This window comes from Podarcis vaucheri (genome assembly GCF_965113315.1).
Source record: "Podarcis vaucheri genome assembly, chromosome: 3".
NCBI classification, from domain to species: domain Eukaryota; kingdom Metazoa; phylum Chordata; class Lepidosauria; order Squamata; family Lacertidae; genus Podarcis; species Podarcis vaucheri.
The window spans coordinates 12,898,525-13,142,317 of record NC_138761.1 but is presented as its reverse complement, the minus strand read 5'-3'; the positions used below and the strand labels follow the sequence as shown (position 1 = coordinate 13,142,317).

The 243,793-nt window shown below is 44.7% G+C and overlaps 2 protein-coding genes and 1 long non-coding RNA gene across 15 annotated transcripts; 1 reads left to right on the top strand and 2 right to left on the bottom strand.

Annotated features, from left to right (window-relative positions):
* Window positions 1-1,615: 1,615 nt before the first annotated feature.
* On the top strand, window positions 1,616-176,149 carry EML6 (EMAP like 6). 8 transcript variants are annotated; one of them, XM_082217215.1, is made up of 44 exons: window positions 2,124-3,380; window positions 5,134-6,033; window positions 52,090-52,249; window positions 57,959-58,057; window positions 60,030-60,098; window positions 63,557-63,742; window positions 64,547-64,682; window positions 73,041-73,242; window positions 78,968-79,105; window positions 80,134-80,390; window positions 83,711-83,923; window positions 86,346-86,513; window positions 87,564-87,670; window positions 90,908-91,026; window positions 92,574-92,760; window positions 94,857-94,962; window positions 98,403-98,496; window positions 103,733-103,833; window positions 104,521-104,723; window positions 106,742-106,853; window positions 107,964-108,091; window positions 111,052-111,193; window positions 113,464-113,616; window positions 115,410-115,541; window positions 116,343-116,431; window positions 117,813-117,989; window positions 118,583-118,784; window positions 125,175-125,301; window positions 134,095-134,220; window positions 148,944-149,022; window positions 151,199-151,328; window positions 151,693-151,791; window positions 154,722-154,742; window positions 155,118-155,291; window positions 155,601-155,809; window positions 156,322-156,479; window positions 156,831-156,945; window positions 158,668-158,856; window positions 161,639-161,811; window positions 163,434-163,596; window positions 167,092-167,195; window positions 168,894-169,047; window positions 170,644-170,744; window positions 173,722-176,149. In XM_082217215.1, the coding sequence occupies exons 2-44, from the start codon at window positions 5,837-5,839 to the stop codon at window positions 173,744-173,746; spliced, it is 6,024 nt and encodes a 2,007-aa protein (XP_082073341.1). In that variant the 5' UTR covers window positions 2,124-3,380; window positions 5,134-5,836; the 3' UTR covers window positions 173,747-176,149. The 8 variants fall into 8 exon arrangements, 7 of the variants coding, with proteins under 7 accessions (XP_082073335.1, XP_082073336.1, XP_082073340.1 ...); XM_082217209.1 differs by lacking the exons at window positions 2,124-3,380; window positions 134,095-134,220 and adding an exon at window positions 1,616-1,736; XM_082217210.1 differs by lacking the exons at window positions 2,124-3,380; window positions 134,095-134,220; window positions 154,722-154,742 and adding an exon at window positions 1,616-1,736.
* Window positions 134,763-142,251, bottom strand: LOC309529828. The gene is made up of 2 exons (XR_014218498.1): window positions 140,483-142,251; window positions 134,763-135,383 (listed from the first exon to the last, which is right to left on the bottom strand). It is a non-coding gene; the product is annotated as an uncharacterized lncRNA (long non-coding RNA).
* A 1,074-nt stretch (window positions 176,150-177,223) lies between the features above and the next one.
* On the bottom strand, window positions 177,224-241,422 carry RTN4 (reticulon 4). Of its 6 annotated transcripts, none has more exons than XM_082217318.1 (9): window positions 240,731-241,422; window positions 225,735-225,791; window positions 221,915-224,266; window positions 196,168-196,375; window positions 191,667-191,805; window positions 182,837-182,906; window positions 181,304-181,350; window positions 180,311-180,369; window positions 177,224-178,412 (listed from the first exon to the last, which is right to left on the bottom strand). In XM_082217318.1, the coding sequence occupies exons 1-9, from the start codon at window positions 241,242-241,244 to the stop codon at window positions 178,370-178,372; spliced, it is 3,489 nt and encodes a 1,162-aa protein (XP_082073444.1). In that variant the 5' UTR covers window positions 241,245-241,422; the 3' UTR covers window positions 177,224-178,369. The 6 variants fall into 6 exon arrangements, with proteins under 6 accessions (XP_082073444.1, XP_082073445.1, XP_082073446.1 ...); XM_082217319.1 differs by having other exon boundaries at window positions 221,915-224,158; window positions 240,731-241,421; XM_082217320.1 differs by lacking the exon at window positions 221,915-224,266 and having other exon boundaries at window positions 240,731-241,390.
* Window positions 241,423-243,793: the final 2,371 nt, after the last annotated feature.

The window sequence follows — 243,793 nt, the reverse complement described above, 5'->3', positions numbered from 1 at the left end:
GCGGACAAAAAAAGGCCCCATATGCATTAATGTGTTGGAAATCTTGTTGCTAACCTGAACCAGAGCTTTAAAAATTACAAATTCGTTGAAAGCTTTGTACCAGCTATAAAATGCGCAAGGAGCTTACCATAAAACGTACATCTGAACCAACAGAAGAAATTGCATCCTGCAAATGCAGGTTGCATAATTAAAAGTGGGTTTGCTGCAACAGGCTCACTCCCACCCACCCCCCTGCCAAATAATGACCTTTGTTCGCGGTTTCCGTAAATAAATCAGAATAAATGCTCATTGGAGAGGATCTCACTTCCATGAAAACGGGTGTAGAATTGCAGCCCAAGCCCCACTAAATTTTAGGTAAAGCTGAATTATGAATAAAGCTTCACAGGCGATCAGGCTAAATCGGAAAGCTTTCCAAGCCTAAAAATATGCCACACACGGACAAGAAACTGAAGCGGCGCAAGGAGCGTGCAACTCCTGTGCACGTTTACTCAGAAGTAAAACCCATTGTGTTAAAGCTATGGTTTTCCCAGTAGTGATGTATGGAAGTGAGAGCTGGATCATAAAGAAGGCTGATTACCGAAGAATTGATGCTTTTGAATGATGGTGCTGGAGGAGACTCTTGAGAGTCCCATGGACTGCAAGAAGATCAAACGTATCCATTCTTAAGGAAATCAGCCCTGAGTGCTCACTGGAATGGAAGGACAGATCCTGAAGCTGAGGCTCCAGTACCTTGGCCACCTCATGAGAAGAGGTTTTCTCCCTGGAAAAGACCCTGATGTTGGGAAAGATGGAGGGCACAAGGAGAAGGGGATGACAGAGGATGAGATGGTTGGATAGTGTTCTCGAAGCTACCAGCATGAGTCTGACCAAACTGCGGGAGGCAGTGGAAGACAGGAGTGCCTGGCCATGGGGTCACGAAGAGTCGGACACGACTAATAATAATAATAATAATAATAATAATAAATTTTATTTATATCCCGCCCTCCCCAGCCGAAGCCGGGCTCAGGGCGGCTAACAACAATCAAACAGTATAAAAGTATAGCATAAACAACACTCTAAAATCATTCATTATAAAATTAATTAATTTAACTAAACCACTAAACAGCAACAGCAAAGCCCATTGTGGTGGGCGGCGCTCCGAGTCCAGAACTGAATCTCATTCAGTTTCCCTTTTATTCATTGCGCGGGATCCCCTCTCCAAACCGCCCAGAGGAATCTCGCGCGCAGACGGGGAACGAGCGGAGCGCGGAGCAGCTGAGCCGGGCGAGGCGCGGCCGCTTGCGCTCGGCACCCTGGGACATGGAGTCCCCCCGCGCGCTCTCCCCGCGGCGGCCGACGGGGCTTGGAACTGCGCTTCCCGTGAGCCTCTTGGCCACAGGCGGCTTGGCTCGGCGGGCGGGCGGGCGGGCGGGCGCGTGGGAATCCGCGGGGTTTCCAAGGGGATGCGCCAGATGCTGCTGCTGCTGGTGAGGCGATGGTGACGCAGCTGCGCTTTCCCTCCCTTTCCCGCCGAATGATGAGGCGGTTTCTGGCCGGGGCTGCCTAGGAGACGAGCGGAGGGCAGGGCGGGGACGAGGCGGCGTGACGCGCGCGCGGGGGGGGGGGGAGCTGAGGCGGCCGAGGAGGAGGAGGAGGAGGAGGGCGACGAAGGTCCATTCGCCTTGTCGTGCGGTCTTCTGCTCTCCTCCTCTCCTCCTGGGCTCCAGTCTCATAGGCGTCCCTTCTGCTCTTGACAGGTGACAGTCAAAATCACTGTCTTGTGACGGGGGGGAGGGGGAGTCGTGTGGGTAACCCGGCCAAAATTATTATTTTTAGTGGTAAGAATCCTGGATTCTCTTCTTTTTTTTTAAGTATTTTTTATTATTTTCTTTAGATATTCTTTTTCTAACAACCCTTCGTATTGCCATATGTTCCCTTTGACTTCCCTCCCGCCCTGCAATTGGTATATTCATCACATCTTATCTCGGAAATTATTCTAAGAATCCTGGATTCTCAGCTTTCCTTAAACGAAGTTTCTAGCGTTTGGGGAACCTGCGCGAGGAGGCAAAATGTGCAGTCGCTCCCCTCTGTATATATATATATTTATGAGGCATAGCTGTCAACCTTTCCCTTTTTAAAAGGGAAATTCCCTTATTCCGAAGAGGGTTCCTCACAAGAAAAGGGAATAGTTGACATCTATGTTATGAGGAGACTTAGCCCGAAGTGTTTTGCTTTGCCCTCTTCCCCCCTAGAAAAATGGCCGTTATTAATAATACTCATAATTACCGTCGCGCTGTTGAAGGGCATGGTGTTTGGCAGAGAGGAAGGAGGCATTGCTTGCAGCACCTTGCCAGGAAAGGCAGCCTTGTTAATTGACGCACTGCCTCTGCTTTGAATCATAGCATTGTAGAGCTGGAAGGGACCACAAGGGTCATCTAGTCCAACCCCCCGCGATGTAGGAATCTTTTTGCCCAACTCGGGGCTCGAACCCACAACCCTGAGATGCTCTACCAATTGAGCACTAAGCCCTTACTGAGTTCAGTGGGGCATTTCTCCAGATAAGAGCATGCAGGATTGAAACCTTTTTTGTGGGGGGAGAGGGGACATGGTCGCAGTTCATAGAATTGCGCCCCAAAGGTAATAGAAGTCCTTCTCCCACCCAAGGTCTGTTTCTTAATACTGGGAAGTAGGGTCTTCCAAGGACATTGGCTGATTAGGTGTTCTGGATATTTTGTTTGCTTGATTATGGGTTAGGTGCCGACTTGGTCTTGCTTAGGGTGGGCCCAATGAAATAAATTGGGGCTTAACTAACCCCATGAAGCTGCCATTTACCTCTTTGCTCAGTTACAGGCAATGGCAACCTACCGGTGAGAGGAGAAAGAAAAAGGTTAACTTCACATACTACCCTGAGATCCTGAGGGAGGATAGAAATTTTGTTTCTGGGTCTATTTTAAATACCGTTGCTTAACCAGTAGAACTTGTGAAGCGGTAAAGTACTAAGCATTGCTACGTAGTTGATGCTTTCGTAGAGTAAAAATCAGCAGAAAATGCAGAGGAGAAAGGAATAGTTCTATTGAGCATGGCTAGAGTGCACCATTGAGTAATCAGAGGTAGATCTTGCATCTGTTTTGGATGATTTCGATCCTTTTGTCATGCTTGCTGAGAAGTAACTTGCATCGTTTACAGATTGCCCTTGTTATACAACCCCATGTGGAAGACTTGGCCAGAGTTCTGTAGTTGTAATTCTCTATTTTGTCAATGAAACTTAAAATAATAATAAAAATCCTGAAAATAAGTGTGGAAGGAAGGGAAGCAAGTAGAATTTGTGAAGCAGTCAAATAGTAAGCCCTGCCTGATATGTCACCCTCGGCGTATGGGGTGCTTTTACAGAGTAAGATAAGGTAGGTCCAGAATACATTTTGATTGTCATGGTGACTGCTCTGTAGATTCTGATATAATTGCAGCAGGGGAAAATCTGAGCACATACAAATTGTGTTTGTTTTTGCACAGCTGCCACTTCATTCCGTGTGGTTTGTAAGCTCTCTCTCACACAGGGAAAGTAGTCTTTGTAATATTTTGCTCTTACTGCTTAAAATCAAGCCCCTCAGCTGCATGCAGCTTTTATTTAGCCTATAGCCTCCGTGCCTTTAATCGGGCTTATCTCTGCGGCCTCAGTTGTGCCGTAGGTTTCATCAACTTGTTCTAAACTACCTGTAGAAGAAATGGTTCTCAAAAACAGGAAAGTTGTGGACCTTTTCTCTCTCTAATTCCCTTGCTTTCCTTGTTTACTAGGTTCTTTTCGGAGGAAAGGTCTCAAACCACCTGCATGGCAACCTTGCAATTAATGAAATTACCGGTTGCTCCACCTTGATAGGGATGTGTGAGCAGAGGGATCTTGCATGGAAGAAATAGTTTCTTGCCCTGGGTCTGATAGTGGCTGGCTGCAAGGCAGCCTTTGGATCCAAGTCTTTGGATCATTAAATGAGGGTGATATCCAACTAAGTCCTTCTCAGAGGACATGGTGAAAATAACGACCTGTTAGGGTGATACCTAGTGTTGGTCATATTTAGAGTATACCTGAATATCTGACTAAGTTTGGATGTCACTTTCAAGGTCCCATTCAGTGTTAAGAAGTGGAGCTGAGCTGAATACGGATCATGGTCCTTTTTGCAGTGGAATCCCAAAGGCACAGGAGGCAAGGGAGACAGCAGCAAGGAAAAACTTGAGATGGGCAAGATAACTCGTTCAGTTCCTGTTGCTGCTCTGCTAATAATAATAATTATTATTATTTATTTATACCCAGCCAGATGGGTATAAATTCACCAGCCACTCTGGGCGGCTTCCAACAGAACACTAAAATACAATAACCTATTAAACATAAAAAGCTTCCCTAAACAGGGCTGCCTTCAGATGTCTTCTGAAAGGGTGGGATAACCCCTTCTAAGTTAACCACATAGCAGAGTGAAGCTGCAAATTCTTAGCAGCTGATGGCAACTCTCTGCCTCCATCCTCATGGTATCTCAGACTTCAAGGTACCCGTGCCTCCTGATCCCTGCACAAAGTGGGTGGAAACTGCTTTGAGCAGTTGTGCTCTGGCTGTGTGGTATCATTTATGTAACTAGCTAGTGGGAACACTTCCCCCTCCTCCCTTCCCCTCCTGATTTCCATAATGTTTGTCACTGCTTCCTAGTGTCTCATTAATTCACCTCCATTGGGCAGTGGTTGTGTGTGCCATGTGTGCATGTTCTGGAAACACCCCCCTCGCATTTAGTAGTAGAGACGAATTTGTTATCATGAGAAACCACAAGACTGGCATACATGTTCCCCCCCTGCCCACTGGAAATATTCTTGTTATGAGAAAGAATGAGAAGGGGGGGGGGGAATGCCTTATTTTGATTTACAAAATGTACCCTAGGGAATTCTAATATGCTTTATTTGATAAATGAGGACCATTTCATTGCTTTTCTATATGCAAAAAAATTGGTTTCATCACTATCTACATGCTTCCCTTTAGTTCTGGAGGTGGGGTGGGGTGGACAGGTGGTGCTGACACATTTTTTTAAAAAAATTATACTGTAGCGTGATTAAATTGATGAACTTGTACGGATGGCTTGCTTTTATTAAGGTTTCTTTCCTTCCTCCCCCCTCCCCCAGAAATTTCCTGTCTTTGCACTAAGTTGCAAATGCATTAAGATGAAAATCCAGAGAAAACCACTTTGTCGCACGTTCAGAGCCATCACACAGTGAATTAAAGCTCATTGCTTGCATTTGAAAAGAACGGGCGGATTCCTGTGCCAGCTGCACCTTTTTTCCCACACCGTTAAAAAACTATATTTAAAAAATGCAGTGACTTTCCCCTGGCAAGAAGATGCGCCGGGCAGAAGAAGCATAGCACCACCGGCGTCCTGCGCCTGGGCGATTGTGACACCCGGAACGGGCTTCTTTGGGTGGAATCGGCATGCAATAGTTCCATACAGCGTTGATTTGCATCTGTGTAGGTGCCCCCCTCCTCTCAAGTTGCCTGGGTTGCAAAACAGGGAGAAAGCAGCAGCTGCTCATCTTTGGCAGTAGAAGATTATGGTGGCAGCTCAGCACTAGCAAAAGCAGCAGCAGCGGCGGCGGTGGTGGCTGAAGCAGCAGCAGCAGCAGCAGAGCAGGACTTTGCCCGGATGCATTTTCCCCTGAAAACCATCAGCATTGCAAAGTGCAGCCCCCAGACTTGGCAGCCGAGCAGGAATTGGAAGCCTTCGTAAAAGGAAGGGAACCGGGAACTGGCAAGGAATAGCAGGGGTGGAGGGCAGCACCACCAGCTTTTTTCCCTGTGTGTTTCTAGGGAGGGGGGGGGTCGTCTCTTATCATGGCGGATCGGACAGCTCCTAGATGCCAGCTGCGCCTGGAGTGGGTATATGGGTATAGGGGTCACCAGTGCCGCAACAACCTGTACTACACGGCAGGCAAGGAAGTGGTTTACTTCGTGGCCGGAGTCGGGGTGGTTTATAACACCAGAGAGCATAGCCAGAAATTTTTCCTGGGGCACAACGATGACATTATCAGGTAAGGAGCGGTGGGCTGGCAGGCTGGGGGTGGGGGGGGAGCAGGGAGGGGAGGAGGGGGGAAGGTTTGGCAAAGCAGCCCACAACTTATCACGTTGTTTTTTAACATGCCTCTTTCAATTTAGGAAAGTAAATATATCCAAAGATGTGTATGCGAATTGCTGTGTTCACCTGGGTCTCATCTGCTCTGTATTTTTCCTCTTGTGTGGCATAGGATCTTGGTGGAGATTAAGTTTAATTGCATCCCGAATAGGGAAGGTCATTCAATGTTCCTGGAAAACTAGACTTTATTTCTCATTGGTCCAATTATTATTATTATTATTATGGTTTTTGAAAACTAATGCCTGTACAGTGATAACAGGTATAGATGATGCTATTCCCTCAGTAACATCTGGGCACTGATACATAAATCTGTAATACATCTTTTCTCCCTCCAGTCGGTTTTGTTCCTGAACCCTATATTTCAGCACTTGGGTAGAGCTTAAGTCCTCTTCCTCAATACATTTATTGGAAGTAACACTTGCTTCCACCTAAGACTTGCTCCAGCTTGTTTAGGATTGTGGTGTCAGTTGTTTTTTTTTGAGGGGGCTGGAGACTCACGGTGCCTCCTGTAGGTGTCTACTTCGAAGTAATCGCCATTCAGTTCAGTGGTGCTTATTCCCAGGAAAATTGACATTGGATTGAAGCCTCAGTGCGGCCACAGAATGTCAGAAGGATAATCTACTTGTTTGCTTTAGAGAGTTGTCTGTGTATACGAGGGAGCTTTCAAGTTTATATCATGAAACAGGCATATCTGTGCTGCTGCTATATTGTCATTTATTTCAAAACACAGTTGTACAAGTAATACAGGAAAACAGCTGGGATTTTCCCTCTCCCATTCTACTATTCTCTCGGTGCTTCCCAAGTGTATTAAGAGTTGGATTTTATATCTGGGTCGTCCTAATTTCATTCAAATTTTCCTGTGTATTCAGAAACTTTCTATTTAAAAGACAGCATGTTTTCCTGTTAGTAGAATCTGACTAGTTTGGAATCTGACTTACAATTCTGGATTCTCCTTGATATTCACCAGTGGGGCTGCCTCCTTTAACTTATCATGTATGCAAGTTCCCATCTACCAAATGTGGCTCCTTTTTTCATTTTGTTTCTGGTTTATCATCGTGCCTCTAATTATTTGCATTAGACTGACATATCTGCAGCTCTTCCATGTAAGCGTGTTAATTTGCAGAATGTTTTTTGTAGCATGACAGTAATATGCATAGTTTATGCAATATCATTTTACCTGCTTTAGATTTTTCACCAAGCTCCAAATTCTAGATTTTTCCAGAAAAAAGTGGGATTTCCCACTTTCTCCCTTGGAAGATCATAGCTGTTGTGAAAATAAATCCCTCAGATCCGTACAGTTCAGTGTTCATTCCACGTAACCCACTCTTAAGTATATTTACTTGGAAGTAAGCCTCAATGAAATCCATAAGACTTGTTTTTAGTTAAGGTCTGGTATGTGAGAGTGAGGGTCAAGCTCACAGACTGGCCTGGTTTGGACACAACAACAAATAATGGTATATAATAATTTTCTCCGCTCTGGTGAAACTGAGAAAATCAGAAGGTTTTGGTTCTGATTTCAATTAGCCATGGTTTGCTGTTGCATCAGAACCAGCTAACCACAGTTTATCTGGGTTCAAACATAATGCTTGATTGTGGTTAGTTTAAAAGGAAAGTGGAAGCTTTTGAACACAGGAGGGGGAGAGGGGAGTGGGGTGTACATAAGCCTCAGCTCACTCTGGATTTTTCCCATAATAGGAACATAAGAATAGCTTGCTAGATCAGGCCAGTGGCTCATCTAGTCCATCATCCTGATCTCACAGTGTCTAACCAGATGCCTGTGGGAATCATAGAATTGTAAAGTTGAAAGGAATTCCTGAGGATCATCTAGTCCAGCCCCCTTGCAAGGCAGGAATATGCAGCTGTACCATGCGGGGATCGAACCCGCAACCTTGGCATTATCAGCACCCACTGTGACCAACTGAGCTGTCCAGGAAGCCCACAAACAAGACGTGAGCACAAAATCACTCTCCCTTCCTGTGGTTTCCAGCAACTTGAATTCAGAAACACACTTTCTTTGGCAGTGGAGGTATGAATAGCAAGTTTAGGAAGTTCTTGATGAATCCGCATTTATTCCGCTCTAAAAAAATTACAACTCAGCCGTCTGTCCAAATACTTGGTGAGTTAGAAGAACAATTGCAAAGCACTGGAAACTAATTATAACAACAACCATAAAAGACAGCAAAAAGGAAGAGCGACAGCAAGCTTATCTTAGAACATCCCAGTGATATGCAGGCAGGTGGGATTTTACTTTTTAGCATGGTCAGCGGGGTGATACAGAATGGCGAAGCTAGGATGGGCATTAGGCTGTGGGCCAAAGTTGGTGTTGCAATTAATTGTACACTTTTAAAAAGTGTGAATAGCACCTGCAGGGGTACTGAGCAGCAGCAGATACACAGGGAATGGACAGGTAGAGAGTTTAAGCATCCCTCACCTGCTACAGTCTTTTTTAAAAAAATTGCATCCCTAAAGGTTCTGTTGCGTCGGGGTGAGGGTGGGGGTGGAGACCTCCATCAGTGGTGGACTTTGGTAATATGACACCCTGGGCGAGGACAAAGTTTGGGTTCCTCCCCCCAATATTTCTCCCCTCCACACACAATAATTCTTTTTGGTACAGTTGTTTTTGTTTTATTATTATTATTATTATTATTATTATTATTATTATTATTATTATTATTATTATTATTAGCTTGTGCCCACTCAGCTTGGCACCATTTGATGGAACCATAAATCGGGTACTGCCTGCATTGGCACCCATAATAATATATATATTAGGTAGTTAGTGAGTGATATCTGGCTATCCGGTTTCCAGTTGGGCATTGTAAGTACAATCTAGAATAAAATAATAATAATAATAATAATAATAATAATAATAATAATAATAATAATTATTATTTATACCCCGCCCATCTGGCTGGGTTTTCACAACCACTCTGGGTGGCTTCCAACAGAATATTAAAATACAATAGTCGGTTAAACATTAAAAGCTTCCCTAAACAGGGCTGCCTTCAGATGTCTTCTAAAAGTCTGGTAGTTGTTGCTCTCTTTGACATCTGGTGGGAGGGCGTTCCACAGGGTGGGTACCACTACCGAGAAGGCCCTTTGACTGGTTCTCTGTAACTTGGCTTCTCGCAATGAGGGAACCGGCAGAAGGCCCTTGGAGCTGGACCTCAGTGTCCAGGCTGAACGATGGGGGTGGAAACGCTCCTTCAGGTATACTGGACCGAGGCCGTTTAGGACTTTCAAGGTCAGCACCAACACTTTGAATTGTGCTTGGAAACCTGCTGGGAGCCAGTGTAGGTCTTTCAAGACTGGTGTTATGTGATCTCGGTGGCCGTTCCCAGTCACCAGTCTAGCTGCCGCATTCTGGATTAGTTATAGTTTCCAGGTCACCTTCAAACTATTATTTGCCGTCCAACTTTCTAAAAAATTGTTCATGGAATAGTTCATAGTTGTTTCAATCTTTCTAACAACAGTAGCATCTGTACACAATGCATAAATAAGAAACTGAGGCATAAATAGCCTTTTGGTTCCTAATTGATAAATAAAACTGCTGTTGTCTGCAGAACACAGTTATTTGTCTTCCAAGTATTATTATGCACTTATAAGTGACACAGAAAGCATGAGAGAGGCTCACATGTGTCTCTAATGTTATATATGAAAATATACCTGGAACTAAAGAAAATTCTGACTCTGTGAGTCAGGTCCTGTTACTACAGTGTTGTTTCAAGTAAGTGTAAGAGACACTGCTTGTCAAAAGGACTGAATAAGCAGAGCTCTTGGGCTTCAGTCGTTTGTTTCAAGGAACTGTTTTCTATTAGCTTTTTCATGTTGGAAAAGACAGCTGGATTGCTGCAGAAGGTAACTAAGGCCATGGAGCAATGAACTTAGAGTAAGCCCAGCAACATTCAGTGGAACTTCCAGATAACATGGCATTAGCCTGACTTACTACTGTTTCTCAACATGGTATTGACATTTACTTTTTAGTAAGTTGAAGCCTTTCTGATAAATCTCTGCGTTCTTTGCATTCCTTTTTTTATAAGTAAATTTGCCATAATACTTTAAATGTGGGGTCACCGTAGTAATGGTTTCTCTTATTGTTACATATTGTAATGGTTTCAAGCTTATTGTAACATTTATGTGCAGAGGTTTAAAAAGTCATACGCTGTCAGTTTAATTCCCCACGTCCCCCCTTTTTGAAAGTACATCTTTCTGTGGGAACTTCCAGACTATTGCTGGTTTTTGAGTAGGATCCAGTCACATACCCGTAAATTCTGGTGACACAATTATAGTTTATTGGGACGTCTTGCACAACAAATCCATTTCACCCAGTATGCTTTCATTTAATGGTCAGGTGTTTTTGCATGACGGTGTCTTGAGCACCCCACCATGAGCTAGTGGGAGACCAGTTTTTGGGGTTTTCCCGGGCCAATGCGACGGCCAAATGTGCCTCGCACCAGCCTGGGAAGTGGATCATAGCCTGACTCATAGAATCATAGTATCATAGAGTTGGAAGAGACCACAAGGGCCATCGAGTCCAACCCCCTGCCAAGCAGGAAACAACGACTAATATTCATCCAATCACAAGCCGGTTGCACAGCTGGCTCCGCCCCAGAGGTGGGTCGGACAGAGGCTCTAGGCTTCACTCCGGCCCACCGCTTGGATATTTAAACCCGCTCAGCTTTCCACCTCCTCATTTTTGGCTTAAATGACAGTTTAGGCATTGGGCATGCCTGAAGTCTTTGGTGGAGGGGATGCTGTAGCCTCTGCCTGCCCCTCCAGGTTTCAGGGGTATCCCATTAAAAGGATCTGGAAGGAGTCGCTTCTGTCCAAATGCCCAAGCAGGGGCTAAGGCCATAGCACTCCTCAAGGCGGCGACCCCACAGGGGGTCCCTACTTGATGTGTGTCATAGGCCCCCTTCACCCCGGATTGACCCCTAACAGGTATACCCCAGCAGGCATGCTGGTGGTGCCATGCCTGTGCCAAACCTCTACCTCTTTAAACAATGAAGTTGGCTCAACTGTCCTGTACTGAGAGACGGACATGGGTGCTGGGAGTTCATGCAAAAGATTCAACTTTTATAGAAGAAGAAGAGTTTGGATTTGATATCCTGCTTTATCACTACCCGAAGGAGTCTCAAAGTAGCTAATATTCTCCTTTCCCTTCCTCTCCCACAACAAACACTCTGTGAGGTGAGTGGGGCTGAGAGACTTCAGAGAAGTGTGGCTAGCCCAAGGTCACCCAGCAGCTGCATGTGGAGGAGCAGGGAAGCAAACCCAGTTCACCAGATTACAAGTCTACCGCTCTTTACCACTACACCACACTGGCTCTCTTATAGGGGAAGCGACAGGGGAAAGCACTGGAACAGTGCTTCTTTAATGCAGTGTCTTCTAATGAACATCAGAATGGATGTTCATTAAATAGCCAATGTTGTCAAATCCACCTGCAAACCAGTCAGGACGAATGTTGAATAAGCAGCTCATTTGGAAGCGCCCTGTATGTTCCTGGATATTCCATATCTACTTAGGGAGCCTTAAGCAGGGCGTGAGAATAGTTGCCGGTTGCTGTTTGTCACCGGCATCTCATATCTCTGCTGTCTCTGAATGTTAAGTTTCCATGTTATCTCCTAGCCAATGGACAGAGTTCATTTCATTGATAGCATTGGAGCACTTCTGCATGCACAAGACTGGTCTGCACAATGAAGGCTGCTCACTTCTACCTCTATGTTTGTTGTGATCCACTAGATCAGTGTTCCCCAACCTTGGGCCTCCAGCTGTTTTTGGACTACAATTCCCATCATCCTTGACCACTGGTCTTGCTAGCGAGGGATGATGGGAGTTGTAGTCCAAAAACAGCTGGAGGCCCAAGGTTGGGGAACACTGCACTAGATGAAATGATCCTATATACACCCACCCACCAATCGCAAACACATCCCCATGAGCGTACATTCTTTATGTAGCCAAAACAGCACCATCCACGTGCAGGAGGGAGGTATGAGCAGGCTTGGCAGAACTCCCAAGATTTGCAGAATGAAACATCCTTGGAATCCCCCACTCACCCAAAAACACCAGCGAGGACTGAGCATGCTCGGTGGGTATGTAATACTGACTGACTGAGGTGGGGGTAATGAAGGGAACGGTCTGGCCGGCTGGAACCCTGAACAGGAGCGCGTCACACTGCAACATCTTGTTGCAGGCCCGCTTTCTTTGTAAATGCCAATACCGTGTTGAGAAACAGTAGCGAGGCAGGCCAATCCCGTGTTATTCCGCCGAATTCCATGGCGCTCATTCTGCACGCACTGCTTCACGGTCTGAGAAACCACTATAAGCTAATAGAAAAGAGTTTATTGAAACAAATAGCTGAAGCCCAAGTCAGTGAGAGCTCTGCTTATTCAGTCCTTTTGACAAGCAGTCCCTCTTATGTTTACTTCAAACAGCGTTGGGTCACAGCAGGTCATTTCAATAAACTGCTTCCTCACACGTTTTAAGACCCTCTTCTCCCTTGATATGCCTGTGTTCTGGTGTTGCTCTCCATCTTCTCCCCCTTTTTCCATCTCAATACAGTACATGCACACAGCCATTATTCCATTGAGCTTCTAACCGTGCTTCTGTTCATATGGATACTAAGGCTAAATCAAGTAACACAAGGAGGAATGCACACTCTGTTGGTGTGATCGCAGTTCTGCTCGAACAAAAACGCTAAAGAGCTACGGATAAGAGCAGAAATAGAGCAAGACGCATTAATTAGACAAACACCTGGAAGTTGCCTTTGTATTATTTGCTTCTATGGCTAGGTCAGGATAGCATGGGGATGAGGGACCAACTCCCTTCTCTTGCGGGGGCCCAATTAGTGCCATTGCCTTCCGTTAAGAGTTTGGGTGTAATCCTTGACGCCTCCCTTTCCATGGAGGCGCAAGTCACAGCAACAGCCAAGGCGACATTTTTCCACCTTCGCCGCATCAAGCAGTTGGTCCCTTACCTTTCCCGCCCCGACCTGGCCACAGTGATCCATGCGACAGTCATCTCCAGGCTTGACTACTGTAATTCGCTCTACGCGGGACTGCCCTTGAAGCTGTCCCAGAAACTCCAGCGGGTGCAGAATGCTGCAGCGAGGCTCCTCATGGGGTCTCTGCCATGGGAGCATATTCACCCAGTGCTTTTCAAGCTGCACTGGCTCCCGGTGGAGTACAGGGTCAGATTTAAGGTGCTGCTTTTGACCTTTAAAGCCCTTCACGGCCTAGGACCCTCATACCTACGGGACCGCCTCGCCTGGTATGCCCCACGGAGAGCCTCAAGGTCCATAAATAACAACACCCTTGTGGTCCCAGGCCCTAAGGAAGTTAGATTGGCTTCAACCAGAGCCAGGGCCTTTTCAGCACTGGCCCCAACTTGGTGGAACGCTCTGTCTCATGAGACCAGGGCCCTGCAGGATCTGATTTCTTTCCGCAGGGCCTGTAAGACAGAGTTGTTCCGCCTGGCCTTTGGATTGGAGCCAATTTGATTCCCTCCGCCCCCCTTTTTCTTTTTTCTTTTCCTTCTCCTGCAATGAGGCTTCATTTTAATATTTTAATGTTCCATTATTTTAATGTTGTATTTTATTTTTGTTTTTAAGTTGTAATCACTCATCTTGTTTTTATTATTGCTTGTAAGCCGCTCTGAGCCCGGCCTTGGCTGGGGAGGGCGGGGTATAAATAAAAAATTATTATTATTATTATTATTATTATTCTGCAAGTTACTAATGTTTTTATTTTAAAAAAAATAGCTGCATAACTGACCCGACTTTTAAGATACATTACAATAACTTCCTAAACAAAATATTCCATAATTTCATAAATCATATTTTCTATTCCATTCCGTAAACCCTGTTTTGTTTTTCAAGTTTTATTTGCTTGCCTATTTAACAGAGTAAAATTTGATAGTTACTCTAGATGAGATCAACTGCAAGTTCAGACATGTATTTTATTTGATGCAAGTTTGGTTGACTGTAAGATAATGCAGTGGGATTAAGGTCTTATCTCTTGTTTTATTGTGGAATTCTTTGTCTTAGGGATATTAAAACTACACAGCAAGCTTGCTAATCTCTTCTGAGCAGCCATGTAAAACAGGGCAAAACTTTAATAATAACGCAGAATAGGGTCAGTCTGCCAGTCCCGATGTTAGTTTATACGTTCCACGTGTGTGTGTGTGTGTGTGTGTATATATATGCATACACATTAATGCACAAAGAACGCTGGGGTTTAGGGTTGTTATGAGTAGAGTGGATCTTCATTTCAGTTGTTGCACTGCTTATCTCAGCAGGCAGAAACCATATTGGAGGATATCTGCGTTTTGCTCTCTTGACACAATTGAGGGAAAGAAACTCCATGCTTGAAGCAATGTCATCCTTTGATGGGTTCATAGATGTTATTTCACAGGAAAAGCTTCAAACAGAGCCAGGAAATCAAGTCCATGGTGGACAATTAAGTGCCCTCTTTGCAGCGAGACACTGACAACCAAAGATACACGAAATTAAATAGCAAATCTATTCTTCTTCCCTTCCGTGTCCTTATTAGTGGCATTCTTATTACATACCATATTTTTCCTTCTATAAGACGCCCCCATGTATAAGATGCCCCCTATTTTTGACATTATTTTTTAGGGGGGGAAACCTAGTCTTATACATGGAAAAATACGGTACCAACTGTCCTCCAGTTACAATCGTTTGCTGCAGCTCAGCTTTGGCAATGGACAAAACAATCCTGTGCTCGTATTTATGCAGGTGGATGGAAACACACTGCTGTTACGCTAGCAGAGAGTACTCGCTCAGCTGGGGTGAGGGAAACAAGCAGAAAATCCAAAAATGTCAGGAAAAATAGCAGACCCACTGTCCCTGGAAATATTCTCAGGATCTACCAAACAGCAGTTGTGCTGGCAATGCAGCCCAGTCAGAGAGAGAGAGAGTGAGAGAGAGAGGAGAAGAGTTTGAATTTTATATCCCGCTTTATCACTACCCTAAGGAGTCTCAAAACTGCTCACAATCTCCTTTCCCTTCCTCCCCCACAACAAACACTCTGTGAGGTGAGTGGGGCTGAGAGACTTCAGAGAAGTGTGACTAGCCCAAGGTCACCCAGCAGCTGCATGTGGAGGAGCGGAGACGCGAACCTGGTTCACCAGATTATGAGTCCACCGCTCTTAACCACTACACCACACTGTAGTGGATTTGCTACTGTTAAGTGTTAAATATATCTTTTTGCTACTGTCCTTGAAAACCTTGTTTAAAGGCAGGATAGAAAGTTATAAAGAGGTCAGTAATGAATCCCGTACAGTGGAATGAAGAGAGGTGGGCAGATAAAAAGGATACTGAGACATGAATACATCTGTTGTTTGAATAAGGGCTCTGCTCCGTGTCCCAGCCACTCTTAGCTTGTTTGTGTATTAAATAGAGGGGTTGTAATGCTGTTGTACAGTACCAAGCCTCCCAAGGCAGTTTACAATAGCTATAGGTACAAACGCCATGTAAGAGTAGACAACACTCCCAATTCCAGTAAAATATAATGTTAAAAAGCAGACATAGCAGATGGAGTGTTTACTGAAACACAGCTGTCAGAGCTGCTTCCAGATCCCAGCTCACAGAGGATCATGCTAGCCAGCGTTCACTTTATAAAAGTCTTTATTGAGTTACAGTTTCCATTTTCAAGCTGCAGCGTGCAGCTCTACGTCTTAGAAGCTAGACCGGCGAAGCTCCGTCTGAGTCTCCGCCTCCTGTACACCAACTTAATACTCTAGCCTTACTCCACCTCTTCTGCCTTTCCCTCCTTCTCTGGGTCCCTCTGCCCCCCGTGGTCTCTTCCTTCCTGGACTCTTCTGACGCTGACCCCCCGGACCCTTCTCCTTCCTTGCGGCGGGCTTTAGGACCTGGCTCCCTTTCCGGGCTGCTTACCGTGCCGCCTTCCTGTGCATTTGAACTTGGCGCACGCGCCCAACCTTCCACCTTCCTCTTGACCGTTTCCTCACTCCCCGATGGGGATGTGGCCACTCCTGACTCCTGCCCTCCCGCCTGCGGCGAGCCGTCGGGTCCCGATACCTGGCGCCCTTTCTCCCCACTGCGCTCTGTTGGGGACGCTGGCCCCGATTTCCAACTGCTGCTCTCTGAGTCCCCTCTGGTCCCTTCTTCCTGGGGTGTCCCCCTGGGCCCCCCCTTGCTCTGACCACTGGCGCTCCTTTCTGTGAATCTTCCGATTCACTGGAAAGACTCGGAGATCTCGGGTCGTTGTCGTCACTCATCTTTCCTTTGGACTCCCCCCCCTCGCTCTCTGTTTCCTCCCTTTCCCGCGCCTCTGCTCCTGAACCCCTGACAACAGCACAGTAACATTTCCAAAATGCAGAGTGGGATAAGTAATTAAGGCTCTTCTAGAGACTGAGAATTGGGATGCGGGTGGCGCTGTGGGTTAAACCACAGAGCCTAGGACTTGCCAATCAGAAGGTCGGCGGTTCGAATCCCCGTGACGGGGTGAGCTCCCGTTGCTTGGTCGGCTCCTGCCAACCTAGCAGTTCGAAAGCACGTCAAAGTGCAAGTAGATAAATAGGTACCGCTCCAGCAGGAAGGTAAACGGTATTTCCGTGCGCTGCTCTGGTTCGCCAGAAGCGGCTTAGTCATGCTGGCCACATGACCCGGAAGCTGTACGCCAGCTTCCTTGGCCAATAAAGTGAGATGAGCGCCGCAACCCCAGAGTCGGCCATGACTGGACCTAATGGTCAGAGGTCCCTTTACCTTTACCTTTAGAGACTGAGAAGAAGAGGTCAGCCTGGGTAGCTCAACTGGATGAAAACATGGTGCTGATAACACAAATGGCTGCAAGTTCAATCTCCATTTCCCTGCATTGCAGGGGGTTGGACTAGATGATCCTCAGGGTCCCTTCCAGTTCTATGATTTATATTTCCTTGGGGAGGATAGTCCCGGTATATGAGGTTACCGCCGAAAATGGCCCTGTTCCTGGTATTCTTTAATCTGACAGCTCTCACCAGAAAGGGGGGGTCTTAGATGCTAATCTTAGAGCTTGGGCAGGTGTGTATGAACCGTTTAATTTTGATTACTTACTTTCTTTGCTGCTTAATACATTAAAATATATATTTAAGAGGTGTGGAAAAAACTGTGTTCTATTCAGTTGCACTATCCATATCTGGGTACAGCAGGTTTGTTGAGTTTCCCAGGGGGTCCAAAGGATGGGAAAAGCTGTTTCTTCATCCTCTGTCCTCTCCTCCAGATTCTTAAAACTTTAGAGGCCCATGCTAGTATCTTAAGAGGGTGTTTGGGGGTTTTTCCCCAAAAGGGTGTGTTTTTTTTGCACTTCTTTAAACTTTGGGGTTGCTGCAAGCTTGCTAAAACTTCACTTGTGTGTGAGTGTATATATTGTTCCAGTGCTATTTTTCTAGAAGAAGATGTGCTGGAGCTCATCATGAACTTTTCCCTTGTTCTCTTAGAATGGCAGTGGTACCCACTTGAGAGGTGCAAGAGCTGAGCTCCGATGAGCTCCAGCTGAAAAATAAAACCCTGTATAGTGCCATTTGGCTACCTAAGGATCAGTACCCAGAGAATGAATTTGCTGTCAGTAGAGAGCACAGGTGATGAGCAGATACATCACCTTGCCAACAAAGGTCCATATAGTTAAAGCTATGGTTTTCCCAGTAGTGATGTATGGAGGTGAGAGCTGGACCATAAAGAAGGCTGATCGCCAAAGAATTGATGCTTTTGAATTATGGTGCTGGAGGAGACTCTTGAGAGTCCCATGGACTGCAAGAAGATCAGACCTCTCCATTCTGAAGGAAGTCATCTCTGAGTGCTCACTGGAAGGACAGATCCTGAAGCTGAGGCTCCAGTACTTTGGCCACCTCATGAGAAGAGAAGACTCCCTGGAAAAGACCCTGATGTTGGGAAAGATGGAGGGCACAAGGACAAGGGGACGACAGAGGACGAGATGGTTGGACAGTGTTCTCGAAGCTACCAGCATGAGTTTGACCAAACTGTGGGAGGCAGTGGAAGACAGGAGGGCCTGGCGTGCTCTGGCCCATGGGGTCACGAACTAAACCACTAAACAACAACAAGAGAGCACTGTCTTTTCTATAGGAATATGCATTGCTGTGGAAGATAGGCTTTGTTGATCATGCTTATCAGCCGTACAGTGCCTACACGATCAGATAAATTACTTTTGTACCCCCCTCAGTCTCTCCCCCCTTTATATAGCACAATTTTGCTGCTGAACCTTTCATTCTTTGGAAATCCACTAGCATTGCAATCCTAAGAGGGATGGTGATTCAGAAGCAACGCCTGCTGAATAAGGCTGCATAGGATTTCGCAAATATCTGTCTGTCGCTTGTTTGCTAATTACAGGCTAGGTTACAAGATGAGGCTCTGTTAAAAGTCACAGAAGGGTAAGTCACTGCAGGTTTCAGCACCCAGCTCAGGACATCTACTGATTCCTTGCCAAATGAAGTTCTTTTATGTGCTTACAATGGCATTGTTACACCAGAGAGGAAAGAGGCAAGTTCTGAATTGTCTCAAGGCTCTGAAACCTCCAGTTGCAATTAGTGTATCAGCTTCTGGCTCGTAGTCAAGACTTCTGTAGTCCTCACGGGGGTGGCGACCTCACATATTTTACAAAGGATATGTCGTACAAATTGCAAAACGACCATCTATGTCACCGTGAGCTGGAGTCAGCTACCCATTAATAGTGGTGACCCTATCCCTTTGTGTTTTAAGCCCTTATTCTAATTATTTCATGGAGAATATTTTGCTCGGGGGCTTGGGAAGTCTATTTTTATTAAATAACCTGGAATGACCCATGAATTAAACAGGCCTTTTTTGGGTGGGCGGGGGGCGGGAAGGGAGAGCAGATATCCAGGTCTATGAAATGACAGGTGGGGGTGTATTTAACATAATAAACATTTTGATGCAATTTTGCCTAACATACACAGTTTTGTAATCTGTTTCCCCTCCTACAATTCATGTTTATGCTATTTTCACTAGTGTTTTCATTTTTATGCCTACTTTCCCCTGAGATACACATTTCATAGAATCATAGAATTGCAGATTTGGAAGATGATGATGATGATGATGATTTATACCCCAACCTGCCTGGTTTAAAAACCGGGCTCAGGGCGGCTAACAGCAAATATAAAATGTTGATTAAAATGCGACTTAAAAACAGCATAAAACAGCATAAAATACAACATAAAAATGCAGCATCAATATCAATGAAATTCAAAAATTCAGGGGTCATTTTTTTTTGGGGGGGGGGACAAAAACCAGCCAGTAGAAGTCAAATGATCACCAGGGCTAACTGGTCAAGTTGGTCCTACTAGGGCCAGCAAGGAGACCAGGGAAGAATTTAAATCTGGGGTCCCAGAGGGTCATCTAGTCCAACCCCCAGCAAAGCTGGAGTCTCAACTAAAGTGCCTAGCTGCATTATTTGGTAGGAGTGCATTGCAAAACTCAAAAGTGTAAATTTTGAAGGACAGCTGACTTTAAGTTCACGTAATGCATCAGAACGATGCAAACCAGAGAATCAAGATTCTGAATGACTGTACTTGTTTTTTAAACAAATGGAAAACTCCTGTCCCTTGCAAAGCTTAGCTAGGGCACTGTCCTAGGGACTTCTCAGGTTCCAAAAGTTCTTACCAGGGTTTCTCTTCAGTGAGAAGTCCAGCAGTGGTGCACAAGCTTCTCCAAATTTGACACCCATCACTCAGCTCCCCTGATGATATGCAGCCATGGCAGCAGAACTGGGCATGTTCTAGTTCTATTCTTGCTTCAGGTGGTGTGATGACATCACCCATCTGGTGCATCCAGCATGGTCTGCAGAACTGGAATGTGCACCCTAGAAAATGTGGCAGAATCTGCTTTGCTCATGACTACTGTAAGGCAATTCTGATTAGTGCACTGGTACTAGAATGAGGGGTGCAAATATATAAAGATATAACACTGTTTGGGATGTACAGGGCTTTTCTTTGCAGGGAACCTGGTACTGAAAATTCATGCTAGCACAGTCATCTTCTTTTGGTGTTTATTGGCACCCAAAAGAAAATCAAGGAAAAGGAGCACTTTCTTTACAGCTGTCAAGGGTGTTGGTCCATGTATTGTCTTTAAATTGCAGGCCTCCAGCTTGTCAAACCGGCCTGTTACTTATGCTAGTAATGATATCTCTTTTCTATCGTTTGCCCCAAGTGTTTTTCTTGCTGTGCTTTTTTTTCTCTGAAGTGAGTGTCTCACCTGAGCCCGGTAATTCAGTCAGCTAAAGAGTCTCTTTTCCTGCAGATAAGCACATCAGAGAGAATTATCTCTGCACTGTTATGGAAAAATGGTCTCTAAATTACAACTGTGGAAAATGCTTGGCTCAAAAATCAGTGGGGGTGTTTTGTCTTGTTTGTAGCTTGTATACAAGTATTTTATCTATTTTGTGCCTAAATAGTCAGAGACTATTCCCCATTCACTTTCCCTGTTTTCCAGCTATATACTAATAGTATCAAAGAATGCAGAGATCAAGGTTACTGTTACCTTTGCATACTGTGTTCTACCCAGGATGGCCTGTGTTCTGCCCAAGCAATGACCTAGATTAATCATTTATTATTGTTTAGAAAAAACTGGCACATAGAATTTAAAATTTTCTTTATTAAACCTGTATACCGCCCTTCATCCAAATGTCTCTGGGAGGTTCACAGCATAAAAACACTAAATAAAAACACTAAATATAAAGTACTTGCAGGACCAGTACCCACTGTGCAGTCTGTGCTGAACAGGAGTGGGGAACCTCAGCCCAAGGGCCACATAATATTCTGAGGGCCAAATGTCAATGATGCATGGGGCCATAGGCAAAAGTAGGTGGAGCAGTCAATGCAAAATTTTACCTTTGTACAGTAGACTAGTTTCAACAGATACTCAGCCATCTTCCAGCCATCTGTTCCAGCCAAGCAAAACGAGAAGCAAGGCCAGGGGAGGGGGTGTGGCTTGGAAAGAGTGGGTGTGGCCTGTGGAGAGTTTCTAGGGTCAGACAGAGATGCTTTGAGGGCCACATTTGGGCCTGGGGTTGCCCACCCTTGATATATGTGGGATGTGATACGTAAGTAGCAGTCAAGTACAACATTCCTTGTTTTCCTAGAGTGTACATGCAGGTGAATATTTGGTCCAGCCAGTCGAAAACTTCCTGTTTCCTCCTGGCTGGGACATACTTCCTTTGCATGTGACTAGAGGTGGGCGTGACCTTACCTGTCCAGGTAACAAAAAGGACAAGGCACACAGCAGTCTCTCTCTCTCTCTTTTTGACTTCCTCCATCGTTGGAGCAGCATTTTAGCTAGATACACTTGGAGCCCGGCAAAAAAAAAATGTAGCATAAGAACGTGAGAAGAATCTTGCTAGATCAGACTCAAGACCTTAATGAGAACCAGATACCCCTGGGAAGGGTAGAAACAGAACACGAGGTCGATAATTTAGTGGCGGACATTGGGCTCTCTAATTTCAGTGGCACCCTATGTGATGCTAAAATTTGGTGCGCCCCAACTTTTCACTCACTATTTAAAGCAGTGTTATGCTGTGGAAGGACGCGGGTGGCGCTGTGGGTTAAACCACAGAGCCTAGGACTTGCCGATCAGGAGGTCGGAGGTTTGAATCCCCACGACGGGGTGAGCTCCCGTTGCTCGGTCCCTGCTCCTGCCAACCTAGCAGCTTGAAAGCATGTCAAAGTGCAAGTAGATAAATAGGTACCTCTCCGGTGGGAAGGTAAACGGCATTTCTGTGCACTGCTCTGGTTCGCCAGAAGCGGCTTAGTCATGCTGGCCACATGACCCGGAAGCTGTATGCTGGCTCTCTCGGCCAATAAAGCGAGATGAGCACCGCAACCCCAGAGTCGGCCACAACTGGACCTAATGGTCAGGGGTCCCTTTACCTTTACCTTATCACGCACTGAGGCCAAACAGATCACGCCACCCTAAAACCGCATCTGAATAACTCAGTCCTGGCTGCTGTAGTTTCTCCGTAACTGATATTCAGGGGGCAGAGGTGGTCATTTGTTTGTTTGTTTATTGACTTGATTTTCATTGGATTGTATAAGCAGGCTGAGACAATGTTAACAGGACAGCAATTGTCCTTACAAAAAAGCAGAACATATGGTTGGACAACCTAACAAACTGGAGGAAATGCAGAGTATCGATGCTTTGCAAACATTTAGTTGCTGCCATTAGTAAGAGATTGTTAAATTATATTAAAGTAGAAGCATAAATATATATATAATATAAATAAATAAATATAGGCCAAGGGAAATGAAGCAGAACAAGAAGTCCAATAATAAAATATCGGTAATCAAAAAATTTATCAAGGAACCTTCTTAATCATAGTTCTGTTTTTTACATGTTGCTTTAAACTTGTGTGTGTGGAATTACTCCTTGGCTATGTCCCAAAAGATCTGATTATGTGCAGTCATTATCAGCTCTCTGTTTTAGTCTGGACACTGAGTTCCATTGCCTTGCAGACGGGTCATTTGAATAGGTCTTTGATAGCCATTGGTAAGAAAGTTAATTGGATTAAAGAGGAATTATTAGTACTGTTGACTATATCTCGTACAAGTGCTAATAAAGTCGGACTTTCCTTTCAGGCAGTATTGGACATAGCGAAGGACATTACAAATTCACATGCTGCCTTCAAGCACATGATGCCCATACGATGGCTCTGGGTATATTTAGAAACCCAGTGCACTACTAAATAGTGACATGATAGAGTCAACATAAAGTGCTTTTAAGTCTTAGTGATCCTCTATGAGAGTGTTATATACTAATTAATTAATTATACTCTGCCCATCTGGCTAGGTTTCCCCAGCCACTCTGGGTGGCTTCCAACAGAATATTAAAAACACGATAAAACATTAAAATCTCCCCCCAACAGGGCTGCCTTCAGATGTCTTCTAAAAGTCAGTTCTTTATTTCCTTGACATCTGATGGGAGGGTGTTCCACAGGGCGGGTGCCACTACCGAGAAGGCCCTCTACCTGGTTCCCTGTAGCTTTGCTTCTCGCAATGAGGGAACCGCCAGAAGGCCCTCAGAGCTGCACCTCAATGTCCGGGCAGAACGATGGGGGTGGAGATGTTCCTTCAGGTATACAGGGCTGAGGCCATTTAGGGCTTTAAAGGTCAGCAGCAGCACTTTGAATTATGCTCAGAAACGTACTGGGAGCCAACACAGGTCTTTCAGGGCAGGTGTTATATGGTCTCGGCGGCCATATACTGAGTCATCCTCCACTGAAGTTAATGGAATCCAAATACAAGATCATAACTTTGTCCTGATTGTGGCCAGTGTTGGTGCAAATTTTAAAATTTCTTAACAGTTCAATCCTGAGCATGATTTTGATGGGGTTTACTGCCAGGGAAGTGTGGATAGGATTGCAGCTTTGATCAGCCTTACAGGTAAAATGTTACCAGCCTGCCCATCCCTCCACACTGGGATTAGCTCAGTTGGTAGAGCATCAGACTCTTAATCTTAGGGTTGTGGGTTTGACCCCCACATTGGGCCAAACATCCCTGCATTGCAGGGGTTTGGATGACTCTTGTGGTCCCTTCTAACTCTGTGATTCCAAGGCAGTAGTAATGGTGGATTCTTACTTATGTTGGACAAGGTCTTTGTGGTAGCTATATATCCCTAATATGTTACAGGAATATTTTGTTCATTTCTGATGCATATTGGGTGACAGTATGAAGAAACAGAAGGTGTTGTTTTGGGGGCCGCTAATGAATATGTATTGGCAAATGCACATGAGTGCATAGGGGCAGGTGTCAATGTTTGGCATGAATAGAGAAATTAGTTTATTATCAATACGTTTTCCTGTGTAAAAACTGAGCTGCCGAGCTAATGGAAGCAAAGATGAAATGGCTAATGGAGTCTTCCATTCAGCATTACATGTAAACATTGTTTAGAGCACTTATCTAAGTCGTAGAGGTCAAGCTGTAATGCTTCAGCGTCTCAGAGCATGTTTTGCGTTTGAAAATTGTAAAGCATGGAAAGAACACAGATCTGAGGGAAAATCAAAGCACCATTAAGGTTGCCTAACAGACAAAATGGATCTTGGTTTTGCAAATGTATCTGATTACAGTTAGAACACACACAAAAACAGCCCCCAAATCAAACCACATCAAAATCCAAATGTCTGAGGAAACAGTCATGTTTTTGCCTGGCGCCTAAAATCTGACAAGGAAGGTTGGTGCCGTGACAATTTAGGAGGAAACAGTATTTTATGGTTTGCTGCAAACTTTGATTAAAAGTTTCTCGGAGTGTACAAACCATAGGCTTGTGCATGCTCATAATGCCAAAACATGATTTGGTGTTACATCCCAGCAATCCAAGAGGCTCTGGTTGCAGATATTGACTTTTTAAAATATATTTTTTACATTATTTGTGACGTTGTATGGTCACTTTGTCAGACACGTTTAAGCTAGAAAATACAGCTGTGATTAAAAGTGAGATTGCAGTTAAATGAATCAGGTTATAAATCACAAGTACTTGCCATTTGTGATTGTTCTGAATTTGCTGTGTTGCTTGTATATTGCATTTCATTTCTTTCTTGTGGTGTCCTCCAGCTTTCTCTTTAAAGCCATGGGTTTCCCTGCTGCCTCAAGGTAACGCTCTCTTCCTCTGTCAGTTAGTTTGACATGATTCATTTATACATACTGACAGTTCAGAGCACTGGACAGAAATGGTTACTTATGCTCTCATTCTCCTTACTCCATTTTGAATGCAAATATTTTAACCACATTATGAAGAAAAACAGAGGAAAAACTGTTTCAAGTTACCATGTTTTTTAGGGTCTTGGATAATGCAATAACCCTTTACCACTTTACTGCGATAAATGCTTATTTGTTTGGGATTTTGATTAATACTGGATTTGGATAAACACTGTCCAGCAGAGTCCTAACCATGTCTAAAAAGTAAGGGTAAAGGACCCCTGACCGTTAAATCCAGTCTTGAACTACTCTGGGGTTAAGGCGCTCAACTCGCTTTACTGGCCGAGGGAGCCGGCATTTGTCCGCAGACAGTTTTTCCGAGTCATGTGGCCAGCATGACTAAGCTGCTTCTGGTGAAACCAGAGCAGCACACGGAAACGCCCTTTAACTTCCTGCCAGAGTGGTACCTATTTATCTACTTGCCCTTGACGTGCTTTTGAACTGCTAGGTTGGCAGGAGTTGGGACCAAGCATCAGGAGCTCACCCCGTTGCGGGGATTCGAACTCCGACCTTCTGATCGGCAAGCCCTAGGCTCAGTAGTTTAGACCACAGTGCCACGGCACCCAGTATTCCCAGGTGGTCTCCCATCCAAGTATGGTACTAACCAGGCCTGACCCTGCTTAGCTTCTGAGATCAGAGTAGATCGGGCGTGTTCAGGGTAGTATGGCGAAACAAATCCCATTGAATTCAGTGGGGTTTGCTTCCCAGGTAACTTGGGGATAGGATTGTCAGCCTTTTTTAAATTAAAGGATTGGGTGTTCTTGTTGATTATATTCATCCTGGCAACAAATGTTGGGTGGCTGGACATCTGTATTATTTGTAGCCTAATTTAACCTTCTTCAGTTGTTATTTTCAACTGGAACTTCATTAAACAATATTAGAATGCAAAAGGATTTGGGATTTTACATTTTAAATGATCCTTTTGTCTTCTCACGTTAGGTGGCAAATAGCATGCACAACCAGTGTTAGCTTTATGTCATTTCATGCATTGCGAAAAATTGCAAGTAGAAAAACCCAACAGTACAAACAAGGTTTTGGGAGAAAGCTGCAATTAATTTGTGCAGAGGAAGTGTAGAAATCTGCAAGGAGGTGATAGCACCTGTGAAATGCTTTCCTGAACAAGGCTATCCTGGTGGTGACGCTAACATTTTTTTGGGCATATCTCTTCACCCAGGCAATTGACAGAATTTGAATTAAAACAAAAACAAAACTTGATTGCAAGGTTCCTGGAGATTGCCTTGCCCTAAGCAACTAACAAAAACAAACAAACAAGAGCATTACCGTAGAATCTGATGTATGCTGTCCTGTCTACCAAACAGCTGTAATAAAATTATTTCTTGGCTACACCACTCCAGACTTCTGGTGGAGGAGGAGTTTGGATTTGATATCCCGCTTTATCACTACCCTAGCGAGTCTCAAAGCGGCTAACATTCTCCTTTCCCTTCCTCCCCCACAACAAACACTCTGTGAGGCGAGTAGGACTGAGAGACTTCAGAGAAGTGAGACTAGCCCAAGGTCACCCAGCAGCTGCATGTGGAGGAGCAGGGAAGCGAACCCGGTTCACCAGATTACGAATCCACCGCTCTTAACCACTACACCACGCTGGCTCTAGGTATGCATGTTTCTCACATGCAGAAGTAGAGGGGAGCAAGGGCCCAAATCAAGATCTTCCCAGCCAATATGGAATCAATCACAGTGCACCACGTTAGGAAAAAATGCACTTGGTTTGTGCCAAGGGGAATGGTGGCAGTTCCCTGCCCAAGTTGGCCAACCATGAAAGGGAATCACATTTTTAAATTCTCCCCCTGTAAAACTTCTTACCCAAAAAGTAAGAAGAAGAAGAAGAAGAAGAAGAAGGAGGAGGAGAAGGAGAAGGAGAAGAAGAAGAAGAGTTTGGATTTGATATCCCGCCTTTCACTCCCCTTCAGGAGTCTCAAAGCGGCTAACATTCTCCTTTCCCTTCCTCCCCCACAACAAACACTCTGGGGTGAGTGGGGCTGAGAGACTTCAAAGAAGCGTGACTGGCCCAAGGTCACCCAGCAGCTGCATGTGGAGGAGCGGAGACACGAACCCGGTTTCCCAGATTACGTGACTACCGCTCTTAACCACTACACCACACTGGCTCTTACAGATCAGGAGATTTATTTTTTGCATAGGGAGAGAATTGAAAAGTGTGATAGCCCTATCTGCAGTTTGAAGTGGTACACTGCTTTCATTATACTGCATGTGCAATATATTAAAGGGGTTGGGGTTCTTCCAGGTCAGAGGGTGTGACATTTAGCCAGGGCTGAGACTCAGACTCTCTCACTTCAGAAAGTCAACATAGAATATGCATTTGTGTGCCCTTAAAAAGCAGAGCAGCTAGAACCGCTTGCAGGAATTTTCCTGTTTTGTATTTACTGCTCATTATGTTAATTTGTTCCCTGAAGGTTGGTCAAGCAGGTCATCTCATTAAAAAGGGGGCAAAAAGAACACAGGCATATATAAAAGGACACAAGGCATGATGAGGTGGCTGTGTTAAAAATTTAAAGGCACCCCATGCACCTTTGTTTGGCGAAACATCACGAAAAGGAGACAATGGAGAAATTTCACAGTGGAGTTGGCAGAAAATTGCTAAAGAAATGGGGCAAAATCGCCGTCCAGATAACCTGCTTGTCACGCATTGTGATTTGCTTGCACAAACCCTACACAGAGCTTAGGCTGAATCTGTTCTTTATTTAGCATCCATTTTTATTTTTCTGTGGGGAGCCTTTATCACAATGAGCACCCATCTTAATTTGGTTTCATGGTGGTGTTTATGTGCCTTCCCATTAATCATTTGTTAATTTGTCCCACATTTTTCAGCGTAGTTCTCTGTCACTTTTCTAACAGCAAAAGTCAGAGTTTCGTCCTCCTCCCACACAGAAAACACACTGGATTTGTTTTTGGTTTTTTTGCAGCAGAGCACTTTAATGGCTCAAATCTAAAGTTCCAGAATGCCCTTGAATCCCTCCTGCAAAATAGTGAGAAAGTGGAGGTACCTGAAATGGGTTTGAGAAATGATATGTGATAGACCCACTGCAGAGAGGGTTGCCAAGGAGGAAGTAAAGGTAAAGGTAAAGGGACCCCTGACCATTAGGTCCAGTCGTGGCCGACTCTGGGGTTGCGGCGCTCATCTCATTTTATTGGCCAAGGGAGCCGGCCTACAGCTTCCAGGTCATGCGGCTAGCATGACTAAGCCGCTTCTGGCGAACCAGAGCAGTGCACGGAAATGCCATTTACCTTCCCGCCAGAGCGGTACCTATTTATCTACTTGCACTTTGAGGTACCTGTTTATCTACTTACACTTTGAGGATGGCAGGAGCAGGGACCGAGCAACGGGAGCTCACCCCGTCGCGGGGATTTGAACCGCCAACCTTCTGATCGGCAAGTCCTAGGCTCTGTGGTTTAACCCACAGCGCCACCCGCATCTTAAAACTGCACACGGGACCTGGAGATAGGAGGAGATATGCAGGCAAGATAAGGAGCCAGTCTTATAGATGAGGAACCTTTTTCAACCTGAGGGCCACATTCTCTTCGGAGCAACCTTCTGAAGGCCACATGGCAATGGTGGGCAGGGCCAGAGGCACAAGTGGGTGGAACAATGAATGTAAATTTTACCTTTCTGCGCACACACACACCCTCCATTTTTCACCCAGGCAAACAAGAATCTTTGTAGTTTAAGAGTATACTCTAACCAGGCAAAAGCTATCAAGGAGTGTACAAAGCAGGGCTAGGGACATCTGTGCTCTGGAAAGAGCTTTGAGGGCCATAGAGAGAGGGCTGGTAGTCTGCATTTTGCCCACAGACCTGAGGTTCTCCATGCCTGTTGTTGTTACATATTTCTTGATACACCTTTTCCCCTAATGGTACTCAAGGCGGAGTAAGGAGCTGATCTTTCAGCGTGACAGTGCCTAAATTGTGGAACTCCCTGCTCATTGATATCAGACAGGTGCCTTTACTGTACTCGCCACTTGCTAAAAACTTTTTCCATTATGCAAGCCTATCCAGTTGTGTAAATCTGACATATATTTTAATGCACACTTTTATAATATACATTTTTTTAAAACTGCTGGATATATGCCGAGAGAGAGAGCGAGAGCAATGTCTTTTAAAGTATATTTTATGTAAACCATTTTGAGGTTTTTACAATTAAGAAGGATGCAGATTCTGTTAAAATAAATTGGGTTTGGAAGCCAGAAGAGGGCACAGGATCACTAGGTCTAGAGCTGACGGTTGGGGAATCCTGTCAATTGTGGATTCCACCCTCATTGCTGCAGAAGTGAACTGGCAACTTGATTAAGGGGTAATTGCCAGGAATAAGAAGCAAGCTGTGGTAAAGCTGAAATTCACATGCTAATATGAACTAGCCAGCCAGTTTTTTTGTTTTTAGCCTGTAGGCTACGTTCTGATATTTAAATAGCTTGTTGATACTACCTCTCACTATTCAAAATCAGTTGTTTTATCTTGCCGTGCTGTCATGTAATTGAATGCAAGTTTAGCTTGGCATGGATTATGCTCGCAAACAGAAACGTCCCAGGTTTTTTTTTAATAAAAAAAGGCAAGCACCCTCATATTAAATGCGCTGCCAAGAAGCACAGTCACGAGTTTAAGACGAATGCACTCCAATCTAGGCTAAATCCTCATGAGGCTGTACACCAGTGCACACAAGTCAAGAGACTGCAGCTGCCACAGATTCCAAGCATCTTGAGAATCTGGCAAACCTTGACGGTAGAAAACGATAGCAACGAAACCAGATAAAATTGTCTGGGCTGAGGAAAGTGCAGTACAGGTCTCTGTAGTATTGCTATCTGAGGTTGCATGCCCACCCTTCCCAGATTTTTCATGTTCTCAGAATGTCAATTAACTGCTGGACATCTTTGGTATTCCACTGCATAGCCAGGCATACAATTTATTACTTTACTGCAGATATGACTACATATAACGCAAGCGTCCCTGAAAAACTGGGACATCCCATTTTTTATTGCAAGGGAACAGATGCCATTTTGCTTCCCATGATCTCGTGTGATTTTGCAGCACAATTCCCCACAAAAGCACTTTTTTGGGGGCGGGAACTGTGGTGCAAGATCAAATGAAATCATGGTAACCAGGATGGCTGCCATGCTCTTGGAATAAAAAGCGGGAAGATGGCATCCAGGATTTTGGCTTCAAGGTGTTGGAGGGTATGTGACTATACAAGATCTTTATTCATCCTGTATGTTTACAAAGCAATCCTATACCAGCCTGCTCAAAAAGTACTGAGTTCATTGAAACTTTCCCCAATGGGATCTACCAGCTGGATGGTAGTATAGAATCATAGAATCATAGAATCATAGAGTTTGACGAGACCACAAGGGCCATCGAGTCCAACCCCCTGCCAAGCAGGAAACACCACCAGAGCACTCCTGACATATGGTTGTCAAGCCTCTGCTTAAAGACCTCCAAAGTAGGAGACTCCACCACACTCCTTGGCAGCAAATTCCACTGTCGAACAGCTCTTACTGTCAGGAAGTTCTTCCTAATGTTTAGGTGGAATCTTCTTTCTTGTAGTTTGGATCCATTGCTCCGTGTCCGCTTCTCTGGAGCAGCAGAAAACAACCTTTCTCCCTCCTCTGTGTGACATCCTTTTATATATTTGAACATGGTTATCATATCAATACTCCATTTTAGGGGGGGTGAGGGGATAGAGTGTGTCACAGCAAAGCAACTAAAAGCATTTCTGGGGAAACTTATTCTCTTAATTCATTTCAATCTTGGTTCAGGACCAGGTCTGGGACTGAATCAGCCTTGATCAGCCCACAACCACCGTTTCCTTACCACTGAAATGAATGGAATGGAATAGTGTAATGACAATGTAACTTGTGTGATTTACATAATTACACAGCAGGGAGGGGATGAGATGAATAATGTAGCTTTTGGTGGACAACGAACTGCTGTGGAACAGAAACAGCGCTGCATGCAACAGGTACAGGGCAAAATGGAAAGCAAGGCCTTCTTACATCCCTATGGAGTAGGCTGAAGTTTAAATCCTCATTCCCCATCATGCTTCTGAATACCATTTGCTGGAGGCCAGAGGAGGGAATTGGGTTTCCCAAGGGTACTTGGTTGGCTAAGAGAGAGACAGGATGCCAGACTAGGTGAGCTATTGGCCATGATCCAAAAGGGAATGTCTTATGTTCTTATTCAACCATAAAGGACTGCCTCAGAAATCACCTCTCCCCATATGAACTGACTCATATCCTGAGGTCCTTTTTTGCCCACTTAAGGAATTCTCTCCCCAGGGAGTCTGGCCTGGCACATTTGTTACCTATCTTTAGGTGCCAGGCAACAACATGCCTCTTCTCCCAGGCCTTTGGCTAGTTAAGCAATCTTTGGCCTTTAAAAAATGTGTGTGTGTGAGAGAGAGATAGATTGGTTTTTGTTTTTTATTAGGGTGTATATTTTTGTGTTTTCATCTTGTAAAACACCCTGTGATCTTCGGCGGAAGGGCGGCATGGAAATTTAGTAAATAATCATACTGTATTAGTATAGCTTGCCGGGTAAATGTAGGCCATACATTCTCCCCGCACTCCAGCCTAATGTACCTCACAGGGCAGTTGTGAGGCTACAATCTGAGGGTGAGGAGAGCAAACAATACATACTGCCCTGAACCCCTTAGAGAATGGATGGAATCCATATATAATGGAGAAAATAAATGAATATTGGGCATTTGAGGAAGCTGTTTTGTGTCTCCCACCCCCCAAATTACTGCTGCTGTTTTCTTATTCTTTGTTTAATGCCAACCTTCATTGCCTTTCTCTTTTTTTCTTCATGCTTTTCCCTTTCCCTCTTCTCTTGCAACGCGGGTGGCGCTGTGGTCTAAACCACTGAGCCTCTTGGGCTCGCCAATCAGAAGGTCGGCGGTTTGAATCCCTGCAGTGGAGTGAGCTCCCGTTGCTCTGTCCCAGCTCCTGGCAACTTAGCAGTTTGAAAGCACGCCAGTGCAAGTAGATAAATAGGTACCTCTGCGGCAGGAAGGTAAATTGTGTTTCTGTGCACTTTGGTTTCTGTCATGGTGTTCCATTGCACCAGAAACAGTTTTGTTATGCTGGCCACATGACCCGGAAAGCTGTCGGTGGACAAACACCGGCTCCCTCGGCCTGAAAGCGAGATGAGCGCCGCACCCCATAGTCGCTTTAACTGGACTTAACTGCCCAGGGGTCCTTTATCTTTACCTTTTTAGTCATTGCTGCTGTTGCTTTTCCTTTCTTTGCGCCCTGCCTTCATCTGCCTTGCCTGGATACTGCCTATGCGCACTCATGTGTTAATTTTACAAAGAGTACAGTAGGCCCAGGGAATCCCAAAGCAGTTAATTACTCACTCAGCCTGAGGGGGTGGGGAGAATTACCCTCCCCTGTGTTTCCAAGCACAGAACAAATTGTAGTGAGATTTGATTGACATTATCATGCTTTAGGCATTTAATTACTGCATATGCACTAGCAGTTCATCACTGCCACCAGTTTTTAAGGCTGACTGGTTTATAGCTTATATATATATATATATATATATATATATATATATATATATATATATATGCAGGTTTTGGTGTCTTCGGGTGTCTTCCCGTGTAAGAGTCGGGGTGTCTGTGCGACGTTTCGACGAGGTCTCACTCGTCATCTTCAGGCTGGTGCTTTCGGCTTCTTGTTACTGGAACAGAGCAGAGTCTGGTGTTTGAGTTCCTATAAATACTGTTGAGGGGTGTGGTGTATAGCCTCCAACGTTCTGGGCAGAGAGGAAGTTCCTAGATTAGTGTGCCTTTTCTTCTTTTGTTCCTTAATTACTTGAGGGATATCTTGGGTGATTTCATGAGGGATATTCTGAATACCACTGGGTGGGTCATTAAGTGTAGATTAGTTGCTAAAGTTTTCGTGTCTTGACCTCTTGAGCTTGTGAAGAGTTTTTCTGAGAAGATGGCTGTGCTGCATTTAGTTGTGCTCTGGCTTGGCTTCGTGTATAGGGGCGAGCTATGGTTTTGTGCCTTGTGCCAGCCAGATCTGTGTAGGGATTGCAGGGGGGTGCAGCATCCGGAGGTGCCACTATAGTTTGGCTACTGGATGGAGTCTGTAATATGTCTGTGGAGAGGGTCTGGGTTTGGGTCTGGTGTGGTTGATTGGTGACGGCGTTCTGTGTGCCTCTGGTTCTGGTGTCGGTTTTTGTGGGGAGGGCTAATTTCCAGATGTCTGGCAGGCGGGACGTGTCGTCACGCTTGTTCATGTTGTGAGGGTGTTTCTCTATCTCGATGGCTTCCATGATTATTCTCTTGTGGTGATGTTCCATGTTAAAGAGCAATTTGGAATCTGCAAAATTAATTTCGTGTCCTGTTTCTTTCATGTGTTGGAAAAGAGAGGAAGTTTTTTCTTCTTTTTTGACGGCATTCTTGTGTTCTGCGATACGTGCATTTATTCGTCTGTTTGTTTGTCCAATGTACGTGGCTGGGCAGACTTTGCAGGGTATTTCATAGACCCCTTGGTTTTCCAGCTGGATTTTGTCTTTTGGGTTTCTGAGGATATTGGCTATTTTTTTTAATCATCCCCAGAGAAAAATCATCCAGATGCCCCAAACTCTACGGTCTCCCCAAGATACACAAAGAAGGAACACCACTCAGACCAATAGTCAGCTCCATAGGCTCACCTCTACAAAATCTCGCTAAATTTCTCGCTAAGCAACTTCAGCCCTATGCAGAATCCATCGCTTCACACGTTACTAACTCCTTCCAGTTCATAGAAACAATAAAGAAACAATACCTACATCCCGATGACCTACTTGTGAGCTTCGATGTTGTATCTCTCTTCACTCAAGTGCCCATTAATGAAGCCTTGACAGCCATTCAAAACAAATACAACCCCCCCAAATACATCCTGGACCTGACCAACCACTGCCTAACCAACACGTACTTCATCCACAATGGACAAAGATACAAACAGATAGAAGGAGCACCTATGGGATCACCCCTCTCACCGGTCATCGCAAATTTGTACATGGAACACTTTGAAACCAATGCTTTAGACAAGTCAGAACACAAACCCAAACTTTGGCTCAGATATGTTGACGACACCTTTGTAATTTGGCCACACGGGAAAGAAAAACTAGATAGCTTCCTCACACATCTCAACAGCCTACACCCCAAAATACAATTCACTATGGAAATAGAAGACAACAACCAACTCCCCTTTCTTGACGTCCTAATCTACAAAAAACCTGATGGCTCCCTAGGACACACTATCTACCGGAAAAAAACACACACCAACCGCTACTTACATGCACAATCACACCACCACCCTGCACAAATAAACTCCGTAGCCAAGACTCTCATCTCCAGAACCAAACGCCTGGCTGACAAAGACCACTTGACAACTGAGTTACAGAATCTCTCAAATGTGTTAATCGCCAATGGATACCAGAAAAACAGGGTTACGAAGCTAATCCAAAAAGAAACACCCCCCAAAAACCAAGACACAGAAGAAAACAATGGCATGGCCCTCCTTCCTTATATCAAGGGCACTACAGACAAAATCAGCAAAATCCTCCATAAACACAATATCAAAACAGCCTTCTGCACCAACCAAAAAATAGCCAATATCCTCAGAAACCCAAAAGACAAAATCCAGCTGGAAAACCAAGGGGTCTATGAAATACCCTGCAAAGTCTGCCCAGCCACGTACATTGGACAAACAAACAGACGAATAAATGCACGTATCGCAGAACACAAGAATGCCGTCAAAAAAGAAGAAAAAACTTCCTCTCTTTTCCAACACATGAAAGAAACAGGACACGAAATTAATTTTGCAGATTCCAAATTGCTCTTTAACATGGAACATCACCACAAGAGAATAATCATGGAAGCCATCGAGATAGAGAAACACCCTCACAACATGAACAAGCGTGACGACACGTCCCGCCTGCCAGACATCTGGAAATTAGCCCTCCCCACAAAAACCGACACCAGAACCAGAGGCACACAGAACGCCGTCACCAATCAACCACACCAGACCCAAACCCAGACCCTCTCCACAGACATATTACAGACTCCATCCAGTAGCCAAACTATAGTGGCACCTCCGGATGCTGCACCCCCCTGCAATCCCTACACAGATCTGGCTGGCACAAGGCACAAAACCACAGCTCGCCCCTATACACGAAGCCAAGCCAGAGCACAACTAAATGCAGCACAGCCATCTTCTCAGAAAAACTCTTCACAAGCTCAAGAGGTCAAGACACGAAAGCTTTAGCAACTAATCTACACTTAATGACCCACCCAGTGGTATTCAGAATATCCCTCATGAAATCACCCAAGATATCCCTCAAGTAATTAAGGAACAAAAGAAGAAAAGGCACACTAATCTAGGAACTTCCTCTCTGCCCAGAACGTTGGAGGCTATACACCACACCCCTCAACAGTATTTATAGGAACTCAAACACCAGACTCTGCTCTGTTCCAGTAACAAGAAGCCGAAAGCACCAGCCTGAAGATGACGAGTGAGACCTCGTCGAAACGTCGCACAGACACCCCGACTCTTACACGGGAAGACACCCGAAGACACCAAAACCTGCATTCCTGTACCCGTGAAAATCTACGAAAGCATATATATATATATATATATATATATATGCTTGAGCTATGCTCAAATGTGCACATTTGGGAACAAATAATTAATTCAGAATTCAGTATGCTTTTGTTGCTGCACTTCCAAAATTTGCTGAAGCCAATAAAAAAAGAAATCCAGGCAACTGTACACCTGGAGGCTGTCCAGGGAGGAAGATTTTGTTGCTCGCTTTTAGAGAGAGGTACATCAGCAGAAGGAGTCTCCAAGAGCACAAACAAGGATCAATGCATATAATGTCACAGTTTTTGACAGTCATGGTTAATTGGCAGAGAGAGAGAGCGCACACACAAAACTCTATCAACACAAGACTTAGCATTTTACATTGAAGTGCAGGACAATCCTGTATTATACAGGACAGGTGACAACCCTACTTGGTGGGCTAATTTAATTTGAAATATTTGCCTACTCTCCCTAGAAATCCCCCCTTTGGGCCTGCCTTGCTGTGTCTGCTGTGTAACCTTTACGGGCTGCTGTCATCCCCCCCCCCCCCCGTTTGTGCTCACACTGCATCCCTGTGGGGCTGTTCTGTCAATAATCTTCCCCAAGGCAGAGCAGCTGAACAAACTTTGTTGAGTTTTTTTGCTGGAAAAAGTCCTATGCACTTCAGGAACCCATGGCACAAAAGGTAGGTTGCTAGGAAGGATGCAGGAACGTGAAGGAAAGACCTGCTCATGTGAACAGTAGCCTTTTTGAGATGTTGGAAGTATGGCGATACTGAAAGCATGAAGAGAAAGGATTGGGCCCATAATCCCTTGTCCTGTCTTCCACATGTAGGCAGTTTGAAAACAGAGCCTACAGTCATGCAAGTAATACACGTACAGTGGTACCTCGGGTTACATACGCTTCAGGTTACAGACGCTTCAGGTTACAGACTCCACTAACCCAGAAATAGTACCTTGGGTTAAGAACTTTGCTTCAGGATAAGAACAGAAATTGCGCGGCAGCAGCATGGTGGCAACGGGAGGCCCCATTAGCTAAAGTGGTGCTTCAGGTTAAGAACAGTTTCAGGTTAAGAACAGACCTCCAGAACGAATTAAGTTCTTAACCTGAGGTACCACTGTATAGGCTTCCTCCATGTGCCTCGTGCGCATACACTAGTCATTATATGGAAATTGTTCAGTTTGGTTGTGTACTTTTTGATGTTTGGTTTGTTGTCAATGACTACTTTTGTTTCGTTTGTAGTTGCTTTTTAAAATACGTTGTAAGTCGCCTTGAGCATGGTTTTAACTTTGGAAAGGTGGCATACAGATAAAATGATGGCTGGCTCGCTGGATTGGCCTCAGCACCCCTGCAGCCACCGATGCCTCTGCCTTGCTTTAACAAATAAAATAAATACCAGCAGAAAAGCTAAATCTGTATACTGCCCTTCATCGGAAGGTCTCAGGGCGGTTCACTGCATAAAAATACAAAATGAAAACATAAAATACATAATAAGAACAAAACAAGCCCATACCGTATACATGCACATACAAGAGTATTTGCCGGCAGAACAGCTGCACAGACTATTCTGCTGGTGTATCTGTTATTATACTGGCACATCTGGCATTCTAGTGGTGCAAAGCAGTTTCTGCCAAATCCGGTGGCTCCTTAGCTGGCAGAATTTGCCCTAATTCTTGTGAATATTTTAGATTTTTATTTGGCTATGTCATATAGCTAACAGTGAAGTGGAGCCGTTGTTAACTTGTTAATGCTTCTTTTTAGTTTCAGCAAATGGGGGGGAGAGGCTCAGCATTACCTTTGATTATTGTGGGTGGCAAGAAAAAAAACCTTTTGTTTGAAGAGGAGCTTTGCATCCCTCAGATGTTTGCATCTATGTAGTAATAAGACTTGGCTTAAAAACAAAGTGGCAAGCGTCTTCCCTTCCTCTAGTCTATCACATGTTGCATAATTCATGGCATCCCAAAATCAATATGCTTATCTCAAAGAACCATATAAATGTAAATTAATTTAATTTATCATTGCTTCGCCTTTGTCACTCGTATTATTTTCATCTGGGCTGCGGCAAAAGCCGAATCTCTCATTTCTCTTGCCTGCCATGTAAATAGCAAATACCATTCCAATTGCAACCAAAACATACCATTAATTTTGCGCCCCCAATTTCAGACACCTTCGTTCCTCTGCAGGCAAAAAATAACTCACGTTCTTCTTCTTCTAGATTTTTCTAACGACTGTGGCTCTGCATTTTTTTATTTGATCGGCATATAGGAGCAACAGAGAAAAAGAGAGTTATGTTTTCCTGAAGATGGAACAAGCCCTGAGCACAGTACATGGCACGGTTGCAGCAGGGGACACATAGTACTTGTACTGCATTTGTAAGAAGCCAAGGTAGTATATGGGTGATGGTTCTCAGGCAGTCTCTCTTGCTCAAGTCCTGGCCAAACCCAAACCACCTTAGCTTCAGCAACGTAGTGGCCTCAGGTGCCTTCATACCATACAGACGGGGCGGGCGGGTGTGGGGGATTCCCTGGTCCTGAATGGGGTAACTGTGCCCCTGAAGGAACAGGTGCGCAGCCTGGGAGTCATTTTGGACTCACAGCTGTCCATGGAGGCACAGGTTAATTCTGTGTCCAGGGCAGCTGTCTACCAGTTCCACCTGGTACGCAGGCTAAGACCCTACCTGCCCGCGGACTGTCTTGCCAGAGTGGTTCATGCTCTAGTTATCTCCCGCTTGGACTACTGCAACGCGCTCTACGTGGGGCTACCTTTGAAGGTGTCCCGGAAACTGCAATTAATCCAGAATGCGGCAGCTAGACTGGTGACTGGGAGTGGCCGCCGGGACCACATAACACCGGTTCTGAGAGATCTGCATTGGCTCCCAGTACGTTTCCGAGCACAATTCAAAGTGTTGGTGCTGACCTTTAAAGCCCTAAATGGCCTCGGTCCAGTATACCTGAAGGAGCGTCTCCACCCCCATCGTTCAGCCTGGACACTGAGATCCAGCTCTGAGGGCCTTCTGGCGGTTCCCTCATTGCGAGAAGTAAGGTTACAGGGAACCAGGCAGAGGGCCTTCTCGGTAGTGGTGCCTGCCCTGTGGAACGCCCTCCCAGCAGATGTCAAAGCAGTAAACAACTATTTTACTTTTAAAAGTCATCTGAAGGCAGCCCTCTTTAGGGAAGTTTTTAATGTTTGAAGCTGTACTGTTTTTAATATTCAGTTGGAAGCCGCCCAGAGTGGCTGGGGAAACCCAGCCAGATGGGCGGGGTATAAATAATAAATTATCATCATCATCATCATCATCATCATTATTATTATTACTTGGGAAGGTTCGGCCGGGAGTCACAACTGAGCTCCTGGAAGTCAGGTTCCTGTATTTATTTTGACAGTAGAGCTTTTACTTTTATGAAAGCTTCATTAGAGCTTGAGATTCACCAGATCTGAGAGCAGGGCCTGCAGAGATGAGCTGCCATGGCTTTGATTTTTCGGCAAGCTTCCAGCCTCTCTTCTAGTTGAGTTTTGTTTTATTCTCCCTCTTGCTAAGACAGTGCCGCCGCTGCTTCAGATTTTTATCATTAGTTTGGGTATTTAAATGCACAGCTACGCATTCTCCACCTCCCTTGGGAGTTCCAGCAACAGAACGACCAGGTTTTGGTTTCAGTTGGGGAAGAGAGTATAGTGGTACCTCGGGTTACAGACACTTCAGGTTACAGACTCCGCTAACCCAGAAATAGTACCTCGGGTTAAGAACTTTGCTTCAGGATGAGAACAGAAATCACACTCCAGCGGCACGGTGGCAGTGGCTAAAGTGGTGCTTCAGGTTAAGAATAGTTTCGGGTTAAGAACGGACCTCTGGAATGAATTAAGTTCTTAACCCGAGGCACTACTGTACTGGAAACATAAGGTGTCTTTGTAATATATGCTTTATTTACAAAGGTAGCAGCAGTGTATGTTGGGTGGGGAGCAAAGTAGCCCTGCTACACAGCAGCAGTTGCACTACCTATCATCAGATACCCAGAGAAAGACTCTGAACCCCACAGTGCTTCTCCTTCTGCCAATCTCTCTACTCAAAACTCTGGAGGTCCTGTTTCTGCTCTGTCTCTGCTCCCCTCTCTCTCTGAAAATGGACCATCACCCTCCAAGCTCCAATGCTCATGCCAGAAAACACAGACTGATTCCCTGTCACCAGGGGCCACCCCCTAACCCAGGGTGGTCCAGTGCAGCCCTCAATGCCTTTTTTGTGGCCCTCAGCAACATTTGATGTTCTGTCCGTCCTTCTGAAAGTTGGGTAAGTGAGACCTAGGCTTTGGGAAGGTAGGGCAAGGGCTCTGAGAGGGTCCTAGAGTCCTCCCACCTCCTTGACAAAGCCTTACTAGCACCTTCCCAGCTTCCCATAATATAGGGACATATTTCTTTTGTGTCAGTGTTGTCTCTGATTAAAGAGACTTTGCAGAGTTTGGGAGACATTACTAACAGCTGTGAGAGTAGGATGAGTGCACCCCCCATGAACAGTAATCCCTTTTTCAAACCCAACTTCAGCGTTTTTTTGTGGGAGGGGGACACAAAACCTACCATAGTCTGCCTCCAGCCTTCTTAGTATGTGGACGAGGCTGCAGTTCTATACACACCCGCAAATAAGCGCTGCGAAACTCTGGACCGCAGTTTGAGTCGCACACTTCTGACTGACCAACAGTTCTGTGAAATCCAGAATTGGTGCACCAGATGAATAAGTTGCCAGTTCCTACATTGTGTTCAGTACATAGCTGTCAACTTACAGATTTGAAAATAAGGGACCAGAAGCCTTGAAAATAAGGGACCAGCAGCCAAAATAAGGGACCTGCAGCCTCACCTGTTCCAGGCACTCCAGTCTTCCTGTCCTCCTGCAGTCTGGTCAAACTCATGCTGGTAGCTTCGAGAACACTGTTCAACCAACTTTGTAACCAGAGGTTCAACTGAATAGAATCTGAATCACATGCACCACAAGGCCTATGCAGCCTCAAATTAAGATGGCTCCCTGGCCTGGCTTCGCACTGCAAAGTTTGCAGCAGCACGTGCAACAAAATGGCATCCAATATTCAAAAAAACCCCTCAGCTTGCATTAACTAGCCACACACAAGGCATGCAAGCTCCACCCCCAGTCATTCTTAGACTTCTTATTGGGTGAGCAACACAGCCAAGCAACACAGTTGGAGCCTCCCTCCTCCCTGGCTGGCAGGGAGGGAGGGAGGGAGAGGAGAGGAGAGGAGCTGCTTCCTTTGAAATTTAAGGGACATTTAAGGGACATCCATCAATAAGGGACAGCAGCGGGACATGGCACTGGAATAAGGGGCTGTCCCTTCAAATAAGGGACACTTGACAGCTATGGTTCAGTAGTACATGCAGGCCTAATAATGATTCTTACATGTTTGTGCTGACACAACGCTCAAAAGAGTACATCTTGAATTCCTCCCATTAATCAATGTTGAATTATGTTGTGTAAAATGTTGAGTTATTGGATTACATCCAGCTAAGTTTGAGTCAGAGTACACCCACTGAAATTAATGAACTGAATTTGGTTATGTCATATAACTTTTGATGGGTCTGTTCTGAGTAGGACTAGGATTGCCTGCAACCCATTCTTCTTATTATTATTAGTATCTGTAGCCTTGTTTGGTTCTGAAAGTGGAATTTGTATTGCATATCTTATATATTGATACACTTTTGTTAGGACTATGTAAAACACTTAGAAATTCCTGCTGAAAAGTGAAGCTGAATATAAAATGCATGCATACATACACAACACAATTAAGCCCATTGTCACAAACATGCTTGCAGGCTGAATTACTGACATGCTTTTTATTTTTTAATTGGAAATAATTCTTTTGTGCGGAGGAAGATTGAGCCATGAGTTGGGCAAGCCCCCACCTGCAATCTGAATTGGTAAAGCCTAAACACAGTCCTACCACCCCCATGAAAATAAGACCTTAGATTTGACTTGCAACCCTGAGACTTTCTTCTGAGCATGCATGCCTAGAATAACTTGCACTGAGCATACGATTTGCTCCAAGAGCTAAAAATTTATCTTTGGGAAAAGCAGGCTGATATGTTTCCCTTTCAAATGTCAGGAACCAGATGCTCTGAAGGCTTTCTCTTTTATCTTTTTTACAGCTACAAAAACGATCTCTCTGATAGCAAAGAAACAAAATAAGCAGCTCATTGTATCCAAAATCTGTCCCCCCCAAAAAAATTTGTTTTTATTAATATTGCTATGATTCTGATAGAACTTCCAAATGTTTGGTATTGTTTCAGGCTAGACTCATTTATTCTTTTTATTGGGAAACCAAAAGGAGGTGGTTTAGGGATGAATTACAGAAGTGGACACATACTTGAAAAGGGCTCAGTAATGGGGAAAGAAATGCAATGGGTCTTTATTGTGTAAATCAAGGTGAAACTGAAAATACTTTCTGTCTACAGGCTCACAATCTGTGAAGTTGTTTACTCTATTTTTATAGCATCTTTTCAACAAGTTGCCAAGGCAGCTTTTTAAATACAAAGGGAAGGGACAGATTATATGTGGTGAGGGGGGGGGGCAATCTAATGTAGATAGCTGTGGGGAAAACTTTATTATACATGCATCTTAAAGAAAAATGAAAAAATCATGTATTAATTACAATGGCGCCTTTGATACGTCAAGCACTAACTAATGGCATCAGGTCAAATAAGCTGGGGAAATTAGAATAAAGATCTACACTGGCTTTTATAATGAACATGCAGCCCAGTCTTCCATATTGAATTTGGTACTTCTAAAATGGGATTTATATGTACAGCAAAAATAATAATTATGCAACACAGTAATTTCATCACTGTGAGGCAGATTGATGCCATCTGGGCAAGACCAGAACCATTGTCCCCTCCCCCCTCCCCCAAGTATTGTTGTTGTTGTTTAGTTGTTTAGTCGTGTCCGACTCTTTGTGACCCCAGGGACCAGAGCACGCCAGGCACTCCTGTCTTCCACTGCCTCACGCAGTTTGGTCAAACTCATGCTGGTAGCTTCGAGAACACTGTCCAACGATCTCGTCCTCTGTCGTCCCCTTCTCCTTGTGCCCTCCATCTTTCCCAACATCAGGGTCTTTTCCAGGGAGTCTTCTCTTCTCATGAGGTGGCCAAAGTATTGGAGCCTCAGCTTCAGGATCTGTCCTTCCAGTGAGCACTCGGGGCTGATTTCCTTAATGATGGATAGGTCTGATCTTCTTGCAGTCCATGGGACTCTCAAGAGTCTCCTCCAGCACCATAATTCAAAAGCATCCATTCTTCGGCCATCAGCCTTCTTTATGGTCCAGCTCTCACTTCCATACATCACTACTGGGAAAACCCCAGTTTTTATACTTTAATTTTTCAGTTTCTGAAAATATTTATAAGAAACAATGCTCATTGCTCGTCCTCAGAAAATATGGGCTCCCCACATTGGTGGCTCTGGTGCCCATTGGGTGGAAAGGCAAGGAGACCAGCACTAGATGGAGACACTGAGCAAAGCTAGGCAGGTCCCATCCTCTTCTCTTTTGAGTTCTGCAAGGGCAATACTGGAACTGAGGAAGAGGAATCTGGCAGGCAGCGACATCCCTTGGGCTGCTTGTAAGAAGGCAGGCAGGTGGGGGCTGGCTGCCCCACTCACCGTAACAGGGATGCAGGTGGTGCTGTGGTCTAAACCACTGAGCCTCTTGGGTGACTAGTGGGGTGCCACAGGGAAGAAGAGTGACTAGTGGGGTGCCACAGGGTTCTGTCTTGGGCCCGGTCTTATTCAACATCTTTATCAATGACTTGATGGACTCAAGGGCATCCTGATCAAATTTGCAGATGACACCAAACTGGGAGGGGTGGCTAACACCCCAGAGGACAGGATCACACTTCAAAACGACCTTGACAGATTAGAGAACTGGGCAAAAACAAACAAGATGAATTTTAACAGGGAGAAATGTAAAGTATTGCACTTGGGCAAAAAAAATGAGAGGCACAAATACAAGATGGGTGACACCTGGCTTGAGAGCAGTACATGTGAAAAGGATCTAAGAGTCTTGGTTGACCACAAACTTGACATGAGCCAACAGTGTGACGCGGCAGCTAAAAAAGCCAATGCAATTCTGGACTGCATCAATAGGAGCATAGCATCTAGATCAAGGGAAGTAATAGTGCCACTGTATTCTGCTCTGGTCAGACCTCACCTGGAGTACTGTGTCCAGTTCTGGGCACCACAATTCAAGAAGGACACTGACAAACTGGAACGTGTCCAGAGGAGGGCAACCAAAATGGTCAAAGGCCTGGAAACAATGCCTTATGAGGAACGGCTAAGGGAGCTGGTCATGTTTAACCTGGAGAAGAGGAGGTTAAGGGGTGATATGATAGCCATGTTCACATATATAAAAGGATGTCACATAGAGGAGGGAGAAAGGTTGTTTTCTGCTGCTCCAGAGAAGCGGACACAGAGCAGTGGATCCAAACTACAAGAAAGAAGATTCCACCTAAGCATTAGGAAGAACTTCCTGACAGTAAGAGCTGTTCGACAGTGGAATTTGCTGCCAAGGAGTGTGGTGGAGTCTCCTACTTTGGAGGTCTTTAAGCAGAGGCTTGACATCCATATGTCAGGAGTGCTCTGATGGTGTTTCCTGCTTGGCAGGGGGTTGGACTCGATGGCCCTTGTGGTCTCTTCCAACTCTATGATTCTATGATTCTATGCTTGCTGATAGGAAGCTCAGCAGTTTGAATCCAAGTGACAGGGTGAGCTCCCATTGCTCTGTCCCAGCTCCTGCCAACCTAGCAGTTCAAAAGCATACCAGTGCAAGTAGATAAATAGGTACCACTGCAGCGGGAAGGTAAATGGCGTTTCCATGCACTCTGGCTTCTGTCACGGTCTCCCATTGCGCCAGTAGCGTTTTAGTCATGCTGGCCACATGACCCAGAAAGCTGTCTGTGGACAAATGCTGGCTCCCTCGGCCTGAAAGCGAGATGAGAGTCATATACCATATACACCTTTAACTGGACTTAACTGTCCAGGGGTCCTTTACCTTTGCCTTTTGCCACCCTCATGAACTAGCCTCTGTTGGTTCCCCACTGCTCTTTTAATGGGCAATTGTATGCGTGCTCTTCTTGTAAGCGAAGGAGAGAGCAATGCAAACTGTGCTACCTAGAAAGAGCAGGCATTTGGTGATGGCACCGAGAAAAATATTCAGGGCAGTAGGTCACACTCAGATTAGACCTGCTGAAATCAATAAACATCCCTAGCTTAGGTCCACTAATTTCAGTGGCCTGGCCTGAGTTGGACTTGGATACTATCCCAAATGTTCCTTAATTTCAATGGGTTTGCTCTTGGTTGAATACCACCCTATATGTCTAATTATGTGGTGGGCATGCACATTTCTTTACCCATTCAGCAGCTTCAGGTCCAACGACTGCCAGCCGCAAATGCCACCAGCCTGGTCTTTCTAGCCATTCCAGTGCAGTACTTAGATTAGAAAAGGTGGACATGTGCATGTTTGTGTATGAAGAGCCGAATTCCTTGGGTGCAAATGCATTTCAGAGCATTTAGAAGACAGCGGCCGTTTACGGCATTTATACCTCCCCTCCCCTTTAGCCCAAAAGGCTCTCAGAGCAGCTTACCAAAAAAATCAGTATTAAGACTGTCCCTTCCCCCAGGCTTACAGTCTAAAAGGACATTAAGGGGAAATGAATGGGGAGGAGGAAAAAGGAAGCAGAAGCGCAAGGTCTTAAAGCTGCAGTTCTGAGCACCAGCTCCTCACCAATACATCAGCAGCCGTTCTGACTCCCCGTTCCATCTCTCAGTTCCAAAAATCCTTTTAATACAGAGTCCTCAAATAGAGGACATGTATATTAAACTGACAAGGACAGAGTAATCTTTTTTTATCAGGGAATGTTTGATTCCAAATCAAGGCAGTGAAGCAGCACATATCATTCCCGTGGAAATCCGGTGCACGCTTGCAGAGGTTTTAGCAAGCAAAAGTAGCAAGCAGGTGTATAACAGGGCATGCAAGCCCATTCTGGGGAAGGTAGGTGGCAGGGAAAATCCATTTAGTGTCTATCAAGAAAGGGAGATCTGGACAGTGGTCTTGCCTTGTTTGCGTGCAATGGGCGGGGGCAGTCGTCTTCCACCAATTGCAGCCTCCAGTTGTGGGTCCTTGGCAGTGGGAGTGCTTTTCCGAGAGGCAGGAATCCTGCAAATTCAGTGGTACCTCAGGTTACATACGCTTCAGGTTACATGCGCTTCAGGTTACAGACTCCGCTAACCCAGAAATAGTATCTTGGGTTAAGAACTTTGCTTCAGGATGAGAACAGAAATTGTGCTCCAGCGGCGCGGCGGCAGTGGGAGGCCCCATTAGCTAAAGTGGTGCTTCAGGTTAAGAACAGTTTCAGGTTAAGAACAGACCTCCGGAACGAATTAAGTACTTAACCTGAGGTACCACTGTATATTCTCTGCAGTGGTTGCTGGCATGTCCAGTATATGGCAGCATAAGGCATGTGAGAACGTCACACGTGGCATTTCCCACAACACAAAGTTACATATAGTAATCAAAGAAAACACTACGTTTTTATGGTGCAGGGTTAGGATGCAGTAGAAATATCTGAGATGTAGGTCTTTTACCAGGCTGTGTAGATCCAAGAGATATAGATATAAATATTTTCATTGAAATATTTTCATAGATGATGGAGGTACAGAAAACATCCATGTTTTCAATTCATATAGTCCTTTCTATGGGTCAGTTACATTCGGTGTGAGATGCTGCTGTCATAGGCATTGTGAGGTTTTGGGGGGATAGAAAGTGGGGGGAAAGAAAGGGGGGCAATGCATAGTTCGGAAAGTACCCAGGACTCCTTTTCTGATGGATTTTGAGCGGGCCGAGAGCACATGGATACTGCAAAGGTCTCACCGTCACCTCAGAATCATCACTGTTTGCTTTTGTTAGGTGGGATCAGAGTGTGAATCGGTAAGCAATGATTTGCGTGTAACTCCAAAAATGTTATGGAACCAACCTGTGGTAGTTTGATGGGTAAGAATCTTAAGAAGAAGAAAATTGATCCAGCATATCTTTCTTGAATAGCAGTCATTCCATTAGCTGACAGCTCAAAGTTGAACACGGCGATCATAATTTTGACAATTTGATTGAATAGTCCCTTTAATGGACATTCCCTGTTGGGTATTTGAGGAACCATTTAAGTGGATCGTAATAAATCTAAAAAACGACACGTTAAATAAGAAATCATGCATGGTAGGTCTCCGTTGTCATTTCTGCAATTGAAAATGCACGTTTAAGAGATCTATGCTCTCCTAGGAGGAAGTCATTACTGTTCTGTGTAGTTATTGAATGAAATATAGTTTGCACTAAGGGTAACTGTACGCTTCCACTTGGAGCTCTTTGTTGCAAACATAAAGCAAGGGGAAAATAAATGGCATCCCAGCAGTTCTCTTCCTAAGTGGTGCCTTTTGCATGTGAATACTTTATTCTCCCGCGTTAAGCAAGTCTGCAGTATAAAATATTGTAGAGAACCTAACATGTAGCCCTTCAGCTTCAACAGAGCTTTACAAATAATTTTCTTTGGGTTCATATGAAGATAAATAGTGCTTTTCACTGAAGCCTAGAAACAGGGAAGGTCTTTTGCATAGGAAAAAAAGCATGCATTTACAACATTATGATATATTTTTATTAATTTAACACTTATAAATATGTAAGCAGCCATTCCTGGATGGTGCTTTTGGCTTGCTTTTTTATTTTTTATCCCAGGATTCTCCAAAGTTATCTTAGGGGTATATATATACTCACCCTAGCATCTGATTAAACATTTGTTGGAACCATCTCTCAGGAAGTGGTTTGCAATTGTTGGTTTCCTCCCTCAACAAATGAGGGGTTTAAATGAGAGATGGAAGCAGGAAGATGTGGCAGAACGGCAGAAGAACAGGAGGTCTGGATAGCTTTTTGCTGTGTGGCAAAGTGATGTCTAGGAGCCTCTCTCACATGGCCATCGGATGGCGTAGATTGCAAGGTTCCCTTCATTTGGCGAAGCTCCATTTGTTGTTATGTGAACAGGGCTTGGCTTGCTTGGTTTGTCCACACTTGAAACCCTTTGCAAATACAGTGGTACCTCAGGTTACATGTGGTAACCCAAATTCTGAAGCAATGGGATTTGCCACCACAGATAATAGTAAAGCATACAGAGCAGCCAGGCCTGCATAGAAACACTCACATGATAACAGAACTACTTCTGTTCTATAATTTTCTTGACTTATAGATAGATCAGTGCACTCCTTAAAATATTTAATTACTCCAGGCAACAGGTGATGTGGAACTTGTGGTCCAACAAATGTTGCTGGACTACAGTACCCATCATCCCTGACCACTGGGCTTGCTGGTTGGCGCTGATGGCATATGACATCCCCCCAAAAAACATCACAGAGGGCCACAGGTTTCTCACCGCTAGTGCAGACGTTCAGGAAGTCAGGCTTCTCCTGGTCTGCAGTCAGATGCACTAAAGAGATCTTTACCTGAAGAATTCAGAATACAGTGGTACCTCGGGTTACATACGCTTCAGGTTACAGACTCCGCTAACCCAGAAATAGTGCTTCAGGTTAAGAACTTTGCTTCAGGATGAGAACAAAAATCGTGCTCCAGCGGCAGCAGGAGCCCCCTTTAGCTAAAGTGGTGCTTCAGGTTAAGAACAGTTTCAGGTTAAGAACGGACCTCTGGAACGAATTAAGTACTTAACCCGAGGTACCACTGTAGAGGAATATCTAGGGTTACCATATGTCCAGAAAAACTAGGACATGTCCTCTTTTTGATGGCAAACATGCCCATCCAGGTAGATTTTTATAATTTAAAGGAAATGTCTGGGGGTTTGGGGGAGTTGGGCTGGGGCTGCTCTGCACGCTGTGGATGCTGCCAGCCTGAGCTGGGAAAAGAGGCGCATAGGCATGGCGGTGGCAGGCCAGCACCTGCATACCTCTTTCCCCGGCTCGGGCTGGCAGCAGCTCAAGCTGTCGTCCTTTTTGCTCTTCAAGATATGGCAACCCTAGGAATAGCAAGCAAGAGTTGGCGAGCGACAGGCAAGGGAGCATATTTAATAAGCACAGAAAGCAACGGAAACATTTTTGCATAATTCTATTTATGGCACAAACAGCTCAAAAGTCATGTACAATTAAAAGTTAAAAATTCTGTGTTTTCATATTCTATGAATATAATTCAATGAGTTCGAGATGAAAATCTATCCATTTCAAGGGTGAATTTTATTTGTTCTTATTCTCTCTGTGTGTGTTTTTAAAGTCCTTACGTACACCAGTAAGTAAAGGTAAAGGGACCCCTGACCATTAGGTCCAGTCGTCACTGACTCTGGGGTTGCGGCGCTCATCTCGCTTTATTGGCTGAGGGAGCCGGCGTACAGCTTCCGGGTCATGTGGCTAGCATGACTAAGCCGCTTCTGGCGAACCAGAACAGCGCACGGAAAAGCCGTTTACCTTCCCTCCAGAGCGGTACCTATTTATCTACTTGCACTTTGATGTGCTTTCAAACTGCTAGGTTGGCAGGAGCAGGGACCGAGCAACGGGAGCTCACCCCGTCGCAGGGATTCGAACCACCGACCTTCTGATCAGCAAGCCTTGGCTCTGTGGTTTAACCCACAGTGCCACCCGCGTCCCACCAGTAAGAAATACCAAATATTAAGTGGCATATTAAATAACTGAATTAAAAAATGTTTATTATTATTTTTAAAATTCTACCCACCCTCCCAAGTTGTTTAGGAGTGGTTTACAAAAACCCCTTACCCTTTTTTTTTTATCCTCACAACTGTGCGACTGTTTCACGGTCATCCAAAGAGCTTCATGGCTAAACTCCAGTCCTTACTCAGCAGCTAACTGCTACACTACACTGGCTTCCTAACTACATATTCTAACAATGTGTTGTTCTGGACATAGTTTGGACAAGTTCAAAAATGCATAAACATCGCAAGCAAACTACCAAACGCCAACTAGAGATGTAAAAAAGTAAGCAACCACTGAGTTGTGCAGTGGGACTGCAACTCTCAAATGCAAGAGCAAGATGCGTTTCTGCCTCTTTGGCGGCGCTGCTGTTGTCACAAAAAACCCTCAGACTTTTTTGTGGTAAGGGAAATGATAGGGAAATGCATTGGTAACTGAATTGACCATTGCTCGATGCAATTTTTTACAACCTGACTGCAAACAGAAACGAATGCTTGACCTCCATGCAAATATTGTAGAAACAAAAAGAGGACGAATGCTCAATAAGCATAAACAGAGAAAGTTTATAGCATCCTCTGAACTGAATCGGCTCTTGGAGAAGATAGGATATAAGTTTGTAGCTTATCAAATTTTATTTGAATTTAAAGGTGGTTCTGGGTTTTCCCTCCCCCGCCCCAGACTTTGCTGTAAAGCTTGAAAATACGTTAGAACGACAGAAATAGCAGCAGAAACAAAACAGTGTATTCTCAGTGAAGCAGAGTTTTAGCAAGATAGGAGATTCTGAGCAATGTACAGAGTACTGCGACAGAAATTGCGGAGGTGGTGCAAGTTTTGCCATCTGGCAAAGACCCTCAGCCAGATGGATTCGCTAATGGCTCCTATATAGTATTCAATCAGGCTCTTCGGAAAGGCGTGACTGGCATCTTTAATTATTCCAAATTAAGAACGAGCATGCCAGATACTGCCTTAGATACAAAATATATAAGCAATGCTTTTTAGAAGGTAAAAAGTCATGGCCCCAGTCGCTGTGCTTCATTTCATTAGTAAAAGCGAAAGCATGTTAGCCAAATTGTTGCCTTGCAAGTTATTTCTCAAGTATTCGGTGCATCAAGGCAACATTTTTGATGATCTCTTTTTGCAAACTTGTTATTTCGTGGACTTTCAGTTTGTTCAGTTTGAGGAGTTACTGTTCTTTCAGTAGATACAATAAAAAAAAAACACTTTTCACAAATCTTAATCTGTACGGCTGCAACAAGGGGAGAAATGGGGTCACCCCACTCTCTCAGCTGAGAGCCCATCTGCCATTTGCCTCCTACTTTCACTGAACTATTTCCATTCAAGCTGGTCGTTATAAGAACTTTGTTACTTTAAGAAATAGTGCCTGTGTTTGCTTGTTTTCCTCTTCCCTCCCCTCCAATTTTTCTTTTTGTGCTGTATTTTTTAGATTGTAAATATGAGGACAGGAGCTGCCTTACTTGTAACTCATCTTATATAAGCTACTCTGGGGCCATTTTTGGTGAAGAGTGGCGTAAAAATACTTAAAATAAATAATAGTCTGGGCAGTTAATGTAGAGCTTTCGGCAAAATATCTGTGGCCTTTTAGAAGTGGGTGGGATGTTCTTAATGAATCCCACCCAACCCCGGGTTTTATTGTCTATGTGTGGGGTGTGGGTGTTTATTTGTTTGTAAGTCACTTTGGATAAGAACAGTGCTTTTTTTCTATTAAAAAAAATGTTTAGGGGTATTCTCATTTTCCTACTCATTGAAATACTGCCCCTTAATGAGGCCAAACTCAGATTCTCAAAATGTTTAAGGGTGTGCGTACCCATGCGTACCCCCAGGGGGGGAAAAGCACTGGATAAGAAAAAGAATGGTAGAAGAACTGTTGTTCCCTCCTGTTGGAATTCCATGTTGAGTTTGCCTTGATATGTGATTTGGTAAGGGCAGGGTGTAGTTATAGGGGTAAGGTAATGGCACTCATCTCGCTTTATTGGCCAAGGGAGCCGGCGTACAACTTCTGGGTCATGTGACTAAACCGCTTCTGGTGAACTAGAGTAGCTACAGAAATGCCGTTTACCTTTCCGCCGGAGCGGTACCTATTTATCTACTTGCACTTTGACGTGCTTTTGAACTGCTAGGTTGGCAGGAGCTGGGACCGAACAACGGGAGGTCACCCCGTCATGGGGATTCAAACCGCCGACCTTCTGATCAACAAGTCCTAGGCTCTGTGGTTTAACCCACAGCGCCACCCGCGTCCCTTTAGTTATAGGGGAGGGTGTAGTTATTTCCTCTTACAAAGCAAGATCGCCCTTCAGAGTAGCTATTATGAGTTGTGGGGCAAGAACTCCCTCTATTTTTGTGTGGGCTTGAGGGCCCTTATATGTCTAAAGGGAGAAGTAGTTAGATCTGGAAGACAAAAGCAGCATCAAGCGTCTGTCGCCAAACCTAGTTTCCTGGATCAGAGAGGGTCTTTTTACTCCTGAAATTGCATGTGCTTTGACTTCTCCTCTGCTGGTCTCCTTCTAGCATTGCAGTGTAGAGAAAGCCTCAGAGGCCCCTTGGATCACACAGTGAGACCTTATGAAGGTTGAAGGATGACACCCCTTGCAGTGCCAATTGCAAAAGAAAAATTGGAGGTGGAGCAGGGCAGCAATCAACTGCCTGGAACCTTGAACAAGAGCACTACTGTTTGAGACCCGGGATGCATTGCAATATTTTGTTGCAGGTCCCACATTCACAAAAAGGATGAATATGGAGGGGGTAGGGGGCAGTGATTCATGCACTGATAAAATAATCGTTGAGAGTGTTACTGAAAATGTGTAAACAAAAATAACGATGAGTGCATTCTCTGATAACGTGGTACCGAACCCTTATTTTTTAACTATCCTTCCCCCAGTCTAGCTCTGCACCCGGAAAAAACCCTGGTTGCTACAGGGCAAGTTGGGAAGGACCCTTACATTTGCATCTGGGACTCCTACAACATACAGACCGTTTCTATCCTGAAGGATGCTCATACCCATGGAGTTGCCTGCTTGGCTTTTGATTCGGATGGCCAGGTATGTATCTACAGTATTTGGTTAAGAGCTAGTCATTTCAGAAGGCCTTTGGAGTACCAGGTTGAGATGGCTTAGCAGCATCTTTCAGTTCTCTTTGTTGCCACCTAAATATACCACTCTGACCAAACTGCGGGAGGCAGTGGAAGACAGGAGTGCCTGGCGTGCTCTGGTCCATGGGGTCACGAAGAGTCGGACATGACTAAACGACTAAACAACAACAAATATACCACCCTGCTGTGTTTTCATTATTTTCATTGAATTGTGTTATAACTGAGGTTTTAGTGCTTCAGGTGTATATACAGTGGTACCTTGGTTCTCAAACTTAATCTGTTCTGGACATCTGTTCCAAAACCAAAGCGTTCCAAGACCAAGGCACACTTTCCCATAGAAAGTAATGCAAAATGGATTAATCCATTCCAGACTTTTAAAAACAACCCCCAAGACAGCAATTTAACATGAATTTTACTACCAAAGAGACCATTGATCCATAAATTGAAAGCAATAATGTACTGCAGTCACACAATCAGTCAATCAATCAGTAGCTTAACTAGGTTCCCTACAGTCACAAAAACAAAACAAAAAAGATCTGCAAAAACAAAAACGCAAAATAAATAGCAAAAACAGACAGACCTTAGTGTAACACTCAAATTGAAATCGTAACACTCAAATCATCAGCGTAACACTCAAAATGGAAGTGTGGCACTCAAATCGGAAGCATGACGCTCAAAACAGAGCACGTTCGGCTTCCGAAAAATGTTCACAAACTGGAACACTTACTTCTGGGTTTGCAGTGTTTGGGTTCCAAGTTGTTTGAGGACGAAGGCATTTGAGAACCAAGGTATCTCCTTGTGCATTGTGAGCTACCCTGAAAGCTCTGCTGGGGCCAAAGTGGGTGGTTAAAAATGGAATAAGTAGGAACAGTTCATCAAGTCACCATTAGCACTCTGCTATTTGTGGGCAGGGGGCTGCATGCCTTTTAAAATATTTCATAGAGGGGCACCTGATGTTGGCATTTCACAAGCAAGTACAGTGGTGCCTCGCAAGACGAAAATAATTCGTTCTGCGAGTCTTTTCGTCTTGCGATGTTTTTCGTCTTGCGAAGCACGGTCCGTCACAACTGCGCCTCTTCAAGCGGCTTTAAGGAAAAAGCGCAAGACGTTTTCATCTTGCGAAGCAAGCCCATAGGGAAATTCGTCTAGCGAAGCAACGCAAAACCGAAAAACCCTTTTGTCTAGCGAGTTTTTCGTCTTGCGAGGCATTCGTCTTGCGAGGCACCACTGTATACAATGCCCTTCCTTCCACCCTTGTGTGCTTTCTTAGCCCTCTTCTTGTTTTCTCATTGAGAACTCTATGCTTCTTCTCTCGGGACCTCTCCAGACATCCTTTTCCTCGTGCATTCATGATGATTTGTACTTTTGACAATACTGGGGCAGTCAAACACAACCCCACTTTCAATACTGTTTGCACCTGGAAATGTTTTGGAGTTGGTCATACTGTTTCATTTCCAATAGGTGCACATCCCACAACTTTTCATACCGCAAGCATTCTGGGTTTTTTGTATTCTCCTGCTTTTGTTGTGTTGTAGTCCCTCCAGAAAGCAATAAGTGGTAGTATTGCAGAGCAGCTAATAAAGCAAAATAAAGCTACAACTAATGCACTAAAAAAGGTTTTTAAAAAAGAGGTAGAGGACCCCTGGACAGTTAAGTCCAGTCAAAGGCGACTATGGGGTTGCAGTGCTCATCTTGCTTTCAGGCCAAGGGATTATTGTATCGGGAACCTATTGCAGAATATACCTGCAATAAAACACTAGTCTAGAGACCCCCTCAAAAAAAGGAAAAGGTAACCTTTGTCGCTTTTTAAAAGCTATCATTTTGTATCACTGCTGGCATAAACCAAATATTCTGTTTTACATGAGGGAATTTAATACTACCTGTAAACCATCCAAGCTGGTTTCTCAGTTCTTCTGTTCTGTTCTCATCTGTGCCAGGCACAGGGCAGTAAGGAGGAAATTAGAAGCTAATCTGATTTATTTGCTTGAAAATATACTTCTCTGTCCAGAGGAAGGAAATGAGAGAGGCATTAGGCATCCAGCAGGTTTCAATCATCCCAGTTGTTATCTGCAGTAAGCTTTATGATTAATTGCAGGCCGTTGTTCCCTTTTCCATTGAAAAGTTCGCCAGGAATACTAAGAGACAAGAGCTATTGCCACCTCTAAGTGTATATCTACACTGCATACGAAAACTAGTTTCACAGTCATTCCCTCTCCTGGGAATTACAGTTCTGTGAGGAGAGAAACTAGGGAGTTAAGAGCCTCAGCATCCTCTTCAATTCCCCAAATTCTTTGGAGAGGTAGCTAGATGCACCTTTTGGGCTGCTACAGTTAGCTATATTTCAGTGGTGTTTAAATAAGGGCTATTGAAAGATGTGAGGCATAATTTTGTTTGCTGAACTGTGTGGCAGGTTTTCATTTCTCGTTTTCCAACAAGGGTAGCTAAGAATAATTTAATCCATAAGACTTGAGGGCTTGTGCACTCCCTGCCAGAGGCCAGTTCTAGTGTGCAAGAGGAGGAGTGCAAGACAGAATTAACATTTTCCCTGTTTCCATTGATTTGTGAGAATAACTTGTTTACGGGGCCTATAGGAGGTTCCCAGCTCAGTATTTTTAAGCAGCCTAGGGAGAAGATAGCCTCATCGTAAGGTCCATGTGGTAGGGTTGCCATCTTTCAAAAAGTGAACACCCAGACATGAAGGTTGTTGAGATTTTTTTTGCAATTACAATTATCCGTCACAATTTCTTCATATTATTTCTGGATAGTAGGGAGGAAATATATATATGGGGTCATAGAATTGTAGAATTGGAAGGGACCCCAAGGGTCATCTAGTCCAACCCCTTGCAGTGCAGGAATATCAGCTAAAGTACGCAAGACAGATGGCCATCCAACCTCTGACTGGAAACCTCCAAGGAAGGAGAACCCACAGTCTCCCAAGGGAGACCATTCCACTGTCAAAATAGCTCCTACTGTCAGAAAATTCTTTCTGATGTTTAGTTGGGATCTCCTTTCTTGTAACTTGAAGCCTTATTGGACCCAGGGCACATTTGGACATCTTAGGAAGCCGCGGGCACCACAAAATATTCATTTAATAGAAGAAAAACTGGCAGAGCTCACAACCGCCACACCTCAAAAACCAAACAAAACACAAACAACAACAAAAGCAGGAAGCGCTGCCTAAGGCAGTTGTTCCCAATTAGCTAGGTACTGCAGAACCCCTGTTTCTCAAAAGCCAGGCCGTTGACCCCCTACTTTTGAAAACTTAGATATCTCTATGGCAGCTTTTGTGATGCGAATGGTGTCACAGACCCTCTGGGACCACCAGTAGGAAACCATGGACATACGACCATTGTAATTTTATGTTGTGAACCACCGTGAGATCTACAGGCATGGGGCGTATTTAATAAATAGTATTATAACCAAAAGAATCCACATCCCCATTTAAAAAATAGGGTGGCAGGGAATCTTGATGGGTGTTGAGGATTTGTCTGAAGGTGACATGTTGCTCACAGGCACCACCCTTCATCTCTTTTCTGGGAGACCACAATCTTTGTTATTCACTCAGAGATTGTAGTCTTTTTTGTGTTGTCCGTCTTCAGTGCTGCGTTTTGCCCCAGGACCTTTTCACCTGTATGAATGAATGGCTCCAGCATCTTCTTCCATAACGGCAAATGGTTTTGTCGCATTGCCTCACCCATGTTGATGTGCCCGTTAGTTGGAGCCTATCAGTGGGTTATCCATGCCAGTTTCATCGGAGCGTATTTCTAATGAACCAAGCCAGTTAAACCAGCCCCATTAATTTTGCATTGCTGGTGATTGGCAGTGCTTTGAAAAGCTTCAAAGGCACTGACGGTTTTCAGGCTCAGAAAGGCTTTGAGGAAATGGTTTCAAAGGCCACTGTCTTGCAGAGCAAAGATATTTTAGTGTAACACGAGATTCTCCATTTGCACCGAAATTAATAGCTTTGAACGTTTCCTGTCCTTCTAGACTATTTTCTTGGGACCATTATTGTGCCCACAAGTAACAGATTAGTCAGCAGGTTTCCATCCAACTCAGGTGCGCGTTAAACCAGACAAGTGTTTCTGCCATCCTTCACACATGCATGATCATCTCCTTATGGCTGCAATGTGTGTGAATGGGCAAATAGACATTTTGTGCAGCAGTATCCCAGAAAAGTCCATTCGGGTAGGGAAATGAAGTCCTTAATTTGGGGAGGGGCTATAGCTGAGTGATAGAAAAGGTTCAGTCCTCAGCATCTGCAAGTAGGGCTGCAAAAGGCCTCTGATTACATCTCCAGAGAGCTGCTGCCAATCCCTGTAGACCAGCCTTTCTCAACCTTGCGTCCTGAAGTGTTGCTGGACTACAACCCCCATTATCCCCAGCTAGCAGGGCCCAGTGGTCAGGGATGATGGGAGTTGTATTCCAACAACATCTGGGGACCTGAGGTTGAGAAAGGCTGCTGTAGACCTGGGTTTCCCAATCTTGGGTCTCCAGCTGTTTTTGGACTACAGTCCCCATCATCCCTGACCACTGGTCCTGCTAGCTAGGAATGATGGGAGTTGTAGCCCCAAAACAACTAGAGACCCAAGTTTGGGAAACCCTGCTATGGACAATGCAGAGCCAGAAAGGTCAAAGATCAAAGGTCTGATTCAGTTCAAGGCAACCTCCTATGTTTTACCAGAAAAAAACATTCTTTCCTTTTATACTTAATTTTTTAATTGTCTTCATAAAATAAACACCAGCATGAAATAAAATATGCAGTTATGTACTCCCAAAACCAGGAGAAATTGTAATTTAACAAGGCTAAACAATATAAAAAAATTCCTTCCAGTAGCACCTTAAAGACCAACTAAGTTAGTTCTTGGTATGAGCTTTCATGTGCATGCACACTTCTTCAGATACACGAAAGCTCATACCAAGAACTAACTTAGTTGGTCTTTAAGGTGCTACTGGAAGGAATTTTTTTATAAGGCTAAACAATATTCAAGCTTACATTATATATGCTGCCCTACGCCAATAGAAAATGTTGGGGTTTTTTGGCGTCTTTGTTAAGAGAAAGCTCAGCAGCTTTACTTTTTGAAATATGATTCCAGTAGCTAATTTTCATTATCATTAAAATCTGCCAACCACTTTGAAGCTGGAAATACAATACTTTTTGATGGAATCAGTTCACACATTCAACTGCCACTGACAGAGTATAGAGGAATCAAATTAACTCCGGGGTGTGTCAACCAACTCTTTAATTCAGTTCTAAGACCATTAGAATAGTTCTGGTGATGGCAGCATGCAGGATACCAATGTTAAAGTATTTTAAAACTTATTGAGGAAGATTTGAGGAGTGAGGAGTGAGGTCATTACCCTTCTACTACTTTCCACAACAGGTCACTCAACCATTTGCAGGTGACAGCAAAAACTACAGAAAAATTTAGCTGGGGCAATTAGAATAAGATCTGTTATTTGGTTATATTGATGTAAACCTCCAGAATGTATTTTGTATAGTTAAGGTTTTTTTTACCTCTATCTTTCAGTACATTGTGTTTTATTTTATTGCTATGGCTAGTCGATAATGCAAATAAAGATGCTTCTTATGACTGCAGTGAATAGCTAACTCCTGAGTGGGTGTTCATTTAACAAAATCGTTCATTTCTTCTTCTTTTAGCGTCTAGCTTCAGTGGGACTAGATGCCAAAAACACAGTCTGCATTTGGGAATGGAGGAAAGGAAAACTTCTTGCATCAGCTACTGGCCACTCAGACAGGGTAATCAGCTAATGCGTTTGGCATAAACGCTTTTCGTAATGTTTCTGAAATATTTCTTGAAACCCTTTTTGTTGCATTGATGGAGCTGTTAACTTCTCTCCCCCCCCCCCATTAAGCTAATGCTCACAGAAATACAATATTATAATTTAGTTTATTAAATTATTGTGGGAAGATGATATTTTGTGATATTATAGAGACAGGGAAATTAATAAGTGGGACTTCTGTGATAGGATCTCCCCACAATTTTTTCTCTACAGTGGTGCCCCGCAAGACGAATGCCTCGCAAGACGGAAAACCCGCTAGACGAAAGGGTTTTCCGTTTTGGAGGTGCTTCGCAAAATGAATTTCCTATGGGCTTGCTTCGCAAGATGAAAATGTCTTGCGAGTTCCTGCGGGGTTTTTTCCCTCCCCCCTTTTCCCAAGCCGCTAAGCCGCTTAACAGCTGATCCACTAGGCCGCTTAGCAGCTGATCCTAAGCCGCTTAACAGCTGAGCCACTAAGCCGCTTATAAGCTGATCCGCTAAGCCGCTAAGCTGCTTATCAGCTGATCCGCTAAGCCCGCTAAGCCGCTAATAGCGCTAATCCGCTAAGCCGCTAATGGGCTTTCTTCGCAAGACGAAAAAACCGCAAGACGAAGAGACTCGCGGAACGGATTCTTTTCGTCTTGCGAGGCACCACTGTACTTGAAAGCAACAACAGGGCCTGCTAATTTGATTGAAGAAGGGACACAGGCAGGAAGTGTGTATGATTATCTTCCCCCTGTGCCATTTCCCTAATCAAGCACCCCCCTCCATCTTTCCAAGTTGCCGTTTGCAGTGGCGAAGACTAGGGCAAAATTCAAAGTGTTGGTGTTGACGTTTAAAGCCCTAAATGGCCTCGGCCCAGTATACCTAAGGAGCGTCTCCACCCCCATCATTCTGCCCGGACGCTGAGGTACAGCGCCGAGGGCCTTCTGGCGGTTCCCTCACTGTGAGAAGCAAAGCTACAGGGAACCAGGCAGAGGGCCTTCTCGGTAGTGGCGCCCGCCCTGTGGAACATCCTCCAATCAGATGTCAAAGAGATAAGCACCTACCTAACATTTAGAAGACATCTGAAGGCAGCCCTCTTCAGGGAAGTTTTGAATGTGTGACATTTTAATGTATTCTAAATCTTTGTTGGAAGTCGCCCAGAGTGGCTGGAGAAACCCAGCCAGATGGGCGGGGTACAAATAATAAATTATGATGATGATGGAATCACAGCTATAGCATCCCTGTCAGATGACCATCCAACCTCTGCTTAAAAACCTCCAAAGAAGGAGAGTCCACTACGTTCCGAGGGAGTCAGATACACTTGTCAAAGAGCTCTGTCAGAAAGTTCTTTTTGACATTTCGCTGGAATCTCCTTTCTTGTAACTTGAATCCGTTGGTTTAGATCCTACCCCCTGGAGCAGGAGAAAACAAGCTTGCTCCATCTTCCTTGTGACAGCCCTTTAGGTACTTGAAGATGGCTATCACCTCCCCTCCTAGTCTCCTCTTTACCAGGCTAAACATACCCAACTCCTTCAACCATTCCTCATAAGGTACATGTATTGTATCTCCCTGTTCCTCTCCAGTGGGACTTAACTGAAGTCTTGTTCAGTTCCTTCAGTTGTGCTGTTACTAACTGTGTATTTACTGGCATTTTCCAGCCATTGTCAGTCTTGCCGTCAGATGTGTAGATTGTTTTTGACACTGAGGGATGGAGACATAAATGAAATTGAGGCAAACACTTGCCAAGAGGTTTGTATGCCTTACATGGTCTTCATGGTGCTGTTTGCTTTCCACAAACATTTTTCATCCATATGGGAAGTCAGCTATATTCACGTATATTATTGGGAACAGAACGTTAGGACTTTATAAAGAAGCAGGCATATGTTTATTGAATTTATGACATATCTGATATGAATGCATGTGGTTTCTAATTTAGTGTAGCAGTTTTGAATATTTTTTGACAGATCTTTGATATTTCCTGGGACCCCTATCAACCCAACAGAGTGGCTAGCTGCGGAGTGAAACATATCAAGGTAAATTGGTTTTGATGCTTTGCATTGTCAATGAAAGAAACTCTTTATAATTCCTTGGCATATTTTCTTTTACATTTTTTTTTAAAAAGCAGTGACTGTTATGTAGCCAGCTCGGTGTGGCAAATTTCCAGAACTATTCAATATAAAGTGATTGCAGTGATGGACTGCTTATCAAGCAAAGCAGAAGGCACACATAGTATAGTTTAGGAAATATTTATTTCCTGCTTGGCTTTCTCTCTCTCTCTGCATTTCCCCCCAAGATGAATTGATTTAGAGGGAAGATTACTTGAACCAGCAATTTAAATAATCACCAAATGGAAAACGTTAAATTGCAATCACCAATCTTAAACAAATTTTTCCATTTGTATTTCACTTTTTTCTCCAAGGCCATGTTTTCTTTGGCTGCTATACCCAATTCCAACATATCAATTTACAATTAAATTCCATGTTATTCTGTATTCACTTTGTGTCTCAGGGTGGCACTTGCATCTACTGATGTCCTCCTGCTCATGCACGCACGCACACACACTCACACACACACGTACTTAAGCAATTATGTCGCATAACATTTTTCCGTCTTATTAATTGAGCATAATTAGTTCTGCATTGGAGAATGGAAGCTGTAGCGGCCCAGTGTTTCCCAACCTTGGGCCTCCAGCTGTTTTTGAACTACAATTCCCATCATCCCTGACCACTGGTCTTGCTAGCTAGGGATGATGGGAGTTGTAGTCCAAAAACAGCTGGAGGCCTAAGGTTGGGAAACACTGCTGTAGCCAATCCTGCAGCCCAGCACGAAAACCAACTTGTGGGATTTTGTTGTCAAAGTCCAAAAGATGGGCCCCGTTTAGCCTATAGAATTCACTTCGTTTAAATGAGACACCCAAGACTGGAGTAATGCAATATTCTAATACCACATAAAGGTAAAGGTAAAGAGACCCCTGACCATTTGGTCCAGTCGTGACCGACTGGGGTTGCGGTGCTCATCTCGCTTTATTGGCCGAGGGAGCCAGCATACAGCTTCCAGGTCATGTGGCCAGCATGACTAAGCCGCTTCTGGCGAACCAGAGCAGTGCACGGAAATGCCGTTTACCTTCCCACCGGACCAGTACCTATTTATCTACTTGCACTTTGACGTGCTTTCGAACTGCTAGGTTGGCAGGAGCAGAGACCGAGCAACCGGAGCTCACCCCGTCGCGGGGATTCGAACCGCTGACCTTCTGATTGGCTAGTCCTAGGCTCTGTGCTTACAGCAATATGGAATAGACAAGTACTGTGCACACACCATCGTTTTAAAGCACATTTCAAGAACACACACCCAAAGAATCCTGGGAACCGTAGGGTTCTGGGAGGGGTAAACTACAATTTACAGTATTCTTTGCTTGGAGAGAAATGTGCTTTAAATGTGTGGCATGTGCCAGTCAGGGACATAGCTATAGCCAGCTGCTCCAGCACCCAGAGTGGCAGGAGCGGGGCGGAGCGAGCCGCCACCGGGGCGCCATGGCGATTCACACACGGGGGGGGGGGGGCGTGGTGAGCTGTCCACAGAGTCCGCCTGGCGGATGCAAGCCCCATGCTGCCGTTTCAGGCAGTGCGGGGAGCCCAAGCCAACGTGTCACTCCCAGGAGAGACGCGCGGCTCGGGCACGCTTTAGGCCAGGCCCCGTGGTAAGTGCCGCCCCCCCCGCAGTGTGCCTTTTTGTCACCCCCCTCAGGGATGACTCCCAGGGTGGACCGCACCCTTCACACCTTCCTTCCTACGCCCCAGTGCCAGTAACTCTTTACCTGTTACACATTCAATTTTTTGTCCACTCTTACTTTACTAATTATAACATGTAAGGAAGGATATAATTTTAAGTAAAATAGAATTTTCAAAATGTATACTTTCAGATATGAGAAACAAACAGGCAAAAACAAGTACTGTCGCATATGAGAAGCACTGAATATATATATATATTTTGGTCCTGGTGCTCAGGAGAAGTTAGACAGATTGCAGTTACTTTTCCTTAATTAAGTGTGTGTGAGGACCAGACTGATTATTTTCTGCCAAGAGTCTTGCACCTCTAACATGGCACTGTGTTCAGATTGCTAAGGTGAGGCCTTAGCAGAAGAATTGCTGTTTGTTGTTCTCTGCAGGAAACTGAGCACCTGCTTTTATTATTTTGGCACCTGGGATCTGTAAAACCGATGTCCTGATTAACCCAAGCAATCATCATTCAAGCCAAACAAACAACGGCATGCCAGAATTTACTAATATTGTCTGAAGGCAATCAGCTATCCAATCTGGCAGGGCTATACATAAATTGCTTTTGAAGCTCTCTGATATTAGAGATGCTGTTATCTGGAGGAATTATGATTCACGTTTAGTGAAAGAAATTTTTTAACCCTTGCAAACCCTTTTTAGTTTATTTTAACTGTATCAGCCTGCAAAGGAAGACTCCTTTAAAGTCCTTTCTGGAAGTGCAGTTAATGGCAGAGTTCAGAAGGACTCCATTTTAACATAAAAAATTAGATTTTATTGATATTATATTCTCAAAACATTGGGAAACTTAAGAACAAGTTTGATTGTTAGTTAGTTTGTTTGTTTGATTGTTTATTTGTCCATGATGACGCCCAAACCTGGCCCCTTCTACTATTATTATTGTTCTGAGTTTGTGGGTGCAAGACATCCGTAATCCCTTGATTTAGTATTAGAATTTAATCAATGCTTGTAGAGTTAAACTGGAAGTCTGACTCTTAATAGCTGGACTCAGCTTGCTGTGTTCAAAAGATCACCTGAGAGATGGGCTGTTAACAGAGAACAAAGATTGGGAGATGGGCTACCAGCAAAACGAAGACTCTGTTTTGCTCAGTTTCTTCTTGGGGGGAGACTTTTCTTGAGCTCTGAGATTGTGAGCAGAGAGGCAAAAAGAGAAGATTGCAAATGCCGATAGAAATCATGCGAAGGTCACCAGATGCAGGCGTGTCCTTAACATTTACTGATCCACTAACATTAAGACAGGTGATACATGATAGGGCCATGAAGCAATGGAGCGGTTAAAAGAATGGATTTATCCTTCACTTTCATACCCTTTCATACATTTTTTCCCCTTTAGTTCTGCGTGGTTGCTGTTAATTACTTATTTATTATTGCTTTCACCATTGTCTAAATCTGATTTTTATCTCTACCATGTGATTTTATGTTGTGTTAATACGTGTTTTTGTGTGTGTGTGTGTTTATGTATTTTAATGGGTTTATTTGTTCAAAGCATTTTTAAAACCCCACACGTCAGCTGAATGGGCTCCCAGAGTGGCTTATGCATGTAGGCCACCTTGATAATTCACATAAATGCACGGCATAAAGTAGGCAGAAGTAACTGGGGCCTCTTGCCAGGTTCTCAAGCAACGTGGAGATATGTTCTGCCTTTAGGATGATCTCAGATCACGAGTCTCGCAGACTCCTTTTTGTACTTTGCGTTGTAGTTTTGGACACTTTGCGGAAATGCCTTGACAGCCAAAAGAGGAATATTTGGTAAAACAGGAGACTTGCAAACTATCCTCTGTTTGTCCTGCGCAAAAGATGACGTCACATACTCTGGTGCTTTAAATGGAGACATCTACGTCTGGAAAGGGCTCACCTTAGCCCGCACGATTCAAGGAGCTCATGGTGTAAGTTGCCTTCTACTTTCTCGGTTCTGTTTTGTGAAAATAACGAAGCATCTTCCCTGAATTCGCTCTGAAGCACCACAGAGGCCCTTCGGGAAGGGGGCTACTTTAATCCAGTAGGTTTTATATGCTGAATTAAGACTGTGCTGAAATCCTACCTTTGCCTCTGGTTCTCAAAAGCTTTCTCCCCTGTGAAAAGAGGCACATTTCCAACTGCTTTTTTGTGTGTGAAACTTCTCCAAAATTTTCAGGAGCAGGTTGCCCCATATTTTACAGGATTTTGCCAGGAAACGCAGCAAGTGAAAAGCTACAGAGAGAGCATCATGCCACTTCCTGACCACCACTCATGACTTGGGAGTGCTTTAGTGCAGCAACTTCCATCATCCAACTCACCACTGGTCAGGAGGACTGGGACCTTTGGGAACAGGAACCTAGCAACATCTGGGGGTCCCATGGTGCCTGGATGAGGCTGTTGTTAATGAAAAAAGAAGTTAGGTTTTCTATGTGGAGGTCCTGACTTATAAATCATGCTAAGGGAGGTGTTCACTTGGCAACCATCACATGATGAACGTGATCATGTTCATTTTTCGCTCCCCCACTTATGGAAAGGTTCTGCCTCTGACCCTGATATATGGTGGAATCATCAAATCACTGGGTTTATATGAACAATGGGAGTTTCATAGGAAAAACAAGCTGATGTGAAGCCAACCTAAGTATGATGACGTTTAAGCCCTTGCAAACAGGTTTGGGCTTTGAAATGCCTTTTGTTAAAAATCCAGTTCAAGTATGTATGTTGTTCATTCGCAGGCTGGCATTTTTAGCATGTATGCATGTGAAGAAGGTTTTGCCACCGGTGGGAGAGATGGCTGCATTCGACTGTGGGACACTGTTTTTAAGCCAATAACTAAAATTGATCTCAGGGAAAATGAACAAGGCTATAAAGGTAATGAAAATACTTTTTACCCAACTCTGTGCTTCTATGATTCTATGAAATTATTTGTAATGCATTTAATGCAATACAAAACATGAATATTTTTGTTCTTCTTCTCTTCCTCCAAGTTTGAATTTAATCGTTATTGCTGTGATCCTGAGGAGGCGGTGGAATACATACAAGAGTTAGCACATCTGCCCTTCAGATTTTGCCTTTGTTTTCACAATTGTAGCTTACGGCACTATCTCTTCCCCAAGTGAAGCAAAACCAATTCCTTTGTTTCATGTTGGGTGGTACTACAGAATAATTGGAGGCGGCAAAATGAATGGGTATAGCATTTGGATTGCAGATTGTGATGTGTGTGTGTTACTCTGATACTCAAACTGCCTTAACAGACAATGTAGGAAGCTGCCGTATAGCAGGTCAGAATATTTGTCCACCAAGCCCAGTATTTCTGGGCCAGCTTCAGTTTTGAGGGGATCCAGAGAAAGCTGCTCTCTTGTAGAGTCTCCTCCATGGTTGGTAACCCCTCGTGGGATTACCTTGTTGGCAGTGCAGGACAATACTTAGCAGCAGCAGCAGCAGCACTCTGCGTGATTGCATCTAGCAATGCTATGTGTGGGAGTATTATGGGATATGATGTCATATTCTGGTCCAGTGCTGGATCCCACAGAAAAGGAGTCAAGGCTGGACAGAAGTTGCAGGACCATGGATAGCTCCTAGTGAGCAACTTGACTAGCATTGGCTAGTGGCTTCTTCTCTAGCAAGTGTTAAAGACTGAGGTGCTCATGTGAAGATGCTCTAAGTGTTAGTTTCTGTTTATGCCACTGTGCAGTGCTTGGAGTCACAAGACTCTGTTTTGCATTCCAGAGATTCCAGGCTGTTGGAACTCTCATGGAAGACGGGAGACGAATGTGATGTTACTGGTTTCCTCTTCCTTTGTTTTCCAGTTGCTCTGTGCTTTCACAGAGAGAGCGTGTATATTTCTTTTCTGTCTGCGTAGTTAGAAATAAAACCTAGCAATGTAGCTCAAACTTCTCATCTCTTCTGCTGCTTTGATACTCTGCTGAATGGGGGAAGTGCCTGGAGCCTTATCAAAGGCTCAGGTCGTTAATCATCATCGGAGGAGATTCCGAAGGCTTTACCAGAGGAGTAGCTTGGTCATAGCGGAGATTCCGACACTAAGTTGTGGGCACCCTGAAAGGATCCAGCTGGAAACAGGAGCCTTGACTGGATTGATCCCAGTCTGATCCAGAGAGGTTTTTATGTTCTAAGTCCCACGTATCTCAATGGAGTGAACCTTCCAGAAATATGTATGCGAAATTATGCTTGGCATAAAAGTGTTACCTAATAGCTATATCATTGTACTGTCACACACACAAAGTTTTTCTTGCCCCTGAAAATGCTAGAGATCTTCTCCATTCATTTGTTTTAGTGTCACTCGCCTCCAGTATGATGGCAATGTGGCCCCATTTATGCTTCTATAAATAGTGATTTTGATGCTATTTATGCCATTGTATTTTTATAGTTAGTGGTTTGTCCTTTAAATTATTTCTCTGGATAGCTTCTCCGCAGGATCTCCTTTGCAGACACAGTTTGAGCTTCATCAGTGTTAACAGCAGTAAATCCATAGAAATGGGCACTGACATTTCTCCGAGGTTGAAGCACCTGTATACTCGGCGTGTAAGAGGACCTCAAAATGACGGGGATAAAAATAGCCACAGCCAATTAAGAGATATAGCTGGGAATCACAAATCAGAATAAAGTTACAAAAGCTATCTTCCTAACTCTTATCCTTCTATACATTCCGCATAACAGAGATTTCAGAAGACACAGACAATAGGATCTCTCGGGTGGTGCAAAGAAATAGGTACAAAAGCACAGAAGGCAACATGGAAACACAGCAGAGATGAAATGGAGATTGAAGGACAATAGCAAGCTAGCTTCATAGTACAATGTGTTGCAAGTGGGGTGAATCCCCTAAGCCAATCAGGTGTACAATCTAGAATCTTCTAGCACTTGGATATATGTGTGCTCCCACATAGCTGAGATCACTTTCCAGTTAGTCTCTGGCTTTGAAGCACCATACCAGGAGATAAGACAGGCACTTCAACCCAATGATCTCAACCTAGTTACTCTAAAGTATCCTCTTCTCACAAAGGCCAGTTTTTCCCCAGAGACCTAAGTGAGGAAACCAGTTTCTCGAGAACCTCCAACTAATTAATTGACCTAAGAAGCAGGGGCGGAGGAAGGGCGGTGTGGTGGGGGTGGTCCGCCCTGGGTGTCACCACTGAGAGGGGTGGCAAAATGCTGGGCGGCACTCACCGCGGTGCCTGCAGTGCGCCCAAGCCACGTGTCTCTCCTGGGAGAGACATGGTGGCTTAGGCCAGCACAGGCTCTGCGGTGCCCAAACGGTCCACCCACTGCCTCCCCCTCAGCTGTAGGGTGGCTGAGTGGGAGGAGGCAGGCAGGCTCCTCGGAGGCCCTGTGGAGCTTTCCTGCCCCGGCTGGCCCCACCCCACAGGTGGCTGGCCCCATCCCTTGGGTACAGGGCACGCATGCCACCCCGGACGCCCGATTGGCTTGCTCCGCCGCTGCTAAGAAGACAGACTCAGATGAATATATTTGGGATCAGAGGGGCGTTTTCATCATTTATTTATTTTTGTTTTTCAAAATAAGGCTTGTTCTTTAGCTAATAAGCAAATTCAGCAGGATCTGTAGACAGTCGAGTATTGCATAGGTGCACGTATAAGGTTATGTTTGAATAAATGGCTGTGTGGGTGCTTTTTCTTCAGAAGATGCTGACTTGGGCATTCCTGTGGTGTTTCAAGGAACCTACAAATGTATCAATAAGAAATGCCTCATAGTAAATTTGGATGAGTCACTTGAACTCAGCCCAGATTTATTAAAAGATGTATTTGTTGGCATGGACAGAGTGAGGATGTTGTGTTGTGCTTTGAAACATTGCAAAAGATTCCTACAACCGGTATTTTGTCTGAAGACCCTACAAGGTCAAAAGCAGCGTAACAGATAATATATTTTCCAGCTTCTTTCCAGCCCTTACCCAAGGAAGAAAACTTTGTTAATTCCCAGTAACTCCAGGTCTTAAAGCCCGGCTGAATCAGTTTGGCTGAGGAAAACCAAGCACATTTGGGGTATAGCTCATAGGGGTGGGTGCAGAAAATGTTTCAGGAAGAGTGATGCAATGTATTTTATTCCTACACAAACACATGTGTGTGGGTGTGTCCACATATATACCTGTATTTATATATGTGGTTGTGTGAGAGAGAATGAGAGAGTGGGGAATGACAAAGCTAATTTCTAGGGTCAGAATCACATAAAAACATGTGGACTATCATTTTGTTTTAGAGCAATTCCAGTTTCCATAAACAGTGGTACCTTGGGATGCGAACGGGTTCCGTTTCGGAGCCCTGTTCGCTTCCTGAACATAACGTAAGACGCGTCTGCACGGGTCGTGTTTTGCAGCTTCCGTGCATGCACGTGACGTCATTTTTACCGTCTGCGCATGTGCGAGCGGCGAGACCCGGAAGTAAAGTGCTCCATTACTTCCGGGTCGCCGCGGAGCACAACCCGAAAGCGCTCAACCTGAAGCGTATTTATCCCGAGGTGTGACCGTATACTTTTACAATTGTCAGGAGAGCGACGGTCACCACAATTATGGAGGGGCAAAAATCTTCCCTTCAGAATGATAGGCAGCAGTAGGATGCCATCATTTATTTATAAATGCCATTTACCCCTAATGTGCTGCTTGTAAAGGCATGTCAGTTTCTCACAGGGGGTCTAGAAGGCATTCCAGCCTTGAAGGAAGTTAAAATCTTTTTAGCTTAAGGGGGGGTGTCTCATTAGGGGTTCATCAAATTAATGTCATTTATTAGCCATTGATTCTGCGTAGAGAACATTTGGAGAGAAGCACACAAGGGCAAAGAAAATTGCAGCACACAGATGTAGAGGTATAAACTATTAATACTAATTGGCTCATTGAGACACAATTCCACTTGCAGAGAATTGTGCAGATGCACTTTGGCTCCTTTTGTATCCATTGGGGGGGGAATCATATGCTCCCTTTGGACATGCACCTGTGAGGTTTGGGAGGTGCAAACAACATCCAGCAGGCTTTATTTATTTATCTATCTATTTATAAATGTTTATACCACTTTATAGGGTTAAACCACAGAGCCTAGGACTTGCCGATCAGAAGGTCGGCGGTTCAAATCCCCGCGACGGGGTGAGCTCCCTTTGCTCAGTCCTAGCTCCTGCCAACCTAGCAGTTCGAAAGCACAAAAAGTGCAAGTAGGTGAATAGGTACCGCTCTGGCGGGAATGTCTGTGTAAGTGCCTATGCAAATGTCCTGAAAACACCGGAAAAGTTTTGTGTTCCAAGTTCTCAAGCCCAGGAGGTTTGGAGACAACCTGTTCTGGTCAGGGTTGCACTCTCTTAGAAGAAGCTGCTTCATATTTTGCGGATACTCCAGCATCCAGCATTGTCACTGGAGGGCAAAGCAGTGGTGAGGAGTTCCTGTTTCCAGCCCCCTCTGATTTGCCAGGTATATAGCCGCTTTTGGGCAGAAATGACTTGACCAAGATGCTTCGTGAGCTCTAAGTGTGGCTATTCTTGAAGACGACTTGGCAACGTCAACTGGTTCAAAATGCAGTGGCTACATTATTGACTAGGGTTAGGTTTAGAACTCATGTAACTGCTCTTCCTTTTTTAAAAAAATTTTTAATTCATAAATTTTTATTCATATTTGCACATATATACAGGAAAAACATAAACAAAAAATCCACCACATACCTTATACAAATTATATCCACTTTACAAATCATAAATAAAATACATAACTGAGTTAGTCTCAACTGAGCCTTGGACTTCCCTCCACTCCTTTGGTAAGTATCGAATAAATTATATAGTCGCGTACTTTTTAACTCTTTTACATAGGCCTTTCCCGCTGTTAGAGTTATTTCAACCCCGCCAGTGTCACCTGAACTTTAGATTCCATATACAATAAATATTTCTTCCAATTGTCATGAAATTTCTGTTCGTCTTGGTCCCTTAATCTTCCTGATATTCTATCAAGCTCAGCATAGTTTATCATTTTAACCTGCCACTCACTTATGTTGGGTATTACTTCTAATTTCCAATTTTGTGCTAACATAGTTCTTGCAGCTGTCGTGGCATATAGAAACAAGATCTTATCTTCTTTTTTAACTTCTCTTCCAACTGCTTTGGCTGCCTGTTCATTTCCAGGTGCAATTTAAGATGTTCACGCTAGTGTTTAAAGCCCTAAATGCCTTCGACTCCAAACATCTGAGAGCGCAGAAGCTCTTGGGTATTAAGATCAGCAGGGAAGGCGCTCGTGGTAATTCTCCTACCCTTGGAAGTTCAGGAGGGTGGTGACCCAGAATAGGGGCCACCCCTAAAGGTGGGAAACTCTGTCTACACAGAAGTGTGGGGCACCTTCACAGGGTAGTGTCCAGGATCAGTTCTGAGTTGTGAGACCACATCTTTAGAGGGAGTGAACCCCTCCTGAAAACAATCTGAGCACATAATTCTGGGTTAACAAGAGAAAGCTGGAACCTTCATGCCTTGCTTGAGGAATGGGAGACAGGTCTTGCATTCATGACCAACTTGTGGGCTTCCTGGAAGCATTTGGTTGGCCGTTATAGAAGCAGGAAGCTGGGCTGAATTAGGCCCTTAGGCTGAACTAGCCAGGCTCTTCATATGTGAAAGATTTTCCAGAGTCTGAACCAGGAATTAATATTAGACCATGTCATGTAGTGACTTAATCCCCATGAAACATAGCAAACCTGTAGTTTGATCAAAGAATGAGATTAAAGTCAGTTTTGTTCTCGTATTTTTGGAAGCAGGGCACATCTGTTTATTGTACAGTAGAAGAAAGCTTTATCTGACGAAACAGATTGCAAGCCTGCCAGCAGCGAGAATCAACTGTTCTGTAGTGCTCATCCATATGCACTTTATTAACATAGTCAGTGATGGTAAACTAGAGAGAGAAAAGGACCAATATCTGATTCATATCAGATAAAATACCTCTCAATTAACAGCACGCAATAAAGAATGGTTTGCGCATTTATATAAATTAACCTTTGGCTACTACACGAGCTGAAGAATGTTTTGTGAACAGGTGTCAGCAGTTACCTTAAAAAAATTAAAATGTGTGTGTGCCAAATCAGAAAATCAGCATCCGAAATGAGGTCTTTCCATCTTGCGGCCCATGGAGAGATATGTAGTACACCAATGGCATATTGCAGTGTTTTTCAACCACTGTTCCGCGGCACACTAGTGTGCCGCGAGATGTTGCCTGGTGTGCCGTGGGAAAATTTGAAAAATTCGAAAGATTTTTTTAAAAATCACATTTTCGCCCACTAGGCGGGCGCCGGGCTGTGTCCACCCTATTTTCCATCCATCCTGGGTGGGGATCAGATTGGATGGGATCGGATGAGAGCGGACAGGCGGTCCGCTCTCATCCGATTCCCCATAGAGAGCAGCGGGGCTCTGACATCTCCCTCTCCGCACACAGTGGTGGTGTGCCTCGTGATTTTTTTTCATGAAACAAGTGTGCCTTTGCCCAAAAAAGGTTGAAAAACACTGGCATATTGGTATTTTCTGGCCTCCTGGGCCCTGTTTTTTGTAGACCCTGGCAGGCAGGCCATAACAAGCCCCAGGTGAGCTGCCTTTCATCTTTGATAGACAGCACTGGACTTGGCAGCTGTGAGCTTGTCCTTTCTACCGTTTGCCCTGCTGCATCCCCACAGGAAAACTCTCTTATTTACTGCTGAATCAGAGCAAATGTCCATCAGATTTTCCACGGATTGATGTTTGCTCTGATTCAGCAGTAAAGAGAGGGTTTCCCTGGGGGGAAAGCGGTGGGGCAAACAGAAGTCTGCTCAGACCCGTGCCTAGAAATCATGAGACAAGCAGGAAACAAGTGGCTTTACATTATTATGCATGGAGTCCCATTAACCAAAACCTTGCGTAAGCTGCTATTTACCTGTATTCCTATTCCTTGTAGTGTTATGAGCTGCACTGAGTACCAACTGAAGGAGCACTGGCCCACTGCAGGCAGAAGCTAGCCAGGGCTGAATGCTTTTAAGTCTCACTGCTTTCAGTGCACATTTTGAACACCCACAGGAAACAGTGCAACTTAAGTAGGGCTGCCACATGTCCTCTTTTTCCAGGACACATCCTTTCTTTCAGGGGTAAAATTTCTGTCTGGGTGGATTTTTTTAATTTGCCAAAAAGTCTCTGGCTATAATTTCTGGATGAGACATAGGCATAACTGGTGGTTGAAGACTTGCTTTCATCTTCTCTTCTCCTGCCCACCCTCAGCAATATATCACAGCTTCTAAAGCCTACATATAGTAGAAATATTTAAAATGAGAGTCGTCATAACATGCTCTTATAGGCTCTTCAGAATCTTCTTCTTTGGCAATCACTTGTAGTCAAGTAAGATTGTCTTCTATGAACACGGTCTTAACAGTGAGTCCGTAAGTGACTGTGGAGGGCAATTCTGGATCCACGTGTTCTTCCACAATGGGGACATAGGTTTCTAGGCAGGAGTTGATCATGGTGAGGGTTTGCCAAGTGTGCCTTCCTCTTAGCACGTTTTCCCCTATCATCCTGAGTTTGAGGCAACCCTAACTTGAGGGCTTAACTTTCACTGGATCACGGCACAGTGGATCAGTGTGTCGTGCTGTTGACCAGAAGGTTGGTGGTTTGAGCCCATCCAGGGATGACTGTGGGCCAGAGGGTCCCTTTCAACTCTATGAAACAGATTGATAGCCAGCCATCGTCATTCTAATATATATATATATATATATGTGTGTGTGTGTTTTTTAACATATCATTTTCAACAATAATTAAACATACTTTTACAATCTTTTTTGACTTCCATCAATCACATCTGAAAATTTTCCAATCTAATCACTTAATATACATTTCTTACTTTCACTATTACATTTAAATCTCATAATGAATATCTCTAATCTAATTTTGCAATGTTTCATTTATTTCTCCTTACAAAACTTCTTGTAGTACTACCAGCATCATTTGTTGATTATAGTCGCTCTTCAAATAGTTCGTATATTTCTTCCAATCGTCTGTGAATCTCTGGTCCCGCAGGTTTCGAATCCTTCCTGTCATCTTATCCAATTCTGCGTAGTCCATTAATTTTGTCTGCCATTCTTCTTTCCTCAGAATTTCTTCTTGCTTCCATTTCTGGGCTAACAATACTTTTGCTTCTGTTGTTGCATATAAAAACAATTTAACACCTTGTCTGTTAATATCCTCACCTGTCAGCCGTCGTCATTCTAAGGCTATTCTATCCTCTCTCAGGTTTGTCCATCCGAAGCGTGTGCTGGAAAGCAGACCGGCTTTTAGCAGGGACGCAGGACAGTGAAATATTTGAGGTCATCGTGAGAGAAAGAGACAAGCCCATGCTCATAATGCAAGGTCACTGCGAAGGAGAGCTCTGGGCCCTGGCGGTGCACCCTAAGAAACCGTTAGTTGTTACCGGCAGCGATGATCGATCCGTGCGGTAAGGCAGGAGTGTAAGAAGATGGCCTATGGACTGTCGCCACATACATTCTGGGGAGCTGCCATGCTTTGAAATGGGGATGGGGGCATTTCCTTGTTGGTAAACATCCCAGGGAGGGACACACCAGTGGGCAGAACTTCCTGACAGTAAGAGCTGTTTGACAGTGGAATTTGCTGCCAAGGAGTGTGGTGGAGTCTCCTTCTTTGGAGGTCTTTAAGCAGAGGCTTGACAACCATATGTCAGGAGTGCTCTGATGGTGTTTCCTGCTTGGCAGGGGGTTGGACTCGATGGCCCTTGTGGTCTCTTCCAACTCTATGATTCTATGATTCTATGATTCTATGAAAGTAAGTAGAGCAATGTATTCGGCAAGCCCTGTAAAAGTCAGAGGTTTCTGTTCGCAAACACACAAACAGGCATCATGAAAGAGGACGTGCAATCAAAGCCGATGCTTCACCACTGAGCTATGGCTCTGAAAACTATTCCTGTTCTGCTAATTTTTTCTCAGAGGAAGGCTCAAGCATTAATTGTTCCGAAACACCAGTAAAGCCTGTGAGATCCTTAATTTACTGGTGAGGTGGTTGCTAAGTAACCCATTTTGTGTGTGCGGGGGGATGCAGCAGCCAGCATAAGTTTCCAGTAAATGAACTCAGTGGCCAGGTGTCTGATAGAATAAGCTGGAGCAGTTCCAAGAAAACACAATTCTTTGGACTGGTTAAGGATTGCAGAAGTCAGGGTTTTCGACAAGTGAATTACAGAGCTTCCAAAGGAAGCTGAAGCAGACTTTCTGAGCAGTGCGAGCAGCTGCTAGATTTCAAGCAGTCTTAGCTTTTGGCAACTTTCTCCTTAGAAAAGAGCATGGATCTGTGTCTCCCCTCCCCCCTTGTCTCCCTGACCCAGAAGAGGCATGAAAGGGGCAGAGGAGAGAATAGCTGCACGCATGCACAGTCTCCAATTGTTTGGGGAAAGCCCTGGAAAGGAGGAGACAACGACTTCTTCATTTGTATGCTGCCGTATACCTGCAGGCCTCAGGGCGGTTCACAGGACAACACCAAAACAGCTATGGGGAGCCGGGGACATTTAGTCTCAGCAACTGATTTCATGGAGTAAGACCCACAGAGAACGCTGCTGCTGGGCTCATTAGACCTGACACTCAGCCAATGAGGCGTTCACAAAGTAAAGGAAGGATTGAACTCTGATTAATAAGAATACACACAGAGGCTTGAACCAGCAAGACTCTGGGAAGGGTGCGTATAATAATCTCGCCGTCTCCACCCCTCGGCCCAGGTCGTTTTATTCACAAAATAACTTTTTACAGAGTGTTCATAAGAACCAATCAGATTCCTTCTGAGCATTTCAACAAACCCCACGTGGGGACAAAGTTAAACTACCAAAACTAATTAAACACACATACCGTATTTTTTGCTCTATAAGACTCACTTTTTCCCTCCTAAAAAGTAAGGGGAAATGTGTGTGCGTCTTATGGAGCGAATGCAGGCTGCACGGCTATCCCAGAAGCCAGAACAGCAAGAGGGATTGCTGCTTTCACTGCGCAGCGATCCCTCTTGCTGTTCTGGCTTCTGAGATTCAGAATATTTTTTTTCTTGTTTTCCTCCTCCAAAAACTAGGAGCGTCTTGTGGTCTGGTGCGTCTTATAGAGCGAAAAATACGGTATTTCTGGGGTAAACAAAATAGAACAGCAAAGGAGCTATTTGGCAACCCCTGAGGTCATAAACAAACAATATACATGATAAGAAGGATGGCCAGGAGGACAGCGATCATTATCACCTTTATGTGAAACCTGTTTCCTGGCCCTAAGATTAACATCCTAAGATTAACATATCATAAAAGCTACATCAAAGAAACTGCCCACTGTCTTTGATGACCCAGGATGCCTGCCTGGCAAAGCAGCTGGCAGTGTACGTGACTGGTCAAGAAAGAGAAATGGAACAGGGATGCAGAGGTGTGGACTGATCAAGAATCATATCAAAATAGTTTAAACCCAGTCAACGCAATGCTTTCACTGCTGACACAGATGGCTTACTCTATATTTGTTATAATTCCTCATAGCAATCCCACCTGATCACTACAGCCAAGTCTGTGAAGATTGTGTTTTTGCTAATAAAGAGTTAACTTCCAACTTGGAACTGTGTGATTTACTGACCAGCGTGCTCTGTGACATGAGGGCTGGGAGAGACCCCTGTCTGAAACCCTGGACAGCTGCCGCCAGTCAGCGTAGACAACATTGAACAAGATGGACTAGTAGTCTGACTTGTTAAAAGGCAGCTACCTATGCTCCTTCCTAATTTTTCTAAACGTTTAAATATGGAACCTTTCTTCTTCTCCTATATTCCTTGCATTTCCAGACGGTTGATCTGAAGAAACCGACTTGAGCAGGCATCCCCAGCCTTCGGCCCTCCAGATGTTTTGGGCTACAATTCCCATCATCCCTGACCACTGGTCCTGCTAGCTAGGGATCATGGGAGTTGTAGGCCAAAACATCTGGAGGGCCGCAGGTTGAGGGTGCCTGGTCTTGAGCATAGTTGTTAATATAAGGGCAGGGTCACATTTGCCAAAGTCTGCCATGCTTTCCCCCCCTAATGAAACCAAACCCTTTCAACGAACTCCTGCATTAAACTTGATCCCCCTAGTTGACTTAGTACATTCCTGTATCGCTTCAGTTTGATGTCAGGGTAATTCTGTAATTCACGGGAAAAGCCGAGGAAGCCAGTTTCCTAGGAGACAGGTCTTTCCCTCTCATTTTTACCATTCTGAGCAGCTGATACTAACTATTCTTGATGTGCTGAACATGTTGAAATGTCTGTGATTTTCTGATTCATGCCTTGCATATGCTTTGTGGCATCATTTGCATATTGCATTTTTATTTTATTTTTTACTGGTGTTTGCTCCTGGTGGAAAGATTTGTCAGTGTACTAGGGGTGGAACATTGCTGGGTGGCTGAGCACATGCTCTGCATACAGAAGGGCCCACATTACGTTCCTGGCATTTCCATTTAACACTATTACCGTAGGTAGCAGGCAAGGGAAAATATTTTTTCCTGCAAACCCTGTGCAGCTACTACCAATGAGAGCAGATAACACTGGTCTAGGTGGACAAATAGCCTTAACTTGGCACAAACAGCTGCCAGTGTTCCTGTTGCAATGTCCTGGGGGCTTTGGTGTAATGTAGATAATATAATAATAATAATTTATTATTTGTACCCCACCCATTTGGCTGGGTTTCCCCAGACACTCTGGACGGCTTCCAACAAAGATTAAAAATACATTAAAATGCCACACATTAAAAACTTCCCTGAACAGGGCTGCCTTCAGATGTCTTCTAAATGTCAGGTAGTTGTTTATCTCTTTGACATCTGATGAGAGGGCGTTCCACAGGGCGGGTGCCCCTACCGAGAAGGCCCTCTGCTGGTTCTGGGTGTGGAAGACTCAATCTGGAGACAGACCATAGTTCTGCTTTGTTTTGCTGGAGACATTAAGTTAGTGTGATGTATACATGACCCCCAAGTGGGAGCGGGTGGCGCTGTGGTATAAACCACTGAGCCTCTGCGGCTTGCTGATGAGAAGGTCAGCAGTTCGAATCCACGCAACGGGGTGAACTCCTGTTGCTCTGTCCCAGCAGTACTTTCACCTTTTACATGGCCCCCATCATCACATCTTGTTAAAAATATATTGTTGCCAATTGGGTAAGCCCCATCGTCATTTTATTTATTTTTAAATTAATTGGTCACTTTAAAAACAAACAAACCAAGTTAATTCAAAGCGATTTACAACACACACACACACACACACACACACACACAAACACACAAACACAGGGCAAATGACTTCATCACTCAGGACAAGGAAGCAGCAAGCGTACTGAAATATACTCAGAGTCGAGAGTGGATTTCACGCTCTTTATTCAGCTCATAGTGGTGAGGAGGAATGAAAGTTTCCCCAAAATATCTGCTTTATATACATTATTTACACAATGGGCCCCACGAGATTGGCTAATTCCGGGATTCACCTGTAGGCCAATCAGGTTGTGGATTCACTTCCACCTGGAGCTGGATTGGGTGGCTCCTGTGGACCAATCATACTGCTGCATTGCTCTAGGACCAATCAGACTGCTGCATTTTGGATCCTATTGTTCTAGGACCAATCAGACTGCTGCATTTTGGATCCTATTGTTCTAGGACCGATCAGACTGCTGCATTTTGGATCCTATTGTTCTAGGACCGATCAGACTGCTGCATTTTGGATCCTGTTCAACTCTGTACATAACAGTACATTCACTGTTCTCCATCAGCATAGGTTGCACCCAGCAAAACCATCCCATTAGCCCAAGGACTTCTGCACGTGCAACAGGACTTCTCCCACTTCTCTTTCGCCATGGATCTAGATCCCCATACACACAGGCTTGACTTTGTCCAGGGTTTTTTCCAACCCTGATTCTGATTTCCAACATTCACTGTTCTCCATCAGCATAGGTTGCACCCAGCAAAACCATCCCATTAGCCCAAGGACTTCTGCACGTGCAACAGGACTTCTCCCACTTCTCTCTCGCCATGGATCTAGATCCTCATACACACAGGCTTGACTTTGTCCAGGGTTTTTTCCAACCCTGATTCTGATTTCCAACATTCACTGTTCTCCATCAGCATAGGTTGCACCCAGCAAAACCATCCCATTAGCCCAAGGACTTCTGCACGTACAACAGGACTTCTCCCACTTCTCTTTCGCCATGGATCTAGATCCCCATACACACAGGCTTGACTTTGTCCAGGGTTTTTCCCAACCCTGATTCTGATTTCCAACATTCACTGTTCTCCATCAGCATAGGTTGCACCCAGCAAAACCATCCCATTAGCCCAAGGACTTCTGCACGTACAACAGGACTTCTCCCACTTCTCTTTCGCCATGGATCTAGATCCCCATACACACAGGCTTGACTTTGTCCAGGGTTTTTCCCAACCCTGATTCTGATTTCCAACATTCACTGTTCTCCATCAGCATAGGTTGCACCCAGCAAAACCATCCCATTAGCCCAAGGACTTCTGCACGTACAACAGGACTTCTCCCACTTCTCTCTCGCCATGGATCTAGATCCTCATACACACAGGCTTGACTTTGTCCAGGGTTTTTTCCAACCCTGAATGGGGCATGTTCATGGGGCACGTGGGAAAAGGAGAGGAAGTCCTGTTGTGCAGCCAGAATTCTTTGCACCAAAAAGATGACTTTGTTGGATGCAGTCCATGGACCATGAGAATGTTCCTACTTTCTATCCTGCAGGCCTGAGGCTTCTGGAGTAAGCACACACTCTGTTTCCTATCCAGTTCCTAATGCAATTAAATCTTGCAGCTCACCTACCGATAGGTATTCCAGAGCTCTGGAGAAGGAACCCCTGGGAAATGGTAGCTTAAACAACTCAGTAACCTATTACCAGTCATTAAGGTTAGAAGCCACCATCCAAAAGTGCACAAAACCCCTCCAGTATCTCAAACACCTATATTATGCTTGTAGCACCCAAATGATTATTGAGGGGGTTTTTTGTGAATGTGTTAATGATAGAATTAAAAATGCAGGTTTACATTATTTGGGAATAGGCTAGTGTAATAGGAAGTGAGAGCAGCAAGTAGAATCTGGACAAAAGTTTCTGCTGCCATGTAAAAATAACTAGCATATTCTGCAATGATAAGTTTTCTCTGGTCCTTTTCATTCTTGCACAGGTTATGGAGCCTTGCTGACCATGCCTTGATTGCTCGTTGCAATATGGAAGAAGCTGTGCGAAGTGTATCTTTCAGCCCTGACGGATCTCAGCTGGCACTGGGAATGAAGGATGGTTCCTTCATTGTTCTGAGAGTAAGGTAGGAGAAAAAGAAAATCTAACAAAAGCAAGCATATTCTAAAAACTCTAACCAAATCTGAAATTGTGGGTGCTACTTGCACCATTCTATAACAAGTCTATAGCCCAGCTCATAATTTTCTGATAAGCCATGGTTTGTTTGCCTGAGAATGAGGTGTGTGCCCACAATTTTTCCTCTCGCTTCCTTGCTACTCCCTTTCTCCAGTAACCGGATCCTAGTTTAATAACCTGATTTTTAAGCAGCCCTTTGACAACAGTTTTCCAGTTCAGACAGCATGGGGAATGTTTTTAACATACCATAATATTGTCTTTAAAGTTGGGCACATGAGCTGAGCAAGAAAGATGAGAGCTGAAGAGACAGCAAATCAGCAAAAGGCTTGCTTTCAGCCTGATACACTATCATTAATTGAACTGAAATGGGCCTTTCCGGATTGGGCTAATTTTGTGCAAGCGGGGGTTAATTTGAGTTTGTTGGAGATGAAAGCATTGGGAGTGTACATGAATAGACAGTGTGAAGAGGAGATTTTGCACATTCTTCAGTTAACATGCACAGCGTCCAAATGATGTTGAACAGTGTACAAAACAGAACACTTAATAAGATACTGTGCACATTATTAGCTTGTCAAGGTACACATTATCTGGTTATGAATTGCGAGTGTTACCCAAGTAATTTGGGAAGTATGGTTGGAGGCTGTGCTTATTTATTAACCTGACAACGTACAAAATGTCCCTAATAAAGTCACATTCTCTGATACCTGCTGTTAATAATCTGTTCCGGCTTACTGACACTGTGCACTTCTTCTAAGGCTGCAACCCAGTGCACACTGTTCTGCCTGCAGGCTCCAGTGAAATAAAACCTCTGTTTTAATTATACCTGTTTATTTTTTTAAACATTTTGGGAGCTGAAAGGTGGGCTCTTTTTAATCGAAGTAATAAATAAGTCAGGACTTTTGAGGTGGCGTGGGCTTGGTTTTGGTTTTAACATTTTGCATCTTCAGGCCTGATGTTGTCATTTCCACCCCTTTGCAGAGATATGACAGAGGTAGTTCATATCAAAGACCGGAAAGAAGTAATTCATGAAATGAAGTTTTCGCCAGATGGCTGCTATCTTGCAGTGGGTTCCAATGATGGCCCCGTGGATATCTATGCAGTTGCTCAACGGTACAAAAAAACTGGAGAATGCAACAAGTCTTCAAGCTTTATTACTCATATCGACTGGTCTCTGGACAGCAAATTCTTGCAAACTAATGATGGTGTGGGAGAACGCTTCTTCTACAGGATGCCATGTAAGACCTCTTCTTTAGATTTGCATTGGTTTTTAAACATCTGTAAATAGAACTGTGCAGTTTTAAATTTCACAGGTATAAAGGCTGATTGGTACCAGGGAAAAGCAAATCTGTCAGCTTCAGTTTCTAGTCAGTTTTTCATTTTCAAGTCTTAAGTTTTCCACATTTTCACGTCCTTCTGTGATTTGTTTTTAAAGTCCTCAGGAAAATTCACCAGCATTTTAGTGCGGATTTCTCATATTTTTGCAAAGAAATTTCCTCAGATAAAATTTATTTTTTCACTGATATATATATATATTAATGCACATTTTACCATAGTGTATACATTTCTGTACACAATACTTGACTAGAGAACTACGTATATTACAAAATTCAGACAAGTGCAAGTTTTGAAGGATGGTTGTGTTTTGGTTCTCATAATATCTTAGGAATATTGTGACTTAGGGAAGTTCTTTAACTGCAAACTTGGGTTTAACTTCTTTCCCATCCCTGCTTGCTCTGCAGTCCTCAGGCAGGTCTGCTTGATTTGCTTGATATGAGCTAACAATAGTACAAGGTCACACACACAGTGAACTTCATTGCTGAGCAGGGGTTTGAGCCTGACTTTTCCTCATCCTAGTCAGATTTACTACTCCACCTGAATTACGTCCAAGGTTGTGCTCAAATTGAAATCATTATCATAGAATCATAGAGTTGGAAGAGACCACAAGGGCCCTCGAGTCCAACCCTCTGCCAAGCAGGAAACACCATCAGAGCACTCCTGACATATGGTTGTCAAGCCTCTGCTTAAAGACCTCCAAAGTAGGAGACTCCACCACACTCCTTGGCAGCAAATTCCACTGTCGAACAGCTCTTACTGCCAGGAGGTTCTTCCTAATGTTTAGGTGGAATCTTCTTTCTTGTAGTTTGGATCCATTGCTCCGTGTCCACTTCTCCGGAGCAGCAGAAAACAACCTTTCTCCCTCCTCTATGTGACATCCTTTTATATATTTGAACATGGCTATCATATCACCCCTTAACTTCCTCTTCTCCAGGCTAAACATGCCCAGCTCCCTTAGCCATTCCTCATAAGGCATCGTTTCCAGGCCTTTGACCATTTTGGTTGCCCTCCTCTGGACACGTTCCAGTTTGTCAGTGTCCTTCTTGAACTGTGGTGCCCAGAACTGGACACAGTACTCCAGGTGAGGTCTGACCAGAGCAGAATACAGTGGCACTATTACTTCCCTTGCTCTAGATGCTATACTCCTACTGATGCAGCCCAGAATTGCATTGGCTTTTTTAGCTGCCGCATCACACTGTTGGCTCATGTCAAGTTTGTCACGTTTATGTGTTGGCTCATGTCAAGTTTGTCAAGTTTATGTGTTGATTCAGGAAAGAAATGTGATAAAATATGTAACAGAAAACTTTTTTGAAGAAAAATTCCAAATTCCTTTCATTGACAATTATTCTGGAACTGGTAGGAAAGGCCTAAGATTTGACCTAATGCAACAGAAAGGACAATGGAGTAGCCATTGTCAGAATCTAGAACAACTCCAAAACTAACTCAGGTTTCTAAATCACCAACATTGTCATCTTCCCTGTAGTAGAACATGAAACTATAATCAGGTCACCTTGGAATTAATAAAACAAGCAAACAAATAATAACACAGACCGTTGTTAAAAGTGGAATCTGCAACAAAATTTTGCAGTATAGCTTAGCTGCCAAAGTGAGTGCCCCTGCACAGAGTTCCATTTCAGCCATTTCCTCCAAGTAGAGCATTCCACTTCCTCTATTTTTATTCTCCAGCCGTCATTATATATTCCATGGCTTCTGAGCTCGCACAGTGCTCATTTGGGATCGTTTTGGAGTGTCTGCAAAATGGGTCCAAAATACATGCAGGTTAGAGTCAGACTTGGGGGGGGGGCGTCTTTTGAAAAGTCTTTAAAAAATAGGGAAGGGTTGCATGGTGTGCCTACAGGGGGTGGCGAGGGGTGGCTTGCTCATTCTAAATATATATGTTTATTTTAAAGTACACACACACATACATACCCATATTTTTCGCTCTATAAGACGCACCAGACCACAAGACGCACCTAGTTTTTGGAGGAGGGAAACAAGAAAAAAAATATTCTGAATCCCAGAAGCCAGAACAACAAGAGGGATCGCTGTGCAGTGAAAGCAGCGATCCCTCTTGCTGTTCTGGCTTCTGGGATAGCTGCGCAGCCTGCATTTGCTCCATAAGATGCACACACATTTCCCATTACTTTTTAAAAAGTGAGTCTTATAGAGCAAAAAATATGGTACATGTCCATCTAGTGAGCAGGAAGTTTAGAGTGGTTTCAGAGATCACTCCTATTGAGTGTGGAAGCCAGACTCCATCTCTCTGCACTTTTCCAGAGGAGAGCTTTCTGGGCACAGCAGGCAGCTCAGATGAGTGCCACTTCTTCTGAAACAACAGTGATGTTATGAGATTTGTAAACCCTAGGCTTACAGTGATAATATAAACAAAGGAGTTGTGGCGCATTTTTGCGATCAGGCAAGGCAAGGAGTCCGGTACTGCTGCTACACCCGGCCCTACTTTTTGAGCGGCCAGTGATGATGGCGAGTGCCCAAGAACAGAAGAGACAGTGGAAGAAGATTAGAAGAAGTTTAAAGAATATCTGAAAAAATATGTTAATGTTTAAAGTCTAGAATAGCCTTGGAAGTGGATATAGGCTGTAGGGTTAGAAGTAGAAGATAGTGTATTTTAAAATAGTATTATTTGTAAGTGATAACATGTGAAGATTTTTATGGTAAAAGTAAGCGTGATTAAAAAAAATGGTTAAAAATAATGATATATGTAAACTGCTAAAGATGAGGTAAAATGAAAATCAGATAGGGGGGACTTGGGGAAGCTCATCTAACAATGTTTAGAAAAAATAAGGATAAGACAAGAATTTGTTTGTATTGTTTGTTTTTCTGTTTGTGTTATAGTTTAGTTGTGTTATAAAATGAATTAAAAAAAATTGAAAAGAAAGAAAGAAAAAGAATAGAAGCCAAAATTAATTGTGTACAATCGAAACCAAACTGCTGACAAGATTCTCAGGAAACTGGTAGTGAAATATCCATACATACCTGGAGTTACCAGGGATTGAACCTGTGACCTTCTGCACATGAAGATTTACCAATAAACTGTGGTCATCCCACAGCTGACATGGAGGAAATCCTTAGCAGGCAGGTTGATATGGAACTAATCCCTTAAAACAGGAAATTTGAAAGCCACCGAGGTAGAAATTTCCGTTCCATTACTTCTTCTGAAATGCAAATGGTTAAACAGCTTATTAACCTGATTTCTTTTCAGCTGGAAAGCATTTAACAAGCAAAGATGAAATCAAAGGGATTCATTGGGCTTCCTGGACGTGTGTGATGGGATCAGAAGTGAACGGGATCTGGCCGAAGTATAGCAACGTTACAGACATCAACTCTGTGGATGGAAATTACAATAATGCAGTTCTGGTGACTGGAGACGATTTTGGATTAGTTAAATTGTTCAGATTTCCTTGTCTAAAGAAAGGTAAGACTCTGTCCTGTGCATAACCGATTGCTCGCTTGCGGTTGGGATTGATCATTTAGTGTTTCCTTAGTGGATCTTGAGCCACTTTCAGATGGGCCTCCGCACCAGAGACTGCCCAGTGCTTCCTTGCTTCTCTGCCCTGCTCTCTAACCATGTCATATCCTTTTGGATGGATCAATGTCAATAATTTATCTGTTTCATTGGCACATACATGGAAAATATCCAAAATATACTTGTACGTAGAAGTAAAATGGAAATCAGAAAGCTGAAAAAGTGGTCTGATATCTTTAACTCGAGCTTGTTACTGGTTGGTGGTGGCTCCTACCAAGGAACCTTCAGGCCAGTAGTCCGTTGGTTATATATAAAGTTCACTTTGCCTGCCTGGTTTCACTCTGTAGGACATACTAGGCCTTGACCAACTCTCAATCAAGTCTTTGAATGGCTGTGGATCCAATGGAATCCCTTCCAAGTCAGGTCATTCCCCAATCCTGAAGACTTTGCTTGTTACAATTGGTAGAAATAACGTAAAGAGCATAAGAAGTCATGCTAGATCACAGCAGAGGCTCATGTGTGTCGACATGCGGAGGGCTGGGAGGCCAGCTGGCAAGCCCCAGCTCGGACGTCTCCTTCCATCGGCCTATGCTCCGACGTAAATCAGCGACCTGGACTTCATAAGCCGGGGCACGCTATTAGCAGAGTGTACTGCGCACACAGAATAGGCGTGAGGCTTGTGAAGTCATACTTCGGCTACAGATTCATTAAGCGGAAATATACTCGGAGTCGAGTGTGGATTTCATGCTCTTTATTCAGCTCCTGGTAGTGAGGAATGAAAGTTCCCCCAAAATATCTGCTTTATATACATTATTTACACAATGGGTCGCACGTGATTGGCTAATTCTGGGATTCTCCTGTAGGCCAATCAAGTTGCGGATTCACTTCCACCTGGAGCTGGATTGGGTGGCTCCTGCGGACCAATCATACTGCTGCATTGTTCTAGGACCAATCAGACTGCTGCATTCTGGACCCTATTGTTCTAGGACCAATCAGACTGCTACATTCTGAATCCTATTGTTCTAGGACCAATCAGACTGCTGCTTTTTGGATCCTATTCAACTCAGTACATAACATAATCATAAATCAGAACAAAGAAACATGTCGTCTCTCTCTCATGTCATCTCAGAGAGAACAGCAAAAGCAAAAGCTATACACAAACGGAAGTTCCCAGCATACTTTGCTGGAATGTAAACAGACATGTGACACACAACATTTCCACATGCCGGTTTCTTAAGGTGAAATGGAAATGTCAACAATCTAGTCCAGCATTTCATTCACACAGTGCCCAACCAGATGCCCACTGGAAGCCCGCAAATCAATACCTGATTTGCCTTGGATGCCAGCTGTCCATGACATATTGTTCAGGAAACACAATATTAGAAGTTGCTGAACGCTAAGCTATTGAGCATCCTCTGTCCTTCTGAGGTCTGCTGGCTTTCAGAACAGTTTTCTTTCAATGTCTTTTCAATTATTTTATAAAACAAACTTCAGAGTCAAGAGGACAAAGGCCTTCTGGCTGCATCTTACAGTAGCAGTGTAAGGATTTCTCTTTCGATTTACTATTTATATCACGCCATACAGCTGACATAAAAAAAAAACCTGAAAGCTCTGCCCCAAGGAAACTGCAATCAAACATGCATGGGCAGGGGGAATATGAAACTCAAACATGCAATGAGATAGAACGATTCTGTCATTAAGCTTACGTGATATTCAGTGCTTTTTTCGGGGGGGGTGCATACCCCTATTTTGTGAATCTTTGTACTTTTGTCCATTTACTGTATTTATTTTTCCCGATCTGAACTATAAAATGGTGATTTTCTTGAGTCAAGATGAGAGTACCCCTAAACATTTTTTTAGAAAAAAAACACTGGTGATATTTACATTGACTTATGCAAACAACTTCCATCATAAACTCTCAAGAACTACTTCCAGAGAGTTAGATGTGTTAGTCCACTGCAGCAAAAGAGGAAACAGCTTTATGGACTAACAAAGGATTCTTTGTTATTTTCTGTTTATTGAGAAGTAGTATCTAATATGATAACATCAGCAAGCTAATATGTGCCAGTACTGAAGACAAAAACAAAACCTACAAAACGAGGGGAAATGAATATGCCATTTTGACTACCATGATACAAAGACTGATTAGGGTAGGCGACAGGGCAATCATTTTAGTGAAAATTAATCGGGAAAGGAAAACACATTTTGTGTGTCTGTGTTGATCAGGTAGATAATTTATTGTGACTTAATGCTGGCTGTATTAAAAGAAATATATATATATATATACACACACACACATACTATGCTTTTTTCTGACATTTCATGAATTTTATTTGCAATTATCAATATGGTTTTTTTATTATTATTCTAGGAGCTAAATTTAGAAAATACATTGGCCATTCTGCACATGTTACTAATGTCCGTTGGTCGCATGACTTTCAGTGGGTAATAAGTACTGGAGGTGCAGATCACTCTGTTTTTCAGTGGCGGTTTATTCCAGAAGGTTTAACAAATGGAATCCATGAAACAGCACCCCAGGGTAATGCAAATAACATTTCTTTATTATTCGTTTGTTCGTTCGTTCGTTCACTGAATTACGTCCTTCACCATTATGGTCCCAGGATGGGTTATTACAGCAACATAATATACAGTTGTAGAGCAGCTACAGTTATAAAAACCAACAAGCCATTCCATCTTGAACTGAGCAGTATAGATTCAGCCAAAAGACATAGGCCCCTCAAAGCAAAATACCTTCCCTTGCCTTGGGTGCGAAGAAGTTGCAATTGAAAAGATAGCTTTGATGGATTGAATGGGTTTCCTTTTAATCATTATCCCCCAGAATACTTGAATCCAACATGTACATTGATTGCCTTTTGCTTTCCTACAGGCCCATGATCTCACTGGGTGCAGTTTGCTCAAATAATGCATGTACACAATGTTCGCTGTGCATCAGGGGATGTCCACACATTTAAATCAGTAGCTTATAAAAATCATTTCAAACTGCAGAGACCCACAGGAATATTAACTAGGACCAATGAAGACAAGTTGGAATAGGAGACATAGGGAGGTTTGAATTTGCTGGAGAACAGATGGGGAAACACTGTGTACACACAGCTTTCTAGCGTGTCACTAATCGATGTCAGTGGGAATCCTAGAGAGTTGTATGTGCACAGAGTAGAGAACAATATGAGCAGCTGGAGCTGTATTTGAACCTGCTCTCCTGCAGCTGAACAGAAAAGCCAATTTTCAGTGAAGAACTGCATACTTCTGTAGAATTGTGGCCATAATGGAAAAGAGAAATAACTGAAAATTCGTGGAAGGGGTCACTGAACACTGTGCTTTGCTTGCATCTTTGGTTAGGTTCAGTGCGCATGTTTCTACTGCCAAATCAGAAACACTAACCAATTGTTTGAATAAAATAAAATAAAATAAATCCTTCCAGTAGCACCTTAGAGACCAACTAAGTTAGTTATTGGTATGAGCTTTCGTGTGCATGCTCAAGTTTTTGTATTCATTATTTGCGGGGATGTGGCTTTAGTTTTAAATTGCCTTTATTAAAATGTCGTCCGGTGCATTCTCCCGTATGCAGAAAGTGGCATAGATTCACACAGCGAAGAATCTGACTCCGACTTATCAGATGTGCCAGAGTTAGACTCAGATATAGAGCAAGAAGCTCAAATCAACTACACCCGACAGGTGAGCAATATGGAAACAGGCCATTAGACCCAGCAACCTGGAAACCCATCGGAACATCTTCAGCGGAGGGATTTTAAAGCTGAAGGAAGGAAAAGTTGAGTGAAAGAACTGAGCTCGAGAGTTTAAATGAGAGACCATGTTGAATTTAAGGCTAAAAATATGTACTGGGGTATTTAAACTGTCTTTGTACTCAGCTTTTTTACCCTGATATTATTATTATTATTATTATTATTATTATTATTATTATTATTATTATTATATTTTTATATAAAGATTTTCCATAGGTAACAAAAATACATTCAGTGTCTCTGTCTTTAAGTCTTAGCATCCTTCATACAAATGAATTGCAGTCAGTTGGAGACATTTTTTGTTGGAGATAATGTGGGATTGAGTAGGGGAAAGAGAGAGGGGGGGAGAAAGTAGAGAAATAGAAAGTTAGGAGGGGGGCAGGGAGATGAGAGGGGGCATTAAGCTTTCTTTCTTTGCATAATATATTAGTGGAGGCTTTTTTGTTGCCATTGTCATGTGGACAGCGGTCTTATTTTTAGCAAGAGGTCAGAGAGATGACATGGCATGTTAATCATGGGACTGAACATTAGATCAGTTAATTAGAATACCTTTGAATGAGCAGGTGCAGCTCTTTCCAGATCCTTTTAAAAAAAATATGTTGTAAAATATGCAACTCCTCTGCAAGTCTCTTACAGTATCATTCAAAAGATTTTCAAACCCACCACTCTCGTTAGCCGGTAAATCCATAATTAATGTTAATTTATTGTCATAGAATCATCGAATTGTAGAGTTGGAAGGGACCCTGAGGGTCAACCCCCCTGTAATTCAGGAATCATCCTTTAAATTAAAGGGCTACAGGCAGCCCTGTTTAGGGAAGCTTTTAATGTTTGATGTATTACTGTATTTTAATATTTGGTTGGAAGCCGCCCAGAGTGGCTGGGGAAGCCCAGCCAGATGGGTGGGGTATAAAGAATAAATTATTATTATTATTATTCCCAATGAAGCAAGGGATTATATGAAATAAAAATGCTGAATAAGTAAGTAGGAATCACATTTCGTTTTCACTGAAGGGAAGAAGATTTGCATGAAGTTCCTAAGCATGCATTTTTTAAAGACGTAAGTGGCCTTCCATATGTTTTTGCCGTAATGACCCTAAATCTCTTACTTTCCAATCTGTTTGTTGAAGCTAAAAGAAAAAAGTATATTGCTTCAACAATTGCAGCCTTCTCTGCATTTTTGAGAATGTTTATTTATTATTTCCATTTATAAGCTGCCTCTCATTCTGTAGGACCCTAAGGTGCTAAATGTAGTGTACGCCATAAAGCAATAAACAATTAATGAAATCATCATTTAACTCATGTGGACTAATAAAAATATTGAAAGCAACTCAGTGCAGCAGCAGCAGCAGTATCTAAATGGTCGAGTTCATTTACAAATGCCTGTGTGAAACAATGGATGTTTTAAGTTAAAGGTAGTCTTATCTCCATAAGCAGGTAATTCTGCAAATGGAGGGGCCCCCATAGAGAAGGCCCCGCCTTTGTCATTGCAGAATGCATCAGACTCACCAAATGGAATGTGAGGCAGGCTTCCTCTGCAGATTGCTGGACCTGACCTTGCAGTTAGGAGGAGATAACTCAGTCAGTAGAGCATGAGACTCTTAATCTCAGTCCAGTATACCTGAAGGATCGTTCTACCCGGACACTGAGGTCCAGAGCCGAGGGCCTTCTGGTGGTTCCCTCTCTGCGAGAAGCCAAGTTACAGGGAACCAGGCAGAGGGCCTTCTCGGTAGTGGCGCCCGCCCTGTGGAATGCCCTCCCACCAGATGACAAAGAGAAAAACAACTACCAGACTTTTAGAAGACATCTGAAGGCAGCCCTGTTTAGGGAAGCTTTTAATGTTTAATAGATTATTGTATTTTAATATTCTGTTGGAAGCCGGCCAGAGTGGCTGGGGAAACCCAGCCAGATGGGTGGGGTATAAATTATTATTCTTATTATTATTCTTACTCTTATTCTTCTTATTATTATTATTAATCTGAGCATCATGGGTTCGAGTCCTTTGTTGGGCAAAAGATTCCTGCATTGCGGGGGGTTGGACTGGATGACCCTCATGATCCCAACTCTGCAACTCCATGACTCTTAATTCAATTGTCCTGTGTTGTGACTTTTGCTTGGAATGAGTCTTGGGCACAAGAGTTTGAAGTTCCTTCCTCCTCTTCCACAAGGGGGCCTTTTCTGTTCCCAACTTCCAATAGTAGTCCCACATACACCCTTGCCAAAAAGCACTGGCTGAAAGTTCAGGGGCACCCTAAACAGAAGTACCTTATGATGATGGTGGTGGGATGTTCAATCCAATGTTTCTTTAAGAATCAGTGTGCATAGCATTGTGCTAAGGGGCTATATCAGCTGTAACACAGATACTATTGACTGCTGCCTGGAGGTATGACAGAGAATCGTGGGGGGGGGGTGTGACGATAGGAAACGAAGATGCAATGGCTTGGAGGGACAGCTGGAGAGTATATGTAGAGCTGTTATGGCTCAGAGGCCATCTATTAAGGAACAGGGTTGTATGCAAGCAGTCGTGATTGATAGAAACAACTTGGACATGTAGTTTGCAGAGATTTCCAGTGCGTTAGAATCTTGCAGGTTCCCAAACACAGGGAATTTTATACCCACACAGGAATCTTTGGAAGCTGTTTTGCAGCTGTCCACTGGATTAAACCGATGTCATAGTATCTGAGTTCCTAACCATCTCTTTAAAAGATTTGCATGCCTAATATCTGGTGTACCTGTTAGCAGTGTAAATCCATCTCCTAGTTCTTTCAGTGCTTGCAAACTGCTTAAATCTCCTGTGTCATTTGCATATGTCACAAAAACTCCCTGAACAAATGAAGGAAGGATATGCATATGTTTGGTTTTTTTTAATTTAAAAGAATTAAGATAGTGGGGTGGGGGTGGGGAATCAAGTGTCACACATAGACATAGAGACATAATTTTTAAACTTTTTTGTGCAGTAATCGAATGAGCTTGGCCTGATCTTCCATTACTGGGTGGTGCTTCTGATAAAAAGAATTCAGACTTCTCAAAGAGGCAGATTTTTGTCATGCATTACAGGGTAGTGACATTGATCTTGCAAATTACTAGGCCCCGTAGTGGCACAAATAGCAATAAGCCACATGGATTATTGGACTGGGGATGTGTAATGCAATGTAACTCTCGATTATTTTAGGTTTACAAAGAAGATCTACCTCAACTGAAACAGCAAAGTAAAGAGAAAAATCACTCAGTGCCCTTCCTTAAAAGAGAGCGAGCCCCCGAGGACAGCTTAAAGCTGCAATTTATACATGGGTATAATAAATTTTCAGTAGTGACTACTCTTGTCTTTTCGCTTTTATAGACTACAATTTGCAGAAAAAGGTAATCAGAAATAGCACCTAGATTTAGAGACTGTGTCTGAAGTTATCATGAAAACCAAGAAACACATTCTCAGTTTAGGGAAATGGAGTTTTCTGTTAGGGGCTTGCATTGTAGATTTGCATTGTGCCTGCTTCCAAGTCAACAACACATCAGCCGTAGCCTATGTTAAGTATGGACAACTGAAACCTGTAACAAAATGGTGCAGTACTGATTGCTCCTGTTCATTACATTCCTATACCACCTCTCCTTCCAAGGAGCTAAAGGTGGTGTACGGGGTTCACCTCCTCCCCAGTTCATCCTCACAACAACTGTGTGAGGTTGGGTAGCCTAAGAGATAGTGACTGGCCCAAGGTCACCCAGTGAGTTTCATGGCTGAGTGGGGATTTGAACCCTGGTCTCCCAAGTCATAGTTCAACACTCCAACCATTATACCACACTGGCTCTCAGATGCCTCGCTGGTTCTCATTTCCTTTTCCCACCCGCCTTGCAACAAATAGCATTCCATGTCCGCATAACATTCTCCATCCTCTGTGAGCTGTCTTAGCAGCTGACCCCCATCCTTCCCTTAGGGAGCAATTCTAAGCAAAAGTATTGTTTGTATTTATGCAGACCTTGGGGTTCCCCCAAGCTGTACGCTACCTCTCTCTTGTGCACAGATGGTGCTGTCTAGGCTACCGAAAGGAACAGTATTTTAAAAAAAATCAGTTCACCATAGGAAATACAACGTTGCATGAAAATGGATAACTGCTTCCTACAGGCAACAGTGTACAAGGCATAGCTGTAAACGTTTCCCTTTTTTTAAGGGAAATTCCCTTATTCCGAATTGGATTCCTCGCAAGAAAAGGGGAAAGTTGACAGTCCACCCATTTGCTTTAACATACGGAGGAAGGTGGAGGTGAAAACTTCCCATTTCCTTTTCCATCTTCACGTCAAAGTTGGCTTTCAGAGTTATTTTCTGGATAAGTAATAATTTTAACTGTCTGGAACTCTTGGCTGGACTAGCTGTAGCTTAACACAGCAATATTTTGCATAAAAAGGGGAGTCGTGCAGGCTTTTTGCTGGGCACCACTGTAGAAATGAATTCCTTTGAAAATATCCATTAATATCAGTTCGTCTGCACACAGGACTGTCCAATGAAACCCTTTTTAGCATGTGTTGAAAGCTCAGATTTAGTTCAGGATTTAAGGTGAAACTGGAAGACAACTTGGTTGTAGAATGTGAATGAAACCAGTTACCTGGTTCTAAGTAGCTAGCTTGTGATATTTTTGTCCATCCCAGGAATACCACTCAGCATTGTTCTTAATCCACTGCTTCTCATATTGAATCTGTATCCTAAACACATTACTTAGAAATGGAGTCTGCTTGATTTCAGCAAAATCTGAAGGCACTTAGAATCATAGCACAATATCCTTTGCGTCTACAGTTTGCAGGCCACTTTGCTAAAATGTTCACCTTTTGCTGTTTTTCATTCATCCCAGTTACAGAGGCTATGACTGCCGAAACAATTTGTTCTACACACAGATTGGGGAGGTGGTATACCACATTGCTGCTGTTGCTGTTGTTTACAATAGACAGCAACACACCCAAAGACTGTATCTCGGTCACGATGATGATATCCTCAGTCTAGCCATCCATCCTCTGAAAGACTATGTTGCTACTGGACAGGTAAGATTTTGGAGAAACAATGCTTGCCAATTCAATGGAAATTTATTATTATGATCATTGTTGTTGTTTACTTGTTGTTGCACTTTGTTTTTGTAAAATTCAAATATCATACCAACCTCCTTAGGAATGGTGTGATTTAGTGTATTGCAAATGGGACCTACAAGAAAATGTTGCATTGGTTTCTCCTCACACCTTAACAGGTCTGCTGCTGTACACCCAGCCTTCCTGTGAGATATGATAAGCTGTAAGAGGCTCAAACAAGCCAATTCATTCCCATCCTCAGTTTTCCAGCAGTAACTCAACATTCTACCATTCTTGGAGGCCGCTGAGCATGCTCAGTCCTTGTTTGGCCAGTTTGAGTTTGAGGGGCCCCTGTTATTTTGGGAGCTCCTTCAGACTTTTATTTCAAAATGTTTCTTTTGTATTGCTGCAAACCTTGGAGTTCTCCAGACATGCTGATACCTCCCCCTTGTTTCTCTGCTTGGCTCCAATCCTGTTGGCATAGGGTACTGTTTGCTTCTAGAAGGAGTTATTATTGCAGCTACTATTTTAGTTTTCCATTTCTGAGTGTACATTTTAGGGAGAGATATTAAGGTAGTCTGCATAACTATCAGCATAATGGTTTCATTGGGATGTCCATGTTCAAACATCCCTATGGCCAAAATGTGCGGGGCAGGGGTGCAAGGAAGACAAAGTTGAATGTTGCCTCTGCTGATACTAAGGAACCCGTATCCTTGCAGAAAAATAGGAGAGCATCTCCACAACAGAAGGCAGGATGTGGGCATCAAACCATAAAATACACCTATGTTACAGGGAATGTATACCATTTATAGTATAGATCAGAAGGTCGGCGGTTCAAATCCCTGCAATGGGGTGAGCTCCTGTTGCTCGGTCCCTGCTCCTGCCAACCTAGCAGTTCGAAAGCACGTCAAAAGTGCAAGTAGATAAATAGGTACCATTCTGGCAGGAAGGTAAACGGCGTTTCCGTGCGCTGCTCTGGTTTGCCAGAAGCGACTTAGTCATGCTGGCCACATGACCCGGAAGCTGCACGCCGGCTCCCTCGGCCATTAAAGCGAGATGAGCTCCACAACCCCAGAGTTGGCCATGACTGGACCTAATGGTCAGGGGTCCCTTTACCTTTACCTTTAGCCAATGATATGGGGAGCAGTGAGGTTTACTGGCAGCGATATTTATACATCCTGATAAGCAGCAATAACTAAGGTTTCAGGAGGTCAGATGTCCCACTATTGCTGCAGCATCAAGAAAGGAAAATATAGGATAAAGTTTAAAATAAAACAGAGTTCCAGTTTGGGGAATGTTAGACTCCAGTGATGGCTAGACATCCAAGTGTATAAATCAGAGAAACGTGTTTTTTTAAAAAAAAATTAGTTTGGCTAGAGGGAACCAAGTAGGGATGAAGACGATGATACATGTATGAATCATCAGTCTGATAGCGCTGGTCAAAGGATCACCCCGAAATAGAATGCAGGAAGAAGAAGAGAAATGCTTGAAGGCTTAAAGCTCATTGGAGCAATCCCCAAAAGTCAAACAGGAGGAGGAAGGCAAAGTACTGGAGAGGCTGCTAAGAGTGACAGGAGGGAAAACAGAAGAGGATAGGGAGGGCAAACTGAGGATGACTCCAAGGGAAAGGTTGCAGTATGTTGTTATCCAAATGCCTGCTGGTAAAAAGGGTCTTGGAGGAACAGGAAGCGTGAAGGTAGGTGTGTGTCAGAAGACCCCTTGACCCCAGAGGGTACCCAAGGAGAAGGAATTGAATGGGAGAGCCAATAACTAGGTGCTCCATAGATATATTTTGTACTTGAGGGACGTAGTGAAACTGAGGAGAAGGATGCAAGGATGACAGCTTTGAAAATGGAAGTAAGATTATGAACAACGGATTGTGGCCAAGTCTAGATGACAATACGGGCAGGAAGCCTCTTGTCAGCACCTGAGATATCAAAGTAAACCGCACTTAAGAGACATCTGGTTGAGAAAACTAGGAAGTGCTTCCTGGTTGAAGAGTGTGGTGGGTGGAAATTATTACTGTCAAGTTTTTTGTTTGCACACAGCCGCTCACACCAGGTGTTCTGATTTAGGTTGGGAGAGATGCCGCCATTCACGTGTGGGATACTCAGGCACTCAAATGTTTGTCGCTGCTAAGAGGCCAACACCAAAGAGGCGTCTGTGCCCTTGATTTTTCAGGTAAGCAGCTATCCACTGCCAACTAGGGTCAGATGGATCCATCAGTTTGGGTTGCTGTCCAGTTCTGTTTTTCTCTCCAATATTAGTATTGCCACATTTCCTTATCAGTTTCCAAATAAATAGGTTCAGTTCCCACTTTGGAGCAGCTCATGAGTGCGTAAACCTTAAAGCAGGTTCTTATGTCACTGTTCTTTCCCTTTCTTCATAACAGTATTTATCAATAAGGCTAGCAATAGTGGAATTTACAGAGGGATGTTCCTAATGGATGCTGTGTACAAACAATCCTTAATATGCCTTATATTGTATCAGACTTTAAGCTGGCAGGCCAGGCCTGCTCCTCTTTTAATTTTTGTAGGGTGCCTAGTTGTGGGAGTTATGTTTTATATGAAAAATAAATAGCACTCCTAAAATACTACCTGTTTCACACTGTTATTGATGTGTTGTGCTTGTTGCAAGTTTCTTACAATCTATACTTCAAAATGTGGTCCCGTCCCCCCCAAGAATGTATTTTGAATGCCGGGGAAACATTTGATTTGAGAGCAAATCCCATTAGCAACAGCCTCTCCGCGTGGGTGGGGCTGTGCCGCTAGATATTTTGTAAGTTTCGTGGGAGATTATACCCCTTGCCTGAATCTGCTCGGCAACTGCTGATCTGATTCACAGTAGCTACCTCCTAAGTCTGCTTTCCTCCCTGATGAGTTCAGTAAGCGCTCAGTGGAGCACATGCCACGATAGCCTTCTCCCCTTTGTTTGCAAGCCACATGTTCTGTTGGCCAGGAACCACAGGCTGGATTGACAGTGTCAACAGTTCAGTGAAATCAGGCTAGTTTTTTATTTATGCCGGTGTTGGGTTGGAGGTTCTCCTTCCACTGAACACTGTTGAAGCTAAGCAGATGTTGGTGCTGCTGGCGGCTAGAGAGGCTGCACTATGCTCTTCTTTGCTTTCCTTGAAAACGAGTACAGGCATACCTCAGAGATATTGTGGGTTCGGTTCCAGACCATTGCAATAAAGCGACTACAGTGGACGCTCAGGTTGCGAACATGATCTGTGCGGGATGCACGTTCGCAACCTGCAGTGTTCGCAACCCGCAGTGGCACGTCTGCACATGCGCGGGTTGCGATTCAGCGCTTCTGCGCATATACAACCACCAAAACCCAGAAGTAACCCCTTCCGGTACTTCCGGGTTTTGGCGGGTCTGTAACTCAAAAAAAGCAACCTGAAGCATCTGTAACCCGAGGTATGACTGTACAGTGGTACCTCGGGTTACAGATGCTTCAGGTTACAGACTCCGCTAACCCAGAAATAGTACCTCAGGTTAAGAACTTTGCTTCAGGATGAGAACAGAAATCGTGCAGCGGCGGCAGCAGCAGGAGACCCCATTAGCTAAAGTGGTAGCCTCAGGTTAAGAACAGTTTCAGGTTAAGAACAAACCTCTCGAACAAATTAAGTTCTTAACCCTAGGTACCACTGTATTGCAGTAACGCGAGTCACACAATTTTAGGGGTTTCCCAGTGCATATAAACCAGGGGTCAGTAAACTTTTTCAGGGGTCTGGTCCACTGTCCCTCAGACCTTGTGGGGGGCTGGACTATATTTTTTGGGGGGAAAGAGAATGAATTCCTATGCCCCACAAATAACCCAGAGACGCATTTTAAATAAAAGCACACATTCTACTCATGTAAAAACACACTGATTCCTGGACCATCCGCAGGCCAGATTGAAAAGGCGATTGGGCCGGATCCGGCCCCTGGGCCTTAGTTTGCCTACCCATGATATAAATGTTACCTTTATATTATAGTGTAGTCTAGTGAGCTGCAAGCACAGGAGAGGGTAAACCTGGCTCCAGCCCAAGCCAGCTGCACTCCCATGGCCAGAAGAGGGGTAGGGGGTGGGACTTCCTTCCCCTGGAAGCGCCTAGGCTTGCTGCAGCTGCAGCTTTGTTAAGGCGCAATATCTGTGAAGCGCAGTGCAATAAAATGAGGTGTGCCTTAGTAGTGGGCCTTATCGTTCCTGTGAAAGAAGGAAACGGTGTTTCTGTCATGTATTCTACTCAGCGTTGATCCAGAGGAGAACTCGAACGTATAGTTAGCAGAGTGAAAACTTAAACACGTTGCAAGATTCCCCCAAAAATAGACCAGAGGCAATTGTATTTCATCCAGCAGAGCTTTACTGCTACTGAAGGCAAATGAGCACCATGGTCACAAATCCAATACATTCAGGATTGGCACTGTCCATAAGAAATCCAGTTGCAGCAGACTTAAACTTACAATAACTCATAAAAAGGAAAAAATTCCTTCCAGTAGCACCTTAAAGACCAACTAAGTTAGTTCTTGGTATGAGCTTTCGTGTGCATGCACACTTCTTCAGATACACTGAAACAGAAGTTGCCAGATCCTTCTATATAGTGAGAAGGTGGGGAGGGGTATTACTCAGAAGGGTGGTGGGAATGGGAGATTGGCAGATAGCTGAGATGAGCCTGTTGACGACTCTTAACGACTGTAATAGGTCTTACAGGAAAAGGCAAGGGGTGAGAAGGTGAGAAATGCCTTAGTCATGTATAATGAGATAAGAATCCAATGTCTCTGTTCAAACCAGGTCTCTACATGGTTTTAAGTTTGGTAATGAGTTGCAATTCAGCAGCTTCTCTTTCCAGTCTATTTCTGAAATTCCTTTGTAGTAAAACAGCTACTTTGAGATCTTGTATAGAATGTCCTGGGAGATTGAAGTGTTCTCCTACTGGTTTCTCTGTTTTGTGATTCTTGATGTCAGATTTATGTCCGTTTATTCTTTGGCGTAAGGTTTCATAAAAAGGACTAAACCTTAACACTATATTCAGAACACCACACCAGAAGGAAGAGAGATAGAAAGAGTGAAACCCAGGCTCCTTCTGGCCTTATTATTATAGTCGGCATGACCTTGACAGAAGAGACAAGAGAACCAGCTTAAGCCACCTGTACTCAGCTTCTCTGAAGGAATAACCCAAACATCAGGAATTCTGCTTTTTTCTTTCACACACAGCGGCTTCCAGAACCCTCTTGAATTAATTAGAATAGGAAAGATTTCTACACATCAGATCAATACTTTCTGTACTAAGAAATGCAAACTGACAGTTTCTCCTTATTTTAATTTGCCTCTTGATACTTTTCTCAGTAAATTCTGGTGATACTGGGGAGAGGTGTGGCAGAGAGCTAGATAGTGATGTGGGTGTCATATAATAAGCTACGAAAAAGTTTAGGAACCTGATAGGTTGACCTGTACATGCTGTGACTGACAATGCTACAGTTAGCAGAAGATTTGCTCCTGCACCGCAGTAAAAAATTATGTTTATTGTGAAGCATCCAGCTGCATCGCTATTAGTACCTGTACTTTAAATTTGTAATAAATAAATGCAGCATTTGTCAGATTTCTGTTAAGGGTTTCTCACCTCTGATGTTGTGCAGCTGATGGAAAATGTCTGGCGTCTATTGGGTTAGATGACAATCATACCATCGTACTCTGGGACTGGAAAAAAGGAGAAAAGATGGCAGCAACTAGGTAAGAACGTTGTCACGCAGCCATGCTCTCTAACAGCTTGAGTTGCATGCATATATTTTTTTCAGGTCCAAAATTTAGGATGCTGTTTTAAGAGATCAAAATACCACCTTCCTCCCATACCTTAAACCTGTATGTTTAGTCAAGAGAGAGAGAGGAAGATTGTGATTTTCATCAATGCCCCACCTTCTCACATGCCAGATTTCTATGCATTGATTAGAGCAGAGATTTCCAAACTGTGTGTCGCGACATGTTAGTGTGTCGGCTGCAGTGTGTAAGTGTGTCACACGAATGGTACCCATGCTCCTCGTGGGGCTGGAAAGAGGTTAGTTTAACATCTGGTTTGCTAGTAAAACTGAATTACTGTGTTGCGTAATGATGCATGCCTAAGAAATGTGAGACCAATATGAAAAGTTCTGTGATTGCTGCACTTCATGGCCCTGTTCACACCAAGAAAATATGTAGACTTAATTCATGGAGGGGTATTTAATCTTGAATGACATATTGATCGTTTTGCCCATCGACACCTGCATGTTCACCAGTATTCCACCTATGTTGTTCATTCCAGATGTTGTTGCTTTGTCCTAACTAGCATAGGAGGTACATCTTGTTGTTTTGTTTTGCTGTATTCCCTAACATTAATGATGGTAATAACATTTTCAGCCTTATATTATTAATTCTGGGCTGCATCAATAGGAGTATAGCATCTAGATCAAGGGAAGTAATAGTGCCACTGTATTCTGCTCTGGTCAGACCTCACCTGGAGTACTGTGTCCAGTTCTGGGCACCACAGTTCAAGAAGGACACTGACAAACTGGAACGTGTCCAGAGGAGGGCAACCAAAATGGTCAAAGGCCTGGAAACGATGCCTTATGAGAAACGGCTAAAGGAGCTGGGCATGTTTAGCCTGGAGAAGAGGAGGTTAAGGGGTGATATGATAGCCATGTTCAAATATATAAAAGGATGTCACATAGAGGAGGGGAAAAGGTTGTTTTCTGCTGCTCCAGAGAAGCGGACACGCAGCAATGGATCCAAACTACAAGAAAGAAGATTCCACCTAAACATTAGGAAGAACTTCCTGACAGTAAGAGCTGTTCGACAGTGGAATTTGCTGCCAAGGAGTGTGGTGGAGTCTCCTCCTTTGGAGGTCTTTAAGCAGAGGCTTGACAACCATATGTCAGGAGTGCTCTGATGGTGTTTCCTGCTTGGCAGGGGGTTGGACTCGATGGCCCTTGTGGTCTCTTCCAACTCTATGATTCTATGAATTATTATTATTATTATTATTATTATTATTATTATTATTACTACTACTACTACTGAATTAATATACCACCCTATATCTGGGGATCTCAGGGCAGTTCACAGAATAAAATCAAGATATAAAACCGCAAAATACATAATAAAAATAAAAACAACAACCCAGTTACCCCCTTATAGCTTACATTCTTGGTTTCCCCCCCATTCTTGCGTAAGTTTATGATGAATTGGGGGGGGTGTCGTTATGTGAATGGAGGAAACAATTCCACCTGTTCTGCCAAAGCAAAATGTTACTTTGTGCTCTTCTATGCCTTTATTCTGCAGTGTTTGCAACAAATGACCTATAGCTGCCCTCTTGCTGTGGACAGCAGTGTGGTTGGAGGGGAGATAGTTTCTCCGCCTGAACCTCCCTTGCAGTTTTGGTGGTATAATATAAATAGATTTTCCAAGTCTGATAATGTCAGACAACCTCTCCTGGGCCCACTCCCATCTTCCCCATCTCAAATTGGAATACGTATTTTTATTTTCCATTTGTTGCCTGGGAGTTTATCTGTTAACCTTGCAAGGGCTAAGAAGCTTTTGTGATTGCCTGAACGCTCAAAGTTTTCGGGAACAGTTTGGTCACTTATCTAACTGGTTCTCTAATGGACGTTTTCATTTCCACTATTAAATAGAAGCTTCCCTTTTTATAAAATAAGGACTGCGAACAGGCAAATCATGGATCTCAATGATTTCTTTCAATGCAGTACACTTGCTTTGTCTATTATTAAACAGTAGTAGGGTGTATTTTTTTATCTCCGCATAAAGTATTTGGCTGAAATCTTGCATACAGTTGAACTGTGTTACATACTGGTTCAAAACACCCCAAAACATCTGAGCTTGAGTCCTTTGCCCTCCAACCAACAGCGACGGCTGGGTGGGTTTTTGAAATGCACCGCAGCCCCCCCTGTTGATAAGACAAGACATCAGAGTTCATTCAGATGGCAGAGCGTTGACATCCCATTCGGTTAATCTGCTGCATCAATGTGTCTTCTGCAAAGTTAGAATCCCCTTTGAATTTAAGTTTAGTTTTTGAGCCTATACTTTAAATACACCGCCAGGGACCACGCACAACCCAGAGGTGGCGAATTCTCTTAACTTTTTTACAATGAAAGCTACGTTTCTCATGCATGAGCTGCCATATCCCTTTGCAAAGATGGGAAGGCAGAGCCTTTCAGCTCTTCTCCTCCCCGTACAACTACCAGCCTAATAACTTCTTGCAAATATTCTAGCCGGATTGTGATGATTTAAAACTTTGTGGGGCAAATCCCAGGACCCACTGAAATAACTAACATGAATTAATCAAAATCTATATTTCATGCCTTATTTCTGTTGGCTTTAACTGTTCTTTGAAATATGGTGTTAATTTTTGCCCTTCTAATTATCCATCTAATGTGCTGCAATTACTTATCACGGATCTTCCAGTCCTCCTTCTGGGACTGCTTAAATATTAATAGCAACTTGCTTATCGCCTAGTGGTTTAAATGGTACTCTTTATAGCTCTCTTAATTAATTTGACCTGTGTCACCTTTCCCTCTGTTATCTTGAATACATTGAAGCACAGCTGTGTGGTTTTTTTACCCCCGTATGAATTACTTTGCCAACCATTTCCTGAAAAATTCTCTCCATATGAAATAGAGTCTGCTCAAGATGGGGAAGATTTGCTGAATGAGAGTTATGTAGCATTGTTTCATTTGGTCAGATCCAGTTACTTTCCTGTTAGACTGATATACAGGGGACGTCCGTAATAGTCTGGAACAGCCTTGCTCAACCTGTGGGTCCGCAGATGTTGTTGAACTACAACTCCCATCACCCCTAGCTAGCAAGGCCAGAGCTCAGGGATGATGGGAATTGTAGTCCAACAACATCTGGGGACCTACAGGTTGAGAACCACTGGGACTCTGGAGGCTGAGTATCGCCATGATATTTTGTAGCTGTCACTTCTCGGCCTTTTGGCTAAGATCAAGTGTAGCATCTTGTAGCCACTGATGGACTTAAGCGTAACTGCTGCCTCCCATGTTGTTTTTGCTGAGTTGTGACCTCTCTGGGGGTCTGGGCAGTGTTTATGGAGGTCCTGAGCCGCCCAGATGACAAGACCCTCCCCCCGGTCTTTCTGATGTGGTCCAAAGGAAAGCAGAGCAATACATTTGACACCATATTGGCTGCAGGAGTTGCCAGAAGGAGGTGTACAAGGAGCCATCCAGGGAGGAATATGTGTATGGTTTTACTCCTTAGCATTTTCTTCTCCTGAAGATAGCCCTCAAGTTTGGGATCAGAGTTTTCCTTCTCCAAGATGGGCTGCCTTCCTCAAGAAATTGTTGTGAATAATGCTGAAACGACTTCCTTTAGTGTCTGCCTACTAAACTAAGGATCCATACAGTACAACTCCAATAAATGTCTCCATTCCTCTTGATTCTGTTCCTGTTCATTCCTACTATTAGTTCTATGATTTTGGGGTGTATGCTATTATCTCATGAAACAGTGAATACATAATTGACCGGACCCACAATGAGTTTCATTGAGCTCTGCTGATCAGTTTAAAATACTGATACTTTTTTTTTTACCGGTCACCTTCACAAACTATGGGAACGAAGAGAGAGCTTTAACTTTGACTGGAGCCGTTATGGATAACTCCAGTTTGTTCCCTGTTCCCTTTTGTTCATTTAAATTAAAACACTTCAATAGTGCCTTTCAGAATTCACAAAAATATCAAAACAGATTCAATAAAATTGGCATTAAAACAAAAGTACAGTAACTAGGAAAGTTTTACAAAGGCTGGATATCAATGACCAGAAATCCTTGGCCAAACATGTATGTTTTTAGCAAGTGTTGAAAACACACTGCAACTGGCAGTTTTTCATGGACTGAAAGTAATTTAGCAGTTGAAGAGAATTAACAGGACTGGAGGAATTATAACAGGGGTGAAACTTACCAATATATATTTATATGTTTCAAGACTACAATTCCCATCATCCCTGACCACTGGTCCTGCTAGCTAGGGATCATGGGAGTTGTAGGCCAAAAACATCTGGAGGGCTGAGGCTGAGGAAGCCTGCTGTAGAGTAACGCTTGTTTTGACGGACATCTGCTTCCTTCCTGCACTTGCTGCATGAACTGGATTCAGCAATATTTAAAATGTCATAGATAATATTGATCATATTGAGATGGATCTGTCTTCACTCTGCAGGCTGTGCTAACTTCTCAGAGGATGTTAGAACTCCATTCAGTCATAGCAGATAAAACTAAAATGGCTTGTCAGAGGGACTTAATTCAGACTTTTCCAGACTCTGACCTCGCTTCCAGATGACCTGTTTTTTTACTATTCATCCTGATTCATTGCAAAAAGTTTGCAGGGAGTTTGTGTGACATCTGCTGTTTTTTGAGCGTTCATTCTGATCTATGCAACTTTGCATCAAGTGATTGGTATTCCATATTCCCCCATCTCCTTCCTTGCTGTGAAAAAATGGAGGGGGGGAGCAGGTTTGTTGCACAAGAGCACCAAAATAGTGCAAAATAGTGACAGTTTCAAGCCCCTTAAGACTACAAGAACCATTTTCATATACCGTATGAGTTTTAAATCTTTCTGTTTGGATCGGCAATAATAGGGATGTAAACCTACAGCAACCAGAATGTATACTAAATTTCTCTTCAATGTCTGTCTTGCAGTAGCAATGCATAGTACACCTGTTTAGTTGTGTCCTTTTGTTGTAAAACAGGTCTGCTGCTGTTACAACTTGTTAGAGTCTAAGGCTTGCTTATCGATCAATAAATCCCCATTCAACTCATCTTTCTAATTTCTAAAAAAATATCCCAAAGCAGTGCCTTCTTTTGCATGCATTTTTTTTAAAAAAACCCACACACATCTCACAATGCACCAGAATCTTTAAATAAAAAATAAATGGCTAGACAACTCATGTATTCTTTACTCTTTAATTCATTGCAGAGGCCATAAAGACAAGATATTTGTAGTGAAATGCAACCCGCACCATGCTGATAAACTGGTAACCGTTGGAATGAAACACCTCAAATTCTGGCAGCAAGCAGGTATTGTGTTGCATTAAGAATGTTTAATGGTTATTGTATTTGTTTAGAAACAAATAAAAATTAGTTTAAAAAGAAAAGAACGTAAGTTATTTCTTCCCCTTGGGCCATTCCAAGCTGTTCACAAGTCTGAGCCTTTCTCTTGACCTACCTCTGCTGGAAGTCATTCCTTTAGTCACAACCAGGATGTGAGCTGCTGTGCCCCTACACAACAGATTCCCAGTTAAGTTCCTCTGATAGCCAAAGCAGTTTTTCAAACCACCATAATCAAGGGTTGTTGGCACTCGTTGTGTGAACTGGTGTCAACAGTGTGCAGGGCTCTCAATTTTGTCAACTAAGGAGTATCTGAAAGTACAGTGGTACCTTGGGTTACAAACGCTTCAGCTTACAGACTCCGCCAACCCAGAAATAGTACCTCGGGTTAAGAACTTTGCTTCAGGATGAGAACAGAAATTGCGTGGCAGCGGCAGCGGGAGGCCCCATTAGCTAAAATGGTACTTCAGGTTAAGAACAGTTTCAGGTTAAGAACGGACCTCCAGAACAAATTAAGTTCTTAACCCGAGGTACCACTGTACCTTCACAAGGCGTAACAGGGCAGGAGCCATCATTAGGCCGTTCATCTCTCTCTCACACATACATGCACATACACACAATTATAATAATGCGTGTTGCTCTGTCATCACAATTCAGGTGGTGGTTTCACCTCCAAGCGTGGCGTCTTTGGGAATATCGGGAAGCAGGAAACCATGATGAGTGTTTCGTACGGACGAATAGAGGACCTTGTTTTCTCTGGATCTGCCACAGGAGACATTTACATCTGGAAAGATATTTTGTTGCTTAAGACGGTGAAAGCTCACGATGGGCCTGTATTTGCCATGCATGCCTTAGATAAGGTATGTATGCCTTGCGCCACCACCAGATATTCTTTGTTTGGCTTCGGAATTTCACAACCATTTCATATAATTTCACAATCTCATTTCATATACCTATCTCGTTTCAAGCCCACCCCATGCACACACAAAACAGACACAATTTCACATTGGCATCCTTGGGGTTTGGATGCCCAGGAATCATTTGCTGCACCCTATAGCAGTGATGCCAGTAGGAATTAGGTAAAGGTAAAGGTACCCCTGCCCGTACGGGCCAGTCGTGTCCGATTCTAGGGTTGCGCGCTCATCTCGCTCAAGAGGCCAGGAGCCGGCGCCGTCCGAAGACACTTCCGGGTCACGTGGCCAGCGTGACGAAGCTGCAGCTGGTGAGCCAGCACCAGCACCAGCGCCGCACATGGAAACGCCGTTTACCTTCCCGCTATAAAGCGGTACCTATTTATCTACTTGCACTTTGACGTGCTTTCGAACTGCTAGGTGGGCAGGAGCTGGGACCGAACAACGGGAGCTCACCCCGTAGCGGGGATTCGAACCGCCGACCTTGCGATCAGCAAGTCCTAGGCACTGAGGTTTTACCCACAGCGCCACCCGCATCCCTAGTAGGAATTACAGTACTTGGCTGAATTAGATCAAGGATCTATCTATTCACTGCTTCTGAGCATGGACACTGGCTGAGATCCTAACTTCACTTACCTTGCTTTACCTAATTGATTTTAACTGGTCTTCAATGGTTGTCAAAACATAACAATTCTGAAAATTCTACCTCAGAAGCCTTGGACTTCAGTTTCCAATACAAATCCGACTTCCAAGGCCGCTCAGTTGCTTTTTCCCAGTGTCACTGGGATTCACACGTGCCACAGTTTCTCTCACATGTCATTTAGAGAGCTACTAATACAATTTTATGAGGTTTGTAATCTTTGAACTGGCAAGCCGATTGCTATTATTTGGGATTATCTGGCTTGAAGAATTCTGTGAAAGTTTTAACACGCCATGGTCAAAGGGATGGAAAACTGGGAGGGGGTTACCCTGTTAACAGCATCTCTGCTTATCAAGTTCCAACTTTTAAAAAAGAAGAACACAAGTGCCTGTCTTATACCAGGCCACATAATTAAAATATACTCGGTGTTGAGTGTTGATTTCATGCTCTTTATTTCAGCTCATGGTAAACAGTGAGTGAGTGATTTCCCCCAAAACCTCCCCCCAAAATATACATTATTTACACAATGGGTCCCGTGTGATTGGCTGATTCACCTTCCCTCCTGGAGCCTGATTGGACTGCTCCTGCAGGCCAATCCAGTTGCAGATTCACTTCCTCCTGAAGCCGGATTGGGACTTCCTGTTTTGAACCTCCCCGTTACGGTGCCAAATTAAACATGTGGGGGAGACGCAAAAGGTGCCCGCTGAATCCCACGTTCACAGACTTCTCCCGCCTGTGATTTTAATGGCTCTCCGCCTTCGCCGTGGCGGCCCAGATTCCCACGGAGCAGATTCCTCCCCCTCAGAGGAATTCCGCCATTACCAGAGGCGCCTCCCCGGAAGTCCCCTACGGGACAGTCTCTCCTGGTATGCCCCACGGAGGACCTTAAGGTCCACAAATGACAACACTTTGGAGGTCCCAAGTTCCAAGGTGGTTAGATTGGTCTCAACTAGGGCCAGGGCCTTTTCAGTACTGGCCCCGACTTGGTGGAACACTCTGTCACAAGAGACTAGGGACTTGACATCTTTCCGTAGGGCCTGCAAGACGGAGCTGTTCCACCAGGCCTTTGGTTTGGACTCAGTCTGACCCTTATTTTCCCCCTCCCCTTATGGTCTTGATATATCAGCTACTTTTAAAATGAGGCTGCATTTAAATTGCATTTTAACCTGTATTTTAAATTGGTTTTTCCCCCCCTATCATGTTTTTTACTGTGATTTTATTGGTGTTAGCTGCCCTGAGCCCAGCTCTGGCCAGCGAGGGCGGGGTATAAATTATTATTATTATTATTATTATTATTATTATTATTATTATTATTACTTTTGTGCAGGGCTTTGTGACAGGTGGGAAGGATGGCGTGGTGGCTCTTTGGGACGACACGTTTGAGAGGTGCTTGAAGACATACGCCATTAAAAGAGCAGCATTGTCTCCTGGCTCCAAAGGTATAACCTCATACGTGAGTTTGGTGAGAGACGCCTTCCTGCAGAACCCCTCCCCAAAATCTAGGCAAATTGGGGGAAACCTAGGCAGTCTGCTTAAGCATCTTATCAGAGCCACCATCAGCTCTGTATTGTTCTGCAAGTAGGGATCAGGGAGCAATTCCGTTTAATTCCCATTTAAAGATTAATCAGCCTAATTTTCACATCCCAAAACAATATGTGAACCGAAGCACATAATGATGATGATGATGGTAAATAAATCAATTTTATTTGCATCCCGGCCAAAGCCAGGCTCAGAGTGGCTAACGTCATATAAATAAGCTACAGATAGGTAGCCGTGTTGGTCTGCCATAGTCAAAATAAAAAAAATTCCTTCCAGTAGCACCTTAAAGACCAACTAAGTTAGTTCTTGGTATGAGCTTTCGTGTGCATGCACAAGACCAAGCTGCTGAATTGCAACTCATTACCAAACTTAAAACCATGGAGAGACCTGGTTTGAACAATGACATTGGATTCTTATCTCATTATACATGACTAAGACATTTCTCACCTTCTCACCCCTTGCCTTTTCCTGTAAGACCTATTACAGTCATTAAGAGTCGTCAACAGGCTCATCTCAGCTACCTGCCAATCTCCCATTCCCACCACCCTTCTGAGTAATACCCCTCCCCACCTTCTCACTATATAGAAGGGTCTGGCAACTTCTGTTTCAGTGTATCTGAAGAAGTGTGCATGCACACGAAAGCTCATACCAAGAACTAACTTAGTTGGTCTTTAAGGTGCTACTGGAAGGAATTTTGTCATATAAATAAGATGATATGCATAATACAAGTGATCAGTCAATTAAGATACATCCCACAATTAATTCCAACAATTAAAATTAAAACTGGAGAAGTGACAATTTTCAGGTTAAAATTGGAAGCGGTTAATACTCACCAAGACCAACTGTTTCCACTGATATTATAAGGACCTATGAGCAGGCTGGGAACCTCCTTCGTGCTTGTTCTTATACGAAGAGAAAATGAGTCGGGCTGAACCCTGACCAAAGGCACAGTCATCCTTCAAAAAATCTGCACTCTTCTGAACGTTCCTTCCCTCTAATCTAATCTCCAGGGTTGCTGTTGGAAGATAACCCGTCTATTCGTGCCATCACCTTAGGACATGGGCATATACTGGTGGGAACAAAAAACGGGGAGATTCTTGAAATTGATAAAAGCGGCCCCATGACTCTGCTTGTGCAGGTACTATGACTTCCAGCATTTCTACACTTGCTTACTTTCATGTGATCTGAACTTTGGGTTGCTAATTAATCTCCATCTACCTCACTCTCTTTTCCTTTACAGTCAGATTGCTTTGGCTCTTGGTGTGCAGATCAGTTTGTTTTCAGAGTTTATAAGTTGCAAAGTAAAATGTTCCTCAAAATTGCTTTGTTTTGGTGTTGCATGTGTTGACGGTTGCTCAGGTTTTAATCGCAAAAAATATGAGAAATATATGGTACTAGCAATGGACTTAAGGAAGAGGAAAAAATGAGAAAAGAATGATTATGAATAAAACAGCAAGCTTCGTGCACTTTTGAATGGGTGGGGTTTTGTGATTTTGAGAAAAAGGACGGTTGCCTTTTTTGTTGCATTTGGAATCAATCTGAAACAAATGAGACAGTAAATATGAAAGCATCTGCAGTGGTACCTCGAGTTACATATGCTTCAGGTTACAGACGCTTCGGGTTACAGACTCCGCTAACCCAGAAATAGTACCTAGGGTTAAGAACTTTGCTTCAGGATGAGAACAGAAATTGTGCAGTGGCGGAGCGGTGGCAATGGAAGGCCCCATTAGCTAAAGTGGTGCTTCAGGTTAAGAACAGTTTCAGGTTAAGAACAGACCTATGGAACAAATTAAGTTCTTAATCCGAGGTACCACTATAGTATGGTTAAATCAACTAGATTAATATTGTTTATTATAGAATTGGAAAATCAAATACAAGAAGCAAGGCAAAACAAAAACAAAAGCAACACATCAGAATACACAGTTGTTTTTGTGCTTCTCAAGTAGGGATGTGGGGAGAAATTCAATTCAGCACACTTGAAACCAAAGCTACTTAATTTTCACTTTCCAAAACTCCTGGACCGCATTCTGTTTGAAAACCAAGGTACCACTGTATAGAGAACACTCTAGGATGTGTGGCAGAGCAGTTCCTGACCATGTGGCTAGGTCCAGGCAGAAATGTCCTAAATGGTTTATGAAATTATTAAGCCCTCCACCAGTACACAGGTGAGAAAGGAGGAGAATAAATGGGAATTACAGGGACCCTCGTTGCCAGAGGATGAGTAAGCAACACAGTAAAAAAAACACCACAACGCTCTTTCAAAAGTAATCCTAGCTTGGAACTTCCGGGTTGGCGCCATCGCCGAATGGCGGACTCCCTCCGAGCTCCGGAGGGAGTCTGCTCGGCAGGGGCTGGGTCCTACCGCGCCGGCGACGCGGGGACCCTTAGAAACCACGGGAACGGATCCCGTGGACATGGTGACTCGGCTGGCACCGTTATCGCTCTCCCGGCTTGTGAAAGAGCCTTTTTAAAGGCTACGGATCGGGCGCCGGGGAGTAGCGTGGTGCTTTGAGTCCTCCGCTTCCCCTGCCGGGCGCAGCCGCATGCCATTCGGCGGAGAGCGCTGGCTTCTTCCAAAGGAAATTCGGACAATTGATCAACAACCCGTGAGTAATTGGGCAACCGGGTTTAAAAGGAGGAAAAAAGAAAAATTTTTCCGGATTTGGCACGAGCGGGAGGGGATCCAAAAAAGGAAGTCAGTCCCCTCCCTGATTGTAAACATGCTAAAACAAGGACTGAGAAACCAAGATCTATTCAGAAGCTTATTGATGATAAAAATTACCAACTCCACGATGTGAATTATAAGAACTGTGCTGGAGGAGAGGAGTCGAGGGTGAGGAAAAAGCAACCCCCCCCCCTGGGAACCGGGGCGATTCGGACAGCCTGGCGAAGAGAGATGGAGATTTTGACAGCTGTCAAAGGAGCTGTCAAAACTGGAAATTATAAAGAGGACTTTGCTACAAGTTCTTTGCTGGTTAATTTTGTTACAATTTGATATAAATTGGATATAAACTGTCGGGAAAAAGAAACAACAAATTGACTTTTGGATTAGAGGATACAAAGTTATTGTAATCCCTCTAGAGGGGATTCGGGACATTACAAGTGTCGTATGTGGAAAACTACTCTGGGATGTGTAAAGGTCTTATCTCCTGGGAAAGCTGCAGAACTGAAATATTATTTTGTCTACAGAGGTGACTATAACACAATAGAATCTTCCATTGAAGCAAGAAAGGAACTGGACGTAAGTCTGTGTCCCTGAATAACAAACCTCTGTAGAGACGTTAAATTTTGGAACAAGAATGTTTTGACAGCTGAACAAGACAGAAACCTGAGAAACCAAGAAATAAAAGAGTAGATGACTGAATACGACACGGAAAGAATAATGGGAGGAGCAACAAAAGATTAAAGAAAATTATAGGCCTCTATTAGATTGGATTTTCGACGTTAAACATCATTAAGACAATCAAATCCGAAGAAAACAGCATGATGGACTGAGATAAATTTGGCTGTGGACTTAAGATCTCCAGGCCGACAACATACAGACAAATGGACATGGGGAATCAAAACCGGGGAAGGGAGGGGGAACCTTAGAATCCAAAGGCTTTGTAACCAACTTTTTGAATTTCTCTATACTTTCTATCTTATATTCTTTATAACTTTGATACTTTACGTTTCTGTTTTTTCTTTTTTTTTTTAGAAAGGGGGAACTCGTGGAAGAAATGAGAGCGGATCTTGGGGAAAATTTTGTTCTATTATAAGACGAGGAGTGATGCTAAGATGGTGTAAATTTAAATTGGTTTATGAGTATAATATATTAGGTTTAATTGGGGATGAGAACTTGTGGAACCAACTTGGATAAAGGGGAATACAATCGGGAGGGGAAGGAGGAAGTCCCAGAAAGAAGGTTATGAAAAGAAGGGTCTAAGTTAGTTTCTCTTTTTCTTTCTTTCCTTTATCTTTCTTATTTTCCTATTCTGTTATTATTGGAAATTTTAATAAATATGATTAAAAAAAAAAAACAAAAGTAATCCTAGCTTGGAATTGAAGCATAAATGTACATGATTTTCTTTGCAAACCACTCTTTTTCTGTATAAACAGGGGCATATGGAAGGGGAGGTCTGGGGTCTGGCAGCGCATCCCCTCTTGCCTATCTGTGCAACAGTGAGTGATGATAAAACTCTGAGGATCTGGGAACTTTCCTCTCAACACCGTATGCTGGCTGTGAGAAAGCTTAAGAAAGGTAACCTTCCTTTAGTCCTATATATGCTATCAATACAGCACCTTTTTACTATCCTCCTTTGGGTCAGGCCCGACACCACACCCAGCCTTACACCTCACACCTGGAGCTACTACTTTTAGGAACTGCTCAGTTTTACAGCTGTTCGCATGCATAGTTATTCTCCTTCTGGGTAGTTTGTCCATCTTTGGTCCCCACCCTGCACTCAGCTCTCACCTGTGACCCCTAGAAGCTGTCAGCGTGCGACAGCGGCCACACCCCGTGAATGGCTTCGACTGACCGGCTAAACCAGTTGAGGGTTTAAGCTGATGGGTCTCAAACCTTCCGTGAGTTAGGGACTTCCCTTGTATGCAAAGACAGACTCTGGCAGATTGAGCAGACAAGACCAAGAGTGGGTCCTGTCAGGAGTTCAGCCTGCACTCAAGTAGGACCCTGGTAGAGACACATGCCCGACCGGCATGTTCTCTCCCTCCTGGTCCATCGTTTGGGGGCATCAAAAGCTTTCTTCATCCCGAACATCACAGTGACCGATGCCAACCAACACCGGCGCACTTAGGGATCTGCAGAGTTTGCTCATTTTGCGTGACAGAACTCAGCATTTTGGCTAATCTACTTTTATTTACATATAAACGCACACGGAGCACTGCAACATGGCTCCCTCTTTCTCTAGCATCAGACAGCAAAAAGAGAAAGCACAAAGGACAATAGTCCCACTTCATGGAACACAGTAACACAAACATCCTGTCTCCGCCACTTCCCACTCTGTGGAGTCAAAACATATACCGTCATGTGAAAGACAAAAATCCCATGACTACAATCATAGATCAGGAATTCTAACAGGTCCAGTAGTCAAGAGAGCAGTTTCTGCACATGCTGTAGAGGGAAGTAAGAGGCAGATGGAGCTCATCAACCTGGGAAGGTAGCTCATCTAAGAGAAGGCAAACTCTGGTCCTAGACTTCCACTGTCTTGTGGCTTGTATTTGAGAGAAAACCTTGAAACATATTCAGAATGGAGTCCCTAAAATGGTTGGATGGCGCTTCATACATTTCCAAGCACAATTCAAAGTGTTGGTGCTGACCTTTAAAGCCCTAAACGGCCTCGGTCCAGTATACCTGAAGGAGTGTCTCCACCCCCATCGTTCAGCCCGGACACTGAGATCTAGCGCCGAGGGCCTTCTGGTGGTTCCCTCATTGTGAGAAGTGAAGTTACAGAGAACCAGGCAGAGGGCCTTCTTGGTAGTGGCGCCCACCCTGTGGAACACCCTCCCATCAAATGTCAAGGCAATAAGCAATTATCTTTAAAAGACATCTGAAGGCAGCCCTGTTTAGGGAAGTTTTAAATGTTTAATGCTGTATTGTTTTTAACACTCGATTGGGAGCCACCCAGAGTGGCTGGGGAAACTCAGCCAGATGGGCAGGGTATAAAAAATAGATGATGATGATGATGTGATGATGATGATGATGATGATGATGATGATGATTTATTCCAGCAACTCCTGCAGGCAAGCTGGTTCAAAGCATATTGCTCTGCTTTCCTTTGGACCACATCAGCGAGGCTGAGCAGGAGGTCTTGTTGCCTGGGCAGCCCAGGACCTCCATACATACTGCCAAGGCTTGCACCCGAGTTGGTCACTTCGGTGCTGCTAGCGCAGCGGTTTGATTTCACCCCCAGCGGTGCACTCCATTATCTCTCAAGTCAGATGCATGCCAACAACAACATGCATAGTTATTAGGGACACAGGAAGCTTTCCGACACTGCGTCAAAATTTTGGTTCTTCTAGCTCAGTGTTGTCTACACTGACTGGCAGCAGCTCTCCAGGTTTTCAGGCAGGCCTACCTAGAGTTGTCAGGGATTGACCTTTTGCATGGAAAACAAATGATCTACCACTGAGCTGCAGCCCTTCCCCTAAGACACTGGCTAATTCTAAGATGCTGATTACCGTATTTTTTGCTCTATAAGACTCACTTTTTCCCTCCTAAAAAGTAAGGGGAAATGTGTGTGCATCTTATGGAGCGAATGCAGGCTGTGCAGCTATCCTAGAAGCCAGAACAGCAAGAGGGATTGCTGCTTTCACTGCGCAGCGATCCCTCTTGCTGTTCTAGCTTCTGAGATTTAGAATATTTTTTTTCTTGTTTTCCTCCTCCAAAAACTAGGTGCGTCTTGTGGTCAGGTGCATCTTATAGAGCGAAAAATACGGTAATCTGCATTGACTGCTGCCTTCCTTGGCATCGAAGCGCTAAACAGAAACTCTCTCTAAATGTCTTTTTTCCAGGAGGACGGTGCTGTGCCTTCTCCCCCGATGGGAAAGCCTTGGCTGTCGGGTTGAACGACGGGAGTTTTCTGGTAGTGAATGCTGATACCGTAGAAGATATGCTTTCCTTCCATCACAGAAAGGAAATGATCTCTGACATCAAATTTTCCCGAGGTGCAGAAGAAATAACTTCTTAATGAAAGGCTTTTTACCATACAGTGTTACAAAATACCGAGTTTAGCCAATTATTTTCCTCTTTGGGTTTCTATGAAAATTGGGAAAAATTGAAAACTGCACCATCCTTGTTCAAGAGAGACGTAGCAGCAGACTTTGGGGAACCCAAAGATTTGCAGAAATGCAAAAAGTCTTTAGGGGAAAATCCTAGTGTAGTGTAGTAGTTAAGAGCGGTAGATTCGTAATCTGGGGAACCGGATTCGTGTCTCCGCTCCTCCACATGCAGCTGCTGGGTGACCTTGGGCCAGTCACACTTCTCTGAAGTCTCTCAGCCCCACTCACCTCACAGAGTGTTTGTTGTGGGGGAGGAAGGGAATGGAGAATGTTAGCCGCTTTGAGACTCCTGAAGGGGAGTGAAAGGCGGGATATCAAATCCAAACTCTTCTTGTCCTTTTTCTAATGAGAAATGACTGTGCTTAGAACACTGACTGACTGGAGGCAGTGAACAGAATGGAGTGTATTAGAAAAGGGCATGACTGGCTGGGACCCTGAACAGAACACTCCATGCTGCAACATTTTATTGCAGGTCCCGCTTGTTCCTCCAGCAGGTAGACCACAGGCCACATCCTATTTCTCAGACTTCTCCAGCAGTTAACTCTTCCCCTCTATGCTTTATTGTCCCCGATGTTTTCTCTGCAGTTTGTAGTGACGGGTGACATCTCAGTTCCTCCCAACTGTCACGTTTCCTTGTAATAAAACATGCACACGCATAATGTTGCAAGGAAACTGCTGTCAGCATGAAGTGAAACTTGCATGTGAAAGACTCTGGTGCAGTGGGTGGGAGGGGTATATGAATTATTATTATTATTTACAAAGCCCTAAAGAGCCTCGGTCCTGTATACCCGAAGGAGCGTCTCCACCCCCATCATCCAGCCTGGACACTGACGTTGCTGGTGTTAAATGGGGAGGTTTGTCTGAAGGAGTGTCTCCACCCCATCGTTCTGCCCGGACACTGAGGTCCAGCGCCGAGGGCCTTCTGGCGGTTCCCTCACTGCGAGAAGTGAGGTTACAGGGAACCAGGCAGAGGGCCTTCTCAGTAGTGGCACCCGCCCTGTGGAACGCCCTCCCAGCAGATGTCAAGGCGATAAACAACTATTTTACTTTTAAAAGACAACTGAAGGCAGCCCTGTTTAGGGAAGTTTTTAATGTCTGATGCTGTATTGTTTTTAATATTCAGTTGGAAGCCACCCAGAGTGGCTGGGGAGACTCAGCCAGATGGGCAGGGTATAAATAATAAATTATTATTATTACAATGTAGTACATTTGTATACCGCCCTTCATCCAGATCGCAGGGTGGTTTGCAGCATAAAAATACAAAACGAAAACAAACTGAGTACCACTGCATAACCTTTACCATGTTCTTTCCTTTTGCTTGCTACTTTTCCATTACAGTGGTATCTTGGTTCTCGAGCTTAATCCGTTCCGGTAGTCCGTTCGACTCCTGAAACCGTTTGACAACCAAGGCGCAGCTTCTGATTGGCTGCAGGAGCTTCTGCACTCAAGCAGAACCTGCATCAGACGTTTGGCTTCCGAAAAACGTTCACAAACCAGAACACTTCCAGGTTTGCGGGATTCAGGAGCCGATCTGTTCGGCAACTAAGTCATTTGAGAACCAAAGGTACCACTGTGTTTTATAACTCAGCAACATTCCCCCATGCTTCTGCAATGGAAATAAAAAGAAAACCACAGTTAATACCATGCCATAATTTACTTGAATATTCTTTCTTTTACAGATGCAGGGAAATACCTGGCAGTGGCTTCCCATGATAATTTTGTAGATATTTACAATGTGCTTACCAGCAAAAGAGTTGGCATCTGCAAAGGCGCGTCCAGCTACGTCACGCACATTGACTGGGATTCAAGAGGTAAAAAACCTTGAATATGTGTCCTAGCCTGGTCTCCAGTGAAACAGATTTCGAAGTTCTTTTTGACATGCTACAAAACATGTGTCTCCTGGAAATCAAAATATCCAGACAACCTCAACATTATATTACATATTTCAACATGAGCCAAGTGCATTTTGACACCAGGGCCTAAAATAACATTTAAAACAAACAAAAATATGTCTATTGGGTAAAACACTTCAGATGAGGGAGGTGAAACGGTTACTTCAAATCTACATTTTAAGCAGCCAAATCATTATTCATCATTATTATTCATCAATGCAAGCTTTCCCTGGCCAATTAACACCACCTACAGACTCAGAGTGTGTGTTATATAAACTGGGCACAATTCAGCTAGTGATGTCAATGGAAAAGTTAATGCAGAACTGCTGTCGGAATGTGGGCGGAGGTTTTTTGGTGACCTCACAGCAGGGCAGCCAATCAGCAGCTTGTGCACCTGACTTCCGCTACAAACTTGTAGGGCAGTTTCTCCCCAAAGTTCTACTCTGAAGACGAATGGTATATTTAGATGGAATGCTTTGAGAAAGCTTTCTGGGCCTCTCCCCTCCTCTAAAATCTTACACCTGTCCTCGCTCTTAGTGCAATCCAGAGGTAATTTCCCCCCTGATGAAGAATACAGTTATTTTTGTAAGTGCTGAATAACTAGGTTTTAGTTCTTTGTCACAACAAACCATGAAGGGAATTTACCCTTCTTTGTCAAACCATATCTTAATTTAATATTGAGAGAGCCTTGTCACAATATCCTCTTTCTTTTTGATCAAGGGAAGCTATTGCAAGTCAATTCTGGTGCCAAAGAACAATTCTTTTTTGAAGCTCCGAGAGGAAAGAGGCATGTTATAAGATCCACCGAGGTAGGAATGTAAGAGATGGTGGAATATGTCATGAACTGAACTTTCAAAGTTTTATATATTATTGTTGTTGCTTCCTTGCTCTCCAATAGAATAAGAGCATAGCGTACAGCTTGGTTTGCAGAGTTTCCTATTTGCCTTCGCCAAAGCTATCTTGTGATCAGCCTTGTCCTCTGAGCTGTCTTATACTGTACTAGCCTCCAGAAGATTTCGACTACAACTCCCAGCAGTGCCACCTGAATTTGGTTTTTGCCAGTTTTCTTATGAACTGACCGGATCTGCAAAACCTAGACTAATGTGTGAAATGAAAGGAATGCAACTTTCCTTCAGGTTTCATACTTCTTTGGATTTTACAGTGCAGTTCTTGTCCCAAAAACATATCCAAATTTGTATTTTGGGGTGGGGGGTGGGGGAAGGTATAACTTTTGAAATGTGTATATTGTGAGAAATACTTTAGAAATCAAAATATTTTTGAGGAAATGCCTAGGGAGAAACAGTGATTCAAACAAAACTTGGTGAACTTGATCTAGTAATGCAATGAGAAATTTCTTTGTGAAATGACCCCTCTCCCAATTGTATTCCTCTGAATTATTTTGCTGATTCTTTGTTTACTTGAGTGTAAGTCTAACTTCACTCAGTGGGAAATATTTCTCAGTAGGCTCGTGTGGGTGTGCACTTTCAGACAACCTGTTTAAAAATAATAAAATAATAATAATAATAGTTGTTGCTTCTGTTGCTGCTGTTGTTCTTATAATATTTGTATGACATTCATTGTGATTGGTTTGCCCAAAATTGGTAGGGAGGTTAGATGAGATTGACTATTTATTGAGTATCATTCCAATTGGTTTGTGGGGAGGTTAGACAATGCTGTATCAAGCAATTATCATCCCACACTTTCCAGGGCATTTTCCCATCAGTTTCCTGGTCGCAAAAAGTCCAGTTTGGAGAGGAAGTGGGTTTGTTGCGCAAGAGCTGCAAATCAACAATCCCGCATTGTGAATTGGAATCCCATCAGAAAATAGCCTGGAAGCACCTGCAACGTCTGGTTCCTTCCTCCATCTCCCATATCATGTATTTTTAACCTTTGGTTCTGCTTTGAAATAAGGAATCTTTGGGTTTCTTGCAAGACGTGAGCTTAGTAGTTCAAGTTTTAAAAATAGGGTCGCATGGAACAGCACACAGTGATTTTGTGTTTTTAATGAGCCTGCTGCAATCACTGCCCTTTATTTGAGGCACATTTAACTGCACTACATCTTTGGAACAAAATGAGCAGCTGGAGGAACAATTCGCCCACTCTGTAAAAGTGTATGCTGCAAGAATCAATTCCCTAGAGGATGTGAGCTGCTCTTACATTGATGGATTCCATATATATATATCTTTTCAGATTGAGAAGATCGAGTGGGACACGTGGACGTGTGTCCTTGGTCCTACCTGCGAAGGGATTTGGCCAATGCACAGCGACGTCACTGTTATCAACGCGGCTTCTCTCACCAAAGACCGCACGCTCTTAGCTACAGGGGATGATTTTGGGTTCGTAAAGCTCTTCAGATACCCAGTCAAGGTAATGTACAATACAGCTCAGGTTTTGAACTCTTTATACACATTTCACCACAGTTCAAGAAGGACACTGACAAACTGGAACGTGTCCAGAGGAGGGCAACCAAAATGGTCAAAGGCCTGGAAACGATGCCTTATGAGGAACGGCTAAGGGAGCTGGGCATGTTTAGCCTGGAGAAGAGGAGGTTAAGGGGTGATATGATAGCCATGTTCAAATATATAAAAGGATGTCACATAGAGGAGGGAGAAAGGTTGTTTTCTGCTGCTCCAGAGAAGCGGACACGGAGCAATGGATCCAAACTACAAGAAAGAAGATTCCACCTAAACATTAGGAAGAACTTCCTGACAGTAAGAGCTGTTCGACAGTGGAATTTGCTGCCAAGGAGTGTGGTGGAGTCTCCTACTTTGGAGGTCTTTAAGCAGAGGCTTGACAACCATAGGTCAGGAGTGCTCTGATGGTGTTTCCTGCTTGGCAGGGGGTTGGACTCGATGGCCCTTGTGGTCTCTTTCAACTCTATGATTCTATGAAATGGAGGCATCGTGTGTTTTAAGGGAAGATGGGAAATAAGCAGAAGGAATCCTCTTGGTTTCTTGCAGGGTCAGCACGCTAAGTTCAAGAAGTACGTGGGGCACAGCGCCCATGTGACTAATGCCCGCTGGTTACACAATGACTCTGTGCTTCTGACGGTGGGAGGAGCCGACACTGCTCTGATGATCTGGACTCGAGAATTTGTGGGCACCCAAGAAAGCAAACTAGTGGACAGCGAGGAGTCGGACACGGATGCCGAAGAGGATGGAGGTAACGTTGCCTATGTTTTTTTTATTTGTTACACTTCCAAACTTCACGCCATGCATCCATACAGGAGCAGTTGAGACCAGATTTATGGGGTTTTTGTTCACTTAAGAGTCATTCCACACATTATGCAGGAAGAGGAGAAGGTGGCATATAAACTAGGCCTTCTTAGGTGAGCAACGAGATGCCATATTTTTGAATGCTTCCCCGTGAAAATAAAAACCTCTTTGTGTAATAAGCTAGCATATCAGGGCGAGGGCTGTGTGTCACCTTTCTGCTAGTTTACTACAGTGGTGCCCCGCAAGACGAACGCCTCGCAAGACGGAAAACCCGCTAGACGAAAGGGTTTTCCGTTTTGGAGACGCTTCGCAAAACGAATTTCCCTATGGGCTTCCTTCGCAAGACGAAAGCCCATAGGGAAATCTCCGGGACAGCTGGGAAGCGCAGCACGTCTTCCCCACTGTCCTCGGACCTCCTCCGAAGCCTGGCGGGGGGGGCGGAGAGACCTCCTCCCGCCGCCAGGCTTTGGAAGGCTGCTCCGAAGCCTGGGGGGGGCGGAGAGGTTTTTTTAAAACTCCGGGACAGCGGAGGACTTCTCCGCTGTCTGGGGCGATTTTAAAATGCTGGCGGGCGGCAGCGCTGCCGCCCGCCAGCATTTTAAAATCGCCCCGGACAGCAGAGAAGTCCCCTGCTGTCCCGAGGTTTTTAAAAATGCTGGCATCTTCCCCACTGTTCCCGGACATCTTTTGAAGCAAGGGGCGGCAACGCGGAGGAGCGATCTTCTCCCCTCCGCCCCTTGCTTCAAAAGAGGGGACAGAGGGGAAGGCGCGCGTGCCTGCCCCTTTCTCCCCGGACCCCTTTTGAAGCAAGGGGCAGCAACGGAGAGAAGCGATCTTCTCCCCTCCGCCCCTTGCTTCAAAAGAGGGGACAGAGGGAAAGGCGCGCGCGCCTGCCCCTCTCTCCCCGGACCCCTTTTGAAGCAAGGGGCAGCAACGGGGAGAAGCGATCTTCTCCCCTCCGCCCCTTGCTTCAAAAGAGGGGACAGAGGGGAAGGCGCGCGCGCCTGCCCCTCTCTCCCCGGACCCCTTTTGAAGCAAGGGGCAGCAACGGGGAGCAGCGATCTTCTCCCCTCCGCCCCTTGCTTCAAAAGAGGGGACAGAGGGGAAGGCGCGCGCGCCTGCCCCTTTCTCCCCGGACCCCTTTTGAAGCAAGGGGCAGCAACGGGGAGAAGCGATCTTCTCCCCTCCGCCCCTTGCTTCAAAAGAGGGGACAGATGGAAAGGCGCGCGCGCCTGCCCCTCTCTCCCCGGACCCCTTTTGAAGCAAGGGGCAGCAACGGGGAGAAGCGATCTTCTCCCCTCCGCCCCTTGCTTCAAAAGAGGGGACAGAGGGGAAGGCGCGCGCGCCTGCCCCTCTCTCCCCGGACCCCTTTTGAAGCAAGGGGCAGCAACGGGGAGAAGCGATCTTCTCCCCTCCGCCCCTTGCTTCAAAAGAGGGGACAGAGGGAAAGGCGCGCGCGCCTGCCCCTCTCTCCCCGGACCCCTTTTGAAGCAAGGGGCAGCAACGGGGAGAAGCGATCTTCTCCCCTTCGCCCCTTGCTTCAAAAGAGGGGACAGAGGGGAAGGCGCGCGTGCCTGCCCCTTTCTCCCCGGACCCCTTTTGAAGCAAGGGGCAGCAACGGAGAGAAGCGATCTTCTCCCCTCCGCCCCTTGCTTCAAAAGAGGGGACAGAGGGAAAGGCGCGCGCGCCTGCCCCTCTCTCCCCGGACCCCTTTTGAAGCAAGGGGCAGCAACGGGGAGAAGCGATCTTCTCCCCTCCGCCCCTTGCTTCAAAAGAGGGGACAGAGGGGAAGGCGCGCGCGCCTGCCCCTCTCTCCCCGGACCCCTTTTGAAGCAAGGGGCAGCAACGGGGAGCAGCGATCTTCTCCCCTCCGCCCCTTGCTTCAAAAGAGGGGACAGAGGGGAAGGCGCGCGCGCCTGCCCCTTTCTCCCCGGACCCCTTTTGAAGCAAGGGGCAGCAACGGGGAGAAGCGATCTTCTCCCCTCCGCCCCTTGCTTCAAAAGAGGGGACAGATGGAAAGGCGCGCGCGCCTGCCCCTCTCTCCCCGGACCCCTTTTGAAGCAAGGGGCAGCAACGGGGAGAAGCGATCTTCTCCCCTCCGCCCCTTGCTTCAAAAGAGGGGACAGAGGGGAAGGCGCGCGCGCCTGCCCCTCTCTCCCCGGACCCCTTTTGAAGCAAGGGGCAGCAACGGGGAGAAGCGATCTTCTCCCCTCCGCCCCTTGCTTCAAAAGAGGGGACAGAGGGAAAGGCGCGCGCGCCTGCCCCTCTCTCCCCGGACCCCTTTTGAAGCAAGGGGCAGCAACGGGGAGAAGCGATCTTCTCCCCTTCGCCCCTTGCTTCAAAAGAGGGGACAGAGGGGAAGGCGCGCCTTCCCCTCTGTCCCCGGAGATTGCGGGGGAGGCAACGGGGAGAAGCAATCTTCTCCCCGCTGCCCCTTGCTTTAAAACAGGTCCGGGGACAGAGGAGAAGGCGCGCGGCGCTTCCCCTCTGTCCCCGACGGTCTCCTTAGGAACGCATTGATTGATTTTCAATGCATTCCTATGGGAAACTGTGCTTTGCAAGACGAAAAACTCGCAAGACGACAAAACTTGCGGAACGAATTAATTTCGTCTTGCGAGGCACCACTGTACTTGCAGGAAGGTCCCCCCCCCCCAAATTTGGAGCAGCATTTAAAGGTATGTTGGCCCAGCCCTTCATTCTAAAATGGCACAGCCCAGAATTGTCCCAACTCGTCCTGGGTTGTGTGTAAATGGGCAAGAGACAAGAAGAAGATGATCAGTCAGTGCTGTACTATCAAGTTTGCTAAATAAGTTAATCAGAGAGGACCTTGTGTCAGGAGCTCAGCCTACACTCGAGTAGGACCCTGGCAGAGACACATGCCCGACTGGCATGTTCCCTCCCTCCTGGGCAATCGTTCGGGAGCTTCATAATCTTTCTTCAGCCCAAACATCACAGCAACCGATGCCAACAGACATTGGCACACTTAAGGATCCGCAGAGTCTTCGCAGTTGCGTAACAGACCTCAGCAACTCAGCATTTTGGCTAATCTACTTTATTTACATATAAACACACATGGAGCCCTGCAACACAGCTCCCTCTCTCTCTAGCATCAGACAGCAAAGGGGGGGGGGACAAAGGACAATAGTCCCACTTCATGGAACACAGTAACCCAAACATCCTGTCTCCATCACTTCCCACTCTGTGGAGTCAAAACATATACTGTCATGCGAAAGACAAAAATCCCATGACTGCAATCATGGAGCAGGAATTCTAACACCTTGGACCACCCTAATATTTACAAGTTTTAAACTGTCATGGCATTGGCCATGGGCACCCTGTTTTTTTTTTTTTTCCTTAGATGATGAGGAAGCATGCTTTGTGCTTAATAATAATAATAATAATAATAATAATAATAAATTTTATTTATATCCCGCCCTCCCCAGCCGAAGCCGGGCTCAGGGCGGCTAACAACACTAAAATAGTGCAACATTATAAAAACATCATAAGAATTAATTAAAATCAGAATTGATGGCAACCATAAACTAAAGTATTGTAAGGATTGCCAAAGGAGGGAGTCAGGCTGTGCCCTAACCAAAGGCCTGGTGGAACAGCTCTGTCTTGCAGGCCCTGCGGAAAGATGTCAAGTCCTGCAGGGCCCTTGTCTCTTGTGACAGAGCGTTCCACCAGGTTGGAGCCGCAGCCGAAAAAGCCCTGGCTCTAGTTGAGGCCAGCCTAACCTCTCTGAGGCCTGGGACCTTCAAGATGTTTTTATTTGAGGACCGTAAGTTCCTCTGTGGGGCATACCAGGAGAGGCGGTCCCGTAGATACGAGGGTCCTAGGCCGTATAGGGCTTTGAAGGTTAAAACCAGCACCTTAAACCTGATCCTGTACTCCACCGGGAGCCAGTGCAGCTGGTACAGCACCGGATGAATGTGATCTCGCAGCGAGGACCCCGTAAGGAGTCTCGCTGCGGCATTCTGCACCCGCTGGAGTTTCTGGGTCAGTCTCAAGGGCAGCCCCACGTAGAGCGAGTTACAATAATCCAGTCTGGAGGTGACCGTCGCATGGATCACAGTGGCTAGGTCAGGGCGAGAGAGGTAAGGGGCCAACTGCTTAGCTTGGCGGAGATGAAAAAATGCCACCTTTGTTATAGCTGTAATCTGCGCCTCCATAGAGAGGGAGGTATCGAAGATTACACCCAAACTCTTGACGGACGGAGCTGGCACTAATTGCACCCCCGCAAGAGATGGGAGTTGCCCCCTCAATCCCATATCGTCCCGTCCCAGCCAGAGGACCTCTGTCTTCGAAGGATTTAACTTCAACCGGCTCCCACGTAACCATCCAGCCACAGCTTCCAAGCATCTGATCAGTGTGTCTGGGGCCGAGTCAGGATGGCCATCCATCAACAGATAGAGTTGGGTGTCATCAGCATACTGATGGCAGCCCAGCCCAAAACTCCGGACAAGCTGGGCGAGGGGGCGCATAAAGATGTTAAAAAGCATCGGGGAGAGAATCGCACCCTGAGGCACTCCACACACCAAGGAGTGGCGGGATGACAGTTCCCCCCCAAGCGCCACCCTCTGTCCCCGACCAGAGAGAAACGAGCGCAGCCATTGAAGGACTGTGCCCTGGATCCCCACGTCGGCGAGGCGGTGGTCCAGAAGTTCGTGATCGACCATGTCGAAAGCTGCTGACAGATCTAGAAGAATCAGCAGCCCCGACCCTCCTCGATCCAGCTGTCTACAAAGATAAACTGTTAGGGCGACCAGAGCCGTCTCGGTCCCATGACCAGCGCGGAAGCCGGACTGGAATGGATCCAGAGCCGATGTTTCATCCAGAAACCTACCAAGCTGTTCAGCAACCGCTCTCTCAATCACCTTACCCAGGAATGGAAGATTCGAAACTGGGCGGTAATTGGATAGATCTAAGGGATCTAATGATGTTTTCTTTAAGAGCGGACGCACCACTGCCTCCTTCAGTTCCCCTGGGAATGTCCCGGTGCCAAGGGACAAATTGATGATATCCCCCAGGGGGGCCCGCACCTCGTCTGGACATGCTCTAATCAGCCAAGACGGGCACGGGTCGAGAGGACAAGTGGTGGGCTTTCCAGCTCGGAGGAGTCTGTCCACATCGGCTGGGGATATCCGGTCAAAGTGGTCCAGTACTGGACCCGAGGACAGTCGAGGGGCCTCCAGTTCCTTTATTGTATCCAAATTGGCAGGGAGGTCATGGCGGAGCGACAGGACCTTCTCCGCAAAAAAGCTCGCAAATGCCTCACAGCTGTGTGTCGAATTGTTATTTAAATTTGGCTGTCCTTCGAGGGACGTTAAAGACCGAATTATACTAAATAATTGTGCTGGGCGAGAGCTAGCGGATGCAATGGAGGCCGAGAAGTAGGACTTCTTAGCGGCCTTCACTGCCATCTCGTAGGTTTTCATAAAAACCCTATAAGATGTTCTTGAGGCTCCGTCACGGGCACCCCGCCATACTTGCTCTAGCCGTCTGAGGTCCCGCTTCATTTTCCGGAGCTCCTCAGTAAACCAGGGAGCCCGGTTTCTGCGGGGTCGCAGAGGGCGCTTAGGTGCGATCTCATTGATGGCTGCCAGGAGCTGGGTATTCCAGCCCTCAACAAGCTCAGTCAATGAGTCGCCAGGGGGAGAAAGGTCCCGCAAGGCTTGGCGGAATCTATCAGGGTCCATCAGCCTCCGCGGGCGAGCCCAAATCGGCTCACCACCTAAGCAGGGTGGGGGTGGAACATCGATCCTGGCTTTCATAGCAGAGTGATCAGACCATGGCACCTTCATCGAAGGAAACATGATCACATCTATACCAGCGCCAAAGATCAGATCCAGCGTGTGGCCTGCTTGATGTGTGGGGCCCGAAACAAACTGGGAGAGCCCTAGTGTCGCCATGGAAGACACCAGGTCCAGAGCCTGTGAGGAGGGAGTGGCATCAGCATGGATGTTGAAGTCCCCCAATACCAATAGGTTAGGGAACTCCAAGGCCCAGCCGGCCACCGCCTCCAGCAGGCCTGACAGGGTGGCTGCTGGTGCGCTAGGTGGCCGGTACACCAGCCAGACAGCCAAGCTCACCTCGGAGCCCCACACTAGGCCAACACATTCAATGCCGGGGATCGATGGCGGTGGTAGAGCCCTGAAAGAACAATCTTCCCGGATTAATAATGCCACCCCTCCCCCCCGGCCCACAGTCCGTGACTGGTGGAGGACGGAGCGCACCAGTCCGTGACTGGTGGATGAACCAAGCGCACGTTGATTTCTATGCTACGATATTGCAAGCACCTAAACAAGTGTCGCGTTCCATTTTGCATCCATCAAAGGTTATGACAGTGACGTTGCAAGAGAAAAAGCGATTGACTACACCACGAAGATCTACGCCGTGAGCATCCGAGAGATGGAGGGCACAAAACCGCACCAGCAGCTGAAGGAGGTTTCCGTGGAGGAAAGGTATGGCAATGGGGAGGCGCTCAGTTACTTTTCTTCGTTGTTCCATCAAGGGGCCTGCTGTTCCAAAACCTACATTGAAACATCCACATTACTCTGCAAACTAATGCACTTCCTCTTTGCAATGAAACATGTTTATTTCAAGGTGTTATATTGCAATCATCCATTTTTTAAAAGTTCTTCTGCGTATACTTTAAAGTTCACTGTGGGTGCTGATATGTATTGCGTTTTTAAATCTACAGCTCATCTCCCTTATTTGGATGCTGCCATATCTACCAATTCTAAATTCTAGCTTTTCTACCTATTGTGCTGAAATAATGTATTCCAGGTACCACCAATCTCTATTGTCCATGTAACTGGGAATTCTACTATGTACTTCTTTCAGATGGAAGTGGAAAAGAAAAAACCTTTCCCCATGGTTCTGGGTTTGCATTTGGGGTAGTATTTTTTCTTTTATTAAAAAAAAAAAAAAACAACTTTCAGCAGTTGTAGTTACATTGCAGATCTTTTCATCAACTCGCAAAGTTTATGGTTCTCCCTTAGTGTGGCTGCCAGAGTTTGGCCTGGCAACTTTGCCTATTATTTTAATAGCTTGGGAAATCAAGACGCTATTCAGGAGACATGCCTCTACTCCAGCAGCCCATTCTGCTACCTTCCTTTCTCCACAATCTGTGTAGCAGAACAGGAGCCCCGCTTGCTACAGGAGGCAGGGGCAGGGGGCAGGATGGTTTGAAGGATAAAATGAACTATAGAAGTAATGCATATAAAAATAGCATGAAGCTGATAAAACAAAACTTGCTGTCTCTGGGTCAAGAGCTGGCCATCTTATCTGCTAGGTCCAATTCTTATGTTATCTTTTTTTAAAAAACCACTTTTTATTAGTTTTCCAATATACCCCCAATAATAGCCAAATTATAAGAATAACAATTCCCAAATTATACAATTATCAAACTGCCAATTGTCTTCCAATTAATACATTTTAGTTAAAGTGGTTCCCGCATGGTGGTTTGGGTGCATTTCCGATCTTATATCACTGTGTTCCATAATCTTAATTAATGTCAGTTGCATTTCAGTTATAATAAGAATCCTTTAGTCAGCAGCTACATAATTAATGATTCCATTCATGTTGTTATAATATATAAATTTATAAAGCTTCAGGTGAGGAACTCAGACTTTTATCTTTTTTCTGCCCTGCGTGTGAAAACTCTTATGTCCATGGATATTCCTTCTGTCCATATATGGTGTCGTCTCTGTTACTTCCCAGCTGTTGTTCTCTCCCATTGTGACTTCAGGCGGAACTGAATCTTGAAGTTTCTCAGAGGTCTTATCTCTCCATTCCTAGCTTTGATGTCTCAGAACAGGCAACAGTCTGGTAGAAACCATTCTGTCTCACTAGTAAAACATGTCACAGATCTTTGCCATTTACCCCTCAGCCTAGGAAAAGGTGGGCAGTTTTTGAACCCGCTGAAGATTTAATATTCCTTTCCAACACTCAGAATCTCTGCAGCATTCTTATCACAGCCCCCAGATTCTTTTCCTTCCAGCTAGAGATTTATGGCCCAATTAAACTATGTTTTAGATTACATTCCATCAGTAACGCAAACAAATCTCAGTCTCTTTTTCCTGTCTGTTGTTTTTAAGCAGAGGTGAGGGGAATTACTCTGTCTTTCCAACACAGTCATATTTGAGCTTCCCCTCACCCTCCTTTCTTCATTTCAGATCACACATAGTTTCTATCTCTGCTTGTTAATAACAATATTACTCCAACGTCCCTTCCTCACTTGTAAATATCTTTTTGTCTTGCATTCTGGGGAGGGTCGCTGAATCATAAATATATAAAAGAAACTTAGAATAAACAAACTGTGTGCTTCCCTCTCCCCAACCGGCTCTCACACTGAAGAAAATATTATCTCAATTCAAACCTTTGATCCATGTAGCTGATATGTTCCACAGTATGTTGTTGCAGCCCTTTTCCATCACGCGCTGGTACTTTAAAGTCAATTAAAAATCCAATTAAACAGAGAACCTCTGCTTCTTAATGACGGCGTAGGAGAGTTTTCGCCAGGCAAATTGCTTTTGCACTCAGCGCCTCCCTGCCTCCTGCATTCCATTCCAGAGCGAGAGCCAGGTACCGATACGAACTGTGAGTGAAGCCTATTGCCCCAATCCCTGGGGGGAATTTGCAATTATGATTTGCCCTCTGTCATCCTTGTTTTTCATTCGCCAATGATCCCCCACTGTCGTGGGGGCTGCCTCCATTAAGGTAGGATGGACCGGAAGCCCAATTCTTACGTTATCCAAGAGGCATGGGTACTGATTGCATCCTCAAACAGTGACTGTACCTCATCAGTTTCACATAAGGATGGCATTTATTCAAGGGAGGCATGGCGTCCTGCCTCAGCTTCCCTTACATGGGTTGCACAGCAGCAATGGTAGGCTCCGGCAAACTCTCGTGCGATTTTGGTGAGATCTCAGAATATTTTGGTGAAATTTCATTGGAAGCCAGCGCTGTTGCTGGAGCCACATCTCCACTGGTGGTGGAGGTGGCAGGGTGCCTGCGTAGGTGCTGCCCCTTGGGCTTCTGCCACCTGAGGCAGCTTCCTCCCTCTGCCTCACGAGTGGGCTGGCTCTGCATGTTATCTCTTGCTGCCACTATGTGAAAGCCTTGTCAGCGAGCAAGACCACATTTCAAGCCTGATCTTGAAATCCCTCTCCATGTGAGACTAAATGTGTTGGGAGACCAGAATGTCTAAAAGAACTGCCTCTGGATGTTATCATTCCCTCTCCATTTCGGAATATCCCTGCTATGAGAAAATCAGGATTGAGGGAGGGGGACGAGTGGGAAGGCTGTGATTTGGAGGAGAACGTCATATGTGCAATGGAGAATTAATGGGAGGTACAGGAAGATTGCTGTCTGCATTAAAAAACAGTATGGATGCGAGTGCATTTTCCTTTCAGATTCTGTGGAAGGTTTTTTAATATAAAAAAACCTTAGGGTATTTACTTGATGCAAAACCGGTACCTTCATGCTGTTTGAAAGGTAGCCTTTTAATTTTTGTTTGAACACGAGAGGAAGGCAAAACGACAATAGGGTCTGTGGAAAGCAGGCTCAGAAAACAACGAGCCAAAATAATAGGTTTAGCAGAACGTTTTGGGTGCTGCTGTTTGCCACTCCAGTGCTGCTAAGCAGCTGTAAACTGCTTTTGTGTTGAATAAGCGGGGCTTAGAGTTGTTTTGCTTAGCTGGAACAGCACAAAGGATTCAGAGTTTACTCGTGGATCTAGCTGGCACTGTTTCTCCAGGGCTGCAAGAGGCCTCCGCTCTCTGCATTGTTTTTATTTACTGCCTGTGATGTGTGCAGAGCAGTCACTGCTACTCCTTGAATACAGAATACGTGCGATTCCTCTGTCCTCTCCTTCACGTTGGCACCTTCCTTGCCAGCAAAAGGCAGTTAATATGCTGTGGCAGATCTCCATGGAAACACTATCAGCTGGCTCAGAAGGCCCTCTGGTGTAGCAGAGGCACCATAATAGTCACAACATGCTGCTGCTGCTGCTGCTTCCTGTGAGCAACATGGAAATGGGCTCCATTTTTTTCACTTTTAATTTGTACACCGCCTTTCTATCTTACAATACCCAAGGCGGTTTGCAAGCTGAAGGAACAAAGAATGCACACCTTATACCAATCTAATCCAATACAAAAATGTGATAATGAAACGTAACTTTAAAATAAGCAACTTATATCGCATAAAGTAATATTCAACAATCCATTAGAATAGTATTGAATAAAATTAAATATCAGCATATAAAAATTAAACAGAAATCCACTCTTTACAGTTATAATAAATAGTTTCTAAACTTTAATCAATAAAACAACGGCAAGTCACAGTGCATAAAATAATACAATACAAATTGAGAAGCAGAGACTGGAGGGTGGGGCAAGGTGGGTGGAAGGAGGCCTTGCCTGATGAAGTCTCTCCCCTCACAGTCTCCCCTCCATAACTCTGACTCTTCTCCAAACTGCAGACCCAGACTTGACCTCAAACCCCACACTTTTTGTTGGCAATTTGTCCCCCTGGCAGTCCGTACCTGACCAGATTCTTCTTTCAAATGACTGGGACTTTCCTTCTCCTTCCAAGCACACCTGCATGGTGTTGCCTCTCCCTCTCTTCAAATTCCCCCTAATTGTACGATACCTTTGCCATAACCCCTTGGCTCCCCGCCCACAAATGAAAGAAACATTAGATCTTCACAGAACAAATAAGCAGATTGAGTTATGGCGAATGAAGCTGTCCTGTCTGTGCAAGGACTTCCAATTGTGCAATGGAACTTGCCCTCTTTCTCCTCCCTCTTCATGACCCCTCCGTCTGTTCTGGTGTTTTCCCCACTGGAGCAGATTGGCAAGGTGTGGTGGTGGCAGAGGTGCAGGAAGAAGAGACGGGAAGGAAGTTCCATTGCACAAGGGATATTCCTTGCTGGAATGGGATGACTTCGTTGGATGCAACCCACTGTTGCAATATGTTACGTGGCCACGCTGAGAACTCAGGTCTGGCTTGTTCTGTTTTGAAACGTCCTTACTTGCAGATGGTGTTGGAATCAACGCATCGGGCCCTTTCAAGCATTGATCCCTCTAATTGCAAACTTGGATGGTGAGCACCCACAGGAGTTGAACCTGAATGGCATCACTAAGTAGTGAGGAGGAAGCAACAGCATGCTCAAGAGAATCCTGGGATGTGTACAGTTATGAAAAATCATTTTTTAAAAACCTAAAGGATAATAAAATATATATCTACAGATGGCCCAGTAACGACTATGTGTGCTTAGTAGACAGTGTGTATTGAGTGTGGAAAATAAAAATGGAAAGCTGGGTTGCTCTGCTTTGAGCTCTTTGCAGCTTATAGTACTCCAGGAGAAGGATATGGTTGCTGGCTAGTTGGCTGGCAGGAGGAATGCTCCTGTTAGGCGTTGCAATACGCTGCAACATTTTGTTCCAGGTCTCGCTTGTCTTACACTATTGGTACAGTGCATTCTGTGTCCTGGAAATGTCAGCACATCCTAAAATGAAGTGTGTGTTAATCTATTAGCAGAGCCCTTTGCAGTGGCTTGGTTCGCGCAACATGACAAGCCGAACTACGGCTTACTGGGATTGCTCAAATGGGTGGACTCCCCAAGACGCATTTGCAGCTGTTTTACTCCACCCTGTTTTGTTTTTAAAAACACCTGAGCCACACTGAGGCGAGCCAAAGTTTGACTTGGTATGTGATCTGAAGCTGGAATCACGGCTATACTTAGTCCTTGAGAACCACGAGTTGCAGCTAACATTTTTTGCTTGGCTTACCATGCTGTGTGAACCAGGTCAGTGAGACACAGTGAGATCCTTTAATTGAAGCTACTCGTGTATTTCCAAGAAGTCTACTGGAAACTACTAATAATTTCATTTTAAAGCATTTGTACCCCATCACTCTTCAGATAACTTAGGTTGATGTTCATGGTTCCCCTACTATATACCTTTTATCTACAGAAACAATTTTGTGTGGGTTGGTAGCAATTCGATTTTTCTCATAGCAACTGGCCCCAGTTTGCTCCAAAAGGTTTATGGCCAAATCCAGATTTGTCTTCTCTAGGTTTGTCTTCTCCAGATCCAGCTGTCTGCCCACTGTATTGGCTGTCAAAGTCACCAGATTCCTATAAGAAACTACGTTGCACAGAGTAAAATAACAACAAGCCAGCAATGAGCAAGCTGCTACTTGCCTGTGTTGAATGTTTCAGTTTTCAAAAATGAAGGGTTCTAAAAAGTTGTAACATGATTTGGGAATTCAAAAGATATCTTAGTTAAATTAATATGGTTTAGTTTTGCTTGGGAAGTAGTATGTGTGTAAAATTGCATAGAAATCATTAAAATGATTGCGAAGTATTTGCAGTTATATATTAATATTATTATTTAGCATTACCTGGATTTTTCAAAAAAGATAATTCTTTCAAAAAGATAATTCATAAAATTTTATGTGCTTCTTCATCAGATGTAGACTTAACCAAGCTAAATATTGTCCAGTCACTAAAATATTAGCAGATTTGAATTCCTTGCACCCAAAAACGTATTTGTCAGAGCTGTTTAACCTGTTCGGTTTCTGCTTTCGGAAGGAGGGAGTTGTGTTTTGTCACCTTCTTGAAAGAGATTAGTTTCCTCCCAGCCAAGCAACTTCTCTCTTTCCCTGACTTGATGCATTCTATCTTGAAGACCACCCCACGCCCAGGTTCTGGCCTCAAGTCTTAGCCTCCTCTCCCCACACACCACTACAGTCTTGCTTTTCACACCTCTGCAAGCATCTGCCATCTGTATCCACTCCTCTGCTCACCAGCCAATATTTGTATGTGCCACTTATACGGAGGAACACATGCCAATCCTCATAAACCACAGCAGCTGTAGTTCCAGAGCCTGCAGCAGCCATCCAGGCTAGATGCCAAGAATATCTTCCATGTTGTCCCCTGGGGTTTTTAAATGCGGAGTTTCCAGAAGCTGGAAAAGGAGGGAGAGTCTCTCTCTCTCTCTCTCCCCTCCTTCTTACAAACATTAGGAGCATTCAGACAGCTCCAACAATGTAGATTGAAACCACAGTTTCTGCTGCATCTCTTGCCAAAAAGTGTTTGCTGGACCAATAGAAGCCAAGGAGAGGCCACTGGAAGCCTTTGCTGCTGCCATAGTGGACTCTTAGACACGTGGACCAGCTGAGACCAGCTGAGCCTGATCTCCCGCAGGCCTGGAAAACCAGGGGCAACCTTCCGATTATTCTCACGACTTTTTACCTTGCTTTACAGTATGCTCAATTGGCTAACAATACGAGATTGTTGCAACAGCTTACTAAAAATAAAAAAAGCTTTAGCAACAAATCTAAATGGCATTACAATGTCGAGAACCTGCTCGACATCCGAAATAATCAGTCTCACACCAAGATGACTTGAAGAAAAAGCTTTGGCTTTTGCCATACAATGTTTATTGTGTCCAGTGAAAATGATTCATCCTCTCTCCTCCAGCACAGCACTTGTTCTGCCCCGTACCCAACAAAGTAACAATCAAAAGGAATGCAACCTTGCCCTTGCCCACAGACAAAGAGAGTGTTATGCTACGTGAGCCAATCATTTAGGACAACATGAGGTGTTCACGTGCTCATCATGCTCTTAGCAATATCTCGTGCTGTAAAATCACTCTGCAATAATAAGAACTCTGCTCATGCTCTTATGTACAAGCAATCATTTTCCCACATTACAAACCAAACTTATCCAGTAATATTCAATAAAGTTAAATGTAACAGAGACCAATAGATTATTTCAACCGGCCACCAGTTGTTTGAATGCACATTTAGCCTCAGCAACCCCATTATTAAAAAAAAATGCTTTAGGAAGTGTACAGGCTATGGACATCTCCCTAGGTAAGTTATTTCTAGACTCGAGGAGCCACTACCGAAGAGACCCTTCCCTGACCCATAAGGCCTGCTTCAGTTTTTGGTGGCGTCTTCACAGGGCCTCTCTGTCTGGTTGTAGAGTAAGAGAAAAATGACTTGGATCCTCATAGGTCACAGCTATGAGGGCTAGAAATTTCGTGCATTAAAAACAAACCAAATCTACAAGATACCAGCTCTCTCCATCTTCAGCACAATGTGGTTTGTGCGCAGAGGAACCGTATACTTGTGACAAATAGTATTGGCGCCTAGGGGTTGTATTTAATTTTCCAAGCCTTCATAAAACACAGTTTATGAAGCGATGGACGGACGCCAAAGCTCCCCACCACCACAAAGTCTCATGCTGTTTTCAAATCTGCTCTGGAGAGTTGCAGTGGGACCCAAAGCCAACATAGGAAGTGTGCTGAGGAGGACAGGGGAAGAATTTTTTGTCGCACAAGGAGAAATCCTTACACCGAGGGAACCTTAGCCATAGTGCTACATTGAATATGCTCCACAAACACTTGGGTTTTAACCTTAAAACATTCCAGGCTGGGTCATGCTTTTACACCCAAAAAGGAAAAAAAAATGCAGTTGAGTTCCATTACCTGGTCTGAAATATACTCAGAGTCGAGAGTGGATTTAATGCTCTTTATTCAGCTCATAGTGGTGTGGAGGAATGAAAGTCCCCTCAAAGTATCTGCTTTATATACATTATTTACACAATGGGCTGCATGTGATTGGCTAATTCCGGAATTCTCCTGTAGGCCAACCAGGTTGTGGATTCACTTCCATCTGGAACTGGATTGGGCGGCTCCTGCAGACCAATCATACTGCTGCATTGTTTTAGGACCAATCAGACTGCTGCATTCTGAATCCTATTGTTCTAGGACCAATCAGACTGCTGCATTTTGGATCCTATTCAACTCAGTACATAACATGGTCCATTTTGAGGAGTTGATTGAGAATTGTTTTTAAAGAGCTGCTGTTTTGAACCTCATTTCTGCATCCCTAAAACTTCGTAGACCTTGATTCTTCTTTCTCCAAATGTTTTGTTGTTTCCTTCCAATTCAGGGCTTTCCTCTACAACAGAAAGAGAGAAGTGAAATTTGTATTGTAATGATTGTTTTAACAAGGCGGGTCTGGGCATATATATCCTGTGGTGATTTTAGTATGTGCGTTTCATTGAGAAAATTAATGGATGTTTCTCTCTCCTCTCCACCCCCCCCCCCGTTTTTCTTCTTTCCCTTCTCGTTTTGCTATCTCTCCCTCCCCTCCATCTCCTCCTTTCTCGTCCCCTTCCTTCTTTTTCTTGCTCCTCTGATTGGCTCTCCACCCCTTGCTCTGTCTGCTTAATTTAGGAGTGGGGCACTTATCAAAGGAGCCACAGGAACAGTCTCGCGGTGTGGGAGTCCTAAGAGAAGTGCTCCCACACCACGGGACCATTTGGTCAGTAGCGCGACTGTCCCGGACAAGCCAGGGCAATTGTAAGCCATACAGTTTTATATTTAGGACACGAATGAATTGTCCCTTGGATGAGAAAGATATTTATATGCGCCAGACTTGAATCGCTTTAACCAAGCTGGCCATATTGTTGATGGTACTTCTGATGTCTGCAGTTGTTTGATGTTACTGATATGTGGGGCATTGCAAAGCCTTTGCATTTTGCCTATTACTAACAGCTGATTTGTATCCCTTGTTTTAAGCATCCGTCTGTTTTGAATTGCATGGCCGGGTGAACAAATAACCTCTATGATAACCAGTGGGGAAGTGACCCTTAAACAGAAAGTTAATTGCACAAGGCACATTAATTGCTCTGCTCTCCCCCTGATGCCTTTCTCTAATACAGCGGTTCTCAACCTGTGGGTCCCCAGATGTTGTTGGACTACAACTCCCATCATCCCTGAGCTCTGGCCTTGCTAGCTAGGGGTGATGGGAGTTGTAGTTCAGCAACATCTGGGGACCCACAGGTTGAGAAAGGCTGCTCTAATACAACCAACACAGTACGGGCATCCTTTTTTGGCAAGCATGCCTCAACTCAAATATGAAGTATTAAGACAGCGCCTTGCAGAGTATATGCAACCCCACCAACAGTGCTTTGCTGTATCTCTTCTGTTGGTCTACTGTGTCTGAGAAAAAGGGTTGCCTCCTGGGCACTAGCCTGTCTCATGAAAGACCCTTCCATCATTTCCCTGTTCAGACGTTATTATCAGATTTCTTTGTAATCCTTTTATGCTGCATACAAACGATAGGACTGCCGCACCTTCCAGAAGTCGCTTATGCTATTACCAATACTAACTACTAGCTGATATGTGACTTACCTTTCAAAATGACTCCCATTTGTTTTTTTGCATCGCGACTTGAATGCTTGAGACTAACTGGTTTGTGTGAAGTTGGTTCATTTGTGTGTGCAGAAGGTACTTTTAGGAGAAATGCCTAAACTGCTTCATGGATGTTCACACGTTAAGTTTATTTGCTCCTTTCGAAATGCCATCCATGCAGTTTTTGATGGTGACAGAGGACAAAGGGGGAGGGTTTGGGTGCTATGGCAGTGTGCAGCTACTGGAGCTTGGACCAACTCATTTACCCCTTTTGAGGAAGGAATATAATCCAGGGCAAGTCTTGGGCTCTCACACAGCCAACCCCACCCCTGAAGGAAAATATAGAAAGTGAGCCATGCTGTGCTGCTTCATCTGCCCCTGGAGAACATGGAATGTGCCAAGCAGGTGGACAGGAAGTGTCTGTCTATCTGTCTGTCTAGCCCTCTTTACATGAGAGATGCACAGGCTTGATGTTTGCATGGATGAAACACCTGAGCCAGTGTGGTGTAGTGGTTAAGAGCGATGGACTCATAATCTGGTGAACCGGGTTCGATTCCCTGCTCCTCCACATGCAGCTGCTGGGTGACCTTGGGCTAGTCACACTTTTTTGAAGTCTCTCAGCCTCACTCACCTCATAGAGTGTTTGTTGTGGGGGAGGAAGGGAAAGGAGATTGTTAGCCGCTTTGAGACTCCTTCGGGTAGTGATAAAGCGGGATATCAAATCCAAACTCTTCTTCTTCTTCATTTGAGGAGGGCTTTTACCTCCCTATCTCCTTTCTGTTGCTGCTGTGCCATCTATATAAACGGTACCTTACAAAGTTACTGTTCTCAGCTTGAGTTCATATGCAACAGAAGAAGTTAACTATCCTGAAATGAATCCTTGTTTGGGGCACACAACCGTAACTGTAATGCATTGAGAATGGGACTTGGTATGAAAAAAGAAAGTTTGTGCTTCTTGGGTCAGAAGTTCCTTGGATAGGAAATAGTTCTGTAGTCCAAGCTAACTGACTCATTGGGGAAACGAAGCCAGCCATGCTTGCTTCCTTTGTTCTCAGAGTGAGATCCAAAGGACAGCATCTCAACAACTTCAGTGTCTGAAAGTAGATGGAGATGGAGATGTGAGATGGAGACGTCAGAGAGGGTGCAACCTGAGAGTTATCAGTCTAAGCTTCAAAGGAAAGGTCAGCACAGAACTCAAAGGACAAATAGAGTTTAGGAATCTGGAGGTCTCCCACTCTCACTGCCTTGACCACCATGCAAACCTTTCCAAGCAAACTGATCTGTTTCCCGCTTCCAACAGTTGCGTAGGTAATGTAGCCAGCTCAGGATAAGCTAATACTGCAAAATGGACAATGGGAGAACTTAAAGAAGGAACAACCCAGATATTTTCAAGTGTGGGCTGGTAACAAATATTCTGCACTTGCTTCTGCCTGCACAATATGGAAGTTTTTTCAAAACATTCTTGCTGCCATGATCTTGGGGATCCAGCCATTCAGAAGGCCAGCTCCTGCCAAGCCACATTGATTGGCTCAGTACAGAATGAAGTAGCCTGAAATGAGAGCAATTATTGGGAGGGGGGGAGGAAACCCGTTATTTTCTCTATAAAATCCATGATCGCTCCTTGTCAGTGCAAACTCAACTGAGAATTCCAGACAACCACTCCCTCTTGTTCTTTCTCTTGGCAAAATCGTAAGATTGGTGTGTGCACTGATCCCTTAGCTCAGGCAGGTATATACGTACTGAGGACTATAATTCTTCTGACTTCTATCAGGCTGCCTACAGAAATGTTTCATTGTATGCAATAGATACAAGCCAGTGACGTAGTTAGACAGCCTGGCCCAGAATATTGCTTTGTGTTTTTTTGCATTGCTCACAAGACTGTCCGCTATTTGTATTTCAATGCACACCAGAGTACGCTGGAAACGATGAAGAGGCAATGTCCTTCCTTCTTAAAAGCAAAGTCCGCTTGCCCAAAGGGAGATGTAATTAGCTGATGCACTGCAGCAGCCCCACACAGCCAAAGTGCTGGTCATATTTCATTGATCCAATTTACTTATTTAAATTGATAAAATACGGCCAGTAAAGCAATTTGAAAGAGATTCCTCTGCCAGCTACAAATTCCAAAAACAGCCAGCCAGAAGAAATATCTTCCAGATCATCCAAGTTATCAGCAAATTCAGGCAGGAGGTGAAATCTATAAGCAGCCATAAGCTCCCCTGTATTCGCCGATCCTCAAGCATCGTTGAGAGGAGCTCCAAAGTTTCTCCTTCTTGACATAATAATAAAAAAAAACTTTACAGAAGAGAAGACGTTTTGCTTCCATTTTAAATAAACCACAGTTTGGCATGTCATCCAAACCCTCGGGTGATATTAATCTTAACTATGGTTAATTGAATCAAGCCAGCTTCATAAACTGTGGTTTGAAGTTGGCCTCTTTCAACTGGACATGATTAAAATTACCTGAAGTTAATCTGATATTGAAGTGAAATCTTCTGGACTCCTCATTGATGCTATTCCAGAAGAGGCGAGGGAGCCCAAATTCATGATGAGAGCCTAACAGTGCAATCCTATGCCTATTTATTGTTGTTGTTCTTTAGTTGTCTCCGACTCTTTGTGACCCCATGGACCAGAGCACGCCAGGCACTCCTGTCTTCCACTGCCTCCCGCAGTTTGGTCAAACTCATGTTAGTAGCTTTGAGAACACTGTCCAACCATCTCGTCCTCTGTCGTCCCCTTCTCCTTGTGCCCTCCATCTTTCCCAACATCAGGGTCTTTCCCAGGGAGTCTTCTCTTCCCATGAGGTGGCCAAAGCATTGGAGCCTCAGCTTCACGATCTGTCCTTCCAGTGAGCACTCAGGGCTGATTTCCTTCAGAATGGAGAGGTTTGATCTTCTTGCAGTCCATGGGACTCTCAAGAGTCTCTCCAGCACCATTTACTTCATTGACTTTGAAGTAAATAGCGCACTTAGTATTACAATAAAAATGGGCCAGTGGGAAATCTACACCAAAACATATTGGCGTGTGTTTTGGGGAATGTTCAGTACAGTTCCAGCCATGCCCACCCTTTGAGGTAAGTGAGAGAGATGGTGCTGCTGAAATAGCAAGGATCCTAATCTTGCACATCACTGTTTAAGGAGGAGACAAACATCTTGGCTTGAGCAAGCCCATTCATCACTGATCTGCTATGCCAGGATGCACAGCAAAACAATTGGTAGCTTGAAAAGAAAGGTCCCCTAAATCCTCTTCAGCCCTGATTATATTAATCTGCTTTTCTGCTTGCTCATATTTGTAAGTGGAGTCAGAGTGGCACGTGAATGCAGTAAGTAGCATTCCAGGATCAGAACTGTTTTACTGGAGAATTCGTGGTTTCACTATCCTTGGTAAAGCAAGTGTCCGGTGATCAAGTCCCCTCGGGCACTATTTTTTCACCCTTCCTCTTTCAACAAACCTGTCCTCACTTCTGTCTCTAACACAACAAGCTCTCTGCTTTTACTTTTCCTCTCCTACCAAACTGCACTGGTCAATTTGCTATCTTCCCCTCCTTACCTAGCTTGGCATTTTCTGTTTCTCAATCAGGGTTCCGTGGCCTTTAACTTCTAGTAACTCCTCTGGCTGAAACAGCAATGATTTCCCTAAAGAACCTCGAATTAATTAATTCCATGCAGTACAATGTTTATGCATAGCTCGAGCTATTCCTGCTTCAAATATTTTCTTGTAACTTGTGCCTCTTCACTGCTAATTCGACTAAGTCCTACTCAGGTCTCTTTCGATCTACACTTTGAAGGGTGACTCATATGAACATATTTCCCATGATTACTTACTTAGGTTTTGGGGTTTGCAAATCCAGTTTACATTTTAGTTCAGTTCCAGTTTAGTCCCCTGTTGGTTCACCGGATAACCTGGCCCATATGGCTGCTGAGCTGCAATGCTGGCCATTATCTGGGTGCAGTAAAGGTAAAGGGACCCCTGACCATTAGGTCCAGTCGTGACTGACTTTGGGGTTGCGGCGCTCATCTCGCTTTATTGGTCGAGGGAGCCGGCGTACAGCTTCCGGGTCATGTGGCCAGCATGACTAAGCCGCTTCTGGCGAACCAGAGTAGCGCATGGAAATGCTGTTTACCTTCCCGCCAGAGTGGTACCTATTTATCTACTTGCACTTTGACGTGCTTTCGAACTGCTAGGTTGGCAGGAGCAGAGACCGAACAATGAGAGCTCACACCGTCGCAGGGATTCGAACTGCCGACCTTCTGATTGGCAAGCTCTAGGCTCGGTGATTTAAACCACAGCGCCAATCTGGGTGCACTACAACGTAACAAATATTGGGCCAATAACTCTCCCTCTTCCTTGAAGAGTAAGACTCTGGGGTGGCCAGAGTGCCAGGTTTGAGTTTTGTGGTGCTTTACATTTGCAGAACATTGGGAAATTCCTCCGCAATATTTGAGAACGCTTGTAGCTTTCTCTGAGTGTCATTTGTGGCAAACACGCACTTCCTTGTTATGTTACTGCAAAGAAACCGTTAATACTTGTATTATGTTTTAACTTGCTTTCCTTTGGAGGCAGGGAATTGTCAAGTAAGTATAAGCAACAACCAGAGGGGGGAGGGAAATAAAACCCACACAGCTTTCTGTGAATGTACCATTCAGCTTACTAAGATGTTTTAAGGGTGAATATATTCTGCTAACAACCATACAGATTTCACATCCATGGCATTTTATTGTTCAGAATGAAGCGGTTTGGGGGTCACAAGCCAGCTTTCACCAGACTTCCTAGGAGTGTTACATGACTTGTGATGTGGCATTAGTTTTACATCTCTTAGACAAATGTTTGAGGTGCTGTCAGACTGCAAAAGGCATATGTGTGCATATATACATGTTTATGTATATATGAATACACCGAGTATTTGCGCATATATGTGCTGTGCATAGAGAAATATAAAATTTTACAAAATTTTATATGTATGTATACATTTTCAAATTATATCTTGTGTTTCTTCTCCTATATGGCTTATGTCATGGTGAGCAGTGTCTTCCTGGGGTGAAAACAGATGTAACATTCTTAAAAGCAGGTCACGTTGGGTTCTCAAACCCGCAGTAATGAGCCTCGCTTCACAAATTCCATTGCACTCATGCATGTCTTGCAAACAGAAGACTGGCTCAACTCCCCAGGCAGACTGAGCAGCTTCTTTTTAAATAGTATATGCCCTTTATTAAATTTTTATATTCTTCACTTAACAATTTTAAAAGCCACAAACTTTTTTAAAAATAAAACATTTGGAGAGCTGCTCTGGGAGTTATGGAAGAGGTAGGTTGGTGACGGCATAGGCGCTAGCCAATAGGTACCCTGGCACTTGCTTGTTCTTCCCTGGCATGCTAAAAACATGGCCCCCCCACCCACTCCCAACAGCTTGTTCCAGGACAAAATAATGTACCCGTTTGTTTTGAGACAGTGGATGTGCTTGCAGAGCTCTGCTCCCACATTGAGTGTTACATCTGTCTTCACCTTCGCTTTCTCCACAAATCCTGCCTTGCTTTCCCCATAAACTTTATCAGACATCCTTAGGAGGAGAACTGTGGAAATCGGTTCATTTCTAAACTATACTAAAACAGAAAGAAGAGAAAAACTGGTTCGAGAGAAACTTTTGAGTACTTTCCAAATTGTTGCTGCTAAGGCTTCAAATTTCCATGCACACCTTCTGCCCTGATCCTGGCAATTACAAGCACCGCATGTCTGATGCTGTTCATGCAGTTCCAAAGAGTGATAAATGCTGAGGATCATGAACTCTTTGCACTACACATTTAAAGCAGTACCATCCCAATTTGAACAATTATGACCTCCCCCAGGAACTTTAATTAGTTAAGGGTGCTGATAGTTGTTTGGAAATGGTAGCACAGCGAGGGGAATAGGGCTTTCCTGAGTTTCTTGGGAAGAGGGATTGATTGTTAAACCACCCTTGAGAAATGTAGCTCTCTGGATGAAATGGGAGTCTCCTAACAACTCCCAGTATCCTTAACAAACCGCATTTCCCAGGATTCACTGGGGGAAGCCATGTGCTTTAAATGTAAAGCGTAACCACAGTCAGCTATAATGGGCGGGGGAAGAAGTGGTGCCAAATCCAAACACCTCCTTGTTCCTTTTCTACCTAAAGGTGTGTAAATTATCATTTATGAAAAGCAGTTTCCCCCCACAGACAGTTTTTGGGAGCTGTGCTAGCACAATCCGTGATTGCCACTGCTTCCGGTAGTCCCTTTGCAAAGCAGCTGAATGCTGAGAGTGTTTTGCTTTTGAGAGGGTGACGGAGCATCCTGCCCGTTCTCCTTGACCCCTGGAGAAGGGCAAGGAGGAACATTGCTCCAACCCAGGGGTCAGCAAGGTTTATCTCACCTGGGCTGGTTCACTCCAGCGGAGATCCCTCTGTGAGCCGAATTTCTCGCCCGTCCATGATTTTCTGCCCCTGCGCAGACACGATTTCCGGCATCTGCGTCTGTGCAGATGTGATTCCTGGTGTCAGCGTCCACGCAGACACAATTTCTGGTGTCTGCGTCTGCGCAGACATGATTTCCAGTGTCTGCGCATGCACAGACACAGTTTCCTGCGCCGCGGAAGTGAGTCCCTACGCTGCATTGCGCCGGTTTAGTGCAGCACGCAGGGACTCACTGAGTAGGCAGCGCGGTTCAGGGGCGGCTCGTGGGCCAGTTAAACGACCCCCGTGGGCCTCTTGTGGCCCATGGGCCTTAGGTTGCCGACCCCTGCTCCAACCCATGGACATTTCTATTGATAGTGGCTGGGCTACTCAGTGTTGGAGCGGCAGGCAGGTTCCTTACTGCTCCTGTGGAAATGGATGTTAGAGAAGATATTCAGACACAGCATTGCCTCTTGGCCCTGGTGATCCCTGTGCCTAGAATGATGTAAGTCCCACTGTGCCCAACAGAGCTTACTCTGGGGTACGTGTGCATAGGATCGCTGTGTTACAGCACCGTCTTATATATGCTCACTCGGAAGTAACTCTCATTGGGTTCAATGGGGCTTACTCCCAGGTTAGTGGGCAGAGGAACACAGCCTTAAATCACTTTTCATACAATGCTTTTTCCTATTTCCCCCCTGCAGAGTGGGAGTGGGGTGAGGAATCCTTCAGTTCTTCACCCCTTTTGGAAATTGCTCCTGAGACACGAGTTGCTGGTTTTCACTTACCGTATTTTTCCATGTATAAGGCTAGTTTTCCCCCCCAAAAAATAATGTCAAAAATTAAGGTAAAGGTAAAGGTACCCCTGCCCGAACGGGCCAGTCTTGACAGACTCTGGGGTTTGTGCGCCCATCTCACATCTATTGGCCGGGGGCCAGCGCTGTCCGAAGACACTTCCGGGTCACGTGGCCAGCGTGACAACGCTGCTCTGGCGAGCCAGAGCCGCACACGGAACGCCGTTTACCTTCCCGCTGGTAAGCGGTACCTATTTATCTACTTGCCCCCGGGGGTGCTTTCGAACTGCTAGGTGGGCAGGCGCTGGGACCGAGCAGCGGGAGCGCACCCCGCCGCGGGGATTCGAACCGCCGACCTCTCGATCGGCAAGCCCTAGGCGCTGAGGCTTTAGCCCACAGCGCCACCCGCGTCCCATAATGTCAAAAATTAGGGGGCGTCTTATACACAGAAAGTGCCAAGGGTGGAGTGGCGATTGGTTGTTGCTGCAAAAATAGGGGGCGTCTTATACATGGGGGCCTCTTATAGATGGGAAAATACGGTAATTCTAGTAGAATTAGAAGATTATACAATGCTAGCTTAAAGGAGTGATTGGACTACATTTCAACCCAAAAGCTTATTGAATTGCCACTTCAGCCTTGCAGAATTTACTAGCCTTGCATGACAAGGGAGAAGGCAGCTGTCTAGGGTGGTGGAGCACTTTGTACCCTTTGTTTAAGGAATCTCTTAAAAACGAAACGGACTGGGCGTTTGGAGTCAACGGCAGCTGTACACCAAGAGCTTAGCCACACCTATGCTCTTCAACGTTCGTTGCTCCCATTTCAAGCCAAAGAGCAGGTTTCCCTGGTAAAGGGGCAGGGCAGTGGGGAAACTTTGTGCTTTCTTGACATGGGACAAGTGGAAGTGCAGACGAGCCCTAACTCTCTACAGCCACCCCACCCCTCTAAAGTGAAACTTCACAGACAGAGCCTTCGGATCAACATAATGCAGAAAACATGTCCTATCCTACACTCTCCTTCCACTGCAACACTACAGGCCGGTGAAGCGGCGAATCTGGTATTTCTTAGGACAGCCTTTCCCCAACTTGGCACCTTCCAGATTATTTTGGACTACAACTCCTTTCAGCCCCAGACAGCATGGTGGTAGCTGATAGGAGTTGTAGTCTGAAACATCTGGAGAGCATCGGGATAGGGGAAAGTTGCCTTTGGAAGGGAACGAGGAGCCACTTCAAATATTACATATTTAGGTGTGCATTCAAAATATTTTTTTCAATGTGCACCTCAAATAGACACAGGGAGATGTGACAAATTTGTGTTTGCAAGCGCTTATATCGCACAGGAACACTCTTCGAGGAGTTGTGATTCTCTGCAGTTTCCTGCTGAGTGTCAGCTCCATGGCAAACCGGTTTTATATATGATGCTTTAGAGCAAAAAAGCAAACAAACTATCCATCTATTGTTTGAAGCTGTTGCTATACTCTGGACTTCTCTTTAGGTGTGCAAGATGCCAAAAGACTTTTTTGCAGAGCTGTCTGGAGTACGTGGGGAGCACTGACAAAGCTTCCTCTCTCTCTTTTCTCCTTGTCTTGTAGGATCTTTAGTGCAGACTTTGCCCCACGATGTCAGGGTATGATCTTTCTGAATATGCGGACTGGTGCACTCTTTTAATTTCTGTTTTAGTTCTTGCTGGCATGCTTGAATAGCATGGCCTCACAGGAATGACCGGTCAGTTCAAAAAGAGGCTTGTGCATGAATGTCTATAATGGCCTCACTCTGTTTCTCTGAACTGTACTAAGTTTCTCACTTGGCTTTATTTGCTGCTTACAAGGGGATCAAGGTAACTCTTTTCAGTGTTGAAGTGTTTTGCTCATGCTTAAACTGAACATACTTACCTACCTGAGTTGTGGTCGTTTGGTTTGCCGCTATTTCCTCAATAACTTTGCTGCAACTTTTTATAGCTAAATAATGTGAGACGGTCAGTATGAGCTGTCGTCTTTGTGACGACCTGTATTTTTAAAAGTCTGCTTCCAAGGTCATTGATACATATTTCTGTACCTCCATTATGATTGTCATTTGACTGCAGCCTTCTCCAACCTGATGTCTTGCAAGATGTCTTGGATGACAAGTCCCAATGGTGAAAACATCTTGATGACATCAAGCTGGGGAAGGCTGTTCCAGTGGATTTATTTATTTTACTATAATATGCTTGGCATTCCTCCAAAGATAATAATTGATCTACAGTGGTGCCTCGCAAGACGAAATTAATTCGTTCCGCAAGTTTTGACGTCTAGCGAAACGTTTTCGTCTTGCGAAGCAAGCCCATTGGGAAATTCGTCTTGCGAGGCAAATCGAAAACGGAAAAACCTTTCGTCTAGCAAGTTTTTTGTCTTGCGAGGCATTCGTCTTGCGAGGTACCACTGTATTGTATATTTCATTCAGTGCATTGGGAAAGACATATTAGACCTTGGTGATATATATATATATATATATATTTGCTTTCGTAGATTTTCACGGGTACAGGAATGCAGGTTTTGGTGTCTTCGGGTGTCTTCCCGTGTAAGAGTCGGGGTGTCTGGGCGACCTATGGGATCACCCCTCTCACCGGTCATCGCAAATTTGTACATGGAACACTTTGAAACCAATGCTTTAGACAAGTCAGAACACAAACCCAAACTTTGGCTCAGATATGTTGACGACACCTTTGTAATTTGGCCACACGGGAAAGAAAAACTAGATAGCTTCCTCACACATCTCAACAGCCTACACCCCAAAATACAATTCACTATGGAAATAGAAGACAACAACCAACTCCCCTTTCTTGACGTCCTAATCTACAAAAAACCTGATGGCTCCCTAGGACACACTATCTACCGGAAAAAAACACACACCAACCGCTACTTACATGCACAATCACACCACCACCCTGCACAAATAAACTCCGTAGCCAAGACTCTCATCTCCAGAACCAAACGCCTGGCTGACAAAGACCACTTGACAACTGAGTTACAGAATCTCTCAAATGTGTTAATCGCCAATGGATACCAGAAAAACAAGGTTGATTGGTGACGGCGTTCAACCACACCAGACCCAAACCCAGACCCTCTCCACAGACACATTACAGACTCCATCCAGTAGCCAAACTATAGTGGCACCTCCGGATGCTGCACCCCCCTGCAATCCCTACACAGATCTGGCTGGCACAAGGCACAAAATTACAGCTCGCCCCTATACACGAAGCCAAGCCAGAGCACAACTAAATGCAGCACAGCCATCTTCTCAGAAAAACTCTTCACAAGCTCAAGAGGTCAAGACACGAGAGCTTTAGCAACTAATCTACACTTAATGACCCACCCAGTGGTATTCAGAATATCACTCATGAAATCACTCAAGATATCCCTCAAGTAATTAAGGAACAAAAGAAGAAAAGACACACTAATCTAGGAACTTCCTCTCTGCCCAGAACGTTGGAGGCTATACACCACACCCCTCAACAGTATTTATAGGAACTCAAACACCAGATTCTGCTCTGTTCCAGTAACAAGAAGCCGAAAGCACCAGCCTGAAGATGACGAGTGAGACCTCGTCGAAACGTCGCCCAGACACCCCGACTCTTACACGGGAAGACACCCGAAGACACCAAAACCTGCATTCCTGTACCCGTGAAAATCTACGAAAGCATATATATATATATATATATATATATATATATATATATATATTCTGTTTTACAATTTAAAGTACTTATTTTTACATCCTTAAGATATCAATGACTTCCCCTCTTCTCTTTCCATGGTTCATTTTGCATATCACAAATCCCTGCATATTTTACAAAAACTATACCATTCAGTATTCCATTATTACATCCATCAAAACTTACTTACAATTTTGAGTTTATATTAATGCTGCCAGCGTTTTCAAGACCTTGGTCTTAATATCAAAAAGTTATTGCAAGCCATGAAATGTCTTCCGTGTACATTTGTGTCTTAGCAAGTTTTTGTATGGGTGTGCTTGAATAACTAAACCTAACAATGAAATATCCTCTTTTTTTAATTAAAAAAAAATGCTCACAATGAAACTCATGTTTTCATGGCTGCTCACAGTGTACTTGAATGGCTATATTACAGGGGTGGGGGCAAAGGGATCATAAACCCCTTACCTTTTGTGACAGTACTCTCCATTACTCTTTTTAAGAAGACTACAGGAGAGTGATAATTTTACTAAAACTGGAAGGAGTCAAGTGGTAAGACTTAATCATGTCATTATGCACCCCCCATTTTTGCTGCCATAATTTGAGCACCGTGTGCAACAACCCTGTGGTTAGAAAGTTATGCTCCTAAAAAGTTGTTCTCAAACTACTTCTTGAAGTTCAAGAAACCAGGGCTCTTTAACAGGTCACACTGAAGGCCAAAAAGAAATAAAGAGGCCTCTTATTAGCAAGAGTATTCTAATTCTTCTTTGTGCTTAAGATTACAAAGACCCAATCTGTGCAGGGGTCTTCCACCGTCTTCAAGATGGGTGTTAATTATGGGATCGGTGCTTCTCATTGCATGCACGTTTTTTGCAATCCAATGTGGACTCTGCAAAAAGCATGCATGCAGCGAGTACTAACACCACTGTTACCAAAACACCAGCCCATACCTGCCCCCCAATTTAATCCAGATTCATCCTTTCCAAGGGAAATCAGATAAAGTTTTTTTTTAAAAAAAACCAACACATTGTTGCCAGCATCCTATTTGTGATATCTCAGTGGTTTATTCATAATATTAAGCCCATGTTTGAAAGAACCCGTAGACCTCTATTCCATTTGCATGAAAGAGTAGCAGTATTTATAGAAGCCAGCAATAAGGGCTTTGTATCTGAGAGCTCATTGTATTTGTCTTTTCTGTTCTATTTCCACCACCCCAATAATTATAGTTGTTTACTTTGCAGGCATTAATTGCTACTGCAGTAGAGACAAAGAATTATGAGTCAATGTCTCTGGCTGATCCTTACATAACAAAGCAAAGGAAGAAAATCAGCCAGTTATTATTACCCCCAAACAAATGCTCAGTAAATAACATAGAAAACCGAGCCCTCACTAACAAAAACATTCTGCCTTCGTCTGGCAACCAATCTTTCAGAAAACACAGTCATGTTCTAGGAGGACTCAGAAGTCACTTGGGTCAGATGTCTACAACACACAGCCTTATTAAAAACAAACCACAGAGTCAATAAACGTCGTCAAGTTATATTGCACATGGTAAAATGTTCTTCATGCCTTCTTCGTTTCATACCGAGATGCTGTTTGAATTAGCAGCGCTTGTTTTCATGCTGACAGCTGGGTCCTTGAAAAATCAATCAGAGACGACAGAGTAGCTGTGGATTTTTTGCCCCTTTTCAAAAGCTTCTGCAAAGATTCCATCCACTCCCAGTCCCTTCTTGGAGAGTGAACAAGAGCCCTTAGTGAACCACTTCCAGTCAGAGCAGACAATACTGGATCACTGCTATAAAGCAGCTCCTTGTGTTCCTATTTTTTTTAAAGATCAAGAAAAGTTTCATCTTAGAAATGCCTTACAGTGAATCAGACTGCTGGCCGATCTAGCTACATACTGTCTTCACTGACTGGCAGTGGCTGCCCGGAGTTTCAGACAGGGGACACGCCCAGCCTTACCTGCAGAGGGTAGCGCGACCATTGTGGACGCACTGGGTGCCATGCTGCAGGAGGCGCAGCAGCAGTGCTGTAGAACAGAGCATAAGAGGGAAGGGGTATCAAAGTTTAATGTCGCATGGGGCACGGCTGAAATCCGAGAGCCCTGAGTCCACCTCTGCTACCTGGGAATGGCAAGGATTGAACCCAGGACCTTCTGAATGCAGAGCAGACACTCTTCCACTGAGCTGTGGCCTTAGGCCGGGAGGCAAAAGGCCACACATAGTGTTCTATGTGCACATCCTCTCCCTGCCATCTTAGCCCTCTCCAAGAGAATCATAGAACTGTAGAGTTGGAAGGGACCCACGGGTCATCTAGTCCAACCCCCCACAGTGCAGGAACCTCAGCTAAAGCATCCATGACAGATGGCCACCCAACCTCTGTTGAGAAACCACCAAGGAAGGAGAGTCCATAACCTCCCAAGGGCATCTCTTCCACTGTCGAACAGCTCTTACTGTCAGAAAAAAACCTGTTTAGTTGGACTCTCCTTTCTTGTAACTTGAAGCCATTGGTTCGAGTCCTGTCTTCCAGAGCAGGGGGAAAACAAGCATGCTCCCTCTTCCATGTGACAGCCCTTTAGATATGTGAAGATGGCTATCGTGTCTCCTCTTTTCCAGGCTAAACATACCCAGATCCTTCAGAAGCCACTCCTGATGGTCAGAGCAGCCTTTGAGGTAGCTTACAACCATACAAGTGAGCAGGAGCCTTTGGGATTGGTGCAGATTTCTTCCTTTCTTTTTTATGAAATCAGCCGCCTTTCCTGACATTTATACGTAAGGGACTCTTTCATATGCTAGCCAAAACACCTTTGGCGTTGTTTCAGATTTACTCCAGTGTTATTTTGAAATAACACGGCAGAGTGCAACTCATTCTCCTGACCATAGATAATCTCAAACCCTTGACAGCAAGATATACACCACCCAGCCTCCAGCCAGCTAGTTTCATTATCCAGTAGGTTATTTCTGACCCATTCATGTGTGCTGATCTTCGTGTTTTCATTGTGCTTCTTTCAGGCCTCCAGTTAGCAGAGCTGCTCCTCAACCTGAGAAACTGCAAAAGAATAACATCAATAAAAAAAGGAAACTGGTTGAGGTCAGGGTTAATCCTTCGTTGTTTTATGCTAATTGCAACCTGGGCTGAATGATGTTTTTGCTTTGGTTTGGGAGTTTTTGTGTGCGGTGGCAATTACGGACAAGCAACAAGCTGGTCTTTGCCCTCAGTGATTTTTATTTGTTTTTGATGTTCTTCTCCACAAGCCATGCAAAATGTTTAATTTGAAATGAATTTCTTATTGGCCTCTTGCAGCTTTCAATTTTTGTGTCAGTTTTTCCAATAATGCTACCTGCCAGAGCAAACAGCATTTGTGTTTTCCATGTATGCCATCTGCATGTCAAGACCCCTAGGCCTCCCCCTTGTGTTGAAAAATAACATGTGGGCACCATATTTTAGGTTAATGGGCAAAATTTAGGCCACAACTTTGTTGGTTACAGAATGTGAGCGGTATTGGCTTAGGCATTGGAATTGAACCGACTATATCTGACTCCTGCCCGCCTGCAGGAAGTCTCACAAGGGTTAACCACCAGTAGGGAGAGTCCTGTTGATGCACGTCAACTCGGAGTGCCCCCCAGGATCAGCGGAAGGTCGTGCCATGGTCCTAGTCTCCACCCGGGCTTTGGACAGGAACCATGACCCCCGGATTCCTTTAGCGGAATACCCTTTAGAATGGATGGCCACACCTCCCCTCTCCCAATCCAGGTTTTACCAATACCTAACTGCCACTCAATGGGACGTGGGTGGCGCTGTGGGTTAAACCACAGAGCCTAAGGCTTGCTGATCAGAAGGTTGGCAGTTTGAATCCCCGCGACGGGATGAGCTCCCGTTGCTCGGTCCCTGCTCCTGCCAACCTAGCAGTTTGAAAGCACATCAAAGGGCAAGTAGATAAATAGGTACCACTCCGGCGGGAAGGTAAACAGCGTTTCCGTGTGCTGCTCTGGTTCACCAGAAGCGGCGTAGTCATGCTGGCCACATGACCCGGAAGCTGTACGCCGGCTCCCTCGGCCAATAAAGCGAGATGAGTGCCGCAACCCCAGAGTCGGCCACGACTGGACCTAATGGTCAGGGGTCCCTTTACCTTTTAACCGCCACTTGAGCTGAAGGCTTGCCGCCAATACCCTCACACCTGCAACCAGCCTCTGATGCCCTCAGAGACCACGGCCAACCAAACATCATTTCCCCGATTGGAAAGATGTATGCCATCAGCACAGAAGAGGGGCTCTTTTGCTGAACGTAATGGCGAGGTGCGCAATCACCTGGTCCTTCAGTTCTTCCACCTTCCAAGTCACCGCTCGGTTCACGAGTTTTCCCGGCCTTGTTAGCGGCAGCTGGGCAAAGACTGTTACGCCACACACATTTTTCCAGGAGCATTGACCAAATTAGAGTCATGTTTGGAAAGGCAGCTGCCAGCTTGTCAAAGTCCCTTTTAACGCTCCAAGTCAAATCAGAGCAAACAGCAGTTGGGTTTTCCATGTATTGCATTTGCTCTGATTTAGCAGGTTCAGTAGAACGCAGTTTTTCCCAGAAAAGCACTGGAAGAACAACAACAAAAAGTCTGCTCAGATGTGGACCTGAAAAATCCAGACTAGTTGCCTAGGAAGTATGGAGCAAAGATAGGTTTGGATGAGCCCTTAGATTTTTAATTTCTCCTTTGACAATATGAAAAGGTAAATGCTAAGTGAAATCTTCAGTACCTTGTATTGCACCGCATGTAGTTGAACTCACATGCATTCATCCCATGGAGACTTACCAATAGATTTGTGGCATAGGGATTTATATTTTGCTTCTTGAGTACTAATAAGGATGAGTATAGCATGGAGAAAACCTGGTCCCATCACTTCTGGAAGAGCAAGAAATGTCTGTTAAGCTGTTACTTTAATCTACAATTCTTATTTCTTATGATGTTGAACTGGCTTTATTGCGAATGAGGTAAATATTTGTTAATGTTCTGCAAACCATTTTTTTTAATTGCATGTTGCTTATTGATTCAGAATTTCTTTGTATGATTTGGATAAACTTTTGCGAACATTATCAGCATCAGAACAATTTGGACGTTGTTCCTCTCTGATTTTTACTTTTTTGTGGTTGGTGGCTGGAGAAAATGTCTCTCTTTAAAATGTCGTTGCTGATGTGTCTCCTTTGAGGAGGAAAAAAGAAGTGTTCACCAAAAGTAGCATATAACCCTCTTATTATCTTGGTACATTTTTCTTTCTAGGAATTGGCTTTAGACCATGTTTTCGGGTATCGCGGATTCGATTGTCGCAACAACCTTCATTACCTCAACGATGGTGCTGATATTATTTTCCATACTGCTGCAGCATGCATAGTTCAAAACCTTTCCACAGGTAATTCAGAGACATTTTGAGTAAATAATGGATAGATGATGAAGTATGGCATAAACAGGTGTTTATGCCAAATCGCTAACAGTGCAATCTTAACTCAGGTTTGCTGAGAAGGAAGTCCTCTTGAATTCAATAGGGCACCCTTCCAGATAAGCAAGTTAAAATTGCAGCATAAATCATTGTTGAAATGGCCTAAAAGCTATTCTTATATCAAGTTTTAATTGTTCTTATGCAAACGGAAGTGATAATTTCCTTTTCCCCTCTTCAGATGAGTTCATTTTTCTAGGACTGACTTTTTGTACGTATATTGCAATCGCCTCTGTTTCAATTTCTATTCTAAAACCAATGTTTCTTTGGAATCACATAGGAAGCCAGACTTTCTACCTGGAGCATACAGATGACATCCTCTGCCTAACAGTCAACCAGCACCCAAAGTACAAAAACGTGGTGGCAACCAGCCAGATTGGTAGGTTCATAGTCAAGTTAAAAGTAAAGTATTTAGTTGACATTCCTGCATTTCAGGGGGCTAGACTGGAGGAGCCCCGGGATCCCTCCCGACTCTACAATTCTGTGATTCTATGATGCTGGCCCTCAGTTTAGATGCAGGGAGTATGAAAGTGGACAGAGTTATCCTTCCTGAATTATTTCCCCCCCCCTCCCTGCTATTGGATGGGCATCTTCATTCTGAACCCAATATAAGGTGACCACCTAGGCCAGAATTTTCTGCTCAGACATGTAGCAACTCCCTGAGGTCTCAGGCAAATAGTCAAGGGAAACATCCCTGTGAATCTGGAGAGAACGCATCTCCCTCTTCCAGAGTGTCTAAATCAGGGGTCGGCAAACAAGGGCCTGTGGGCCGTATACGGCCCAAGGGGGTCATTAAACTGGCCCCCGGTCCTTGCCGCCCGCTCGGTCATTCCCCATGCTGGTTTAGCTCCGCACAGGGACTGACTTCCGGGATGCAGCCACGGCTTTCTCCTCCCCCGCCATGGCTCCAGAAGCCAGCAGGGGAAGAGCGGTGTACACATGTGCACGGGTGCAAGCGCACCTGCGCACGGGTGATCCGGCCCGCCAGCGGAAACGTTTGCCAACCCCTGGACTAAATGCTACGTTGCTGCATGTAAAACCCACCCGGGACTGATTTTTTTTAGCAAACTTTTATTTTTGCTTTCTATGCCTGGCATTCTATACTGTGATACAGCTGCAAGTTATTTCATTGCTATGGTCCTCGATTGTGCTTTGTTTGGTGCTATTTCATCTCTTCGGACCTCAGTTTCCCTTTTGAATACTGGTAATTGACCGTAATGAAGAGATAGGATTTGATAGGCAATACTAGGCATTAACCCTGACAGTTTTTACATGCAAAATGTGCCCTCTACGCTAGCTAGCGCCTTTGATATTACCCAAGCAAAAAACTGTCATCAAAATAGCCCCTGCGTGTCTTTGGGGAATCTCTGGATAACAGCTGTTTGGTGTGCTGCCATTTACCACGGCTTCCTTAATTCGCTGTCTTCTCATTAACCTGCCACATGGAAGGAACTCCAGTTCTGATTCAGTCTCAGTCAGCATTTCCATTGGAACTCTCTATTTATAGCTACCTAATAAAACGCCTGTGTTTCTTTAAGAGCTTGAAACTACCTGCATGCAGATAGATGATTTGGGGCCTAACACAATCATCTCACTTCACAAGCTGAGAGGTTTAAGTTGAAACCTCTCCTGCCGATGAAATATTAGGCTTGAGGCTCTCGACAACATTTCCAAAGGAAATCTCCCTTTCCTCCCTTGTCTTTGTGGATATCTGTCAGGAAAGTAAATCTAAACACACAAAATGCCCAAACGAAAATTTTAGCAATATTTAAGGAACTGAGAATATTTACTGGCTGGCTGTGTTGGCAGCTTGGTTGGCCGGTGGAAAATTCCGTTCCTCTTGGGTGGTGGAGCAGGGCATGGCAATGTTTTGACATCATGGTTGTGTGTGTAGGGGGTTTGACATCATTTTACAGCTTGGGCTGGATCTACATGGACCTATTTAACATTATTTCCCCCTATTACAACAATATTAGATAATGCCGTTCTAAAACGTCATAGGGCATAAGGTAAAAGGTAAAGGGACCCCTGACCATTAGGTCCAGTCGTGACCAACTCTGGGGTTGCGGCGCTCATCTCGCTTTATTGGCCGAGGGAGCTGACATACAGCTTCCGGGTCATGTGGCCAGCATGACTAAGCCACTTCTGGCGAACCAGAGCAGTGCACGGAAACGCTGTTTCCCTTCCCGCTGGAGCAGTACCTATTTATCTACTTGCACTTTGACGTGCTTTCAAACTGCTAGGTTGGCAGGAGCAGGGACCGAGCAACGGGAGCTCATCCCGTCGCGGGGATTCGAACTGCCGATCTTCTGATCAACAACCCATACTTGTTATTTAAAACATTTTTTACCTTGGTTTTGTTTTGTTTTTTGGAGGGGAGGGGTCAGATATAAGTAATACCCGGCCACACTCTATTCCAAAACACTGTTTCTTTCCCTGCTTCTTGTTGCTGGTTGCTCCACATTTTAATTTTCCTCCCTCCCTGAACATCACCCCTCAAATACCATTGGAGAGGAGTTGGAGTTTAAATACAGTAAAAAGAAAAGAAAAGGTAAAACCCTACATAGGGGTGTATGAGCAGTGTTTTACCAATATTGAAGTATAAAGCTATAAAAATAAGCAATAAAAAAGGCAAGGTAATAACACATTATGAACGTAAAAGGTAGGACCTCAATGTGTCCATCTAGGTTATCAAAACCATTCCTTAACGTTAAAAACCATAAGAGTAGATCCTCCCTTGGAGTATTTAACAACATCGTTTTAAACATCCATCTGTCGTGGATGCTTTAGATGACTCCCTGGTCCTTTCCAACTCGTACGATTCTATGATTCTAAGGTAGGGTTCAAAATCAGGTTAATATTAACAGAAGCTAAGGTCAATCCTAGTGTTTTCCATTCCTGTGGTTAAGAGGGTACTTGCTGAGAGGGAAGTGGGGAACTACATTCACAAGACTGGCTCATGATCTCTTGGCAGCAGTGAAGAGAAAGCCAGTGTTACATTTCCGTCAGTCTGCACTGGAAATTCTTCTTTTGCAGAATAGCCCACTGCATTGGGGCAATTTTGGTTCTCTACAGGTATCAGCAGAAATGCATTACGTTGAATATATGATTCAACTATATTCCTGCCTTTCTTTTGTTTTTGTTGTTTATTTATCCATATTCATGTTGATTTTTATTTATTTATTTTTTATTTGGTGCTTCTTCCTTCTGGTGCTGGATGTTGAGCGCTTCAGCATTAGAAACAGTGACTTATTTCCGCTATTGTTTTCCCTTGGTGCTTTCTCATTTGCCATTGCCCACACCATGCAGGTGATATGACAGAATTTCCAGGTAAGGCTTTCCTCTCCTGTGAGTCCTAGTCAGAAAAGTCGCGTCAGGTCCTTTTCATGCTCCTCCTGTTGTTGTATCTATGTCAACTGCAGATACAAGTTGAACATGGGCAGGTTTGGTTTATTTGTGCCTGGTTTTGTGCATCTTTCCATGAATACTTCCTTATGATCATTTTAGAACATGTCTCCCGTCATGAAGTCCGATATTTCTCCCCCCATGTGTGTTCCATGAGCTATTACTACATGTGGTTCTTGGGGAGGGATGCTGATGGTTCCGTCTTAGCTGCCTTACTGTTGATAAAATGCACCTGCCTCTCAAGATCGATGACTTTAAATTAAACTTTCTTAATTCCCCGTTCCTTTTAAAATAAATCAGGTACAACACCTTCTGTCCACATATGGGATGCTATGACTAAGCAGACTTTGTCTATGCTGCGCTGCTTCCATTCCAAAGGAGTGAATTACGTCAACTTCAGCGCTACTGGCAAGCTCCTAGTCTCTGTGGGAGTTGATCCTGAACATACAATCACAGTGTGGAGATGGCAGGAAGGTGAGTACACTGTCTCTTTCTTACTACCGTATTGGCCTGAATATAAGCTGCACCCGCAAATAAGACACACCTTAAAAATTCAGGGCGGGAGGATATAAGCCACACTTTAACGTTTCACAGTTGGAATTTGGGCGAAAAAGTGTGGCTTATATTCGGGCCAATACGGTAGTTGGAAGAACCACGAATTCTAAAGGCAAAGCCACACATTAAATGTTAAAACAACTTTTTTAAAGTGTGTGCGGTGCTTTTAAGAAACACTGATACATCTGTTGTGTTTACTGATTTGCCGCTCCCTTTCGATTTCCGCAGGTGCTAAAATTGCAAGCAGAGGAGGCCACCTAGAAAGGATCTTTGTTGTAGAGTTCCGTCCAGATTCAGACACCCAGTTTGTCTCTGTTGGAGTCAAACACATGAAATTCTGGACTCTGGCTGGAAGCGCTTTGCTCTATAAAAAGGGAGTCATTGGTTCGTTGGAAGATGCCAAAATGCAAACCATGCTTTCTGTGGCCTTTGGAGCGGTGAGTTTGTGCTTTTACTTGTGGGATTTTCAGCAGGGAGGCGGGATATTTCCACCCCCACCCCACCCCCATGACTAAGGCTGCAATCTGAAACCTACTTCCTAGGAAGTAAGTCCCACTGAAAGCAAAGAGACTTACTTACAAGTAAACAGGCTTCAGAATTGCTCACTTCTATCTCAATGATTTGAGTTGCTTCTTCATTTCTGTAGTCTCTGGTAAGAAGTAAGTCCTGTGCTTCTTCTAATCAGGTCCTTCCAAACCAGCTCCAACATTTCCCACCCATTTGACCAAAGGTTGTATAACTAGGCGTATTGGAATCGAGACATTCTGCTAGAGTGCACCAACTTCAGAATGGAATCCATCCATCCATTCATGAAGGGTCAGGGTAGATGCCAAAGTACACTGGTCCAAAGTAGCTGACAATCTACAAGATCGTGGTTAATTATGCTGAGAAGTAACAGAGTCCTTTAATAAATGGCATTTACAAAGCAACTCATGACTGTTTCTTTCAGAATAACCTTACTTTCACTGGTGCCATAAATGGAGATGTTTATGTCTGGAAGGATCACTTTCTAATCAGACTGGTGGCAAAAGCTCACACTGGGCCCGTCTTTACAATGTACACAACGCTTCGCGATGGACTCATTGTCACTGGAGGGAAAGAAAGACCGTAAGAGACTATAACTTGTTCCTGTTTACAGTTGCCACCGCTTGACAATTGCCCCACTTCTTCAGAGAGGAGTTCAAATCACTGTTAATTCCCAATGAAGAAAGTCTGCTTTGCATGCTACAACAAAATACATCTCCACCTTTGGTCGCTTGCATTTTTTGTGCTAATTATAGGGCATCCGTGGATCTGAAAACATGCTAAACATGCACCTCAGCCTGGTGGGGTGGGGTTACCACTTGTTTTTAGACATGCAGGTGCCTTGCAGTCATTGCAGGAAAGACACAGCCAGCCTTTAAAGGGAACGCGGAAGCTATCTTAAATGACATCCTGCATACTTTTACCCCCCCCCAGGACGAAAGAAGGAGGTGCTGTGAAACTGTGGGATCAGGAGATGAAACGCTGCCGGGCATTTCAGCTTGAGACAGGGCAGATCGTGGAGTGTGTCCGTTCGGTGTGCCGAGGCAAAGTACGTGAGATACGCAAAATGCATTGCCGTTTGTTCTCCTCGCAAGGGGCTCTTGTTAAGATTGAGCGTTTAGCAAAACAATAAAAAGCGATCTGCACTTAGAGAGAGATTCCGCTTATGGAGAAAAGGACGCTAGGAAGCGCCAATGGGTACAAGTAGGTGTTTGAGGAAGATGGTTCTGAATATCTAGCAGACAATCTGTCTTGATTCCCTCTGGGTTTCCTTATTCTGGCCATGAGTGGCGGACACCTGGGGAAGAGGGACACCTGTATGGCAGGGATGAGACAGCAGAGCACAGCCTGATGTGACACAGCAGAAGCATTCAGAGGTGAAAGAATAGCTGGTGTAATTATTATTATTATTATTATTATTATTATTATTATTATTAATACCGAGTCCATCTGGCTGGGTTTCTCTAGCCACTCTGGGCGGCTTCCAACGGAATATTAAAATACAATAACCTGTTAAACATTAAAAGCTTCCCTAATGAGGGCTGCCTTCAGATGTCTTCTTAAAGTCTGGTAGTTGCTTTTCTCTTTGACATCTGGTGGGAGGGCGTTCCACAGGGAGGGTGCCACTACCAAAAGGCCCTCTGCCTGGTTCCCTGTAACTTGGCTTCTCGCAGTGAGGGAACCGGCAGAAGGCCCTTGGCACTGGACCTCAGGGCCCGGGCAGAATGATGGGGGTGGAGACGCTCCTTCAGGTATACTGGACCGAGGCAGTTTAGGGCTTTCAAGGTCAGCATCAACACTTTGAATTGTGCTCAGAAACGTACTGGGAGCCAATGTAGGTCTTTCAAGACCAGTGTTATATGGTCTTGGCGGCCGCTCCCAGTCACCAGTCTAGCTGCCGCATTCTGGATTAGTTGTAGTTTCCGGGTCACCTTCAAAGGTAGCCCCACATAGAGTGCATTGCAGTAGTCCAAGCGGGAGATAACTAGAGCTAGTGTTGTCTCCCAAGGAGAGGCAGTGTGTTGATAGAAAGAGGAGGCGCAGCCCCCTAGACACAGAGCCCACCTTCAAGCCCAAGATTCCTGCAGGGACAGAAATTCTTGTGAGTAGCACAGCATTCTCTGCATCTGCTTAACATCTTGGTGGGTAGGTGGGGAAACTTGTTGGAACAACCTTGCAGCTCCCATGTGTGGGAGATTAGCAGCCAAATCTAACAAATGCATATTCTTGCTAGTGAGCATGGGAAAGGGCTAAGTCCACAGAGATGTATTGCTAAATAGGCAGATACTCAGACCATAGAAATGCAATTGGTAGAGAAGGTTCTCTGTGATATCATCCCCTCCTCCCCAGAGAGGAAGGAGCATGTAGTACTTCCTGTTCTTCTCTCTTCCTTTGATCAGACTTTTTTTTGTTAACTTTGCCACGTTACATGTGCATTCTGTGGTTGGCTTCCTTTGCAGTGCTTTATTTTGAAATCCTTGAGATAATATTTTAGTTTCCTGTTAATTACGTTGCTTTGAATGTATACTTTATGTTTGACTTTCTTCAGTAATGTTTTATTCTGGATTATTTTATTTGATGTTTTAATGTAGGTTGCAAGCCGCTTGGAGGGGTTTAAAAAAAAAGTCAGTATAGAAATGAAATGAATAATAATAATAATATGTGGAAAAAATGCAGCAGTCTTTTGAAATTCATGCTTCTCTAAGTAGAGGGTTTTAAAAAAATAATAATACATAAATACTGACTTGGACTTTGTTTGAAATATCAACAGGGCAAAATTTTAGTGGGAACCAAAGATGGGGAAATAATTGAAATTGGAGAGAAAAATGGTGCTTCTAACCTGCTGATTGACAGCCACATGGAAGGAGAGATTTGGGGCTTGGCTACTCATCCCTCCAAAGACATCTTCATCTCTGCTAGTAATGATGGCACTGCAAGGATCTGGGACCTTTGTGACAAAGTAAGAGGTGCTTGGATTGAATTCAGTGTACTTAGGGAAATTATAGGCTACTCCTGTTATTGGAGCTTAGAATTTATCATTGCACCTCTCATTTCCAAAATGCTTCATAATCTCTTGTGTTTGCCCTGACAGCAACTCTACGCAGAGGGTTAACATAACCCCTGTTCTACTGGTGAACTGTTGAGTACAAATTAGATTCAGTTGAGCCACATGTGCTTAACTTTGCCTGGATCATGCCTGGTGACTTGCAAAGGTGTCTCTGGAACTCCGGGTTCCGCAGCAAACCTCCAGTTATCACAACTAATCATTATTACTTATATACACCTTTAAGGGCTTTTCCAAGCAAGCTGTAAAGATGTAAAGCATTTCAGACTATCTGATTAACAAAGATCGTCAGGACATTTTTCAGTCTGTTGAAACTGGCTCTATTGCCAACCGAATGAAATCCAGAGCTGTATATCAAGGGATCTGAATCCACTGTGTTTGCAAACCTGCTGTTATTAATCAAGCTCCCAGACAGATATTGTAGGAAATGAGGTACTTCTTCACACATCACAGAGTTAAACTACCACAGTGTGTAGTTATGGCCTCCCATGTCGAAGGGCTTCAAAAGAAAATGAAACACATTTGTGGAGAATAAAGCTATCAATGGCCACTTGCCAGGATAACACCTTCAGGCTCAGTGGCAGATTCTCAAGGGGAGAAAGTGCAGGTGTAGTCCTGACCTGCTTGTAGTCTTCCTGATGACTTCCAGTGGGTCACTGTGAGAACAGGCTCCTGGACTAAATAGGCCTTTGGACCAGTGCCAGTTTTAAAGGTAAAGGGACCCCTGACCATTAGGTTCAGTCGTGACCAACTCTGGGGTTGCAGCGCTCATCTCGCTTTATTGGCCAAGAAAGCTGGTGTACATAATACAAATGCATATTTTATACACTTCTGTGTCCTCTTTTGCAAGAGGGCAGAAGGCCCAGTCCACATGCAGCGAACTGGGCTCTGAAAACACCAAACATACATTTCCCCCATTGCCCTGAAGAATGCTGTTCTGCTGAACAAGACAGGCTACAGTTTAATAAACTAGTTACAAAAGCAATAATGTGTACTGTATGGTCTGGAATTGCTTTGCATTGGCAGTGTTCAGAGAATTAGCTACCCCCTACACCACTTTCTGTTATGGCTGTGATAAAAAATAGACACTTCCATCTCCATTTATAATAACTGCAGTTTATTGTAAACCGTGCTGAAAGATTAAAAGTAAAGGGTCCCCTGACCATTAGGTCCAGTCGTGACCGACTCTGGGGTTGCAGCGCTCATCTCGCTTTATTGGCCGAGGGAGCCAGCGTACAGCTTCCGGGTCATGTGGCCAGCATGACTAAACTGCTTCTGGCAAACCAGAGCAGCGCACGGAAATGCCGTTTACCTTCCCGCCGGAGTGGTACCTTGCACTTTGACGTGCTTTCGAACTGCTAGGTTGGCAGGAGCGGCGACCGAGCGACGGGAGCTCACCCCAGCGTAGGGATTCGAACCACCAACCTTCTGATCGGCAAGTCCTAGGCTCTAGTTTAACCCACCGCGCCACCTGCATCCCTTAGTGCCAAATTTACGTATAAGCTGAAAAAGCTATAGCTTAGGGCCCCACTCCCTTGGGGCCCTCCAAAAAAATTTAAAGGAAAAAACAACTGGATGTACATTTCCAAAATATAAGATAAAAAACAAATAAAATAAAACCTACATACAGCAACAGTGTTTTGTGTTGTGTAGGCTCTTGTGATGTAAGTCATGGGCCCCGCCTGCTAGCCTGCTCCCTAAACTATCACTGGTTTGCTCATTTCTATATCAATTACTTTGATAAACTGTATATTTTGTTATGTACAAATGGCTTTAGATACCTATGAGGTCCATAAATTACCATATAGCATACAGTGGTGCCTCGCAAGATGAAAAGAATCCGTTCTGTGATTCTCTTCGTCTAGCGGTTTTTTCGTCTTGCGAAGCAAGCCCATTGACGGATTAGCGGATTAGCACTTTTAGCGGCTTTTAGCAGCTTTTAGCGGCTTATCTGCTGATCGGATCAGCTGATAAGCGGCTTAGCGGCTTAGAAAAAGGGGGGGAGGGAAAAAACCAGCAGGAACTCGCAAGACATTGTTGTCTTGCGAAGCAAGCCCATAGGAAATTCATTTTGCGAAGCACCTCCAAAACGGAAAACTCTTTCGTCTAGCAAGTTTTTCGTCTTGCGGGGCACCACTGTATATTCAACAGACAAAAACAGCGACAATTTGTTGTTGACAAAGGACAGCTGGACATATAAAGGGCCCCATTACCTTCAGTAGCTTAGGGCCTCATCAAACCTAAATCCATTGCTGTCAACTTTTCCCTTTTCTTGCGAGGAATCCTATTTGGAATAAGGGAATTTCCCTTAAAAAGCGGGGAAACATTGACAGCTATGCCTAAATCTGGCCTTGCTTTGGACTGATTCTGTAGGACTCTTTTTACGTTCTTATGATATCTTCGTAAATATCGCCACAACCCAGTTAAGGGGGATATGCATGCAGAAACTAACTTCCCCGCTTGTATCCCTGACTGCATGAAGAACCATGCAGTGTGCATGGTTCGATTCCTGACTCAGAAACTGGGGTTGGGTACAAAGTCCCAGTCATAAAGTTGATGCCAGCACTGTTCAGCTGCACAAACTGGTGTAACTGAATGAGGATGGTGTGTGTGTGTGTAAGTGTCTTGAGTTGTAAATGATGCCCTGAAGCAAAGTGTCGCCATCTCCATCCCACAGAAACTTCTGAACAAAGTGAATCTGGGCCATGCTGCCAGATGTGCCGCCTACAGCCCCGACGGCGAAATGGTGGCCATCGGCATGAAGAACGGAGAGTTCATCATTTTGCTCGTGAACAGCCTTAAGGTGTGGGGCAAGAAAAGAGACCGCAAGTCTGCCATCCAGGACATCAGGTATTGTGGCTAGGTTGTGGGGTGACAAAGATGGGCTGAAGTGCAACTGACGGGCTCGTGAGCCATTTGGTTTTGCGCCGTCTGATGCTTGCTAATGGCTTGTTGCGGAACTGATGAATGTACTCCTTTGGAAAGCCTTGCCCAGGTGGCATTAGTTCACACTAAGCCTAGGATAGGTAACGTGGGGCCCTCCAGATGTTGTGGATTAAATTTCCATCACTCCAAGCCAAGATGACCAGTGGTCAGGGATAATGGGAGTTGTCGTCCACAACATTTGGACGGTACCGCATTGGCTTCCCCTGTTCTGAATGTACACCAAACTTCAAGAAAGTTCTAGGGGTTCTAGGGGTTACTCGTGCGTAAGCCGGTGCAAACACCTGGTTGGGTTGCCTGAGTGAACCCTTTCTGTCCGGACAGCCACTCACCCGTGGCTGTCTCAATCGCTGGCAGAATCTGTCAGTGGGCGTTTCTTAAACTTCTTCCAGCAAAGAAGCTCTTTGACGCCTAGTCTCCTCCTACTCTCTCTGCGCGAAAGCCTTCTGCGCAAGGAGGGCGTAGGCAGCGGAGGACCTCTACTCTCCCCGCTGGTCCCCGGCAAGGAGTCATGGGACCGCCTCGCCGCTTCCCCCATCTTCCCCCCTTCTCCACTGGTGCTATGCTGATTCTCTTCCCCAGAAGATGGGCTGCCTCTCCCAATCCCCGGACGCTCTCTGGAATCCCTCTGGATTTTGCTCTCTCCCTCCTGCACTGATGGCAGTTCCCTGACACTAATAAAACAGCTATTCCATAGCCATCCCTAGTTCTTGCTAGCCAGCCAAAGAACAATAAGTGCATTGAGAGCAATGACTCTCATCAGATAGGCCTTGCAGAACCATGTGGAACCCCTAACCACACCTCTCGAGTGATATTATTTATAATCACGAGGCCACCACCAAGAAAGCGCTGCTGCTTCCATCAATGTCCCCACTTTGTGACTCAAGGGAATACAGATTGGGGCTCTTGAAGGTGGCTTCAGCAAGTGGGCAGCCTCATGGGGGGGGGGAGATGATCTCTAAAATAAGATCTCCCCTGGAACAAATACTGCAGCTGGTGAGCAAAGCGATTTCCAAAGGAAATTTAATTAGGCAGAAACTCCATTCCGCTCTGTAGCCTGTCCTTTGCAGGTCCCATGACCACAAATAAAGTTGCACTGAAATGCCAGATAATCTGAGGAGTGGGGGGAATTATTTGGGCAGTGGGGGGAGGAAAGTTTTCTCTTGCTGTGCTTTTGGGCAGATCTGGAAGCTGTAGGAGGATCTTGCCTTAAGAAGATAGGATTGGGTTGGATAAATATCTTCAAAGGTTTTATGTCACACAAGTTTTGGCTTCCTCTCCCCATGCCTGTAAAAGAAATGAAAACTCTGTATTGACCGAAACATACATATTATTTAAAAACAGCTTTCCAAACCATCTGAGCACCACACAACAAACCACAGATGATCTTCCCAGGAACGAAAGGCATTCTAAAGTATCATTTGCCAAGCATCATGTGTAGCCTTTTCCCAAGCAAGGAACTCTCCTAAGACTTCATGGCCCAGCGCTGTCTTAACAAAGCCCTGCTCCTTCTTTGTTTTGCTGTGCAGAATCAGCCCTGATAACCGGTTCCTCGCAGTGGGCTCACAGGAACACACCGTTGACTTCTATGATCTCACCCAAGGCACAACCTTGAACCGCATCGGCTACTGTAAAGACATCCCAAGCTTTGTCATTCAGATGGATTTTTCCGCAGACAGCAGATACATTCAGGTAGGTTTTGGGGTTTAATTCTTCTCTTTTCTATTTTCGAAATTCAGGTTTACAGCTCTTCTGATATAGAAGGCTCCATACTGGTGATAGTGTCCCGGATGAAATGGATTCTTGACGCAAAATATGGCTTTCTTGCACTTGGGTGGTTTAATGGTAATGAGCTGCATGCAACCCATCCTGGGACTGCATGGCAAAGGGCCAGGCTATAAATGTATTTATTTATTAACAATATGAATACGCTGCTTATACAGTGGTACCTCTGGATGTGAACGGGATCCGTTCCGGAGCCCCGTTCGCATCCAGAAGTGAACGCAACCCGCACCTGCGCATGCGCGGGTCGCAATTCGCCGCTTCTGCGCATGCGCGTGACAACATTTTGACCATCTGCGCATGCGCGAGCGGCGAAACCCGGAAGTAACACGCTCCGTTATTTCCAGGTCACCGCAGTGCGCAACCCGAAAATACTTACCCCAAAGCTGTTTCAACCCGAGGTATGACTGTATACGGTTATTTAAATGCCTGTAAAACAAAAGCAGAGAGGCAGAGGAGAGGGAAAGAAGGCAGTGAATGAAAATAGGCAGTCTTACGTTTCATAGATCAAAATGCTGCTGTTATAATGCCTGTGGTACAGATATAAAAGTATATGCCAGGCAGAAGGCAAGCCTGGAATATCCTTCACCCTGACCAGGGCTGTAGCTAGGGGGTGGTGAGGTGGACCCCTGCCAGGGGCACAGGCGAGTATGCAAAATCAGCTAAAAATATGTCCATAAATATATCTATAAATCAAAATACCAATTATTGCCTCATAAGAAAAGGTTTTAAATAGAGGGTAAATTGAATGGGTGGAGGGGGTGGTTGAAGGAGAGGAGGAAAGAGGAGCTTATTTGTCCATGGCTAGGGGTCACAATCTGTACCAGGCTTCCTCAAACCTGGCCCTCCAGATGTTTTGAGACTACAATTCCCATCATCCCTGACCACTGGTCCTGCCAGATAGGGATCATGGGAGTTGTAGTCCAAAAAATATCTGGAGGGCCGAGTTTGAGGAAGCCTGATGTGGACGGTTCTGCCAGGGGTTCAAGATCACCTAGCTACGGCTCTGACCTGACCAGGCAGCTGGATTGAGGCGGGTCGGGGCTGCTGATTCTTCTAGACCTGTCAGCAGCCTTTGACATGGTCGATCACGAACTCCTGGACCACCGCCTTGCCGACGTGGGGATCCAGGCCACAGTCCTTCAATGGCTGCGCTCGTTTCTCTCTTATCGCGCCACTCCTTGGTGTGCTGCACTGGCTCCCGGTGGAGTACAGGATCAGGTTTAAGGTGCTGGTTTTAACCTTTAAAGCCCTATACGGCCTAGGACCCTCGTACCTATGGGACCGCCTCTCCTGGTATGCCCCACAGAAGAACTTACGGCCTGAAAATAAAAACATCCTGAAGATCCCAGGCCACAGAGAGGTTAGGCTGGCCTCAACTAGAGCCAGGGCTTTCTCGGCCGCGGCTCCAATCTGGTGGAACGCTCTGTCACAAGAGACTAGGGCCCTGCGGGACCTGACATCTTTCCACAGGGCCTGCAAGACAGAGCTGTTCCACCAGGCCTTTTGTCAGGGCGCAGCCTGACTCCCTCCTTTGGCAATCTTTACAATACTTTAGTTTATGGTTGCCATCAATTTTGATTTTAATTAATTTTTATAATGAAAGGTTTTTAGAATGTTGGATTATTTTGATTGTTGTTAGCCGCCCTGAGCCCAGCTTCAGCTGGGGAGGGCGGGGTATAAATAAATTTTTTTATTATTATTATATCTGTTCTTAATGTGCAGAAATGCTTTTCCACAAGGGTTTAATGTGATGGAGTGAATTGCTAACTTCAGACTGACATTGTTCAGTCCAGGCAAAAGTTCATTGGCAGAGTGAAAGCTAAGCCAAAGGGAACAAGCCATTTCAAGGAATTTCATGTGATGCGTGTGCTTCAATCACATTTGCCACATTCACACTTGACACAGAAAAAGCACAGAGCATTAAGTAGCCTGACAGCCAGCACAGCAAATCCTAGCCATTGTTTCCTACTCAGATTCCTGCATTGCAGACACTGCATGGACTTCGGAAGGCTTTCTCTGAAGAATGTGCGAAATGACCTTTCATACATATAGAGAAAGCTATATAAATGGGTATAAAAAGTGTGTGACTCTATGAATGTGCTTCCCTGGAGCTGAGCTCACTTGTGGCATAAGTACATATGAGTAGGAATAAAGGCACCTTTTCAGGTTGAAGCCAGTGATTATACTACCGCATACAAACCCTTTAGTCTGGTAACAAATTAATCTTTATGGTTCATAGAATTGTAGAGTTGCTTGGAATACAAATTTCATCTGCAGGAATCTTTTGTCCAATGTGAGGGCTGGAACCTATGCCCTTTTGACATCCTATGCCCTTTTAAAATGTGGGGGTTTGGGGGGGAAGTTATTGGGTTGCACTGATTACAGCGGTACCTCGGTTTTCAAACATCTCCGTTGACGAACATTTCGGTTTTCGAATGCCGTAAACCTGGAATTAAATGCTTCAGTTTTCGAACACGCCTCCGAAGTTGAACACTGCATGCGGCTTCCACTGAGTTCAGGATCCTGAGACCTAGCTGTCGGCTATTGAGGTTTTGGTTTTCGAACGTTTGGAACGGTCTTCCAGAATGGAGTACGTTCGAAAACCAAGGTACCACTGTATATATTTTGTGGTTTTATATTTTGATTTTGTTCTGTGAACCGCCCTGAGACCTCTTGGTATAGGGCGGTATATAACTTCTAATAATAATAATAATAATAATAATAATAATAATAATAATAATAATGACGGAACAGGGTGGCAAGGCATGGTACTCAAGATCTGTAGTGACCTTTCTGACAGTAAGAAATGTTCGACAGTGGAACGGTCTCCCTCGGAAGGTGGCGGACTCTCTTTCCTTGGAGGTTTTTAAGCAGAGGTTGGGCGGCCATCTGTCATTGCATTGGATTCGATGACTCCAATTTGCTGCCATGGAGTGTGGTGGAGTCTCCTTCTTTGGAGGTCTTTAAGCAGAGGCTTGACAACCATATGTCAGGAGTGCTCTGATGGTGTTTCCTGCTTGGCAGGGGGTTGGACTCGATGGCCCTTGTGGTCTCTTCCAACTCTAGGATTCTATGATTCTATGATTCGATGACTCTTGGGGTCCCTTCAATTCTACAATTCTCTGATTCTATTACCTTTCCCTGCTTATATCTCAGATAAAGCAAAACAGGCACGGAGTCATAATCCGCAAGCCTGCATTTGTTAACACAGAAATGCCACTTAGCATATGCATTTGTCCGGCCTATGGATTAATTCCTTCATATTTTCTTTTAGAGAACCGTGTTTCATTAAGGAGAGCCGCAGACCTGTGGCACTGCTAGCTGCCATGGTAGATGCTAGACATGGAGACCAAGTGTTTTGGCACCATCCTTGTGACGATCATGATGTCTTGCCTTCCTCAGGTATCAACCGGTGCCTATAAACGCCAAGTCCACGAGGTGCCATTAGGGAAGCAGGTGACGGACGCAGCATTCATCGGGAAGATCACCTGGGCCACCTGGACAAGGTGATGCGGCACAAAAAGAGCTGTGAGCTTCACAGTGGTACAGAAGCAAGAGATACAAGGGATAGGTGGCAGGAGAGCAGCATCGTGAGCCATAGTTCAGTGGTAGAGCATCTTATTTGCATGCAGAAGGTCTCAGGTTTGATTCCCGGCGTCTCCAGGTAGGGCTTGGAAGTGTCCCTTGCCTGGAACCATGGAGAGCTGCTGCAAGTCTTTGTGGACAATAATGAGCTAAGCAGGCCAGTGATCTGACTCCAGTATAACGCAGCTTCTTATGTTCCTAATCTCACCCAGTAAGAATTCACCCACTTGTAATGGGTGACAAAATACACCCTGTTCTCCACCCCAGTCAATTTGCTGGAAACTAATTGGGAGAAGAAAAGACTGAGGAGTAAATCCGACACCAATCTGGAGTGCTGTCCCTAAGGCAGTTGGGTAGCGCCTTGTACGCCTCCTTCCAGCAACTCCTCCAGGCCAAGCTGGTACCAAACGTATTGCTCTGCTTTCTTTTCGACCACATTGTGGGAATGTTAAAGGCAGTAGGAAAGGATATATTGAGTAAGTAATATCCTTCCTTCACTCACGCCAATAAGTGATGTAGCAGAGCCAATTCCCCTTCAATAAAGCTGGAAACTAGATTGCAGATTCGTTTGAATCTCCTAGTTAAGATTATTTCCTGGTGCCCCCTTTGATCCCTCTTAAAAGAATAAAGGCACAAGAGTCTTTCTGAGTACAGTAGTGCCTCGCAAGACGAAATTAATCCGTTCTGCGAGTTTCTTCGTCTTGCGGATTTTTTCGTCTTGCGAAGCACGGATGCACCCTGGTACTGTATTATAATGGGATAGCGGGCAAAGCACAAAGCGGGTCGCTCCCCAGCAGGAGGAGTTTCCCCAGCCTGGAGGATCTGTTGCCAGGAAGAGGCAAAGACACCCCCTCCCACCTCCCCACGAAAACAGCCCCCCTTCCTCTGTTGCCAAGCCTTGCCGTGTCTTCGCTCGGCCAAACCGCGTCCCACATCAAAGCCCCAGCCCGCTCCTCTCCCTCTCTCTCCACGAGGTGCCAAAGGAAGTTCGAGCCCAGGAACTGAGGGCGGACGCACGAAGCGCCCGGCGTGGACTCTCCCTTGCTCCCCCTGTTACCTTGCGCCCCGCCGCCGGGCTCCCCACAGTCTCGGCAGCTGCTCCCGGCTTCTTCCCACCCCCGCAAAGGAGCCTTCGCGGCGGTCCAAGCGCAGTGGATGTCTCCTCTTCCTCCTCCTTGGTCCCGCCTCCTCCTGCCTTCACGCAGTTAGGGCAAAATGGAGCAGGTGGGGTCTTGTTGTCTGGGCAGCCCAGGGCCTCCATACATTGTCCAGACTTGCACCCCAGAGAGGTCACTTTGGTGTTGCTAACATAGCAAAAATGACATGGGAGGCAGCAGTTATGAGTTTCCGGTCTCTGCAGCCACAGCAGGTGCTGTGATTCTCCAGCAATTTCACTTCGCTCCCAGAGGTACACTCCATTGTCTTTTGAGACAGATGGATGCCAACACAGAGGACTGGCTGCCTCTGTGCTACCAAAAGCATCTTCTCTGAGAGATCTCAGTATATTTTTTCTTTTAAAAAGACAACAACATACCTGGCTCCCCTAAGGGCTTTACTGTCTTCAGAAACACATGCCCCAAATGCTATCTTTTCTCTTTCTTCTTTCACCATTGGAGCAGTATCCTTGGAGATGAAGTCATTGGTATTTGGCCTCGAAATGCGGATAAGGCAGATGTCAACTGCGCTTGCGTAACCCACGCTGGCCTGAACATTGTCTCCGGGGACGACTTTGGACTAGTCAAACTCTTTGACTTCCCCTGCACTGAAAAATTTGTAAGTCAGCTTTCTAGCTTTGTGGTATCTGTGCACAGAATCAGAAAATGGAGTGAGGTGCTGAATTCATGAATAAACAAGAGAGGAATTTTTCTTGGAATGCCAAAAAAAATTTTTTTTAATTGCCTGATGCATTTTGGAGGCCAGGCATCTGGCAAAGGAGGAAACTGTAGTTGTATATATTTTTGCAGGGAATCCCCGCAACGGGGTGAGCTCCCATTGTCCAGTCCCAGCTCCTGCCAACCTAGCAGGTCTAAAGCATGTCAAAAATGCAAGTAGATAAATAGGTACCACTCCGGTGGGAAGGTAAACGGCATTTCCGTGCGCTGCTCTGGTTTTGCCAGAAGTGACTTAGTCATGCTGGCCACATGACCTGGAAAAACTGTCTGCAGACAAACGCCAGCTCCCTCGGCCAGTAACGCGAGATGAGCACCACAGTCCCAGAGTCGTTCATGTCTGGACTTAACTGTCAGGGGTCCTTTACCTTTACATTTTTATTGTCCCCAAGACAGGAATTTCTTGTTTCCAAACTGTGCCGCACAGCAATAAAAAAATTGGGACACGGTGATAACTTTTTCTCTCCAGTTTATTCCTGGTTGCATCTACCAGGGATGGTTAGATGTGAGAATTTCAGTTTCTCATTTTTCCCAGTTTTAAGTTCAATTCTCCACATCATCTTGTGATTTATTTATTTTTAAGTCCTTCTGAGAATTCATCAGCATCTTTGTGCAAATTTCTCCCAATATACACATTTTGGGGTGCTAATTTCCCAAAATATGTGCATTTTTGCAAAGCAATTCCCCCACCCCCCAATACATTTCCTGCGTGTTATTTTCATGAATATCTGAATATTTATCCTAACGCATGCATTGTGAAACACATTACTTAACTGTAGAATTGCACTGCAAAATCTGAGGAACGGAGAATCTCAAAGGGTGGCTCTTGTTTCGGTTCACACATTGTTTCAAACAGTGCAAGTTATATAGGTTTACCTTTAAAGGCCGACCAAGTTGCATTCTGCCCCTGCCTTGGTTCAGGCTTCTGTCTCCCCACTTACAGCATATAGGTGAAATCATGTATAGTGGGGGAAACCATCTACAAAGCCTGTAAACCCCTCTCTAAACTTCTGGAAACCCTTGAAAACCCCCTTTAAAAAACCAGACGGGGATAAATGGTAGCAAAGGTGGCTCTCTGTCTTCCTTATCGCTAGAGGACGATTTGGAAATGACAACAAGGGATGTAGACCAGTACCCTGAAGTGCCTGGCTGTGATTCAGAAGTAGACTCCTGGGATCACTAGCTGCTTTTCCGCTCTTTCCAGGGTGTTTTTGTCTCTTTTGTGCCTTTTTGGAGTTTAAATTGATTTATTTATCCCCCCCGGCACTGCGCATATATGCAGTTGTTCTCAAGTTAAACACACATGAGGAGGGAGATGCCTGTATATAGAACCATATTGTGGGTTCTCAGAAGTGTTCAGATGCCCGTGATCGATGTAGTCGGTCTTCATTGCATTCTGACGATTAAAAAACACCGCAGTTGCCAATGTGGATGGAACGAGACGGTGCTTTTTGAGAGAAACCTTGCCTTTCCCCAACAGGCCAAACACAAGCGTTACTTCGGCCATTCGGCTCACGTCACCAACATACGCTTCTCTCACGACGACAAGTACGTTATCAGCACCGGAGGGGATGATTGCAGGTAACTTTTTGCATTTGTTTATGCCGAGCTGAGTGTTGGGTTTGGGTGTGAGAAAGCAGAGTTCAGGTCCCCGCGGGGAGATTCACACTCAACTTAGCCCGAGGCAAGAAGATATTGCTTTGAGCTCTTGTGGTGGAGAGGACAAAAGAATAAAGAAGTCAGTGCTAACTGCCAGATCCTACAAGCTGCTGTAGGAAATGGTGGCAAAGAGACACACAGACTCATCCAACCATAGCTATCAACCGTCCCTCATTTGGCGGGACAGTCCCTTATCCCAGCGCCATGTCCCGCTGCTGTCCCTTACTGATGATGTCCCTTAAATTTCCCGGGTTTCAAAGGAAGCAGCTCCTCTCCCTCCCTCCCTGCCGGCCAGGGAGGAGGGAAGCTCCAACTGTGTTGCTCGGCTGTGTTACTCACCCAATAAGGAGTCTAAGAACAACTGGGGGTGGAGCTTGCATGCCTTGTGCCGATCAAATCGGCCGCGTTGCCTGGGGACTCGCCTTTGCTCAGCGCTTCCCAGCGGAAAGGTGACGGTGGTTTTCCTTGCTGCATCCCCTTTGCCGGGTTGCTGCGCTGTGGGAACCACTGCTTGAGGCTTCGTTTGGCTGCTGGCTGGGCTTTCTGCCTTTGGCTCAGAGGGGCTCAGAAGTCGAACCTCCCTGTGCTCTGAAAATCCCTTATTTTGGCTACTGATCCCTTATTTTTGAGGCTGCTGGTCCCTTGTTTTCAAATCTGTAAGTTGACAGCTGTGCATCCAGCACTTTGCTGGAACAAGTTGGCAGTTGGGCAGAGCAAAGGATGTAAACTTTGCCTTTCTGCAGTAGGCTGGATTCCTTACAAGCATTCTTTATTTTCCATCCAGACAAGTGGAATAGTTTATAAGCAGAGGTTGGGTGGCCATCTGTCATGGATGTTGTAGTTGAGGTTCCGGCAATGCTGGGGTGACAATACTAGGTGACACTCAAGAGTCTCTTCCAACTCTAAGACTCTATGATTCTGTGATTATTCAGCCAGGCAAAAGCACTTGGGTGGGGATAGTTCTGAGGGCCAGATAAGGCAGCCCTGTTCAGGGAAGTTTATAACGTGTGATATTTTACTGTATTTTTGGTTTTTATGGAAGCCGCCCAGAGTGGCTGGGGAGGCCCAGCCAGATGGGCGGGGTATAAATAATAAATTATTATTATTATTATTATTATTATTATTATTATGAAGCCCAGGGGGCCACATTCCAGCCCTGAGCATCCTCACCTCTAGTTCACACAGTACTTAGCTGGATGGGCTCAATGATCTCCCTCAGTGAAAGGCAGCCATCTGTTAAGCAGTCATACCTTGGGATGAATACTCTTCAGCTTAAATATTTTTGGGTTGCACTCCGTGGTGACCCCGAAGTAACTGAGCGTGTTACTTCTGGGTTTCGCCACTCGCACATGCGCAGACGCTCAAAATGACATCACGCACATGCGCGGAAGTGGCAAAACGTGACCCACGCAGATGCGCAGTTGCGTCTTACGTTTGCTTCAGGATGCAAACAGGGCTCCGGAACGGATCCCGTTTGCATCCAGAGGTACCACTGTATTCCTCTTTTCCATTCCTCCAGAGAACCTCAGGCTTGGGAGGCGCATGCAGCCCTCAGTCCTTGCGACTCTCCCCAGACCAGGCCCCTTCCACAGCCGGGTCCCTTGACTCCCTGGCTGCACCTTCCTTGGGTTTCGCCATCTGGCTGGGATGTGAATTCTGATCATGCTTCTTGCCCATCGGAATGGAGGCTGACAAGGGAGAAACTTGCCTACTGTACAAAAATGTGGCCCCCAGTCAGGGAGTGGAGCCCTCGGGCTACAGAAAAATAGACCTTAGGGCCTGATCAGTCTGCTTTTGCCCCCCTCCCTCCCTTGCCTTCCCTCTACTGGGTGAGAGGAGAGTGCTTGCGCCACTTCTGTTTCCTCTTGCAAGCCAGGAAAACAGCATTGAGCAGCAGGCGGGGTGGAGCAGGGCCCCTTCCAAAGAGAAGGCCATAAATAAACGGAACAGTTGTTACCGTCGCAAGGAAATGTTGGAAATGCTTAAACTCGGCTACAGTAAACATGTAGGAAGCAAACCAAAGGGCATTGCTCGAGACATTAGGTAGCCCGGATTGAATGTTGCACGCGAGCAAAATTGGATTTGTGAACCTAGGTCACCGGTAAGCCAATATCTCTGCCATCCTCTGTTCCTTCATCGACCAAATTGCAACGAACGTGTCTGGGTTCTTACAAGAATGAGAGGTGCAACGATGATCAAAGAGCCTCCACGTTAGAAATGGAAATGTTAAACTAGTAAAAAATAAAAATTAACCGTCACTATTCACGTTTGAAGTCTTTCATGTCCCTGGCTTGCCTTAATGCCCCAAGTAATATTCAACAGTCTTCCCTGTGTCATTGAAAGGAATTTGTGGGGCGGATCTGAGTCACTAAACAGCTGCAAGAGTCTGGCATGGGGCAGATGCCGTTTTGCACAGGCCTTAGCCGGACTGTAATGAACAAATTCAAGGTCTGAGAGGATGCAGCTGAAGTCTTATGGCCTGTAGAGATTCATTTTTAATATACAATCATACCTTGGCTCCCGAACAAATTGGCTCCCAACAATCGGAACCCGGAAGTGAGCGTTCCGGCTTTCAAACGTTATTTTGGACCCCGAACATCCAACACGGGTTCCGTATGTTCTGATTGGCTGCAGGAGCTTCCTGCAGCCAATCAGAAGCCACACTTTGGTTTCCAAACATTTTGGAAGCTGAACAGACTTCTGGAATGGATTCCGTTCGACTTCCAAGGTCCGACTGTATAGTATGTATTGCTGGATGGGATATATTTCTTGAATTAGGATAACCGTGCAGATAAGGAAGTTGGAGGGCAGAGCCAGGTTGCCAGTTAAGTTTTGCAGAAGTCTTGATTTCAACCACACATGTGCACACAGATGGTAATTGACATTTCTTCCTTTCTAGCGTCTTTGTATGGCGATGCCTTTGAAGGTCAGTTTCCTCCAGTGCCGCTCTTGCTACCACCGCCACGTGAGTGCCAAACAGGGATGCCTCCCAAGACTTCAGCAGGCGGCTTTCTAACAAAACGCTGCATAGATTCTAAATGTGTGAGACTTGAGCTACATTGGATGCCACAGCCATCCCCCAACCATTCAACCATTGCAAACGAAGAAAACATTACTGTATTTTTCCATATATAAAACTAGGTTTTTCCCCTAAAAAATGATGTCCAAAATTTGGGGGGCGTCTTATACACGGATAGATCCCCCCAAAAAAATTGGAGTCCCCAAAAATAGGGGGTGAATTATACATGGGAGCATCTTATAGACGGAAAAATACGGTAATTGATTTGGTCCTTAAGACTGAAGGATGCCCCGTTTGGTTTGTGCTAACGTTGATCTGTCATGGGTGCTTCAGGTGAGATTCCTACATTGCAGGGGGTTGGACTAGATGATTCTTGGGGGATCCCTCCAAATTCTATGATTCTAAACCTCTCTTGCTGAAAATCAAGAGTCCTAATCTGCAAAGCCTAGCCCATAGTGCAAACTTAAGCTTCAGTAGCCTTTTTGCCAACAAAACGAGTTGCGATTTGAAGATAGTTTTTAAAAAGTATTCATGTTTTTTCATAAACCCAACCATTCCGAAACCACCCACAACAAAACCTTATTGGGCAAGGGCTTCGGAGTAAAGAAAGCTTTGAGCCATGGCTAATTTTATACTGACCAAATTATCATTACCCCCTCCCCTCCCCAGATATTTCCGGTTTTAAAAATAAGTTCATTTGCCAGTTTTCTATGAAGTGCCTTTTGAAAGCTTTGCCAGTGGTACAGGCTTCCTGCCTGTGTCTGCTTTCTACTCTCGGTGCTACAACTTCCACAACTGATGAGGGCTGACAAAGTCATTCCCCCTCCTGCCCTCCCACCCTCGATGTTCAATTCTCTCTTCTTTTGCATTTAATCTGTCTCAGTATTTTAACTTGAGTCTCAACTGGTTCTTTTAACAAGAGTGGGTGGGGTGCAAGGAAAGTCTCTTATAAATAGCTGCCTGTCAAATCTGCAACATATCTAACAGTCTTGAGGATAGGAATGGGGGTTTTGTGGTCCTCTGGATGTTGGTCAACTCCTACTCAGGTTTCCATAAGGAAAAGGGGGAGATTATTCTCTTTCTGGCCCCCTCCCACTTTCAGAAGAACCTTTTCCCACTGCGTTTCTAGGTTCGGGGCCCAAAATGGCAATGCTTTGATAAATAAACCTTCCTCCACCTTTGTTCCAAAGATTTGGCAAACAACTTGGCAGCTACACACAGAGGCTCTCAGGCAGGGGACCAAGAAGCTGCAGAATTTTCTTCCTCACCCAGAAAAATCCAATAGCAGTGGTAGAGCAGGCCTCCTATACTTGGAAGATTACAGGTTCAGTTTCCTGTACTTTATAATGGAGTTACAGGGAGGAAATGGAAAGATCCTTTTGCCCCAAGATATTGGGACGCGGGTGGCGCTGTGGGTTAAACCACAGAGCCTAGGACTTGCCAATCAAAAGGTTGGCGGTTCGAATCCCCGCAACGGGGTGAGCTCCCATTGTTTGGTCCCTGCTCCTGCCAACCTAGCAGTTCGAAAGCACGTCAAGTGCAAGTAGATAAATAGGTACCACTCCAGCGGGAAGGTAAACGGCATTTCCGTACACTGCTCTGGTTCACCAGAAGCAGCTTAGTCATGCTGGCCACATGACCCAGAAGCTGTACGCTGGCTCCCTCGGCCAGTAAAGCTAGATGAGCGCTGCAACCCCAGAGTCGGCCATGACTGGACCTAATGGTCCGGTGTCCCTTTACCTTTACCTTACTGGGTTTGGGTGCTATGGTTAAGGCTGCAATAGTTAGCTGGCCAATGAAGGAAAAGGGCTCCTATCCTCTTCGCCAAGTCAGGCAGGGGCCACCACCAGCTGCTGAAACGAGGCCACTGCATCCTCCTTCGCTAGCAATACTCTGCAAACAGATAGCCTCCCTGCAAAGGGACAAGCAGCAAGGTTTGACGTGCAAATATCTTTGTTCCAACAAGCTCCACTTGAGGAAAGCCACGCGGGTAAGCAGCTCACTCCCAGGTTTAAGAGAGAGCCAAAATAAAACTGGAGAATTCTCCAGAGGGGTAGGAGAGGGGATCAATGTGCAAAAGTGCTACCGTTTGTCGAGAGTTGATCAATATATTAATGCCTTACATGCCTCTATGATTTCCGACACACAGGTCCCTATGCAGTCTTATTCCCATACTCTTCTCTGTTAAGGAAGCCTTTCTGTATTAGGCAGTGTAATCATATCGAGTCGTTGATGTCAGATGGTCACCTTGTTTGCCTATGTTGTAATGCTGGCCTTTTCATATTGATTGTATCCTAATTCTTTTTTTTTAATAAAAAAAAATGTGACAGAATGAATTGCTATGTAGTGAAATTGTGCAAAAATATTTAAGAGCAATAGAGTGTGTGTGTATGTGTGTGTGCCAGGAAGAGATTTGTTTGTATTTGTTCATATGGCTTGATTTTAGGAACAATATGCTCCTGGTGCTGTATTATAATGTAAATTAAAATAGTACTTGCATGAGTTTATTTTTCAAGCGATCCAGTAAAAGATTTATGATTTGAAAACAGCTGCGTGTCAAGATTTTTCATTCGAGGTTTGCAGCACACCCAAAACAAGGAGCCTGGTCTTTGCCTGGCTGCCCCTTCTTCTTAGAGCACTGATCGTAGACAGCAAAGATCTCATTTGTCAAAAGTTCCCAGAACAGATAAATAAAAGCGAGTGACTCATTCACATAACTTTTTTCTGGGAAAAAATGATTTTTTTTAAAAGAGAGTAGAAGTGGCACACACTAGGTGCCTCTTTATTTTGTCACATGATCCTGAACAGGGGTCGGCAACTTGCGGCCCATGGGCCATAAGCAGCCCAGGGAGGGTCGTTTAAACAGCCCATGGGCTGCCCCTGAACCAAGCTGCTCACTCAGCGAGTCCCCATGCGCAGCGTGGAGCAGGGACTCGCTTCCGCAGCGCAGAAAATCATGTACGTGCAGATGCCGGAAATCACATCAGTGCAGATGTGATCCAGCCCACGGAGCAATCTCTGTGGGAGTGAACCGGCACAGGCGAGGTAAACTTTGCCGACCCCTGATCTTGAACACTGAATCAGAGGTAGCCAATATGTTGTCCGCGAGATACTGCTGCCTTTCAACTCCCATCAGCCCCAGTCGCCATGGACAGTGGGGTCAGGGATGCTGGGAGCTGTCGTCTGTAAGACTGAACTGGACTTATTGCAGTATTTCTTCACTAGTTAATTGGAGCCGTAAGTGGCAAAGTACAGGTACCAATCTACCACCATGGAGCAACTCAGCATAATTTCGGTGGAGAGGATTTGCACATTCCAGCTGAACGCCTGTAATTTGCCGGTCCCTGCACTCACGCTTAATTTGCTAGACAACACACCACCATTTAAGTCTATACGCTTTATTGATACTCAAATTGTTTTGTTTTTACATTTCACAATGCATTCCACAGACTTAGTTTAATACAGCTTGAACCGCAAGTGTATACATTTTTTTTCCATTTGCAATTTCTTGCATTCACAAGGTTCGAAATTTCCAAACGACATTTGCAGCATCGGGGCGCAACCCGCTGACCCATGCACAGGCGCTGAGGATTCCGAGCACATTGGAGAACGAGCATGCTGGGTACTCCTTGCCAGTGCCTCGCAAGGATCATGGGAGTCACGCCTTCAGAAATTCCTTCCACAGATCCAGAGTTTTGAGAGGCTGTAAACTTATTTACTCAAAATAGACTATAGGAGGTTTGTGCAGCAAAGGTTATGGCAGAAAACTGTGTGATGTGCAAGAAGAGTTGGGTGTTTTCTTTCTTTAATAGATGCTAGTGTTGTTTTTTTCTGAAGATTTAAGCTAAATGGAGCTAAAACAAAACCCAAAACAAAACCCAGTTCCGTTCTCCGATATTCCAAGCGCTGTGGAGGAGCTGGACATCCTAAGCTGCTGTGAAACACTATATATATATATTTATATAACTTTTATATTGGCAATTGATAAAACAGTAAAATTAAAAAGCACAATACGGCTACACTCGATACCAAACGGGCAAGGCTTTTTAAGCTTGCTTTAATGGCATATTCTTCTACACATCTCTCTCCTTTTTTTTTAAAGAAAATCTGCAATCCACCTACACAGACCAGAGACAGTGCTAAACTGAAATGCTCTCCCTGCACTCCAGCGGCACTGCGCTGTCTCGAAACGCAGCAAGACTACCTTGGCTGAAGCATAAAATGTACAGCTCTCCAATCTGTTATGTTAACCAGTGCTGCACACGGGAGAAGCAAAAGAGGATTAGGTTTAAATCCATACATAGCAGCTTACAATACTTATGATGAACACACATGGCAGTCAAGAACAGGTTATTTCCCCCCGCCTCAAAACACTGCGTTGCTAAAAAATAAAAGATCTGTGAAATTGCACTGCAATGTCAAGGTTTTGCTATTCCCTGACCCTCCCCACGTAATCCAAATGAATATGCCTCCCCTTCCCCACTTAAAAGATGAACTCCTATTTTTAATAAAAGTTGCTTTAGGTTTTTCATTCGGCTTTGCGCTTCAACCCGGGGATTTTAGCTTGGATCCTGCAAAGAAAAAAAAACAAGGCGTTTTAAATGTTATGCCTCCTGCCTTCCCCGATACCCCGTAATCCCCCAGAGTCGGTGAAACTCATTTGACCTAAAACCAAGCCTTTAGGTGGCATTGGTCCAGCTGTGTGGAATGCTCTCCCAACAGAAATTCAACATGCATCTCCTGTTTTAACTTTTAAATGATGGCTGAGAATTATCCTGCCAGTTGGAGTACTATTGGCACAGAAATGGAAACAAGAAGAATTACCGACGAAAGAGGAATGGCAGACGAAACTAATGGACTATGCAGAATTAGACAAGATGACAGGAAGGATTCGAAACCTGTGGGATCAGAGATTCTCAGAGGACTGGAGTAAATACAGTGGTGCCTCGCAAGACGAAATTAATTTGTTCCGCGAGTTTTGTCGTCTTGCGACTTTTTTCGTCTTGCGAAGCACGGTGTCGGGAAAGTTTTGGAAAAGCTTCAAAAATAACCAAAGTCTTTAAAAACCTCAAAAAAGGCTACCACACCGTGTTCTATGAGTTGCTCCTCGAAGTCAAGTCGCAACTGTATTAACGGTGTTAAGAAAAAGGAAACAAACTTGCAAGACGTTTCCGTCTTGCGAAGCAAGCCCATAGGGGAAATCGTCTTGCAAAGCAGCTCAAAAAACAAAAAACGCATTCGTCTAGCGAGTTTTTTGTCTTGCGAGGCATTCGTCTTGCGAGGTACCACTGTATGTAAATTATTTGAAAAGCAATTGTAATCAAGAGATTACGCTAGTAGGATTGCAAGAAGTTTTGTAAGGAGGACTATGTGAAATATTGCAGAGAAAAGTATGAAGAAAATTATTAGTGAAGGACTATTAAAAGTAATAGTGAAATTAATGAAATGCAGATTAAGTGATAAAGAGTGAAAAATCTTCAAATGTGGCTGATGGAAGTCCAAAACACTGAATAAGATAAGAAAATATGTTGTATGTTTTTCGGGAAATTTTATGTAAAAAAATAATATATATTTTTTAAAAGAGAATTATCCTGCCAGTTAAGAAAGCATTTTTCTGCAATAGTTAGCTGATGAGCTCCAATTTTAAATCTGCACATTTTTTTTATTGTACAGTGGCTGCTGCAAAACCACTTTGATTTTCAAATTTTATTTATCAAATTGCGGTGTACAAGTATTTTTTATATAACAAACAAATCATCCTAAGTAGTCCAGTGTAAAAAGTGCAAGCGGACAAAGAGGCTGCAGAGCAAAGAGATTGGGGTGCTGGCCATCAAGGACAGGCACCCCTAAACTTGGCCCTCCAGATGTTTTGGGACTACAATTCCCATCATCCCTGACCACTGGTCCTGTTAGCTAGGGATGATGGGAGTTGGAGTGGCAAAACATCTGGAGGGTTGAGTTTGGGGGTGCCTGATCAAGGAGAACAGAAGCAGAAAAACAGAGGGAGAGACGAGAGAGAGAGAGAGAGAGAGAGAGATCACAAATACTTTTCTTTGCAACCTCAAATAGAGTGATAAGTCATCCATAGATGGTAGTTTTGAAAATTACAAGTGTGCTGTGTAAGATTATTATATTTATCAGTTGCTCCCTCCCCAAAGTGACTTACAAAAACAAAGAATAAAAAGAAGAATAAAAACAAGCAAAAATACAGTAATATGTCTGAAATTGCAAATCTAACTCAACAACCCCCCCCCCCGTTTTTTAAAAATAAGCGGAGAGTTAAACTCTAAAGTCTTGAGTAAATAAAAACGCTTCTACCTAAAAACAGAAAACTCCCCTGGGAAGAGCATTCCAGATTACAGGGCCTTGAAAGTGGTGTGCGCGCACATGCACATGTAATCTCCCACTAAAAATAATATTGAAAGGTATCAGCTACTTTAAAATTATCTTCAAAATTCTATATGCTCACTTTGCCACTGCATCTTTGACATTCTTGTTCACAAGTCCCAGGTAATGGTCAATTTGAACCTAGCAAGTAAAGACACAAGGATGAATTACCATTTCAATAACACAGGAAATCACCATGTATTAACACTTACTTTCTGCTCAACATCCTCCCCCCCCCATAACCAGGGACAGAGGTTTCCTGCCACCCTAACGAAAAAGGAACATTGATCCCTTTTCCATTAGGCCTTGAGAGTAGATCATGTCTTCTGTATGTGTATCTATTTCAGAACTGTGCAAGGCTTTTTATTTAGTATAGGATTAGTGATGTTTTAAAGATCTGCAAAATCTTCAGTACCTTCCCCCCCCATCGTTTTTATTGATTTTCCCAATTTTACCAAATCATCCAAATTTAATATAATTTAATACAATTTTCAGTGTCTCATAGAGGATGTCTGTAAGTTTATGCCTGTTAAGCTTCCTTGTAGACCCACTGAGCAAAATATAAATTTCAAGCCACTGTTCAACAGGGCTCAACAACTTTGGTGCCTGGATTTCCAATTTTTGAAATGTGGCAACCCTACCGTTGAAGATGGTCTAGGAGGAATTTATCCATATATGGGGGCAGAGGAGGGGAGCCACTATCTGTTTCCTTGAAATGGTACTCTGCTCTTTTTGCTAGCCTGTTCTCTGAAAGTCTTGCGCCCTCCAATCTAGCTCTCTGCCTCCCAGCGTCTCTAAAGCAGGTCATTTGGAGTTGATCAGTTCCAAAGTAGTTTCCCAACTAGGAAAGCCTGCCAAGTCAGCTTAAGAGGGACACCCTCCAGGGACTTACATAACCCCAGCTGAGCACTAGGAACGGCAGCGGCTAAGTAGATCAACAGGAGAAGAGGTGGGATTGTGTTCTGCAGAGCTCTCTCAAATCTTTCTTGGTACACAACTTACTCTTAATCGTCCCAATTAACCATCACATTTTTGGCAGAGTTGTCAGGGAATATGCGCCACACCGTGTACTCACCTGGTGCTTTTCATAAATAATAGGAATACTGAAGAGCGAAATCAGAGCTGGAATGGGATGCGGGGGGAAACACAACACAAGAAACATCCGTAAGTGTATGCAAATGCAGAAAAGGGATGCAGAAAAGATCGAGTAAGGAAGGGATAGGCAACCTAAGGCCCAGGGACCAGATGCGGCCCAATCGCCTTCTAAATCTGGCCCGTGGATAGTCCAGGAATCAGCATGTTTTTACATGAGTAGAATGTGTGCTTTTATTTAAAATGCATCTCTGGGTTATTTAAAGGGACGTGGGTGGCACTGTGGGTTAAACCACAGAGCCTAGGACTTGCCGATCAGAAGGTCGGCGGTTCGAATCCCTGTGACGGGGTGAGCTCCCTTTGCTCAGTCCCTGCTCCTGCCAACCTAGGGATTCAAAAGCACGTCAAAGTGCAAGTAGATAAATAGGTACCACTCTGGCGGGAAGGTGAACGGCGTTTCCGTGCACTGCTCTGGTTCGCCAGAAGCAGCTTGGCTCCCTCGGCCAATAAAGCGAGATGAGAGCTGCAACCCCAGAGTCAGTCACAACTGGACCTAATGGTCAGGGGTCCCTTTACCTTTTACTGGGTTATTTGTGGGGCATAGGAATTCGTTCATTTCCCCCCCAAAAAAAAATAGTCTTGGCCCTCCAGATGGTCTGAGGGATGGTGGACTGGCCCACGGCTGAAAAAGGTTGCTGACCCCTGAAGTAAGGTGTGCGATTCCAGGCTAAAACAAAAATACGAGGCTGCTGCAAATAGCCCTTGCAACAGGCAGCAGTCTCTGCATTCTGTGAATATGGGATGCAGTGCCCCCAAACAATGACTGGGCATGTGATGTTGAGCTGGACAAGCAAAGCAAGGTCCCCAGATACATCATCTAGACACCTATGCACTCACCTGAGCTACTTAAGATAGCTTAGTTGGTAGAGCACAAGACTCGTTTAATCTCAGGGCCATGCAAGATTCCTGCACTGCAGGGGTTGGAAGAGACGGTACTTTGTGGTTCCTTCTATGATTCCATGAAGTTGCCTTAAACTAGGTCAGACCATAGCTCAGTATCATCTGCGGTGGCTGGTTGCAGGTTTCAGGCAAGGAATCTTGCACAGCTCTATTCGGAGGCTGATGGGTTGAATTTATATACTGCCCTATACTGCAGGTCTATGCCGGGGATTGAACCTGTGACCTTCTGGATGCAAAGCGGATGCTCTGCCACTGAGCTGCAGCCTTCCCCTTACTTTGCCCTGTAAGAATACTGATCCTGATCCCTACTATTGGCATATCAAGCAAATGACTGTGATCAAGTCAAAAGCAATGGAATTTGCCCTCCTCTGCAAACCCTACAGATTAAAACATGGCGTTTCTACGACTTCCCCCACAAAATCTCTGCAGCCTTTGCCAATTTGCTCTGACGCCTCGGCATCATGTTGTGCCGTGACACCAAAATCGCGACGACGTACTGCTTTTCTCACAGAATGCTTTGTTATTAGGTGCAACGTAGTATAGAGGGCCAACTTACCCAGTATCAGCAATGTCAGACCATTGAACAAGGCACCAACGTAGGTGAACACCCACATCAACACGGCAAACTGGAAGAAAAAAGAGAAAGCTGAGTAGGAAGTCAGAATGTGGACCATTTATTAGAGCTCAAGTAGGCTTTGCAGTTGCCATGGGCTGGCTGCTACGTGGGGAGTGGAGGTGGCTGGAGACTCCCCAAATGATGGGAGACTCCCCAAGTAAGCCATTCTAAAGCCTTGCATGCGGAAAATGGGGAAAGTTGACATGGGAATGTCACTCGCAGCAGCAGCATCCCCCATGGCAATTTGGCATTTGTTCCCACTCTTCAGGTGGCCTTCACTGAAGGCAGCATGGAAAGATCAGGCAGCAAAAAGGCAGCGCTCCAGCCTCCGTATGTCAGAGATAATTATAGCCAAAAGGACTTGTAATGGGATCCCACAGACTTTAGCTTTGAGGTCCCCTGGCCGTGCTGAGAATGACGGAAAGTCTCATAGGATTTCACGTCTGCTCCATCTCCCAGTGGTTCATGTGGCCATTTCGACCACAGAAGAGGTTCAAGTACAAGCAATGAGACAGGCCCTGTGCCATTAGATTTAGGGCTAATAATAATAATAATAATAATAATAATAATAATAATAATAATTTATTTATATGCCACTCATCTGACTGGGTTGCCACCCTGGGCGGCTTCCAGCAAATCATAAAACCCGAAGCAAACCACAACACATTAGAAACTTCCCTATGCTACTTCCATGCACTTAAGGTGCATGGAAGGGGATGTTTCGTTAGCAAGATACCCTCCAAGCAGCAAGATACCCTCCAAGGTTGATATATATTACGTAGGGCAGAGGCTTTCAACCTTTTTGGGTCCACGGCTCCCTTGACCAACTACATTCTTTCTGTGGCGCCCTTGTGAGCCTCAGGAGCCCAGTTACGTCACCCTGTGCCTGCAGAGCCGGCAGTCCCTCACCCTTTTTCGAACACCCTCCCTTCTGAAGTGTTCACCCAGCCGCCTCTCCTCTCCCCTCTCATTGGGAGTCCTCTGGGCAGCCGCAGCTGCCGCCTCTGGTCTCTGAGCTGCACCCTCCTTGCCCCAAAGAGATGTGCCTCCTCACACTGCCCCACCAGGGCCTGGCAAGCACCCCCTGCCCAGCGCCAGAGGCATCATTCACCTGGGCAGCTTGCAGCCAGCACTGCTGCAACTAACACCTGTGCAAGCCTTTGGGAGGCAGAGATGTGAGAGGGCATCAGGGGAGGGAGGGAAGGACAGAGGGACAGAGACCAGTGTTGCCCACAGCACCCCTGACTATCATTCAAGGCACCCCAGGTTGCCACAGCACGTGGGTTGAAAACCACTGACGTAGGACAAAACCTTTGTTCTCTCCACCACCACCACCCACGGCAGCCTCCTTCCTTGCGTTCCACTTCCCAGACACTGTAAGCTTCTGTTCCCAGAACACAGAAATTAGATGGTGGCAGCCGTTAAGGCTGCCTTGGTTCTTTGTGACCTAGTGCTAATGGGAGGAGTGGGGTTAAGGTTGTCTTCAGTAGCAGCGGCCCTCTGGTTGATTCTAGACTACATTTCGTGCCATCCCTGGTTATTAACCATGCTGGCTGGTGGCTGGTGAGAGTTGGAGTCCAGTAGCACTTGGAGAGCCACAGACTCCCCATCTCCGGTCTTAAGTCTAGAAGGGGGGAAGCAGCTTTGCAAAATCTTTAACTGCAGAGCTGCGGATGTGCACAGTTCCCCCTTGCTGTGTCAAAGCACCAGTCCATCCAGCCCAGAAGCTCTCCATTATTTCAGGCAGGGAGCTGGGGAAGAGCCATGATCCATGGTAGAACATCTGCTTGGCACATACAGGTAAGGCTGGGAGGCAGCCCTGCCTGGAACCCTGGAGAGCTGCTGCCAGTCAGTGCAGACAACGCTAAGCAAGATGGACGAGTGGTCTGGCCTGGTTTACAGCAGTGCGTTGAGTCTCTTTTGGTCCTGCTAACTTGACATCCTTTCTGCCCAGCTCACCAGGGACTGAACTTGAGAAACAACTTGGTCTGTGGTCTTTCTTCTCAAGGAACTGGTGGCTCTTTAGGACTTGAGAGAGGAAGCAAGGAGGGCCGTTTGGAGGCAAAATGTTTACCTTTCCTAAGCATCTAGTGAATTGCAAACCCAAAACCCCAACCACGTGAAACTGGAGGAGGTGGGGGAGAATCACCTTTACTATTCCAAATGTAACATGAGAAATAAGGGAACGAGACCAACATGTCCCGGGATGAGATAGAGCCCTACTAGTTCCCAGAGGGTTTAAGATCTACTTGCCAAGTAAGAAGGGCAGGGGTGTGGGGGTGTGACCTGGAAGTGCTGAATCACTAATGTGTTGCGTGTGGGGTGGTGGGTGAGAGTTCCCAGGTCAGCTGATTCCCATTGCTAATCTGAGGGCAAAATATTCAGTAGGGGAAAGGCCCTCTGAACAAAATGACTAAGAGCACATTTGCACAATCATTTACTTAGAAGTATTTATTACTTGGGCTGGGTTTTCTTTTTTTATTGGATAATGTTCGAAGAAGGTTACAAGCCTTTAAGATATAACTATGAACTGAGTTAATTTTAAAAAAAGAAGTTCAGCAATACATTTAAAAAGTAGTAAAAAATGGCAAATTAGCAAGAGTTTATCCAAAGACTCAACGGCACTGTTTTCCCATACACCCTGTATCTCTCAATTCTTGAATTCTAAGAAACCCCTGGGATGCGGGTGGCACTGTGGGTTAAACCACAGAGCCTAGGACTTGCCAATCAGAAGGTCAGCGGTTCGAATCCCCACAACGGAGTGAGCTCCCGTTGCTCAGTCCCTGCTCCTGCCAACCTAGCAGTTCGAAAGCACGTCAAAGTGCAAGTAGATAAATAGGTACCGCTCCGGCGGGAAGGTAAATGGCATTTCCATGCGCTGCTCTGGTTTGCCAGAAGCGGCTTAGTCATGCTGGCCACATGACCCGGAAGCTGTACGCCAGCTCCCTCGGCCAATAAAGCGAGATGAGCGCTGCAACCCCAGAGTCGGCCATGACTGGACCTAATGGTCAGGGGTCCCTTTACCTTTTAAGAAACCCCTGCTTGTGACCCTTGGTTAACCAAAGGTATCCTGAGCCCCCCCCCCAAAAAAAACATGGGTCTCCAGTTGTTCCTGGACTACAACCCAGCACCCCTGACCACTGGTTCTGCTAGCTAGAGATGATGGGAGTTGTGGTCCAACAACAAACTTGGGGACCCAAGTTTGAGAAACACTGCCCAAGGAGAATACAAAGAAGCTTTCGCTTGGCACCTGCAATGCTGGTAATGTCACTATTAAATGGATATTGGTGACAAAGCTCCAGCCATGTCCAGTTAATACCCCTTTTCCTCTTCCACTGGCTGCAGCACCTGCAGCAGAGGCTCCTGCTGAACGCTTAAGTCTGCAGCAGCACACCTGTGGCCCTGTAGATGCTGCTGGTCTGCACCTCCCTTCACCTCTGACCACTGCATGCAACCTGGGGCTGCTGGGAGAGGCTTCTATGTAGATTTAAGATTATGCATTCTTGCCTTGGCACAGTACTTTCGACTTAAAAGCACGGCTTACACAGCACCCTGGGAAGCACCGACAAGAAAATGCAGCAGAAAATGCTTGGTGGCATTTATCAGGGAAAGGGAACCCTGAGGGCCATGTTACCTGAATACCATGTTACCTGTATACCTGAAGGAGCGTCTCCAACCATCGTTCAGCCCGGACACTGAGGTCCAGCTCCGAGGGCCTTCTGGCGGTTCCCTCATTGCGAGAAGTGAGGTTACAGGGAACCAGACGGAGGGCCTTCTCGGTAGTGGTGCCCACCCTGTGGAACGCCCTCCCTTCAGATGTGAAGGCAACCCTGTTTAGGGAAGTTTTTAATATTTAATGCTGTATTGCTTTTAACATTTGATTGGGAGCCGCCCAGAGTGGCTGGGGAAACTCAGCCAGATGGGCGGGGTATAAATAATAAATTATTATTATTATTATTATTATTATTATTATTATTATTATCATTATCATCATCATCATCATCATCATCACGGACAACCTTGCAGAGGCCATGTCAGCAAAAGGGGAAAGAAGGTGTGGCCAGATGCAAAAGTAGGGAATGCATGAAAACTCCTTGGCATAGAAGGATGAATTCCAGTCACAGAAACACCAGAGGTTTTACACGTAGCCCTTTCCATTCTTCAAGGTCACATTCCAGGTAGACTAAAAAGCACTCAAGGAGTGTGTGGAAAAAGGCCAGTGAGGTTAGACAGTCCTGGAGGGCTGCAATGACTTGTTCACACACACAGAGAGCCTGAGGTCCCCACCCCCTGGCATGTATACCACAATCTGAGGCCTACAGTTGTTGCAGAGTCTTTGACAAGGCCAGGTCATTCCGCACATCCATAACAAAACATTTTCTGGTGCGTAAGCTTGCCTTTTCCTCCAAAGGGTTAGAAACCTTGCCTTCCCTGCAATGTGGCTGCTCATCACATCGCTTAAGAGCCACTAGGGAGTTGTTGTTGTTAAAAAATCAACCCCTATTTCAGAAACTGCATAGAAGTCTTACTTATACAGCAACTATGGGCAAAGGGCTGTTTCTGCAGAACTCTGGCCTATCTCAGAACCGGCTGCAAGTCTTAGCAGATGTTAAGGCTCAGATAAGATACTTAAATCTCTTTCCAGGCAAGGGCCCTTGTATGTCGTCTTCTTCTTTTTAAGGCTGTAAGCTTAAGCAAGAATTCTGAGATAGGACAGGGTGCATCTTACAGGAAAGTCAGTCCACCAGGCAGGCTCAGTTACATGAACCAATGACAACACAGCAGAATTATCCCTGCCCATATGGCTCTGCCATATAGTTAGCCAAGAGCATGGGGGCCACTACAGGAAGCAGACACCCCCAACACACACATCTCTATCTTCCGTCAACAAGAAAGAAGCATTTCCAGAGTTTTCAGCCAGGCAAGTGAGGGTGTGTAGCAAAGCCATGAGGAGTATGACCCGGAGAGAATTCCAAGGGCCAGACCAAACGTCATGGAGGGGCACATTTGGCCCTTGCACCTAAGGCTTTTAATCCTGTCATATTGGGCTAAATGGCATTAAACCAGTCTCTCTCAACCTTGAGTCCCTGGATGGCGTTGGACTACAACTCCCACCATCCCTAGCAACCAGGACCAGTGGCCCGGGATGATGGGAGTTGTAGTCCAACAACATCTGGGGACCCAAGGTTGAGAAAGGCTGCGTTAAACCAATATGTGATCTGTTATATGCCTCCTCAAGTGACTCCTACTATATTTAGCAAGAAAAATAATCAACCCCAAACCCAACACTGAACAGCTGACCCCTTAACACAGTTTGAAGATACTAAAGATAGGAGCGAGTCCTGTGGCAGAATAAGACTGGCTGGGCCATATGTTTTGGCGAATTTATACTGTGCTGCAATCGCTACAGCAGATCTTGATAAAATCACAGTATGACTGAAAACTTTTCAGCAAACCTCCTGCTCCTCAAAAGTCTACTTTGCCATCGCTGCATAGCTGGGAGTTCTTTTGATCTGCCATCATCACCTGGCAAATGGTATTGGGGAAACTGTTGAATAGTCCCTCCAGCAAATGTGACTGGCATCTTCTAGGCTGCCTGAGTTTCCGAATTTAAGGAATGGGACAGTTTCCACTCCCTCTTTGGCATTTTAAATATGGCTGACCGCAGGCCTTTCCCCAGAAGAGGGTGGGATGCCAAAGATACTGCAAACCACAGAGAAATCTTATCTAAAAGACATTAATAAAAAAACTCCACACACTTCAGAGAAATATCTTCTTCCCTTTGTGGGGGAAAAATACATAATTTGCACCTCAGCATGAAAAGATTCTAAATCAACTTTGGGTTGATGGCTTTCCAGATGTTAAAAGGTAAAGGGACCCCTGACCATTAGGTCCAGCCGTGACTGACTCTGGGCTTTACTGGCCAAGGGAGCCGGCGTACAGCTTCCGGGTCATGTGGCCAGCTTGACTAAGCCGCTTCTGGCGAATCAGAGCAGCACACGGAAATGCTGTTTACCTTCATGCTGGAGCGGGACCTATTTATCTACTTGCACTTTGACATGCTTTCGAACTGCGAAGTTGGCAGGAGCAAGGACCCAGCAACGGGAGCTCACCCCGTCGTGAGGATTCGAACCGCCGACCTTCATGATCGGCAAGCCCTAGGCTCTGTGGTTTAACCCACAGCACCACCCATCCCGTCATCTCCAGCTAGCACGGCCAATGGTCAATGATGATGGGAGATGTAGTCAAGCAACATCTCTGGAGGATACCATGTTGACCATCCCTGACCTGGAATGCTAGAGTAGACAGATATCTAGTCTTCTACAGCAGGATTCCTCTGGTGTTCTTAAGCCTCAAACAACTGCAGTAAGGAGAACAAAATGATGCTAAAGGTTTTATTTTGTTCCAACTCATCTTGAGTTCCACAGAACCATCCTTCAGCAATTTCCTTTTACATTTTAGGAATGGGTTGCTTCAATCTTGCTTTATGCTGCTGACTGCTGGGAGAAAGCATTCAGCAGAGCAAGAGAGGACACTGGCTTGAATCTTGCTAAGGCAACACCAGAAATTGAACCAAGTCAGGGAGTTGAAATTTCAACACCCCAAAGTCGCCAGTGAGCAAATTCTACAAGTCAGTAAAGCAAAACAAAAAAATTCCTTCCAGTAGCACCTTAAAGACCAACTAAGTTAGTTCTTGGTATGAGCTTTCGTGTGCATGCACACTTCTTCAGATACACTGAAACAGAAGTTGCCAGATCCTTCTATATAGTGAGAAGGTGGGGAGGGGTATTACTCAGAAGGGTGGTGGGAATGGGAGATTGGCAGATAGCTGAGATGAGCCTGTTGACGACTCTTAACCCCTCCCCACCTTCTCACTATATAGAAGGATCTGGCAACTTCTGTTTCAGTGTATCTGAAGAAGTGTGCATGCACACGAAAGCTCATACCAAGAACTAACTTAGTTGGTCTTTAAGGTGCTACTGGAAGGAATTTTTTTATTTTGACTATGGCAGACCAACACGGCTACCTATCTGTAACTAAAGCAAAACAGATAGGCTTCAGTCAATCAACAGTGTCAGGTAGTAACTCAGATTTTCTGATAAGGTGACAGTTGATCCTCCTCCAGGGTTGTTGAAGACTCCCATAGAAGTGGCTATACCAACACTGGAAAACTTTGCTCAGATCACCAGCCTCTCAACTGGAATTATCCAGTAGCAAGAAGTTGTAAAGTGGCATTTAAATGCACTCTAAGGTGGCCTTTTTGCAGATGGAAAATAAAGTAGTTAAATAAGAAAATAAGTGGTTAAATATTAAAGGTGTCACGTCCACAGCCCTACGGTATCAGCTACTCTAGCCTAGATCTAAAACCAATCATGGTTTTAGATGGGTAAAGAAAATATCCAAGCTATCGTCTATTTCAGAAGCACTTCCTACGTGCTCCACTTCATATAAACCTACGTGGTTATGCAAGTCTTTTGAAGCATGAAAGAACGGCAGAATGCTAAATCAATGAGCTGGAAAGGAACTGCAGAATATTCCCTTGTTCAGGGCAAGAATGAAGACTTTACTGACAGCTGAAATTAATTTTTCATATCAGAGGGTTTCTTCTTCCTCTTTTGCCAGTTGGATCAAAGACTTTTATTCTATTGGAAGTATTATGCTTTGTCAATGTTCACAACATTGTATACTCTCTGCACAGAATCCGTGGGTGGGGGCCATCTGAAGTACAACACAAATTCACAATGTTTTTTGGTGGGTGCCATTTTTAATGACCCCCATACATTTTTAAAAGCCAATGCTTCAAATTGCTGAAATCCTTTTCCAGCTAAAACTTTTCTTTAATGAAAGCCTTGTAACGCCATAATGCTATTATGCCAGTTTCGGTAGTATGGTGCAATGGAGTTCAAAAACCACAAAACTATAAAGTGGGAATAATTAAACCACAAACACCATAGAATTATGGTGCTGAATATCTTTTTTTTTTTTAATCGCTGGGGAAGTCTTTTTACCAATAATGAAAGGATTAAAATTCAAAATCATGGTCATGAAATGGAACCCACCACAAATTTTATAATGAATATGTGCTGACCTGTGACAGGTCCAAACTCATGTTCAAAATTTGCCCTTTTAAAAAGGCAGAAGTGCAGCTCTAAAGCAGCCTTCCTCAACTGGGAGGGGGCACTGATAAAGATGGGACTTGGAATTTAGACGGAAGACAAATACCAAAAATACCAGATGCTGCTGTTGGGTGGGTGCCCACCCAAACTGTGATCAAACCATAGCAGTTCCACCTTAAATAACTAGTATGGAAGCATCCCAAGTCTCCTGCTTCTGGCCCAATAGTCAATTATATTAATTGCTTCTAAAGCAACAAATTTCAAATATGCCTGCCTAATTTAAGAATGGGCATAAATACTGGGAAAGACTTACAAGGGAACTGAAATCCAAATAGGCCCACATACCCCCGGTGGTCGTTAGAACCTCTAACGTGTGGGTGGGGAACTTGTTGACCTCCATGTGTTGCTAGACTACAACTCCCATCACCCCTTCTGGCTGGGGCTGATGGGAGCTGGAGTCCCAACAACATCCAAAGCAAGGGCACAGTTCGCCATCCCTGCCCTAAAACCATACAGACACATCTCTGCCCACCTCATATGCTTTACTGCATTTGACAAACACCAGATGGTCCTTCAGGTCAACGTGGATGAGATTCCCTCCCCTTCTGCAAGTATATACTCCGGAAAGGTTGGAAATAATGGAAGTCTCTTACCTTTAGCGAATCCACCAAGTCATCCACTAGGAAGAGGCGTCTGAGCTCCTTAACTGTGTTGTTGAAGTGGCCAAGCACCATATGGCTGTATTTTTGGACAAGCTCCTCAGACACAGCGACATCTTTATCCAAGTAAGCCCTAAAAGAGGGAGAGCGCCGTTCATAACATTCGACTTGGCAGCACGAGATTCTTCGAGCTCTCCAAGCTCTCAGCCAGAGCACAATGGAGAAACAACGGGGGAAGGTCATGGTGCTCAAGAATTGTACAGATGGACAAAGACCCAAGCGTGAGGCGCTCTATAATTTATTCACAGCAGTGAAGCTGCCGCGCTTAAAACCCTAGGTCTTTCCAAGAACGGGCACAATTAGTTCATTAAACTGCACTTAAATGGTAGAAGCAAATGTCTGGCCACTTAAAGCAGGTAAACGAAAGGTAAAAAAATAAATAAGACTGTGCCTTTTTGCACATGGGAAGGCAGGCTTGGCAACTAAAATCAAATGTCCTTTTGGCTAGATATAACTGGAGATGATGTCCTACTCAGTCCAAAGAAGAGCCTTTCTTTTGAAACAAAAAAACCAACACTCCCACAGCTTCACTGCATTAAGCAAACCCATTTCCCAGAATATCGCAACCCTCAAAGTTCTACTTTCATCCCACTAACCTCTTGCCAATCAGCCCAACATATTTTAAATATTTTTAAAGAGGAAATAAATACTTCATCCCAGCCTAGCCCTTCAAAATTGCCTCTGGGGGTTAGGAGAGCATTTAGCAAGCTAAAATGTTCACCCTGTTAGAACCACCACTTTAGCACAATGTCAAATTCCTCCCATTTTATCCTATTTGCAGAAATGTGGCATCCTTGAAGTTTTCAAGATGCTTCTTAGACAGGCATGTAGCATCTGCCGATTCTGCTTGCTCGATGCTTTTCTTGTCGTGAAAGGTACCTGATTTTAAAGCTACTGCAAGTTTCACAACTGCCCAATTCAAAAGGGGTGGCATTGCATTTGAGATAGTTCAGTGTTGGCTGTGTAGGTTCCAAAACTACTCAAATGGCCAAAGATTATGAAATTATGAAACCATACCAATGCAATATAGTGTAATGAAACATTACTGTACCGAAGTGCATTGTGACATTATGATAAATGCCTTAGGAGCTAAACCTACATGGGTAAACATGTAGTAGTAGGAAAGGAAAAAAGTAATTTTTTTCTTTTCTTTTTTGCACTAATGTGCATAATTTTTATTATGGAGATCTGCAAGACTGTTGGTATGTGGAGAAGGGCACATACCAGCATGCATTGTGAAGAAAGCTAGGTGTCTGGTAAGCCATCTTCCAATGGATTAGACTCCTAAGTTAGCATTGAGTAAATCTGTTGCTCTGTCAACCTTTAATTGCTTCCATTAAAACGGGGCTGGCTGGGAGCTTTACAAATAACTTAAGCATAAACCTTTGCTCTAAAGAGTTTTACAGCCCAGAGATAGGAGGTCAGGGAAGGGGAAGAAGCAAATTTGCATGCTGATCAGCAAGAGCCGCTGTATGGCAAGCAACCCAAGGGACACAGTGTGCACAAGGGTGGCAGTCATCTGTCATGGATGCTTTAGCTGGGATTCCTGCATTGCAGGGGGGTGGATTAGATGTCCCTTCCAATTCTTCACTTCTATGATTCTATGACCATAGACGATGTATGGAAGTGAGAGCAGGACCATAAAGAAGGCTGATCGCCGAAGAATTCATGCTTTTGAATTATGGTGCTAGAGGAGACTCTTGAGGGTCCCATGGACAGCAAAAAGATCAAACCTATCCATTCTGAAGGAAATCAGCCCTGAGTGCTCACTGGAAGGGCAGATCCTGAAGCTGAGGCTCCAATACTTTGGCCATCTCATGAGAAGAGAAGACTCCCTGGAAAAGACCCTGATGCTGGGAAAGATGGAGGGCACAAGGAGAAGGGGACGACAGAGGACGAGATGGTTGGACAGTGTTCTCAAAGCTACCAACATGAGTCTGACCAAACTGCGGGAGGCAGTGGAAGACAGGAGTGCCTGGCGTGCTCTGGTCAATGGGGTCAAGAAGAGTCTGACATGACTAAACAACTAAACAACAATGACCATAGCTATCTCCCTCTGCGCATAACAGGGGAAGATATTCAACTAATAGCTGATGTGTCAGCTTACATGTCAACTAACATATAAGCCCAATGCTGAAGCACAGAATACTGACATGGTGACAAGTTCTGTACATAGACAGGAACTTTCTCCATTTTCAGCGCCAGCTGAAGACGTTCCTCTTCCAACAAGCCTTCAAGCACCTTTATTCCAACTGTTCTGGATCTGAATCAATATTGTTGTTTTAAACTGTTTTTTTAAAAAAAATATTTATAGTAGTTGTTATTGTTTTTATATTGTTTTTATATGCAATTGTTTCTACCTGCTTTAATATACTGTGTGCCATTATATCCTTTAGAGATGCCTTGTGTGAAGTGATTCATGAATGAAGGAAATAATTGCACAGGCTTCCCATTTGCTTCCAGGCCAATTCAGGGCGCTGGCACTGCTCCTCTGTGAGCCTTCCTGCTCACAGGCAGGTTTAACATACTGAAGGACATTGTCCTCTTTCTATGCTCCTCCCAATATAAGCATGCAGCTGGAGACAGGTCTAACCCTGCTTTAAGTCGTTTACATACTGTCCTCTTTTGTATATTATTTACTACAAAGCTCAGTGACTAAGCTCTTTAGCAACGAAACGTCGGATTACCAGAACGACGCCCGAGCACTGGTATAACACAAGTGGACTCTTTATTACTGCGTTTGCAATTGTTCAAGATAAAATATATTTTGGAAAGAGAAGAAATGAGCACTGAACCACTGATATATGACAAGTGGACTCTTTAATTACTGTGTTTGCAATTGTTTAAGATTAAACCTATTTGGGAAAGAAACTACTTTTGCCATTTTTTTATGGACGTTTAGTGTTTGTTTACAGATAGTTGCCTTGGTGATATTATCTTGTGTCCATTGCAGTAGTCGTTGTATCATCAACCTGTTCATTGTTTCAACTGCTATTTAAGGTTATCAGCTCAGGTCCTGCCCTGCATCCTTCCCAAAGTCTTCAAAGGTACCACCAAGGCATCCGAAGGCAGATAGGTAACATTTAAACCCTGCAATTCAGTGCCAACACTAAAATCATGGCACTCCAGTGAAGCAAACCGGCAGCGTTCTACATGCACCTAAGATTACTCAGACAACAACAGGAGCTGCTACCTGCAAGACTACTCCATGCCAAAGCCCAGGAAGGCTGAAAAGGAACTAGGGCTTATCCACACTTACCTTTCCTCTGCTCTTTCCAGGCATGACCCGCAATTTAAAGCTCTCTGAGTGCCCCTTTTATTTGCTCCAGAGCTTTCCCTGCAAAAACCCGCTCTTTAAAGCTCAGTCGGAGCAAATGTCAATCCAAGGGAAACCCAAATTGGTGTTTGTTCCAAGACTATGGTTAGCCCAGTGAAGACACCAAAGCAAAATAGAAGGAAGATCACAGATATGTGCACAACTGATACAAAAGGGAGCCTACTGAGACTATCCCTGAATAGAAAAGGAGTGGGAGAAAGTTGTTGCTGTTGTTGTTGTTGTTTTAAGCTAAAAATATCCACTCAAGGGTCAGTTTAGCTAGACCCTAGTGACTGGCTTAGGGAAGCCACTACTACCCAACCTCCCCATCTTTAAAATGGGATTAAATGGCTCTGCTCTACATTAATGTTATAATTATCCTTTGCAAAATGCAAGCTTGGCCAACCATGGTGTGTAAAAGAGACGTGTTTGCATTTGCGGGAGTACAGCTAGGGGTACTTTTTTGAGGGTAGCGAGAGACCCCAGTGCCTCTACATGCGAACCTTGATTGCACAGCCAATGAAGCTTACAGACTCATTGTTAAAACCATGTTTATGGAAGACAATCTTACTCGGCTATGTGTGATTGCCAAAGAAGAAGAAGATCATCATCAGAAGACCACAGGAAGCAGCCTTATGCTGAGTAAGATCATTAGTCCACCTTGCTCAGTACTTCTATACTGACTAGCAGAGCCTCTCTAGGATTTCAGACAGGATTCTCTCACAGCCCCCAGAATTGTACCCATGACCGCCTGCATGCAAAGCAGATGTTCTAGCATTGAGCTACAAGGGTACATGGCAACTAGTGTCAGGCATCAGGACAGCTAGAAGGACTTTTCAGTAGAGATTAACAGTGGGTTGCTTAATTTTGTCAATGTGAGATGTTTAGGTTAGTTACTTGTTTATATGGCTATTTGAACGTTGTTTTATGCCTTGCGCCTATTAGTGAATTTTTTAGGTTATTGATGAGAGCTGCCTCAAGCAAGGATTCCTACGGATATGTGGTATTACAAATGAACTAGTGGTGGTAAGGGCAAAACAAAGTCTTGCTTGGAGGGGAGTGTACAACCTCACATCCTCTCCCCTTAACAACTGATTGTGGGTACGGTGACACACTCACCTAAATGGGTGGCCTTCCTCAGACTTCTGGATTGCCTGGATAACTCCCTTGTATATCCTAAAACTGATGGTCACAGACAGGAGGACCAAGGCAATGTAAGCGACCACACTCACAATACTGAACACCGTTAATGACAGCAGCAGGAACAAGCTGGCTCCAAACACCACGCCCGTCTTCTTAACGTCTCGCCAGTAAAGGAGGTCAACAACTAGAGAGATTTAAAGAGAAAGGAGATTAGAAGACATTGTCAAAACAATATAGCCTCAACTTTTTTTCCCCACACACAAACACACAATGTATATATGAATGCACTTCTAACACACATGAATAGATAAAAACACACTCATGCATCAAACGTTGGCGATTTTCGCACGGAAATTTAGTGCGTGTGTGGTGTCAAACACCACGATGGCTCAGAAAAGTTAATAGACCCTGTTTAAGTGGAAGTCAGAATAACAGTACAGGGCTTGCTTTTCCTCATATGCCGCTGCGATAACAGACAAGCCAAAGAAGCACCTTAACCCTGATGGGGTTGTTGCTGCCCCCACCAGGCCTGGAGTATGATTTCTCTCTCACCTGCTCCTTCAGGAAGAGACCACTTGGCCCCAGGTGAGCAGAAGGAGAACGCACTTGCCATCACAGCAATATAAGTTGTCTCTTGTTATGGGTTTGATGAAGGCAGCAAGCACAGTGCAGTGATGCTCATTTGGGTTTGAGGTTCCCAGGAATCGGAATAAGCAGGCTGGCACTAGCAGTGTACGGACGGGGTTTTCAAAACTGCTTTTCTCAAGAACAAGGCTGCTTTCCTCTCCTACCAGCACGACAGGTTTCCATCCTCAAGGCCAAAATACAATGGGTACAAATTCCAACAGGTCTTATCTCACAGGGGCAGACAGAAATATATTAGCGACAACACCCTTATGGAAAAATACGGTGTAAGGAAGAGGGTGCTCTGTTTGCACATGGGGAAAGCCAGGTCTAAACCCACTCACCAAGTCATGAAGCCCTCCATGAGTTATGGCGAACAGAACCTTGGACAGGGGAAACCGTGCAGTTCAAATCTCACATTCAGTCATGGAACTCACTCTGTAGTCTTGCCTACCTAAGAGGTCACAGCTGGGCTGTTCTACGGGCTAATACACAGTTCTAGGCTCTTGGGAAGAGGTGTGGAACACAAATGTTACAAAGAAATCTGCAAACCATATTTGGCATATTGAATACAACATTCCTACCGCTTTATTCTCTTCCACTGCAACAGCATACAGTTGTGATATACCCCAGAGTATAGAATATAGTATGGAATGCCACATTGGATATTAAATTCAGGAATCATGTACCCCAGGGACAGGCCCTTGGGCACATTTGTATTTTTGAACCACAGGCACCACTCCCTATGGCCACCCCCGAAGCAGATAAACAGAAGTCATGCATAGGCTCATTCCACTTTTCCAGACAACCTTGAGTAAAAGTCAGACCCAGTAGAATTAAATTGAGCCTTGCAAATTGCATAGAGCTGAAAGAGGAAGTGGGAAAGAGTGTCACTGCTGGCTCTCTGTGTGTCACAGCAGTATCATCAATTATATATTATGTTTCTGTTTTGTTTTTGACAACGTGTAAAAGTATCAGTGATATCCCAACCACATTGGACTACAGTTAAAGGAAAGCCTCAAATATTGGAATCATTCCATTATTTAAATTAGGCAGTGTTTAAAGGAACAGGTCCAATTTTCTCCAGAGGATTTTGTCACACTGAATATTGTTTCTGTTTATTAAAAATGTTTCTGCGCCACCATGCTAATAATGACTGAAAACAATTGTATAACGAAAGCCAAACCAATGAACTCAACATGGGGTTTTTAAAAATAATAATAAACCACAACAGCAAACACACCATAGGACCAGCTTGCATGCAAACCAAAAGTCTTTCAAAGACACCTTTGCCTTGACAGGTGACCCAGTCGTAGATGACTTTTTATTTTTGCAAAGTGAGGAATGCATACACTCCTAACTGTATGGAAGCTGTATAAACAGGAGTCTCAAGAACCAGAACACAGGCGTCTGGCTGCCTTAGAGGGCTGATTCCAAACACACCTGGTCGACAAATTAACTCGGGAAAATAGGGAGGGAGCCAATGGCTGTGTTTGGACACAACACTAAACCGAGTTCTACATGACAAGAGCTGCAGCCTGTGACTGCCCTTAAATAAGCCAGCTTCAGAAACCATAGTTTGAAGTTAGCTTGTTTGAAACTGACCATAATTAGTGACGAACCACAATCCCAGGTTCCAATACAACGAACAGAGATTAAAGGAAACTGAAAGTAGTCCATGCCAAAATCCTCCTCTGGGTTGTGCGGGAGATAGGGAGGGGAAGAGCGAGAAACCTGAGACTGGCTGCAGCTTACTTCTGTAACATGAAACCATGGTTTAGTATTATGTCTGAAAGCAGTCACTGAGTGCCTTGAACCAGTGTGTGTCTGTGTGTGTGTGTGCGTGGTTTGTTTTTTCTGCCATTATCTCCTATAGCTTAAGTCACAAATCCCAAAATACAAGCCTGTGTGTGTGTGCGTGCTGTGCATAAACATTTAAACCTGGGATTTTTATTTTTTAGGTTTTTTATTTGAACTATTACAACACTACAGTCGTTTTCTAGGTCACAACTGGTACAGTTGTTGAGTAATACGTACAAGATAAACTGCCTTTTGCTTCCTTTTAAAATGAAGCCAAACGTATCCACTGGCAGAGACACACAGAAGGGTATTCTGAACAGCTACCTGCCCAGAGGCAAACGCATTTCAAATGTGAAGGATCTACAATTTCTGCCCTTCAAAGAACAAAACAAAACAGCCCAGGCCTATTCCAAAGCAAATGTCTGACTACATTTGGTAAGCACAAGGACTGTCACTTGGTGAATCTAAAAATAGCAGTGCTAGCACAGTGCCTCGCATACACAGCTCATCCAGTTACAATCTTCCCTTTGCTTTTAATGCAACTGTCTGGATAAGTCAGAGCTCTGCAGTCTCCCTATTAAAACCTTAAAAAATAAAAAAGCACGGCACAACTCGGGAATGCCAATTGCAGCTGCTGCACAAAATAAGGATTCTGTGTCTATCCTGAACATTCTCCCCTCCGCTAGAGAATTAAATAAAACGCACACCGAACCACACTGTCTCTTGAGTGCAAACCAGACAATAAATGCAAGAGCTCGCAGCAACACAAGCCTCGACACCACAACGCATACTCACCACTTCTGGCATCCATCTTGCCAGGGTTGTCTGCATGCACTCAGATTTTGCACAGCTGACTAGCAAACCTTTCCACTTCCTGCTAGGGCACTCAAAGGTCATCTGATATACGCAACTGCCTGCAGCCTCGCTGATACACAGTTAGGAACACCCCAGACTACCACACAGTATTTTAAGCCCTCGTCCAATGGCCGTTTCCCCTGTAATTCCTTGGAATGCAGAACATATGTTTGCAGCTATATGCTACGTTCTACATTTAGATTTCAGACAGAGGCAGCTACGGTAGTCAAACGGCATTCCTTTAAAAACGGGGCAGGGGGGACCGCATAAAAGGTATATATATTTGAGGAGAAAGAGGTTGTAACACTGTCCATATGCTCTTCTTCTTGTTTAATTCTTTGAATGGTGTTTAAGAGAAGCAAATATATTGCTACAGGGTTGCAATTGCAGCGTTGCTTTTGGACAAGTTCCACATCTGACAAGAGTGCGTCAGGATGGGAACTGACTTAGGAAAGAGTGGATGTTTTGCAGCTTTTAAACAAGTGTTTTTTGGTAGCGCTTAAGACAGTAAAAAGGGGTGTTCTTTTTCTTCATACACAGGCAAATTTCTATGAAAGGTGTGCTAACCAACCAACATTTTTCTCCTTTCCTTCTTTGGAAAATGAGAATCGGGAGAATACTACAGGTCACTAATTCATTTCTAATAACCTGAAGATAATGATGTTTTAAGAACAGGCTGATAACCTTTTTGTTCTTTTCTTGTATACCGCTTTGGATCCATTTGCTGGGAAAGTGTGTATAAATGTTTAAATTAAGTAAACAAAAACAAATAAACCTAGGAATTTTTACGGCCGTGCAGCAAACTGCCAGAACTTCAAGGTGAAGAACATGAGGAACAATCTATCCACCGAGCAGGAATATATCCACCAAGCAGTATATCCTTCCAAGTGCAAGCACAGACTCTATTACCAAGCGTGGGCTTGCCTCAAGGGGCTTGGCAAAGAGGCAGAGCTATACTAGGGACTTCCCCCCAAATGAAAATAGCATTGGAGGGGCTGTGTTGTCAGGACAATAAATAGTAAGGGAGAGGCAGAGTTCAACTGTGCAACTATGGGCTCCGTGATGCAGCTATTTACATTTTCTTTTAAAAAAACAACAACCCATGCTAATGGCATCCGTCCAATTAATGCCATGCCTAATTTAGCCCTACAGCTTTTTTTCCATGGAAGCTCTTGAAATTCACATTCTCCTCTTTGGCCAGGGAGTGGAGCTCTGCAGGCACACAGCACGGATGCACGGGCGCATCTCGTGGCAGAAAAGAAGAGGAAGCTGCTCTCTTTGCACAGCCCCTTGGATCTTGTCCGACAGGTGTCCCCCGCCTATCACCCAGGCCTAAAACATTAGCCAAACAAAACACAGCTGGGGAAATCGGGTGCAGTGCCAGCTTCTCTTAAAAATATACTTTGGCTTGGGAATGTGGGCCAGAGAGAGAGGGGTGCTTGTGCAACACCTGTTTGGATCCAAAGTTATCTCTGGGGCGTCACCAGAGTATCCACGCAACACAGAAATGTCCCTCTTCCTCGCAACCCCTTCATGCAGGGGCTTCAGTTTCAAGAGGCTATTTACCAAAGGTTCACTTGCACCAGATTAACTGCAGCTCTTTTTAGGAAACTTGGGGGGGGGGGTGAAGTGAAGTAAAGGGGGGAGTATGGTGGGAAGTGAGAGAAAGAGGGAAGAAGAGGACTACAGTGGTACCTCGGGTTACATACGCTTCAGGTTACATACGCTTCAGGTTACACACTCCGCTAACCCAGAAATAGTGCTTCAGGTTAAGAACTTTGCTTCAGGATAAGAACAGAAATCGGGCTCCGGCGGCACGACAGCAGCAGGAGGCCCCATTAGCTAAAGTGGTGCTTCAGGTTAAGAACAGTTTCAGGTTAAGTACGGACCTCCGGAACGAATTAAGTACTTAACCCGAGGTACCACTGCACTAAAGAGCAGGGAAAGAGGACTACTACAGACATCAAGGTTATGATAGCTTTAAAGAAGCGGGGGTCAATTATATCAGGTATGGGGAATGGTTTCCAAACTCTCCTCTGCATGGACCACCTGACAGACCACTGAGGGTCTTGGCGGACCACCTATCGAATTTTCTGCCTGTTGCAGCAATTGCAATGCGTTGTGCTAATTGCTGTAGGGGTTCCCATTCTATCTGTGTTGCTTTCTTTTATTTCTTACACATTCTGCGTTTTATTGCGGCTGCAATAAATGCAAAACATGCAATACAATAAAAAGGGGCAAGAAAATACAATTTAAAATTAATACGAATATGTAACGCAGCGGGTGTGCCTTCTCTCTCATCTTCAGGCACAAATCTACAGGCGTGTTGTGGGCCACCTGAATGAAGCTGAGCACCACTGGTGGTCCACAGACCACAGTTTGGAGACCCCGGAGTTAGGACAATAGAACTATTATTTGTTATTTATCAAACAATTACTTGTTCCAGGTGTTAATCCAGTCTCTTAATCTCAGGGCCATGGGTTTGAGCCAAACGCTGGGTAGAAGAAGTGCTTTTTTTCTGTAAAAAAATGTTTAGGGGTACTCTCATTTTCCTACTCATATTGAAACACTTCCTCTCAATGAGGCCAAACTTAGATTCACAAAATGTTTAGGGGCATGTGTGCCCGTGTCCCCCCAGAAACAAAACACTGGGTAAAAGATTCCTGCATTGTACGTGGGTGGAGTAATGGTCTTTGTGGTCCCTTCCAATTCTACAATTCTATGTTGGTAGATTCCATCCCATATACCAGCTCTGAATTATGCAGCCAAGTAATCAAAAGAAGAGTCTTAATGCTCATGATAAAAAACTTCGAAAGAGGGTCCTTCTCCTTTAGGGGGTGGGGAAAGATGGGGATATCCTAAGCTGCTGATTTTAGACTTGTACACCCCTGGTAAGGGAATTTCATTCATTCCCAACAAGGCTTTCTTGTGAGGAAGTGTGTTGCAACCTGTGTGTGTCTGTACTGGGAAGCGCCTAAACCAACCCATTTTAATCCTCCTCCTTTCTCTAGTGTAGCTGATGAAGCTACCTCTTTGCAGCAAGGTATTCGTCCACGTAGTAACCAAGGACACTGCTACATTTGTTAGTCAACAAACCATCCAATTTAGTGTTAGCCAACCTGATGCCCTTCCCTGTGTTTTGGACTACAAGCCCCATCAGCTGTGCTGGCTGGGGCTGATGGGAGTTGTGATCCCCCCCCAAAAAAATAATAATCTGGAAAGCACCAGGTTGCCAAAGGCTGGTCTATGGCCTCAGTTGGTCTTCAAACATGGCGGCCATGGCAATGGAAGTCAAAGGGGGGGGACATTTGTAAAGTGCTGAAAGGGGTAAGGAGGTTGGCTTTAAGCTCTCTACAGATGGCAGCTTGCATGATTTCAGAACTAAATCAGAAATGGAGGAGGAAGCATCGCGGAGAAGAAGGGAAATGGCAGCCCCTTAACTGAGCTACGCCACCCTGCTGACCTTACTAAGCCTGCTTCTGCCATTTGGACTGGTGAGGATCAGCACAATCCCCACGAAGTTTGTGTGTGTCATATGCGCTGGATCTGAGCATGGGAAATCACCCCTCTGGATAAGTCTTAATCGGAAAACAAAAGCTTCCTACCTCATTAGAACGACGCAATTTTAATCCGCCACCCAATGTAACCCTTACTTTCCAAGACTGGGATCGCATACGTCACCAAAAGGGAAGTAACAGCATGCATATATACAATTTGTTGGTCACTGCAAGCTTGGCACATGTGAGGGAGAGCATGCCAAAGCCAAGCAGAGGGAGCAACAGTGGGCTGTAGGGACCAATAGCTTGACTCTGCATAAAACAGCTTAATATGCATCCATCCACACTTGGCGACGCCAAACACTTCAAGAGGTGGAGGGGAGAGCATGACTGAAGCAAATTCTGAAAGCAACGTACATACATAAGCTTTTGAAACACACAACTGTGGACCTTGGACTCTGTATCAGACTGGCTGGGTTGCCCCATCATCGCACACCCAACCCCTTTAGGAAAAGTATTGTTTTGGATAGCTGGATTAAAAGCTGGGGGGAGGGAGGGAAAGAGAAAGAGAGCCTGTTTTGTTCTACTGGCAGAACCCAAAGCTTAAATGTGCCACACAGACTTAAAATTCTTACAGTTTCACAACACAGAGATTACAAAGAACAGCGGCTGCAGGGGCGAAGGTCAACCGTTTTAACTATAGGTACTTATTTTATCCCAGCATGCTTCAGATTGGCAGTGCCGGTTTTGCAATTAAAAGCAAGGCAAACAGTTTTGTAAGTCATGGGAACCCACAACCCCCCAATATCAAACATTAAGACAACCAACTAAAAATAGCATCACAAAGCGAGGAACGAGAGAGGCTGTTAAAACAGGGGAGACTTGGAACTGTATTGCTGGACTCTGCTTTGTAAAAGGACAGCACTGTATCCAGAGGTGAAAGCCCATTAATTTAGCAAATTACATTACGTTAACCACTAGCAGCATTTGTCGGGTCGATTCTTTTATTATAAGCTCCTCTCTCTCTCTCTCTCTCTCTCTCTCTCTCTCTGAGCCAGCACATCAGCTAAATGGAAGCTGGCCCTGACATTTGTACAACCAGGACATACCAAAGGCAAGCTGTCCTGTGCCGTCAGATGGCAGGGCTTAATCCACTAAAACATTCAGAGCGTCAGGCAAATGACCCTTCCCCCGCCCCACGCTCCCCCATATTTAGATATTCCTCATCGCTGATCTTCTGAAGGACTCCCCACCCTCCACACTCTTGCCACTATTAGCCCTCATGCCCATTCCTAGAAAAACTGCTCCTCTAGAGAAAAACGCACGCTATAAGCCTCTTTTGTACAGGGGGCAGCCCACAGCATCGTTAAAAGCTTAAAAAGAATTGACAGTAAAACTGCAAATACCCTTATCCTTCCAATTGCTCGGCTGGCTGTCCATCTCTCTTCACAATGGATCTGCCCCTCCAGCTGGGATTATCAATTATGCATACCAATGGAACGGGTGCAGTTGGAGAAATAAAGACAGATGACACATCAGGCTTCCTCCAGCAGAGGTCTGCAGTCTCTTGCCTGCTGCACGGCTGCTGCAGGACTTAAGTCACCTGACTGTCTTCTGGGTGTGGAGAAGACTGACGCAGTGCAATCTGTAACTAGGCTACTGATATTCCCCGCGCTAATTCCTCGCTTCAATCTGCTTACCGTGGCAACCGTTTGCTTGTTGCCCGTACCAAAAACGGGATGGGGAGGGCAGGGGGAAAGAGACTTGACGATGCAAGACAGAAACACACACACACACACACACAGCTTTTTAACACTGTGTATATCCAAATAACTAGTGGGTTGCTAGATCGTTATCGCACCAAGGCAAGGAGGTCTTACAGGCAGCAAGAAAGGACCCAAGGTGAAAATAATACATGGTCTAAATGAAAATTTAAGCCCAGTATATGCATGCAGGCAAATAATACAGTCATACCTCGGGTTAAAGACGCTTCAGGTTGAGCGTTTTCAGGTTGCGTCCCATGGCGACCTGGAAGTAACGGAACGGGTTACTTCCGGGTTTCACCGCTCGTGCATGTGCAGACGCTCAAAATGACGTTGCACGCATGCGCAGAAGCGGCAAATCACGACCCGCGCACGCACAGATGCAGGTTGCGTTCTGCTCAGGTTGCGAACGGGGCTCCGGAACAGATCCCGTTCGCAACCAGAGGTGCCACTGTACATCTGTGTACAGCATTTCAAGTATCCAAAATACTTAACCATAGATACCACCTCCCTTTTAGGTGGGCCCTGCAGCGATTAGCCTAAGCCAAGTGTGGTGAGCCTTTGACCCTGCAGGTGTTCCTGAACTACAGCTTCCCTTCAGCCTTAGCAAGCATGGCTGAAGGCTAGAGATGATGGGAGTTGCAACTCAGTCACATCTGGCGGGCCAAGGGTTCCCCACACCCGGTCGAAGCCCATCGAGTGAGTTCAGGACAGAGGTGAAATATGCCCTGGGGGACTTGCTCCATTGCAAACTATTCTTACGCTGCATCAGCTTTCAGCCTTTGCAGGTATTTTACAGATGCTTGATTGCTGACTGGCGTATGGCATGGATCAATTTCCAGGTTTTATTTTTATTTTTTAAAGTACTTTTGACTATGTCAATGCTAACATTGCAGGGAGCCGAATTTTTGGCTGCTGTGTACCTAAGCCAGCCACTTTAAAATGGATTTCTTTTTTTAAAGTAGAGCTGGTCAGCCTGCTGCTCCTTCTTAAAAGTACAGACCACAATTTGGCTTGCCACCACTCCACGCAGTTTGGAAGGATTTGCAGAGCACGCCAGCCAATCCTCAATTTGTGCTTGCGATAAGTATTTCCGATGGCAATACGCAGGGCTTTTTGTTTGCTTTGTCTTAAAATCCAGCCCCACCAGCATTTATCTGAACTGACACCATGAATTTCCTGGTTCAATATCTACAGTTGGGATATACCGGAAGCCACGCCAGTGCTGCAGCAGTGCACGGCACTGCGCCAGCAGTGGGGGCAGGTTCCCAAGTGCAGTGCAGTGACTTAGAACTGGAGGGCAAGCGTCTAGTCCTCCTGGCTGCTGCAGAGAAAAGCCTGGAAGTGTGACTAATGGCAAAGCTCAGCACTTACTTGTGCCAAGAAAAAGTAGAGGTTTTGCACAGGTTACAGAACTGGGCAGATTTACATTTTACTCAGCTAGAGAAAACGGAAGGAGCTAACAAGAATACAATCATACCTCGGGTTACAGCCGCTTCAGGTTGCGTCTTTTTGGGTTGCAGACCACCGAAAGCTGGAAGTACTGGAATGGGTTACTTTCGGGTTTCGGTGGTCGCGCATGTGCAGAAGGACTAAATCGCGCTTTGCGCATGTGCAGAAGCGCCAAATTGCAACCGGACGTGGGTTGTGAACACTGTGGGTTGCAAACATGCATCATGCACAGATCATGTTCGCAACCCAAGCATCTACAGTGGTGCCTCGCAAGACGAAAAGAATCCATTCTGTGAGTCTCTTCATCTAGCGGTTTTTTCGTCTTGCGAAGCAAGCCCATTGACGGATTAGTGGATTAGCGCTATTAGCGGCTTTTAGCGGCTTAGCGGATAAGCGGCTTAGAAAAAGGGGGGGAAGGGGAAAAAACCCGCAGGAACTCGCAAGACATTGTCGTCTTGCGAAGCAAGCCCATAGGAGATTTGTTTTGCGAAGCACCTCCAAAACGGAAAACTCTTTCGTCTAGCGAGTTTTTCGTCTTGCGAGGCATTCGTCTTGTGGGGCACCACCGTACTGTATTGAAGTTGCATGCCATAGCTAGTTGGGTCCTGTATCCACCACCATGTATCAGGGATTGACTACTATACATTTTCAACCCTATCCTCAAACTAGAATTTACAAGGGTTGTAGATGCCACACGCAGCACAAAAACAGAAATTTGCATAACACTTGTGCAGAACCATGCAATATTCAGCAGTAATTTTTGTTATGTTGCCTTAATTTGATTGGGGGGTGAGTTTGGGGTTCTCCCCCCATTTTTTGCAATATTCATGGCTTACCAGGTTTCCAGAATTCTTCATAGAATTGCAGAGTTGGAAAGACCCACAAGGGTCATCTAGTCCAACCCTCTGGAAGGCAGGATAACCTTTCACCCAAGGAAGAGGAGAAGACAGGCAACGAACCAAGGCAGCAGTAAGGAGAGGTTGAACTAGATGACCCTCGGGATCACTTCTATGAATGCAGAGGTGAAAAAGCATGTGCACACAAATGAACCCTACACTGGTGTAAAAGCCTTGTCCCCAGGGGCATCTTTGGTGGGTTCTACTTGCCAACAGGTGAAAGCCTAGAGTCCAGAACATAACCAAGTTTGAAAAACTCTACCTTTATGATTAATTTTCTAATCATCCGCTCAGTTCTTTAGACGCTTGCAAAATTAAGAATGGAAAGGAACCTATGATTCTTTGTGACTAGTGCAGCCAGTATATTCCCGGATGTGGCTATACTACCATGTGGTTGTTGTTGTTGTTGTTGTTTAGTTGTTTCTGACTCTTCGTGACCCCATGGACCAGAGCACACCAGGCACTCCTGTCTCCACTGCATCCCACAGTTTGATCAAACTCATGCTGGTAGCTTTGAGAACACTGTCCAACCATCTCGTCCTCTGTCGTCCCCTTCTCCTTGTGCCCTCAATCTTTCCCAACATCAGGGTCTTTTCCAGGAAGTCTTGGGGGATTCACCAATTAAAAGCAGGTCCGTATAGTTAAAGCTATGGTTTTTTCCAGTAGTGATGTATGGAAGTGAGAGCTGGACCATAAAGAAGGTTGATCGCCGAAGAATTGATGCTTTTGAATTATGTTGCTGGAGGAGACTCTTGAGAGTCCCATGGACTGCAAGAAGATCAAACCTCCCCATTCTGAAGGAAATCAGCCCTGAGTGCTCACTGGAAGGACAGACCGTGAAGCTGAGGCTCCAGTACTTTGGCCACCTCATGAGAAGAGAAGACTCCCTGGAAAAGACCCTGATGTTGGGAAAGATGGAGGGCACAAGGAGAAGGGGAAGACAGAGGACGGGATGGTTGGACAGTGTTCTCGAAGCTACCAGCATGAGTTTGACCAAACTGCAGGAGGCAGTGGAAGACAGGAGGGCCTGGCGTGCTCTGGTCCATGGGGTCACGAAGAGTCGGACACAACTAAACAACGACAAACATCTTTGTGGGTTATTCTTTCCCTGATGGGGTTTCTTAGCTGTTAAAAATTGCCTCAGGACCAGGGCTGGCCCAAGACATTTTGGCACCTGAGGCCAACCACAAAATGGCATCCCCCAAAGGAAGAAGCGGGGAGTGAAGATCTACATCAGGAACAAGAGCTGTTGATTCTGCTGCCCGAGGCAGTTGTCTCACCTTGCCTCATGGGTGGGCCGGCGCTGCTCAGGACCAAGTGGTTGTAGAGCTATACAGGACAGAATGAACACCACTTATCTAAGATACAGCTGCCACCATCGTATGACATGTGCAAAAGTGTCAAAGATGTCTTAAAATGGGGGTAGCCAATTTGGTGCACTCCTGATGTTGCTGGACATCAACTTCCATCATGCTTGACCATTAGCCATCTGGAAGGCATCACACTGGCTTCACACTGCCTTAAAATATATCCTGTTATTTGCTAATTGTCCAAATATCACAATGGGAATTTACTAAGATGCTTAACTCTAGTACAGTGGTACCTCGGGTTAAGTACTTAATTCGTTCCGGAGGTCCGTTCTTAACCTGAAACTGTTCTTAACCTGAAACACCACTTTAGCCAATGGGGCCTCCTGTTGCCGCCGTGCCACCGGAGCACAATTTCTGTTCTCATCCTGAAGCAAAGTTCTTAACCCGAGGTACTATTTCTAGGTTAGCGGAGTCTGTAACCTGAAGCGGATGTAAGCTGAAGCGGATGTAACCCGAGGTACCACTGTATTTAAAATGAAATAAAAAACTCCAGAAGAGGACTTGGGAGCCATCAAACAGCATATAAACTCTGTGATAAATGAGTAAAATAAAAAGGTTACAGAAGTAACAACACTTCATAGCTGTCAAACTTTTGCAAGTGTAAAAATACAATTACGGAGAGTACTTTTTCGCTTTGCAAACACTAGGTGGCTGCAGTGCTCTGCTTTCGGTCTTGGGAATATTCTCAAGATACAAAGCTGCATTAAGATAGCTCTTGTGGATACATTTGTCTTTTCAAATACAGTAAAAGCAAGCTCTTGGCAGGAGAACAACATTAATGGTGCAGAATAAGCAAAGCCGCTTTTTTATGAACGACATTACAGAAGTGAGGCAGGCTTGTAAATCGGTACTTTTGGGGGGGCGATTAAGAATTACCTATTGACTACCAAGCAGAGAAGCTCCAACGGAAGTTGATGCATTTTTAAAATTTTAGGCAAGAAGATCAGCCATGACCATGAGCACCGTATTTTTCGCTCTATAAGACGCACCAGACCACAAGACGCACCTAGTTTTTGGAGGAGGAAAACAAGAAAAAAAAATTTCTGAATCCCAGAAGCCAGAACAGCAAGAGGGATCACTGCGCAGTGAAAGCAGCGATCCCTCTTGTTGTTCTGGCTTCTGGGATAGCTGCGCAGCCCGCATTCGCTCCATAAGACGCACACACATTTCCCCTTACTTTTTAGGAGGGGAAAAGTGAGTCTTATAGAGCAAAAAATACGGTATTTCAGATTTCCTGCAAAAGGTATCAAAGAAGCAGTAGGCCTCTTTTACACATGAGCTTCAATTAAGGTGCAGCATAATAAAAAGTATTTCCAAATCAAGCAATCAAAACTCGTTATCAGGCAATATAACCCTACAACAGGTGCTTGTACATTAACCCTTGCAGCAGAAATGCCTGCTAAAAAAATACAGTCTCAGTACACGGAAAGTCCATAATTCAGCTACCTTGCTAAAGATGAGCTGCTCTGAGTTAGTACCTAGATGGGAACTTGGAATTCTATGTGGGATACTTTTGAGTTCCATGGGTGAAAGGCAGGGGGGTATAAATCCAAGCAAATAAAATAGCAAAGTGCTTTTGCTGCTCTTTAAAAAAAGGAACAAGGAAGGTCAACATACAGATTTCTGGTGCAAGAAAACTGTACAATTTGGGGGCCACCAACAATAAGGCCCTACTTGCCACAGGCATTGACTTGCAATTGCTTAGTTACAGGAAAAGCTAGACAAGACAGAAACTCAATATATTGAACTCCAAGCTCCACCAGAGGAAAATGCAATGTACGAGCAATGTTTATTGCAGTGAATTGTTACAATAGTAGGACACAGATCCCTCTTCCTTGTTGAGAAGTCCAGGATCATTAGGGAAGGGAGCAGAAGAACAGCAGAAGTGACCAGCAGACGATGGTGTGGGCAGAACAGCCTCCTGCAAAGTGTGCATTTGAGTAAGAATGGACATTCGACAGATGAGTTGCAGTGGAAGAATGATTACAAGTTGACTCAGACATCACCAGCATTTCAGTAGGGCTGGGAAGGGAGTTGGAAAGAGCAATGCCATGCTCCTTCAAATCCTCCTATGCCTATTTCAGAAGCTCAAAGCTGGAGAGCTGAGTTTTCTCATTTCCAAACTCTCCCCAGCCACCTCTAGGATCACCCTACAATTACAAAGTCTTCTGGACTGAGGCTAAAGCTCAACACAAGAAAGGATATTTGGGGCTCTTAAGACTTGAAACTGGGTTCCCTAAAATATATCACATCTTCCATCTACCTGGACATGAAGATCCTCTTTTGAGGCCCCTTGCCATCACATGAAGCGAGGCTGGTGATCACAACAGAGAAGGCCTTTTCGGTTGTGGCACCTCAGAACCATGCCTGGTGCTTCCTTTATGGTCTTTCCCCCATCAAGTCAAGGTTTTTTTTTATTCAACCAGGGTCTTTTAAATCTTAGGAAAGGGGTTGGCTATTCCGAGTCCCTGCGGATATTGCAGAGCTCCAGCACCCACTGCATTGGCAAGGTGGGCTTGCAGTTCAGAGTTTGCGGCTGTTGCAGCCCAGTTTGCAAAATAATGCATTGGTTTGGAGAAATACGTTTTTAAAATGGCGGCATGTTTTCTGTAGTTCCACATTCTGTGGAATTCCATATAGAATATACCTGTCACAGAAACACACACTATCTACAGATTTTTCAAGTTTTCGCTGTCTCTGTGGTTGTGGATATAATTGAAAGTAAGCAAACAGCACCTACAAAATCCTCCATTGTTTTAGAGACAGAATATTTCTAGTTTGTTGCCTTTCTCCTTGTATTCTCCAGCCATATTCCCTATTCATCATTTACCTATAACTGTTCTCTAGCTCCGAGAGCAATACTCTCCAGCTAGCTTCATAACTCCGTACCTTCAAAAACACAGTCCTATAAAATTCACATGTCCATATCCACTTAGACAAATTGACGAAGTTCAGGCAAAGTAAATTCGGGTTATATTCAAAGAAGCCAAACTCACGAGTAAACCCACTGAAATCAACTGGCAAAATTAACTTACATCCATTGGTGTCAATGGGTCAGAGTATGACATTGTGTCGGATGCAGCCCATAATTCACGGTTGGGGGTTTCATGAGGCAAACACACGAGCCTCCTTTAGAAAAACAGCCTTCCTAATACATATATTAATGCTTTTCTTCCTGGAACCTACTTGAGACACTCCTTCAAATATTAATTAAGCAGGGCCTAAATTATACATTGGGACTGAAAGGGAATGTGCTTAAGCGGCTGACATTTTTGGTGTGAGGAAGCAAAACACAGCTGACTGCTGTTTTCAACCAGAAATCGTTCTGAAGACAAGCAGCCTCCCTTTCCTTTTTCAAAAAGGTCAGAAAGCCACTTATGCACTGTGGAAAGCATAAATACTACAGCTGGATAATCAGTCGGATTATTAATTAACCTAGAAATTCAGTACCACGAGACAGATTGATGGCCCACAAATGTAGTTAAGCTCTGGGGGGGGGGGGGAGAGCAAAGATTAGATAAACATTTTTTTTATTACTCAAAAGACAAAGCAATCACTAAATATCAGCTCCGATATACGAAACATCTCAGTTCACATCAGCTGTGCTTCTGAATGCAGATTGCTGGTTAATAAAAGAGGGGTCATCCATATATTGCTACATTTTTGGAGTTAGCGCAACCTTAGGTCAAGATTTTTTTATCCCAAAGGACTTGAAGTGGTGCATATGTGGTATTATTATATTATTATTAATTATTAGATTTGTATACCGCCCTTTAGCTGAAGATTCCAGGGCTGTTCACAACAGAAAAATCCAATACACATAACAAAACAAAAACCAATAACCCCATTTCCACAAACACATTTTAAAAGCTGTAGAATGTATTACAGTGGTACCTCTGGGTACGAACTTAATTCGTTCCGAAGGTCCGTTCTTAACCTGAAACCATTCTTAATCTGGGGTACCACTTTAGCTAATGGGGTCTCCCGCTGCCCAATTTCTGTTTCCATCCTGAGGTAAAATTCTTAACTCGAAGTACTACTTCTGGGTTAGCGGAGTCTGTAACCCGAGGTGTTTGTAACCCAAGGTGTTTGTAACCCGAGGTACCACTGTATTATTTATTAAATTTGTGTATTATCATTTATTAAATTTGATACTAAATATGGTACTCTTTCATCCTCAACAATCACCCTTCTAAGGCAGGCAGGCAGCTTGTAAAATGCACCCCTCCCCATAATTCACCTGATGGGCTTCACAGCTGATTGGGTGATTTGAACCCAGGTCTCTTATGGCCTTACCGCTTTGAAACCAGCCAGATGGGCGGGGTATAAATAATAATAATAATTATTATTATTATTATTATTATTATTATTATTATTCCCCAACCATTTCTTTGTAGCCTCAGTGAAGAGGGTTGCTGTACTTCTAACCTTATGAGTGAGTGACAGGTGTCTACTGACTGACTTGATACGCTGGAATGTTTAAGGAACACTGACGAGCTGTAGGGAGAGTGCTTTAGTGCTGTTCTCCGAATCTCTGGTTAGTTTTAACTGTGTTTTTAAAAAATGTGTTGACTAGTGAATGCATGCGTGGCATGTTGTTGGCTTAGCAATCATGATTTGTTTAGGCGAAACAAAACCACAATCCTGGGCTTGGACATCACACTTAAGCTAGCGGTCTGCTTTGTTTAGCTGCTAATGGAAGGCAGAAGCAAATGAGGAACGCTCATGGCTTAATAAACTATACTTTATGGCTAAGCATTATTTATTAATTGAGAAACATTTAGAAATCAACAATGGAAAAATCTCTGAAGTGTATGTAAAACATAAAACTATTGTCAAAGATGCACAGATAAAACCATACTATGCTAGAGGTAAGTATGTATCTGAACATGTTTGCTGGGGGGGAAATGGTTTCAGCTTGCATCTAAGACAGTATAGCAATAGCTGTCTTAGTATAGTATATACTATAGCAATGCCTGTCCAATGTTAATAAGGCAGGGAGATTTGATCTCTGGTTAAGGGTTCTCCCATGGAAGGGCTGGTAAACACCTCGTGTCTGAGAGTCCTTGAGAAGTGACAATGCCTAGTCATGACAAATAAGCAACTATGCTAGATGAATAACTGGGCTAAAACAAAAGGGCTGGTTTGGGTGCAACCCTGAACTACAATTTAACACTATAAATTCACAAGGCAACAGCTTGCATGTTCTGTGTGAACCTGGACAAACACCGCTTTATTTTAACCATAGTTAGTGGAAACAAGCCGACTGCAATCCATAGGTTGGGAAGGAGCAGGGCTGCTTTCACTAATTGTAGCAGAGTTTACATCACACTAATCTTTCAGCACGGTTTACAATAAACTGCAGTTATTATAAACGGAGATGGAAGTGTCTATTTTTTATCACAGCCATAACAGAAAGTGGTGTAGGGGGTTGCTAATTCTCTGAACGCTGCCAATGCAAAGCAATTCCAGACCATACAGTACACATTATTGCTTTTGTAACTAGTTTATTAAACTGTAGCCTGTCTTGTTCAGCAGAACAGCATTCTTCTGGGCAGTGGGGGAAATGTATGTTTTGTGTTTTCAGAGCCCAGTTTGCTGCATATGGATTGAGCCTTCTGCCCTCTTGCAAAAGAAGACACAGAAGTGTATAAAATATGTATATAGTGCTTTGTATTATATCCAATTTATATTATTTTGCATGGGGGGTTAATAGTTCCCAAAATAAAACAGTGCAAGAAATAAAATGTCTAACAGGGATAATGACAGCAGGAGCTTTCCTCATAATTATATTGCCATACAAGAAAAGGCTTAACCTGTGGAAATTCTGCCAGCATCACAGCTGTTGAACACAAGAGCTCTGCTGCCCTCCACCATGTGAAGAACTCAAAACATTTTATGAGTTGTAAACCAGTTATGTTACTGTAGCTCTTTGATCAACTGACCACAGGCTGGCGATACTGCATTTAGTGCAAGACCAGGCGTGGCATTTCCAATGCAGTGGAGGAGGGGTCAAAAAAGATTTAAGATTGACAGCAACCAAGGGTCAAGATGCCCATGTTTGAATAAATTCAATATTTAAATTGTTAGAGAAAAACAAGCAGTGTACTTTTGTTGCAGCTATTTACTATCTATACCTGGCAGCAACGACAACAATGTTATCAGCTGAAGTCAACAGTCACTATTTTCTTTTCCAGCAAAAGAAAAAAAAGGATTTGAGTCTTTGATATGAGTACCGGTATTTCCTTTTTAGCGTTTATACCACCACCAGCATCAGCAGACCCACCTACTAGAATCCCCTTATTTTTTTCCCTCAGGCAGGATATCAATCCCCACCCCTCTTATTTGATCTATGGTTTTGATCTATGGGCTACTTTTAAAATGGGGCTGCATTTTAAATTGTATTTTAACCTGTAATTTTACTGGTGTTAGCCACCCTGAACCCGGCTCTGGCCAGGGAGGGCAGGGTATAAATAATACTAATACTAATACTAATACTAATTTTATTATTATTAATTCTAGAACCTGCCACCAAATTTCACTTTTAAAAATTCCATCCAAGAAACTGGACAGCAATACTGGACTGCACTATAGGGTTTATATTTCCCAGTGCCTCAGCAGTAGCCCTGGTAGAACCCATGTTTTCTCAATCACAATACCCAACCACCCCCTCCAGTTATGCATTTACATCAGTGTTTCCCAGTCAAGGAATCCTGGGGGTCCACAACCCCATCCCTTGCCTCCCCCCAAAAAAAAACCCATTTTTTTACATGGTCATATCACAGAAAGACATGCCTCTCATCGCTCCAGCATCAGGTACATACCTGAAGCTGTTTTTGCTGTAAACACAAGTATTTTACCTGAATTTACTTTTAATTAACCTAATAGCTAATATTTATGCTTTCAATTGAACTGCATAAGATGGGATTCGAACTTTGTTCAGGCCCATGCTTTTAAAACACAAGAAGTAAACTTTTTGTCTCCTAACCCACACACATGGGTCTGTAGGTGGATAAAATATAGTTAATTAATTTCCCTTACCTATCTAATAAAACCCTTCAGATATGCTATTGTACAGTCATAGGTATACTAAAATATTGGGTTTCTCGATATTTTCTCTGGGCAACTATCACTTCTTTCCCAGGGAAGGGGCGAAAAACAGATTCAAAATGAACCAAACTGTACCGTCTCCACTGTCTGAATCTACATAGAAAAACCAAAGCGAAACATGCACCAAAGAAGACTCAAAAATAACTTTCAAATAAACCTGGAAGCCCCTTTTCAGTTGTCTGAAGATGATACTTCCTGGCTCATTTTGAGGGTCTTCTACTGAAGTTGTATGACTCTAAAGTTCTCTGTAGTCACTGTCAATCACATCTCTGACTTCACACATTGGTTAGAAGCAATGAAAGGTGGGAGAAGGTCCATATTTCACAAAGTAATTTTTAAACAGTGCCTGCACATTTTGCTTTGTAACTTTAATTCTACAGCAGCTAGAAATGTTTAAAAAAGCAAAAGGAAGAAAGCTCAGGATCTGACCTCTGCTGGTTTGTGGACCAGTGCAGATGTATTCCATGTCTGCATTTGAGAGCAATGTCTGATAAAAGAGAGTTTATGAAATGTACTTCCAATAACTGGTATGTCAGGGATGGTTTTAAATTCACCTCTTCTCATCAGGATTGTTTGGCCAGTGTGACAATCAAGAGCAGAGGAAACTGCTTGATATCATGTCAGCCTGTTTGTCCATCTGGCTCAGCTTGACAGCAGCTCTCCACAATTTCAGGCAGAGAGGTCTTTCCCACCATCTGCTACCAAATCCATTTTTGAACTGTACTGTAGATGACAGGGGTTGAACCTGTGTCTTCCCACATGCAAACCATGTGTTCCACCACTGACTTATGGTCCCACACTCCAGTATTTATTCCAACCCTACATTTTCTTAGGGACGCGGGTGGCGCTGTGGGTTAAACCACAGAGCCTAGGACTTGCCGATCAGAAGGTCAGCGGTTCGAATCCCCGCGACGGGGTGAGCTCCCATTGCTCGGTCCCAGCTCCTGCCAACCTAGCAGTTCGAAAGCACGTCAAAGTGCAAGTAGATAAATAGGTACTGCTCCGGTGGGAAGGTAAACGGCGTTTCCGTGCACTGCTCTGGTTCACCAGAAGCGGCTTAGTCATGCTGGCCACATGACCTGGAAGCTGTAGGCCGGCTCCCTCAGCCAAGAAAGCGAGATGAGTGCCGCAACCCCAGAGTCGGTCACGACTGGACCTAATGGTCAGGGGTCCCTTTACCTTTTACATTTTCTTAAAACTTAATTAGGGGGGGGTCTCTTAACTGCTAGCACAGCCTTCATCAAGCTGAGGTCTTCCAGATGTTTTGGACTACAAGGCCATGCGAAGTGGATGCGAAGGTAGTGGAAAGTCATGCTAGTAGATGCACTCCAGAGAACGTTCACTTACAACTCCACTGAAGTTTCAATTTACTTAGCTCTTGAGTTTCAATTTACTTCTTCATTGTTACTTTAGCTTACCTATCTTCCGCTGGGACCATGCGCATTGATTACAAAGTCGTTTCTAGGTCAGATTTTCCATGCCTTTTATAACAACAGGCAGTTCTTTCCATGCCTATACCACCATTTCAAAGCGAAAAGGTGGTTTTTGTTTTCATACTTTTTCAGCAGCAACATAACTGCTGTTAAATGCTTGCCACAACCTTCAACTTCAGTCAAAAAGAGCTACGGAAAACAAAGGCTTCCTTTTCAACTGCCTTCTGCTCTGTTTGTTGTTGGCAGCATCAGCACAATACCTGTCTGTTTTTTAAACACGTTATACATAATAAACAACTGACAGAGTTCAAATGGAGAGCAAGAGAAGTGTTTTCTATTTTTAAAAGCTGGTAGCGCAGCAGGCAGATTAAGGGGAAGAAACCATAGCTGTGGAACACACTTTTAAAACCAGTTTAGAAGTGGCACAGATGTGAGTGCCAGCCCAGCTCACCCCTTTACCAATTGGGTCATTTATCCCTAAAAATGTTTATTAGAACTTAAAAAGTCAGAGCAGTGGGGTCTTTTTGTATTATTTATATTTCAAGCTTTTTAATGTATCACTTCTCCATCGGCATCAGCAAAATGGAGAGTTATCGACTACCAAATACAACCGTTTATAAAACTTACTGCAGTTTGACTGATCTGATTAATTTTAAGGTATCACTCAATTCATTTACTATGCATAACACATTCATATTATTCTATGCTTGCCTTTGGCTGATGCTATTAAATACAAAAATTGTGCCCTAGTTAAAATATTTATGTGGTATCGAATGTTAGGTAAAGGTAAAGGTCCTCTAGATGGTTAAGTCCAGTCAAAGGCGACTATGGGATGTAGCACTCATCTCGTTTCAGGCTGAGGGAGCCAGTGTTTGTCCGCAGCCAGCTTTCTGAGTCATGTGACCAGCATGACTAAACAGCTTCTGGCACAACAGGACACCGTGACAGAAGCCAGAGCACATGGAAATGCCGTTTAACTTCCTGCTGCAACAGTGCCTATTTATCTACTTGCACTGGTGTGCTTTCGAATTGATAGGTTGGCAGAAGCTGGGACAGAGCAACGGGAGCTCACTCCCTCGTGGACATTCGAACTGCCAACCTTCTGATTGGCAAGCCCAAGAGGCTCAGTGGTTTAGACCACAGCGCCACCCACATCCCTATGTCAAATGTTACTCTTACTTGAAGTAGGTTTATTGCTTTCAATGGCTCCACTTAAGGCATTGCTAAGATTTTATATCAACCAGTATCTATAAAATCAGAACTGCTGTACCGAGAAGGACTGCTGTAGATTTCAGATTTCTAACACAGCAGGCGTTTCAGAAGTGATGCAAAAATTATTGCTGTTGCTGTAATATAGATTAACAGGGTCTGCTTGGGAAGCTAGCACACAAAAACCTTTAGAAAGGAAATTCTGAAAAGGTATGACTAATTCAGGACCCAGGTCTTCAAGTGTAGCACAGGAAAGGCACAAAACAGTGGCATGAGGCAGACACCTTTGCACAGAATTAAGCCTTTGCTTTTAAACCATAAGCAGAGAAATGAAGCACTGAAAGGGACATCACAATAGGCAACTCAGAGGTATCCCACATCAAGGCTAAAGAATGGCTCTGCTCTGTGCCAGAAGCAGTTTTTTCCGCTGAGTCAGAGGCTTATGCATAATTCACAGGAATCTTTCAACAAGGGGCACAGTGTCCTGAAGTGGAAAGTCACACACAACTGGAATGTGGCAAACAATTCTGCGCAACAACAATGAGAGGTAGGAGACCCAACAGGACTGGCAGGGAGAAAGATTCTGCCCAGACACGGTTCCCTGGCTGCCCCCGCAAAGCAACAATTTCTGTTGCTAGGCTCCAGGTCCTGCTGAACAAGAACACCCGAAAGTTTCCTTATCACCTCAACACAGATTCTTGGGATTTTCTGGTGGCTGTTCCTTTTTGTCCCCAAGTTTCCTTAGCATCAACTCCTGACGCTTCCTGTCTAACTCAGAATCAAAAAGGGGGATACGGGTATGCTGTAGAATAGGAGGGCACTGGAGTATGATAATCACCAAGAATAAGCTCTTCCCCCTTTTCCTCTTAGTTCAGCAAAGCATCATCAAGAAATGTTCTGGGTGGACTGTGAACTTCCTTCAAGACTCAGCCATACCAGTTTCATTCTGGCCCGTGGCAGGAAAGATTGTTACTAACTTACACAGTACCGTCAATTTATTTGGTACTTACAAAGCTAAAAACAGAAGGCAGGTTTCTGCTCCAAAGGGCCTGCGAAAGATGCATCGAAGGAAGCGAGATTCTAAAAGGGAGGGATGGGTGAGCAAGAGTAACAGGGAAGTCTAGCGCTTTGGGCAAAAGCTGTTTCAGTTGGGTAATAACCCACGAAAAGGTGTCATAGAAAAGGTTTAAAGCCATCCAGATGTTGGGACCTGTGGCCTTCACTACGCAATTGGACTCCAGTGCCCATTAACCCCAGCCAACAATGGCCTGAGACTACGGGAATTGGAGTGCAACATCTGGAACTCCACATGCACTCTATCCCTGGTTTAAAGCAGGGGTGGGAAACCTCAGGCCTGGGGGTCAAATGCAGCCCTCCAGGCCTCTCTACATGGCCCTCGGAAACCTCCAAACTTCTATATTCAGGCCCTGGCCCTAAGTCCTACCCCAAGTGTTTCTGCCTGGCTGGAATATGCTCTTGAACTCGTAACAATACCTCATGCTTGTCTGGATGGAGATCAGAGGAAAGGGGAGTGTGGAAACCAGTCTCCTGTACAAAGATGGCATTTGAATTTGCTCCCCGCCCCCCACTTTTGCCTCTGGTGCTGCCCACCAGTGGCCCATGTCCCTCAGAAGGTTCCCCAGAGAAGAGATTGAGGTCCCTCCATCTGAAAGAGATTCTCCGCCCCCTGGGTTTGAAGGAAGGGAGAGAGCCATACAGAGGATAGACGAGGGAGCTCTGGGCCTAATGGGTAGCAATAGGTAGGGTGTTTTTAGAGAGCAGGAGGTCTTCAGGCTGTTCCAAGTGGTAAAAGTGAAGGAGGGTGTGTGCTGTTGGGGAAGCAGGATAAGGAACTGAGGAAGGGAGCTTCATACGGTGTGGGCAACAAGAAAGGTGAATGATTCTGGTGGCAGCATTCTGGATGAGGAGCAGACAATAGTCAGGTGAAAGTTCCACACACTTTCATCTGACTACTGTACATCCAAGGAACTCCAACTAGGATTGCTTCTGTTTTCCCCTTTTTGTGATGGCTCTGTACTCCAACCTGTTGCAGCTATTGTTGATATTATTATTTCTTCTATCTAGTTCATTTGTAATTGGAAATCAATACAACACAATTTTAAAAAAATTATGCATGTTTATCTGAACCCTGGGTAAACTATGATAATTCTATACAGGTGATTTTCCCCTGTGGTACCAAGTAGGATGTGCTGACTAGCCGAACTTTAGACACCGCCCATGATCCATCAACCTTTCAGTGTGCAACACTTGGGCAACGGCTCAAGCAGCATTGAAGCCAACAGTCCTTTCTTGTTGTTTCCAACTCAGCAACTTTTATTGAGAAGGTAGACCAGGACCCCCTCCTGGATTCAGGTGGCCTCTATGTCTAGCTGTTGCATCTAATAACTGGAATTCATTGGAGAAGTATAGCTAACTGGCAGATGAAGACTTATCCTCCATGAATTTGTCAACCCCACTTTGAAAGCCATCAATCACCACACCTTATGGAAGCAAATTCTTTAAGCTAATTATCTGCATTCTAATAGACAGGGAGGAGAAGAAAAATCTCTATTCACCCTCAGCACACCTCCACCATACTCTTTCAGTCATCTTTTCTCCAAAAGGACAAGAAAAGGCTTTAGCCTTTCTTCATACAGTGCTCCAGTTTTGATCGTTTAGGTTGCCTTTTTCTTCTTTTCCAGTTCTGAGATACCCGTTTTGAAACAGGGTAACTGTGCAGAGTATTTCAAACACAGCCACAACATAGGTTTATAATATAAACCCTCACTTCTCCCAAAAAATAAATTAAAAAATTGTCCAGTGGCACCTTAGAGACCAACTAAGTTTGTTCTGGGTATAAGCTTTCGTGTGCATGCACACTTCTTCAGATACACTGATACAGAAGTCACCAGACCCTTATATATAGTGGGAGGGTGGGGTGGGTTTTTTCTCAGAAGGGTAGTAGGAGATGGATGATTGACTCAATGGGTATGGTAAACCTGTTGACGACTGTTAATGACTGCAATTAGTCCAAAAGGAAAAAGCAAGGGATTGTACTCAGATGACCAAAAATAGCTACTGGACAATTTTTTAAAAAAATTATTTATTTATTTCGACTGCGTCAGACCAACACGGCTACCTACCTGAATCTTCTCCCAAAAACCTTCCCCTAAAAATGCCTATCTTTTCGACATCATTGCACAGCAATAATCCCAGGAAGTGAATTGATTAAACGAGGCTCAACTCTCTAGACTGTGTCTAGAGAAGGGTTGCCCAAACTTGGGTCTCCAGCTGTTTTGGGGCTACAATTCCTATCATCCCTAGCTAGCAGGACAAGTTAGAGACCCAAGTTTGGGAATCCTTGGTCTAGAGTATCCAGATTAGAAGCGCCATCAGCAAGCATCACCCAAAGGCATCTTCTGCTTTACACAAATTCTACACAGAAGACCCAACAGAGGCAACAGTTTTGAAGCAAGCAGCAGCACCTCCTTCTATGTGCAGCATAAAATCTCAACCTCAAGCAATTATGTTGGGAAGAAGGGCTGGGCAGCAGGCAGAGAGGAAGGAAATCTAGACGGCCGCTTTCTGAGCAGACGCCACCAGAGAGATGTATAGCCAGATCGTGAGACACACATTTTCGAGAGGGACACAAGCCATGGCATGCTGAAGAAACACATTGATTAGTGAAATGCAAAGGAAGTGAAAGCAGGTTACCTGAAGGCTTACTCAGCTTTGATGAAAACATAGGGGCAGGTTTCTCCTTTTCCTTGACAGAAGCAGCTCCTCTCTCAGCTCCCTTTCCTACACTGTCTAACTTTTTCTCTGCCGGCGAAGGAGTAATATCAGCTGGGGGCGAGATCTCCTTCATTGCTTCAGGCACTTCTCTGTCCGGTTTCACGGAGGGTTTTCCCAAGGCAGGACCTCTCTCTTCATTTTTGACTTGCACATTCTTCAAAGAAAGGTCGTGGGCCACCTCTTGGTAAGGAGATTGCCTTGCCTCTGATTCAAATGCATCACGGGGCTCTCTGCTTTCCATCTGCTTCGACACATCTTTTTCCATCACCGACTTAGCAGCTTGATAAGGAACTGTGGGGAAGTCATCCGTCTCTGGAGAGGATTCTGCAGACAACACAATTTTGTCTCCCACTTTGAGCTCCTTGGGAACAGGAAAATAACCTGCGCCAGTATGTAGTTCTTCCATGTCTAGTTCCTTCCATGTCTTCTCCTCCTTTGCCAGATTTGCAGCCGCTACTTCTGGAGCCCAAAAGGTGGGTGCATTTTGGGGGGGATCAGTCTGAGGCTGGAAGGATTCTAGGTAAGGCTTGCTAAGGGAAGGTGGCAACTCCTTCTGCTTCTCCTCCCAGCCTTCCTCGGATACAATCTTAGCAGCAGATGCGGTGCTTTTCTCTTTCACAGCTTCCCTCTCTTTCTGAGCAAGGACAGGTTCTTGACAACTACCAAATAAGTCACTTTTCCCAGGTGCTTTCTCGTCAGGCTCGGCATATTCAGGCACAGGTTGGGAAACACATTCCGAAATCGCCTCCTTGGATTTCTCTGCAACGGCTGGCAAAGCAGATTCATTGGAAACCTTAGTTTCTTTAACTAAGTCGCATGCAATGGATATATAAGAATTCTCCAAGTCTTCCGCAGTTGTACCATTCTTATGTCCGGGTTCTTTATCGGCAGCATCAACCTTGCTTTCCTGTGCTTGACTCGCGGGTACATTCATTGCCTCCTGATACGAGGGAGGCTCCTCAGACTTCTGCATTACATTCTCGTAGTCGTTCTCGTAATCGCCAGCAAACGCTTCCGAAGGGGAGGCTTCGGTTTGCACGGCAGGAGCAACCACCCCAACAGTGCTTGCGTTCAACGGTGCTTCCATGACAATATCTGGCAAGACAGGGGAAGGAGCTGTTTCAGACCCTCCTTCGAACGAGGGGCAGAGCTGCACGGCCACATTCAAGGGCTCTTGCGACGACTCGGACACCTGAACCAAATCGATCTTCGTTTCGTAAGCAAGTTTGGGGCTAACTGCATCATGAAGTTCGCTCTCATATGCTTCTTGCACTAAGTCAGGAGTAAGACCTTCGGGCATATTGGCCAGAGCATCAGTAGATGCCGGCAGATTCTCGGCTTTATCAGATTCAGCATTCTTGCCCTGGCCACTTGCCAACTCATTGTGGGCAACGCTTGGTTCCGTTCCAAAATGGGCCTTCATCTCTGCTATCTTTTTCTCATCTGTTTTATTTTCAGAAGCCTGCTCCTCCACCAGAGACTTGGCTGTGCTGCCCTCGACTGTCACAGCTGATTCAAACTTGGCACAAGTAATGTAAGCTTCTGAAAATTCTTTTGCGGCTTCTGGAGTGCTGGGGAAAGAAATATCTTCATTGCTGCTTTCATGCTTCTTCTCGCTCTCTTTTCCAAAGTCTTTTTCTACTGGCAGAGTCTGAGCCTCCTCCGTGTCATATTTACCTACACCATCCATCTGACTCCTAGCCATTTCTTTCAAACTGCTGCTTTCATTGCTAGCCCATGATGGTTCAAAAGGCTTGAAATCCACATAGTCATCCCTTGCGGAAAGGTCTACGAAAGCCATATTTTCGTCGGCATCGTGCTTTCGGTCTTCAAGAGAGGCATTGTTATCGTGCTTCACAAACAGCTCGACAGGAGATTCTGGAGAAGAGTCCTGCTGGTGTGCAGATAGTTTTTCTATATTAAACACTTCATTGGTGCCTGATGGTTCCTTGGTCTGAGATGAAAAGAATAGCCCTGTCCCAGAGTCAGAGGGCACTGCTGCTGAAGGTTTCACTTCTGAACCACCAGCATCTTCAAGGAACGGGTTCCGTGCGTTTTTGGTAGCAGCGGTAAATGCCTGGCTTTCAACCTGACCATAACTGCCCTTGGTAGATAGCCCGCCTGATACTGCATTGGGGGCTGTGTAGTCTTTAAAAGGATTGGCTGAGAGAGGAGAGAGAGAGGGAAGAGAAGCGGTAGCGTCAAGGGGGGCTGCAGCGAAATCTTCTTGCCATGCACGACCCAGCTGCTCCTGCAAGTCCATACCTTTGTCTGTGGCCGTGGACAGAAAGGAAAGTTAGCGAAGAGTGCAAGTGGTCTGAAAGTTAAGGCAAGTTTTAACGACAACATCCCCCCCCAGAGAACCACAGTAGCTAGCTCTCAACACTTACAGCTAGAAAGGTTAGTACGGAAAGCATGCAATATTAAAGCTAAGAGAGGGTAAATGTAAATGAAGCAGCAAATGTTGTGCAATCCAATAAGGTTAGGGGAGAGCTTAGAGCAATGCAAAGTACACAGGTTTTGCAGAACGAGTCTGAGAAATAGGTCTCATTGTCCTACGCCCTCTTTTTTTTTGGAAAAAAGCAAGTGAATAATAATAACCCCGTGAAGAAATAATATTGATGTTCTCTTAACCATAGCCAAGAGAGTAGGAGAAGGCGATAAGTAATGCGCTTCCTCTCCCTCCTAAGTCTTCAACTAGGGTTTCCATATTTTGAAGAGAGAGAAAAGAGGACACTACGACGGCCATTAAAAGCAAATGAATGCAGTTTGTCTCAAATCTTACCCCTGAAAAAGAGGGTGTGTCCTAGGAACTGAGGACTCACCACAACCCTACTTAACACCAACTATGCTTAAGACGAAGTAGGTTCCCTCCAAACCAGCATTTGCAAATCAACTTCAAGCCTGGGTAACAAGGGGAATCCTGCTTAGCATTAACCATAGTTAAGAGCCAGTGTGAATGTTAACAGTAAACTGGGGAATAAATACAAGGAGGAAGAGGAAAACTCAAAGAATCTGAAGCCCAGTCTCTTAACTATATACCGTATTTTTCGCTCTATAAGATGCACCAGACCATAAGACGCACCTAGTTTTTGGAGGAGGAAAACAAAGGGGGGAAATATTCTGAATCTCAGAAACCAGAACAACAAGAGGGATCGCTGCGCAGCGAAAGCAGTGATCCCTCTTGCTGTTCTGGCTTCTGGGATAGCTGCGAAGCCTGCATTTGCTCCGTAAGACACACACACATTTCCCTTTACTTTTTAGGAGGGAAAAGGTGAGTCTTATAGAGCAAAAAATACGGTAATTAAGAGATTGGCAGTGTTACCTTCATCATACACCCAACAGGTGAAAAGACGAAGCCATTTCAATTATGGTAAACTGCATTAATGCTAACAGTTCATTAATTGTAACCAATTAGAGCCAACTCTGTATCAGCAAAAGCAACTACACCTGTTATTCTGTTAATAGTAGCTACAAGGTGTTCCTAGGGGAAAGTTCCAAGAATTCATGGACAGCTGCAGTTTAACTGCAAAACACAAACTGCCCAAGTTTGAATTTTGAGCCACTTCGAAACAAACAAAACATGTTTTACAAATTTAGAAGACTTTAGTATTCTTGGATCCGCGACAACTTTTTTTTAGTAAATACATCTAGAAACTATTAGTGGGAAAGGAAAACGCAAAGGACACGGAGGGGTGGAGGCATACTCTAATGCAAAAGGCTAGCTGAAATAACTTGCCTGCAGAAGAGTGCATCAGAGGGTCAGATGCAACAGGAAGAGCAAAAAGGGTCTCATCTGAAAAACAAATACAGTATGACCTCAGCAGAAATAAATGCGGAAAATGAGCTCAAAGAAGGGAAAGAGGGAGAAGAGAGTATTCAACATTCATATTTTTAGCAGATATTTTACACCCATATTTAAAAAGAACGAAACGAGAGAATTCGCATGCAGGATTACTCTGTTTGCCACAAAGTGGAAAAGCTTCTGCTAAGGAACACTCCTCCCCATTCCACCCCCCACCCCCACCCCCGGCCACTTGCCCCAATCTTAGCTGCAAGCCTAAATAGGAACGCCCAGGAATATTGACTCAGGATCCACCAGCCAAAAAATTCCAGGGCGTTTCATCCGCTACACTTATTTGCTAATGTGGGTCATTAACAGGTCACTTAAAACTCCACCCAGAATTCCACACAAGCAGATGTGATTCACACGGTTACTCTCCTAAGATGAGGATCAAGAGTCCCTAATTTTAGCACGCTTCCCCCTCCACACATTCGCCCCCTAAACATATGAATGTTAAGTACATTAAGGAATTGAATCTCTTGGGGGTGGGGACAGCTATTGCTAATTGACTGCAGAAATAAGGAAAATATGTTTTAATATAATATTTGGGACGGTTTTAAATGCAAAGCAGGTTGTATAAAATCATGAAATAGCATAGGCAGAATCAGTGCACTGACATAACAGTCTCAAGAGTGCATGTATGTCCACTTACTCCAAGGTTGAGCTAACATATTTCCACTGAAGCAAACAGCAAAAGAGCTTTGATTTAACCATTAGCCCTTGCCCAAGTCTTATACATCCTCCAGTTCACCTCTTGCGATCAACTATTTCAAGAGCGTAGTATCGGCAGGATAATTACTAGCTATCCTTCCTGACTGATCCAAGAGGCAAAAAAAAAAGCGTTATGCAAAGGGCGCCAGCTGTGCCCCGCAGAAGAGCTCTGCCAGAGCCTCACTTAATGAGGCAACATGTGAACCTGGTGGGAAAGCGATTAAAGGATTATGAGCAAGCCAGTGCATATCTAAGATGATGCAAAAGCTGAGCAATGCACACCATAGCAGCTGACCATCAAGAATAGGGAATGGCTGGCTTGAATTATGCACTATACAGTGTTGTGTTTGCCATGAAGCCGGAGGAACATTGCCCGGCTGTGAGGTGCAAAGGCTGCTCCCTACAAAGCCCTTTCCACCTGGCCTGGGGGGCAAGGCCCAGACTCATCAGCCCCACTGAAGAGGCTCCTCATGAGGCTGGAGGATCATTGCCCAGCTATTGTTGTATTGATTTATTTATTTAATACGCTGTAAACCGTGTTGAGATTTTTATTAAAAAATATTAAAGTGGCGTAAAGGTAAAGGGACCCCTGACCATTAGGTCCAGTCGTGACCAACTCTGGGGTTGCGGCGCTCATCTCGCTTTATTGGCCGAGGGAGCCAGTATACAGCTTCCGGGTCATGTGGCCAGCATGACTAAGCCACTTCTGGCGAACCAGAGCAGCACACGGAAACGCTGTTTACCTTCCTGCCGGAGCGGTACCTATTTATCTACTTGCACTTTGACGTGCTTTCAAACTGCTAGCTTGGCAAGAGCAGGGACCGAGCAACAGGAGCTTACCCCGTCACTGGGATTCGAACCGCCAACCTTCTGATCGGCAAGTCCTAGGCTCTGTGGTTTAACCCGCAGCGCCACCCGCGTCCCTATAAAGTGGTATAAAAATGTATAAATAAATAAATAAAGCCTGCTGGATGTTGTTTGCGCCTCCCAAACCTCGCAGGTGCATGTCCAAAGGGACTGTTTTCAGGTGCCAGCTGCAGAAAGCATCACCATGGCTATTTTTTAGTGCACACCACCTACATGTTTTTGCTGAAAATTCCTTGGGTGGCCAAGGAAGCCAACATAAGTATAATGCATTATACTGTGCTACCTTCTAGAAGGCTGATTAGAAGCCTCAGTTATTTCAGAATATGGGAGCCAGACTTCTGCCTAGAGTTATGCCACACTGAACAGAACTTGTTTTAAGAGATCTGCCCCGGCTTCCAGTATTTTTATGGGTCCAATTCAAGTTGCCGATTTTGTCCATACTAGATAGCATGGCTGCCATACAGACAATCTCTACTGGCGAATAAGTACCATAATTCCAAGCAGGAAGAAAGACTTTTCAGTGGTGAATTCTTTCCTCTAGAACGCCATCCAATTATCACTATTCTGGCGACAATATTATTATTATTATTATTATTATTATTATTATTATTATTATTATTATCATCATCATCCACTGCATTTAGTGGGTCTTTCTCTGCTTCCTGCAGTTGCTTTCTCTCTTGTGTTTTAAAATAAAATAATTATATTTCTATTTAGTTTTACTATTAGTCCACTTTTTTAGTCTGTTATGGCTTTGTCCTCGTTAGCGAACCTGGGTGGTTTTTTTTACCTGCTCAGTGGCCTAAAAACATCAAACATACACCATTATTAACATTTCCCAACTTTCTTAGGGTTGTGTGGAGTTACATCATACACACCACCCACACACCCTCTTGGCCCTGAAACTGCTGAAGAACACAAAACGGGAAAGATGCTTTGCAACATACACTTAAATGGTGTCCTTCTACTTCCAAAGCATCAAGTCTAAAATGGAGCCAATCTTTATTTGGTCTTTGATTTCTTGAAAGTATTAAGCCGCACAAAGAGATCAGATTACTGCACTGCTCAGGTTGCCAAGTAAAGCATCTGAGAATTAAGGAATGCTAGCTTGCCTCTGTACGATTACTCAACAAAGCAGAGATCCGGCGGAGGAGAACAAAGATGTGCATTGCAAAACCAAGGCGCTATTAATGCACGCATTTATTTGCACGAGATGCAGAAAATGGTGTGGGTGATGATCTCATCTTAGTTTTTACATTGCCTGATTTCCCACACCAAGTAAATTTAAAGGGATAGATTATTATTACTTATTGAATTTATACCCTGGCCTCCCTCCTGAAGTAGCCCTGGGTTATCAAAATTGTGTAAAGGGAATTATTAAGAGGATGGCTGAAGAACTTCGTGGGAAGCTGCAGAGTGCAAAGTTTATTGCTACATGACATCTGAAAAACAGCTTTCTCCATATTGTAAGTGAAAGGTAAAGGTAAAGGGACCCCTGACCATTAGGTCCAGTCATCGACGACTCTGGGGTTGCGGCAGTCATCTCACTATATTGGCCAAGGGAGCCGGCGTGCAGCTTCCGGGTCATGTGGCCAGCATGACTAAGCCGCTTCTGGTGAACCAGAGCAGCGCACGGAAACACCGTTTACCTTCCCGCAGGAATGGTACCTATTTATCTACTTGCACTTTGACGTGCTTTCGAACTGCTAGGTTGGCAGGAGCCGGGACCGAGCAATGGGAGCTCACCCCGTCACGGGGATTCGAACCGCCAACCTTCTGATCAGCAAGTCCTAGGCTCTGTGGTTTAATCCACAGCGCCATCTGTGTCCCTATATTGTAGGTTACTACTACAAAATTAATGCTGCAGACTATAAGTGCTGCTCATGCAGGCAGAGAGTGGTGCAGATTGATACAACATATTTTGCTTTCAGTTTATACTGCTACCCTATTACCTGTTAAAAGGGCTTGAGAAAGTGTGCACCATAATGTCCGTTTGGAACATTTTAATTATTTATGCATAGCTAGACAAGCATCACTTTGGACAATGAGTTATGAGATGGATTTCCACATTAAAATTTGACCTTCGTGAAAATCTGCTGGCTGAAATGAGAACAATTAAATGGTATTGATGAGAACTATCAGACATTTGAAATGTTTATTTATTTAAACATAGAATCATAGTATCACCCCCTGCAATAGAGGAATCTCAGCCTTTTTAATGGATCGTTTCTAAATGTGCATGTTATCAAAACCTTTCCAAGCTATTAAATTGCAAAGTAGCAACTAACTACTTATCGTCAGAAGACAACACTACCGTTAATATCTATTCTTCTTGCTAATTTAAAGTTGTAAATGCAAAACTGTCTTAAGAATTGTCCCTTAATGGCATACAAATATGAAATGTGACTCTAATATTGAAGTTATGCATCCATTTACTATTTCAGAGAAGACACACCCCCTTTAAGGAGAGGAAGCACTAAAGTCAATGAGGCGGCCAAACAGGAATTATTTGTTCTGCTGCACTGGAACACACCTCAAAACCCTTGATTCCACAATCAACAGGAATCCTGTTCAAAGTATCTTAACTCGTGATCTCATATGAACATAACTATCTCACACTGGTGTATTAACTCCTATTGGCAGTGGTTCTCCAAGACTGAAATACTGAACCCTCACACTCACAAGAAGTTGATACATGAGAGAGAAGGGTTCAGAGGTCATAGAAGAGTATCCCAGAAGATAGGATTAATGGGAAGGGGCCCTGTTTGCCCCCAGGCCCCAATTTATTGATCAATATAATTTAGTTATTGTCAAAGGCTTTTTTAAAAATGGAATGCAAGTAGTAATCCCTTTAAGGATACGTTTTAGATTCACATTTATCATTTAGTTGCTTTCAAATGCTTACAAAAGAAGAAGGGTATAAATACCATCTTAAATGACTTGCCAAGAGAAATCATCCATCCTAGAAAGATAAGAGCTAGAATTTAAGTTGATTGCCACTTAGGATAGATCATCAAGTATCAACAGTGGCACACAACCCCACACATCCCACCACCACCACCACCCTCCTCAGCTTCCTGGGATTGACTCCTCCTCTTCCTGAAGCACCAACAGGAGAAGTGAGGCTTCCTGGAAAACTATAACAGGAGAGGTGAGGCTTCTGCTTGCCAGGTGCACAGGACTGTACCAAAATATGGCAAGCAGGAGCCTCGATACTCTGGCCACAGAGAGGATTAAATACTAGTCCAGCTTTGACTACAAAAGCATTAGTACAAGCACTGGAATGAAAAACAACGAGAAAACAGATCAAAACAAGGCCGCCAAAAACTTACTTGCAGCCATTCTGGCATTATTACAAAGCCATTACGAACTTACAACTATTATGCAAATTCAACAGTGAAATAAACAATGGAAATTTGTACAACAGTTGCATCCGCTGACTTCCCAGATGCTTCCATTCCCTGCTGCCATACACAATTAGTATGTACAGCTACAACTGGCTTTCCCCCTCAATAATGACTAGACTTTCATAAAATCAAGTTTGTTTTGGCAGAGAACAGAAGGTAATGATTTAATATCTGTTCCCTACATACTGGCGTTTGAACCTTTCGAACTCAAATCATAACCTTCAGAAATATTAAATTGCTTCAACAAATCTGCATACGTTTCTAAACAAGAAAATACGCCCAGTGCAATAACAGAGAAGGGCAAAAGCCATTTTGCAGAAGTCTTCCGAAACAATGTTATCAGAACAGTTACACTCTGCCAAAGCTATCAAGCTGAAAACACATAAGCTCTTGACAATCATGAGGTCTCCATTCAACCAGACTTGCAAAAGAGAAGTCACAGCCCAATCCCTGTCTTATTTGCTGTACTCTGGAAGAATTCCCAGGGCCCCACTGTTTGCAACTGTTTCCCACTTATGCCTGGGAAAATGTAAGGTTCTCTCAAGCTCATTGGAAGTATGGGCAGGGATGGGGCAACGCCTTGGGTTCAGAGGCCCATGTTGGAAGTCTGTGCCAGTTTTTGCTAAGCTGTTGCAGGCAGGCTGCCAGTGTGGCTAGCCCACCTGTCTGAGGCTCTCAGCCTGCGTGAACTGGCTGGGGAATAAAAGCTGGGGGGGGGAGAAAGCCCCATGTGTTCTCAGCAAGGCATTGTAGAGGGATGCAAGCAAAACCATATACTGAAGGAAGGGAAAATGAGAGAGAAAAGAGAATCAGTAGAGAAGGCTGAATCCCCAAGAAAGAGCGAACACAGCGAGACATGCAAATGCAGGGAAAAAGAATAAATTTTAGAAATTGAAAGATTTACATGTGGAGAGATGTGTGGTAGTGTAAAGACAAGGATGTGTTTTGGAAGGAGCATGTTGCAGGGAAGATTGGCAGGTGGCAGAGAGGGTCTGACTCTACGCCAATCGATGCATTGACTCAAGACAGCCTTGTGGAAGTTCAAAGTTGAGTACATATTGAGCTGGTGATGTCAAAGGAATAAACAACTACCTGATGTTTAGAAGACATCTGAAGGATGTCTTCTAAACTTAGGGAAGTTTTTTAATGACTGATGTTTTGATGTGTTTTTAATCTCCTGTTGGAAACCACCCAGAGTGGCTGAGGAAACTAATAATAATAATAATAATAATAATAATAATAATAATAATAATAATTGCTTGGCATTCTTATTTTTCAAATAAGCACATATTCCCACCCACCCTTCAGGCCAAGCACTGAGACTTGAAGGTCAGCAGTGGAGAAGCTACATGTGGAAATATGGTCTTTAGGAAGAACCAGAAGGGACATGAAGGGTTAAGCACTGACCCTCCTAGGCACAAACCTCCTGACTGGGAGAGATCCAACTGCAACTCCTAGGATGAGAAGCACATTGTAATCCTGAAGGCAGGGGAGTGCCTTACATCTGATCTTTTTAAGCTACTCTGGAAAGTCTTTGATGTGAAATAATGGGATAGATGCTTTAGATAAAGGGCGAGAAGAACAGATTCGAAGGTAAGTTGACTACAGGTAGAGGGAGAAGGCAGTAAAAGTTGTGAGAATTGGGTGAAGGGAAACCAGGAGGATAATTGTGTGTTATAGTGGTGCAGAGAGAAGCAAGTTCTGGAGTACAGAGGGGGAAAACGAGGGAGGGTTTAACAGGGGTTTGTTTCACTGAGAAAAGTGACTTCATCCCAACAGCATATGAAAGCTGAGATGAGCTAAAAGTATGTGGAGAGGATGACAGGTATTCAAGGTATGTTTCCAACAGCACACCTTCTCAGGCAAACATTTGGGAACGATGCAAATACCCAGTGACATACTCTTGAGCTGCTGCCAAAACTTTAAAGTTGTTATCCTTTAATATTATTGTAAATAGAAATAGGATTTATGGTGAAACCCTACCGGAACTGCAGTCCTTGATTTCAGAAGGAAAAATGTGATACAATTCAAGAAGGCATTTACATGCGAAGCCCACCAAGACTAAACTAAAGTTGTGCATTCTCTATGTATCCACCAGAGGTGGGGAAGCCAAAATGCTGCTCTCCAGATGTTGGTGGTAGACTACAGCTCCCATCTTCCCAGATAATCAGCCATGCTGGATGATGTAAGCTGTAGTACACATAGCATCATTTGCATGTAATGTAGAGCCAAGCCACCAGTCTCCCTCCAGGTCAAACACAAGCTGTAACCAAGACAAACCACAAGCTCATGTTCTGGTGATGCACCAAGGCAAACCATGACTTAGCTCACAGCAGGACCAGAGAAGCAAAGTAGCCAAAATCTCCTTTCTAGCACATTTTCACACTAAACCATAGTTTAGCTTGATGACTTTGGCATATTCTTCTCCCTGTTGCTCTGCTATGCCTTCAGCTTGACTGGAGACAGTGTGTATCTCCATTCAAGGACTGATAGGGTCTGCTCAACCTAGCACAACTCCATGCCAGTACAAAACTGTGGCGGGTTCTTATCCAAGAGATGTTGTTTGCAGATGACACAGCTTTGACAACGCACTCTGGGGAAGCTCTACAAAGACTCATCTCAAACATTTTGCCCAAGACCGCAGGGAGTTCAGCCTGACAAAGACCAGCATCCTGAGTTATGATGTCGCCAGCTCTCCACACATCAGAACTGGGGACCACACACTAGAGGTGGTAGACAATCCCGTCTAGCTGGGCTCCTCCATAACCAGCAACCTCTCCATCGACTCTGAGCCGGACAAGCCTATTGGCAAGGCAGCTATGGCAATGGCTTGCCTCTCCAAAAGGGCTTAATAATAATAATAATTTATTCTTTATACCCCGCCCATCTGGCTGGGCTTCCCCAGCCACTCTGGGCGGCTTCCAACAAAACACTAAAATACAATAACCTATTAAACATTAAAAGCTTCCCTAAACAGGGCATGGGAGAATGTGATGCTAACGACCAATACCACAATGAAGGTCTACCTGCTTGCGTGTTGAGCACGCTGCTTTATGCAAGTGAGTCGTAGGCAAATTACAGCCTTCCATATGCAGTGTATCAGAAAGATTTTGGGCATCACATGGCAGGGCGCCAAGTTGACGACCAGAGTTGAAAGTATCATTTCCACTGTGTGTGTGTTTCTCCTTCTTGCATACTGGGACAAGTGATCTGTTGTAAGAGCAAGCTACCATCAAGCAATGTAGCTGAGATCATAGAAATCGTAGAACTGTTACATTGGACGGGATCCCGAGGGTCATCTAGTCCAACCCCCTGGCGAACAGACACCTAGCTTATATATCTGAGTTTCTAACATTGTACTGTGCTGTTAGAAGATCTGGCTATGTGGCGGAGGAATCCCATCTTGGGAATCCCAGCTTTCATGTTGAAATAATGAGTTTCTAGTCCTTAAGGCTGCAGAAGCAAACTTGAGAACATGTAGGCAATCAGCATCATCTGATGAAGACTCAAAGTGGCTGGGGAAGATAGCACTCCTGGATTCAAGAGTTTTCACTGTGGCCAGCTGGATGCCTGCGGGAAACTGGCAAGCAGAACCTAAACACAAGACCATTCTGCCCTCCTATGGCTTCCAGCAACTAAAAGCATTGATACCTTCAACCAGAGAGAAAAAGCATAGCCACCCTGGCTAGTGGCCATTGACAGCCTTAGTTAACTATGCACTGCATGAAGTACTTTCTATTATCTGTCCTGTATCTTCCAACTAGATTTCCACAAGCTGTATATTTATGAAAAAGGGAGAAAAAAACTCTATCTACTTCTTCTGTGCCATGAACTCTCCTCAACCTGTCCTAGCACCAACCTACTTCTTCCCTTCCGATTATTTCCACTGCTTGTTAGCACATCCCAGGTTGTTCAAAAGACTAACTGCAAAATTAGGCAAATAATAATAATAATAATGCAAATTTGCTGAAACTGCATAATTTTTGCAAACAGCAGGGTATGAGCTTGTTTTTGACAAGTTAAGGTCATGGCTAGATGCAGCATCTTCATAAACAAGAATCTGGTTACACACTAGGAAGCGAGATGCCAAGGTCAAAAGACTGAGCAGGATTTCAAGCACCTCAATTAGAAAATGCATACTTCCATTTATATCCACAGCAAGCCGGTTTTTAGCCAAGCTCTTCACAATCTACACTCTAGAACTGAACTCCTGCATTTAAATAATATGCACAGTGAACACAGAATGCAATTCCTGTGCTAAATGTCCACATTTACTCTCTTACTAATAACACAGTAAAAAATCCGCTGCAGGAGGACAAACTATTAGAAGCGAGTCAGAGTTACCTGTTAACTATGGAGGATGCTCAGAGTTTGAGCTTTATTAGTTCTTAGTGATTGTTCATTGGGTTATAAGCATCCCAGCACCAGCTTTTAGTGGAGCAACTCCAGCCAAAGAAACAATTCAAAGGCTATAAAGGCAAAGGTACCCCTGACCGTTAGGTCCAGTCGCGAACAACTCTGGGGTTGAGGTGCTCATCTCGCTCTATAGGCCGAGGTAGCCGGCGTTTGTCCAGAGACAGCTTCCGGGTCATGTGGCCAGCATGACTAAGCATGGTGAACCAGAGCAGCGCACGGAAACGCCGTTTACCTTCCCGCCAGAGTGGTACCTATTTATCTACTCGCACTTTGACGTGCTTTCAAACTGCTAGGTGGACAGGAGCTGGGACAGAACAACAGGAGCTCACCCCATCGTGGGGATTCGAACCACCGACCTTCTGATCGGCAAGCCCTAGAATAGCTCAAATGTACTCATCCGCTGGGGTTGCTAGTGCAAAGCCCTGAACCATGCTGTCAAGCCATGTGCATTAGACTCCTCCTCCACAAGACAATCCAACCATGTGCTGCATTAACAAGCAAGCCTCGGCTACCCACACAAACACTCCATTTGAATGAATCAGCATGAAGAGAAGTTCAAAAATCGCTCTCGACATGTGGATTGCCAACACAGCCAAATACTTTTCAAGCGAGCATGGTTATTCACACACAGAGCACTCTTACCTTTTTGTAGTATGAAACAACATTCCACTGAAAGAAAACAACGCTTCAAAATTCTTTGCTCGTCTCAAACAGGAAGCAAAGCTTGCATTACATATCCAAATTCCCTGTGCTAAATTAACAGAATTCAATTCTGTATACACAGATGTATTAAAAGTTAAGTGGTATTTCCAGTGCTACACAAAGTAGCTGCAGAAATATGCCAAAACGTATCAACACTATTATTTAAGGGCCATGACGCAATCAACCTGCCCCTATATACCTGTGCTACTAGAGAATTACTGTGTAATTAAGCATTTTGCAGAAGGGAGCTGACAGAATCTGGACCTGTGTTACTTCAGAATGCAAGTTGTGTTTGGTGCGGGGACATATATGCTTTTAATTTCCCACATGCAAAAAAACTTTCTGAATGTAGTAAACCAGAATATCAGGGAGAGACAGCTTTTGATACAGTAATCTCCCTGATGGGTTACTTTACAACATGCAGGTAGTGTTTCATATGGCAAGGCACAGATGGGACACACCCACCTGCTGTCAAATGGGGGAAGGAGAACCTGCAGAAATGGGGAGACCTACCTAATCAACACATGACAAGACCAACATTTTAGTGGGATCAAATGAAAGAATCACTGGGTTCTAGAAATGATGAAACTGCAGGAAGCGGAACACCCCCTGTTTTGAATCTGGGGAGAAGGGGAAATAGCAACATTTTCCAGAATGAAGGGGAAGTGTAAGACAGAAATACTAGGAAGAAAGACACCCAGTTATTGATGGGGGAAAGAGGGGAGGAATGTGCAACCAGAGATTGACAGCACAGTAGCAAATATGTGATTGATAAGAGTAGCAAAGTGAGGTTAACTGTATATTCCATAAACAAGGAGAATACACCTAGTTAATACTTGGATGAATACCCAATATTCTCTGGAGATCAGATAGCAGCTCCACAAATGATTTTTCCCTTCCAGACTTTGGCAAGTTTCTGGTTCCATTTAATTCTAACCATTCTGTTTCTCAGAAGTCGCTTTTCATTTAGGAATAATAAAACCACTAGCAGTCACAGAATTCTTCTGACAATTCCCACCCTGGCCAGATTATAAAGTCCAAGTTCTTCCACAGAAACACACACCCCTTCCTACTATATAAACGTTTGCAACACAAGACAAGGATTTCTTGCTGTCATTTTTAACTACCTGTATTTTTCGCTCTATAACAGGCACCCGACCATAACACGCACACAGTTTTTAGAGAAGGAAAATCCGTAGGCATGCCACCCGTAGGCATTTCCTCCATAACATGCACAGACATTTCCCCTTAATTTATAGGAGGGAAAAAGTGAGTGTTATGGTGCAAAAAATATGGTATCTTAACTATTAATCCACTTTATTTGCATCTCATTTGTGGGAATCAAGTTTGTAGTTAAAACACATCAAGTCCGTTTGTAATTGATCTGATGCTTATACAGTGGTGCCCCGCAAGACGAAATTAATTCGTTCCGCAATTTTTGCCGTCTAACGAATTTTTCTTCTTGCGAAGCACGGTTTAAACGGCTTAACAAAGTCGCAAGACGTTTTCGTCTTGCGAAGCAAGCGCATAGGGGAATTCGTCTTGCGAGGCAAATTGCGAATGAAAAAACCTTTCGTCTAGCGAGTTTTTTGTCTTGCGAGGCATTCGTCTTGCGGGGCACCACTGTACAATGTTCTTTCTACCAAAGTCTTTCCTTTCACTCCTCTTCGCCCTACTTTGAGACTGTACCTTATTCAGCTTCAGAGCGTTTTAATACATCATTCTCTTTCTTGTAATTCCAGGAATCTTGGACACAGCCTAGGCTACCTGAACAATTGCATCTTCCTATATGAACCTCCCAATGGGATCCTCAGGTGAGCACCTTCTCTCAACCCAATCAACTTCAGAAGCACAGTTGGCTGTGACACAAGAGAGAGCCTTTTCAGTGGTGGCTCCCATATTGTGGAATTCCCTCCCAAGAGAGGTTAGACTGGCTCCAACTTTATCATCCTTCTGCTAGCAAGCTAAGACCTTCCTGCTCAGACAGGGCTTTGAAAACTAAGGTATTGACATGCTGATCAATGGCCTACTTGTTAGGGCAACTGTATTTTCCCTGCTGGTGCTAAATATGTTCTGATGTAATTTAATTATTTTTGTAACTAGTTCGTTTTCATTGCTTTGTATTTTATAATGTTTTTAAATTTGTAAGCCTCCTTGATTCTCAGCTTGGGAGAAAGGTGAGGTGTAAATTCACTAAACATGTTTTGATACATTGCACAAGTGTAGAGAAACTACTTTCACTACACCTTTCCCCTAGGATGGCTAAAGGGCAAAGAGCATCTGTTCCCAGATTCCTATCATATACTTCTATCAAGAACTACTTTAGAGTTCATTCTGAATGCAGCGCTGTCAGAGAATATCCAGAGGCTTTAAGACCCGTCTCATAGCATACCCATCTCATACACAGAAAGTGAGCATCTACAGACATGCCTTTAAAAACTAATACTGCACTATTTCTGCAGCATCCATTTTTGCTTCTGCATTATTAAAGGCACTACCAAGAACGACAAAGGGGACTGGAAAATACTACAGTACTTGGATTTCCCGCTGTTTCATGCTTATTTCTAATCCTTAAAACAGCATGAAACTTGGTGGGAATTTAGTGCTGCATTTATTATGCTGCTTCTCTTTTCTTTAACATTTTATTTTGATTCTGTAATATTAACGACAATCAATGACACCAAAGGGAGTGTAGTATGTAAGCATGAAATGCACAATGAATGAATTTTTTTTTAAGAATCGTAATATTATTTTTGCATTTGTATCCTCCCAGTAACTCTCCATAAAGTATGGTGTGAATCTGGTGCTGACATTCTCCTGCCCAAATCATTCCCCCTAGTCTCTGTTTCTACTTAAGAACAAATGCTTTCCGAATCCTTTTCATGTTTCTAAGGGGCAGATATCTGCATTTCAATGTACACAGGCTTTGCTAAGCGCCTTGAATTTGAAGGCACAGAAATCTTTGAAAGAAGGAAGAGAGAGAGAAAGAGAGAGAGGCAGACAGAGAGAGAGAGAGAAGTCTGCATAATGCTCCCGTCTGGTGCGGAGGATGCTGGGCGGTGGCAGGAGGCTGAGTCAAGTTTGCTGGTTCCATATACAGGAAGGGAGGTGCTCATTCTGAATCCTGCCTGCTGTAAGGAGGACCAGAGCCATCACTCATCTATTCTAGATCCAGTCTGTGCAAGGAAAAGGCGGGCTCTCTGTGACAATAGACGGGCTGGATGTAGAGGCTTTAGTAAGCCTGCAGACAAAAAGATACGGAGCTCCAACGCCTATGCTAGACAGTGGGAAGGACTGGGGGTGGGCTGCCCCCCCTACTTAACCCCCTTCTTAATCCTGAATGAAAGGGGGGGCTTTTCTAGATCAAGAAAAGAACAAGGCACCAGGAATGGGAAGTAAGCAAAGAGGAGGAGCATGAATTACATGGGGGTGGGTGGGTGTTGAACCAGCTTCTTGCTACTGAAATTGAAAAGTCTCCAAAAGTCAAAAGAGGGGGGGGGCGGCGGAATGGCAGTTACCCCACCCACCTTCTCAGCACACAAGAATTCTTCCCTGCGCTGGAACTATTCCTGTAACACCCTAGATTTTTCCCCCCTCTCCTCCTCTCCAGTGTTGGCATTCGGAGCCCCGTCAAGCAAAATGCCTTTGGAAAAAGGCTGGTCGACAACAGGTTCCAGACACAAAGGAAGATCTCAGCTCTTCCCATGACAGATGGCAAAGCGCTGCTTACGGCCCCCTAAGTATTCTTTAGGGGAAAGTGGCGAGAGAGCCTGCGTAACGCGCTCGCTTAGCAGCAAAGCCTTTCCCGGACCTGCTACGTCCACGCGCACGTGTACCCCACAAAGCGCCTGCCACTCCCATCTGCTCCATTGCAGAGCCCACCCCCCACGCCAGCCCGATCCACCTCGCTGCATTTCCAGCAGATCACCTTACAACCCGAGAAAAAGAACCCTCGCATTTTTGGCCACTTTGGCTAGGACAGTTATTCACCTTCGCCAACGGAGAAGTCTCCGTAGCGCGGGCGCGCGCACACATGCACACACACACCGGCCACTCCCTTCAAAAAAACCAGTCACTCTTCCTGACCACGGCCGCCCCCCCGGGACCCTCTTCTCATTGCGCCCCACAATCAGACACCCCCGGCTCCCCAATAAATCCACTCACTCCTTCCCTGGCTCCCAGCTGCGCCTCGATCACCCCCCCTGAACCCCGAAACTCCCCACGGCCACTCTTCCTCCTAAGCCCCTTCCCCACTTTCTCCCTCGAGGAGCTCCCGCCGCCTTTCTTTACCTGCAATGCCTGGCCCCCCAGGTTCGTCCCTTGCCCGCCCCCCAATTTCTTGCCTCAAGCCTTCCGTTTCAACAAGTCCTCCAACTCCCCCCCCCAAAGAAAACCCCGATCCCTCCTGGCTCCCCGACACGGCTGCCATCGCCGCCACAGACACCCCCCCACTCCACCCCAAAGGAAACATGCCTCACACCCCACCTCCCCGCCATTTTCCTCACGGCTCCCCAGCCTGCCCCTTCCCTTCCCTTCCCTCCCCCCCCAGGAAACTCTCTCCCCACAGCCTTGTAAGGCCACTCCTGCCACAGTTTCAACCCCCCCCATAAGTCTGAGCCCACCCCCCCACGCGGAAACTCCTCCCGCGGCCCCCCATCGCCACAAAGCCCATCGGCCACACCCCTGAACTCCCCTCGGGGGAATCTCCCTCGGAGCTTCCCTGCCCCCCCCCCACCTCAAGTCTTCCTCAGCTTTCCCCCTGCCCCGCGCGCGCGCGCGCGCACTCACCAGGCGAGCCTGAGGCGGCGCCCTTCTTGGCCGCTGAGGCGGCGGGGGGCTCGTCTCTCTTGGGCGGCAGCGGGGCGCTGCGCGGAGGGACGGCGGGGGCGCGGGGCTCCTCCCGGTGCGGCGGCGGCGGGGCGCTGCGCGGGGGGTCCTTGCCCTTCCCCTCAGGCATGGAGAAGTCGGAGGCGGATGGAGAGAAAGGGGAGGTGGTGGAAGAGGGCGCCTCCGGGTGGCTGGTCCAGGCCGGCTGGTGGGGGGCAGGCGGGGGCCCCGGGGGCTTCTCGCCCAGAGGCGGGGCGGCAGAGGCCGGGGCGGCCGGCTTTCTCTCCCTCACTTCCAGCTGCTCGTCGTCCACTTCGTCGTCGTCGTCTTCGTCCTCTTCCTCAGGCTCGCCGTCGTCCTCCGCGACGAACTGGTACTGGAAAAGGGGCTGCTGAGGCTTCCACTGGTCCTGCCCCCCGGCTCCCCCCGAGGTGGCGGTGGAAGAGACCAAGGGGGACTGGTCGGGGTCGTCCATGGCTCCTTGCTTCGGCTTCGGGGCGAGAACAATGAGGAACGGGAGCAAGTCACTGGCTGCTGCTGCTGCTTGGGCGCAAAGGAGGCGAGCGAGAGGGATGGGAGGCTGGAGCTCGCCTCGCGCACCGTCGGAGAGGGAGGGGGCAGAGAAAGAGGGAGGGAGAAAGTGAAAGGAGGAGGACCCAAAAAAAAGGGAGGGAGGGAGGGCGGCTGCGCAAATGCCTCCGGAGGAGCCGGCGCGATGCCTCGGGAGGGAAAAGGGGGCGCCGCCGCCACCGGCGTCTCCACGCCCTGTTGAGTCACAGAAGGTGCCAGCAAGCGCGCGCAACTCGCAGCCTCCGCGCAATGAGCAGGCAGAACTTGAACCAAGTCTCAGTCCCCGCCCCCGTCCCCCCCGTTCTATTCCCACCCACCCCCGGGCGCGCTTTGGAACGAACGGGACAACCCAACAGGCCAGTGAGGAAGGGGGCAAGGGAGGGCGCTACCAATTAGAGGGTGGGGGGGGAGGAAGATGAAGAGGCAGGCGCGCGCCCTGCGCTACTGCAGATCCTCCTTATCGTGCAGCAAAGAAAGTGGTTGGTTTTGCGGAGAGGCGGGGGGGGGAGAGGTGGAAGTGGAGGTCCTGAAGTGGGGGAAAGTTCGGTCTTCGGCGGGCGAGGGCGGGGTCCGGGCTGGAATGGACTCCAGCCACGCTTCGCCCTCCCCTTTCCGAGCATCTTTCAGAGGAGGAGCCGGGGAAGACCTCGTGCTTTTTGGGAAGGGGAATGTTGGCTGGCGCTTTCTCTCTGATAAGTTAGCTTGTTTTCAGATCCAAGATGACGTCGTCGTTTAAAGGAGGTGCTTTCTTTCTTTTAGATTTTTTTTTTACGTGACTCGTTTTTTTAAAAAGCTTTGGATATGGAAAACTTTGACAGCCGTTCAGTGGCTTGCGCTACTCAGAGTAGACCCACTGAAGTTAATAGGCACGACTGACTTGGTTTTAATAGGCCTTGTCTAGGTAGGCCATCATTGAACGCAACCCTTTAATTGGTACCTGCGCAAAAGAGATGCCATGGGAAAAACATTCAGACATTCCTTGGCGATTTTTAATTAAATTGCCGGCTTAGCATCCCTTTGACATTCCCCTGGGCATAATAAGACTGGTCACTATAATAAAAGAATGCTGAGCTGCACGGGGCTTGGGCTTAATCCGGCAGGCTCTCTCTATGATTAAGACCTGAAGTGGTGCAGAATTAAAACTGCAAGCACAGTTGTGAAGCTAAGCAGGGTCTGGTATGGCTTCAAATTGGATGGGAGACCAAGTGTGTTGCAGGGGGTTGGGCTAGATGACTTTCAGGATCCCTTCCAACTCTACTGTTTTATTATTCTGAATTCTTTAGTGCATCTGACTGCAGACCGGGAGAAGCGTGACTTCCTGAATGTCTGCACTAGTGGTGAGAAACCTGTGGCCGTCTGTGATGTTTTTTGGGGGGATGCCATATGCCATCAGCGCCAACCAGCAAGCCCAGTGGTCAGGGATGATGGGTACTGTAGTCCAGCGACATTTGTTGGGCCACAAGTTCCACATCACCTGTTGCCTGGAGTAATTAAATATTTTAAGGAGTGCACTGATCTATCTATAAGTCAAGAAAATTATAGAACAGAAGTAGTTCTGTTGTCATGTGAGTGTTTCTGTGCAGGCCTGGCTGCTCTGTATGCTGAGCCCTTTACTATTATCTGTGGTGGCAAATCCCATTGCTTCAGAATGTGGGTTACCACTTGCCTTTGCAACGAAGGCTTTCATAAACAGAGGTGGATAAACGATTATAAGATGACGTAGCCGGTAATTACAAAAGGGTAATAGCTAACGTTTAAGAGGACATTATTATAATTGACAAAAAGCATTTCTTGTGTTTTGGTTTATTTCCACCCTGCCTTTGATGTGAGCTGGCCTTAGGGATTCCTTGAGGATTGACAGGCAGGATGGAAATTAATAAAATATGTACAACAAAATTGTTTAAACAATTGAAACCCTTCGATTAAAAATACGTTTAAAGCTTTTCTCTCTGCAGAGCCTTGAAGAAGGACCATCTCTAGCCTCTGGGGTGGACTCTTCCGCCCCAACAACACACAAACATTATATATAGTCTTCATTTATATAATACCCCTATGTAGTTCCTCAACATCTGGAGGGCCACTGGTTTCCTGCCCTAGAGGATGGTAGCTGCCTCATTCCCACTGACACAGTTAGTGTGCTGCGGGACAACCACTTCCTCAAAAAACACCATTTCCTATTATTAAACAAGGGTGTTTTCCTTCTCTACCCAGACTAGAGGCCTTTTTGCTGTGCCAGGGCAGAAAGAGAGGTCTCCCTGCTGCTGTGCCCCAAGTGGCAGAACAAAACTTTGTTTCATTATCTCCAGCGCTGTCCAAACAGACAACACTAATGTTACAGCTTCTTGACGATAATTACACGTATCCTAATCTCCCAAGCAGGGAGAGATTTCAGGGGGTGCCAGCTTATATATTTGGGAAGAAGGTCGCTGGCGATGATGATACTTTTGTGATAAA

Bases quoted from the DNA above. Each gene is read 5' to 3' on its own strand.
- EML6 (XM_082217215.1), top strand. From the start codon at position 5,837: ATGGCGGATCGGACAGCTCCTAGATGCCAGCTGCGCCTGGAGTGGGTA. The intron at 149,023-151,198 runs GTCAGGGTTAAT...TTTTCTTTCTAG, and splicing joins AAAAAAGGAAACTGGTTGAG to GAATTGGCTTTAGACCATGT. The intron at 151,329-151,692 runs GTAATTCAGAGA...GGAATCACATAG, and splicing joins AGTTCAAAACCTTTCCACAG to GAAGCCAGACTTTCTACCTG.
- RTN4 (XM_082217318.1), bottom strand. From the start codon at position 241,244: ATGGACGACCCCGACCAGTCCCCCTTGGTCTCTTCCACCGCCACCTCG. The intron at 191,806-196,167 runs GTGAGTGTGTCA...TCCCTCTTTTAG, and splicing joins GAGGAAGGCCACCCATTTAG to GGCTTACTTGGATAAAGATG. The intron at 180,370-181,303 runs GTGAGTACACGG...TTTACTTGCTAG, and splicing joins TTATTTATGAAAAGCACCAG to GTTCAAATTGACCATTACCT.